This window comes from Sarcophilus harrisii, chromosome 2 (assembly GCF_902635505.1).
Source record: "Sarcophilus harrisii chromosome 2, mSarHar1.11, whole genome shotgun sequence".
Lineage (NCBI taxonomy): Eukaryota > Metazoa > Chordata > Mammalia > Dasyuromorphia > Dasyuridae > Sarcophilus > Sarcophilus harrisii.
The window spans coordinates 243,710,414-243,995,478 of record NC_045427.1 but is presented as its reverse complement, the minus strand read 5'-3'; the positions used below and the strand labels follow the sequence as shown (position 1 = coordinate 243,995,478).

Here is a 285,065-nt window from a genome sequence, read left to right as displayed (position 1 = left end):
ATTCCATACATCCCCAACTTCCAAGGCTTTCTGCTTCAGCCTCCAGCCACAACAAAGGTTGAAAATGGAATGAATCTGTCTCAGACTCTGAGAGCTTCTAGTGTGCTTGCATTCCTGGCCCTGAGAGCTTCTTGCTTATCTGACCCACACTGTCACTAGGAAACCATTATTTGTGGTTGGATTAAATCAATGCTAAACTAGATTTAACCATTGTCTCCTCAATTCCACTTAGTACCTTGTTTCAAGTTCTGGCCCATAACATCTCCTTGTAGAATTAAATCAATCATACTGAACCATGCTAAATTAGATTACTATTGTCTCTATCAATTCCACTGACTTAGCACCTTGTTTCAGGTTCTGGCCCATAACCGTATAGATTAGAAGGGAAACTTAAACAGATAGTAGTATAGTACTACTATAGTAGTATAGTATAGTATAGTATAGTATAGTATAGTATAGTATAGTATAGTATAGTATAGTAGTATAGCTCAGAAGTGAGACTTAAAGCTAGATCTCATTTTAAAGATTAAATTCCTATCAAATACACCATGAAGTATTATTGGTGATATTGAAAAGAAAGGTTACTACAGGTCCTATACTATTGATTAGTTTGTTTGGTTTTTTCTCAATGTAAATTTTTCTTAGAGTGAAAGATATGTTGAAAAGAAGCTTGTCTGACATGAATGTGCCTTTGTGCTTCTTCCTTGCTGCATTAACTCACAGGGAAGCATTGGGGGGAGGGGGAGGAAGAGAAGGAAGAAAGGAGGGGGAAGGAAGGAGAAAAAGAAAAAAAGCAAGGTGGGAAGAGAGACAGAGAGAGAGAGAAAGAGAGAAACAGAGAGAAACAGAGAGAGAGAGAGAGAGAGAGAGAGAGAGAGAGAGAGAGAGAGAGAGAGAGAGAGAGAAGGAGGGAGGAAGGAAGGGAGGAAAGAGAAATTGAAATTGTTTCTTTTTCCTTTCTACAGATGTCTGCTCTCTTATGATTGTCTTCATATGCAAGAACTATGATATAAAAATCTTTCAATGATGGCAGTTTTTGTTATATATTACATATATATATATATATATATTAGACATTAGACATTATATACATTTGGTTACAATTCCATCTAATGTATCCATTAGGTAAGAAATTAGTTTTGAGACTATCTTCACCACTCTGAATGTAGCTTCAAATCCAAATAAAACAACAGAGAAGTAAAAAGCTGGGGTGGGGGGGGAGGAAAAATCATAAAAGATTATACAAAGAAAGTAGAAAGTTCAATAATATTAGTGTGAGCATTTATGCAATCAATCATATTGCCCACTACTACCTACATAAATTAATGCTCATAGAGTAGAATAGGAAGACAGCTGCTATTGCTGAAATTTAACAAATTTAATAAAATTAAATTAATAATTTGATTATCTTGGTTTAAAAAAAAACAAACCCTACCTTCACAAGTACAAGATGAGAGAGGCATGGTTAGATAACACTTTGCCTAAAAAAGATATACAGATTTAGAAGAATGAGGCATCTTTTAGAAGGCTGCAAGCTTAATATGAGTCAATGGTGTGATGTGGCAGCCAAAAAAGTTAACACTATCTTGGGATGAATTATATGAAACACGTCCTTCTATATTCTTCAACTCTTGGTTAGACTCCTCTAGTACTTTATTCAATTCTGGATGTCACAGTTTAGGCAAGACAGAAATAAACTAGAGAGGATCCAAAGGGGTAGGCAACCTGTGAAAGGGCTCAAGTTTATGTTACATGGAGATTGATTGAAGGAAGTGGGAACATTTAACCTGAAGAAATGATCACTTAGTGGGGAAATTACAACTAACAGTATTTGAAAAGCTATCACACCCTTGAGATTGATTACAATTTTTCTGTTAGACCACAAAAGGCAGAAGAAGGAACCATGAGTGGAAGTTACAGAAATAAATTTTGACATGATAAAATGAAATTTTTCTTAACAATCAGAGTTATTCAAACTCTAATGATGGATTAAAAACATTTATTGTGGGGGTTTATTGAGTTATTAAAAAATGGGAATCTAAGGAAGTACCTATGAATTAGAAGACCAGTGAATAAGTTATACTTTATAAATATGATAGAATATAATTTGTTGAACTCATATATAGTTTTATGACAAAATCTGATGACATAATATGCCACATACTTCCTGAAGGAGAAGTATAGAATAAGACAAATTTTTTAAAATGGCCAATGTGGAAAGTTTTGTTTTACTACATTTGTAATAAGGTTAATTTCTAATTGTGATTTCAATTAAGATGTTAAATAAGAGGATAAGAGGTAGATTTTGGCCAGGTGAAACAAATAAAATATAGTTCTTTAAAATAATCAGTTATGGGGAGGAGAATTCTGGGAATGTGGTAGAATAAGTTGGCAAATTTCAAGCTCTCCAGATTTCCACCACAAATATAATAAATTTACACCTCAGGGAGAACATAGACTGGTGAAAAATCAGGGAGACTTAGGGTAGAACAGGGGTTCTCCTGGTGCACCGAAGATCTGGAATAAAATACCAGGCTAGAGATTAATTGTATGAAGTGCAAACACCTCTGGACTAGCAAGTGGGGAGCTCTAGGGCTAGTTGGGTTTGGCTGAAGCCTCAGCAGGAAAAGCAGAGACTTTTACCTGCTGGACCAGTTTGAGGAGTTGAAAGTCTGAGTCCAGGAAGACTGAGTGAAGCTCGACTGATTGGGAACACTGGGCCCAACAGTGCTGCTGAGACCAGGCCCCAGGTTAGAAGGAATCATCATATTTGTGAGTGCAGAAGGAATGGGTCAGGGACACTGCTGGCTGCTCACACTTGTAAGAAGGGGGAGCTCTTGGTTTGGGGTTCCAGGTCAGAAGGGAGAGGTGAAGTGAAGCTAGAGGTACCAAATTCCCATCCCACAATTAGAGGTGCACACATTAATAACTCTTATTTAAAAAAAAAAAAAAAGAACTGTCAAAGAAGAATGAATCCAACCATAGAAATTTACTATGGGAATAGGGAAGACCAGGAACATCTTCAAAGGAGAACACTGAAGTTTAAAAAAAAAAGAAAAGAAAAGCTTCTATCCCAAAGAGTAATGTGAAATGGCTCCTGGCACAGAGAGAATTTATAAAAGAAATCAAAAAGGAATTTAAAAATCAAATGAGAGATACTGAATACAAACTAAATTAATTAATTAATTATAAACCTCCAAGAAAAACAAGATTATGAAAAAAAGTTAACCGACTTATAAAGGAAATATATCAAAGACGAAAATAACTCTTTGACGAACTGGAACTCATAATTGAATACCAGATAGAGAATTTTTATTATATTAAGTTAAATAGTTTTTATACAAACAAAACTAACTCAGACAAGGTCAGAAGGGAAGCAATACATTGGAAAATCATTTTTACATTTAAAGGTTCTGAAAAAGGCCTTATTATATAGAGAATTGATTCAAATTTATAAGAATTCAAGCCATTCTCCAATTGATAAATGGTCAAAGGATATGAACACACAATTTTCAGATGAAGAAACTAAAACCATTTCTAATCATGTGAGAAGGTGCTCTAAACCACTATTGATCAGAGAATTGCAAATTAAGACAACTCTGAGATACCATTACACACCTGTCAGATTGGCTAGAATGACAGGAAAAGATAATGCACAATGTTGGAGGGGATATGGGAAAACTGGGAACCTGATACATTGTTGGTGGAACTGTGAATACATCCAGCCATTCTGGAGAGCAAATTTGGAACTATGTTCAAAAAGTTATCATACTCTGCATACCCTATGATCCAGCAGTGTTTCTTTTGGGTCTATATCCCAAAGAGAACTTAAGGAAGGAAAAAGACCCACATGCACAAAAATGTTTGTGGTGGCCCTTTTTGTAATGGCAAGAAACTGGAAACTGAATGGATGCCCATCAGTTGGAGAATGGCTGACTAAGTTATGGCATATGAATGTTATGGAATATTATTGTTCAATAAGAACCAATCAGCAGGATGATTTTAGAGAGGCCTGGAGAGACTTATGTGAACTGATGCTAAGTGAAATGAGCAGAACCAGGAGATCATTGTGAAGCAGATTGTAGTCCCTTTAAGAAACTACATTTGTGATTCCTTTATGATTCCCAACCCCTCCTGGCTGATGCATTATTAGTTCAGGAGACCAAGGCCTTTAATTCACAAATCCTGGTCAAAAGCATCCCTTTGAATTCCAATAGGAGATCTGGGCTTGTCCCAGGCCCCATCAGATCTGAGTCAACTTGGGCTGTCCCAGCCCCCATTATGATAATCTATTCATGTTTCCCAACCCTCACCAAGACAAGCAATATAATGAGCTTCTATCAACTAAGGTCTTTTCAGATGGACCTCTGTGCCTTACTCAGCTACCAGGACCTTTTGCCCACTGAAAACTGTATTCTCAGTGCAAAACAACATTTTCTATAGATCTGCCCACTGGAATATTCTTTTCCAGTGCCATCCTCTCTTTATCCTCACCTATTTCCCTAACCAGATTTTATGCTTCCAATCCTCTTAATCAACCTCTTTTATCAATCTAGGTTTTCAGGTCTGTAAATTCCTTTATAGAGAACTTCTTGCGCCACCAGAAGGGAGTCCCCAAAACTCCCTCCCCTTGTGGCGAAACCTACCCTGAACCTTCCACTAGATGTCATTTAACTCCATGACCATCAGAAACCCTAATTTTATTTGGGTTCCCCAAATCTAAACCTCATCAATTGTACATGGCAACATCAAAATTATACAATAATCAATTCTGATGAATGTGACTCTTTCCAGCAATGAAATGATTGATGACAGTTCCAATAATCTTGTGAGGAAGAGAGCCATCTACACCCAGAGAGAGGAGAGTGGGAACTGAATGTGCATTACAACATAACATTCTTACTCTTTTTGTTGTTGTTTGCTTGTATTTTGTTTTCTTATTCATTTACTTTCTTTTTCTGATCTGTTTTTCTTGTTCAAGCAAGAGAACTGTATAAATATGTTTATACAAAAAAAGAAAATAACTCTTTGAAAATTAGAATTGGACAAAGGGAAGGCTAGTAAAGCCATGAGAGACCAAGAAATAACAAAACAGATTATAAAGAATGAAAAAATAGAACAGAATGTGAAACATCTTATAAGAAAAATAACAAAACTGGAGAACACTTCAAGAAGAAAAATATGAGAAAAATTGTACTGCCTGAAAGTTATGACCACAAAAAGAACCTTGACACAATAGTGCAAGAAAAAAGAAAATTGTCCTGGAGTGATAGAACATTATAATGGGCTGAAGCTCGAGTTGATGTACTGAGGTCCCAAGCACGTGAGGCTAAATAGCAATTGGATGATACTCTATTAATATATGATTGGAGAAAGAATGGCCCTGCCCACTCTCTGTGCAAGTTTTCATGTGTTGTATAGGAAATGATGTAAAGACAATTTTGGTGGGTGGGGAAAGAAGCAGAGAGACTGCTGGTCAAGTTCTTGTAGCAACTGTTCTCACTTCATATCACCATTCCCCCTTCACCTCCACAAAGAATAAAGATCGAGGATTTTCCCTTAACCTGAATTCCTTACTCCGGCTGATTTTAAAATACGCGGTCATCATAGAACATGAGGGGAAAGTAGAAATAGAAAACAATCTGCCATCATCAACAAGATCCTTTGTGGAAAATATATAGGAATTTTATTACTAGGTATTGAAACCCCCAAATCAAAGAAAAAATTTTGCAAAAAGCAACAACAAAACAATTCAAATACATTGGAGCTATAATTAGAATTGTGCGGTTCTTATCAGCAGCCACAATAAAAGACTGCAGGTGCTGGAATCATATTTACCAAGAATCAAAAGAACTAGGCCTGTGGCCAAAAATATCATATGTAGCAAAATTATCTATAATATTGAATAAGAAAAAATGGACATTCAACAAACTTGCAGATTTTTAAGACTTTCTATTAACCAAACCTAAACTTATAAAAAATTTAACAGATAAGAACCAATATCAGATCAATTTCATGGAACATGGATAAATTGTTTTTGTTGTTTTTTTTTTAACAAGGGAAATACATATTATATGTTTAAGATTGACCATAGGATTATTCCAAAGAAAGATTGGGACAGAGTTAAGGAAAAAAGCAATAATTATGTTATGCAAATGAGGTATGCAAGAAGAATAGATAGAGACAATAGAGGGGGGAAAGGGCTCATAGTTCTGAAAACATACATCTGGCATGGATGAAATAGGCAACACTACATATATATCCTGAAGAGTATAGCACCCTCTAAAATCTATAAAGAAATAAGGAGGGAAGAATGGAGGGAGAAGGAAACACAGTCGGGTGGGAGATTAAATAATAGCAAGGCAAGTTAAGGAGCAGAATTAAAGCAAAGTCAACAGACATAGGAAAGATATGTGTGTGGGGGAGACTGTATATATATATATATATATATATATATATATATATATACATAAACATATTCTTTCTTAACTATCCTTCTATAGCCTACGTGGGGGAGGTAGGAGGAATAAAAGGGGAGAAAATAAAATTTAAAAGCTGCACAACAAAGAACAAAAGAACAATTTACAAGGAAGTAAAGAAAAGATGTACATTCGAGAATATAATTTCTTCTACTAGTATACATACTTTCTTGAACTGGTAATTTGTTGTTATATATTTTGAATCCTCCCTGATGTTCTGCTGGACACATAACAAATGTTCTCTTTTGTTTTGTACTCCTTTTTGTCTTTCTTGTTTCTTATTTTTTTAAATAAAATAAATTTTTTAAAGTTACACAATCAAGTGAAAATAATAATATTTAAAAGCAGAATGAACTGTCTCCAGGAGTGATACGTTCATCCTTACTGAATGAAGGTTTTCAAGCAAAAACTTGGATGTCTATCTTTGTTTGTTTTTATTTTGTATAATTGCACGTAAAACCAATAGTTAACATTTGTTTTTTAAAGTTTTGAGGTCCAAATTCTCTCCTTCCCTCCTCTCCACTTCCTTGAGAAGGTATATACATGTACAGTAATGCAAAACATTCCCATATTAGTTATAGTGTGAAAAAAACACTAAGAAAAATAGTTTTCTAAAAGTCTGCTTCAATCTACATTCCAACTCCATTTCTTTCTCTAGAGGTGAATAGTATTTTTCATCATAAATCCTCCAAAATTGTCTTAGATCACTGTATTGCTGAGCTATGTCATTCACAATTGATCATCACATAATTTTGTTGTTAATGTGTACAATGTCCTGGTTCTGCTCATTTAACTTTGTATCCCTTCATGTTAGTCTTCCCAGGTTTTTCTGAAAGCACCCTCTTGGAAAGACTGCAACTTCCATTGCCTTACTCCCTATCAATCTTCATCTCATCGTGTTCCTATGATACAGTCTTCCCTTCTCTTCCCACCAATCTAGTACCTCAACACTCATTCTAGAACCCTGGACTTATGCCTAATGATCATTTACCCCACATAGCTTGGTCACAGATCCACCATGTGGTTTCATGGCATTCTTAATGTCACACCCTTCCTCTTCCTTCACCTCTTTCCAACTCTAACTCTGAGAATACTCATCAAATTAAAACTATCATTCTTAGAAAGAACATGTTAATCAATTGTCCTCTGACCATAATACTCTTTCCTTGATACTACCCTTCTATGTGTATTGTCTTATTATAATGTAATTGCTTTGAGGTCTGAGATTATCTTGCTTTTTGTATATTTTGTGGCCAACACTTAGCAGAGTGTCTGACAAGTAAGAAGTACTTAATAAATTCTTTTTCATTCATTCAATCACTATCAGTATATATGTTGTAGGAGGGATTTTTTTTCTTCATGTATAGGTCGGACTATATGATTCTTTAAATACCTTCCATTTTTGAGATTTTATGATTCTGTATTCACTTACTCAAAAGAGATGAACAAGAAGAATAAACTATTTTTTTGGCTGGGGTTAAGTGACTTGCCCAGGGTCACATACCTAGGAAGTATTAAGTGTCTAAGGTCAAATTTGAACTCAGGTCCTAGCTGCCCCAAGAAGAACAAAACTGATGGAAAACCTTTGATAATATAATTAGCTATAAAGGATTAAATGTGTGAATTATTATAACAGAATGCTATAATAACATTAAAAGAATTCATGCCAAATCCCAAGGTTGTAAAACAAAAAAAGAGGCAATAGAATTCTTAATAAATTAATAGACTGCAAGACAGGAGAACTCTGAATATTCTCGAAAACAGAATGTCTTCAGCATAAGAAAAAAGGAGTTATTTCAATACTGTCAACTGAGGAACAATGTTTGGTAGAGAGAAGAAGCCAGAGTTGTTTCATTAAGGGTCTAAAAACTGGGGTAATTTAGGAGAATTTTGTACTTTCTCTGGCATGTTTCCTGCATGCATGTATTCAGCCTAATGTAAGCATTCTGGCTACTGTATGTGACAATCAATAAACTACTCATTAGCTTGAGAAAGTTTCTGACTCCTGATTTTTATGACCCACCAAACATAGTGATGAAGAGTAGATTATACTGATAGTTAGCAGATATACTGATAGATGGAGCGGAAGCATTGTGTGGGAAAATGGCAGTTACAAAGCAGGTAAGCGGCCTTGTAATTTCTATTTTAAAAGCCTCCTTACTATTGCTTTTGCTTTGCTAGCTCTGCAAGATAAAGCTAAATGAACCAAAATCTGTGTAAGACATTATGGCTGAATTTTACATGCACTCAAGAGATCTGGATGGTCAAAGATATCTTCTGGGATTCCTCTTAACGAAGTGGCCAATCTGATGTTCTTTAGGAATGTGAGGTATTAAGTATTTTATTTGTGTAATGTTGAGTATTTTGTTTGTTTTCTGGGTAAATCCAAACTGAATTTGTGTATGTGTAGCCTGATCACCCAAAGAAAAAGTGTGTACCTCTAACATTGGCTAAGATGACAGGAAAAGATAATGATGATTGTTGGAGAGGGTGTGGAAAAACTGGGACACTGATACATTGTTGGTGGAACTGTGAATATATCCAGTCATTCTGGAGACAAATTTGGAACTATGCTGAAAGAGTTATCAAACTGTGCATACCCTTTGACCCAGCAGTGTTATTACTGGGCTTATATCCCAAAGAGATTTTAAATGAGGGAAAGGAACCCACATGTGCAAAAATGTTCATGGCCGTCCTTTTTGTAGAGGCAAGAAGCTGGAAGCTGAGTGGATGCCCATCAGTTGGAGAATAGCTGAATAAGTTATGGTGTATGAATGTTATGGAATATTATTGTTCTATAAGAAATGACCAGCAGGATGATTATAGAGAAGCCTGGAGACACTTACAGGAACTGATGCTAAGTGAAATGAGCAGGACCAGGAGATCATTGTACATGGTATCAAGAAGATTATATGATGATCAGTTCTGATGGACATGACTCTTTACGAGATGATTGATAGCAGTTCCAATGATCTTGTGATGAAGAGAGCCATCTATACCCAGAGAGAGGACTATGGTAACTGAATGTGGATCACAACATAATATTCTTACTCTTTTTGTTGTTCACTTGCATTTTGTTTTCTTACTCCTTTTTTTCCTTTTCGATCTGATTTTTCTTGTGTGTGATTCTTTCTTTCTTCTCAATAAGAGAATTGTATAAATATATTTACACATATTGGATTTAACATATATTTTCACATGTATAACATATATTGGATTGCTTGGCATCTAGGGGAGGGGGTGGGAGGAAGAAGGGAAAATCTGAAAGACAAGGCTATGTAAGGGTCAATGTTAAAAAATTATCCATGCATATGTTTTGAAAATAAAATGCTTAAGAAAAAACAAAAGGGAGTCTATAATATGGAAATATTTTTTGCATGGCTGAATACATATAATCTATATCAAATTGCTTGCTTTCTCAAACAGGAGGCCAAAGTGAGAGAAAGGATAGAAAAAAAGGAATTTGGAATTCAAATTTTTTTTAAAAAATGTTTAAATTATTTTTACATATAATTGAAAGAAAAATAATAAATTTTTAAATAATGCCCAAAAAAAGTATGTAGTGAAAAAATTTTCTCCAGAATTTTCAAAACTTCCAAAAAGATAAAGTCTCTCTGTCTCTCTGTCTCTCTGTCTCTCTCTCTCTCTCTCTTTCTCTCTCTCTTTTTCTTCTCTCATTTTCTAACTAGCCAAGTTAGAGAGGCAAACAAAAGACACAGGTAAAAGGAAAGGAAATCTTTTTTTTTCCAGTCTGCAGAAATGTATGGCAGCACAGACTAATTAGGAACTATATTTATGCCTGAAATGTAAATTCTCCATGGTGAATTTCCAAATTGAATGTTTTTCATAAATACTGAATAGCTTAGAGAGTTCTAAGATACTATTCTGCAGAAGTTTTTAAGGGGAAAATAATGATAAAACATTGTGAAAGTTATGTGGAAATAGCATTTAAGTAATTTTGTCACTCTCTGGACAATGACAAATTTATTGTTATAGCACAAGGGAGGAAGGTAATTACCCTGACTTAAAAAAAAAGAAAAGCTGAAGCTAGTTTGAAAGTATTATCTGTTAACTCCAAAAATTTAAGGAAAAAAATAGGTTTGCAATTTGCAATTTATATTTATCTGGTGCTTAAGAACCATCATTATTAACTCTTTTCTTGACCTTATTTAAATCAGAGTCACTTAAAAACAAGTTAAATTTAATTTGGGAGAACATTTTATGTTATCATTGTATTTTCTTTGGTAAATGATATCAAAGAATCTGATTGTTTAGGTAAAGTAGAAGCAAAGGTACCTTAAAAAATTGGAATAGACTATGCATTTGTAAGTTCTTAAAAACCTAAAAAAATTGCTATTGCTTAGTATTATGTAATAAAAGTCTATGCTAAATTTGCAAAAAAGAAATTAAGCATATGGTTGATTTGTTCTATAACTATTTTGGGATATGATTAGGAAATAAAAAATGGAATTAAGAAAATAGAAGAAAGGAAGGATAGTGAAGGATCAGAATATGGAAGCATATTTTTGAAAGGCTTTAATAAAAGTCCATTGGAATCATTATTATTATTATTATTATTTTGCTGAAGCAATTGGGGTTAAGTGACTTTCCCAAGATCACACAAATAGGAAGTACTAAATGTCTGAGGTCAAATTTGAACTCAGGTCCTCCTGACTTCAGGGGTGGTGCTCAATCCATTGCACCACCTAGCTGCCTCTGGAAGTACATTAAAAAAAAAAAAAGAATAGAAGAGAGAAGGTTTAAATATGTAGGGATGAGAAGGGAATGAATGGAAAGATAAAGAAATGTGTAGTTTGTTTCAGCAGACGGTGTGAGTAGAGAAGAAGTTTAAAAATAAAAGGTTTAGAGTTTTGGAAAGAGAAACCTGAAAAAAATTTTTTTAATCTCACTGAGATAAGGATATGAGAAACTTTTTGAAGAAAAACCTGTTAGCAATTTAAATTGATGGTAAAATTAAAGTGATAAATTTGAATATGGAATATTTGAAGACAGCAAAATTCTGTCTTTAAAGTACCAGCAGAAGGCTATATTTTAGTCCTTATGTGAAGAATATAGAGGTTATGTTTACAGTTTCCATGTTTCAAAAAATTCTCATGGGCTCTAAAAGATAGAGAGAACATAAAATTTGACTCTTAAAATCTGAAAGTAGCAGATCCTATAATTTGAAGTGCTAGCAATAAATAACCCTTGAGAAAATTCAGATTACCATTTGTAAATATAGGTCCAAATATTATTGAATTTATTCTAATCTCATTTTAAGTGAGATGTGTTCTCCAATTAGAATAATTGTGATGGTTGACCCTCTGTAAGTAAATCAGGCCTTAATGGAAAATATTTGGCATTGAGGCAATATTCTTGCTTCTTAAAAGAACATATTTATTAAGGTAAATTGCAAAAACATTTATTTACAGTATAATTAAATCCAAATTACTCTATATAAGTCTTGAATATAATTAGTATAGAATGTCAAAATAAATAAGATGAATGAAATCATTTTCAATGCAGGATAATTCAAAAATGAATTCAAATGAATTAATGTCATTTGACTGGCAATAAGTTTTGTTTCATTTTTGTTATTAATATGTGTCTAGATCTTCTTGTAAATTTTGAGAAATCATTGTATTAAAAATACTATTAAGAGAATAATGCAATTATATCATTTAAAAATTAACTTTGTTTCACTTACTGTGAAATTATGTCATTAGAGACTTTTGTTATAATACTAAAAATCAACCAAACATTTAATTGAATACATTGTGCTTTGGAAAGAAGAAGAATAATTTACTGTGTGGGAAAAGCTTAAAAAAAAAACTCATAAATTTTTTTGGTCTCTGAAAGTGCCAGGTTCCCTGGGATCTTCTACTTGTACAAAGTGATAAAATCTTATCTTCCCTGTGACTTGTCTTAAAGACTTATTTTTTTTTTGCCTAAGGGAATTAATATATAATATCTTAAGATATAGATATCCATTCATCTGGAGAATTACATAAGTAACCAATATTCCTCCCTTACTGCAAACCCTGTGTTATTAGTGAACTTTCATATATTCACTCTGTGGAATTAAGAAGGTGATTGTTTTCTCATTTTTTCTTATTTAATACTTTATTTTTCCTCAATTATATGCAAAAACAATTTTTAGCACTTTCTTTTTCAATTTTCAAGTTCCAAATTCTTTTCTTTTCTTTTCCCCCCTCTTTGTTGAAAAAGCAAGCAATTTGATTTAGGCTGTGCATGTATAGTCATGCAAAATACATTTCCACATAAGTCATCCTGTGAAAGAAAACACAGACACAAAAATCCCAAGACAAATAAAGTAAAGAAAAAGTATCTTTGATTTCCATTAAGGTGCTACCAGTTCTTTCTCTGCATATAAATAACACCTTTCATCATAATTATGTCCTGCAGAATTAACTTGGATCATTGTGTTTCTGAGAACAGTTAATATATTCATAATAAATCATTATACAATATTGCTGTTTCTGTGTACAATGCTCTCTTGGTTCTGATCATTTCATTTTGCATCTCTTTGGAAATTTTTCCAAGTTTTTCTGGAAGTATTTTCTTAATTTCTAGTAATTTATTTTTACACCAGGATGAGCTTAAACTAGAAAAAATGAAATTTTTTTTTCCTTTTTGAAAGGCCTTGAAAATGTTTTATTGTAAATTGTTATTGTAACAACATTAGAGAAATAATAATTTTACCTAGTTCTAAGCCATGGTTAGTAAAACTTGCTATTTGAGATAAAATCTCTTGAGACTGTAATTTGATATTGTTTTCAGTTTTGAATTCATGTTGTTATCTGAATTATTTTTGTCAGTACTCTACCACATGAGAAAAATGCCACAAGTTGCTCAAAGGGATTAAGATCCAAGAACTGCTCCTGATTGAAAGAATGACCTTACAACATAATGTCAAGATACTCAATTCATTTTCTCCATTGTGTTATTCCCTTTTTGAATAGGAATGCTTCCCACCTGGTTAATCTTGAGCCTGGCAATGATATCCTGTAAATAATGTGGAACTTTTCTAAATGATTGGTCATTCCAAAAAGTTAATTATGACTTTCTTAGTCAAACAAAATTAAGTATGCCTTACTCTGTAACATCTATATTAAGTGACTCTGTGTTCTTAGGCTTAGATCTAGAAGAATAGGTTTGATGTCACCACCATATTCCTCTTTCTTTTCAGAGAAAACATCTCTAAACATAACAGATAAAAATAAAAATTTTTAAGATGTGATGAATCTTGTTGTTGCAATGTTTCAGTACCTCTGAAATACTATAATGGCATGCAAATATGAGGCATTTTATTGAGTAGACTAATTTGATGTTCTTCCTATCATGCTTATGTTTATAAGATTAGCTCCATAAGGTTTGAATTGTTTTTTACCACATCAACTAATAACTGTTACCAATAGGATTAGGTTTTGTCAGATTTTATCAAATTATACTGTCTTATTATTAGGAGGTCTTAGCAACATTACCTGAAGAATCTCCACAAATGACCTGAAACATGAATATGGATAAAAAGTAAGTTGAAAGACATCTTTATTGGAGTTAGGTTTCTTCCAAGGACAGTCAGGTGGACAATAGCAGAAGAGGATTACAGAGATGCTTGAGCATCTCTGTTATATTATGTTATATGGGTCATACAAACATTCAGGTAATTAGGTAATAATATACTTGTGTCCTTAAATAAATAGATAATTAAATACTTAAGGTAATTGAGCCCTTAAATAATTGGGCAGTAAACTTCTTAAGTCCCTAGGAAATTAAGTAGTGAAATACTTAGGTTCTTAGACAACTTGATAAATTTATTATTTGTTAACTTTAACTAGGATCCATATTTAACCTAGAGACCATCTCTAATGTTGTTTACAATATCAATAAAATTCACTGTCACAATTTTTAAATAAGTCTTTCTGTTATCCAATTTTTATTTATGTAGCTACACAGTGATGATTCTTTGTCTCTTTAATTGTTTCCTATTCCTTCTGAAGTAATCATCATTCATTTAATAAAATATCTATTAAGTATTTACTAGGTAGTCAGCACTATGCTAAACACCAAGCATACAAATACAGACAATTCCTGCTCTCAAGGAGCATATATTCTAATGAGGGGAGACTACATACTAGAAGAGCTAAATGGATACAGCTTGCACCTTGGTTTGAAAATAACGGAGAAATGAAGTGAAGGTTACTCAATTATGGGTAAGATAAGGAGAAAGCTCACCTATTAAATTTCAAATTCCAGAGGTAAAGTCCAAGGTTTGATGTGAAAGGGACTAAAGAGGATAGTAGAAAAGAATGTGGCCTAGTTTTATAGTAGGAGGCTTCTAAGGGTTCCTGGAAGAGAGCGTGTGTGTGTGTATATGAGTGTGAGTGAGAGGGGGTATGTGTGTCAATAGATGGGAAAGGAAGATCATTAGTAAGATAGCCTAAGTATTCAAAATACAAGAGATAGATTCCTCTAAATATAACAAATGTCTTCAAAGACTAGATGGACAAAGCTGATTTTGAGAAGGACCAGAAGAAAAGAAGTATATTTACATATTGAAGTCATACAATTAGCAACAGAGTGTAGGGGAAGAATCATTAATTCAAAGTCAGAGAAGTAAACATCTACCATGCACATATTTTATTTCTTGAATGAGAGACACCTATGTCTGGATGGTGTAGTAGGCATCCTAGCATTGTTATGAGGGTCTCATCTCTCACTTCATACTTATGAGACAAACAAAAATCATAAAAGATATCTACATTCTCTATCTGTTGATCACTGTCATTTCACCATGGGATAGACTAAAGGTGAGATAGCACAAACACACACACAGATGTCTGTTTCTTTATGGTGAGTCTGAAGAAGAGCATAATTATATGCATGCATAGATATTGAACTGGGTGTTCTGGAATATCCTAGGGGTAGTATTTCATTGAAATAAAATATAATATTTGTAAAGTGTTTAGCACAATGTTTGACATATGAGTAGGTGCTTCATAAGTGCTTGTTGTCTTTCTTTCCTTTCTAATTGCTTTTCCCCTTTCCCTCACAGTAAAATCATTATTTGATCATTCAAGTTAAAGGAAGAGTAATTTTACTCCTCCAGAGTATACAAGCATATCTGGTGTCACACAACCCATATAGTTGGTTTCCTTAATGAGTATCCATACCACTACCTCTGAGCCCTGAGCAAATGATGAAGTGAGTAGACTTTGTCTTTCTTCTTTCTTAGTTCTCTAGTCTCTCCACTTATTCTCTACTTTTATTCTCTACATTAGCTGTCAACTAATGGGGAAGGTTGTCTCTTGAGGTAGCATAGTATAGCATAAGAGTCTTTGAGGTTGACATCAGATAATTTATTAATAACTCTACTACTTGTTAGTATTATTACTAGTAAGAGCTGGGATACTTTTCCAAACTTCTTTGGACCTCAGCTTCATCATATGTAAATTGAGATTAGAATTGATAACCTCTAAGATCCCTTCTAATTCTGGATGCATATTCTATAATCCCTCTTATTAGAAATATTTAAGTGGAGTCAATTTTGAGATCATCTATCAAAGATGTTATACACTTGTTCATGGAAGATTGGAATAGATTATATCTAAAGTCCCTTATAATTCTGAGATTCTAAAATGTGTGATTCAAACTCTTTCAAGGTGTCAATGTATCAGATCTTATGTTGTTTTTCCCTCTAATCTGAGGGTATTTGTTTTAATAAAATACTAAGGAAGACAGAAAAATCTAGTTTCTAGATGATAAGGAATGAAATTCAAATGGTAAGATTTCTGGAATTATTAGTAAAGAGATATTTATGAGTAGAAAATGTCATAGTGCCTCACTCATACCACCACATTATACTATTTACATTTAGTTCTAACCAACCACGCCAACCTTCTCCATGTACCATGTAAATCTTAGGGAGAGAAGAAGCTTATTCTGTGGAATTTACCCTGTTAGTACCTTGGACAGTTCTAGGTGAACTAGGTACTAAGAACTGGCAGGTCAAAATCCTGTTGCTTCAGGAGTATTTCAAAGTCTTTTGCTGATCATAGAACTAAAGAGTATATGAATTAGTAGGAACATTAGTGATCTAAATTTAATCTAAATCTCACCCTCTCATGTCCCTGCTCTCTGATCTAGGTAACTAGAGAGCAAAAAAGGTAAAGTATAGAGTCATACAATTATCTAATGGTTAAAGTAAGATTAGGCAAATCGTCTGTCTTCAATTTCACTAGGATAATAAATATGCAAAAAGACCTGAATGGGATCAATACAATAAGGTTAAATTTGGGTAACATTTAGAAATATAATATCCAGAACAAGGGAAAATAGTTCCATTGTATTTTAGCTGGATTACATTGCATTTGTGATTCTTGTTAAGCTTTATGTAATATGCTTTAGAAAAGTCAATGTCAAACTGGAGGATATACATAAGATTGTGACTAGATGGCAAGGCTAGAGACCATGCTATATGAAATTTGGCTAAAGGAACCATTGATATTTAAGATGAAGAAAATGATTTATGAGGGACATGAGAGTGGTGAAGAAATATTGTTATCTGTTACATTTGACCAGAGAACATGGATCCAAGAATAATGAATGGAAGTTGGACACATTCAGATTTGGGGAAAAAAATTCTTAACAATCAATACTATCCCAAAATAGAATGGATTGCTTTACACTTGATATTTTCCTAACCATTAATAGTCTTCAAGAGGAGCTGTATGATCATTTGTGGGAGATGTTATATAGGTAATCCATATTCAAATATGGATTATTTTAGATATGGTCTAAGGTCCCCTCTTAGTCTGAGATAGTATGATTCTTTCTAATATACCACACTTTCCTCCACCTTTCCTGGCATAATGACTGAACTACAAGTTTTCTTCTCACCTAGGCTATTATGATCCATTTCACCTTGGAAAAATAAATGGACCTTTCTGAACCTCATTTTACTTTTCTATAAAATAGAGATAACAACACTTGCCATATTTACCTAACATTATTAGTATCAATTGACAAGCACTTTTAGGCACCTATTATATTCCAAGCACTATATTAGACATGGGGATAAAAGGTTAAAATAGTCCTTGATCTCCAGAAGTTTCTGTTCTGTCAGAAGAATCAGTATTGTCACCCATAAGTATGTGTGTATTGTCACCTATAAGTATCACAAAGAGATAGACACTGAACTGGTGATTTTATTGGCATAGAGAACATCTAGACAAGGAAACTCTCTATCAATATAAATTAATACATTCTCTGCAATCTATAATCTTAGAAAACTCCCTTGGGGTACTGAGAGGTTAAGCATAACTTAACTAGTGTCATACAACAAGTAAATGTCAGATGCAAAATGTTGAACATAGTTCTCCCTAATTCTGAAACTGGTTCTAATAATCAGTGCTACCTCCACTCAAAATATATACAAAATAAATACAAGTTAATTTAGGGGATAGGAGTAAGATTAGCAATGAGGGAAAAATCAGGAAAGGTCTTATGCAAAGTTACACTTGAGCTAAGCTCTGAGTGAAATAATTTATGTAAAACTACTTTAAAGATTTTAAAACATTAACTTACTCTGTGACCAAAGATCATACATTGAGTGATAAAGGAGCCATTATTAGAACTCAGGTCTCTAAGTCTGCAAACTCTCAGTCCAGCTCTTTCCCCACTAAAACAGATTTTCTCCTTCCTTAACCACTTCCACAGTCACTTTCACTTCTCTCTTCTTTTCTTTGTTCCTTTTTTGGTGTTGTTTGTTTTAGCTAAAAGACAAATAAATATGATTTTGTCTCTGTGGATCTGATACTGTTATATTTCCACTTACATCCCAGGCAATCTTGCTTCTTATCACTGTCACCATGAACTCTAGATTTGTAATGGAAGAGTATTACAAAGGGAATGAGAAGGTAAGAGGGAGACAAAGAGGGGTGGGGTGGGAGAGGAGAGAATAAAGAAGGGAAGAAGGGAGAAAATGGAAAGAAGGAGAAATAAAAAGAAAGAGAAGAGAAAAGATTAATTGTATGTCTACTTCTGCTCTGGCTGGGGAATAAATGGAAAACCACAAAGACAGCTGGACTGAGATTAATTTGCTCTGTATGGCAAAGACTGTGAACCTGAGGTGTCATTCAATGCATTTCATCTCACAGTCATTATCCAAGGCATCTGAAGATTTTTTTTGTGCTTGACTGTAAAAATTTAGCCTAGAAGTACCTGACATACAGTAAGTATTTAATAATTAATTGTTGATTCATTGATGAGCTAATGACTAATGTGTGCTGTAAGGGGAGGGTGTCTGGTTTTTATTTTTGATGCTTATTTTAATGACTAAATTGGACAATCTCTCAATAGTAATGTGATAGAGTTGAAAGAAACTAGATTTAGAAGCAGAGGATCTGGATTCACATTCCATTTCTGTTTCCTACTACTTGTATAACCCTGGGCAGCTAATTTCTCCTTTCAAGTCTTCAGTTTTCATATTTTACAAAGAAAGGGTGATTTTCAATTTTTACCAATTCTAAATTCCATGATTTCATTGTTTATCTGTAAATTTGGATTTCCTTAGGAGCTTTTGCTTATTAAAACCCTGGTGTTAAATCAATTCCATTTATTTTTTACTTGATGGTGATGGTCAAAATCAGCAACAATCAATACCTTAAACTTATTTATGTAAGATTATAAAGAACTGAGATCATTTTTTTTCTTATGTTGGAAGCACATGCCTGGAAAGTGAGATATTTTTAGTCCCATATGGTCCCTGCATGCAAGGCTAATGTAAATAAAATAACAATCAAGAATAATATGACCTTGTGCAAATCATTCTTCTCTGGTTCAGCTTTCTTATCTGTATAATCAGCATGTGGGTGAGGGCTGGGCATTAAGATGGGGATTGAACTAAATTACCTCTCAGGTTCTTTCTGAAATTCTGAGTTCAGATACAGAAGAGCATATGAATAAATGCTGAATGTTGTAGCATACATATTAAGTGCCATGGTATATGAGAAATAAGGGGGCTCAATGAGAACTGAAACAAAGAAGGAGGACTTCATAGAATAAGCTGAATCAGTATTTCAATACTGTTAAATACTGTTTAAAATTCAATTTTACTTTTTTAGATCTTAATTTATTGGTTGTCTAAGGCTAGATTTGAGCTCACTTTCTTGACTTTATTCTTTTATCCACTGTACCACCTAGTTGTTTCAGGGCATAATTTATCCCATCAAGTATACAGTAGAAGAGTTGACTTTGGTGAGAAGGGCCAGTCTTTTATCAGAAAGTATGGAAAAGGAAGAGAAATTGTGAGAAAATACTAAGGGACTTTGAGCTAAAGAAGATGAGAGAAGAGGGTGCTCACATTGAATCACCTCGTTTCTTAATAAAACAAGAAACAATCTTCTCAGCTATAACAGAGAAAGAATGAGGTGGGAAAGACTTGAGGAGGGGAAGGGAAGATTTGAAATAATTTCAATGGGGAGCCAGATTTAGAATCAATTAGGGAGAAAGAGAAAGGACTGCCTTGCTGCACTAAGAGCCCAGATGAAGCAGGGTAATATGAAAGTGTAATTCACCAAATCACTATGGTTTTGAGGTCTCTTTTAGCTTTCATGGGTAGGATCTGAGGACAAGGATGGTGGGAGTAATTCAGAGCAAAGTTTTCAGCAAAGGGCAAGTGGTGATAGGACAAAGCACAAGGGATTCAAGAGTAGGCACTAGGGTAAAGCTGAGATTGCCAACCTTTAGGATGAGGAGAGGGAAAAAAGTGAAGTCAAAGAAAAAGTCTGAGAAAATTTTAAGGTTCTCAAAGTTTCAGCGAGGGAAAAAAATATAAAGAAGCTATTTAGAAATGGCAGGTCATAGAGAGAAGTCAACTTAGGGGTGTGCTGGAACTAGCTCAAGAGGGAAATTTTCAGTGTGAGCTTTTACTCCTCAGAAATCAGCAAACCCTACAAAACAGTGCCTGATTTCTTGTTTTGATGATTGTCCATACTTAAGTAACAAGGAACCTGTTACTATGCAGATTAAACTTGCAAGTATGCTATGCCCCATTTTTTTCTTCTGGCAAGGTGGTTGTTAAACATTTATCAACATATCCCTGCTGGGTGATAGCAGGTTATGGTCAAATAGGGAAATCTCAGTGTTCTAATTAAGGAAGTAGAATATTTATAGAAAATCAGAAGATTTAGTATGTGTCCATTCCTTTGTAGAGTTGAGATGCAGTAGAGTAGGTCATGGGATTTTTAAAAACTGATGAACTGGAAAGTTAGAGAATTTAAGAGAACAATTATATCAGAAATTCTTAAACATTCAAGTGAATAAAATAATATATATGGCATTTCCAAAGAAATAAAATATATTCAAACATAGGCATCAAAATATTTTTTACAAGTTCATAGATCAGGGCATCTAGGTGGCACAGTGGATAGAGTACCAGCTGTGGACTCAAAAGGACCTGAGTTCAGATCCAACCTCAAACACTTAATCTTTACTAATTGTGTGTCCCTGAGCAGGTCACTTAACCCCAATTGTTTAGGAAAACCAGCAAACAAACAAAAGTTTGTGAACCTCAGGTTAAGAGCCCCTAACTATGTAGCTACTAAAGATCCTGGAACTAGGGCAGGAGATGGAGGGAAACATGGTTAAGCAGGTACAGAGCTCCTTGATAAAATGGGGCAAATAGCTACGGAATGTATGCCTATAGTTACAATGATTTGGACTTGGATGGATTTGATTGGGTGGATAGCAAAGAAGGAAAAGTTGCTGACTGAAAGATGGAAAAAGAGGTTAAAAATAAGAGTGAGGAAGAAGAAATATTCTGATTACAAAAGGTCAAGAATTTCAAGGGAACTAATGAAAAAAAATCAAATGAAGGTAGCCCAGCTGTACCAGATCTAAAATTATATTATAAAGCAGCAGTCACCAAAACCATTTGGTATTGGCTAAGAAATAGATTAGTTGATCAGTGGAATAGATTAGGTTTGCAGGACAAAATAGTCAATAACTATAGCAATCTAGTGTTTGACAAACTCAAAGACCCTAGCTTTTGGGATAAGAATTCGCTATTTGACAAAAATTGCTGGGAAAACTGGAAATTAGTATGGCAGAAACTAGGCATGGACCCACACTTAACACCATACACCAAGATAAGATCAAAACAAGTTCATGATCTAGGCATTAAAAATGAGATTATAAGTAAATGAGAAGAACATAGGATAGTTTACCTCTCAGACCTGTGGAGGAGGAAGGAATTTGTGACCAAAGAAGAACTAAAGATCATTATTGATCACAAAATAGAAAATTTTGATTATATCAAGTTTAAAAGCTTTTGTACAAATAAAACTAATGCAGACAAGATTAGAAGGGAAGCAATAAATCGGGAAAACATTTTTACAATTAAAGATTCTGATAAAGGCCTCATTTCCAAAATACACAGAGAATTGACTCTAATTTATAAAAAAAAAAAAAATCAAGCCATTCTCCAATTGATAAATAGTCAAAGGATATGAACAATTTTCAGATGAAGAAATTGAAACTATTTCTGGTCATATGAAAAGGTGTTCCAAATCATTACTGATCAGAGAAATGCAAATTAAGACAACTCCGAGATACCACTACACACCTGTCAGATTGTCTAGGATGGCAGGAAAAGATAATGCTGAATGTTGGAGGGAATATGGGAAAACTGGGACACTGATACATTGTTGATGGAATTGTGAATACATCCAGCCATTCTGGAGAGCAATTTGGAACTATACTCAAAAAGTTATCAAACTGTGCATACCCTTTGATCCAACAGTGTTACTACTGGGCTTATATCACAAAGAAATACTAAAGGAGGGAAAGGGACCCACATGTGCAAAAAAGTATTTGTGGCAGCCCTCTTTGTAGTGGCCAGAAACTGGAAAATGAGTGGATGTCCATCACTCGGAGAATGGCTGAGTAAATTGTGGTATATAGATGTTATGAATATTATTGTTCTGTAAGAAATGACCAACAGGATGATTTCAGAAAGGCCTGGAGAGACTTACACGAACTGATGCTGAGTGAAATGAGCAGGACCAGGAGATCATTATATACTTCAACAACAATACTATATGAGGATTAGTTCTAATGGACTTGGCTATCTTTGGCAATAAGAGGATCCAAATCAGTTCCAATTGATCTGTAATGAACAGAACCAGCTACACCCAGAGAATGAACACTGGGAAATGAGTATGGGCCACAACATAACATTTCCACTCTTTCTGTTATTGTTTGGTTGTATTTTAGTTTTTTCTTCTCAGGTTATTTTTACCTTCTTTCTAAATCCGATTTTTCCTGTGCTGCAAGATAACTGTATAAATATGTATACATGTATTTGACATATACGTTAACATATTTAACATGGGGACTACCTGCCATCTAGGGGAGTGAGGGAAGAAGGAGAAAAGTTGGAACAGAAGTTTTTGCAAAGGTCAGTGTTGAAAAATTACCCATGCATATGTTTTGTCAATAAAAAGCTATAATTTAAAAAAATAAAGTCAGAGAAGAGGGGAAAAAAAGAAATATTCTGACTTCCCCTCCAGAATCTCTGTGCTGAGAAGTGCAAGTGAGAGATGTATAACCAGTGTTGGAGATGATACTTAGAAATGCAGGGTTTTCAGAATGGAATCAGGTCTTGGTAAGGGCTCATAAATGAAAAGAGTATGAACCATGACTCAAAAATGAAGGGGACCTTCAAGGCCATTTAATCCATTATTATTCTAGATAAACACAGTTGCAGTATCCTTACAGGGGTCTCTCTAAGAGTAGCAGATGGGAGTGTGACCAGTGATCTAGAACTAGAAGAAACCTTAGATGTCTTAGAATCTTTAATTGTTTTTATTCAGTCATTTTAGTTATGTCTAACTTTTTGTGAAACTGCATTTGGAGTTTTCTTGGTAGAGATACTAGAGTGGCTTGCCATTTCCTTCTTTAGCTCATTTTTACAGATCAGGAAACAGAGGCAAACAGGGTGAAGTGATCTGCCCAGAGTCACTGAGCTAGGGAGGCTGGATGTGAACTCAGAAAAATAAGTCTGTCTTGACTCTAGACCAGATGTTCTATTCATGAGCCACCTTGCCGTCTCTAAGGGCTATCTAGGTCATTATAATTACTATAGCTAATCATAGCTAATGACCAACATTTATCTAGTGTTTTACTATTTACAAAGCATTTTACATAATTTTCTCATTTGATCCTCACAATAACCCTGCGGATATTATTATCCTCATTTGACAAATGAGGAAATTGAGACCCAAAGAGATTATGTGATTTGCTCAGGATCATATAAGAAGCAAAAAAAAAAAAAAAAATGAATGTACATGTACAATCCCCTCAAAATGTTTTTTTAATGAGTAACTGAGGAAAATTTTTTTAATCTTAAAAAGAAGTAGCATAAATAGTATTCTAACACATACCCTGTAATCTCAAACTGTGTTCTTTTAATTATACTACAATGCCTCAGCAATTTTAATAAACTTAAAATTGTTAAAAAAAAATCATCGTTACCCTGTTGCCCTTCTGATAAGGAGCCTTGTTGAATTATTAAAGCTGGCTTTTGAACAATAGGCACAGCCCACTGTATGAGTCCACTCAGAGCCATTCAGCTTGCTGAGATCTGCCAGAGCTCGCATTCTGCTAACATAGTCTTTGAGAACCAAGGGTCACTTCCACACCTGATAAAGCATCAGAGAGGGACTTCAGTGGAGTACATCTGTGTCATTACAAGAAGAGGGCAACCTCTTTTTTTTTTCTCCACAGGCTGCTTCAGTCCCACACTTGTCTATTTACTTAATCTCAATGTTTGATCTAGCCAGCAGGGAAAAGAGCAGATAAAAAGCTCATTGCTGATGACACAATCTCAGTAATAAAGTAGTGACTCAGGCAGAGCATGTAACACAAATGAAAAATATTTTATTACACAATTTAAAATATTTAGATAATTTGATTTCCCCCCCCCTTAGAGTCAGCATTGGGCCATTAGTTTTCAGCTATAATAACACAATCATCATCTTTGTTCTCCCCTTGGGCACTTATTCATCATCAACCCTGGGGGGAGGAACTTGATGTGAGCAAAACAAAAATAGATAGCATTTAGAAAACAGAAGAACATCTAATGGAATCACTAGTTGCAACCGACAATTTGGGTAAATAAGCCAGTCTGATTTTAGGGTCCTTGTAAAGTCACAAAGGAGGACCAGCCATCTATGGGAGCATGACCTAATCAAGTCAAAAGAGCAAGTAGCTGGGAATCAGAAAACCTGTATTCTCATCCCATCTCTGGGACCTAAGAGCTGTGTAACATTGGTCATGTCACTCTTAGTCTCTGGGCCTCAATTTCCCCATGTGTAAAATGAGACCATTGAACTTGCTTCTTGATTGATCAATGATCTCTAAGGGTCCTTCCAGCTCTATTGTGTGAATCTATGGCTTCTGTTTCTTATCAGTTTCAGATTTCCACTCTCCACATTTCTTTTTTTTTTTTTTTAATTTAATAGCCTTTTATTTCCAGGATATATGCATAGGTAACTTTACAGCATTAACAATTGCCAAACCTCTTGTTCCAATTTTTCACCTCTTACCCCCCCACCCCCTCCCCCAGATGGCAGGATGACCAGTAGATGTTAAGTACATTAAAATATAAATTAGATACACAATAAGTATACATGACCAAAACGTTATTTTGCTGTACAAAAAGAATCAGACTCTGAAATATTGTACAATTAGTTTGTGAAGGAAATAAAAAATGCAGGTGGGCATAAATATAGGGATTGGGAATTCAATGTAATGGTTTTTAGTCATCTCCCAGAGTTCTTTCTCTTGGCGTAGCTGGTTCAGTTCATTACTGCTCCATTGGAAATGATTTGGTTGATCTCGTTGCTGAGGATGGCCAGGTCCATCAGAACTGGTCATCATATAGTATTGTTGTTGAAGTATATAATGATCTCCTGGTCCTGCTCATTTCACTCAGCATCAGTTCGTGTAAGTCTCTCCAGGCCTTTCTGAAATCATCCTGTTGGTCATTTCTTACAGAACAGTAATATTCCATAATATTCATATACCACAATTTATTCAGCCATTCTCCAACTGATGGACATCCATTCAGTTTCCAGTTTCTAGCCACTACAAAAAGGGCTGCCACAAACATTCGTGCACATACAGGTCCCTTTCCCTTCTTTATAATCTCTTTGGGATATAATCCCAGTAGTAACACTGCTGGATCAAAGGGTATGCACAGTTTGATAACTTTTTGAGCATAGTTCCAAACTACTCTCCAAAATGGTTGGATTCGTTCACAACTCCACCAACAATGCATCAATGTCCTAGTTTTCCCGCATCCCCTCCAACAATCATCATTATTTTTTCCTGTCATCTTAGCCAATCTGACAGGTGTGTAGTGGTATCTTAGAGTTGTCTTAATTTGCATTTCTCTGATTAATAATGACTTGTAGCATCTTTTCATATGACTAGAAATAGTTTCAATTTCTTCATTTGAGAATCACTCTCCACATTTCTAAAGTCGGTGTTCTAGTTCTGTTTATTTAAATCATTTAGTGATTGCTTTAAAAAAAAAAAAAAAGGGGGGGTGGGGTGGGAGGAGAGTGTGCATAGGAAGCATGCATATTTGTATATAATTTTGTAGAAACATTTGCTTATTCATTTGCCCACAAAATTTAGGTAAAAGCTATCATTCTACAGTCTCTTATCTTTTATCTTAAGTGTCCCTTCCAGACTTGGAAAGGATTTAAGAAATCCTAATTCAATCCATATTGAATTTGAAGATCCCTTCTATAGCTTATGCCCAAGGACCTGTGGTTTCACTGGTATGAGTCCTTCAGCTGTTATCACAGAGTGCAATCACTCTACAATAGAATATGTGGTCTTTGAGAGTTTCTATGAGAAATTAAAAATATATTTAGAAGATGTTCTCCAATACAGTCTTCAGATGACAGACATAAAATTCATCATCAGTCCTATATTCAGAACATTTCCCAGATTATCTGCTAATGTCCCGGTTATCTCCACAGTGTGATGAGGCAATTAGTGGTGTGTAGGATTCTGGATTTGGACATTAACTGACTGTGTAACTCTGGGCAAGTCACTTCTAACAGTTTTAGTTCTCAAATCTATAAATAAAATCTATAGTGTAGGTTTTGTCTTTCTTTTTCTTTCTTCCTTCTTTCCTCCCTTCCTCCCTCTCTTCCTTCCTTTTGTCAGGGATATTGCAGTCTTAACCTAGAGTCCTTATACTGATGCCTCCTCTTCCTCTTCATCATTGTCATTGCTAATTTTAGGAAGCATTTTAAGGTTTGAAGAGAATTTTAAATGCATTATGTCATTTGATTCTCACAACAACCCCATGGGATAGATGCTATTATTATCCCCATAAATCACTCAGTGATTTAAGTAAATAGAACTAGCACATTGACTTTAGAAGTATGGAGAATGGAAATGTGGAGTTGATAAGAAACAGGAAGGAAGGAAGAAAGGAATGAAGGAAGAAGAAAGAAAGAAAGAAAGAAAGAAAGAAAGAAAGAAAGAAAGAAAGAAAGAAAGAAAGAAAGAAAGAAAGAAAGAAAAAGAAAGAAAGAAGGAAGGAAGGAAGGAAGGAAGGAAGGAAGGAAGGAAGGAAGGAAGGAAGGAAGGAAGAAAAAGGAAGAAAGAAAGAAAAAGAAAGACAAGATCTACACTATTCACTAGCATGAACAGTATAATGCTCCAATGCCATGTGCATCTCTCCCCGTTCCCCTGTCCTTTTGCTTTGCCCCAATAGGAGGAAAAATTTTTACTATGGAGAAATAAAAATAGATAATATTCTTAGAATGTTTTTCCTGTGTTCTGGGTGTTGTCATTGCGGAAAGCACACAGCTAACACTTTATAAGTAGGAACAAACGGGAATTGTGGCCGAATTCTTCTCTTGCAACCTGTGCTATGTATATGGCTGTGGTTTTCTAGACTCGTAATTTGGTGGTTTTAATTCCAGCATTAATCTCAGCGTTGCAAAGCATGTGACCCAGTGATTAGTATCTGTGCTGGTTCTGCAGTGAATGTGAGCAGAGCCCGCGCGCCGGATGTCTCTATTTCACTGCTCACAGCCTCAGGGGAGTGTGCTATGCAACATTTTTCATGTCTCACAATGCAGAGCTGTGAAATTAACACTGTTTCTTTCCCTGCTTCATTTGCAAAATGCTTTCCCGGTCTACCGGGGTGTTAGCAGTGGGGCTCTTGAGTGATGCACTGCTTCGGTGTTAATGAAATCGCCAGCCAATTTTGGGGAGTTAACAGAAGACTCTATCCATCTGCAGGAGAATGAGCGGGGCTCCTCCCACCAGAATGGCTTTTGTGACAAATTTAGATGGGATGTTGGTGCCTTCTTCCTCACTACCAGGAACCTTACTCTACTCCCTTCCTGAGACAGGGATGCTCGCAATAGTCTGGGAATCTGGGCAGTGTTTGCATGAGATGCCACTGTGCTGTATTTAAAATGTGAAGTAATCATGCAGAGTGCAATAAGAGAAACACTGAATCATCCATGGGAAAAAAAAATCCTTTCACTTACTAATTCAGTCAACTAGCTATATATTCGACATTCAGCTGAAGATACAAGCCAAAAGTTAAAATGCATCTTCACCCTTGGGTGTTGCACAATAATAAAGCCCCCTTTTGGGGTCTATCGGGTACTCACTTTGGAAAATATTCCCATTTCAGTTTTGAAAAACAAGAAATGAGATAATTCAGTAAAAAGTTTGGTGAATCAAAATTCACTTTGCACTGCTATCCTATTTCTGTCACTTACTCTGTGACCAGAATGTTAAATTGAGGGAAGGGTGAATTTATCACTTAACTTCTCTATCAAACTGTAGTTCCTTTGATGTAAAACAGAACAAAACCTCTTTGCTTACTCTATCTTAGTTTCCTAAATAGAACCAGAAAATAGGACCAGAAATAACTATTCTTTCTTAACTCACAGGAAGTTTGAGAGGAAAAATAAAATGCGGCAATGAATGAAAAATACTAGAGGTTCTATCTATCCTACAAGAATTCATTGAAGAGAATTTGGAGCTCAAAATTTTTTAAATGAATATTAAATTTTTTGCATGTAATTGGGGGGAAACAAAATACTAAATTAAAAAAAATAAAATGACCAAAAAACATTTGTTAAACATCTTCTTTTATCACTAATAGTGGTAAAATTCAAAACAAAATCCAAGAAAGGGTTACTCAGAAGCCAAGCTAGGGCAAGAGCCAGGACCTGGGGTTTTTGTTTATTTTTTCAGGGTGCTAAAATCCAAATAGCTGATCTAAAAGAAATTTCAAATAAAGTATGTAAGGTCTATCATCAAGGTGGGGGGGGCGGGAAATCAAGAAAGAAGGAAGTAAAGTATGTAAGATCTATCAAGGAGATCAAGAGTCATGCTAGCAGAAATTCCAAGGAAGCAACTGTTGATCTTACCCAATCTACCTCCACGAGGCTTTGTTATGATGGCAAATCTACCTTTCTCTGATGTATCCATGTTTTCTCTTCATCATTTATGTTTTGTCCTGATTCAACTACATCAATAAAACCTGTGCTCAGAAATCCTGTGCTAGATGTTGAAAAATCAAAAATTATAGGAAGACCTAGTAGTTATCCCCCTAGTCTCTATCTCTCAGCTAGTCAGTTAGTAGCCTTATCATACAATATTCCCCTCCATTCCCACTTCAATCCTGTCCTATTCGCTTTTCCTCCCAAATGGAGCTCCCTACCTTTCTCTATACCTTTACACAGGTTGTCACCCATACTTGGAATATTCTCCTTCCTTAAATCTCTCTCTCAGAATCTCCTTCAAGACTTAATTTAAGTGTCATCCTTGAAGCCTTTCATGATCTCCCCAGCTATTAGAGCTTTCTTTCTCCCAACTACTCTTTACCTATTTAATATATATGACGTACATAATTATATATGTACATGTTGTCTCCCTCATTAGAATGTGAGTTCCTAAAGAGCAGGAATGTGACTAGCACGGTGCCTAACGTGTCGAAGAGACTGAATTAATGCTTGCTTGATTTTCTCTTGAGCACAATTGTCTTTTCTCCAGGCCTTTTTCTCCTTCTGCCTCTGTTGTTCTAAAGAGCTCATCTGAAGCCCTTTTGACAGATTTCATTATGTCACTTCCTTACTCAGAAACTACTTCCCAATGATTATAGAAAGAAGTCCTGGGAAATCTTTAGACTGGAATTCATGACTGCTACAATTAGTCAACATAGCTCTCCAGTTTTACCTTCCAAGAAATCTATATACGTCCTCTGCTCTACACAGATGGAATGTCCTATCTCTGTACATGTATTGTTCTTCCATATCCTATTTCCTCCCCTTCGTCTGTTAAAGTCTCTCGACATTTCAACTCAGATCTTGCCCCCCTTCTTCCATAAAGACTTTCCTATTTACCACAGCCTGAAAGGATATCTTCCTCTAATTTCCCATCAGTATAATTTTCTTTACAACTAATTTGTTACATAGAATGGACTGCCTTTTATAGTGCAATGGGGGACTGACCAATGAGCTCAGGCCCCAAAAGCAAACATTATTAGCATACTTGACCAAATGGAACAACTTCCAGAAGAATCAAAATGATGTGTGACAAGTGCCTTAGAGACATTTGGAGCATATAGAGACTTTTGTAACTGGTTCTGGTCTGCTTATTTTACAATAAGGGGGTACCTCTTTGATTGGTTGTTGAGCCAGACCTGAAGGAGCCTTCCAAAAGCACCAGATGACCTGCACCTTGGCCTTCTCTTTGTACTACTTTGACTCTGGCAGTGGATAGTCAGAGAAGTGATGCTTCCAGGGGGAAAGGGCTGGGGCTTACCTCATCCAAGGTTAACCTGTGAGCCATGATCCATGCATGGGATGTCAGGTCTTTGCCTCAGTATTTGTTCTTTCATTACAAATGAAGGACATTGGAATTCTGAAAACTTGTAAGTTTCAAAATGTCAAAAGAGAGATTTTTCCAAGGTCTGAGAGTCTCAGAATAGAATTCAGGTAGGGTTTTTCAGCCACTCTAGCACTTGATAAGTAAGGAAAAGCATGAAGCCCGGTGGGAGCTAAGAGAAAGGCTCATCAATCAGCAATGTCCCGTTTAGATATGAACTTGCCTGGACCTCAGCTATGTATAAATTGAATTAAATGTAAGTCCACTTTCCCCAAAAACTGAGGTGACATAAGGAAGGGTATGTTCGGGTAGAAATGTTTATACCTTTGTTCCTAATCTATCTTTAAAATAAATATCCCTTTTAAAAGCTAAACAATGTTAATTGATAAATGCAAGTAAAAGGCTAGTCAGTGGTAATTAATGATAGAGCGATGGAGAAAAAAAACCTGAAATAGGTGTTGAGCCAATGGCCATAAAGAAGAGAAACCTGAGCTTTCAAGAGGTCCCCTAGAACTTTGAAAGACAGACAGACAGAAAGAGAGAGAAAGAGAAGGGAAAGAGAGAGAGACAAAAACAGAGAGAGGGAGAGACAGACAGAGACAGAGGGAGGGAAGGGGAGAGAGACAGAGACAAAAATAGAGGAAGGGAAAGGGAGAGAGACAGAAATAGAGGGAGGGAAGGGGAGAGAGACAGAGACAGAGACAGAAACAGAGAGAGAGAGAAAGAGAGAGAGAGAGAGAGAGAGAGAGAGAGAGAGAGAGAGCATGTGAGAAAGAGCACACGCGCAAGAGAGCCTCACTTTAGAATAGCAACCCAGAGAGTAACATTCACTACATTAGGCACTTTTGAGGTCATATCTTTATCTCCCCAACTAGATTGTAAGCTACAAGAGTTCAGGAGTCTATCTTATTCGTTTGTGCATCTTCCATAGTATGTAGGTCAGAGTCATGCATGTCTGATCTATATTGAGAGACTTATGAAGGGAAAGTAGTGATGGAAATGGGACTACTAATCAAGAGATAACACGATGTTTTTCTAGGATAACATTGGGTACCCCAAATAATCCTAAATCTAGAAGGAAGGTGTCTCTTCCCTTCCTAATGGAATGGACCATTTAGTCTGGACCATTCCTAATTGCACTTAGAACTTAAGAGATTTGGTCCAGGTCTTCAAAATTTCTAGGTCAAGAAAGTTCAGCTCCAACTCATCTGATCATACTAATAAAATCCTAGGTCATTGTCACCACTCAGGTTAGCTCAAAACGTTTCTGATCTTCACTGGATGGAGCCAACAGGTGTGACACTAAAAGTTTTGCCCTGCATTCTCATGAGCTCCAAATCTCCATAAACAGCCTGTTTTAAAAGCCCCAATTCCTTAAAACACCGACAAATTCTTGCTGAAATGAAAACTTGATAGCCTGAATGGGAAAAGCTTGGACTCTCTCAGATGATTCATACCCAGGTAGTAGAAGCCCACAGGCCCATCCAGGTTCACATGATCCTCTGGGTGATATGTTTTTTATGACAAGTGAAACACAATTTTTGAGCTCAAGGCCAGTCCTCATGCCTCTTGGCTTTCTCCAGCTGTGTCCAATCAGACTCTATCCCGCTGTGTTTATTCACCATAACCTGCTGGACCCTGGGAGAAGGTCTGAAATGATTTTGATGTTCTCTGCAGCATAACAAAATGTTGTAAAATGATTCAGTAGCATCCAGAGCATAAGAAGAATAAATTAAGATTAGGAAGCCCGGAAAAGAAGAAAGATAAGAGGATATAAGCATTTGTTGCATTGCTAGTTTGAGTTGTCTGTAAGAAGCAAAATAAAAGATTAAAGGGAATAGGTATGACAGGGAAAATAACAACAGCATGCTTATAGATCACGACATGATAATTCATCTCAATTCAACAAAATTAAACTAAGCACCTACTATGAGCACATGCCAGCTAATAAAGATTCGAAGATAAATGGTGAATAGTCTGAATGGCATATTCATATCATACAAGACACTAAAAAAAGTCCTGCATGGGTTTGAAGATTTATGGGAAAACATGAACAGGAATCTTAGAGAAGAAGGATGAAAGTTTCTCTGCATTGATAGATGGAATACTTTTCACCAACGAAATAATGGTCTTTTAGAGAATCAAAGTACTACTTTGAGAAGTTTTCACATCATTTGATAAATGCAACTGTTCCATGAAACTCTTGGACAATCATTTAGTATGAAAATACCTCGGATCCTGGCAGCTGCATTGAATTACCACTTGGTCACACCATCTAGTGGAATTACAGCTGAAAATGTGTCTGCAGTAATGCCAGCATCTCAGATTACAGGAGCTGACTTGCTTAGATGCTAGTTGGGACATTAAGTCCCCTCCTCCCCTATTTCTACATCCCTTTCCACCCTACTTCCCCTAAGTTTTATTCTTTCTCCAGTGCTTTCTCTCAGTGTCCACTGGAACCCAGGAGGCTGCAAGACCTTCAAGCAACCTTTTGGTTTTGTTTTCTATCAAACTGCTGAAAAACAAAGGACCCCTTTAATGAGAATAATGAGCTTTCCTGAAGTCTTGATTATTATTAGTATTGTTTGTACATTATGTAAAGAACAGTGTCTGTTAGTTCAGGGGCCTTGGGGTATCCTGAAGAAGGACAAGTGTCTTTTGCCTGAAAGCAGAAGAGGTTTGAGGTTTCCTGAAAGCCATTTATGAACTCCAAGAACGTGAAAAGTGGATGATTTGATAACACAATAACTTAGATTTTGACTGTTGATCCATACAAAATTAGTCTACAGAGCAAAAGATAATGATAATTGTTGGAGAGGATGTGGGAAGAGTTGTGAAATGTTTTCGGTAGAGTTGTGAAATGACCCAACCGTTCTGGAGAACAATTAGGAAAATGCTTAAATTGCTATAAAACTGTGCATATCCTTTCATCCATCTGTGTCTCTATTGGATCTGTCTCCCAAAGAGATCATAAAAGAAGGAAAAAAACACACATGTACAAAAATTTTTTGTAGCACCCCTTTTTGTAGTGGCAAGAAACTGGAAACTGAGTGGATGCCCCTCAGTTGGGGAATGGCTGTATAAGTTATGGTATATGAATGTAATGGAATATTATTGTTCTATAAGAAATGATGAGCAGCTTGATGTCGGAAAGGCCTGGAAAGACTTATATAAATTAATACTGAGTGAAGAGAACAGAACCAAGAGAACATTGTGGACAGCAACAACAAGGTTATGTGATGATCAACTGTGATGGACTTTGTTCTTTTCAACAATGTGATATCAAGGCAATTCCAATAAAGTTGGGGTGGAAAGTGCCATGAGCATCCAGAGAATTATGGAGACTGAATGTGAATAAAAACATAATATTTTCACTTTATTGTTGTTGTTTGTTTGCTTGTTTTTTCATAGTCTTTTCCCCTTTTGATCTGATTTTTCTTGTGCAACATAATAAATATGAAAATATGTTTAGAAGAATTGCACATTTAAGTTATGTAGAATTCCTTGCTGTCTTGGGCAGGGAGGAGAGAGGGAGAAAAATTTGGAATACAAGATTTTTCAGAGGTGCAAGGTGAATGTTGAAAACTATCTTTGCATGTATCTGGGGAAAATAAAATACTATTACAATCTAAAAAAATAAAATAAATAAAATAAAACATGAATGCAAATATTAAAAAAAATTAAACAAAATTAATCTACAAGAGCAACCAAATTTGGGAAATATAGTCAATTTTGTTCTTAAAGGTACCTTTTTCATCACTCTCTTTTTCATGTTTATATGGGCTATAGCTTTACCAGCAACAGCATTAACTCACAAACAAACTTCACCAAAAGAAGAGTCAATTTGGTGTTTGGACATGTCATATTATCTGGATTGAATCAACTGTAAAGTTTTTCTGATTATGCAAAGATTATATACATATCAACACACATACACACATTAACCTAAATTGCTTTCAATTAAAAAAATGGTATGAACAAAACTTCATACTAGTACCTTTGTATTCATTTTATTATTTTTTTCCCTGTAAAATCTATCACCTTTCTTTCTTCCTTCCTTTTTCTTTCCTCTTTTTTTCTTTTTTCTTCCCTCCTTCCTTCCCTTTCTTCTTTCCTCTCTCTCTGTCTCTGTCTCTCTCTCCCCCTTCCTTCCTTCCTTTCTTTCTTTCTTTTCTTTTTTCTTTCTTTGTCTTCTATTTCCTTCTTTTCTCTCTCTTTCTTCCCTCTCTTCCTCCTTCCCTTCCTTCCTTCTTTTTCCTTGCCTATGTCACTGGCAAACTTGCACCATTACAAAAAGGATGTCAGCTAAATGTCATCACTAACAACTGCAGCACTTTGAGGATGGAGGGCTGGGGGAGAGAAGCATGGTCCTATTAACTGCCATTAGTCATAGGATTCATCAGTTTAGTTGTGAAGGGGATCCTGGAAGTAATTTAGTTTAACTTCTAATTTTATAAATGAAGACAACAAGGTATAGAGAGATTAAGTGACTTGTTCAAGATTACAAATTAGTATATGGAAGACTGAGATTAGATTCAAATCTACTGACTCCAAATCTAGCAAAATTCAGATTATTTTATTATTTTACCCAAATGGGTTAAATTCAATCAATCACTCTATAAGCATTTATTAAGTACCTACTGCATGCTAGAAATCACTAGGTATTGAAATTATAAAGACAAAAATAAACAGATCTTGACCTCAAGAACCTTACAATCCACCATGGAGAGAGAAAAAAAACTACACATGCATATATATCTAGGAATATGCAAAACAGATACATGATATGAGGGAAGCATAAGTACTTGGGGAGATTAGGAAATACTTAACATAGAAGTTGTCACTTGAGTTGAGCCCTGAAGGAAGCTAGAAATTCTAAGAGGAAGATATAAGAGATGAATGTATTTCAGACACTTGAAATTAGATCTCTGCTATCTCTGTTTGCAGATTTTTTTCTCTTATATTTAATTTTTTCACAAGATTCCTAGATTAGTAAATGAGAAGAATGCCATACATATAGTTTACCTAGATTTTAGCAAAGCATTTTAGCAAAGCTGTTAATGAAGTATCTTGTAACTTATAACTATTCTTATAGTCATAGAAAAGTATTGCATAGATGATAATTGATCTAAAATGACTGAGAACTGATTGAATAGTCAGACTCAAAGAGTAACCATTAATAGTACAATGTGAACACAGCAGAAGGTCTCCACGGGAATGGCTCAGGGATCTTCTCTTGTACCTACAATTTTTAAGATTTTTGTTAATAACTTGGATAAAGGAATTGATGATATGGTTATCAAATTTATAGATAGCACATAGCTAGGAGAGATAGCTAACACACTGGATAACATCAGGATCCAAAATAATTTTGATAGATTTCTCTTGACCTAATTCAATAAAAAGAAATTCAGTAGAGATAAACCTAAAGTTTTATACTAGGCTTAAATAAATCAAATCCACAAGTATAAAATTGGGCAGGAAGTGGGGATATGGTTAATAATTTGTCTAAAAAAGACCTGGGGATTTGAATATGAGATAATAGTGTGATGTGATAGCCAAAAAAGTTCATGTAATCTTGAATTGTATTGAAAGGCATAGCTTCTTGTAATAAGCAGGTGAGAATACCTGATTACTTGTACCAGTAGTCAGTTAACATATGAAACACTGTGTTCAGTTCTGGGTGGGCCACAGTTTTGAAAGGACACTGCTTAGCTGGACAGTTCTCAAGAAGGGTAACTGGAAAAGTTGATTCCATGCCAATTAGTTGAAGGAACAAGGGATGTTTAGTCTAGAGAAAAAACTTGGAGAAGTGATAGCAGTGTCCAAGCATTTGAAAGGCCGTCATTTGGAAGCATTAGACTTGTTCTGTTTGGCTGTAGAGGTCAGAACCAGGAGCAATGGATATAAATTGCAAAGAGGAAAGTTCCTTAACCTCTCTAGATCATTGTTTCCTCTGTAAAATGGAAGGAGGAGTATTTTTAGTGATAGTAATAATAATAATAACAATAATTAGTATTTATATATTGTTTTAAGTTTTGCAAAGTTTTTTTTTTCAAATATTATCTCATGTTATACTCACAACTCCTCTTGGAGGTAGAGGATATTATTATTTTTAATCCTTATTTTACATATGAGGAAACAGAGGATAAGTGATTTGACCAAAGTCACACATCTAATTTTAGATAACATCTAAGATCTCCTTCATGTTAAAAAACATCATGAGAAAAAAAACTCATTTATTTACTTTATTTCATTTTCGAATTACAGAACTGGTAGAAAAGAGAAAACAGCTGTTGCCTTTCCCTTTTAGCCAGACATTTCTGAATCCCTATGACACTGAGTTCAAGGTTTGCTGTCTGAGAGGGTTCCTTTGAGACCTTGATCCCTGGTGGATTCCTACAACACCATGGTGAATTCTCATGATATCCAGTGTCATGCTCACACCAATGCTTTGTCCAGCAGGAAGAAAAGAATAAATTTCAGATTGATCCTGGAAATTTTCAGATTAAGTACAGTCAGAACAATTAATTTTGTTTTAAGATTATTATTTTCTGGTAATTATTTTCAAGGGAAAAAAATGTATAAGTCTCTTATTGAAACACTAATTTCTCTTTATCTCTATCTCCATCTTTGTTTCTCTTAACAGTCTGTCTGACTCTTTTATTAAACTCCTGTTAAAATAACTTTAAAATCTTCACTTTGCTGTGTTTTAGGAGAGAGGAAAGGAGGAAGATTGAGTAGCTTTTTTATACAACCAGCATTCCCTCAAGCCCTTCCTAAATTACCAGAAACATTCTTGAGCAGCCCTATTTTTATGCATACAAAACCACAGTGCTTTTCTTGTTTATCAGGGGCCTTGCAGAAGTTGAGATCCTGGAGTCCTTGGCCAAGGCGGGCACTTGTTGTTTGTCCTTCCTTCTTGAAGAGGACCATGACTGCTGGGAGGAGATGCTGTGATGAGCAGTAACTGGAGTTTCAGTGAGGGAGCGCTGGGCAAGGTCTCCTCCAGAGCTAGCTGGGTCCAGGGGCAAAGATATAGATGAAGAGGATTGGGAATGGCTCTGGATATAGTGGGAAACCTTGGTCTTAGTTTGACTGATTTAGGTAAAAACTGAGGCAGAGAATGGCTTCTTTTACTTAGGGAGGCAGTGGAATCTACTTGGCTGAATGTTTTTAAGAACCCAATAAACTCCTGCCTGACTTTCTTGTCTCATCTGACTGGCAGCAGAGTCACCTTCTGAGTCCCCTGCCTCTGTTATCCAATTTTGCATAGATGAAGAGAACAGCTGTATTTGTTGAATAGCTTCTGTGGGCCCAATCTCGTACTGGGTGCTAGGGGAGACATTAAGGGGAAAAAATCCAAGAGTTGAGGTCCTCATGGATAAGTTGGGGAAATAAAAAAAACAACAGGTATTAAACTATTAGAGGACAATTAGGTGCCAACTGTACTGCATAGATAGAAAGAGTAATTTGGAAAAAAGAAAACTGATTATGGGTTGGAGTGGTGAAAAATGGCACCAGGGAGAAGGAGGTGGGGTTCTGGATAGCCTTGCAGTACTGTTAATATTTGGGGAAATGGAGGTGATTGGGATCTTAATTCAATAAGCACTTATCAGACACCCACAATTTGTCACTATTGGGGTTACAAATACAAACACGCAATAGCTTGAGTAAAGGCAAGAGAAGGGCCAAAAGGAGGAGCATGATTCAGTAGAATTCATTTGGACCTACATTCAAATCCCACCTCTAGGTTCATTTAGACATAAGACAATCTCTTTGGGGTCTAGCTTCCTCATCTGTAAAACGAGAAGGATGGACTAAATGAGCTCTAGGACCCCTTTGACAACAAATATATGTTAAGTGGGATAAGAGAGGGGGCCACTGAGGAAGTGAGTAGGATTAAGAAGCAGAAGGAAGTGGATGAGATATAGGAGGTGGGGCCCAATAGAGAAAGTCTTGAAGTGTCTGGTAGAGTTGTGTGGGTGAGCTGATAACACCCAGGAGAAGCAATGTAGTGTAGTGACAAGAGTGCTCAATGCAGAGTCAGGAGCATGGTCCTGGGCAAGCCATAGCTCTCTGATTGTTTCAGCACCTATAATATAATATCTATTGGGAGGACATTTGCTGCCTGCTTTATACATTGGGTTGCTGTGGTGAAAATATTATAGTCTTAAGGAGACTCGTCAGGCAAAGAGAATGAGAGATGGACTATAAGGGGGAGAAGCTCTAGGGAAGGAGGCAAGCTGGGCACATGAGATGATGAAGAACTGAATTAGAGTTGTAGAAGGAACAAAGGGACAAGCCGGAGTCCAAGAGACATTTTAAAGAAGAGCATAGATTGGACACAGGGAAGAGAAGAGGAGAAATGTCAATGATTCCAAGATTTCTAGACTGGGAAGACTTCCAAAAGAGTGGTAAAAGAAAAGGGGTGTTGAGGAGAGACAGTGATGGAAGAAGAAGTTGAACTGGGTTTGAATGAACTGAGTTTAAGGCAATGGCAGGTCAGGTAGAATTAGGTTTGGGTAGAAGATCACTGCTTCCAGAAGATATAGATTTGGGAAGTTAGTAAAGGTGAGGAGAGATGGTCTGGTTATTTACAGCAGCCTTTAAATGTAATTTGTGAGCACCTGGTAAAGTTTAACTAAAATCAAGGAAAGCTAAAATCAGTTAAGAATTTTCTCTAAAGCTAGGAGGTCGTGTTACTAGAGATAATACTGAAAACAACAGACCTGAGTTCTAGTCCTAGCTCTACCTTAATGTTCTGTGAAGGAACCTCTGTTATCCTTGGTTTCTCGATCTGTCGCTGAACAATAACCTCTCAGGTCCTTTAGCTGTAAAACTCCATGATTCAATGAAAGCTAAATAAATCCTTCATCTGCCATTTATTGCCTCAGTAGCAGATCTTCCTGTAGACTTTGTTTCCTCATCTATCAAATGAGGGGGCTATACGAGACAGCCCCTGAGGTCATACCTAACTCTAAATATGACTTGATAGGAAAACAAAGGCAATTTAAAAACAAACTGGCAGATTTTTTTTCATTGATCAGTGTTTCTTAAGTTAGCAATGTATAATTTTCTACAGGACTCCTGGTCAACTCAAAAGAGACATGGTCAAGGAACAGCTAAAAGGTCAGGACTGAAAGCCTATCTGCCCAATTTTCCAAGAGAGCTGTCAGCGAGGTTTATCCACAGAACCCTTCTTTTGGAGATGGAAAACCTTTCAAAAGTCCTTCCCTCTGGAGGCCTGGCCCACTTTTCCTTTTAAGACAGAAATGGTGATGTCAGTCATCAAACTGCTTCTCTGTGAGGAAGGTTCTCTAGTTTGAGAGAGTTTTTTCTCTGCACCCCCTTTCCCACTATCCCTCATCCCCACCCAGCATTATGATAAACTAGAGGTTCGTCCCTACTTTTTTTCAAAAGAATAACAGAACCAAGGGCACCCGCCTGTTGCTTTGCCTTTTCTCTGGACCAGATGAAAGGGCCCTGGAGCTGTCATCTTTGTGGAGAACTGTGAGTTATCCTTTTTCTCCCCCTGGAATGTTTGTTGACTTTTGGAAAGCACCTCCCAATTTCATGTGAAAATATTTGTGCACACGGCAGTTTCCAAGTGCATGGAGGTTGAAATATTTTTACAGAGGCAAGGCACTTCCAGGCCCAGCTGTGAGCTGACCCTTTGCCAGCAGCCCTCAGCTGATAGCAGCTGATCTAACCTGAAGCCGGCCTCATGGAACTCTTCCTGTTGTTCCTGCATCAGGGAGAGAAGGGTTGAGAAGGGCTGGGGCAGGGAGGAGTGGGGGATGAGCCATCACAGAGTGCTCTGACTTAGGAAAGGGAATACATTCTTGTTTGTTTTTATTCTCCAGACTCGCAATCTTGCTTTCTTTGGGTTTGTTGTAGAAGAAGAAAAAAGAAAAAAGCATTCAGATGTTGGGCCAGAACATAAACAGGCACCCCAAAGCTCCTCCATTCCAGCAGTCCTTTGAGACAAATCCCTTTCTTTGAGGGTTTTTAGGCCTTTTGCTGGAATAATTATGTGTGTCAGCACTAACTGGTATGAGTCAGGACATGCACAGCCCACAGGTCAGATGATCGATATTTTCTTCTTTGGAAATCAATGTGGATTTTCATTCATTTAAGCCGTCCCAGTGCCTGTTGCCAAGGGTCACTTGGACTGGGTTTCTTCTGTGATGCACATGATTCCAATGCTAAGTCTGTAGTCAATATCTGCCATTTCCTGTTACATTACTATGATTTATTGTGGATGGATTAAAAGCACACAGGTGTATACACACAACTCAATATGCAAATATGTCACCGGCCCCTCCCTGACCTGTGTCCCTCACAATGGTAAATCTGTTGGCAGTAGATACTAGATTTTGAGGAGAAAAACAATCAAATCAGTGTAATCGAGTCCAAGAAGCCTTTATTAAGCACACTTTCTGGAAGACACTGAACTAGGTGCCAGGAATTCAAAGGCAAAACCATTATCCCTGACTCCAAGGAACTTATATTTTATTGTGTGGGGGTAGTGTTGCTGGTAGTGTCATGAAAACATGATACATGGCATTCAATCAGTCAATAAGCATTGATGAAGCATTGAAGAACTCTTATCATGCTGGAAATTTAGGGACTATAAAAAGGCGAAAAGGTAAAGATTGGTATTTGTGGAGTAGGGAGGACCCTTTCTAGTAGTGTCACTATGAGCATTAATTAAGCATTTGACTATGATGAGTCAAATACTGTGCTAAGTGATGGGGATACAAAGAAAAGCAAACAGTATCCCCCAAACAAACAGTTCTTGCTCTCAAGAAATCTGTAATTTAATGGTAGAATCAACATGCAAACAACTTTATAGAAACAAGACATATACTGGATAAATTGGGGAAAAACTTGGCAGTAAAGTACTTAGCATTTAGAGGGACTGAGAAAACTTTTTGCAGAAGATGGGATTTTAGCTGAAATTTAAAGAAATCTTGGGAAGCCAGGAGGTAGAACTGAGAAGGGAGAGCATTTCAGACCAATGAAAATGCCCAGCCTCAGAAGAAAGATTGTCTGAAGGATAATAAGATGATAGGGAATCAGGCATAAAAAGACTGAAGAGGTAGGAGGGGTTCAGAATTGGGAGGCTTTAAATGCCAAATAGACCATTTTACATTTAATCATAAGGAATCACTGGAGTTTATTGAATAGTAGGGCAGCATGGTCCATCTGCATTTAGGAAGATTAATGACAGCTGAGCAGAGGATGAACTGGCCTGGGGAGGGACTTGAGGCAGGGAGACATTCAGCACCTAGCCCAGTACCTTATGTACAGTACACTTACTTGATACTTGATGATAGATTCATAATTTGAGAAGGGAGAGAACATTAACAATTACTGCATCCAGGCCAGTCTATTTTTATTCAAATTTTCTATTTTGCTATTGTCTAGTTGTAATCAGGACTATGGACAGTTAGAATAAAACTGAAATTTATACAGAATCCAGGTTGGCAAAGTATTTTAAGTATATTATCCTTGTTTGAGTTTCAAATGATACTGTAGGTCAGGGTACTAGTATTATTATTATTTTCATTTTACAGATAAAGAAATTGAGGCCCAAAGAAGTTATTATTTGCTCATGATCATGACAGTAAGAATTGGATTAGAGCCCACATATTTCTTATTCCCAGGTCTGTACTCTGTTCAATGTTCCAGGTTACCTCTAAAATAGTGAATCAACAAGTATTTATTAAGTTCCTACTATATCAGGAACTCTATTAAGTGCTAGGGATACAAATACAAAGAGTGAAATAATGCCTACTCATAAAATCACTTTCTAGTGGAGGAATGTGTATACATATGTGTACATATCTGAGGCAAGTACATATATTACATATATATAGTTGAGACTCAAAGATAAAATATATTTTTTAAATTTTATTTATTTATTTTATTTTTAATTTGAGGAATAAAACAGTACACTAAAAAAAAAAAAAAAGATTGCACATGAAACTGCAAATCTGTTATGTACAACTTGGTATCCTTTTTAAATATATAAAAAGTTACCATGTGAATTTCTTCTCTTCCCTCTCTATTTCCCTCCTCACCCTAAAGATGACTATCATTAGACAAAAATAGGTGAATATGTGTAGAGTATATATATGTATGTATACATGTAAAGATAGATAGATAGATACATAAAATCATTCTATACATACTTCATCAGTTCTTTCTCTGAATCCATATGTTTTTATAGTTATTTAGGGGTATTTATAGTAGTCAGAATTACTTATTTGCTCAAAGTTGTTCTTAAAACAATATTGTTTTACTGTATTCTACATTCTCTTGCTTCTGCTCATTTCACTCTTCATAATTTCCTGCAAGTTTTTCCATGTTTTTCTAAGATCATCAAACTCATCATTTCTTATATTCCATCATAATCATGTGCCATAACTTGTTCAGGATAAATATAGTTGAAGTATTTTGCCAAATTGATCTCTATATCAATTTCAGTTTTATTATTACTACAGAATCCTGAATTCTAAATAATACTTAATAATTAGTGTATCCTTCTATCTTCAACTGGACAGTAGGAAATTAGGAAACTTGAATAAAAGTAGAAATATAACCAACTGATGTCGTTGTTAATGCTTTCTTCTTTCACAAATGATCACTCCATCATCACATATTTATTTAAGTGCTTACTGTGCATTAAGGTACTGTGCTAGATGCTAAATGTTTCCCTGCCTCAAGTCTCTCCCCAGATCAGTCAATCTTCCACTAAGCTACTCAGCTGTCAAATTAAGCTTCCTAAATGTAGATAAAACAAGCCCATGCTCACTCACACACATACACATCTATCTATCTATTTATCTATACAACATATGCATATACATATATGTATGAATATATACATACATACAGATGTATGTATAATACAGAGAGTAATTAAAGACAAGGCAGTTTGTGAGGGAAATCTAACTGCATTGTAAAGAAAGGGCTACTCCATATAATAATGGCAATCGATGATTAAGAACTCTTGTCACCCCAAATAAAGCACACATCCTTATGTGACTTGTGAAATAGAAAGAAATGTCAATGTCAATTATAGGACTTTATAGTTCTCAGTCACTAGGAGAGATGAAAGGAAAAAGATAACCCCATGAAACAGAGCGAGTGTCCAAGAGTCTATTACTGTCAGTCAGATAGAATGCAAGGCAAAAACAAATCATTTTCGAGAGGAGGATCCCAAATCCTCCAGGGTTACCGGGGAAGACATTTACAGATTTTTGCACACAAACACCTTCATGCCTCTACCTCTAATTGCACACCTTAGTGTAGCTGCTTCCAGACAAGCTAAGTGCCCTTCAGGAGTAAATCTCATGACAAAGTGGCATCTCACTCTACCTAATGGAGCACCTCATTACGGCTCTGCTGTGTTCACAATGGTATATGTGCACTAGCTTCTCATGAAGCATCCCCAGAAGGCCAATAAATTGTTTTGCAAAAAAAGATATAGTCACACTGGTGGCATTCCATCCTTGGGAAATCTTTTGAGGGACGGAGATGCAGAATGACTTGTATGACAGCACCATTAAAAACCAGAATTTTAGAATATGAGTTAGAAGATATCATAGTTACAGAAGGGACCTCAGAGACCATTTAGTTCAATCCTTTCATTTGAAAGATAAGAACTTTGAGTCCCAGAGACTCAATTACCCAAGGTCATACAGGCAATCAGTGTCAAAGTTGAATTGTACAACTTCCATTGATTGGTCATAATTGCCATGTCTTCATACAAATTCTCCATCTATCCAAGTCACAATTATTTGAATTTGGTTTAATCTGGCTTTGGACTATGATTTGACTCTAGAATAAATTCCACAAGTTTGAGGTTGTAATCAGCCTGTTAAATTTTGGTCATGTACAATGGGACTTGGTAACCCTACCTTGGAAGGGTTACAGGCAATTTAATGTTAATTCAACAAGTATTCATTGAGTGCTCAATTTGTGTTTCATGTAGTTGTGTGTGGAAGGTTGTTCTGCCCTTTGACCTTAGAATTGAAGTGCAGATCCTTTGATTCAAAATCTATCATTCTTGCCATTAGACCACATTCCTAAATTCAATTAAATTGAACATCAATCAATCTAGCACTTGTATGCTAGGTATTATCAGCCTACAAAGTAAAAATGAAAGTCTCTGATTTCAAGGAGTTTATATTCTACTCATTCATTCAATAAACATTTACTAAGTACCTACTGTGCACCAGGCACTATGCTGACATTTTCTGTCTTCAAGAACCTTATACTAAAATGAGGGAGACAGCATACAAACAAATATATACAAAGTATATACAATGTTAGGAAATAATTATAATCACTGGAATTAGAGGCCTTAGGGAAGGATTCCGCGGTATTTTGGTTGGGACATAAAGGAAGCTAGAGAGGGCAGTGGTCAGAACAGAGAAGGGAGAGCATTTCAGAGCTCAGTCAGCCAAAGAAGATGCTGGGAGCCAAGAGATGGAGTGTGGCAATTATCCATAGTAGGCCTTTACAAGGTGTTTAGCTATAGTATGATAGTTGGAGGAGGGAGTGGGTAGATGGATCAAGTGAGGATTTTTTTCAGAATGGGGAGACATGGTTATGTCTGTAGATAGTAGAGAAGGAGCCAAGAAGGAAGAAGAAATTAAAAACAAGTGAGAATGGGGATGACAGAAGTTGGAGGAGATGGAATGGAATGGGATTATTTGGATAAGAAAATAGAGTAGCTTAGGGAAGAAGTTAGGCTACTTTATTATGTGAGACAGGGGTGAAGGAGGAAAGAGTAGCAGAAGGTGTTTGAATGATAGGTGATCGGAAGAAAGAATGAGCCCAGGGAGAATGGTTTCAATTTTTTTTCTGTAAAATATGAGACAAGGTTTTTAGCTGAGAAAGTAGGGGGAGGAGAAGCCATGGGAGGGATGAAAAATTTTGGAAGAGCACTGTGAAATGATTAGGGAGGTATCGTAGCATTGCCTAGTGGCAGCAAGCACCTAGTTAAGTCTATGAAATGTAAATTTGTACCAAATATAGTCCGAATGTTGCTCCATTTAGGAGTAGTGTACAGGTATGAAGGTGACAAATGGTGGGTACAGTCTGAGGCTGAGGTATAGCTAAACATATCTAGGGATGGGCTAAAGGGGAGTGGGATTCAAGAGAAGAAGACAATGTAAAGTTGAATAGATTCATCAGGGATTCAAGATAGGGAGGAGGGAATTGTCAGGTCAAAGGGCCAGGGAGTAAACTGAAAAGTAAAAGGATTAGAGGTCATGCTGAGGTTGAAGAATAGGGTTTTATGTAAGGGAGGGCAGAGGGAGATGTGAACAGTCAGTAGAATACAATCAGATAAAGAGATTTCAGAATCCTTGGACATGGAGATAGCATATTTGTGGGTAATGGCAAGATCAGAGGTAAGACCATCTCTGTGTGTAGCTAAGTTGGGATGGAGAAGTAGATAAGGAGAAGAGAGTGGGTGGAGGAACTGAATGGTTAGAGTATTTGAGGCAGAATCAATATGTATGTTGAAGTCCCTAGTATGAAAGCAGGAATTGGGGAAGAGATAAAAATTGTAAAGCAGGTACTGAACTCATTGAAGAACCCATCGTCTGGGGAGCCTGTAGACAACTGATTCCAGAATTTTGATTGGGTGATATCAATAGCATAACCTCGAAGGCGAAGGCAAGAGGTTACTGAGTGAAAGAAAAGGGGAAAACCTAGAAGTGACAATGGGAAACACCCACCCACATACACTTCTATCTCTTTCGTTCTATGTGTGTGTGTGTGTGTGTGTGTGTGTGTGTGTATAAATAATTTTTTTTGCTGAGGCAATTAGACTTAAGTGACTTGCCCAGGGTCACACAGCCAAGAAGTGTGAAGTGTCTGAGACCACATTTGAACTCAGGTCCTCCTGACTCCAAGGCTGGTGCTCTATCCACTGTGCCTCCTAGCTGTCCCTATATATAGTATTTCTCGGATGTACTATACTGAACCACATATAAATATTTATATATGTATACATACACATATACAATATAATCTACAAAAGAAATGTAATTTCAACATCATTTAGGATCAGGGCACACACTAACCTGGGGAAATCAGGAAAGGTTTCCTGTTTGACTAAAGTAGGAAAAAAATCAGAGTCAAAGCCCTGAGATAATGAAATCTCTGGGTTAGGGGGAAGCTAGGTAGTTCAGTGGATAGAGAACTGAACCTGGAGTCAGGAAGACCAGAGTTCAAATTCAGTCTCAACTCCTCATTAGCTGTGTGATCCTGGGCAAGTCATCTTAAACTCTGTTTACCTTAATCCACTGGAGAAGGAGATGGCAAAACACTCCAATATCTTTGTCAAGAAAACCTTATAGATACTCACCAAGAATCCAATATTACTGAACAACAACAATTCTAGGTTAAGGGCCACGGACCTTGTTGTTTATGAGTGGGTACCATAATTTAAATCTGAGACTGTGAGTGCTTGAAACAAAGCTGACCAAGGAACAGGCAAATCCTGGGAATTAAGTAGATCAACTCATCCAGCAAAGACATACCCTGTGAAGACTCTAAAGTCTGTGTAACCTGCCAAGCTCACTCTAGCAGTGGCAGTAGCCTGGGGGTTGCATGACTTGTCTGTCCTGGGGCCAGAAGTAGCAGTGGTCTAGTGGTCTGTCCAGTCGAGTCTCCTATTAGCCATGCTCATCAGCCTCGTGACCCAGTTCAGGAATGGACTGATCTATCTAGATGAAGCCCCCAGAACCTACTTGGAGCCAGCTCAACCTAGCAATGGAGTGACTCACCATTACCAACCCTGAAATCTTGTTCCATAGTGAACTTCATGGAATTCTCTCTGGAGAAAGAAATGTTGAGACCCTGCTGTTAAAGACTTGTGAATTGCCTTTGGCTAGTATGTTCCCCACATATATGCTTTACTATCATTGCATTATAAACTTATAGCAAATCTTTGCTTCCTATAAACTCCGTAAATAGAGAATGTTTCCCATGCATTGTAACTACTATTCTTGCTCTGCTATTTGAATAAAAGTTTCCCAAAAGCTAATCCAGTGTATTGACTGATTGTTAAGGGAAAGTATAGTGTTGGGGTCTCAGGAGCCAAAATTTTATGAATAGTCACACACAAGGTAGCCATTGACCCTTTAGAGACCCAGTTTACTAATGTTGTTAGAATTGAGGATTCATCCTGGAAAATGTACAACATTCAAGAAAAATTAATCCCATAAAAGGGAAATAAATTGTCCTATGTCTCTTAAGTAGTAGGTAGCAGAGCTGGAGTTGGCACAAATCCAGTGTTTTGTTTTGTTTTTTCCTCATTGAAAACTTTTTGAAGGATGAAATTGATCCCCTTGTTTTCCAGTTATATCTCTGGATTGCAAATTTATTTTCATCCTATGGGTTTCCCTACTATTTATTCAGGGTATGCACCACAGTATTTTATTTATTATATAGTATATAGTAGTATAGTGTTGGAGCAAGATTATGATACAACTCACTAAGGGAAGTCGGAATGCTGAGGTGATCTGCGAGGTGGTCTCTAGAGGAGGATGATGGATACTACACTGTCAGAAGTGTATAGGGACCAGAGGAGGGATGGATAGGCATAATAGGATAGGGATAATAATAGGAAAAAAGGTGTAGACTACGGATTAGTACTTGACTGCAAAATAAAAGTTAAAAAAAATTAAAGGAAGAACAGATGAATAAGCTTCTAAAATATTTGCAAGTCAATAATTTTTTTTTTTTTTTTTTTGGAATAACGCTCTAAGACTAAACTCTTGCGCTCCCATAGCCCTTTAGCAGCTCCAAGACATTGCCCCTTTAAGAAGTGGTCCCTTCCCGGGCTTCCATTCCCTCCCTCTCACTCCCCTCCCACCCACCCAGGCTGAGGAGCCCTGTAGCGGGACCGCTCTCCGCCCCCCACGCCCCTCCACCCCCTACCCCAGCAGCGGGAATAGGCGGAGCAGCTGTTATCTGGCTGCTGCCACGGCTGGGGAGGCGGAGAGGGGGCGGGGGCTCTGGGCGCTGCTGTGTCCGGCCAAGCGGCTAGGGAAAGCCGACCAGGAGCCGGAGACAGGGGCATGGTCCGGGCACCGACGCTCTGAGCCGGGGCTGGCGGCCAACAGCAGCGGCAGCAGCGGCAGCAGCAGCACGTTGGAACTTGGGCCGAATCGAGCAGCCCCGCGCGCGCCGGGACCATGGGATGCTGCACTGGCCGCTGCACGCTTATTTTCCTCTGCACTTTACAGCTGGTAAGTAGCCTTGTCCACTCTCCCCAAAGAAGCCTTCGTCAGCCAGAGGAGAGTCGGGGCCCCCTGCCACGGGGTCTTTCTGAGAGGTCTTTCCTGCCCAAACTTTCCCCACCCCTGGGACTCAGCCTGGACAGCCAGGGGGGTGCCGTATCCCAGCTTCCTAAATAGAGGAGGGGGCGAAGGGACAGGTGGCGGCCAGGTTCAAGCGGCGTCAGGGGACCCCTCCTGGCGAACAAAAGCTCCGTCTCTTTGGGCCAAACGGAGAAACGGGGAGCCCCTTTGTTAGCGCGTTGGGGGCACGGGCCCGGCCGGGAAGGAAAATGCTCTCATCCTTCCCCCCTAGAAAACAAGGGCTCCCGTCCGTCCGTCTGACTGTCTGTCCTGAAAGAAGGGGCCCTTCAGCTGCAAGGGAACTGTGCGTTTGGACTGATGTCGTGAGGTTTGGACATCATTGTTCAAGATCCTCCTAACTTTGTACCTTCCGTTTTTATGTTAAGGAAAGTCCGACAGTAAATAGCTCAACAAGTACTGGATTTTCTTAAAGCTTCAGCGTGGTAGGGGGATGTATCCCTATGTATCGCTGCCTGGAGCCATCCCTGTATGGCCAGAGAACCCTAGATACATACGTACGGACGCAAATGCACGAGTCCGGATTCATTGTCGTGAGAGTCACTTTTTTATTAGACCTAACCAGAGTCAGAACTGCGAGTGGACCTTAAGCGAATGTACCCATTCCTGAAAGACAATTACGGCAAACCCATGAGGAGACGAGGGCTAAGAGAGACCCCCGCATTTCTGGCTGTCTCTGTGCGTTTGCGAGTGGGTGAGGGTGCAATGGAGGGCGCGGGAGAAGGAAAAGGACTGGAAAGGCTGGAAACTCTGCTTTGCGTCCCAGGATTTGTGAGTCCCGGTGTGCCGGACGGAGCTACCATCCCAGAAAGAAGTGACTCACCAGTGGTTAACTTAAGGGCTATTTCCCCTGTACCTCATGAAACCTTGTGCACTGTTTAAGAGGCCCCTTTTTGTTCCGTCCTCCAGTAAGTCTTCTGAGAAATCCCCTGGATACAATGCCTTTTTAAAAGAAACGGAGTTTGATAGTTTAACCTCTAGAATGCTGATTTCCAGGGCTGAACTGACTGACTCTTCTAACTGCTGGCCGGTCGTTTCAGGGCCCGGATAAACAAAGGTTTCCCTGTTTTGTGATTCTCTCGTAGGGCTTGGCTTGTATGTGGCGGTTCCCTGGCTTATCAATTGCTAATAGACCGGGGTTTCTCCCATCTTAAAAAGGAAATGTCCTCTCTTTGTTATTACAGTTTTTGCCTGGACGTTTGGTGGCTGCTAGGGCCATTGTTAATTCTTCCAGCTTTAGAAGGGAAAGACTTTATAAAAAAAAAAGGCAGCACATAGTTTTTAGTGGAAATTTTGGCCCATCTCATAGTAATGCAGCTTATGTTTCCTGAAAGTTGTTTTTTGGGAGTGTGGCGGGGTTATGGGTGAGGTTGTATCAAAATATAGTCGAGGAGGATCTCTTCCGCCCCTACCACCTCTAAATGTTATATAAAGAAGGCTGAATCAGTACTTTAAAAAAGTATTCGTTAAACATTAAATGATGAAAACTGATAAAGGACCCACTGTGTGTTAATTCCTTAGAGTATTTAAAGATGTTTTAAGACACAACTCTTGCTCCTGCCTGCACAAAACTTAGTCCAGTTGGGAAGCTAGGACATAAGTGCATTCAAAACTAGGTAGAGTGACTTCAGAATTAAATACAAGGGAGGTCATGACCCAGACAGTGATAAAATGCCAAATAAAGCTTTGACCTCTAAGGCGAGAACTCCCATAAGATCTAACTAGCTTTTCAAATAGATTTAAAAACAATTTTTTTTGGTAAGTCTCAAAACAATTTAAAGCTAATGTCAAAATGTGATTTCATTACCCAGCATTTACTGAGTGCCTACTATGTGCAAAGCAACGTACTGGGGTCTGTATAAAATACAAAAAGGAACAAGACATCATCCCTATTCTCAAAAAGCATATAGCTTGGTAAGGGATCAGGATAAAGAAAAGACCCACTCACTATACACCCCCTCCCCCCAAGCAATACACATCTGCAATATAAAGCAGAATGTGGTACAAATTAAGTACTACTGTAATTCAGGGCAAAGGAAAGATTATTTTTAGCTGGACTGATCTAAGAGGAGGTGGCATTTGGACTGATTCCTGAAAGATGGATAGGATTTCAGTAGGGAAGAGTTCCAGTTGAAGGTAACAGCCTGAGCAAAAGCATGGAGGTGGGGTATGGGGAGTGGGGGAGGATCTTATTTAGGAAGGAATGAATTGTCCAGTTTCTTTTGGACTGTAGGGCAGGTGACTAGAAACAAGTTCCCTCATTTGTAAAATGAGGGGGTTGGACTAACTCTAATTCTAATTCTTCTATTTCTGGATCCTACAATATCTTGGGGAGAGATCTAGTATGGTCTTGAATGCAGAGATAGAGAATTTGGATTTTATTCTGCAGGCAAAATGGAGAATGCTTTAGGAAGGGTGGTCTGGCACCTTTCAGAGTCTGGTGTGAAGGGACAGTAGGAAGGTATTCCAATAGTTTTGACACAATATAATAAAAACCTGACCTAGAGTAGTAGTGGAAAACTTAGTAACGGAATGTTTGTTTATTTGTGGGGAAGAGCGGAGTGAAAAAGAGAAAGGAGTCAGAAGTGTTTCTAGTTTCCAATTATCCCATGGATAATTTTACTATGGACTAGGTGCTAGGAATTCCAGTCTAAATTGTTGCCATTAGCAGTAGGGAAACCTGAAGTTAAACAGTTTGATGTAACGAGTTTAAATATGTTGAATTCGAGACGCCAGGTGGATGTAAATATGGAGATATCCTTGCATGTGGTTGCAAGTGCAGGACTGGAGTAATGTAGTACAAGTGGGGACTAGAGATACTGATTTGGGAGTCATCTATCTCTCAGATCACGAAGTAATTGAGCAAAGGTGGGAATGAAAAAATTTAGCCTCAGGAATTTGACTCACTTAGAGTCTATTTTTAAATTGTCAGTCACTAGCATTAATTTCAGAAAGCTTTAAGCAATGAGTTAAGACATAATTCAAAGTTACTGAAGATGTGACTTGTAATTCACTGAAAGAGTAAGTGATTAGGGATTCTGTTCCTTTCACTACTTCTGTGTTACCTGTCCATATTGGGCTCAGTCCTTGGGAGCCCGGCTGTGGCTGGGTAGTTATTTTCTGGCCAGCAGACAACACACTGAAAATGTACCAGGGTTGCCTTTGAATGGGCTATTGTTCTAATAGATAGTTGCCATCCTGTCGGTTAAATTCGCCAGTTCATCATCCTGCTTTACACCAACCACTGCTCTCGAGTCACTGGCATTTGATGTAGTAGAGGGAGAGGGGTAAAAAGGAGAGTTTGCTTGACAACCGTGGGAGTTTTCTAGTTACCAAGATACAAGACAAAGACCCCCAAGCATTTCTTCTTGGGAGCCTCTTCCCCAAAGAATAGGGTGAACTTTGCCATTCTGAAGCCAGGCTGGATGCGACGGACTTAGAAATTTCCCAGGATTCTTACTTTGTTACAGTGGTGAAGTAAGAAACACAGTCCAGAAGATTTTAAAATTCACCCTTAGGCTGGGCTTTAGGGACTTTGTGTCCTTTGCATAACCTGTTGCCAGCACCTTTTGGGATTACAATGCCTCTTTCTGTTAGAAGTTTCATTTGCTTCAATTCTTGTTATCTGGTCATGATCTGTTGAATGTATTGGCAACAAGAATAAAGACTTCCTCAACTTCTGTCTGAGAACCCTACCAACCCCCAACAGAGGCCCCCCCTTTTTTTTTTAACCCAGTAATATCAGCAGTAAACTTGAAGGATCTCCCTTTCAAATAACCTTGAAGTTCTTTTTAAACTTTTAGGTCTTTTCATTCATTCCTTTATACCAGATTTTTTTTTAAAAGCCCCCCAAAAATGCCAAAATGAAGAATAATCAGGATGTAGACTTGTAAGCATTTTAATAAAACTGTTCATAGAATTCATTGCAGCAGAGAACTCTCAGTGGTCAGTCTTCACTGTTATTTCCAACATGAAATAAGATGCTCTATCATGCTTTGGGGAATAGCAAGGGGATCAGATTCGAGAAGCTCTGCAATGATAGGGGCTGAATTTTTGTGTGGATATACACAAATATCCAAGTCAGAGTTAACAGACCAGAGGCAATAAGCAATACTTAGAGCTGAAGCAAAGTCAAAACCTGGACCACAGCAAAATCTAAGGGGCTACTGAGAAGTTGGGTGAAGGGTTAGGCGGAATTTAGATAACAAAATGTCAGGTTTGATAGTTCCCTAAATTTGCCATATTCATTTATTCCTAATGGGAATGGTTTTATGCCTGGTCTCCCTTAGCTTCCTCTGCATTGTTTTTAGATTTCCCTCATCATCCTCTATAATAACCCTCCAACATGAAAGCACATTAGTTAGGACATTGTATATTCAGATGCTTAATTAGTATATCATTGATTCTTTTCCTATGGTTTCTGTTTGGTTTTGACCTTGGAAGCTTGTATGCCCTCTCTGATTACACCTTTGATTGGGAGGATGCAAAGGGGAAGGAAATCTTAGATAGCACACAGCAGGCTTGGAATTTTGGCTTTGTCTCTTAGCATCCTGGTGACTCCGTTAGATCCTAAACAGTGTCAAACAGGTGGGATGGTAAGGACTGTCCTACAGAGTGCTAGACCTGGGTTCAATGCTGATTATTGATTAGCCATAAAAATGTGGGAATCCCATACCCTTTCAGAGATTTTCTGATATCTGTAAAATAAAAATAATAGTGGATCATTTATCAAATGCCTATTATGTGCCAGGTATCACGCTAAAAACAGTGGATACCAAGGCAAAAACAAAAGTCTCTGGAACTTAATTTTGTTTCTGTGGAACAATACATACATAGATAAGTAAATATACAATATATACAAAGTAATGGGGGGAAGGGCAGCATGTGGAATACCAGTTACTTAGGTTCATATAGAAAGTAGCATTTGAACTGAACCTAGAAATCAGGAATTTTAAGAGGCAAGGGAGGAAGGAAGGAATTCCAGGAATTGAGATGGGAGATAGGGAAGAAGCAAATAGTCTATGTAAAGGCAAAGAGTCATAAAGGATGAGGAGCAGCAGGTAGGTTAGTGGATAGATTACAGAGAGGATGAAAGGCACTAATATGCCATCTACCTGGAATGATAGACCATTCAGATTATAAGGAACACAGTGGAAAGAGTGCGGGGTCTGGAGTCAAAAAGACTCAACTTCGGAGTTCAAGTCTAGCCTCAGATAACTGTGTGATCCTGAGCAAGCCACTTAACCCTGTCTACCTCAGTTTCCTCATTTATAAAATGTAAAATGAAAAGGAAATGGAAAACTACTCCTGTGTCTTTGCCAGGGAAAACCCCAAGTAAAGTCAAACGTAAATGAAATGTCTAAACAACAAAAACCCTTAATATGTGTATATTTAAATAACTGATTTTCTTCAGTTTCACTCCTGCCTGGTTCCTCCAACATGAAAGCACATTAATTATATTATTGTTTTATTTATATGTATATATATTTATATATACACATTTATTTTTATATACATACATACATGTGTATATGTATATACACATATATGTTATACTATATATACATGCATATAGTATAACATATATGTTTTATACACACACACACACACACACACACACATACACACACACCCCATTCAGATACTTAGTGTGCGCTGATTGTGTGCACCATTATTTCTGTTTAGCCCTGCCCTTGGAAGCTTGGATGACCTTTCGGTGCACATCTTGAGTGTGAGGTCAGCTTAGTTCTCAGAGCACACAGCAGGCTTTGAACCTTGCTTCTGGGTAGCTGGATAAGTCCTTCTCTTCTCCACAATTAGGTGCTAAACACACATAACCCTGTGGAGAAGGCAGTGGGACAGGGTACTGGCCTGTGACTCATTGTGGCTGAGCGAGGAGAGAGCTTGGGGCACCCACTGGTCCAGGCAAGCAGCCTTCTTCGGCCCTACATCAGTGCCCTTCTCCATACTCCATGCTGCATTCTCATGGACCCTGGGGCACTTTCCTTGTCTCCTCTCTGTATTTGTGTAGTGGAGAGGATGGTCTGCTCTGGTCTGGTTGTTCTTTGCACAGTCCTCCATCTCCCCTTTGCCTTTGTGCTGACCGGTCCCAGGTCTGCCTCTGAGAATCCCCAGATTCCCTCAGTATTTAGTTCAAGGGTTGACCCCCCTCATCCGCTGATCCCCTGCTCTCCCACAGACCCCTCAATGATCATTTTTATCTATGTGTGTTTATCTCTGTACATGGTGTCTCCCCTAAGAAGGTAAGCTCCTTGAGGAAGGGAACTCTTTCCTCTGTATTCTGCATAATACATAGAAGGCACTTAATAAAGCTTGCTCATTGATTTATTGGACTTTGTCCCCGAATTCCCTTCCACCTCCACTATTTTCAGACTATACAAGTTATGACTCTTCATCTGTTATTACCTTGTACAAAAGCTGCTCACATAACACAAATTATTTGAGCCTCCTTTTAATAATAAGCTCAGGCCCCATGCATGTTTATTATTTATCTAGAATCCATAATGGAAAGCCTTCTTTGTCTAATGAGGTGGCTTCTAAATGTATGATTCCCCAAGGGAGCAGAGAACCCTTAGATGCATGGATCAGTTATTTGGCATTAAGGCTTGTAATAGAAAATAAGCTTTCTTTTTGGGCTGAAATAGCCTTAGAGTGCTACTTAACAATACATATATTCAGCAGGGAGAGCTTCTTAAAAGCAGTCCGTGTGGGGGATGGGGGGGAGTACAGTGATTCCAGCGGATTTCCCACATGAATTCATCTTCTTTCACCATCCCCCTTCCCCTGCCCCCAACTGGGATCTATTTGCCTGCCACGATCTCATTTTGCTATCTTGATTATTATCGTTATTAACAAGAATACTGTTTATGACTGTTGTAACAGAATTTTTCAGCTCCTTACAAGTAATGGATTTGCTAATGGAAGAGAGGGGGGCACTTAGCGAAGGCTTTCAAAGCCCCCTCCTCTACTTAATCAAAGGTAAGATAGTGAGATGTGGTTTGGAGAGAGACCTGAGTGGCTGACCTTGGGCACCAGGGAGATGTAGTGTTGTCCACTAACTGCTGGACTGACACTGCTCTGGTTGCCCTGGTCGAGGGGAGATAGATTTATCTGGGATGCAACTTGGCTTCTGGAAAGCAGTTGGATTAGAATCATGATTGAGGCCTTCAGGAGGTCAGGCATGTCTGTGGTTTAAATAAGATATTTATAAAGAAGGAAAGAAGAAAACAAGCATTTATTAAGCACCTACTGTGTGTCAGGCACTATGCTATGTCATTCACAAATGTTATCTCATTTGCACCTCATGACGACTCTGGGATCTAGGTGCTATTATTAATCTCTCCCATTTTAGGGTTGGGGAAACTGAGGCACATGGAGGTTAAAATTACTTTCCCAGGTAAGTGAGGCTAAATTTGAATTCAGATCTTCTTGATTCCAAGTCCAGTGCTTTATATACTATGTCACCTAACTGCCTTTTAAATGAGCAGAATAATGAGACTCTGCCTAGGTTAGGTTGGACTGGGAGATAGGAAGTTCCTGAGTTCAAATCTTAACTTGGATTTTAGTTACAGGTTCACTTTTCTCAAATTTAGTTTCTTCATCTGTAAACTGGGATAATAATAGCACTTGCCTCCCAGTGTGATAAGGATCAAACGAGATAGCATATGTAAAGCACTTTTTGAACTTTAAAGCCCTTACATGAATACAAACTGTATCTATGATGGCTTATAAGTTTTCTCCATAAACTATGGGGAGCAGGAGAACAGTGAAATTTTAAGACTTTGTGTCATTTTCACTGATATAGGATATGAATTTTCCCCAGAAACTCTTGTTGTGGCTGCATGGATAAAATAAGCATTTATTAAGTTTCTTTCACATGCCAGGCATTGTACTAAGCACTTTATAACTGTCATCCCATTTGCTTCTTTTTATATCCATCTTGTTCCAACAAATTCTGTTTTATAATCTTATTATTACTAAAATAAAATTACTAAGATTATTTTAAGAAAAAAAAAAACCCAAATTCCATTCAAATATATCCTAGAATGCAAACTAACCTTGATGTTCCTGCTAATTGGACATGAGTCCAGCATAGCTGGGCCTTCCTTTAAGAGAACTGAAAAAGTGAAAATCTGCCCTTACTCCACAAATAATTGAAAAGTAAATTATTCTGTCATCAAAAATATTTGATTTAGAAAAGTTTTTCTACAATTAATAAAGTTAACAAGTTTTTGTTGTACTTCCCTCACAACAGTCCCATAGCATAAGTAGAACATTTTGTAGGTGAAGAAACAGAGAACTAAAGACAGAGAATAAACCTCAGAGCCAGGATCCAGATAATGAGGCTGGATTTTGAGTCAGAAAATATGGATTCAAATTCTGGTTCTGTCTTTTTTTTAATCAATGTGACTCAAAAGACACTCTCTCAAAGTTCCAGTTTCCTCACTTTTAAAATGAAGAGACTGACCCTAGATCAAAGCTTCTTAAACTGTGGATTATAACCCCAAGTAATTGAATGTGGGAGTTGTGAAAAATTTGGAATAATAAAAGGTATTACATAATTTTTATGTAAAAATAAATAAGGACATCCATTTTATTAGTAAGCAGATTTACTTTTATTTTTAATAAGTGGTAAAATTATATATATATATATCAAAGAATTATTTTAAAAATAAACTTTTGTGATCTATTATATATATAATTATAATTATTATGATGTTTGATTTGTATACATATTTTATAAACCTGGGATCGCCTAAAATTTTCTGAGTCAAAAAAGGGGTCGCTAGTGGAAAAAGTTTAAGAAGTCCTGGTTTATGTGTCCTTGAGGTCCCCCACTCTCTAGAAATCTGTGCTCCAAGCCCAGCACATTATTACCCCACAAGGTCTCTATGCTCAATAGTAACCTCTCTTGTGCTCTACTTTATAAAATTTAACATACCTTTTCTAAAGTACATACCCATACTAATGAGGTGCACCTTGTGCATCTTTGGTAGTACTGCTGGTGATCCTTGATGCAGTTTGTCTTGTTTATTCTGTTGTGTCGGATAAAAGGGATCAGTAAAAAACACAAAAGGTGAATATTGGACCATTAGGAATGTCCTGTTTTAGGGAATGGAGTCTTCTGCCACCAGCACTGTGGATTAGCTTAGGCAAAAGAAAAAAAAAAAGCCAGTTGTCTCACAAATTTGATTAGGGTATGTGACCTGGATTGCTTTTCTTCCAAATGTGTTTTGTTGGGGTGATTTGCCTTTTTTGTCAGGTAATACCCCAACATCTTGCTTCTTATACCTGCTGACCATCCAGGTGTCCCGCAACTCTAGTAAGGGCAAAATTGTGCCCAAAAGGACCTGTTCTGGTCTTTGAGACTTTCTTGGAGAGTTGCACAAAGGCTCTGGGCCTGAATCACAAGAATGAGTAAGTGCTGCCGGGGGACACAGATTTGCCAAGCTGTTAGTGAATAGACCCAAACCCTAAAATACTTAAATCTAAAACTGAAGAGTTTTTTGGTGTGTTTTGTTTTAAATAATATCGGCAAACACAAAAAAGGAAGCCAGCTAACATGTCCCAGTCAGTACCAGTCACCCAATTACTCAGCCATGGCAAGGCATTATGTATAAGGCCAGGAAAAGTCACCCAGTTCAGAATTAGGTCTGAGCAGGGGTAGTGGTTAAGGGGAATAATCAAGAAAGAAAGAGGTGAAGTACCTGTTCTCCAAATCCTAAGGTAGCTAAGGAGAAATATTCCCAAAGAAGGAAAATAGTATGAACAAAAGAACTAAAATGGCTGTGTGACCCTGGGCAAGTCACTTAACCCCAATTGCCTCGGGGAAAAAAACTAAAATGGGATTGGACACGATAGTGTTGAATACCAGAGAGAAGATCTGTTTTGGCTGAAATGACTATTCATGTTATGCAGAGAGTAACTAGGGTGTTTAAGTTGGGGTTTTGCTGCAGGATAAAAAATTTAGAGGGTGTAAACAGTATTTTTCTAGGGTTACTTCCTTCCCCTACTGTGACCTATCCTCAGCATCTTGGTCTCATTTAGCTTCTTCCTCCAACTGTCTCTTCTGTGCAATAGTGACATATTTTCTCCCCTTAATAGTTATACTTGTATCAGGGTGCCTTCTATCTAATGTTGGCCACATCTCTGTCTCTGCACTGGGTTTGCTTCCTCCAGATTACAAATCAGGTGATCCTCTTCTTATTCCCATCCTCACCCTACTTACTCCCTATCCTGCCACTTGCCCTAGGTGAAATTATTTCAAATTACGGCTCTGATTCTGAGGAGCAGTTGCATATAAAGTAGATTGGAGTCAGATTATAAAGGGCCTTGAATGCCAGGTTAAGGTGTCTGAATTTTTATATGGGAAATTGGGAGCCTTTGGAGGTTTTTGAAGAGAAGTGACATAAGGGAAGTGTGTTTTTAGGAAAACTAATACACTAATTTATGCTGTATGGATTGGGTTGGAGGAAGAAAAGAAAACCAGTCAAATAATGTTATGTCAATATTGGTGCTGAGGCTTTTGCTTTGTTGGATAATATGAAACAAGCCATGTGAGCTACATTTTCTGACAGGGGGCATAGGAACCTTGAGACATGGTTCATCTTTAATTTAAAGAGAAAACAGGTTTAGGGTCGTGTGTGTGTGTGTGTGTGTGTGTGTGTGTGTACACTCACAAGCACATATGGCTTGTTAGGACTACAGCCTTGACAATATAAATCACATTATTCAGTCCATATATAATCAGGCTCTAGATTCTTGAGATGGCAAAAGACTTTTTTTTTTTTTTTGGCAAATGACTGAATTCTGCACAAATCTCAATACCAAACAAGGAATTTTGTTCATTCATTCATTTATTTGTGTCATGCAGCTACTCAGCAACATACAGCCTTGGAGCATTGCCTAGATACACTAAGTAACTTGCTCGGGATTACACAGCCAATTTGGTTCAGAAATGGGACTTGAACTCGGGTCTTCATGATTCTGATAATGGTTCTCTGAACATGCTGCTCATCCACTTTGAAGCTGTAGTAACCCTAAATTATATATGCACATCCATATATAAATGTATACCCATTTGTGCAAAGCACACAGGGGTGGTGATATTTTTGTGATTTTTAGCATTTCTGTAGAGATATCATTTTTAACTTTTATAGGGATCCAAGGTCCAAACAAGGTTCTATCTTTGGTTTTAGAAGAATTTAATCATAGAATCACAGAATCTTAGAGGCTGAAGGGAATTTAGAGATAACCTAATTGGAACCCTTCTTTTTACAAGTAAACAGAGGCCTACAGTTCCACTTGTTCAGTGAGGAAGAGAGCCTAGAGAGAGTATTGTGGGAACCGAATGTGGACCACAACATAGCATTCTCACTTTTTGTTATTTGCTTGCATTTTGTTTTCTTTCTCACTTTTTTCCCTTTTTGATCTGATTTTTCTTGTGCAGCAAAATTATTGTATAAATATATATACTTATGGGATTTAACATATATTTTAACAGATTAAAAAAACCCAGAGGCCTGGAGAAGGGCAGCAGCTTGCTCATGGTTGTTCAGTGACAGAGTTAAACTTAAATTCAGGCTCCATTTTCTTACTTAATCATGTAATCTAAGAGAAGAATTCTCTACCTCAATTTCACTTGGGGTTTGTGCAGTATTTTTTATAAATCTATTTCTTTCCCACTAACCTAGTCTGAAATGACTTTGCCATTTCTACCCAGTTTCTAATTTAATCTGGGCCTTCATTTAGGGATTGTTAGTGCAGTGGTTGAACCTTGTTCAGCTCTTAAAGCAGTGGGTGATAACATTCCAGATGGGTAAAATAAATGACTTTGACCTTCAAGCTTAGTGTAAAGCTTAGACCTTCCTGCCATAGTTTCTTTGGGTCATCGGATTGCTGTCTTGTATTCTACCTGTGAAAGAGACTTCCTCTGCCCTTCTTTTGCCATAAACTTTCTGCTTAACTCCCTCTGTAAGGCTTCTGAGTGTCCCTTTCGGAGAGCTTCAGACAGCCCAGACCCAAGAGGAAGCCCCCTCCCCTTCCCTAAGCTAGGTTTCCCAGGCTTCCAGGCTCCGTGGGAGCACCATGGAGAAGCCATGTTGTTGGGTGACCCTGGGAGAACACGCCCAGCCACAAGTAGAGTGGGGTTTAGCATCTGTGTTTCTATTCAAAACAATGAGTCAGGTTGAGTCCTTTCAAACAGACTAGAACCTGACACTCCCTGCCAACCCTTTGTTCCAGAATGCAAATACCGGGCTTAACAGAGTTATTGTCAGTCAAAGGGCAGAATGAAGGTCATGGTTCTTTTTTTTTCTTCTTAAACTCTTCAATGGATGTTAAATCATCATAAGATTACAGATTTAAGACAAGAATGGACCTTAGGGGCCACTAAGTCAGAACCTCCTTATTTTACAGATGAGGAAATTTTAACCTCTCTGACAAGGTTAAGTGATTTTCCCGACTTCCCACACAAACAGGATTTGAACCCATTTTCCTTTTCACCTTCCCTTCCCAAGACCTAGAAATCTTCATTTAATGAAGTTAGAAGTGTGGTTTGGAGAATACTATTTAAATAGGGATGGTACTTTCTGTTCTAGGATACAGTTCCTCCCGGTACCAGGCTCCTTTATCTCCCAAAGCATCCTTCACCAAGGAAAGTTACAGCTCCATTCCCTTAGTGAGATATGTGGTCTGTCCGAGGGGGATAGCGGAGGGCCCAGATATCCTAGCCACATGCCAGAATTGCTACAGTCCCAGTAAAAATTTGCTTATTCATTCTCCCTTCCAGCCTGTGGGTTTTAATTAGTTGGTTTGTCGTGGGACTAATAACTTGGAAAACTTCTGACAACCAAAGTGCCTTTGTGAGTTAGTCTGTTGGCTAGGCTCGTGCTGGGACAGAGGGGTCATTCCCCCGGTGGTCGCTGCTGGACATCAAGACATCTGCTTCAGGGACAGGGCATCAGATGCAACTGACTATGCTACTGGGCAGACAGACTCAAGGGCCAGCTTTCATTCCAAAATGAGAAGGAGGATTTGATTTGGATGTTACATTTTATGATTCCTATCGACTTCCCCTCCCCCCAAAAAAACTGTCAATCTCTCATCCCTCTTACCTGCTCTCTAAGTGAATTAAAGATTTGTGACTGATGTCTCAGCCTCCCTGTTCTGCTGCCTACTCAAGTGATATGGGAGCTGTGGCCCCAAATGCCATCTGGCACCCCTTAATGAAAATATAATGTGGGAATCAGGGCACCAGCTTGCCTGTCACCTGCTTATAGAAATCACACACGGAGAGCTGTGGGGCCAGACTTTGTTTGTTTGTTTGTTTTAGGGTTTTTTGGCCAGGCTATGCCAGCAGCCAAAAACCTGTCCTTAGCTCCCAGAAAGTTAAGGGTGATCCATTTACTTTGCTTGTCCTCAGAAGGCAGAGCTAGGAACCATGGAATAGAAATTAAAGACAGGCAGACTGGGGCTCCTGTGGAAGTTTAAATCTTCTAATGCTGGTTCTGAAGTCAAAGCTCCTACTTTCAGATTTTGTCTGGTCACCCCCTGGGTGATTGCTAGCAAGGCTCTTAACCTTTCTGTTTGTAAAAAAGAGGAGGTTGGACTAATGTCAGCTGATGTTCCTTTTGGCTTCAGATCAGTAATCCTAATAGAGCTATCTAGAAATGATTTGAAATGTTAAAAATTGCAGTGGGTGAGAGGGAAATCTAAATCTATCGTCTCATAATGATTTCAAATCTGTTGGAGAACTTAAAAACAAACATGATTTTCATTCTATCCTTTGATTCCAATTTAAATAAATAACTCCACTAAAACTTGTTTAAATTAGCAACAAGTCTGGATTACAAACTTTCTTTCTTTAGAAAAGCTTTTTATTTTTCAAAACATATGCGTGGATAATTCTTCTACATCAGCTCTTGCAAAACCTTGTGTTTCAATCCCCTCTCCCCATCCCCCAATGCCCTCTCCTAGATGGCAAGTACATGTTAAACATGGTAAGAATATATTACAAACTATTTTCAAAGAAATTCAGTATTATTTTCAATAAATATGGGTTAATGAAATTGTCTAATTTTAGCTTTTGTTGGATTTTGATGTCCAGATAAGTGGGATTTATTATTAGGGCATTATTTTGTGCAATTAGATACTACTGATATAGTCATTTAAAGAATTTGAAAAAAGTTGTCTTTTCCCCCTAATAATAATAATAGTAATAATAATAATAGCTTATGTTTAAATAGTTTTCAAAAAATGCTAGATAACCACTTGTCAGGAATATTCTAGAAGTTACTCTTGTTCTGGGATGCTTTGGACTGGATGGCCTCAGAGGCCCCTTGTAACTTAGAAATTTTGTTTTTCAGCGATAAGCACTTCCTGCTTCCCTTCCTACCTCATACTGTTCTTGTGATTTCCATTTTCCATCCACTAGTTAGTTGGAAGCCAGTTGCTCTAGCTGGGACGCATCTCTCAAGCTGCTGGAAAAAAACCACCAGACACCACCACACTTTGTTCTGTGGCTTTAGATCCTGCTCTCTGAGCTGGATGGGGAAAGGACCCATCTGCAGCGCCTTCAGGCTTGGCTGAGTTAGCTATTCTTCCTTGCCTCCTGCCTGTCCCAAGCTCTGCCAGCTAATCCGGCTGAGACATCTTCCCATGGCTGAAGCTGAGGCTGGGTGCATCCTACTATTGAGCCGTCTTCCGACAACTAGGGCTAGGAACATGGGAAAGAAGGGTAGCTGGGCATTCTGTTCAGTTCGGCAAATATTTATGGAGCATCCCTGCTGTGTGAAAAGTTCTGTGTTAGGCACTGTGGGAGACAGAGACAAATAAGGGAACTGCCTTCAAGGCGTTAGGGGCCTTATGTGATTTACATGCAAATTTTAGTCCAGCTTGATTCATTCAGACTAATTAGAGTAAGACCTGGCTAAATTAGTGACAGGTCTGAATTGCAAACTATTTCCAAGAAAAGCGGTGTCATTTTCAAGTCGGTTTGGGCTATTAAAGTTGACTAATTGTAGTTTTTGTTGGACTTTGATGCCCAGACAAGGAGGATTTATTATTAGGACATTATTTTATGCAATTGTATAGCATCAATCATTTAAAGGATTTGAAAATAGCTTAGTTTTTTTTCCCCCAGCAATAATAATGATAGTTAACATTTATATAATACAAGCTTTCTTCTTGTGAGGTAGATAATACTAATATTAACATTCTATATTTTAGATGGGGAAACTGAGGTTCAATTATCCTTTTCAATTGACTTTCTTAGAAGATTGAACTCCTTGAGAACAGGGATGATTTTTTTTTCTCTTTCTTTGTAGCCTAAGCATTTAGCACATAGTAGGTGCTTAATAAAAGTTTGTCATTTAGAAAAAATTTGGTAGAAGCAGAACACATTGAAATCAATGATAATGATTTTTGTTTGGAGGGGGAAAGTAGAATTATCTCCTAGAATGTCTATTGTCATTGTAGCATCAATCAACAGGTATTTTTTTAGTGCTTACTTGATGGCAGTGATTGTGGAATACAAGGACCAAGAATGAAACAATTCCTACTTGCAGAGAGTTTACCCTCTCACATTTGTATTAGGTTTTGAAGTATCTTTAAATCAATTTTGTAAGCCGTCATGAACCCCATTTCACAAGTTAAGAAACTAACTCTCAAGATTAACTGTCTTGCCAAAGGTCACAGGACAGTCAGCAGTTGGGTGGCCATTAAAATAATGCTCACTCCATTATACCATATTACCTCTATCATGCACAGGAATGCTAGATGATGACCTGCGCTATCTCCTTTGGACATCATTGTCCCTTTGGGAAAACTTAAGAGAAAATCTCTTCCACTGGGCAGAAAGGAAATAGGGAAATGCATAGAGTAGGTTTATTGAGCCCCAGAGAATTTAAAAAATATTGACCGTAGCCATATGAGGAGAGCTGTCTCTGGTATGTACTTCCTCTGGGGGAGAATAGCCTCTTGGCGATGAGTCGTTTATCACTGCCCATTGGGAGCACAGCCTAGCAATTATCTATTGCACAACTCTAAGATCTGGTCTTATCACCGAAGTGGGGGATCAGACTGGAGCCCAGCAGGCAACAAAATGAATATCTACCTGTCATGCTGGGACGCATTTTCCATAAGATCTTGCTCTTATGTGGTAGGTCAGATTCCGGACATGATGATTAAATGAGCAGGCCTGGGATATTGAGACCTGGAGCCCTGTTCAATAGTGGAGGCCCAAAAGGGCAGTTTCCCAGCATGAAATCATATATTAAGAATATGAGTGATGGAAGAAGCCTTAGAGATAATCTGGTCCAAATCCTTCATTTACAGATGGGTCATTTACAGATGGTCTGTCGGGAGACAGACCCGATTCTGTGTTCCAAGAGCCCTTCTATCTAGAACAGTGTTTCCATTGTTACACAATTACTAAATTACAAAATTTATTTTGTACTAAAGTAGAACCATCTTTCTCAGAGCATTAGTCCCAAGAACATAGCTACAACTATTTCCTACAAAATGCAATGACATCAATAGTAGCTATATCTAGTTCTTTATAAGCTTCAGTCTCATCAATATCAAGAGCACCATGGTCATCAGTGGCAATAATTTGTACATCAGCCATGACAGGCCTTTTATACGCCAGTGTGTGTACCCATCAGCCTCCTGCAGAAAGAACGCTTTTTGGGATGCTGATTGTCTCACCCTTTCCTCCCCTTCTTAGCTCTAGGCTTTTTCACTCACTGGTTGTGCTTCTTGCCTGAAAGGATCTCCCTCCCCATCTTTGCCTCCTGGCTTCCTTCATAACTCAGCACAGATCTTCCCTTCTGCCTGAAGCCTTTCCTGGTTCCAATGGCATATTCCTGTATCACAGTGGGTTACAGTAGAAAAAGAACTGGAAATATCTTTGAAAAGAAATGTTTAAGGAAGGGACAGGATGGCTTCTTCCCTACTTTCCCACTAACCCCAGTAATTAAGAAGGTTAGCCATATTCAATAATTCTTTTATAAAGTGTGAACACCTCTTTGTTGAATCAATTGATGAGTCAAGAAGAGGAAAAGAAGAATGGTTGAATTTTCTCAAACTAGTCAACCAGCAAAGTATTTTATTAATCATTACTAGTGAGAGGCCCAGTGGATAGAGCATCAGGGACTCAGATACTTACTGACTGTGTGACCCTGAGCAAGTCACTTAACCCTATTACCTCAGTTTCCCTATCTGTAAAATGAACTGGAGAAGGAAATGGCAAACTGCTGCAATATCTTTCAAATGTAGTCACAAAGAGATGGACTTGAACAACAACGGATTGAACAACAAAAATGCCAGTACTAAGATCTGGGGATGCAGAGAGAAGCAAAAATAGTCTCTACCTCAAGGAGTTAACATTCTAATGGGGGAAACATGAAAAGAAAAGTGTACACAGAAGATACAAAGTGAAGAAGGGTTTTTCAAGGGATTGGGGAGAAGAGAAGAGGAGATTTCTCTTCCTTCACTAACCATGACATTTAGCAGCAATGAACCCAGAGGGAGACATCCTATTCAACAGTTATAGAGTTCATCCATGGCTTAGCTACTTTTAAACCCCTGCAGATCTGGCTAATTTATTTTCTCAGTCAAGCATTCAACAACCATATGAAAAATGCTCTAATTCATTAATAGGAGAAATGTAAATGAAAACAACTTTTAGGTATCTTCTCACATGCATCAAATAGGCAAAAATAGTAAAAGATGGAACTCGGTAGAGGCCATGACATATGGTGAATGTGTAAATTAGTGTAACAATCTAGCATTAATTTGGAATTATTCCATAGAAATTACCAAATTATCCATTTCTTTTTATCTCTCTCAGAAACAGAAGGATCTATAGATACCAAAATATTCAAAGCAATTCATTTTTTTAGTGGCAAAAAAAAACTGGAAACTTGGGCGGGGGGGGGTGGGGGGGAACTAGGATACCCTGAGTAAGGAATGATTGAACAAGTTGTAGTATTTAAATACTACAAAATATCATTGGACTATGAAAATAAGAAATTTAAAAAGAATACTGAAAGACCTTTATGAATTGATGAGGTGATAAAAACTGAACCAAGAAAACTATTCAATAATTTCAGTAATGGAAATGAATGTAACACATGATAGATTAAACCAACAGAACTCGGATCAAATGCATTTGTAATTGTTGCTTCTATAGTCTTTAAATACAGAAATCGTAGGCAATGGGTGCTGAATGGTCTATATTCTTGTTAGTTGGGTTGCCATATTGAATAATTTTATTTATCTTTTTAAATAAGGGTACACTGTGAATAGGAATGGAGGAATTGTTTGGATTGATTGTGTTGTAAAAAAAAAAAGTAAATATTTCAGTAAAACATTTTTTTAAGGCAGCAGTGGAAGAGTTAGAGGGTCTGGATTATAATCCCACAAATCTCTTATCCTTTAGGAGTTTTAGTTTCTTCATCTACATAGTGAGGAACCCTTCCTTCTATAAATCTCAAATATAGTATATCTTTTTTTTCTTGGTAAACTATTCTTTGCTGCGGTGGAAAAAGAAATGTACTTGGAGTCCTCTGGGTTGCAATACCAGATCCACCAGTTACTTACTTTGTGACTTTGGGCAAGTAAATTACTTTAACACTTGTGGACCTGTTTCCTTGTCTAAAAGTCAGGGATTAGATTAGGCAGTTTCTAATAATCAGGGAATCCACAACATTAGAAACAGAATCAGTGAATTTATTTTTTAAAATATTTGATAGCTGTATATCAATAGAATTAGTTTCTTTGTAATCCTGCATATTTTATGCATTGAAAAACATTATTTTGAGAGGGGATTCATAAACTTCATCAGAACACGTTCACAAAAAGATTAAGAACACCTGAAATACAATATATTTTGAGTGAATTTTTTTCAGTCAATATATATGTATTTTTTCTCCCTCTCCTCCACCCTTGCACTTCATCCTTTATTTTTGAAGAGAACCAATGACATCAGGAGGGTAATGTCTTGACTTGAAAGCTAATAGAGAATAAGTGAGTGCAAAGTCATCAGCCTCCTCTCCTCCCATTATTGGAGTCCAATGGAAAGTCATAGGTCAAGATGACTGGCAATGGCCTGGGAGGCAGGGGGGACCATGGCCTTTTTAAGTTTTCCCAGGCCTCAGTCCCTCCCCCTCAGAAAAGGAGGGGGGAACCCTTTACAATGAATAGGCATCAAGCTACATAAATTCCTAGATTGGCCATGTCCAAATGTCTGTTTCATTCTGCACACTGAGTCATCACCTTTCTGTGTGTATCAATCCTGTGTAGTCTTGGTGGTGGGCAAAGAAGTAGAGATTATTTAGTCACAGATACCTAATATCTAATCTTTCCTTCCTGCTCTCATATTGAAAGATTTGCAAATTCTACTTGGGAGAACAGGATTTATAGAGCCTCTTATGTAGTATTTGCCTCTAGGCACTTAGAATCTCCAGAAATGACTTTGAACACATTTTGAAATGTTGGAATCCAACATTTATTTTACTTCTACTTTTTCTATTTGGAGATTGCTCAAGCTGAGAAGGATAGAACAAAATGGTTAATAAAGCATTGACTTGGAAGGCAAATGAGATGATAAGAATGTATCTTATAGTGACTTCAAGTTACCAGGCCCAGACAAACTGCATACAAAAGCACTAGAAGAATTTGTGGATATAAGTGCAAGACTTAGACATCTCTTTTCCCTTCTCCCCATTCACACAGCTACTACTTGAGCTCAGATCCTCATTACCTTTTATCAGGGTTTTTGCAATAGCCAAATAATTGTTCTTCTTGATTCTATTTCCTCTCCTTTTCCAAACTATCTCCTATATAATATCCTAATTGATATTTTAAAGCACAGGTCTGACTGTGTGAATCTCCTTCTCCTGAAGCATCAGTGACTCCTTTTATTTATCTTTTTTTTTTTGGCATGACAATTGGGGTTAAGTGACTTGCCTAGGGTCACACTGCTAGTAGGTATTAAGTGTCTGAGACCAGATTTGAACTCTAGTCCTCCTGACTTCAGGGCTGGTGCTCTTACCACTGCACCACCTAGCTGTCCTAAGTAAATTTTAAAAAATTATTCTTAGAATAATTTTGTACTGATTAAAAAATAAAAAAAATATTGATAGGGATTTTAATTTAGTTCCAACTCAACAAGTATTTATTAAGCACTTGCTACATGCAAGACACTGTGTTAGCTGCTGAGGAAACAAAGATATAAAAAATAGTCCCTGTCCTATCATTTATTGATGATGTGTTTGTCTGTATAAACATACAATAATATTTATGATAATTTATGTAAGACAGAAAATGGTGACAATGAGAATGGTTAGGAAAGGTTCTTCACAGAAGTAGTACATGGGCCTAAAGAAAACAAAAGTTCCAAGAGGCTGAAATGAAGTGAGAGTGAGTGCATTCCAGACACTGAAGAAAGTAATAGGAAGGTAAAGGAATACAAAATAAAGTTAGGCTGGAATCACTGTGAAGTACTTTAAATGCCAAGGAGGGTTTTGTATCCTTTCTTCAAGGAAAGAGAGAACCCCCAAAGATTTTTGAATAGGGGAGTTAAAATAGTGTGAGGAGACCATTTAGGAGGCTGTTGTTCAGGCAAGAAGTGGTAAGGATCTGAGCTAGGATGGTGGTCATAAAGGTGGAGAGAAGGGGATAGAAGGGAGATACAAAAGTGGAATCAATGAGACTTGGATATTAAGGGGAGGAGATGTAGAAGAGCAAAGGGAGGAGGAGGGGAGAGGGAAAGACAGAGACAGAGACAGACACACACATACACACAGAGGGAGAGACAGAGAGACAGGACAGCAAGAGGAAAATAACTTTCTTGTTCTGTAACCAACACAGCAAGCTGCAGCCAGACTCCTGTTGTGCCATCATCTGCCATCCTGTCCAATTGCATTAAGCTGACATTTTGATAAATAATGCAATTTGCTTAATTGGGCTGACACCCACCTCCCTCCCCCTGCTACCCCTGATCCTGCTCTTCCCCCTTGGTATCCATAGGAGAAGAACAATGACCTGGTCTGAGATTCAGGTTCCTGGCAGCAGGATCTTTCTTTTCACTTGTCCCCAAACACGGACTAGCTGGTGGTCTCTTCCCTCAATAACTTCATACTTAAAGCTCCTCATCTAGAGAATTACATTTTATATTTAAGATGCCGTGTGAGTTAAACCTGCAAGTGACCGATGAGATCATCTAGTTGAATCCACTCATTTTGTAGAGGTGAAACTGGGGAGTCAGTAAAACTATAATTCAGTGATATACTCAAGTCAATCCCATCAGCAGATTATGGTTTTTAAATTCAGTGCCCTTTTGTTTAAGCTACACTATTTTATCCACACTATGCTGCAGCTTTCCAGGAAGGAACAAGACAAGTTCATAGAATTTTAGAGTTTGGTAACTTTTCCCTATTCACTACGTGCGTCTGTATGAGAGTTACCTTGAAATCCTGAAAACCTGGATTCAAATCTAATCTTTGGCACATGCAGGATATGAGACCCTCCTCAAGCGTCTTAATCTCTCAATATTCTAGGCAGCTACCTGATGCTATACAGAGCAGGTCATTTCCTTCCTTGGAAAATCTCTATACTAATGGAACCCCAAGTCCAAACCCTATCCTTTTCTATCAGTTGGATGAGGAAACAACTTCCAAGAAATAAAGTTTCTTGTCCAAGGTTACACATCAGTTTAATGGCAGAGGTGGATCTGAACCTAGATATTCTGACTCCCAGTCCAATATTTAAATGTGTACTTATTCTCCAGTCAGCTCTGGGCTAGGATCAGAGAAGTGGTTTGCTGTAAGGGACAACAAACACTCTGTCCCAGTGTTGGCAAGGCCTGAATTCACATCGAGCTTCTGACCAGCTATGTGACTATAGACAAGTTGCTTTTTAACCTCTCTGAACCTCAATTTTCTCATTTGTAAAACAGGGATGATGATATCTATAGGGTTTACTTCCACAGTTGTTATGAGAGTCAGAAGACATACATAAAACACTTTGACATTTATATAATACCATGATGTTTAAAAAGGTTTGACTAACATAATTGCTGAGTAATTTAATCATTTTATTAATAATGGTAGCATTTTAATAAAAGGGGGATCATCATCTCTCTCTTAGATCAAAGACAATCATGGTGGGTGAGGCTCAGGATTATATAGCCATTAGAAAGAAAGGAGTGTTTGAGGGGTGGCAATCAACTCTGATTGGTTAATAATTAACAAGAAAATAAATATTACAGTGAGGGGATAAACCGATTCAAAATAAATTTTGATTATGTCATTTACTTCTAATGTCAGACTCAATCTTGGGCAATCTGTTCAAAGAATTTACTCTCACCCAAACCTGAGTGGAACACAATGGCTGCCCCTCCTGTGTGGGGTCTGTTATATAGGGGAGAAGGTTAACTCAACCTTCAGAGACTGAAGTCTTGAAATGAAAAGGCAAAAAAATCTGAATATTCCTAAATCATTGGCTGTTAATCATTTTTCTCATTACTTTCAAGTTTTAGCAACTGGTATAAATTTTGAGCTTAGAAGAATTCTAGCATATATCACTACCACCATCCCCTCTCCCTTTTTTTTTTTTTTTGGAGTTTTTACAAATTTTTCTTTTACTCATGCAAAAGAAAAAAATTATACATATTCCTATGTAAGGAAGAAATTAGGGGAAAAATTTAAAAATGTCTGTGATAAAGTGAGAACACATGAAAGCTGAACCAGGTTCAAACACATTTTCAAAAAACCCTGCATTTTGATAGAATCAGAACATCCGCATTATTAACCTATACAAACAATAAAGCAATTAAGATTAAGTTTATGTATATGGAGATAAGGAAATTAAAGCTCAGAAAAACTAAAAAACATGACAGTGTGGGGGATTTGTTAATAAACTATCATTTATTAAACTCTTGTTATGTACCAAACACTGTGCTAAGTGGTAGAAATACAAAGAAAAGTTAAAAAAAAAAAAACAGTCCCAGTTTCCAGAAGCTTATATTCCAATGGGGGAAACAATATGCATATAACTAGACACCTACAATATAGATAGTGTAGATGGAAGGTAATGTCAGAGGAGAAACACCTGGGATGACTGGAAAAGGCTTCCTGTAGGCCATAGGATTTCAGTTTCAACTTGAAGGAGGCCAGGAAAATTTAAAGAGGCAGCAGTGAAGAGGGAGACCATTCTCCAGAGAACAACTGGGAAAAAGTCAGAGATGACCTACGTGGGGGTTCCTTGCATGGGTTGTTGAATACATGGAAGAGATTCAAGTGACAAAAAGACAGATTGGGAAGAATTATAAATGCCTGAGAACTTTGTATTTGATCTGGAAATAATAGTGAGCTATTCGAATCTTTTGGTTGGGGGGATTACATGGGAAATCACTTTTTTAGCTGAATATAAAGTGGATTGAGAGAGACTTGAGGCAAAGAGACCATAGATTAGAGATAAGACTTAAAATTAGGAAAGAGAGGGAGTTTGAGGGAAGGGGAAGGGTTTAGAGAAGAAAAAGAGAGAAAGGGGGAGAAGAGAAAAATAAATGATGGTGAGGGAAATTGACTGGAGAACTCAAATAATCTGTCTTCAAAGTCCAGGATTTTTTATTCATACTATTATCTCCTGGTTTTCTAAGGAATATCAAAAGAGGAGAATACCCAATTCTTGCTTCTAGTGAACCTATGGGTAAGTTGGGGAGGGGATAATAGAAAGAATATACACAATCAAAAAATTTAAAAGATAGGACATAGTAGCTAATGATTCAGGGCCCAATGAGATAAGGGATTGAGTGTTGTAGGGCTAATAGCGAGTGGGTCATAAATAAGCCAAACTTGGCTTATGGTAGAAATGAATGACATATCCCAAGTGAGAGGTGTTATCGGCAGGACCTCTTTGAGTCTGTGGATGCTGATGAAGATCCTTTTTTACACCTGCCCATTGAGATGGGGATTTCTCCAAATATTGGAAACACTCCAGTGTCACTTTAGGTTCTTGGCTGAATGAAAGCTGATTCAGGGATTCTGAGGTAGCAAATTGCTGTTTTCTCCCAAATTCAATATGTGTTTAAGATCCTTCTGTGAGTAAATCATCCTTCATTTTCCTCTTCCTTTTCTTTTTGTCACTGATTTATCTGGGCCAGATGTTCTCATTTGGGCTTTTAAAGATACAGAGGGTCCAGAGCATGACAGGCTGGTATTTACCATGATTTATTCCCACTCATGGGCCTTTTATAGTTTCTGTTCACTATTGTCCAGGGTGTCCCTTCCTGTAGCATTCCCCATCCATCTTCATCTATCAATACCCCTGGTATTGGTAATTCATCCTTCTTTACCTACTTACTCCTTTAGTCAACAAGTGATGGAGTCTTTATCAGCAGTAGTTCCAGGGAGGCATTTGTGTTTATACGTGTTAAAATACATGCTCAACTTCCCCAAACTCCTGTCTAATCAGTATCTGGAAAAGTCACCAGGCAAAAGGCTTAGATTTGAAAAGTTTTCACCCAAATCAACATGAGAGGCTTCTGCTCTCTGGCACAGATGTGAGTCTTGTAAAGACATAGGAAGAAAGAAGCCTTTTGTAGTATTCTCTGTGCACAGATCTTTAAATTTATCTTTTTCTTTCTTTCTCAAAAGTCACTTCCTTTTCTGGTACTTAAGCTGAAGGAAGACTTGAGGAGATATGTAAAACTAAGAGACACTGAAGTGGTTTGCCATTTGCTCCTCCAGTTAATTTTATAATTAAGGAAACTGAGGCAAAAGGTGATTTTTCTCAGTCATAAAGCTAGTAAATATCTGAGGCCAGATTTAAACTCAGGAAGATGAGTCTGCTGCATCACTTTGTTGCCTTTTAAAAACAAGAAAGGAATGAAAGAACTGGGTAAAAAGCAAGGCAATGCAATCCTCATGGAAGGATAATCAGAGAATGAGTTGGTTGGAGCCAGAAACATTCACAGTGAAACACAGAGAAAGGGCTGCCAAGAAGTGGCCAGTAATCAAGATGGGCAATTGGGAAGAACTGTGTTTTGTGGAAAAACGGGGGGGGGGGCAATGTTGGGGAGGGAGAGACTATTTTTCAAATAATAGCTTTTTATTTTTACAAATACATGCAAAGATAGTTTTCAACATTCACCTTTGCAAAACCTTGTGTTCCAAATTTTTTCCCCTCTCTTCCCTTATCCTCTAGACAGTAAGCAATCCAATATAGGTTAAATATGAGCAATTCTTTTAAATAAATTTCCAGATTCATCATAATGTGCAAGAAAAAGCAGATCAAAAGTAAAAATTTGAGAAAGGAAAAAAGCAAGCAAACAATAACAAAAAAAGGTAAAAATACAATGCTTTAATCCACATTCAATTTCCATCGTTCTCTTTCTGTTATGCAAATGGCTCTTTCCATCACAAATCTATTGGAATTGCCTTGAATCACTCATTGTTGAAAAGAGCCAAGTGGAGATAGAGTCTCTTGGACAAATTAATAAGAGCTGACATTTATGTGTCTCTAAATCATGTATGCTCTAAAGTTTGCCAAGTGCCTTACCTATGTTACCTTGTTAGATCCTCACAACAATCCTGTGTGACAACAAATGAATGAATGGATGAAAAAACATTCCTTAAGGACTTGGTATGTATTAGGCACTCTTCTAACTGCTGGTATTACAAATAGAAAAAAAAATGACTCTACTTTCAAGAAGTTCAACCTTTGACTGGAAGATACTCCACTTGCAGGCAGAGGTAAAGTCTTAGAAACTGGAAGAATTCGATCAGGCTGGAAGCCTGGAAGGCAGAGAGGCAGCTCGGATGGTAAGATCTGGAGGATCTTAGGCTATAGGGACAGGACAAATGGTGAGGTCTAGTGGTAGCTGGTGACTCCCAGCTTATCCAAGTGGTATCCATGTTGCTTTCCATGCTTGGCTACTCCATCGGGTCTGGTGTTCGAGGAGAATGGAAGGAGATGGGAGAAATGTATCACTACTGACTACTCTTCCCACCAGAGCATCCGAGAGAAGTATTTATAAATTAGGTTCTTTTTAAAAGTCATTATCCTTTTTTATTGTTTTTTGCTGAGGTGATTGGGGTTAAGTAGCTTATAGTTTAAGTAACTTGCCCAGGGTCACACAGCTAGGAAGTAAGTCATTATCCTTATTGCAAAGATGATGAAACTAAATCTCAGAGTTTAAATGACTTGCTGATGGCTGAACAGAATTGAAATTGGGTTTTGAAGCCAGATCCAACACTATTACCAATATATCCTATACTAGGTTCAGAGTTAGGACATTATATCAGGTTCGTGATAGTAATCCCCAGCATAAAAGTATTTCTGGTTCTGTTATTCTAATCTAGAGCTCTCTAGACTTGCAGCCAAAAGACTGGTGTATGTGTCTTGATTCTGACAAATCACTCAGCTTCTTCGGCAGTTAGTATCTTCATCTGTAAAATGGGATGAATCATCCTTGCACGATCTACTTCACAGGATTTTGGTGGGGAAAGTGCTTTGCAAACCTTAAGGCATCATATGAATATAAATTGTTGTTATCCTTCATTCCACAATTCTCTAAGACTTAGAACTAGCTCCTTCCCCCCAAAGGTCTGGAGCTCTGGAGCTCACTTAGACTCACGACTCACCACACTGCATGATGATGTGAATTATATATCTGAATGAGAAGCAAGACAAGTTCAGGTCTCCTGTAGAGATTTCTCAATGCTTTGCTAAGATTAAATTGGAAACCCAACCATTGGAAATAAAGGCAACAGGAAGAGCTTGCATAATTGGGCATCTAGAAAGATTGTTTTAGGTTCAATCTCCTCATCAGACCATTGTTTGGTTTGCTATTGAGTAAAATTGATCTTTGAAGTGCCACCATTCCCTAACTCTTCTCCAGGTACCAGGGCATCTTTATGAGGCTTTCTTGCTACACGGATGGGAGTTTGAACTCAGAAAGCTTCAAGACTATCAGGCAAGTGAGTGTCTTCACATTCACATGAGGACCTAAACAACTGACTGAATTGGCTCCAATTCTGGATCCTGTTTTTTTAATCTGTAGCACACCCTTCCCTTATCTCCCAGAGCTAGGGAAAACTCAGATTCTCAACCCTTGGCCTGACACATTACACTAATAAGTATCATTTATATATCACCTTGTGATTTGCTAAATACTTTACAAATATCTCATTTTATCCTCATAACAGACCTTAAGGCAGGTGCTATTATTATCCCCGTTTTACAGATGAGGAAGCAGAAACCGAGAGTGGTTGGTCCAATAATTCATCCATGATGCCATCTGTCTGCCTCTGTGCAAAGATATATAACATTTTTGTTGAATTGATTTGAATTCAGTTGGTCATTGAAGCCCAGACTCTTAAGTGATGTCTAAAGGCTTACAGAGTCATCATTTGGAATTCAAGTTCATAGCTTTCCCAAGTCTAGCACTGGCTTTCCAGTTCATATAACATATAATCTGGCTTAGCTCCCCAAATCAATAGCAACCCTAAAAAAAACCTCTCAGCTTTATAATGACTGGCTCATAAAATACAAGTCCCAAGGGAAGAGAGGGAAGTTTAGATTTGTTACCTGTAATTACCAAGGTGATTAATCAATTATTCAACCAGTATTGATTTCTTCTCTTAGAGCAATCAGGAACTGAAAATCAATGTTGATTGATTAAATCTCAGCCTCTGTTTAAGAGGGAAGGTTGTTTTGAGAAGGGAGGGAAGAGAGCCTTGCAGTTTTGGGGGGAAAGTCTTAGAATAATGTCCTTTGTGAGCTATTCTTTTATTTTACACCAGTCCCTACAAAGTGTGCTGTTGGAGTTATTATTTTACCTATCATGAGTGGGTGGGACACATTGGCCTGTATGAGGAATGTACCTAGTTAAGGACATCTTAAGACACCTTCCCCATAAGAATCTGAGTGGATTAGCCCTTCTTTCCTTGTTGATGCCCACTGGCTTGTGAAATAAATGTGGGGCACTCACTAAAGGATGTTTATTGATTTAGAGATGGAATAAACCTTAGAGAGCTCATCTGGTCCAACCCCTAATTTTACATATTGATAAATTGAGGCCTCTCAGAATTAGATGATCTTCCCAAGATCACATGCAGAAAATCCTCCCTCCTTGTCTCTGCTTCAGTGACTCCCTGAATTCATTCAAGGCTTAGCTCAAGGAACACTACTTCCTCAGGTTTGTCTGTTTACCTCCTTATCCCTGCTAAGTGTTTATGCTTTCTCCCATCATTCTCCAAATGGCTTTGAATTTTTATATGTATGTGTGTGTGTATTTATATCCTCCCTCCTTCTCCCCCCTTTTTCTCTCTCTCCCTCTTTCTCTTTCACCCTCCCTCCTTCTCCTCTCTGTCCCTCCGCCCTCCATGTATATTATAATTACCCATGTACATGGTATTTCTCAGTAGAATACAAACTCCTTAAGGATAAAGATATTTTGTTTTTTGTCCTCGAATCTCTAGTATGTAGCCTGATATCTGGCATTAAAATAAGAGGTTAATAAATCTTTGTTGAAATGAACCTGATTAGTAAGTAACAGAATCATAATTGGTCCCAGTTCCTGACACTCTCCCTGAGAATCAATGCTTCAGGGAACCCTGCAGAGTTAGCTTTATAAATTCCATTCCATTCAATAAGTATTTATTAAGCACCTACTATACAGACAAGGGTGTTCAGGGAGGACTAGTTGCTCTGCTGGGAGAGTTTGCTGAGCCCTTTTCAGAGCTGCTCAGGCGTTACCTGGTGTTACCTGTGACAGGTAACTCTCACCTGTGACTCCAAGAAGCTGTAGCATGGGCTGTTGCCCATTCCAGTAAAACTCTCAGCAGTTGCAAACCAGGTCCATAGGTCTCAAGTCCTAAGGTGAATTAGGGAGATGCTGTCAAGATGTCCCCTGGTGTAATGGGGACTGCAGTAGAAGCAGATCTCCAAGATCCTAAGGTCATCCACTGCATCCCTGGTCTTGTGGCCTGCCCGGCTGATGAATTTGTGCAACTGCCTCCCTGGAATTTAAGGAGTTAAGAAACCATTGATCCTCTTCAAAAACGAAGGAACAACAACCACAATTTATGTATTATAATATAATAATAATAATATAAATAATAAAGGTATTATTATAATACCTTTCCCTCAGAGGAATTAGATAACTTGTAAAATAAAATATGATAGAGGTTAAATTTCTATATGAGATCTAAGGAGTTATTATGACCTGGAGGGATAAATGAAAGCACTGGCAGAGTGCCCGGTACTACTACAGATATAGTTAGCATCTATACAGCACTTACTGTGTGCTGGCACCGTGCTAAATGTTTTATAGATATTATCTTATTTAATCCTCACAGCAAACCTGATGTTATTATTATCCTCATTTTATAGTTGAGGAAACTAAGGTAAACAGAAGTTAAAAGGACTTACCCAGGGTCACATGGCTAATAAGTACCAAAGGTGGGATTTGAATTCAGGTCCTCCTAACTCCAGCTCATATACTTGGAAGGCACTTAATAAATCTCTGTGAATTGAATCGATTTTAGGGTGACATTTGATTTAAGTTTTAAAGAATAGAATTTCACAGGTAAAGTCTGGAAGGTGGAGGAGGACATTTGGGAGTATGGGAAAAAGCACAAAAAGAGTTACAGAGATAGGAAAGGGTGGGGTATATATGGAAGATAGCAAGTATGTCATGATTTAGCTAATTTAGACTACATGGAAAGAATAGTATCAAATAAGGCTAGAAATCTAGAAGGGGGCTTGGTTATGGAGAATTTTGAATGCTAGTTAGAGAGTTTGACTGAATTCAAGAATTTGTGCTTACTAGGCAATAGATGAGAACCCTGTACTGAAGAGAGTTCTTGGCTCAATAGCCTAGGCCTGTAATTGATGGAGTTCAAGTTCATTTTGACTGTACAAGGAGACCTGCTTTCATATACATAGTGGAGGAATGGGACCACCTCAGAAAGAATAGCTTTTTAAAATAGCTTTTACTGAAGCATCTTTTGGGCTTTTTGGGGCCAAACTGAGGCAACCCACTCAGGGATGGGTTGGTACCAACTTCCCCAAGAGAAATAGCTGACATTGAAAGAAAGAGGGTCATGCGTTTAGTCTCTAAGAAGCCTATTTAGTTTCACAATTTCAAAGATCCATAACCTTTAGTCCTGACCAGGTCAGTCATCTGACAAATGTTTGTCTTGGATAGAATCAAATAACATTAGAACTGGAAGACATCTTAGAGATTGTTGAGTCATCCCCTTCCTTTTACAGATGAGACTCAGGAAGCATACGGAACTTTTTGAAAGCCATACAACTAGTTTATTGGCAGAAGTGCAACTTAAATACAGAGACTCTAACTCTAAACTCCATGTTCTTGGCACTCAGTTGCCACAAATTGCATTATCTCTAGTGGATAAATAATTTTGAGCTCATATTCCATTGATGCTATCATGCATCATATAAATTGGGCAGCATTTAATTTTAATTTTATATTTATATTTATAAGATAGTACATTGTTTAGAATTCAAAATCTGGAAGGACATCAGAAATCATCTGGTCCAACATTTCCCATTTACAGATGAGAAAAATGAGATCCAGAGAGGTCCAAATTCACACAAGAATTAGATTATCATTTTATGGCCATTTCTCATTTTCAAATTCAGATTCAGAGAATTTTAGAACTAGGAGGACTTAAACTTTCATAGCCTTGGGGTCTGAGGCAGCCAGTCCTTTGTCTCTCTGCAACCAGAGAGATGGCTTGAGAGTTGAACAAGAATCTTAGAACTGCTTGAGAGTATAAGTCTTTGGGGTTGCAGTTACCCATGTGTATGGATCTTTGACCTAAAGAACAAATTGTTAGACAGCTATAAGACTTTAAGTGAGCCATCTTTTGCTGCATTAAGGAAGCATAGTCAAGAATCCTTTGGGAATATATGTGGATGCATAAATTCAACTGATCCTGCAGACATCAATGCCTTTGAGTCTCCAGCTGTTTTTGAGCTGCCAGATGAAACATCCTTAGCATGAAAGAAAAAAAATTAAAGAACAGAGCTATGGGGAAGGGAGAGGTGAAGTATTGCTCTGGGTTCCTCCTAACAGGTATGGTATTGGGGATAAAAAAAGGGCAAACCAATAGTCCCTATTCTTAAGGAGCTCATAGTCTGAGAGGAGACAACACAGGGAATAACTGTGTACAAACAAGATACAGACAGGATCCACTGGAGATTATGAACAAAGGGAAGGCGTTAGTATTAAGAGGGATCAGAAAAGGTTTCTTGTAAAAGGTGGGATTTTAATTGAGACCCGAAGGAAGCCCCAGAAGCCAGAAAATGGAGACAAGGAAAGAGAGTTCCCAGGATAAAGCTCAGCCAATGAAAACATCCATAGTTTGGAGTGTTTGGGTTTACAATCAGCAAGGAGGCCAGTGTGATTGGATTACAGAGTACATGGTGAGGGTGGAGTTTGTAAAAGGTAAGAAAACTAGCAAAAGGGGCAGCTAAGTGGAACAGTGGATAGAGAACGGACCCTGGATTCAAGAGGATCTGAGTTCAAATCCAACCTTAGATACTTACTAGCTATGTGGGCAAATCACTCAACTCAGGTTCCTTTTTTTTTTTTTTTTTTTTGAGGCAACAACAACAATAGCATTTATGTAACATTTTTAACGTTTTACATAATTTCACGTGTACCTTCTCAAGTTTGGGGGAGGAAAAGGGAGAGAATTTAGAACTCAAAGTTTTAAAAACAGATTTTAAAAAATTGTTTTACAAGAAGACTAGAAAGGTAAAGAGAAGATGAGGTTATGAAGGTCTATAAAAGCCAGTGGGTTTTATACATGTTCCTGGAGATAATCAGAAACTACTGGGGTTTATGAAATAAAGAGATATGTTCTAGTCAGACCTGTGCTTTACAAAGATTAATTTGGTGGCTAAGTGGAGGATGAACTGGAGTGGGAGACTAAGGAGCCAGCTTTTGTAGTAGTCTAGATTTTAGGTGATGAAATTCCTATTCCAGAGTGGTGACAGAGGGAAAAGAGAAGGGAGCACATGCAGGGGATGTTGTGAAGGTAGTTGGCAGTTGGCCTTGCAAGACTAGAGTTCAAGAGAGAGGTTAAGGCTAGATAAATTTGTCTGAATAAAGATAATTGAATTTATAGGGGAAGAGAGTGACTGACAATGTCAAAAACTGCAGAAAAGTCAAGAAGGATGAGAACTGAGAATTTTGGCTATTAAGAGAACCTTAGTAACTGGGGATAGAGCTGTTTCAGTTGAATCATCATCTCAGAAACCAGACTTCAGAGAGTTAACAGAGTGAGAGGAAAAGAGGTGGGGGTATCTATTATAGATGACCGTCTTAAAAGGGTTTACCTATGATGGATGGATCAAAAGAGGCTTTTTTTGAAGGTAGGAGAGACCTGGACATGTTTATCGGCATCTGGGAAGTAGGTAATAGATGGCAGGCAGGGAAAAATGAAAGATTAGCCAAAGTAAGAATGATAAAAGGAAATCTGCCAGAGATGATGGGATGGAATGGAATCACTTGTGCATTGTATGGGAGTTTGCCTTGGCGAGAAAGGTGTTCCTATGAAACTGGGTGAAGAAGAAGGTAATGATGGAAGTTATCTGAGTGAGATAAGATAAGGAGGTGGGGAGAGGAAGAGCCACCTTGATCCTGGCAGGTAATTATGGGCAGCAATGAAAATGTGGTCACAGTGACCTGGTGAGAAAGGTGAAGTGTAAAGGTAGGGATAATGATAATCATCAACACCAATAATTATATCTATCTGGCTTTCCAAAAATATATATTTTTGGTATTATAGGTATTATATATATGTATAATAAAACAAATATGTAATATTTATTAAATATTATATATTTTAATATAATTATTAATTATATTATAATTATAATAATTATAATAAATGTAACATATTTTAATATAAATATTTTATATAAATATTTTATTGAATATTAAATATGTAATAAAATAAAATATGTAAAATATATATATATATATGTATACATATATATATGTATAATAGATAAAATAACATTGAAGGGATTGGTTATTTCCTGATGAATAACATTATAGATATTGTGAGATCATTTGAAGAATACTCACTCCTTTGAAGATGAGTTTGTAAGTCACAATAGGATCCCACTGAGTTATGTTTTGTGACGTGGACCTGTAAGTTATTTTGTTTGACCCTTAAAACAACCCTAAGAAGTAGAGATTATTTTCCCTAGTATATTAATTAATGAGAAGAAAAAGATTCAGAGAGGTTTGTTATCAGTATAAAGTACCACATTTCTTGACTCCCACCCAGCCCAGTGCTCTTTGGAGTGCTCCCCATTTTGATGGGAGATTTCGTGTCAATGTATTACATAAGTGATCTTCCAGAAAATATGGTTTCCCTGAATCGATACTAAGCAACTACATACCTTCTTAAAGTGGAACAAATTCAATTCATGAGGCATATATTAAAGATCTCCTGTTTGAATAACACCATAGGACAGGGTTTATCTTTATTTAGTAACATTCTTCTATGAAGAATAGAAAGGAGGAGTAAGAGAGTACAGGGAGAGTTGCTTAGTGACTAGACTTAGAGCCAGGATTGGATTCTATCTCAGGGCCCCAGGGACTCATTTTTAATGTTTTTATGCCTCAGTTTCCTCATTTTTTAAATGAAGGGATTTCTGTGGTATCTCCCAGCTCTAACACTATGAGCCTATGACTTGTTAGGAGGCTGCTACAATAATTCATGCATTTGTTAACAAGAATTTATACTAGCGTAATCCCACAGAGGAGGGGAAGACACAAATGTTGAGAGACAAGAGAGATGTTAGGAAAATAGAATTGGCAAGAGTTGATGCTTGATTTCCTATGAGAAATGAGGAAGAGGGAAGAGTCAAAGATAACACCACCATTTTGAACTTGGAAGATTGGATGAATGACATCAATATAAATAGTGAAGTGAGACAGAATATAGTTAAGCAAAAATGATAAATTGTAAGTCCTTGAAGAACCAGGTAGTTTCTAGAAAGCTGATACATTGGGAGATTGTTTTCCTTTGGTTCTTGCTGGGCCCCTGTTTATTATCAGCTACTACCTGCCCCAAGCTGATTATATGCCTTGTTGGTACTGGTCAGAGAGAACAGGGACCATCCTCTGATCTGTCCACAGGTCTAAACCAATCTTTCTCCATGGCCCTTAAAAGCAATATGACATTTTTAAGAATTACCTTGTCAGGATCTCCATTTTCAATCTAGAAACTGGAAGGGGGACCATAGGCCTTTATTTCTCCACACATACCCAGAATTGTTGTCAAGCTCTATTTGCCCCAGTTTCAATAATGATAATTAAAGTAATAAATAATAGCTAACACATGTAGCACTCAAGGTTTATAGAATGCTTTACAAATATTATTTCTTATTTAATTCTCACAACAACCCTGAGAGGAGGTGCCATGAGCATCTCCATCTTACAGAGGAGGAAACTGGAGCAGGCAGAGTTTAGGTGACTTGGCCAGGGTCACTTTGCTAGTAAGAAGTTCAGGCTATATTTTAACCCTAGTCTTCCTGATTCCAAGGCTATCACTACAGTCAACCTACCTGTTTGTTTATAATTCCCAGGCATGTAATGTACATTTCTCCTTTTTATGTGAAATCTCTAATTTAAAGAACTGGCAGCTTTCATCCCCAGGGAAGCTAAACATTTCCTGATTCTTATTTGACTCTGATTCAGTACCAAGAAACTGGTCCACACAGTGTCTAGACACTGAAGAGGAGAGGACACTAAAAGAAAGTTGAATGTTGGGTAAATAGAACGGTCAGTCTTTGGAGAAGAGATAAACACGAGTATCTCTCTTCTTTGTCTGGAGAGGCAAAGGACATAGGTGTTAACTGTTAAAGGAGCTGTCAGATATGATCAATGTGTCTCTGGGTTTAATGTTATTTTTTTCTTTGTTACACAGCAAGGCACATGACAAGCATGAGAGAGAGAGAGGGAAAGAAAGGGAGAGAGAGAGAGAGACAAAGTGTGTGTGTATTCAGAAATGACTAGAATGTTAAAACAAAAGATACCAATAAACATTTTTTTTAAATAATCACAAGATTCTGAGACCAAGCTATTACATTATCCTAGCATCACTGAATGTGTGCAACCTCAGTCAAACAGAGAAAAAGGTTGAAGATCTTAGCTTAAAAAGGCCATTTCATCCGGGCCATCTGCAGTCCTTCTGATCTATATCCGGCTGTTGGACCCAGGTGGCTCTGGCTGACCATGCTCTCCTCCCTCACTTACATCCAACTCAATTGCATGTCACTGTGGCCCTCCTGACGTCATGCTCTCTTCGAGAAGGAAGGACAAACAACAATCTAGAACTGGAAGGAACTCAGAAGCCATCTGTCATCTAGCCCAGTCCCCTCCTTTTCTAGATGAGGAACTAAGGCCCAGAGAGATTGAACAACTTGCCCTACATATAGTAAGTGGAGGGGCGGGATTCTCTGGTTGTTCTTTGCAGCCCTTAGACCAGATGCTAGAATGGTTTGCCATTCCTTTTTCCAGTGAATTAAGGCAAGCAGAAGTTCAGTGATTCGTCCAGGGCAGCACAGCTAGTGAGTGTGCATTGGAACGCAGGGCCCAGGACTCATCCACTGAGCTACCCGGCTTCCCTGAGGGCAGTAGACCCGTTGGTACCATACCCACCGGCCTTCTGACAGACTCTCTGTTCCCTGCCGGGATGTCTATGGCTTCTTGAGAATCGACACTCTGTTGCCTAGAAATTGGCTTCCCAGCCAAATTTCAGGTCGTAGGACTGCAGAGCTGCTGAAAGAGGGGAGCAATGAACTCAATAAACAACTTTTTAGCATCTTAAAGGAAAAGCCTATTTTTGAGGAAAAAAAAGTGTCCTCTCTCCCTCCCTCTCCCACCAAAAGCCATTTCGGGGACAAATTCTGAAGTTTTACTTTATCCCTTGATTTCAGGTCACACTGTTCTCTTCAAGCGAGCCAGGGGCTCCATTCCTTTCTCAGACTGTCATCTAAGAATCCATTCTTCCCCGAGATTCACACAGCCTGGACACATGCAGATGCTTTTAAGTGGGAGAGATGAGTGGTTGTTCCGCTTGCTGGGCCCTCTGTGCTTGGGATTCCAAGAAATAAATACCACCCATGAGTGGTACTTCAGAAACCAATATGCCGGCAGGGTGAGCCCTGCCAGTTGGCTGCACCATTCCCTCGCTGCCCACCATGGCACTACATGATCCCCCAGGCTGGCACAAGGAGAGGCTGCCTTTGTGCTCCCCCGCCCCTCCTCCATCTTGGCTCCTCGCCCTTCTTCCAGACTGCTTTTTCTCTGCCAGCAAAGGCTTCCCACTTCTGCACCTGGCATCATGTCCTTCCTTCAGTTCTTTTTCTTTTTTTTTTTAAGTTGCTTCTTCCGCTAAATTCTTTCCAAATCATTTCAGCTTGTATAAATGTTTTTCCTTCTGGTAACAATCTGGCCCAAGGCCTCAGTTTATCTTTTTTCTTGGGAAAGGGCGTTCTAAAGCAAGACCATATCAGCTGCTGAGCTGATTCAGGTCGCCTTCTTGCCCAAGCCTGTTGAGTGCCACTGACTAATATTGCCACATTTTCCTTTTTGTCTGGAACTCAGCTCCACGCTCTGACTGTAAATAGCAGTTGTTTTCTAAGCTGGCCATAAACTGAGGATCTTTCCCCTTCCAGATTGATATTTTTTGTGATGATAAACTAGGGCATTTTTAGTTTCAATTTTTACATATTCCTTAGTCATTGTTGCCTCAGACAAATTGAAACCTGGGAAAGACCCAAGTTTTTAAAAATTTTTCAATAATGTTTTATTTTCCAAATACATGTAAAGATAGTTTTAACTATTTATTTTGTGTTCCAGATTTTTCTTCCTCCCTTATTTCCCCTTTCCCCAAGACAGTAAGCAATGTGATATAAGTTAAATATATTGTAATTCTTTTAAACATTTTCATATTTGTCATATTATGCAAGAAAAATCAGACCAAAAAAGAAAAAAAAATGAGATAGGAAAAAAACAAGCAATACAAAGGTGAAAAAACTATGCTTCAATCCACATTCAGTCTTCATAGTTCTCTCTCTAGATGCGGATGGCATTTTCCATCCTGAGTATTGAAATTGCCTTGAATCACCTCATTGTTAAAAAGAACCAAGTGATCATCATATAATATTGTTATTGAAGTATACAATGATCTCCTGGTTCTGCTCATTTCACTCAGCATCAGTTCCTATAAGTCTCTCCAGGCCTCTCTGCAATCATCCTATTGGTCATTTCTTACAGAATAATAGTACTCCATAATATTCATATACCACAATTTATTCAGCCATTTTCCAATTAATGGGCATCCACTCAGTTTCCAGTTTCCAGCCACTACAAAAAGGGCTGCCACAAACATTCTTGCACATGTGGCTCCCTTTCCCTCCTTTAAGATCTCTTTGGGATACAGACCCAGTAGAGACACTTTGGGATCAAAGAGTCTGCAGAAAGACTCCAATTTAGAAAGGCCAAGGTCATCCACTGCATCTGAGACCATTGCCAATAGTCCTGACTTTTGTCTTGTTACTGGACTAAAGTAATTCTGCAGGAGAATATGAGGCAGATGACTTTTCAATTCACAACCAAGTCAAGACAGATATCTCCCTCATGCTATCACTGGTCTTTGAGAACAAAGGGACAACAATAACAATTCAGCTCCAGAGTCTTCCAAAAACTTAGCCTGGGAAGATCTGGTCTCAATCAGTCAGCAAGCATTGAAAAGTAGTTAATATGTGTGCCAGACACATGCTAAACACTGGCAATACAAAGGCAACTCCTCACCCCCTTGTAAATGGGGTGATATGTTCCACTATCCCATTATTATGGGAATTTGTGGATTGGGGAAATAGGGGTGCCTTCATTAAAGCTAACCTGCCTTCTCAATTATGGTAGCATCTTCCTAGAGACACTACAGGAGCCATAATTCAGAGCAAGATGTGACTTGGAACCTTGCATAGAAGGGGAAAAGCTGACTTTATGTGATTAGTGGCTGTTAGAACTTCAGATTTTGATTCAAGATTCAGCAATTTCCTGGCAGTAATTTAGTATGAATCAAGAGTAAATCAGAAGTGTGGGGATAAAGTAAAGAGATATTCAGAGAAGCCAGCTTTTTTTCTTTTACTTTAGGGTACAAGCGCTCATCCCCTTCTTTTTCGAAGACTAAAGAGCCTTTCAGAGTTGTTTTAAAACTCAGAGTTTTTCTTTGTCTCTTAGTCTCCCCTCCCCCCCAAAAATGCCCAGGCTAATCATGGTAGCACCTACCATAGTGGGGAGGGGGCTCAATTGAGTTTGTGCATGTGCATGGGGGCACACCCACAAAAAAACAAAACTGTCGACAGTCCCTGAGGAATTGAGCTTTGCCAGTGAAGGGCATTTGGGGCAGGAGGTAAGAAGTGGTCAGCTGCTTATATTTTTATTTTTTGCTTTGCGGTGGTGAGCTCTCAGGGCTGATTCCACTGATGCGACTCTCCCTCCTCTCTCTTTGCTGTCTCTCCTTCTGTCCCTCAGGTTCTAAAGCAACCAGGGACTGATTTGTCATGTAAATTGGTAGCCCAGCCAGGGCTGATCTCCAGGTTCACCACGGGGCACTAATTATAATTTTCATTAAACTCCTTCTGTTATGAATAACCAGGCAATCTGGGTGTACAGCAGGAGCAGACACAATTATAGCTGAATGCCCACCCCGGGGCAATACTGGGGATAGGAATGCCACTGGGCTGCTTAAAAGAAACTGCAGGAGAACCTTCTGCCCCCTTTCCCTGCCTCCCAAGGATAAATTCATAATCTGGCCAATCTGATTTAAGTCTAGGCTTAGATGGATTTGTTTTGGCTCTTAAATCCTCTGGAAATTACCCAATCTTTTCATTGTGTTGGTTCTGAAACGGGCCTGTTTCCACGGCTTAGGAGGGAGCCACAGGTGAGCTGAACACGAGGCCTGGTTGATACCACAGAGCCAAGAACACTGGCTTTGGGTCCAGGGAACCAAGTGAAGGACAAGGGGCCCACGAGTGCCGTCAGCGCCAATAAGCCTCCCCTTGGGGTAGACAGGATCCAGGGTAGAATCGTTATTGCCAGTTTAGATTGGGGCTGAATGAGAAAGCTCAGTGCTAGTGAATTCCCACTTACCCATCTCAATTCCCAAGAGTTGGGTAGGGGACTCAATAGAAACCTAGACTTGGCTAAGGCAGACCTCCATTTGACCTCTATTTGCTTCCATTACTTCCTCTGTAAAATGGGGATAATAATACCGCCTACTTCCCTTGATTGTTGTGAGGGTCAAATGAAATGATAATTTGTAAAACACTTAGCACAGTGCCTGGCACAGAGGAGGTAGTAGAGAAATGTTTATTCTGTTCCCAAGAAATGCTTATTCTAGATATCCCCATTCTAGTAGTAGATTTGGATATGGAATTGGGGGATCTGTATTCAAATCCTGCCTCAGCCTTATTATCTTAACTATCTATGTGACCCCTAAGTCACTTAATCTCTCTTTGTCTTAATTTTCTCATCTATAAAATAAGAGGTTTGGACTTACTGGCCTTTGAGGTCTCTTACAGCTCTAAAATCTGTTGTCAGTATTACAGGATGGATGGATGGATGATGAATGGGATTGGAAGGAAGTCTAAATCTCTATAAATCAGTCATAGCTGACCACCCCAATTGCTTCCCTTTTTTTTCTTCCACCTAACTCTACCCCAATCAAGATATTTACAGATTATTGCAGCACAGACTGTGCTGAGGGAATAGACTATCCAAAATAAGTATGCTGAAGGAAGAGAAGAAAATGAGCCATTAGTAAACAGCCTACTCCGAGAGAGGCATTTTGCTAAGCGCTTTACAAACCTCTCATTTGATCTTTACAACAATCCTAGGAAGTAGGCACTATTATTGTCCCCATTTTACAGATGGGAAAACCAGATCATACAGAGGTAAAGTGATTTACTCAGGTACTACACAGGTAGTAACTATCTGAGGTCAATTAAATTTAGGTCTTCCTGACTCTGGGCCCAATGCTGTACCACTAAGCCACCAAGCATCCTAATGTAGACATATGTATCCAGTTAGTTGCAAATTAAAACAAAACAAAACTGTTGAATGTGTTGTAAAGCTTAGTCCTGGGTAGCTAAGACTTTTCACGGTAGCTATGGAGTGAAGGAGTGTAACCCATAATGACTAAAAATTGGGCCTGTCCCTCCAAGATGCTTATGAATCCCTCCCTTGGTCTATTTCTAACTGTAATTTACTACCCCCAGAACAGAGAGCCTGGCTAAAGGCTGAGAGGCTGGTTATAATCTATCAGTCCGCCGCAGTTCTTGGACACGATGGGTCCTGGGAACTTCCAGTATAAAACAACAGGATGAATTATTAGAAGACTTCATGAAATGGTATTTCAGGCACCTACCCACTGGGTCCCCACATGCCTGTGCTATTGAGGGTGAAATGAACCTGAGGCATTTAAGCAGCTCCAGGGACCCCAGGGCCTTGGCTTAATTGAGAATGGTGTTTGCTTTATTAAATGGCAGTGCTGACCAAACAGACCTCCCGGGGTACAGAGCTACCCAGCTCAATTAGACCCCAGATCTTTCTTACCCTGAAAAGCATGCTGGGAATGGAATTGCCAGAGCCTTAAGGAGGGTTACCTTGACAACACTTATAATAAATATTTGTGGACTGAATATAGAATGAATTGTGCCTTTGGTTTGGGTAAGACCCTCTACCCTGCCGTGGAGCAGGTTGTGGCAAAACCTTCCCAGACTGGTTTGGATAAGAAAATGAGCTCTCGTGGAGATATTTCAGACCCAGAGTGGCTTTATAGTGGTTGGCTGTTTAGTAGAATTAGATATGCTTGGGCAGCTAGGTGGCTCAATGGATAGAGTGCTGGACCTGGAGCCAGGAAGATCCAAAGTTCAAAGCCAACCCCAGAGATTTTGTAGCTGTGACCCTGAGCAAGTCACTTAACCCACTTTCCCTCAGTTTCCTCATCTACAGAATGAGCTGGAGAAAGAAATGACAAACCATTTTAGTGTCTTTGCCACAAAAACCCCAAATAGGGCACAACTGAACGACAAAAAGATGTGCTTGGAAGTGAGGGAACCTAAAAGGTGTAAGACTTAGTTTAAACTAATTTTACTCAAAGAATCTCCTCAATCCTAAATCAATGCAGTAGATTGGTATTTTCTGCCAAGTGACCTTTATCTTTTTTTTTTTTGAGATGACAACAAGCTTTATTTAAGTACCTGATTTTTTAAAAAAAAATAATTATAACTTTTTATTGACAGAGCCCATGCCTGGATAATTTTTTACAACATTTTCCCTCACACTCACTTCTGTTCCGACTTTTCCCCTCTCTCCCTCCACTCCCTCCCCCAGATGGCAAGCAGTCCTATACATGTTAAATATGTGACCTTTATCTTTACTTGATACTTGGAGGAGAAGGTCCCAGGTGGACAAGAAAATCCAAATACTATAATCTAATTTTTTTTTAAATTTTTTTTATTTAATAGCCTTTTATTTACAGGATATATACATGGGTAACTTTACAGCATTAACAATTGCCAAACCTCTTGTTCCAATTTTTCACCTCTTACCCCCCCACCCCCTCCCCTAGATGGCAGGATGACCAGTAGATGTTAAATATATTAAAATATAACTTAGATACACAATAAGTATACATGACCAAAACGTTATTTTGCTGTACAAAAAGAATCAGACTCTGAATTATTGTACAATTAGCTTGTGAAGGAAATCAAAAATGCATGTGTGCATAGATATAGGGATTGGGAATTTAATGTAATGGTTTTTAGTCATCTCCCAGAGTTCTTTTTCTGGGCATAGCTAGTTCAGTTCATTACTGCTCCATTAGAAATGATTTGGTTGATCTCGTTGCTGAGGATGGCCTGATCCATCAGAACTGGTCATCATCTAGTATTGTTGTTGAAGTATATAATGATCTCCTGGTCCTGCTCATTTCACTCAGCATCAGTTCGTGTAAGTCTCTCCAGGCCTTTCTGAAATCATCCTGTTGGTCATTTCTTACAGAACAGTAATATTCCATAATTTTCATATACCACAATTTATTCAGCCATTCTCCAACTGATGGACATCCATTCAGTTTCCAGTTTCTAGCCACTACAAAAAGGGCTGCCACAAACATTCGTGCACATACAGGTCCCTTTCCCTTCTTTATAATCTCTTTGGGATATAATCCCAGAAAATACTATAATCTAAATCCATGTTCTGGGGCAATGGTGTCAAATCCAGATAGACCTTTGTGGGCCAGCATATTAACTAAAACCCCCACAAATTAACATTATCTATATTCTAGTGTATTTTTATTTATTTTGTTCAAGATTCTGCAATTACATTTTAATTTGGTTCTGACTGTACTCAGATTTGCTGGCCAGGAGATTGACACCTTTGCTCCAGGGTTCTGTTTTAGAATCTATCTCTGCAATTTTTCCAAATGTTCAGAAAGGATGCCAGGAGGCTTTGTGAGAATTCCAAATTCCAATCACTTTCATCAAATGACGTTGAGCTGAGGAGCTATCTACCAGGTCTGATGAATATAGACACCTGTCTGGATTATGAGCACAAGATCGGACTTGACAGACTGGGTCAGCCTGGCTTTCTCCCATCAAGGTATAGCTTTAGAAAAGAGCAGGATATCCTCCATAGCATTTTTGGGACAAGGGTTGCAGTGGCCTGAGGCCCTGGAAACTCTAGATGGCTTCCTGAGGAGGGCTTTTAACCTCATTCTGATTTAGAGCTGAGGTTTTCTTTATAGGCGAAAGAACAGCATAATTAAACTAGGATTGTGATTCCAGGTCCTAAACCGATTGGGAATTTCTGCACCCAGAGTGAGTGGTACAAAAGCTTATTTCAGTTGCGTTGACTGGAGTGGAGACAAAGACCCTAGAATGCTAACAGGATGTTTCTGTGGGAGCTGCTAATGCATTCTGAATACCAGAGGGGCTCACCCCAGCACACTATCCTGTAGCTTTCTATTTTAACTAATTATTCTAGCTAACTTGGTCTAAGTCGTTCTTTCTAACCACTCCTACTTAATAATTACAGATATTAACAGTGCCCCACAAATTTAGCATCCTTGATAAAACTTTTACTCATCTTATCCAACATGACTCTGAACCTAGGATATATACTCAATATCAGAGCTTTTTATTTCTCTCTGGAACTTAGTACCATCCCCATATCCATCCCCAAGACTCAGATATGTCAGAGACCTTTTTTAAAATAAATGATCATGTAGTTTGTTGTACCTTATTACCTCTCTGTTCTGACTTGTCATGGATATTGATATGATATGATATATGATATAATATAATAATATAATACTAGAGCTAAAGGAAGAGGAGATGCTGAATATTGGTGAAACACTAAAAAGGGGCAGGGGAGAAGAACTCAGGGATATGCCTCGGTGCTGTGAATCTGATGAGAAGAGGGAATTATATACAAGGTTTGGAAGCAACACTGATAAATTCTATTCTAAATTTTTCCTTTTTTTATGAAATTTGCTGAGATTGTCCTCCCCTTCCTTAAATTCATTAGTGTCCCGGATGACTAGTTCTAGTTCTGCTTGAGCACTGCTACTTACTACTTTTTCTCTCTTGGTCTTAGTTTCCCTATTTCTTTTTTTTTTTTTGGGGGGGGGTGGTGGTGAAGGAAACTGAGATTAAGTGACTTATCTTGATCACACAACTAGTAAGTGTTTGAGGCTGTATTTGAATTCGGGTACTCCTGATTCCAGGACCAGTACTCTTATCCACCGAGAAACCTAGTTGCTCCTGGTTTCCCTATTTGTAAAATGAAAGGGTTAGTTAGAGTAATCAGTTTCTAAAAGCTTACATACACAGATACTGCTTTTTAAATTTTCCTAAAAAGTAGCCTTCTCAGCAATTTGGGAAAAGTCATATTTTTTACATAATTCAGTGTAATCTAGGGGAGTGACCATAAACTTGCTTGAGAAATTTATCGACTAAATTAATCTGTTTTTCATTTCCTCACTCCCCAGTTCTAAGCCAAGGGAGGATTACAGTTTGGAGCTAATAAGAGGCTTCAAGATATTAACAAGTAGAATTTCAGAAATCTAGTGGCTCCTTCCTAGGGGAAACATAAAAAAGATAGGGGAATGGCATGATTAGTGCATAGAACAGTAGACTTGGAGTCAGGAAGTTGTTAAGTTGTGTCTGACTTTGTGACCCCATCTGGGATTTTCTTGGCAGACTTACTGGAATGATGTGACATTTCCTTTTCCAGCTCATTTTACAATTGAGGAAAATGAGGCAAAAGGGATAGTGTTTGTGACTGATTTTGAACTCAGATCTCCCTGACTCTGGTCCCAGTGCTCTATCCACTGGACCACCTAGCTGCCCTGAATCAGGAACACCTGATATGCAAAATCCTGCCTCAGACCCATTAGTTATATGATAAAAAAAGGTGGGCTATTTTTCTTTTTCAAATCTCTGCCCTCTTTAATTCCTTTTTCTTAATCCATTTTTTCAAATATGCTTTTTAGTTCCTTTGCATTGAAGTATCAAAGCATATGTTGATTTAATTTAGAGGGTCTTAGTGAACGCTTTGAAGAATTTCTCTACTTCATTCTGGTAATAAATCAGTACATAAGCTGTGATTTCTTCCATGGTGGTCTTTTAGTGAGTACTTTGTAAGCACTGCTGTAGAATATGATCAAATGTTCCATTAAATGATATTCCTTATTGCTTTTGGAGACAGTCATCTTTGCCATTTACTTTATTTGCCTCCCCATTTAGCTATGGTTTTCTTCTTTGTTTTGCTTTCATTTATAATGAGAATGCCGAGATTGTTACAATTCAATTCCTTCAGTATTATGTCTACTTATTGGTCTTTGGACAAGGCTCTCACTTTTAGAATACCAATAGCCAAGTTAATGCTTATAGAGGGTCTTAAATCAGAATTAAATGTAATTCTGAATCCACTTTGCCTCATCACTCTGCCTTTGTCCCTGAAGGAATGGAAGCGACTGAACAAGGATGAGGGCCATTTTGCATTTCTCTTTGTTGCTTGGTTTTCCATGAGCAAATAATTCATCATCAAGTAGGCAGCTACTGGTAATGAGTCTCTGTTCTTAGGCTAATCTTCAAAAAATGGATTCAGTCTATTGTCATGACTATAATGGAAGCTTTTCTGGTGGAATAAAACCTGGCAGAGGTGAGCAGACTTCTAGAGCAATGAGACCGGAGAAGAAAAACTTCCTAAATTAGTTTACTTACTAAGGATTATAGCAGTAGTGTGAGTCCCAGAGGACTCAGAATTAAGGAGTGACTTTAGTTGAGTATTTTAATCAGAACCAGATTAAAAAAATACTTTGTACTTCAAGAGAAGGGATTTATATTAGAGTTGGAATAAAAATAACATCCATGAACTTGGGCAGATTTTCAAGTTTTACAAAGATATTTCCTTACCACAATACCGTGTTGTAGAATATAATGATCATAATTCCAATACAACAAATATTAGTATTTTTAACTCTATAAAGACCGCTGTGTTGAGTGTTAGGGATACAAAAAGGGAAAAAAAAGAGGAAATGCCTGCCCTCAAGGGGCTTATATTCTCATAAACTCCACATAGGAAGCAGAGATTCTGAACTTTTCTGGAAGTGATTTTTTGTGATAGTGGTTTTGATTGGATGACCCATCTGATATGTATTTTTACACTGAAGTAAATTTGGTTGGAGGTAAATGGAAAACATCAATACACACTTAAAATTAAGTGAATTAAAATTTTGTTTGTGAGAGGGTCTTTTGGAGAACAAGGAAATTCACATTTGAAAACCAATATTTGTCTTTGGATTTTGAAGCACTCGTGAGCAAGGTGGAGCCACGGGTTCTAGCTAGCAGAGCTAGGGTCAAATCTTACCTCTTATGGTTTTTACCTGTATGGGCAAATTGCTTAACCTCCCTGAACCTTAGCTTCCTACCTACAAAAAAGAAGGGTTTGGACCAGATGAATTCTGAGGTCCCTTCTAGCTTTAAAACTGTAATCTAAAAATTGGAAATTACTATTATAGAAGCTTTGCATCCAAGTCAGAGAATGTCCTACTAATCCTATAGGTTACCTAAGCATCTTTTTATATTCTATCCTTTCTGTCTATTCAAACATAATGGAAAATACTGAGGTGATGTATGGGATGATGACTCTTACACAAATTAAAATCAGAGACTCGAGGTAAAAAAGGCAAAAAGGGATTTATTGTGATCTTGCCAGAAAGGGCAACTCCCAACAGACAAGGTGTTAGCAGAGGAGTTGCAAACTGCTAACATAGGATTATATAGACCCTAAATGCAGACGCCCCCACCCTCTGACCTTTTCTCCCATTGTCTGGGGGAGTTCTGGCTTATATACCTAATGTAATAATAATAACAAACTCTTAACTTGAATTTCCCTAGAGAACTGCTATACAAGTAGATATTCTTGGATGATAGAATTCTGTTACCTGAATTCCTATCACCTTTAAAAGAAGTCCTTAAATGCTAATTAAGAAGTGTGTGGGGGGGAAACTAGAGGGGAAATATTCATCCAAGACAATTGAACACCTGCAGCTTTTTGGCTATAGCTCAACTTTTTCTTGCAGTCTCTAGGTCTTATTCCTATAGAGGTCTTCACTCAGTTTTTCTCTCATTCAGTGTTTAAGGGACATAGTAGTTAGAGTTGGAACACTTACCAGGTGTGTGATCCTGGGCAAGTCACTTAATTTCTGCCTCAGTTTCCTTATATGTAAAGTGGGAATAATAATAGCATCTACCTTTCAAAATTGTTGTGAGAATAAAATGAAATAATATTGTAAAATATTTTATAAATCTTAAAGCACTATATTAAGTAGTAGCTATTATTATCATCGGCATCCATAATTATTAAAAGTCTGTTCCATTCAGAAGAAAATAAATCATTCCAGGGCAGAAGTATGAGGATTTTTTTGTATTTGGGGGCAATATACTCAATGACTTCCCTCAGGCTTGATATGGTTAGTACCCAGAAATCATCATCAAATATTTGGGAGCACAGGAGACTCCCAAATATTTGATGATGATTTCTGGGTACTAACCAGGATTATATTAAATGTACAATAAGCCTTTTTCATAAGGTAGTGAGTATATAATCTTTGTCCTTTTGATCTAAGGATAGAATACTAAGCATGCAAACATATGGAATTGGGAATGTTATGGTGGAGTCACAGGTTGCACAGATTGAGCTAAATAACCCCTATGCTTCCTTCTAACTTTCAGATTCTATGATTAAATATTGACAAAGAATAAATGCATGTGAATAAGCTTTTCATTTGGGAGCACATAAATTTATAAACATGTAAATTTTTAGCTTTATTTATCCAGTAGAAAGTATTTGAGTATGATGGGGTTAAGCCAACAAATAAGAATAATGTCATCCTCTTCTAGAGGTGAATTTTTATCTGTTTGAAATAGGGAATAATTCACTTCTCGATGTTGAGTGACTTTCCCCATTATCATTAGGAAGCTTTATTTTAAACTGTGATTTAAAATGAATGTTAATGACATTTTGTTATTTTCTTCTTCAATAGGGTTTTACTATTTGAAAGCTTTAGAGATCCTTTTTTATGGAGGGCCTTGAATGGTTGTGGGCCATCAACAAAAGAGCCACCTTGATTTCCACTTCATTGGGAAAACAACATGAGAATCAATATTGACTAAGTGGATAAAGGAGGATCCAGGCCAGTGAAAGCTTTTTATCTCTGGGACTTCTAGTTGGGTAACAAATGAGTCTGCAAAGCAGATAGAGAATCATGAAAAGTGACAACTGATTTGGACTTAGGAAGGTCAATGTAATAGAAAAAAAGATAATGGCTTATATTTCTGTAGAAATTTAAAGTTAAGAATCACTTTACAGGAATTAAAATTTGTTTCCATAGAGCCCAGCACAGTGGCTGGCACAGAGGTGGTATCTGATAAGTGCTTGTTGATTGATTGCCAGTAACCAATAAGAATTCAGTAATCAGAAGAATCATTCCTCATTAGAATTAATGTCAGAAGAGGCAAAGAGGCAGTTTTCAAAGGAAGAAATACAAATTTCTAACATGAAAATTCTGACATATGGGAACATAAAATGTGTTGTAATGAAATATATGAAAAATGTCATGTATCACTAATAATTAGAGAAATGAAAATTAAAACAACTTGTGGTTCTAACTCACACCTACTGACTAGAAAAGATGAGAAAACAGGGAAATGACATTTGTTTGTGGAGCGATGAGAAACAGGTACATTAGAGCACTCTTGGAGGAGCTACAAATTATTATAGCCATTCTGGAAAGCAATTTGTCACTAGTCAGAAAGTTACCAAATTATTCACATCCCTTGACCCAGTTTTACCATTTTGAGGTCTATATCTCAAAAGAAATCAAAGAATGAAGAAAAGGATCTGTAGGTACAAGAATATTTATAACAGCTCTTTTCATAATAGCAAAACATTGGAAACTAAAAGGGTATTCTGTAAGCAAATGATTATATGTAAATGTGATGAGATATTTTACCATAAGAAATGATGAAATGAACAATTTCTGAGGACACTGGGAAGAGCTTTATGAACTGATGGAGAGTGAAGTGAGTAGAAGTAAATTTATATAGTGCTAACGTTTTAGAGAAAAACAGTTTTGAAAGAATTTAGAACTCTGATCTAAATAATTAATGATAAACCACAAGCCCAAAAGAACGAAGATACAATATGCTACTTACCTCTTGGCACAGAAGTAATTAATTTAAAATTCAGAAAGTGACATGCATGTTTTAGATATGGCTAATGTGGGAATTTGTTTTGTTAGATTACTTAGATAAGTACTGAGGCATTTTGCTTAGCGGTGGGGGGGGTAATGAGAGGTTAATTTAAAAATATTTCTTACTTGAAAAGTAACTAAAATAAATTCTAAAAATAAAAACACAACGGAATTTAAAACTCAGAATTTGTGTGTGTGTGAGAGAGAGACAGAGAGAAAGGAGAAAGACAGAGAGAGAGGAAAAAAGAGAGAGACACAGAGAGAGATGGAGATAGAAAGAGAGAGAGAGGAGGAGAGAGGAAAAAAGAGAGATAGAGACAGAGAGATGGAGATAGAGAAAGAAAGAGAAAAGAAAGAGATGGAGACAGAAAGAAAGGAGAGGGAGGGAGGGAAGGAGAGAAAGGAAGAAAGAGAGGGACACAGAGAGAAAGGAGAAAGAAGGAGAGAGAGAGAGAGGAGAAAGAAGGGGAGAGAGAGAGGAGAAAGAAGGGGAGAGAGAGAGAGAGGAGGAGGAGGAAGAAGGGAAGAGAGAGAGAGAGGAAAGAGGAGAAAGGAGAGAGAGAGAGGAGAAAGAAGGAGAGAAGAAAGAAAGAAAGGAGAGAGAGAGAGAAGAAAGAGGGAGAGAGAGGCAGAGACAGAGAGAGAGTAGAATGGAGAGAGAAATTCTTCCTATCTGGTCTAAACTGGATGTGTTATGGCCCAGTCACAGCATTGGTCAGCACGGAAGCTTTAACTTGCTCTGTTTTTCTGAGTTGGTCTGCTTTGCCTGATCCTTAGGCATCCTGATGGCCTCTCTATCCTGGAGGCTCATCATGTTGATGCTAGAGTTGATGTGTTACCCAGTTGGATTTATCCAAAACTTTGGAACTCAAGACACCCCCCAGCTCAGCTCTTTAGCATCAGGGACTTACAAGTGTGTCAGCACACCTGGCTAGCCAGGTAAAATTTTACCTCCATCTCCATGACTAGATTGCTGATTGAAGGAGAAAAATCCATGGCAGGTATGAATGTACAGTGCCTGAGCTCAAATGAAATGAAACCTGACATCTAGCAGGGATCCAAATTTAGGATTTGCAAAGGTCACTGTGCATAAATCCCTTAGGTAAAGATTTGAGTGCCGAGCATATCACTGCAGCTGATGAGAGAGACAAAATCTTTCATGCCCATGGGGGATTTAGAATTTGGCTGTGAAATGAATAAATTCTTATTTCAAAGGCCAGCCTTGTTATCAGAGTGGCAATGAATGGGAGGTATTTTATAACATTTTCCAGTTAGTGAAAACAGTTCAAAATATGACAGCATGTGGCACTTGAAGGTTGCTTCAAAGAAGATATTAATTTACTTTGGAAGCACAGCAGGTTCTCCATCAACCTTCCTCTCAACCTTCCTTCCTCCCACTTTCCTTCTCCCCTCCCCCTCTCTTTTTCTCCACCCCTCATTCCCTACATACACAGCTGTCTTCCAAGGACAAACTCTATCCAGCTCGGGAGGCTTTAAATCGCTTTCTTTTAGCGACATGCTGTTTGGTTTCCTTCCTGAAAATTGAAATATCAATTCTTTGGCTGCCTTCTCTGGCTTTGCATGCCAGTGATGTCACTGCCGAATGCCATCTCAAATGCTGATCGTTTGAATTCTGCCTCTAAGTTAGTTATTGTTGCTTCAGCTGTAGACTTTGTATTGACCTTTCCAGCAGTTCTTTCAAGATGCTGATACTCCACGGAGTCATCACAGAAAAGAATGTAGGAATATGAACTTGCAGACGGGGTCACATCAGTGATCTGTAGTGCCTTAGGAAGAGTAAGTGTTCAATAAATGTTTGAGGAATTTTAAAAAAATCAATGGAGTGGTATAGCATTCAATCCCCGATCATGGTACCATGGGGGAAATTTGTAGATTATGATTATACATTCATCTATGATTTAGAATGAGTGTAAGAAAAATGGAAAACATGATCCTAGCCTTCTAGGAAATGATTAAGCTTTTAGTTTTTTCCAATATTCTTCTAGTATTCAATATATTTCTCTATATCCCATCCATTTGGAGCAATTTCTGGCCGTCTACTTCATCATTGAACTTCCTGACCAAACTCCAGAGACTGTCCTGAGAGATTTGATCTATAAAGGTAACCTTTCCACATCTAGGTTTAGGGATGTGATGCAGTGGCACCCTCCACCCCTACAATCTAGAAAATTTATCTAAAAATTTTTGGCCACTCTCCCTTTGTACCAGAGAAGTCCAAATTTTTTTCTTTTTCTTTTACTATATTTTAAATTTTGGGCTAAGAATTTGGTCTAGGCTCTATGCCATTTGCAATTCCTGCAAAACTTCTTCAAAATTCTTATTTAATTTCTTAGGCTCATCTATGATGACACCTCAATGGGAAAAAGTCAGTTATGGAAGAAATAAACTGTACTCTTCTTTGGTGTTCCCAGCCTGGGGGCAAATAATCCTGATTGGTAGGTGAATGGGCTAGTACAAATTCAAGCCCCTTTAGCCAGCTGTGCCAGCCACACTTATACACACACCACCCTCCCCACTTTCTACCACTTTCCCCCTCTTGCTCTGGGGACCATGATCAAATCAGTGTTACTATTGCCCTGGAAATGGGCATGTCAGTTAATTCATCCATGGCTCTATTAGCCATCCCTGTGGCTTCTCACACCCTGGGAATGTACCTTTTGCCACACCTTCATCTTTCCCTATCCACTACTTCTTTGCATTGTCTCCCCCTTGTAAGCTCCTTGAAGTCAAGGATAATCATCCTTTTTTATCTACTACTCAAGTTAAATGCTGAACAGATGCTTTTCATTTTGATCATTTTATTGAATGAACTTTTTTGCTGTTAATTTTGGGGCAGTATCTTCTGGGAGTCATGTGCAATGACTCCAAAAAACTCTCCTGGTCTATAGCTAATTGCTTAATGTCCCTTCTCACAAATATGGTCTGGATTATTTAATTCAGTGTCTGTTAATTACTTGCTATACACATATAGAAAAATGAAAGTCCTTGCCCTTAAAGATCTTGCATTTTATGAAGAACTTGCTTTCTGTGTGTTTTCCCCTAAATGGATCACTGTGTACTACACAAATGTAGTAACTACATTTGTGTTCCTCTGCTGCTTACCTGCCCCCTCACATAGTTTTGTGAGGTCTTCCTGCAGTGTACCTCTGTATCTGGAAATCTTTCTCTATTTTGGAAAAATTGGCATCTATCATAAGCATGTGGAATTCACTGAGTCACCTGAAATGTCATTGATACATAACAAAAAGACTACCACAGTCTGGGGACCTGGTCAGAGCCCTGGCTCTGATATCACTTGGCTACGAAGAATTAGGCAAGTGATGCTATTTATCTAAACTTTGTTTCTTACTTCTCTGACCTTCTCTTTTCTCTTTATCTAATTTCACTTCTTTAGAGTTAAGAAAGCCTCTTTTTGGCTTTTTCATTCTTTTAGACTACTTTCTAATCTCAATCTCTATGTTAGGACTGGATCCTGGGCACTTCTAGAAGGAAAATCTGGGTTGGTCCTGTTGGTATTATTGGCTTGTGTTTGTCTAGTTTCTCAAGGCAGCTGAGACTGGCAACATGCAGGCCTTGAGGGTTTCCAAAGTGGTCAGATCCAGGGCACAGTCTGATTGCTGCCCACCCTGGTTTTACCTCTCCAAGTTTTTCACCTGGGTTTGGGTCTGAACAAGAGTAAAGTGCTGCAGGGCCCAGTCATTATTAACTGTCTGGGAGCTATGCTGATTTAGTGATAGTACTTATTCTTCCCTTTGGTCTATGATTCCTGCTTTGGTCATTCCTCTGTAGCCTTCACACTGAGCTTGAAATTAGAAGTGAGACTTACTTTGCTCCTGGAATACAAGTCACAGATGCTTCCACTTGCTATAAAACTGGCTCTTGTCTTGGTATGCAGCCCAGGGCCTACAACCATTCAGCACCGTGGGCAGATTTTTGGGAAAAGAACTTACTGTACTTCATTCTGTTGTATGTATAGGCAGGTCCTCCCTTGCCTCTCTGACTCAAAAATCACTTGTTCACTTGGCACTTGTTCCACATCCTGAATGAGGTTACTGTGCCCTTCTATGGTTCTTGGGAACTCCTCTTGCCCTGGTGAACATCTTCCTGTGCTGAAGTGCTCCAGCCAATAGTGTTATGGCCAGACCTGATCATCATTATCTGTAGGACTTTCTATCTTCTAAGCCGACCTGAAGTGGAAAAATGATTTACTGGGATTAAAAAAAATTGATTTCCCAAATAGGATTCTGTCCAATGTGTTTTCTAGATCTGCTTGAAGGAGATTTTTGGGAAAAGAGCTTACTGTACTTCATTCTGCTACCCTTCAATCTTGACACTATCCTCCCTTAGATCCCAACTTTTAACAGAACTTAAGGACTCTACAGAGGAGATGGAAAGCTACACAAATCCAGCCACTGTGTAGCACTCAGGGAAGATCAGAGTTCTTATAATCTTAGAGATTTATAATAATAATATAATAGTCTCTTATTCTTGATGATGCCTGGGGACCTTATGACTGTCAATATTTATTCAAAAGTCTCTTTGAGTTAAAACTAAAAAAGCTCCTATGTACCATCCAGTACAGAGCTTCTGAGATAGGTTATGTGACAGTGGGCAGCTTGCCTTGCTAGACAGGTACTACAAAAACATTTTGACTCTGTCCACAGGGAATCCTTGGGGTTGAAGGTCAACAAATGATTTTCATGGACAGGAGCCCCTTAAGCTTCTTTTCTTTCCTTGAAATATTTGGCTCTTTTCAACAATGAGGTGATTCAAGGCAATTCCAATAAATTTGTGATGGAAAGTGCCATCTACATTCAGAGAGAGAACTTTGGAGACTGAATGTGGATCAAAGCATGGTATTTTTAATTTTTTGTTGTTATTGTTATTGTTTGATTACTTGTTTTTTTTCCTTCTCCTGTTTTTTTTTTCCTATTTGGTCTGATTTTTCTTGTGCAGCATGGCGAATATGGAAATATGTTTAAAAGAAATGTACCAGATTGTTTGCTGTCTTGGAGAGGGAAGACAAGGGAAGAGAAAAATTCGGAACACAAGATTTTTCAAAAGAGAATATTGAAAACTATTTTGCATGTATTTGGAAAATACGTTTAATGTATTTAATTTAATACATTTACTTTAATTCAATTTAATACTATTAAAAATAAATAAATAAAATCTAAACATAGCCACTAAAAAAGATAAAATAAAGAAAGTGATCTATGTGCTTAGTCTATCCCTGCTGATTCTAAACTCTGCCTAAAACAGGTGTTTGAAGTTTTTGGCATTGCTGTATTGCTAGATCCTCAGAGATTTAATGCTTTGGAAATTCCCTGTTCTCCACATTCCACTCCTATGGGGTATGGGATGAGGGAGATTTTAGTATGTTAATCAGTGCCTGCTAGAGGGATCCAGGAAGATATTCCAGATGCAGAATAACAAAGCTTGACTTGCATCAAGGAGGAAGGGTCAAACCAGAACATGTTGATATTGGGATGCCTGTGGAATGCTGAGAAAAACTGAAGAACTCAATCTGCAGACTGAGGGATTTTTGCATGAGATTAGTGGGGAAAATTGCAGGAAGGAGAGGGAATTAACAAATTTTATGCCTCAGCAGTATTCCTCAGCTTCATCTCTTCATTGTAGTAGCTTTTGGTCTCTGCTCCAACTTGTTGTGGATATATAGGAATAGTCATGGACACTAGGACCTCAATGAATGTTTGCTGATCATGGTCAAAGCAGGGGTATATACAGTTCTGATCTCTTCTTAGCCCTATGGCTTTGTAGATAAGTGGAGTAGCAAGGAAGATCTAAATGTGGTCCAGTCCAGATGAATGAGAGGATTTGAATAGAATCAAATGAATTATCTTTTGTGTGACTGAAATTGAGAGGCAGCTATGGTGGATGTTGTGGTGCATGGAGAGCCAGCCTTGGAGGCAAGAAGTCTTTGACATTCTGGCTGTGTGACCCTGAGCGCGCTTTATTTAGGCAACACTCTTGAGACTGTAAATTACAGAGAGGATGCAAACCTGTCTTGGTGGAGGGAATTTCTGTTCCTGGAGTTCCTTGTACCAATGAAATCACAGGTCTAACCCCTATTCCTACATATCCTTGGAATTATCCCTTCCTGGAATTTCTGTTATCTTGCTTCTACGTTCCCTCTTTGCATCCTTCAGGCACGGCTCAATTTGCTATTTTTCCTCCTGTGTGTACTCTCTTGGGGAGCATAATATACCTGGACAACTAACCCAGAAATGCTGGATTCTGTTAAGATCAAGTATCCCTGAGCTTTAACATTACATGTGTCATAACAAATCTCCAGCTTCTTCTTCTTTCCTCACCTCTTCTCTCCCTTCTTTTTTTTTCCTCAGCTTGCTGCATTAGAAAGACAAGTATTTGATTTCCTGGGATATCAATGGGCTCCCATCCTGGCCAATTTCCTTCACATCATAATTGTCATCCTGGGCCTCTTTGGAACCATTCAGTATAGGCCTCGATACATTGTGGTGGTAAGTAATATTTGCCTGTTCTACTCTCCCTTTGGCTAGGAGGATCATGGGAGGCCTGAGTAGAATCCAGAAAATAATGCATTGAAAGAGAACAGAATCTGTTTTCTGTAGAGACATAAAATAGTCTAGCATATTTTAAGTCATTCTCTGGATTGTTGTTTTGTGTTAAGATAAAATTGATTTTTCCTCCTGAATCTGCCCTATTCATCTTTGTTTTATTTATAAAAATGGACCTTTTCATAAGTTACTAGAGTTAATAATAAACATAGGATACTAATTTTAAGAAATAAGCAAAAACTCTTTCTCCTGGAACTGGAGGGTGGATGGAGAGAAAGGAATTAGTATATTATTGTTGATGACTGTAAAAGCCATCCCCAAGCCTTTCTACCCTGCTCTGTTCTTTAACTCAGCCTGCAATCGAAACTGACAAGTCTCCTGTCCTTACTTCAGCAGAAAAGGAAAATTGTCAATTTAAATTCCCTGCTGACTCAAAGAATGGTGAAGGGAGAGAAGTAGTGAGAGAAGCATGAGAGTAATCAACCTGCATTCTTCTGTGGGGTTACTAGCAGTGGTCACCTACCATAGAGAGGCTGAGGAAGACTTTACTATTTTATTTGCATAGAATCCTGCAATTGTAGAGTTGGAAGGGATTTGAAAGATTATCGGATTCCATTCCATTACCTCATTTGACAGATGAGGAAATATAGGTCCAGAGAAGGGAAATGACTTGGCCATCCTCATGAGGTGAGGTGATAGGACAAGTACTAGAACTCACATCTCTGAACTGTGCAAGGTCAGGGCATTTTCCATTGGAATTTGTTGAGATCAGCAGTTCTCCTTAAAGACTTAAAGTAAATTAAACTGAACATTTTCATGCAATAGTTGTTATATTCCTATATTCACTCAAATCTCCATTGGAATGAAAAAGATCTTTTATTCACTATAAAACTATAATCCAGGTAATTTTAGCCATTATAATCTGGTCAGCCACTGAATAGAATGAAATCAGCAGAATAGTCCCAGAGAAGCCTAATCATTCAATATGTGCCTTATTCTAATACTGATGCCCCACAAATTCCAAAATCGTCCATCATCTTGATAGAACTTGCAGAAACTTAGACTCGTGTTCTAACTTTTTGCAAACTGATGTAATGAGGAATGAAGGGGATGGGTTATATGGAGAAATCTGTAGTTAGACCAAGATGACTTAAAAAATATTTAGGAAGACTGATAATGACCTCCAAACGTTTTTTCTTTCATTTATTAATTAAAATAATAACCTCTCAGCTCAGTGTCCATACATTAGCCCCAGTCAATTTCAGGTTCATGGCATGTATTCTAGCAAATGTTTTATAGGCCTTATGTTTCTTCCTCCTCCAAATGCTCATATGATCTGATATTCAATGTGTGACTCTTTAATCTGTAGAATCTCTGACTGTGAATATCATTATGGAGTTCATCAATCTTTGCTCCCACATGGCAACCAAGGAAACTACATTTATAGTCTTTCTTTTTAGTGCTAGGTCAACATCAATTGAGGAGGAATCATCATACCATGGCTTAAACTAAGAATTAAAGGGACAGAATCAATCAATCAATAAGAAATAGATAACACCAACTTTGTGCTAGTCAATAGGCTAGGTCCTAGGGATACAAATACAATGAATGAAACAATCTCTGTTTGCAATGAGCTTATGTTCTAATCTGGGATACAACAAAGTACACATATATACATGTAGAATCAATATAAAGAAATGAAATATAAATAAACACAAAGTAGTTAAGCACCAGGTAGTTTGAAAGAAAGGACATTTAGTAAGTTGAGGGTTGAGAGAGTCAGGAAAATATTTATGTAAATGATTGTGATTGAACTGCAGAATCTTGAAGGAAGAAAGGAATTCTATGGGAGAACTAAGGAGAGAGAGAGAGTATTCTAAGTATGAAAGATGGCTAAGGTAAAAGCATGCATATATGTGGGGACTACTGAGAAAAGGAAAGAAAGATACCATTAGGCAGTTGTGAAAAGCTTTAAAATAATCTCATTGGCACGTGCAAATCTTAGTTAACTTAACTTAGGCAGAAAACAGACGTCCAGTTGCTACTGGACCTTATCTCCAAAGTTGAGACACGTTCATGCCATGAAGATTAGAGAATGAGGGATCCTTTGAAAACATTCATGGTCTGGTCACAACACTGTTAAAATGTGTAATGACTTTTATAAAGGACAACTTTTAATCTTCTCCAAGCTAGATATACAAAAGCAGGGAGTAGTCACTTTCCCAGTTTGTTTTGCATTCCTGATTTCTCTTCCATTTTGCTTCCTCCTAGTATGCAGTGTGGACAGCCATCTGGGTCACTTGGAACATCTTCATTATCTGTTTTTACTTGGAGGTGGGAGGACTTTCAAAGGTGAGTCAAGGATAGGGTGCTATTTGAAATACAAGGAAACCAGCTGGCTGTGGAAGAAAAAGAAAGACAACCAGGCTCATGTGTCCCTCATTAAATTTAAGAGGGTAGTGGAAAGAAGGGAGCTAATTCACTCATCTTGATGCATTCGTTGTGTGCCCCTTAATTTCTTGATTCAAAGCAATTAGAAATGTTCAGAAAGTCAAAGCACATTTCTCAGATTCTGGGCAGTAACTGTTGTGGTTAAAATTTTAAACTTATAATTCAAAACAGGACAAAGGAGTCCTGGAAGCAAAAGGGATTGTGTGAAACAGAGGAATTTAATAAAGACTTAGTGACATCCCCCCCTACTCCCCACATATATACATACATTTATTAGAGTAAATGCTTTGAGAGACCCAGCAGCTCCAGCTGAAAGCTCTGATTAGCTGCCTGCAACATGTTAATTGTATTTCATTATCCCCTTATTATAGACCTTTTTTTTTTTTTTTTTTTTTAATGTTGCCATTGTACTTACGAGTGGAGATTGGAGGGCGGGGAAGAAGTGATCCTTGCTTTCCCTCTTTTCATACTCTGCAGCTAGCTCCTTTGGTCTTTTCAGTAGGATATTTAGATGGTACTCAGAACCAAATAAACACCAAAGTTGTCAATCCCAAACACTCTGTAAATTGCTAACTAGGAAGAGCAGAATTCAGAGGGACAAATTGGTCTGGGTTCAGTTCTGGATTTTTTCAGGGGGCCAGAAGGCTTGGGTCAAATGTCAAGTTGCAGATGTTATCGTGATCAGGAATGTGGCTTTGGGGAAGCCCTTTCCAGGTAGGCAAAATAAGATTTCTTGATTCCATAACTAATTGCTCTTTCTGAGGGATTACCGAGTTGCCCCAGGGCATTCCCTTACTCAATGCTCTTCACAAATTCCATTCCTGATGGTAACCAATTAAACTTTAAAACTCTAACCCCTGGCCCACATTTGTCTGTTAGCTCATTGTTGTTGTTGCTGTTCATATCAATGAGGTCAGCATTCATCAAGCATTCACTGAGCATGACAGGCAGAATACAGTAGATGAAAGAAAGTGTTTTTTACAGGGAGGGTGAAGGGAAGTCACGCTCCATTTTTGATGTTTCATTAACTATGCAGTGCCAGACGCTGAGCTCTCTGATAGGATGTTTGATGTACCAGACCTGCAGCTTTCTTGAGTTATCTGGATTTAACTGCTTGAAAGGAGCTTCTTTTGCCCTGCAATTCCTGCCATAACGCCAATGCTTTTATAATCAAAGAGCACAGTTATCTTTGTTGGTTTCATTTAATTCTCTGTCAAAGATGGTGGTTTTGGCTGGAGCTGTATCTTCTGCCATAGCTTATAAATTCATAAACCACCACACTGGGCTGACCCCCCATGGGACTTTTTTTTGTGTGTGTCAGTCTTGCTATTCAATCTCATATATGGCAGCAGTGATGACATTAGACTGGGGAATGTGCCTTTCCTTTGTCTTCTTTTTAATCATTTTTAGAAAAGTCTTTGCAGACAGATATTTTACAAGTTTAGTGAAAGGTTGATGGGTCTTTCAGTTTTGCAGAGCTCCTCATGAAGCATACATGTCAACCAAATTGATTGGAGAGAATGCCAGCTTGTCTGTTTCCTTCCCTAAAACCTTGGTAAAGAGAGCAAGAGCTGGGGTCTTCTAGCTCCCCATGTGATATTAGGACCGGAGGAGAAACAAAGTAACAGAGCTCACAGATTAGATGATAACATCCGGGAGAGATGATTGCATTAGTGATTATACGCTGACCTGCAGTGTCCAGGTTATTTAAGAAAGGGAAGCAGTGCAAACATTGCCAGTAAATATTATAAGCTGGCTGGCATAATTATATGATTATAGGGAGATTATGTGTAAGGAATAAAGAAGAAGAGACAGGAAAGAATCTTTTTTTAAGTCTAGGAGAGCAGAGGGGTTGTTTGTACTGGTCAAATTTTGTGGTAAAGTATTCATCACTTGTGTATTCTGCTGATGGCCATCCTCACCTGAAAACAAAGGATACAGCAGGTAGGATCTGTTTTCCCCAGGCATTTTGTCAATCTGTTCTCCCCTCTCCCCCAACTCCCTCACAGATTAGACACATTATATCTGGGGAGTGGTCTAGGAAGATTTCTGCCTCAGAATCGACAAATAACTGCTGGTTTCATTGTGCAGTTTGGGACCATTTTCCCATCTATAGAAGGCTATCATGGTGGGAGGCTGGCAGTGCCATAAGGAGGGAATGAATTCAGAATGTGATATATAATCTGCTTGCCCTGCCTGGTTTTAAAGCTGCCTGAATACTATGTTCTCACATTGCTCTAGATTTTCAATTGTTTTAATCTACCCTATTCAGGCATAGAAAAATTGAATGCTAATGTGATCATGCTCTCATAATGGTTGGCGATGATAATATTTCAAATTTGCCTTGCATTTTAAAAAAATAATAAGAGATATGAGAGTGCTGCTTTCTAGCAGACGTTTTTCACCCATTTCTGGTGCCTCTGTTACATTGAGACCTGGTGCTAATAGATCATCCTTCGTTGTCTTTTTTTTTTTCCCATTTTTCTCAGGGTACTCTTAAGAGATAGGTAAAATAAGCATTAGTATTCCCATTTTACAAATGAAGAAACTGAGGCATAGAGAAGTTAAGTGACTTCCTCATATTCACCTGCTATGGTCAGGACTTGAATCAAGTTTTCTAGATTCACAGGTCAGCACACTTTTCTGTGAAGACCTCCTTTTCCAGGAGAAATTAAACTGGTGGGTTGCTGTACAGTAGAGATGTGCCTGGAAAAAAGCAAAGAGACAGCAACATTCACTCAACAAGGGAAAGATGAGAGATGGCAATGGTAATAATAGTAATGCCTAACATTTATATAGTGAATAAATGTTTGCAAGTGCTTTACTTACCTTATCTTATAACATTTGACAACAACCCTGAAAGGTGGATGCCATTATCACCTCACCACCCTTTTAGATGAGTAAATCAAGATGAGTGAGGTTGACTTACCCATGGTTACTTAGCTAGTAAGTGCCTGAGGCAAGATTCAAACTTGTCTTTTCCTTTTTATAAATTAATTTTTATTCTGAAACTAACAAATGCCAAAGAGGATGAGTATACCTCAGGAAAAAACAGGCAAAACATTGTACATTAAATGACAGGTCTTTAGGATATGCAGTTTGCTTTTCTTTTTAGGGATTTATTAAGAACCTCATGTAACTTTCAAAGCTGTCCTGTTTAGGGTTTTCTTGCTGGCCTTTCATTTTTTCTCTCCATTTAAAAGAAAAAGAAAAAAAAGTTGCCTCAATGACTTTTTTTAATATATATTTTATTTTTTCCCCCTTATATATTTTGTTTTCAAATGTTTTTGCTTTTATTATATTTTTATTTTATAGTCAACAAACAATAATCGCAATGATATATTCTATTCTTGGCACCTTCTGATCAATTGTGTGATTGCAAAAAAGATAATTCTCCGTAGAATATCATTTACAAAGGCTTGACTGCTCCTTTTCATTTGTTTATCAAAGATGCCTTTAGTATAATCATAGATTATTTTCATAAAACATTTTTTAGAAATCAGAAAGTTGTCATTCTGACTTGAGAGTTACTCATATATCCTCAATCACATTATTTGATCATAAATAATTGTGGATTTTTTTCCTAAGCATTTTGTACCCTCCCTTTTTTTGCTGAATCTTGGGAATCAATCATGTGATGCTGTCTTGAACCTTCTTTGAGAATACCTAATCCAGTGCTGCTGCTTTTCTTAGTCTTTTTTGTGTGTGAATTCATTTCTCCTTTCTCTAGTACATTTGGGCCTATTATGTTAGAGTTCCAAATTGGCTCATTTCGTCTCTCTATCAGTTTTCTTATATTTTAACAGCCCTTTGGTCCTCTTCAAATGCAAGCTTCTTTAAGATTGATGCTTTTCTTTCTATCCCTAGAGATGAGCCTAGAGCTTATGGTTTTCATCCTGAGAAAACGAGAAGGGAGCCTTTGTACCTTAAAACCTAAAGGCCAGGACTCCATTTTGGATGTCCCCATTATATGTTTAAACAATTTTTTTAAGTTTTGAGTCCTGAGTTTTATCTCCTTTTCTACCCAAGGCAGATATAGGTTATATATGTACAATCATGTGCAACATTTCTATATTAGTCATTTTTAATAAGAAGACTTGAATGAATATTAGTCATTTTGTACAAAAAGACTTGAATAAAAGAATGAAAGTGGAAAAATAGTGTATACAACATTTTCCCTGTTCTGTTCACTTTGCATCAGTTCATGTAAGAATGACTTTCTTTTTTAAGATTTTGTTACCCTATTCCTCCTCATCTTTCAACACTTTCCCACTGGAAAAAAAGAAGAAAACTAAAGCCCTTATAACAAATATATATAATCAACTAAAATTAATTTTCAAGTTGGCTTTGTATTTATTCTGCATCTTGATTCCATCACTTAATCCTCTGTCAAGAAGTCAATAACAAACTTTATCATCCTTCCTCCAATTCCATCAATCGGGGAAGTCAAATCTTCCTAATTTCAAGCCCAATACTGTATGCTGGATTACCTAACTGCTATTGGTAATAAGAAGGGAGAGGAAGAGATGAAGAATGAACCTTCCTGTGAACAATCTTGGGCTTCATATTTTGTGGTAACTGCAGAAGGGAAAGATAGGTGACTTTGAGGAGGTAAAAGCCAAAAGTGGGAGAATGTAGGTCTTATACTTGTATTTAAAAGCATCTGCTGCACAAAGCTGGCATGGGGTTAGAGACAATAAATCATTTGGAAAAGAACTAGAGGTTTTAGTGGACTGCAAATTCAATATAAGCCATGTGTAACCTGCTTCAAAACAATCTTAAAAACTGCATTGATGGAGGAAGAGTATCTAGAATCTATACTCTGCCTTGGTCATACTATATGTTGCATTTAGTTTTGCATGCCCCATTTTAGGAACAGGGAAGCCAGATCAGGGATGGGAGCAAAAATCGGAATGCAAGGATTGGGTGGAGGAATTAGGGAGAGAAGTGATTTATGGGGCATAGGATGACCATCTTCAAGGATTTGTAAAACTGTCATGTGGGAAGAAATATTAGACTTTTTCTAATTGGATCAAGAGAGAAGTAGGTGCAAAAAGTGGAAGCTACTAAGAAGCAGATTTGGACTTAATAGGATGAAAACTTTTATTGGCTGCTTTAGAAATTATCGGGGTTTTCCTTCACTGGAGGACTCCAAGCAAAGGCTAGATAAACATTTGTTAGGTACGCTGTAGGGGGATGCTTTCGTCAGGTGTGAGTCAGATTTGATGTCCTCTAAGAGATCCATTTCCACTCAGAAATTCTGAGAGTCAAAGATTCAGAGCGTTAGAGAAAGGCAGAATTAGAAGCTATGGGTGTTAGTTCCAGTCAGATTTTATCTTGATAATAGGGAAAACATTCTAGCAATTATAGCTGTTGAAAAGATGAATTATATTGCTCTGGAGTTAGAAGGTTACACTTCATTTTATGTCTTTCTGTATTACTACTTGAGGCACCCAAGTGGGACAGTGGAAAGAGGCTTGGGCCTAGAGTCAGGAAGAACTGAATTCAAATTTTACCTCAGAATTGGAAATTAAGTGAATGTCCATCAATTGGGGAAGGTCTGTATAAGTTATGGTATACAAATATAGTGGAATATTATTGTTCTATAAGAAATGATGAGCAAGGTGATTTCAGAAAAGCTTGGAAGGACTTCCATGACTTGATGCTGAGTGAAGTGAGCAGAACCAGGAGAACATAATATAGTAACACCAGGATTATGTGATGATCAACTATGACAGACTTAGATCTTCTCAGTAATACATTGAACCAAGACAATTCCAATAGACCTGCAATAGAAACTGTTATCCACATCCAGAGAGAGAGAAAAAACTATGGAGATTAAATGTATGTTATTTTCACCTTTTTTGGTGGTTGTGTGCTTTTTCTTTCTTGTGGTTTTTCTCTTTTGTTCTGATTTTTCTTTCACAACATGATTAATATGGAAACATTTTTAAAATGATTGTATATGTATTCTATATATCGGATTGCTTTCTGTCTTAGGAAGTGGGGTCGGTAAAGAGAGGGAAGTAAAAAAAAATTGGAACTCAAAATCTTACAAAAATGAATGTTGAAAACCATTTTTACATGTAATTGGAAAAATAAACTACTTTTGGAAATTTAAAAAACCAACCAAACAAATTTGACTTTAGATACTTATTTGGCATTTGACCCTGCCATTTTACTTCTCTACTTTAGTTTCTTCAAGTGTAAAATAGGGATAATATTGTCACTTCCTTCTTAGAGTTGTGAGAATCAACTGAGATATTTGTGAAGTTACATAGCACATAATAATTGCTTTGCAAATGCTGGTTTCCTTCTTTCCTATTTGTTAAGGATAATATAATATAATTAATTAATTAATTGAAGTATTTGACCCTCTCCAAACCATTTTCTATAGAGCTACCAAATTCAGTTTCCTCAAGTCTGATTATATAACTCCCCTGCTCAAAAAGCTTCCATGGTTCTCTATAGCCTAAACAAACAAACAAACAAACAAACAAGCAAAAGGATAATGTAGAAGGGTTGCCTCTTCAGGAGAACTGAACCTCTGAGAATTTTTTCTAATCTTAAATTTTATAAGTAAAAATGAGAATGGGACTGTCACCTGTGGAGATCCAGTTGTCCCTATATGTAGTAGGTAACCTAGCCAACTAGTCAATCCTAGAGATTCTGATGTAAATGAGATTGTATAGTACTTCAGAGGTTTTGGAAACTTCAAGAAGTCTAGAGAGAATTCTTTTTTATGTCCAGTTCAAAACACACAGACATACATACGTATACCATCATCATCACCATCTTCATCATCATTAAATCCAGTTTATGTGGTTTATATTTCTGAAGCTAAGAGCATCCTTTAAACCTGTCATTGGGTTGGTAGTAATGGAGAAAAATGCTGATGAGTCTGTCTGATGTGAATAAAGTTCCTGCCTTGCACTACAAGTGAACCCTCATTTGCATATGGACTTCAGAATAGGTTGCTCTTTTCATTGGAAAACCATTCCCTTAATGCATCATTACCATAATGCCACTGGAGGAAATGCTGGAGAAACTGGATTTCATTTAAAAAGTTATTCCTTTCACATGCTGAAGTCTCTTCATATTTTTAAGCCAGAGCTATAGTTTTGTCTGCCAACCCCTGCTTTTTCTGGCTCAATGTCTGGCTATGGGGCAAAAGCCAGAATTTTAGTATAAGGGTGCTGTTACAGAGAAAAGTCTCTGTACCCATCCCATCCCACCCCCACATCCTCCTAAGAAAAACCTTCATTGGAGAGAGACTTCCAGTGTTCAGCAGCTCAAGGGGCTACCTCTGGGATAATTGTGCCCAAAATGGAGGTTTTCCCTTTGCAGCTAAGTCAAAATCACACCAAAAACACTGGTCTGTGGGACAGGTATCTAGGGTACTGTTGCTGCTACTTCCTGAGAAAAGATCCATAGGCAAAATGTACCCCCCAAACCATCCAGGGTCTATAAGCAGAATGCACCTCCAGAATTATCTAGGATCCATAGGCAGAATGCACCCCCAAAACCTTCCATGGTTCATAGGCAGAATGCACCCCCAAAACCTTCCATGGTTCATAGGCAGAATGTGCCCCCAGAACCATCCAGGGTCCATAGGCAGAATGTACCCCCCAAACCATCCATGGTCCATAGGCAGAATATACCCCCCAAAACCATCCATGGTCCATAGGCAGAATGTACATCCAGAACCATCCAGGGTCCATAGGCAGAATACACCCCAAAACCTTCCATGGTTCATAGGCAGAATGTGCCCCTAGAACCATCCAGGGTTCATAGGCAGAATACACCCCTGGAACCATCCAGGGTCCATAGGCAGAATGCACCCCCCAAAACCATCCAGGGTCCATAGGCAGAATGTACCTCCAGAACTATCCAGGGTCCATAGGCAGAATGCATCCCCAGCTCCATCCCTATCCACAAACCATTTCCTCATAAGGGGACATCAGTCTTGAATTAACTGATCCAGAGGTATGAATAGCTACTATGTTTTAAGCAAAAGGAGATATGAATAGTTGATATGAATCAAGTAGAGATTTGGTTAGTGCTGGTTGGGGTTTAATTCTTCCTCTCCCTTCCCATTCCCAAGATCCATGCCTTCCATGAATCTTACAGTTCTACAGCTAAACCTGAGAAATTGGGGCTTATCTAGAGCATCCGCAGCTAGCTGATTGATTAATGATAGGACTCAGGAAGGGCAGTGAGCTAGAAAAAATGGAGTTTGTTAACTCGGCAGCCAGAAGAAGAGGCTCTTATGGGCAATAACTCAAATGGAGTTGAGTGAGTTAGGTAAGCAAGCAAGAGAGCGTTGAGTGTTTCTGCTTTTACAAGTTTAATAAATGTCTGTGGGGACAAGAGTACAAATGTCAAGGAAATTGTTACATGGGTTCATAGACGAAGAGTCATTTCCTTACAGTTCTGAAGGCACTGCAGCTTTTCTGCTCAGGAAATAAAATAAATGAAATTAGAGGAATGAACACTGGTTCATATTCTGTAGTTTTATTTGTTACTCTGCCTCCTTATCCAGTATAAGACCTTTAGAAAAGACAAGGGTACAGTTATATATGAAGTAAGTCTATGTCGTCTGCAAGGTCTGTGTGAACCAAATGTATCATCTGGAAGCCTTCCTTTTTCCCCTCCCTCCCTTTCCTGTACCAAAAAAACAAAAATAAGACCCCCAAACCTTAGCACAATCTTAGATTGTGTTGACAAAAAGATACTGTTCAGAGAAAAGGTGATAGGTTTTGGCCAAGACAATGGGACTATCTGGGACATGCAAACCACACTTTTAGCAAGGACATTGGCAAGATGGGGGACATAGACAGAGTAAGGAGATCCAAATGATGAGCAAATTGTATACTGTATAATAACAAGAACATTTAAAGAAACTGGGGATGTTTAGGCTGAAGAAGAAAAAATTGGAAGGGAAAGGAACAATAATCGCCACCAGATTTTCAAAGGGATGTCATATGTTATAATAGTTGGATGACTACTTGTTGATGTTATTGAATTAACTCCCTTGCAGGTAGTGATTGTGCTAGATCAGGGCTTCTTAAATGTTTTCCACCCATGACCCCTTTTCACCCGAGAAATTTTTATGCAACCCCATGTATACAAATCAAATATTTACTGATAATAAATCATAATTTCATGACCTCCACATTCATTTACAAATATCAAGTTGATATTTGTTATTGCTGTTGTTGTTCAGTAGTCATGTCTGATTCTTCATGACCTCATTTGGTATTTTCTTGACAAATATACTGGAGGGGTTTGCCATTTCTTTTTCCACTTCATTTTACAGAAGAGAAAACTAAGGCAAATAGGGTTAAGTGACATGCCCAGGGTCACACATCCAGTAAGTGCTTGAGGCCAGATTTGAATTCATAAAGATGAGGCTTCCTGATTCCAAAATTTGTACTCTGTGCACTATGACTGTTCCTAGCTGCCCTTAAGTTGATATTTAAGGAATAATAAGAGAGATCAGAGTCCATTAGACTTGGCAGGCATATGACCAGGATTTAAGACTTAACTGCCATTTAGTTATATTATAGGGCGTTTCCTGACCACTCTCGGACTCAGGTTTCTTTTTTTTATAATAATTTTTTTTATTTTCAAGATATATGCAAAGATAGTTTTCAACATTCACCCTTGCAAAACCTGGTGTTTTTCTCCCTCCCTTCGCCCCACCTCCATCCTCTAGAAAGCAGTATATATTAAACATGTGCGATTCTTCTATACTTATCATGCTGCACAAGACAAAGAAAAAAAAAAAGCAAGCAAACAGCAATAAAAAAGGCAAAAATACTATGTTGTTACACATTCAAGCTTCATAGCCCCTTCTCTGGATTTCTCTATATCCCAAGTTTATTGGAATTGGCCTGAATCAGCTGATTGTTGAAAAAAGCCTTGTCTATCACAGATGATCATCACATAGTCTTGTTGTTACTGTGTGCAATGATCTCCTGGTCCTGCTCATTTCACTCAGCATCAGTTCGTGTAAGTCTCTCCAGGCCTCTCTAAAATCAGCCTCTGGTCATTTCTTATAGAACAATAATATTCCGTAACATTCATATACCACAATTTATTCAGCCATTCTCCAACTGATGGGCCTCCACTCAGTTTCCAGTTTCTTGTCACTACAAAAAGCACTGCCACAAACATTTTTGCACATGTGGGTCCCTTTCCCTCCTTTTAAGATCTCTTTGGGATATAAGCCCAGTAGAAATACTGCTGGTTCAAAGGGTATCCACAGTTTGGTAGCCCTTTGAGCATAGTTCCATATTGTTCTCCAGAATTGTTCACAACTCTACCAATAGTGTGTTAGTATCCCAGTTTTCCCACATCCCCTCCAACATTTATCATTATCCTTTTCTGTCATCTTTGCCAGTCTAAAAGGTGTGAGGTGATACCTCAAAGTTTTCTTAATTTACCTAATCAATAGTGATTTAGATCATTTTTCATGTCTAGAAATGGTTTTAATTTCTTTGTTTGAAAATTCAGACTCAGCTCTCTTATCTCTAAGATGTGTGGGCTAATTTCCTTCCTTTTCTAAATGTCCATTTAGTCTAAGAGTCCTCCCAACTCTGACATTCTAGATTCTATGGTTCATTAGTCCTCTCAGGACTGATAGAACATGCTTCCATAATATACAATACTAATCAGAAGCTTATCTTCTTTACATTAAGGTGCCACTTTATTCTTCTTAAAGATTTTTCTCATGTTCCTCTTTTTCTTTCAGGGTCCAATTTGGTACTTTAGAGCATAACTTAGAACTGAAAGGGATCAGAGTCTATATCATTCCATTCTCCTTATCTTTTAAAAGGTTAAGAGATGGAGGGTTGGAGAATTGAAGAAAAGCCCAGTCTGGGCCAAGGTCATTAGGGTCATTTCAAAGATGGGATTTGAAACTAGGTTCTCGGTTCCAGAATCAGTGCTTTTTCCATTAATCATAATGCTTAGTTAAAGGAACTCTTTCTTTCTATCTCTCTTTCTGTGTGTGTCTCTATCTCTATCTCTTTCTCTATCTGTCTTTCTGTCTCTTCTTTCTTTCTCTCTCTGTTCTGTATCTCTCAGTCTATCTCTTTGTGTGTATCTCTGTTTCTCTATCTCTTTCTCTCTATGTTTATGTCTGTATCTCTTTCTCTCTCTTTTCTCTGTATCTCTCTGCTTGTATCTTTCTTTCTCTGTTTCTGTGTGTTTCTTTATGTCTGTCTTTTTCTCTCTGTATGTGTCTCTCTTTCAGGTGTCCTTCCTTCCTGCCTGCCTTTCTTCTCTCCCTCCTCATTGTCTAAATTTTAGTCCTTTATAGTGAATAGAATCCTAAACTTCAGGGGACTTGAAGGTCAGCTAGTCTTTTCTTCTGCTTAAATGCCATGGAACATTTAACCCATCATACAGTGTTTTCCTGGCCTTGATGATCTTATCCAAACAAGTCTCCAGACCCATCCCTGGTAATTTCCCTTAAGGATTATGGAGCTGTAGAACTGAGGGTTTTTTCTTGATATCTAACCTGAGACCTGTTGCTATAATTTTTGGTTCTCTCTCTCATCTGTATAGATTGGGCAAACTAATTTTAACCCCTTTTGCAAAACCCCTTCTCAAATGTCTGTATACTTAGAGACTTACAGTAACATAATACTCCAATTGTACATCAAAGTACTCTATTGATCCATACCCCTCTCCTCTTCTAAACACACTTATTTGCACAAGATTATCTGTGTTCAAAAAGAAATATAGTTTTCTAAGGTTCTAATCCTGAAGTCTTCCAATTCTCATTCAGATCATTAAGTTCAATAAACATTTACTAGAGTGCTAGATTTGGATCCAGAGGTTCTAGTTTTAAATCTTGTTCTGGTATTTAATACCTCTGTGTTCTTGTGTAAATTACTTGATCTTGCCAGGCCTCAGTTTCTCCACTTATAAAATGGGAAAATTGACCTGGGTGATGTTATGCTGAAAGCACAGAGTTGTAGGATCTGAGTTCAAATTCCAACTTTACTAGTTGGCAACACCTGAATGCCTTTGGGCAAGCTACATTACCCCTTTGGGCCATCTTTCCTGATATATAAAATGAGATGACTAGATTAGATAACCCTTTCAACTTCAATGGTACTATATGGAGAACACTATATTTTATATTATATAATCATATAATATGATTATATAATATATAGATTGGTTAAACTAATTTTAATTATTTAAATATTATATTGTGTTATATTATATCATATCATATGCAATGCAGAACACTGCCCTAGTAGCTGGGATTAAGGGCACAGAGAGCCCTATTTCCATGAAGTTCATATTGGGGAAAACAGTGAGCATTTAAGCACCTACTATGCTCCAGGCACTAAGTGCTTTTCCAGTATTATCTGACTTGATGTCTGATAGATCACGGGGAATTATCAGGACCTAAGTTCTGTAATCTCAGTCTTGGATCCATCCCTCAGCTGATAACATGCCTTACACCAACACCACCACAGGATATCTTGCCAAAGAGTCCGACTAGTGCCTGATAAAATCTTTTCTCCGAGACTTGCCTGGAAGCTTTTTGTGAAAAGGGAAGGAGATGCAGCCTCCCCTCCAGCCCCGAGATTCTGGGATTCTGTCTCTCAAGGGCCTTTTTTCCAGCTTGTGGAGGGCCAGCTGTGGGGGAGGAAGCCTGCAGGCTCCTCTGAGCAGCGAGTTTCCCGAGTTTGTTTCTGCTCTGCTTCTTAGTGCCCCCGTAGCATCTCAGCCAGACATGGTTCCTCTAAGCCGCCATCCGGCTGCTTTCTGTCACCATAATTGGTGGGCCTCATGGTGCTTCTGTGGCTGCCAGCTCCCCTGTGAGCTCTCATCAGCCTTCAGAAGGATGCCTTGGGTACAGAATGAAGGGATTCCCAGGTACTGCTGCTGCATAAAGTTATCTGTGAGGAGCTGCAGGTTCATCTCGGACTGCGTTTTCAGAGCAACTGCTGCGTATCTGGAGATGGGCTGTACACCTGTTGCCAGGACTCCGACCATTCACTTCAGAAGACACTTCCCTCTTCTTCCTTTGGGTCCCTTATTTTCTGTGTTATAGAAAAAACGCCCATTTTTCTTGTCTGCCCCATGAGATCTGTGGTTGTCCTGCTGAGTGTATCCTACCTCCTACCACATTGGTCAGTAAAATAAGTAATGGATTTTAGAAATAGGATCTGCATTCAAATCTTCCCTTTAGTAACTTTGTGATCCTTTCTGGGTCTCATTTTCCTCATCTGTAAAATGGATTGAACTGGATAACCTCTAATTTACCTCTAAATCTATGATCCTGTGCTGTGGTCAGAGAGTGCTTAGAGATGGGGCTAGGAAGTATTCATAGATTTTGGTAGCTTTACCGTATATTTTGGAGAGGGAAGGGAATCCATATTGTTGCTGTGTGTATTAAGATTTAATACAAATAAATTCAAGGAGCCGCTGTAAAGAATGCATCAGGCTCCTTTCCATTAACTTATTTGAATGCAGAGCTTGCAGCGGCTACTTTCTCTGTTGTTGAGTGTGATCCAGTTGATTTTGGCTCCTGGTCCTCCAGCCCGATTATTATAATGGTTGAACAAATCATTATGGTCTCCAACTCCCTAAACTAGTTCCTGCTCAACAGAAGCAATTTGGGGAAGCACAGAGGGTGCAGAATTTGTGGTGTTGAACTTTGAATCATGGAAACAGAGGTTAGATCTCATTTCCACTACTTCTTCCCTGTGTGACTTGGACAAATAACCCTCAGTTTCCCCACGTGTAAATTAAGGAGGGTGAATCTGGAGGCGCTCCAAGATTTTTCCAGCTCTGTTTCTATTAAGCCTCTGATCCTAGGAAATCTTGGGTCAGTGCCTGATGAATTCAGTATGCATCAGAGGAAAGAACTGTGCAAAGAATATATATCAGAGACTTTTTGGTGTCATAGTTAGTCAGAGATTAGCTGCCAGAATGGTATCATGTCCCTGTGCCCCTGGTTAAATTCAAATTCTATAATGGCCTGAATTTGAAGCAACAGTTTTTCCTGTAGGGCTGGAATTATTCAGCAAGGACGGGACATTCTTGATCTGTTAAAACAAGTAGAATAGGAAGCCGCCCTCTGCCCTCATTACAAGACCCCTTGACTCAACACTTCCTCCATTGCCTGTTACAGTCCCTGCAGTACCACCATGTAAGGTCTACACTTGCCTCTTAAAGGCTTTCTGTCCCTGAGATTCTCATGCTCCAGAAGAACTAAGTACCTTAAGTAATAAACTAAATATTTAGCATCTAGCTTTCTCTCCCTTTCTCCCAATAAATGTTTGACACATTTAAAAATTTAATCTGCATTCCTAACATTGTCTCCATCACTTTCTTAAGTCAAAAAAGGAGAGGAGATAAAGTTGTCCTAGCAAGGATGTCAAAATGCTTTCAAACTCCATGACAAACAAACTCCTTTTGGCAAACAACTCCTTTTTCCCAAATCCTAACCATTGCACCAGTCCTGTGGAGCTGAACCCATCCCCTTGCAGTCACAAGGGGCTCACCCTGTTATTGTTATTCTCCAGAGATTTGCAAAATTTCTGGGTTAGAATGTAATCAGTAGAGATGAAAAATCACAGCAGTTATTCCTACTTCTGGGGGGGCCTGACTTTTCAAACCCAATGCCTGGTAGGATTTCTAAGGTAGGAATAGCTGGAGTCCATCTTGTGTTCTCCAAACTCTCTGAAGTCCCTGCCACCAGCTCCCTCCCCCGTCCAGCCACAGCCACTCCACCTGCTATGCAATCAGCTGGCACTTGGCAGCTTTGCCCTTTTATATTATTCACTCTCTACTACCCAAATTCTTACTGGTCATTTAATAGAATGAACAGATTTGCCTAGAACAGAGAAAGTTTGATGATGCGGAGAGAAGAGGGGGTTGTTAAAGACAAGCTCTTAGAAATGTTGACTCCTGTAATTAATAATACATGTATGCAGTAGTTAGGGTCTAGGGGGCTTTTCAAAGTTTATAATTAGCCTGAGGTTTCTGGCCTGTGTTCTGAGCTGTAACCAAGGCTAAGATACCAACAAGAAGCCTGGTCCAATAGTTTGGTTCTGTTTGTCTCCCCTCTCAGATCAGGCTAATCCATCTTGCTGTATTAGAGGTATAAGGGTCCTAGAAGATTGCTTTAAAAAAAACAAAGGCGGTGTTTGAATTACTAAGGAAGTTCTGTTCCCCTTATTAATAAGACTTCAACACTGTGGGCTGTTTCTAATTCTCTGAAAGAGATGGAAGGTCACACAGGGACAATAATAATGAAGAGAATGAATGAATAAATGAATAAAAAAGTGTTTTTAAAGCATTTACTATATTCAAAGTACTAGGGATACAAATAGAAAAGTGAAGGCAATCCCTGTTCTTAGGAAATTCCCATTACATCTGGGGAGAGAATGAATGAATGAGTGAATGAAAAAGCATTTTTAAAGCACTTATGTTCAAAGTACTGGAGATACATATAGTAAAAAGACAATCCCTGTTCTCAGGAAATTCCCATTACATTTAGAAGTTATTACATTAGATCTTGGTCCTATCACCCAGCTATAAATCAAATGAAAAGGTTCAGTGGTTCTTAGAGTGGAGGAGCAAATCAGATGGTAATGTATCTTTTCTAATGATATTTCCACTGATATAAGTATTTCTTATGTTGAACCATTTGACAATGTCAAGGACTTTGGTGATGAGAACTCTTCTCCATATCTTGAGAAACTATGGCTGCTGAGGAGACGGGGCAGTTGCCAGGACACTTTTCATCAGCTTTCCGACACTGCCTGGTGGTCCAGGTGGCTGTGCTAGAAGTTCTTGGGCACATTGTCCCAGGCTGTCTCCATCATGTTTTAAGGGGAGCTAGTGGCTGTGGGTGAGCTTGCATGCTGAGTTTTTTCTCCCTCAAGGCACATTCTTGCTTCAGCTAGTATAACCTAGCTTTCCCATGGGTGGCAGTTGGTAGGAGTGAGCTAATGTTCCTCTTTGGTTTTCCAGTTCATGTGTTCAGCAGATCACAGAGCTCATTGCCCTGGGTGTTAGTTTGGCCTTAAACATTAAAAAAAAAATTTGCTGTCCAAAGCTTCCTTAGTCCTTCCTATCCACAGGACAGTGTCCTTCCCATGAGATAGGTGCCTCAGAAGCCTGGAGGCACCTGGGGAAAAGCACAGGAATGAGAATAAACTGAGAAGATTAACAAAGGGACCCAAACTTGAGATCTAAGTTACTGCAGCAGTATTTATTCTCCTGTTACAAAAGACCTATAGATAGATTCTCTTGAAATGATCAGAAGGTCCTTTGCATAAGCCATGCAAGAAAGTCATCTTACTTTATGAGTAGAAGTTTTGACTATCTCCAGCCAGCTGTCCACCTTATTCCCTAAGCTTGTACCAAATCACATTTGGTAATTTTCTAAATTTAGCCAATTCTCAGAGAAAGGCAATTTTTTGATATCCATGCTAAGAGCGTGTCAAAACTGTCAGGTCATCCCACCGCATTCTATTACCAGTTGTCTTGATTTTTGTCTTGCCGCTGGACTTTGATGACTATGGAAGAAAGATTGATCAGTTTGAGAGGCTGACAACTCTGTGGAATTCTGCCTCACTTAAATCCAATACACTTGAGAGTCAAGACATCATCCCAAGATATCCTAAATCTTCTTTGAAAATGAAGAATAGGGAGAAAGAAAGAAGGAAAGAAGAAAGAGAGGAGAGGGGGAGGGGGAGGATTAACAATCTCTCCCATAATACTGCAGGTCAAGCACATACTTTGCCTATGAATTATTCCATTGACATCAAGAAACGGCTTTAATATTGGGTATCTGTTTCAACCACTGAGGAGACATCAGTTCTTGTTTGTAAAACGGCTAGGAGAGACAAAGATGATTAAGTCATTCCAGTTCTTATTCAGCGTTTAAATAAAAGACACTCCAGGTTCCTCTAGGAAGTAGAATTCAGGTTATAGTATTTTCTCAAGTCTTTTTCCTAGTTGTGAATTATTAGTCTATCATCCCTCAACATGCCAGTTGGATTTCAAATTCCATATAATTTGAGCTATAATCTATTGCTATCTCCTGAACACTAGCTCATGCTCACTTTCTTCTCTTGTTTCTTTTGTGTTCCTCTCGCTCTTTTGGGCTTTTTTCTTTTCCTTTCTTGGAACCTAGCTTGTGCATATGTAATTCACTTTTCTGCTTACTGCCTCCTGACAATCTTGTGAGGCAGAGTTACTGAGAGAAGGGTTTTGTCTTTTTCCAACAAGCTTATGAAATCACTAAATAGGAGGAACAATGTAAATATAATTTATGTAAATTTTAGCAAAATATTTATTAAAGCCTCACACTATTTTTGTAAGGGAAAATGAGAAATACTAGATCAGTGGTCTCCAAATTGTTTTATCATATCCCCAGAAAATTTTTTTTTAGTATATCTCTATATGTATAATATATATTAATTTATTTGTAAATTATATATGTTTTTGGTACATCTTCATATGTATAATACATAATTACTTATTTGTAAGTTATATATGTTTGTGTATACATACAATACATATAAATGCACAAATTATAAACACTAGAAAATCTATATGAAAATAAAAAGGTCAAAAGAATGAAATAACTGTATTTTAGAGTCAATAGAGAGCCACTGGAGTTTATTGAGTGGGACTGATGTGGTCAGATCTCTGCTTTAGGAAAATTATTTTGATATTTATGTGGGAGATTGCTTAGAGAGAAGAGAAACTGGAGCAAGAAAACCAAAAAACACGAGATGGCTTTTGCAGTAGTTTAAGTGAGAAAGGATGAAGACATGACCTAGAAGGGTGACTGAGTAGAAGGGACAAAGGATGTGAGAGGTTGTGGAGGTAAAAATGGTGACATTAGGCAATTGATTAGATATGTGTAAGAATGAGAGTGAGGAGTCATGATGACAGATGAGGGAGAGGGGAGAATGTTGTAGGAAAGCTCCCTTACAGTCATAGGGAAGATGAGGTGTAATTCATCTTCCTGTTCTCTTTACTGGTTGGTCTCATCCTTTGGGGTCAGGCCTGGGACTCAGACCTCTTAGTTGGGCCCTACTTTGGAGACCATATGGCTAGATAATTGAAAGTCAGCCTGGAAGAATAATCATTAATGATTTGATAATCAATTTGAAACAAAGTCTCTTATGGAGACTTCCCAGGGTTTGTGTTTGGCTCTGAACTTAAAAACAAACAAAAACATATTTTTATTAATGACTTGGTAAAAGTAAAGTTGCCTTCTTAAAAGCTTTGAAGCTCATTCCAAACTTCCTTAAAGGCTACCTAGTCCTTATTCTGCAGATAAGGAACCTGAAGTACCAAAAGTTTAAATGATTTGACCAAGATCATATGTTAGTAAGTGTGTGTGGGGGGGGAGGTTTAAACTCATGTCAGCTGATTTCAAGTCTTCCGCTGTGCCATAAAATCCTATCTTTCCTTTCTATATAGTACCCCCCATTCTAGGGCAAGGGGCATATAGTAATTAATTAATAATTAATTCAATTTTTCAATTCCCAGCACGGAAGACACAAATTAGGTGCCTTGAATTGCTATCTAGGGAGGATTGACAGGACAAGAACACAAATAAATAGGGTACAAGGAAGAATAGGATTCCCACAAAGGAGATGTCCAGGCAACGTGCTCTGGAAAATTTGATAGATCATTTTGGAGGAAAAGGGACTATCAAAGAAGGCTTCATGGAAGCAAGAAGTAATTACTTTTTCATGGAAAAAAGCAACTGATTTGGGAGGTGAAGTAAGGGAAAGACATCAGTAAATGAGGATGGTTGCAAGAAGGGGGGGAATTTAGCCTGAGCAAAGATAAGGAAATAAGAGAGAGCAAGACAAGAATAGAGAAGAAAAAAAGAAATTTCCATTTCCCAACCTGGAGGATGGGAAGATGAGTAAGATAAGTCTGGGAAGGTAGAAACCTTGCAGAAGATTTTGATTGCCAGGATCAGATGTTTATAGCTTATTTGTGAAGCAATGAGGAGGCATTGAAGGTTTCTGAGGAGCAGTATTATTCATGGGTCAGGAAGATTACTCAGGCAGAAGTGAGGAAAATGGATGTGATGAGTTTAGGTTAATGTCAGGCGTAGAAATAATAAATCTGACTATGCAGAAAAGCTTTAGGAGAGAGAAAAAGATTTTCCAAGCATCAACACCAGAAATAACATAATCAATAAACAGTTTGAAGTCAAGCCTATAGAAAGTCTTGAATGCCAGACTAAAATATTTGAATTTTATTGATAGTTAATAGGAAGCTACTGAAAGTTTTGAGGGGATTTGGGAAGGGAGATGGTCAGAGTTATAGTTTAGAAAGCCTCATCTGTGAGCAATGTGAAGAATTGGAAGGGGAAGACTAGTCTAAGTTATGGTTTGCTTTTTATTGTGATATGTTGGATCACGGGATCCAGCTGGATATGAATATGTTGACTACAAGCTTGTAAACTTTGTTTTTTGATGGCTGTGACCTGTGTCCTAAATATGTGAATAGAATGAGCCAGGTGAACCCCTGAGAATGAAGGTTTAAGCTCATGCATAGGATGGGAAGACAGCCAATTTGTTATTTGGTGGAGTCTTTGATATACTGTCAATGTTTAATACACAAAATCCCCAGGGGACAAGAGTAAGCCAGCTTCTGTTTATCCCACAATTTTTCCTTCATCTTTCTTTTCTCCTCCTCCCCCTGCCTTTTTTTTTTTTTAGGACAGTGAGCTTCTGACCTTTAATATTTCCCAGCACCAATCATGGTGGAGTGAAAATGGACCAGGATGTGTCCGGAAGGAAGCCCCAGTGGCCGGGATCGCAGGCTTGGACAGCCAGTCCTACGTCTCTGTGGTCGGCTGTACTCTGGAGTATCGCTACATTGAAGTCATGCACAGCTCCTTCCAGATCCTGGTGGCGGTAAGTAGAATGAAAGCTTCTGAGTTCAGAACAGGCTTTCTGAAACACCTGTTGCAGAGGGTCACTTTAGGGAATTGTAGAATCTTGCCATTGAAGTTATCCATTGAAGTCACCTTACCTAACCTGTAAGCCTTTTCCAGTCCCCTTAACACTAATGTCTTCCCTTTTTTGATTATCTCCAATTTTTCCTTGTTTATACATAGTTGTTTCTCCCTTAGACTGAGCTCCTTTAAGGCAGGGATTATCTTTTGGTTCTCTTTTTATTCCCTTTCCCTCCTTTAAGATCTCTTTGGGATATAATCCCCCTAGAAACACTGCTGGCTCAAAGGATGTGCACAATTTGATAACTTTTTCAGCATAGTTCCAAATCGTTCTCCAGAATGGTTGGATCCGTTCACAATTCCACCAACAATGCATCAGTGTCCCAGTGTCCCAGTTTTCCCGCATCCCCTATAATAGGAAATAATTCGTCATTATTTTTTCCTGTCATCTTAGCCAATATGACAGGTGAGAAGTGGTACCTCAGTGTTGTCTTAATTTGCATTTCTCTGAACAATAGTGATTTAGAGCATCTTTTCATATTATCATAAATGGTTTTAATTTCTTCACCTGAAAATTGTTCATGTTCATCGACCATTTGGAGAATGGCTTGAACTCTTATAAACTTAAGTCGATTCTCTATATATTTTAGAAACAGGGTCTCATCAGAACTTTTGAATGTAAAAATTTTTTTTCCCAGTTTATTGCTTTTTAGTTACCTCCCTACCATACCTTCTCAGTGATGGATGTGTGGTGCTGGAGAAACTTGAAGCTCTGGCTTGAGAGGAGAGAAATTTTCATGGTTAGACCTCTTGCAGGGGCAGTGGGTAATATGCCTGGTGGTTTTTGTATTAAAAAGCCTTGTTGTGGACTGGTAGACTGATGGGAATATTTGGGTTATAATTCCCGGAACATTTTGCCCCATGGCCAGGCCTGCTCAGGACATTGCTACTGAGTCTGAGGAGATAAGAGTATCTTACCCTGAATTTATTTCAAATTGAATTCTTATATTTTCAGACCAGCAACGTTTTACAAATATAAAGTAAAAGCTTGAACTTCACTTTTCTTTTGAAATTTTAATCCTTTTTCTTCCAAATCCCTCACCACTATGAAAAAGTCTCTTAATATTTAGCACTCTCCAGGTTATTATAAAAAATAGGATGCAAATTCTCTCTTTTCCCTCTAGGAATTTAAAGTCTATGGTACATGTCACAAATACTGTGCTAGGAGGTTTAGATGGCTTATTTTGGTTTATCCTTTATTTTTGCTCTTTTTGTTTAAAGTTAAAAAGAAGGATTTAATAGGCTTGAAGCTAGTGTCTTATGGAAGTTCTCTAATAACTGTATTCTCACCAACCTCTGCCCAACCTGCTAAGGCTCCTGGTGGAAACAGCAGAATTTCTCAGAGGTCAGTGAGTATGAAGAGTGGCCTGGACTGACCCTAAAGTGCCCTCTACTTCTCTGAAGTACAAGGTGTTTAACAAAGCAGTTATCTCATCTCTACCACCGCTTTCTTCTCTTATTTGGACAGGTCATTTTCTTCCTCTTTCACTTTTAAAATAAAATTTTTATTAATATCTCTTATTTTTACATCACCTTAATTTTCCTGTGTATCCATTCCCCTCCCAGAGACTTGTCTCACGAAACCAAGTGTAGTTTTCCAAGAAACCAAGACAGAGACAGAGAGAGTGAGAGAGAGAGAGAGAGAGACAGACAGACAGACAGAGACAGAGAGAGTGAAGAGACAGAGAGAGACAGACAGACAGACAGAGACAGAGGGAGAGAGAGACAGACACAGACAGACAGAGACAGAAGGAGAGAGAGACAGAAAGAGAGAGAGAAAGAGAGACAGACAGAGACAGAGGGAGAGAGACAGAGACAGAAGGAGAGAGAGACAGAGACAGAGGGAGGGAGGGAAAGGAAAGATAATGAGCAAAATCCAAGCCCTTCTGCCCAGCCTTGTAGGGTTCCCTCCTGATTCTTTTTGCTCCTTATAGAATGTATGGCCTTGTTTTCCCCCACATTCCCGTCCATCTCTTCCTGCCACCCCCAGTTTAATACGGCCCTGCAGCCACTCAGGAGCCCCTATGATTGTTGATGCTGGTTCGCCACCAGAGAGACTTCAGAAAATCCAGCTAGAATGAATCCTGGGCCCCAGGCTGGTGGGGAGGAAGGAAGGTTGGGTCAGGCCAGCCCGGCCCAGTTAAGTCCTGGGTGTTATTTCCACCGTGCCTTTGGGCTGGCAGGCAGCCCAGAGTTCCTGGGAGCCGGGAATCTAAATATAACAGTGACCAGCTTTATTTATGGAAAGCAGGTGCAGCATTAATAGCTCCGAGCCCCTCTCTGCAGGGGCACCTGTCTCTGCCTAAGCCTGGCCTCTGTCAGAGGAATCCTAGTTACACTTCCAAGAAAGATGAAATGGCAATGTTGATTGGACCAGTAAGAAATCTCGGTCTCTTTTTCCTCATCTGTAAAATTGAGGGCTTGGGAGGAGGACGTTCTAGCTGTCAAATTTCAACCAATGAATAAGTTGGGAAGGACGGGAATATCAGGATAAAAATATTTTTTAAAAAATAAAGAGACTCTCCAGTGGGCTCTTGCCCAGTTTCTGTTTATACCACAATTTTTTCTGCATCTTTCTTCTCTTCTCCTCCTCCCCCTGCCTTTTTTTTTTTTTTTTAGGACAGTGAACTTCTAAATCAAGAGAATTTGATGTATTTCTAAATGAGTGATAACAAAAGGACAATTGATGTTATTCTATAAGGATCTTAAAGGCCATTTGGATGTCTGGTTTGTCTTGGCAATAGGTCATCAAAGAACGTAGATTTTTAAAAACTGAATGGGGAAATTGAGACTCCAGGTAAAGAAATCCCCTTGATTACACTATAAAATGGTAACTCTAGAAAGAGGTATCTAGCTCCCAGCCCAGAACCCATTGCCTCTCCAGTTTTGGGGGTGGGTGGGAGAGGGAATTCAATTACTTGGAAATCCTTCCTCAGGATGCTGCTTTTGAGGACGAATGGAGGAGAACAGGTTTCCTGATTGTGTGGCTGCAGGTGAAGGCAAGGTAACAGGTATAAGGAAGGGAATGAGAGGGGCACATTTGCAACCACTGTAGGGTCTTTGATGCCTCTTCATGAACTCCCTCCGCTGAGTCTCCTGAGTCTTGCAAGACAAACTGGCAATTTCCATTACTGGTGATGCAAAAGACACTGAAGCTGCAGCCTGCTCATTACATTGATGGGGTTGCCATCTCTGCTATTACTTTCTCATTTCTCTTTTCTTTGTGTTGGGGTCTGGGAGTGATCAGGCCTCCCAAATGTTCCCTGTTAATTAATTCTTTGTCATCTGCATGTAAAATCACCTGCGATAAAAAGCTCCCATTGTCTCTAGCCTGTCCTTCCCCCTCCCTCTTCCCTTGGGGGCAGTCAGGCTCCTTACACCCACTGAGCAATCTCTGCTTTATTTTTCTCTCTTTTCATGGAAGGGGGGGCAGGGCGGGAGGGGAATCTGGCTTCAGCTGTCAGCAAGTCCCGCTATATTCATTCATTATTTCACTCATTCAATACATCTTATTGAGTGTTACTAGGTACCCAGTGCTCAGTGCTGACGCTGACTTTTGTGAATGGGGGGGGGAACTAAATTGCAACACCAGGCAGCAGCAGGCAGAGGAATTTAACCCCCAAAATACTGGGGAGAGATGCCAGGGATTTTCTTATTTAGATGGTTGGAATGCCATGATTAAGATACTAGAATTCAAGCTTCTTGAGGGCAGGGATTGTTTTACTCTTTCCCCACCATGCTGGGCACACAGTAGGCACTTGAACAGATATTTATTAATTGATATTACAACTGAGATTTACCTCCAAAGGGGGTTGTTTCACATTTTAGGGAAACTTGGGCTTGCATTGAGGAAGTGATTTGCACCATGATTTGCACCATGATTGTACCATGAAATCAGTCACAGAATTTGGACTAGAATCCAGATTTCCTGATCCACAGCCCTGGTATACTTTCCACAGCAACATGCAGAGCGTTTGGCTTGAAGTCTGTAAAAATCTGAGTTCTAATTTTGCTGACTTTTCTATCTGTGTGACAATAGGCAAGTTATTTGAGTTTTCTGAGAGATAGTATCTACATTTTTGGGTGGTGGGGTAGCATAGTGGAGACAGTATTGGGTCTGGACTTATTGCAGCCCAGAAGACTCCTCCTCAGACACTTAGTCATCAGGGCAAGTCATTTAATCCTAATTGCCTCATTTCTTCATCTGTAAAATGGGCTAGAGAAGAAAAGGGAAAACTACTCTAGTATTTTTGCCAAGAAAACCCCACAAGAGGTCACAAAGAATTGGACATGACTGAAAAACAAGGGAGCAATCTGCATCTTTAGAATCAGGATCTAGGATTATACATTTAGATATATGAGGTTATTTAATCCAAGCCCCCTTGTTTTATGAATGAGGAAATGAGGCACAGAAAGTTTAAGTGATAAATTCAAAATTAAACATGTAATAAGTAACAGAACTAGGAGTGAATTCAGCCATGATCTGATGTTGCTTTCTGATTCTACACCAGAGCTTCTTTTCCCCTTATGATCCCTTTTCACCTGAGAAATTTGTATGCAATTCTGGATATAAAATATATAACATATAAAATAGGCATGCAAATCAAACATTTACTGAAAATAAATCATAATTTTTGGACCCCACATTGTTATGTGACCCACAGTTTAAAGAAGCTTTGAGAGAATATGTGCTATGATTTTATATGTCAATTGTATACTGTGAGAACAGACTGACTTTTACCTAGGCCTTTTCCATCATTCCAGTATCCTTCCCTATGTCTGCTGTGTCAGACTAGGTTGAACCAGCCTTGATATACTGCCGACAGGGCACCCTACAGTGTGTGTGGCCAACCTTGATCTCATCAGTCTCCTGCCTTGTTCAGTAGTAGTATATATTTTGTCTTCAAATGAGTGTGCAGTTAATATGCCTGATCTTATGTAAATCCTAATTTATTTTAGAATCAACAACCCAAATCATGTTTGGTTGTGTGCCAGCAGAAATATTTCCTAGAGAGGAAAATCTTTAACAACTACAATCTCTGCTCTGGGGTTTCTGGTTCAAGGTGCTAGGGAACAAGTGTCTCAATAAAATTATACACAATCATATGCAGGGCCATTCTTATTGGGTCCATAGTAAACAGCAAAGAAGAGTTAGTATCCCTACCCATGAACCTAGATACCCTATAGGCGTCTCAAACTCATTAAAAATAGAACTCAATTTTCCTGTTGACAATTCTCAGAAGCATCCCTTCTCCTATTTTTCCCTATTTCTTTCTAGGAACCACCATTCTTTCATTTATCCTCAATGGCAACCTAAGAGACATCCTCCATCCTTACTCTTACCTCCTCAAAATTTCCTGTTTATATCTCCTCCCTACTCACACCACAACCACCCTATTTCAGGCCACAATGATCTCTTTCTTGCCTGGATTTTTGCAAGAGTCTCTTAATGGGTCTTCCAGCTCTAAGCTTCTCCCCTTTTTCATCCATCCCCCACAAAGCTGCCAAATTGATGGTCCTACACTATAAGCCTGACTGTGCTTCTGCCCTGCTTACGAAGCTTCAGCTCCAATTGCTTTTAGGATAAAATACAGATTCCTTTGTCTTTTAAAGCCTTTCACAATCTGATTACAACCTATCTTTCCAGGCTGATTACACATGACTGCCCTTCACATTCTCTGTTTTATATTACAGTCAAACTGGCCTACTTCCTTTTCCACGTACGTGACATTCCACTTCCTTGATCCTGTTCTATTTCATAGACGGGCGCGTGCCAAATGCTCATTTTTTTCTCACCTCTTCTTCTTAGAACTCCTGGTTCCTTTCAAGTCTTGGCTCAAGTGCCATTACTACTAAAGGCCTTTCCTGCTTTCCCCTGTGATTAATGCTCCTTCCTCTTCCTTAGTCATTATTTTGTATCTTTGTTTGGACAGGACTTCACCTATATACATGTGAGAGCCCGACTCACATCTCTGTTTTGGCTATAATTTAGTGAGATAACTTCATCATTATGGAGTAGTAGTTCTCAAATATTTGGAAAGATACTTTTCCACCCTTAAAAATTGAGGACCCCAAAGAGCATTTGTTTATGCATTATTTGCCATATTAGAAATTTAAACTGATAAATTTTCTAATTATTAATTCACTTAAAATAGCAATTAACCCATTACATGTTAACACTAACTTTATGTTTTATGAAAAATAACTATTTTCTAAAACAAAAAAATTACTAAGAAGAGTAGTATTATTTTACATATTTTTGCAAATGTCTTAGATGTTTGTTGTTTGTAGAAGATGACTGGATTTTCATATCTGCTTCTGCATTTAATTTGTTACATGTTTTGGTAGATATACATAAGAAAATCTGGCTTCACACAGACATGTAGTTGAAAAACAGGACTATTTGAATAGGCAAATAATATTATTATGAAAATAGTTTTGACCTTTTGGACCCCCTGAAAGGGGCCCTTGGACCACACTTTTGAGAACCATTGGTGAAAGGAGTTACTAGGAAGAGATTTCCTCTATTGAGGCATTTAGATAACCTCTGAAATTGAGTTTTAGGATAAATTATCTGGAATGCTGAGAAGTTACGTGATTTACTAGTGCCTTATAGCCAGTATATGTCAAAGGTGGGACTTGAATTCAGATGTTTGATTCCATGCCGTCTCTCCCACTTTATATTTATATTGTACGTATTTTGCAGAACCTCCTCTATTTATGTGTTATTTCTCCACAGAAGTTCTTTGAGAGGCAGAGAAGTACTTTGAGAGTACTCAGAGGCTAGAGTACTAGAGCCAGGAAGACCCGAATTCAAATCCAGCCTTTATGGGCCTCTGCAAAATGGGGATAATAATAGCAACAACTCTCAGAGTTCTTGTGAGGATAAAATGAGATAATTGGTAAAGTTCTTTACAAAGGTCTTACTTACAGGGCTATATAAATATAGTCTTATTATTATCATTATTGTTGATAAGGTCAGATAATTTTTTTTTTAACTTTTGTAGCTTCAAGCCCCAGCACAATGACTGGCACATAGGTGATTAATATATGCTCACTGAGGTGAATTTCATGGAAATTGACCAAAACATGGGATCGGATAATTGTGGATACAGTTGCAACAGTTATTTTTTAATTTGGTTTGCTGAGGCAATTGGGGTTAAGTAACTTGCCCAGTGTTAAGTGTCTGAGATTGGATTTGAACTCGGGTCCTCCTGACTCCAGGGCTGGTGCGCCTTCTAGCTGCCCCTGGAACGATTAATTTTCTTGCCACGCCTTCGCTTCCTCGGCCGTGTTGTTTACAAAGTATCCTTTTTAAAGACCCATCATGTGTGGGCCACCAACTTTGTGGTCCTAGGCTGGTGTTTCCCATTCCGTTTCCATAGCACCGGAAGCAAAGCTGTTGATTGGTTCCCACTCCCTGAGGAGCCTCCAGGAGGGTGGGGCACGTCAAATTCTCATAGCCTGGCAGGAGAGACCTGAAGCTCCTCAGAAGGAGCTGTCAAGGACTCCTGAGGCAGCCTTGTTACCCAGGCTCAGCCTTTGGTGCATCTTGTGCCTGAGACTTCATTCAGACCCTTGAAGCACATAGTAAGGAACACTCAGCAATAAAGACACGGAGGGAATCGGACTCTTCGGAGCTGGACTTATCTGCCAGGAAGACTTGGGTTTTTCCTTCTGTCAACAGGCCTAAGATAGGGGCAGGTTTCGGAATCCCGGGCCAGAAGCCTGGGCTTTCTGTGAAGTCTATCCTTCCAGTAATCAGGTTCAGAGAAGGAAAGCATTCCGGCCAGGACTTTTGGCAGCAGCCCCCGCCCCAGCTCCTCTTCTTTGTCGTTGGTAACAAAAGACTAAAAGGCACAGGAAAAGCACTCAGGTTTACCCAGTTTAGCCACAGACAGATAAGGAAAACTGATTGTCTTTGTCAAAAGAGAAGCAGCATGAACAAAATGAACTCTCCAGTGTGTTCTCTTAATGAAGTTTTCATAGAGTCCCCATTTACAGGGGGAATTAGGTTATAATCCTTTCCTTATCAGCTTCCCTTCCTGTCCAATAACATAAAGGGAACTCCCCCACAAGCACAGACACCTCCGCTGTCTCTCTGAAATCCTAACTGCCAGACCCAGGGCATGATAGGTGTGACAGGGACCAGCAAACCAGTCTGCATGGAAATTAGGCAGATTGGGAGGGATGCAGAATTCTCGGAAGTTTCTGATCATGGTGTGAGAAGATTTCAGAATACAGTATTCTTCAGGAGAAGTGCTAAGAAGATGACCTGGACAAACATTTTCAAGGAAGCACACCCACCTTAAAGCACTAAAGACACACAAGGCATCCTCAGCATCATCTTAAAGTGGGTCTCAGAGTTCCCAACAGTTGTAGATATTTATCCTTACTTTGCAGGGTTTAGAAGGAGATGTTTTTCAGATAGGGAGAGAGAAGCAGGAGTCACAAAAGTCAGTCTGGTATTTTTCTTGGTTCCACAGCTACAGGACTTCAGCACTATCTTATATTTAGAGGTTCATAATTTTAGAGCTGGAAAGGACCCTAAACATGTGGTTAGTTCAGTGCCCATATTTTATAGTTGAAGAAGGATATTTTCCCTTCTCCATATCATAATTTTGATTCTCCAAGAGATAAAAATTGATATCATCTTGTATTTGGCCAGATCTGCCTTAAATCCTCCCTCCCTTCTCTCTCTCTCTCTCTCTCTCTCTCTCTCTCTCTCTCTCCCCTTCCCTCCCTCCCTCATTCCTTGAAAACATACAGTCATCATTCCTTGATTTCTTGTGGAGAAACACAGACTTTTTTTTCTTTTTTTTTCCCCCAAAAATGCAATGGGGACTAGACTCTCTTCACTGAGGAGAGCTCTGAGTTCTACTGTCAGCTGCCTTCGCTCAGAAAGGTAGCTCAGAAAGTTCCTAATAAGACACATCCATATTTTGGTAGCACCTAGGTGGATCTGTGAGTAGAATGCTGAGCCTAGAGTCAGGAAAATGAGTCTTCCTGAATTCAGAACTGTCCACCAATACTTCCTAGCTGTGGGACTCTGAACAAGTCACTTAATCCTGCTTGCCTCAGTTTCCTCATCTGTAAAATGAGCTGGAGAAGGAAAGTCATTTGGAAACCCCAAATGGTGTCACAAGGAATCAGACATAATAGAAATGACTAAACAACAACAGCAACAAAAGTATGTTGCCTAATAGAAGCAGCATAGAATTATTAAGGCGTACTATCCTTTCCTGGATAGTGAATTCCACTAGCAATGGGATCTCTCTAGATAGCTCAGCTTCCTCCTTGCCTAAACTATTTTTTCCAAGTCAGACCAACGCTTTACACATTCAGGAAAGGTGAGAACACATCTCTGCTCCTGAAGTTGGCCTTGTGCATCAATCATCTTTATTCTTTATTAGGTGTGATTTACACAGTGGAGGACAGTGAGAATTTGCTTGGTTTAGCAGGTTTAAGTTCAAGTAGCAACACAAAGGCAACTTTAAATCACCTTTGGCTTTGTTCTCTTACTTTAATGTCCTGACTCCTTGGCCACCTGTCCAGAGAAACCCACTAGAAGAAAACATAGGGTAGATGTCATATAGAAGAATGACTTTATAAATTCCAGCCTGTCCCTGGGCTCACCTAGTTTATTTGCATTCAGATTTATTTTATGACCATCTGGGTTAGTATTTGACTCGTACTTGCTAAGGAGCTTCTCTGAAAGCCAGGGAAGTGTTGGGATCATTTCTTATTGCCTTTCTGTCCCAATAGCAGTCTGTCACTCAATGATAAAGGGTGGAGCTTTCAACCGCTGCTTCATCTCACTAAGGATTTAGAATTCCCTTGCCCAAGGCAGTAATGGGAAAAAAAATTAGTTCCAGAGGCACATTGGACCTTCTGATTGTTCAGCCACCCAGTCTTGTTAGCTATGTGATTGGTGTTGTGGCCAGTCTGGAGTCTGCCATTTTTGTATAGGATGTCAAACTTGTTCCCTTCAGAGTTGGTTTTGAAGCTGGGCCTTTATGCTTCTTTATGGAATGGCCAGATGACAGAAAGATTTTTTTTTACCACCTCCTTTGCCTTCTCCTCCACTCCCTTAGCCCCAGCTGAGACCATCCAGAAGCAATCCCAACTGCTTTATTATTCACTGGGGAGATGAAAATAACCAACTCTATTCAAATGAGGTGAAAGACCACCAAATCTTATCATTTGTCTCATCAGTGCCTACCAAAGTCCTCAAGCCTTACCATTTCCCCTTATTTTATACCTTCATTTGACCTATTAATACAATTGAAGAACTAGGGCTTAATTAGTTAAGACTTGCAACTACTTTGTAGCTGAATTTCCTTTTATATGGAGTTTCTCAATTCATGAGAGCAGAGAATGCTTCTACCTGTATTCCCAGTACCTAGCCTAATATTTGGCATAAAGTAGGGACTAAATTTTTTTTCATTCATTCTTTCAATAATAATTCATATTTATAGAGCATTATCCTTACAAAATATCTTAAGTTATATGATTACTATTTCCATTTTGCAGATGAGAAAACCAAAGTTCTTAGATGCCAAGAAACACATTCATCATCATGCTGCTGAAAAATGTCATAGACAGAATTTAAATCCAGATTTTCTGACTCAATCTATCACTCCATTTCCTATGCAGTGTGCCAAGTGACAATCTCTCTGTGCCTCGGTTTCTCAACTAAATTATGAAAATAATACATCCCTCACAAAGTTGTGAGGAAAGTCATTGGTAAACATTGAAGCACTATAACAGTATAAACTATTATTACTTCTCTAGTTTACCACAGATGGCATTCTCCTTTAAAGCCCCTTTGTTGCTTCCGGCCCATTGAATTGTTCACTAAATCCATTTGTTTCCTGACATACTTTCTGAAATGCTTAATTGGAGCTTTACCCCATCCCAAGTGAGCCAGGATGGAGCATGTGGATCCAGCTGGGGGAAGATTCTGTGAAGTAAGGAACACGAGAACCATCTTGGCAGAATCCCTGCTTGGAAAGCTCCATGAAGCATGAGAACAGCTTCTTGCATCTTTTCTCTCAAGCAGTGTTGATGTTTTTCCCCCCAGGAGTCTTTAAGGAAAGTAATTTCCTTTTATGCATCAAGAGGTAAAAGTGCTAAACTTGGAGTTGAGACCCAGGCTCAAATCCATGCTCCTGTCAGATATTTTGGTGGCTTTGTGACTCTGGGAGTTTTCCTTAACGTCTCTGATCCTCAGTTTCCTTACCTGTAAAATGGGTATAATATTACCTGCTTTTTGGACTGTTGTGAGAAAAGCACTTTAGTGCTTGGTAGGAACAAGAAAAATGATAACATCATCACTGTTGTGACTTCAGAGCTTGGGCTATGCTGCAAGTCCCTTTGAACTTGCAGGGAAGAAAATTTGGGTGTGCACTAACCTCTTGTCCTTGGTAAACTGGATTGAGCCTAAATGCAGGTTACAAGCAAACTGACTTTAGAATTTGAAAGTGGTTTTCTTTAAGAGTCAAACCATGTTGATTCCAAGCTAATACTAAGATTGTTGGATATGGTCATAACCCAGGAGTAGCAGGACCTTATAGAAAAGCTTTATGGTATCTTTTATTTCTAAAGCTTTACTACTTTAACTAGTAAGGCTATATAGACCCAAGAGAAGGAAAAAAAAATCAAAGTTCTGGTGTCCCTGAACTAAAACTACTAGGTTAGTTGCACATAGTAGGTACTTGAATAAATGCTTGTCAATTAAATAATTGATAGGAAAAAAAGTCTCATTTTTTTGTAAATAAATTTTATTAATATCCTTTGGGTTTGCTGCCTAAATTTCCATCTGTACTTCTCTTTTTCCCCTTCTCTGAGAGCCATCCAGTAATATTGTATTTTCTTTATAACTCCTTCATTACAGTTTGCCTTACACATAGCAGGTGCTTAATAAATGTATGTTGAATTGAATGAATGTTGTACTAGAAAGGGGATAGGTTTCTGACTTTTGGCCATCTGTATCTCCTTTTCCCCCTCTCCGAGAGCCATCCAATAATATTTCTGACTTTTTTGCAGTTACAGTTTCTGACTTTTGTGAAAATGACTCACTCTGATTATCCCCAGCTTTTCAGTTAAGACCCTAGTTTGGTACCCTGGGGATGCTATTAGCCATCCACATTTTGTTAACCTATAAAGTGCTACATAAATTTGAGTTACTTGTATTGTTGTTGTTTATGGGTTACTAACTGGATACCCAGCTCTGCCTGTACCCAGAACTAATGGAGATGAGATCTAATTTATTATAGAAACATATGCACATGAAGGGATTAAGAGTAATCCAAGAGAGAATATAATCCAGGTGTGTGTTATAGACTATGTACATATACTAGGAATTCAAAGACTAATTAGAGTGAGAAGATTAGTGAAAACTATAGCCATTTAGGAAGAAATAGCATTTAATTTAGGGGCACAATGGGACTGAAGTCTAGAAATCTCATGTTCCCTGAGTGCAAATCTGGATCCATACACTTACTAGCTGTGTGATTCTGAGCAAGTCACTTAACTCTGTTTGCCTCAATTTCTTCATCTGTAATATGAGCAAGAGAAGGAAATGGCAAACTATTCTAATGCCTTTGCCAAGAAAATACCAAGTAGAGTCATAAAAGAGTCAGATGTGACAAGAATACAATGACAAAAAGTATTATTATCCATATTTTTTAGATAGTGAAGCTGTTAAGTGACTTGTCCAGAGTCCACAAGTCAAAATCTGACTTCAGACTCACATTTTCTGATTCTAAAACTATTTCTCTTTCCATTAATTCACATTCTTGGCAATGGTGGAACATTGTGGGTTCTTGAGCTGAGAAGCAATACTAACAGCAGAGATTCATAGCTGCTACTGAGTTCTTAGACCCTTTTCTGTGTTTCTGTTCAATCTGTGTTTCTTTGACTTTCTCCCTCATTCATTCTCTGATTTATTGGTGCTGGAGCCATCCCCCTGAGGCCCACAGCCTCATCCGGATTCAGCTGACTGTGCCATCTTTGGAAACACTAAGTGAACATCAGCCCTAAGAGACCCTGAATGCTTCCTCTTTGGAAAGAATGAGCTCTTTAGAAATGAAATTGCTCCATGTATCTGAGAGGGAGAGAAAGAGTAGGGGTCCATGTTTAGCATGAATAATTAATATGCCTAAGCCTGGCTAAGAATATAAGCTAATATGATGCAATTGGAGATCTCCTGCTTATGCCTGAAATAACTATTGTTCTTTTGTATCCTTTTGTATTTCTGCCTTCAGCTGTCACAGGTTTAGGATTGATGTATGTCAGCTTTCAAATATTTCTTAGTCTGGTATCAGAGGAATATTCTGAAAATGTCCTGATAATAATACAGAATGATTCAAAAATTTCCACATTATTTCCCTAAGACTTGTTTTTCAGTTATTCAGTGATATACCATATTAGTGATGAGAGGAATAATAATACTTTGTATTTAAATCATGCTTTTAAAAAAATCTTTCAAGTGTTTTCTATTCTTGATCTCATTAGTGTACTGAGTGACAAATACTTGGATATTATAATTAACCCTATTTTGCAGAAGGGAAAATTGATACCCAGAAAGGTTAACTTGCAACATGGCCTAGTTGCAAGAGTCAGTGTAATGAAGAGACCCAGATCAAAATCTTCCCCTAAATGTTAATAAGCTGTGTGAACCTGGACAACAAATTTTATATAGAAGAGTCTATTTTCCAAATCTGTAAAATAGAGGGGCAATTCTATATCTGACAGGGTCATTATAAGGAATGTGCTTTCTTTATAAATGATTTACCTTTTCAACATAAAGTAGTTGAGATATAGAACCTAGGCTTTTGGCTTCCCAACATAGGACTTTATACTTATTTCTATCTTTCAATATTTTTCACTGAGAGAAATTGACTAAATAAATCACTTTTCAGGGAGAAAAAGGTTTATTTGGGGTTTTTTGTAAGTTAAGAATATAAAGGAATATGTACTCTTTGTATTTTAAGCAGGTCCATTTCCTTTGCTTCTTTTTACCAAAAACCAGCAAAGAAGACATTCTTGTCTGGCTGGTGTGGCTCTGTTTGTATTCCAAGGTAACCAAGACCTAAATGCGTACTTGTTCCAAATTTTGATGTTCTTACCCCCAAACTAGTCTATACTATGAAGTCCCCAGGCCTGAGGACAGAAGGGGAAAGCTCTCCAGAGTTTCTAGAGGTCAGTAAGAGGCTGGATCATTTCATTTCATAAAGCATCCACAAAAGGTCCCTCTAATGAGGCTCTCCTCAGTGCCAAGTTAGGAACACTATTTTGGGGACAGTTAGGTGGTGCAGTGGATAGAGTACCAGTCCTGGAGTCAGGAAAACCCGAGTTAAATCCCACCTCAGAGACTGACTAGCTGTGTGACTCAAGGAAGTCACTTAAACTTGATTGCTTCCTAAAAGAAAAAGTAATGCTCATTTGGAATTCCAATTCTGGACATTTCAATTTCAAACTGCTGAGAACAGGAAAAAAAAAATTCCTAAACCACATAAACCGAAAGGAGAGAGAGGCCTTTTCTTTGCCCTTAAAAACACTAAAATTGTTTTTTAAATTGTTCCCCAGACTCTGCTTTCTCTCATATTTTCCTTTCTCAACACCATGCCTAGAAGCTCCAGTGTCTAGGCCAAAGACGGGAATCAGGGAAGTTTAGGAAGTCCTGACATCCTTAGTGCCTTTCCCAATGGTATTGGATCAGAAATGGCAGCAGCTGCAGAGCTTCATGTTAAAATAAGACAGAAAAAAAAGGGGCAGAGTTTGGGTTGTTCTTTTTCTAGGTGCCTCACCCTTCCTCTGCCTATTGAAACTGCATTCAGCCTCCAAGGTCTGGTTCTGATGCTGTATCTTCCGTGAACTACAACCTTCCTTCTCGCTCTCTTCTCTGCAGTTCTCTCCCTCTGGGAACTCCTATAATATTTTGAGTAATAGTAGTAGAATGTTAGAGCTAGAAAGGAGCTTTCTGAGATCATGGAGTTCAACACTTTGAATTTAAAAAAGACTATGAGACCCAGAGTGGAAAATGGGATATGCCCAGGATTAATTAGCTCATTAATGGAAGATATGAGACTATAACCAAGACATCTTAATTCTGTGATCTTTTCATTAGTATATTGCTACCCAAGCTTCTCTAATAAATATATTTTATTTTATACTGTGGTTATACTATAACTACTTTTCTCCCTCCCTCTCTTCCTTCCTCCTTCCCTCCTTCTCTCCCTTCCTCCTTCTCTCCCTTCCTCCCTCCCTTCTTCCCTTCCCTCCAGCTAGATATCTTTCTTAAGGACTATGCATTAAACCAGGGGTCCTCAAACTTTTTAAATAGGGGGCCAGTTCACTGTCTCTCAGACTGTGGGAGGGCCAGACTAGTAAAAACAAAAACTTTGTTTTGTGGGCCTTTAAATAAAGAAACTTCATAGCCCTGGGTGAGGGGGAAAATCGTCCTCAGCTGCCGCATCTGGCCCATGAGCCGTAGTTTGGGGAACTCTGCAAAACCCAAGTCACTCTAGCTCTCACTGACTGGCCAACAATAAGTCCCAGGTCAAGCCCCAATTGGTCATTGTTTAGGCCCTGATTGACTTAGAATGAATATACATAACAGCTATTGTGACCAGAATATCCTGAGGGATCTTCCCTTCCCAGATGGGATTTGTAATATTCGCTCTAAAATGTAATGTCCTCTTGTTGGGTTTTCTTGGGGTCTCTGGGAGCAGCCTTCCTTTCAGTTCAGTAATCGCCACAAGTGCAGCCACGGCTTAAAGTCCAAATGCTTTATTATCTCCTTCAAAGTCTTGTCTCTTTTCCTGGGGCTTCGGCTAGCTTTCTTGGAGGCCTTCTGTAGTCTTGGTTCTGAGAGCTTGAGCTCCTGCCTCCTTTTCTGGCCTCTGAATCTCTCCGAATTCCAAAGGGTTTGTGTTTCAGCCTGCAGCCACCACAAAGGTGGACGATGGAATGAATCTTATCTCAGCCTCCGAGAGCTTCTAGTGTGCTTGTCTTCTCTGGCCCTAAGAGCTTCTTGCTTATATGCTCCACACTGAGTACACACCAATCATTATATCACTAGGAAACCATTATTTATTGTAGGATTAAGTCAATGCTAAACTAGATTTAACCATTGTCTCCTCAATTTCACTTAGTACCTTGTTTCAAGTTCTGGCCCATAACATCTCCTTGTAGGATTAAATCAATCACACTGAACCATGCTAAATTAGATAACTGTTGTCTCTATCAATTCCACTGACTTAGCACCTTGTAAGAATCCTTTGTTTTAAATTCAGAGTTCTGGCCCATAACAGGGATTTTTTTTTTAAACTAAGTAAAAGAGTCCATTTTTTTTGGCCCCAATTCCTACTTAGCCTTAATCACTGAATGAGCATTACTTCAGTCAAACTGAGACCTATCAAAGACTTTAGCTTAAAAAAGTCAAGATCTCCTACTGCATCCAGGGCCTCTCCAGTCATTCGGATTTATATCTGATCACTGGACCCAGATGGCTCTGGAGGAGAAAATGAGGCAGGAGACCTTGCCCAGCCCTCCTTCCTGAAATCCAATTCCCCTGCATGTCGTGACATTATACCCCTGATGTCATGGTCATCTTGGAGAGCAGAGGACAAACAACAATTACTCCATTAGACCAAAAGCTCCTTGAAGGCAAGGTCCATTGCTCTCTATCTATCTTCCAATGAATAAATCAGTGCCTTCCCTCCTTTAGGCTGCCCTGGGTTTCCGAACAGGGGAAGATAATTTTGGATCTAAGCAATCATTGCATATGGAGCTGAAGGGAACCACAGACATCATCTGTTCCTACCCTTTCATTTTATGGATAAGACACCAAATCCCAAAGTTCAGTCTTCCCAAGATCACACAAAAGCAAGTAGCAGAACCAGAATTCTAACCTGTCTTTTAATTGCAAATCCTGTGTTTTTTTACTTTGTGCCAAGCTGTGAATGCCAAATGGTATGCAAGGGACTCGTTTGTTCTCCACTATATTTCATTCATAATGCAAGATTCAATGTGTGTCCTAGGAGTTCACTTTTTCCCAGAGGTGCTGGCTTTAATTATAGTTGAGCTCTACCTACAGGGAAATGCTGCTTGCATTCTTATGTATTTCCATTGCCTTCCCTTCTTTGTTGATCTGAAAGAAGACTTGGCTGAGCTCACAGGGTAATGTAATCTTTCTTGGAGAAAATGAAAACGTATCACTGAATAGATAGTGATTTACTGTTGATGAAAGGCCTTGTCATGGTTGTGGGATATAAGGTTGGAGGTCAGTACATTTTAAACCCTGGACAGAGAAACATGGAAACATCAGCTAAAAGGCAAGTTGTATGTACATACGAAAAACAAAACTCTGGGATTTAGACCTAACAGGGAGCATAAAGATCATCTAGACCACCCCTTTCATTTTTCAGGTAAGGAAACTGAGACTTAGAAAGGAGAAACGAGTTGCCATACAGGTCACACAGCTAACAAATGGAGCCATGATGAAACTCTAAATCAGTGACTCTTGCCATTATACTGTGAAGCTTTCTAGGAATGAATTGGACAGCAATGAGTCCCTGAAGAAATCTCTGTAAGATACTCTGAATTACTTAATTTGTTCTTAAATCCATTTATTTGTCTAGGAGAGATAACGATGACATAAACCCACAAGTGGTTTAGCAGAAGAGTTCAGGGGGAAGCTGGGGACCCTTGGCTTGGATCAGAAAGCTCAGCCCAACTGTCCCTGATGCTGTATTTCAGCTGGTTCTTGTGACTCAGAGTCCGTTTGAGAGCTTTCCCTTTGCACAGGGCATTCGTGAATAGTGATGTCTCGTGTCATTCTTAACAACATCATCACCATTCTCCCAGCCACCCAGATTTGACCCCCTTTCTGCCTCACACATATATCCAGACAGTTACTAGATAATGTTATGGATGCTTCTGCAACAAATTTCTCATTATCTCCCTCCCCAAATTCTACCTTAGTTCCTGCTCTTATTTCTTCTCACCTTTTAATTGGTTTCCCTGCCTCTGATCTTTCTTGTCTGATCCATTATCTACACTGTTTCCCTCTCCCCCACATTTCCCCAATATACAGCTATGATAATGTTACTCTTTTATTCAAAAACCTTCAATAGTTCCCTTTTTTTCTGCCAAATAATGTCTAAAAATCTTAATCTTTGTATCCAAGGTCTTCCATAGAAAGCTTCAAACCACCTTCCCATTCTGTCTTTCCTATACTCCTTCAAGACAAGCTAGAATCAAGTTGATGAAATAGTGGATAAAGTACTTGACTTAGAATCAGGAAATCTTGACTTCAAATACTGCCTGAGATATTAACTGGCCATTAGTAAATCACTTGAGTTCTGTTTGTCTCAGTTATCTCATCTATAAAATGGGAATAATAGCACCTACCTGACAGGATTGTTGTGATGATCAAATGAGTTAATGTATTTAAATTCACCTTAATCTGTTGAAGACCTGACTAATTTTAAAGACTAATTCAGATGCTACTATTTCCATGAAACTTTTTTTTTTAACCCTTTCCCCACTAGCTGAAAGTGAGTGTTCTTTTCTTTTATTTCTGAAAGCACTTTGTTGGATCTCTCTTTTGCACATATCTTATTCCTTTCTATCACAAATATTCATGTTACTATTCATTCGATAAACAAACTATTATTAAGTACCTTCTGTGTGCTAGGCATTGCTAAGCACAGGGAACATAAAAACAGAAAGTTTCTTCCTTTAGGGAACTTATGTTCTACTAAGGAAATAACATAAATACAGACTAAGAAAAATTGTGAGGAAAATACTTATAACTGGGGGTTAAAAGTGCTCAGTGATAATTACTCACTTTTGAAGGTAACCAGGGATTCTATTTTTTTTTTATTTATTTATTTTTATTTAATAGCCTTTTATTTACAGGATATATACATGGGTAACTTTACAGCATTAACAATTGCCATACCTCTTGTTCCAATTTTTCACCTCTTACCCCCACCCCCACCCCCTCCCCTAGATGGCAGGATGACCAGTAGATGTTAAATATATTAAAATATAAATTAGATACACAATAAGTATACATGACCAAAACGTTATTTTGCTGTACAAAAAGAATCAGACTCTGAAATATTGTACAATTAGCTTGTGAAGGAAATCAAAGATGCAGGTGTGCATAAATATAGGGATTGGGAATTCAATGTAATGGTTTTTAGTCATCACCCAGAGTTCTTTCTCTGGGAGTAGCTAGTTCAGTTCATTACTGCTCCATTAGAAATGATTTGGTTGATCTCGCTGCTGAGGATGGACTGGTCCATCAGAACTGGTCATCATATAGTATTGTTGTTGAAGTATATAATGATCTCCTGAAGGTAACCAGGGATTCTAAAAGGCCAATTCAGACATAAGGACATAACCCAGGATGCAGGAAATGAAGTACAATTGACAAGTAGAGAGTGAATCTTATATTGCAAACCTGGGTAAATTTTCAGAAACATGGTGGTCATCCTGAAAGAAACTTGAAATTTGGGTAGGTTGGTGACACTGGGGAATGGAGAAAGACAAGGAGTTCTGTTTTAGAATTATTGAATTTGAAATAACTTTGAAATATTCAGGTAAAAATGTTCAAAAATTAGCTGGTGATATGGACCCAAAACTCTGGGTAGAGACTGATGTTGGATAAAGATCTGAGAATCATCTGCGTAAGAATGATCATTGAACCAAGAGGATGTGATGAGATCACCAAGAAAGAGAGGGTAGAGAAAGAAGTGGATTCTGAACAGGGGGATACCCAAAAGTAGAGTTGGGACATAGATGAGGTTTCAGCAAACAAAACTGAGGAGTGCCTTGACATATAAAAAAGAACTAAGAGAGTTTCACAAAAACCAGAGAGGAGACAGTATCCAAGAAGAGAGGGAAATCAATTATTTCAAATATTCTAAAAATATTTTTTTTAAAAAGGATAAGGACTGAAGAAAAACTATCAAACTGGTCATTTTACACCATTGATAATTCTGAATATAGTGGTTTCAGTTCTCTTACTGCCCTTCAGTCTGAGAACAGGGCCTTTTTTCATACTTTTTAAAAAATCTTAACTTCCCACCACAGGGCCTGTACTCTTACTTCAGAACATATATTGTGGTATAGTTTTGAAATCCTTTGATGGAGTGAATTTCTTAAACTTCAAGTACTTTCTTTAAAAATAACAAACATTTGAGTGTTATTTCTGAGTTATAAAGCCAAAGGCATTATGTGAACCATTCTGAAAAACTGAAATAACTATTATTTCTCTTTTTTTTTCATTTTCCTGTTTTTTCTGGGTCTCTCTTGCTGTTATCATCAGTAGAACCTTCACAAAATCTCTCTGGTATTCAGGATCTTCTATGCCTTTGGTAGGGGAAAATAAAGACCTTTTGGTATTATTTTCTTTTGAAGTAATTCAAAAAAGAGAAGTAAACTAAAGGAACTCTACCTTAATAGCTCCTCACTTTCACCTCTAGGAATCCCTTGCTTCATTCAAAGGTAGGCTCAAAAACAAAAACTGAAGGCCTTTCCTAATCCCCTTCCCATTGTTAGTATTTCCCTAATCAAGACATTACTTACTTTATATTTATCCTGTCTATATTTTTGTCTATTTCCTACTTAACTATTTCCCAAAAATAGAAGATAGGTTCCTTAAAAGGAAGAATGATTTTCACTTTTGACTTAGTATCCACATTGGCATAAGCAAACATCAAATAAATGCTTGTTAAATTAAATTGAAGAAAAAGAAAAATTGAAAAGAGAAACTAGAACTTGAAATTATCTGGAGAAGAAAGAAAGAAAGAAAGAAAGAAAGAAAGAAAGAAAGAAAGAAAGAAAGAAAGAAAGAAAGAAAGAAAGAAAGAAAGAGAGAGAGAGAGAGAGAGAAAGAAGAAAGAAAGAAAGAAAGAAAGAAAGAAAGAAAGAAAGAAAGAAAGAAAGAAAGAAAGAAAGAAAGACCAAACAAACAGGATGATTTTGAAAGCTACAGGTTGATCTTATTATATTCTTCTTAGTAATTACGATTTTTTCTTTCTTTTCTGTTATGTTTTGAGTTCTGATTTGTTTCCCAAACCCCAAAATAGACAATATATGTAGAATCATACAATACATACTTCTACATATCAGTTCTTTCTCTGGAAATGAATAGCATTTTCCTTCATAAGTCTTTCCTACTTGATTTGAATGATCATATTACTCAGAGTAGCTTAATCATTCAGTTATTCTTTGAACAATACTGCTGTGTGTGCCATTCTCTTCCTTCTATTCATTTCATTCTGCTTTATTTCATGCATGTCTTCCCATGTTTTTGTAAAATCAACCTGCCCATTATTTCTATCAAATAGTATTCTATCAAAATCAAATACTACAACTTAAATCAGTCATTTCCCAATGATGGGCATCCCTTCAAATTTCCAATTCTTTGCCACCACCAAGAGAGTTGCTATAAAAATAATAGAATACATAGGTTCTTTTCCTTTTTCCCTGATCATGTTGGGAAACAGACCTGATAGTGGTATTGTTGGGCCAAAAGGTATATCCAGTTTTACAACTCTTTGGGCATGATTCCAAATTTTTCTTCAAAATGGTTAGACAATTTACAATCCCACCAACAGTATATATTAGTGTTCCACTTTTTCCACATCCCCTCCAGCATTTGTCATTTTCCCCTTTTTTCATTTTAGCCAATGTGATAGGTATGAGATGGTATCTCAGATTGTTTTAATTTGTATTTCTCTAATCAATCTGATTTAATGCATTTTTTCATATGACTATATACAGCTTTGACTTCTTATTCTAAGAGCTATCTGTTCATATCCTTTGACCATATATCAACTGGGGGAATGACTCAGATCCTTATAAATTTGATTCAATTCTCTATATTTATTATATACTTTAAAGGAAAAGAAAGCTATGTGTAGAAACTTACAATTTTATGTACAATCCTCTTTTTCTCTTCTACTAAATATATACAAATGTCCACTTAATTTGTTCATTGTCAAGTTCAGAATAAAAACAAAACAATAAAATAATTTTGAGGAAAAAAATCTTTGAAAATATAGAAAGAATAAATGAAAATATATGTAAGTGAGCTAATTGACTCTGAATATACTGCTTAATTATTTTTCTTGTATATAATCTATCAGCATAGCTTGTTGCTTTATTTTGGTTAAGAAAATTGAGGGCAAATCTTTCAAGCCTTCTAGGTTGTATTTCTGGGTTCACTTACTGTCAGGATAATTGTAGGGATCTCTCCATTGGGGAAGTTGGAGTAGAAAGAATGTAAGGTCCATTTTACCTTGGACATTCTGATTTTGAAAAGCTAATTTTCTTTTTTTTCCTTTTTAAATTTTTTTTTTTTCTGAGGCAAAGGGATTAAGTGACCTGCCCAGGGTCTCACAGCCAGGAAGTTGTAAGTGTCTGAGGCCAGATTTAAACTCTGATTCTCCTAGCTTTAGGGTTGCCCTGAAAAGCTAACTTTCTAACAACATAAAAAATAACAAAGCTATTTGGAAATCTGAATCATCATATTATCAATGAGACTATTAATAGGTTGAAGAATAGTTCCTAGTCTATATTGATAGAAGCTTCTTCACCAGTATTTCACCATGTGAAAGTAATCATGTCTAAACCCAAACATATATATATATATATATATATATATATATATTTGCTACAACACTTTATAGTTCCATAGCATTTTCTCATTTGTTGTCTCTCACTAGAGACAATAAACTTTTTAAGGAAAGCAAGATATATATATATATATATATATATATATATATATATATAAAATGCAATTTTAATGAGGAAACCACTTCAGAGCGGTGAAGAGACTTGCACACAGCCATGTATAAGATTCAAATCCAAGTGTTCTGACTTCAAATTTAGGACTCTTTCTACTGAGAGAATGTGCTGTATTATATGATTAGCTAAGTGCCAGTTGGTAAGCAAAGAAACTATGTGAGCTGACAGTTCAGAGGAGGAGAGAGCACTAAAGGTTAGAATGGTTTGGAAGATTTCCCAGGGAATATGAGCTATGGAGAGTGGTTTTAATTTGTCTCAGCAGAGAGTAGGAGTAATTATGTGAAAGAAGTTGCTACAAAATACAAGTTTTGTGCAGAAGTACAGTGAAAAAAAATTCTGGTGCTTGGAGGGGAGGAAAGGTTGAATTTTTCTCAAAGGTGAGATATTGTTACCAGGAAATTAAATCTTTTTCTGTCTGCTTGTGTAATGATAAAAACTAAATGTATATTATTTTAGTACCATGGCCAGCTCCCAGTCAGTTCTATCCTAGGGTCATCCTTAGGCAAAGTTCTAGTCTTATTAAGAGTTTCCTACTAGCAAAATACGACCACAAGAAATGGAAAACTTATTGGTAAAACTTTTGTAAATTTGTCTTAAATAGTAATGCTTTGGGTCATCCTGCCTTGGCATAATTAAAACACTTAATAGAATTACCAGACAACTATAGCTTTGAGTAGGATTTTACCTTTTGATGCTGCACCTTCCAGAAATGTGATTTGATTATGGCATATCCACATGGACTCCAGCTTTTTGAGGTGAAATTTTAAAAAGAAATCCTTGTGCTAGATTTGCTTAGAGATCAACAGAGAAATATTGGTAACGCTGTCCATTGCCATATTTCATGTTATTCAAGAAGTTCAGAAGAAATACAAGGTTTTAATCCAACTTTTCCCCAAATGCATTTGTGTATGACTGTTCCTCTCTAGGGACAGTTGCCAAATACATGTATGGCTCAGAAGTCCTTCAATAGAAATCTCATTAGCTTGCTTTTGTTGTAGCTATGATGTATTTTTCTGTCATATTATAAATGAATGATCCTGTTTCCTGGACTTTTCCATGTATCATCCTGTCTTCTCTGGAAATGAATCATTGTTGGTTGTATTCTAATTCTTGTTTAAGAGGATTGAGTTTACTGTGGGAAATGAGCAGTCCTGCTTCATGATAACTTTAATTACATTGTTAGTGTTGCCTCACATCAGGGAAAGTGAGCTGCTCCTTATAACATCCACTGAAAAGTAGAAGAAGGACTGAGTCACCTGAATGATGAAAAGGGAAGCCTGGCTTAATGTGATCTGCTTGATGACAAATGTTCTGATTAAAACTTGAGAGCCCCTGGATTCTTTAGAAAGACAAGGTTGTCTTGACTTTGAGTTGCTCAGTTCTGGTTCTGTTAGCATATGTGGCTTCCTTTCAGTCAAGCCTCATTCCCCAGCCCAGAGAGAAATCAGGACTTTTCCTAAAGATAGCTCAGTAATTTTTTTTGGTCAGAACCATTTGCCCAAAGCTTGATCCAGTTATAAAAGTATCTGGTGACTTTAGGCAATATTGGCAGCCAGTCCACATCACTCCAGACATGAATGAGCTGATGAATTTGAATATTCTTGCTGCCTAGGCTGTGTGATTCAATACTTAAAGCCAACATTCCCATCTATTGGTTTGAATTAACCAGTGGGGTCAAACTTGATGCCAGAATTCACTGGAGAACTTCTTAACTCTTTGCTTTGAGTGTGTCTGGCTTGGAGATGCATTAAGCATTCATTCTATCTACACTCTGAAGATGATGACAAGAAATGGAAGATTCTCAGCGTCCAGGGACTTCTCAGAGGTGACATGAGAGATACTGCTTAGAGAAAAAAGAGAGAGAATAACTATTATTAAACCCCTAACTTTTTGTTTCCAACAACCAGGTTATAAATTTTCAGTTTTAATTTATCAGTGCATTTCCTGGTCAACTTTTTTCTGTCAAACTATTTTTCTGGGTTTTGTACCTGTTTTACATTAGCTCTGATCCTTTCACTAAGCTCACTTTGCCACATTTTCCTTTTGGCACAGATCTGATGTATGGTGTTGAACCACTGAAACCTCACCAAGGAATGGTAGAGTTTCACATAATCTATTCATGTGAATTCATATTCTTGAAATAGAACTGAATAGCTTCTCACTTTTCCCTCTCTTTTCTTGTAGTTGGTGGGCTTTGTGTACGCCTGTTATGTGGTCAGTGTCTTCACAGAGGAAGAAGATAGCTGTAAGTATTCATCTAAAGATTCTCCAATAGTGGGTTTTTGATAACAATCCATTTCTGAAGGCATTATATCCCACAGTGCTATCATAGAAAGCTTAAGTAAGAAGGAGAACAAAAGATATAAGAGGAATGAAAAAGAGGGAAAAGAAGAAAAAGAATAGATGAAATTATAAGGAAAAAGTAGAAAAGGAGAGGAATTGTGAAAGGAGAGGAAAAAATAGAATAGGAACAAGAAAAAAGAGAATATAGGAATTGGAGGTAAGAAGAAAGGGGGGGAATATTGAAGAAGAAAGAAGGAAAGGGATTGAGGGGAAAGAAAGGGTAGAAGGTAGGAGAAGAGAAGAAAGGAAAGGGGAAAAGAAAGGAAGAGGAAAGCAAACAAGAGGAGAAAAAGAAGAAGGGAGAGGGACAGATGAGAGAAGGGAAAGAAGGAAAGAAAAGTTGGGGTGGGAAAAAAAGAATGGTCAAGGAAGGAAAGAAAGGAAGGAAAAAAGTATAAAGTGGAGTGAAGAAGAGGAAAAGTGAGAGTAAGAGGGAGGAGATAAGGGGATGGGAAGGAGAATACAGGAGGGGAAAGGAGGAGAAGGATAAGGGGAAGAAAGAGATGGAGGGAAGGAGAGGGAAGAGAAGAGAAAAAGAGAGTATCCTAATTCAGAGGGAAAGGAAAGGGAGGCAAGAATAAAGAGAAAAGGAGGGAGATGGAAAAGGACAGGACAGGAAAGAAAAATAGTATTTTTTATCCTTATTTTGCAGCTGTGGCCAGCACTGACTATTAGCAAAGTCAGGCCTGACAATGAAAGTCTAAGCACTGACAATTCTTTTCCTATCCCCAGAACACTAACTTTTCCTGTTATGCAAAAGCTGATCTTTAGCCACTCTTGCTGGCTAGCAGTATAAAGAGACAAATAACCATTTGAACTGAGAACCCTTGGCCACTTGCATTTAAAATGAGAAAAAAAGCTTCAAAGGTTGTAGATGTTCATCTAGAAGGGAGCAGATGGCATCCAGAGAAATTGTTTTTCCTCCTTACATTCATAGATTTTTCAGACTTTCAATAATAGTGTCCTTCCAGGGCCATAGTGTTAACCAAAAATAAAAGGTAACTAAATGACAGCAAGAATTTAATAAATATATCTTTCTCACATGCTTTAGCATGTATGAGGGCTTCCAATATCTTTGCCAGCTCTCCCCTACCTCAAGCATACATGATTAGAGGTATAGGTGAAAAAAATAAAAGTTGCCTGTTCAGCATATCCTTAGGCATCCAACAAAGTATGAGGGCCAGGGGGTGGCTGATGGGAACTCAGCAGGTGTGAGGGGACAGGAAGGAAACAGCAGATGGATGAATGCTGGGTGGCCATATCAAGCAGTTTTCAAAGACTGATTTCCCTGAGTTTCCAGTGGAAAATGTCGAGAGATTCGGAAAGTTTAGAAGCTGCTCAAATTCCACCACTATTTTCAGTAAGAGCTGAAAATCTGTTCTTTGTAGTTTTTAAAAAGCAGAATTGCTGCACAAAGCAGTCAGTTAACAAGGTCCATGGAGAGAGAAATCACTGGCCTAAGACAGTGGAGATACAGATGCTCATCTTGGACAACTGTTCACCAGATTTTTCCATCTAGACTGATGCTAATTGCAAAATAGAGTAGGATTCAGGGTGGATGCTATGAGCTCCCTAGGTTGGCGTGGGGAGCACTAGCAGCATGGTAGAAGGTTCTTTCCAGAGAGCAAAGTTAAACCAGCACTAGTATTTTCCCTATATTTTCTTGGCACCTTACCAGTAAACTTGATCATGCTTTGGAGGTTGTCTCTGAAAGTTCTCAGTCAGTGCAAACAGTTTTAGACCTAAAGTAAAGAGAAACCTGGATTCAAGTCTTGCCTTTGGTATTTCCTGCAAGTCACTGAACTTCTGAGACCATTTCACCTTGTTTAAAATGATATATAAAGTGATATATAGCATGTCTACCTCACAGGCTTCTTGTGAGGTGCAAAGGAAATCATGTATCAGAGTGTCATGTCCCAGAAAAATACTAACTTAGAAGTTTTATGCAAAGGCTTTTTGCCTCTGTATGAGTAATGTAACTCTTCAGGTTGACTTAGTATGAATGAAGTCCCTGGAAACCCATGCAGATGGCTGGGGAAGATGAGACCGCTGGTACGTTTCAGTCCTGTCCCAGCCTCAGCTGGGGGATGCCGGGTCGAATAATTAACACTGACAAGCCATCAGTATTCTAGACTTGCAGAAGGGGCTAGTCCTTTCAGTGACCTGAAAAATTTGAGCCGCATTTTAATTTTCTCCTCTATTTGACGTTTCTTTTAAATGCTTCTAGTTCCAAGTATTCAGGCACATTCATCAGCAAGTGAGCTGGGATGGGTTTTTCATGAGATAGTGGGTTAAGAGAATCTGTTTGAGCCAGGGAACAGCCATGAGGTTTTCATCAGGGGAGCACCTAACAATGTACCAGTGAAACTGCCCATTAAAAAAAATCCCCCAAGACTTGAATGGAGAACTTCCCATGCATTTACAGCCCCAAATGACTATTGTTGAGAAATGCATGTGCTAGTGGTATGTATCCCTAGAATTGTATAGAATAATAGAATGCACCCCCACCTGCAAATGGACTTTAAGGTCTCGGCTTGGTAGGACTAAGTCATACCAGGATGGAACTACAGATGAAGCTTAATTGAGAGGAAGTCTAAGGTCACTTTAAAGTTTTCCCTAAACCACTCTCTTCTACCCCGAAGTGGAATTCTTTCTGGGCCATTGCTTAAATGATGCCCTCAGTCCTATGAATGGAGATGCAGAATTTCCCAGAGGTCAGAGCAATCTATAAAAGATATTGGAAAGAACATCTCCCTTTTTGTTCCTGACCTTCCATTGCTCCTCATCAAGAGAGAGACCTTGGTCAGGGCGGAGGTCTGGAGAAATTCATTCCAATCCCAATCCTTGGCTTAAACTGTTGCCAACTTCAAGGCATTATTCTGAAGATGCCCTAAAGCTTTAGATTTCCCAGCCATATACTGCAATTGATAGAACAAATATTATTTTTCCCTTTTTGGCTGAGACTCCCTCTGTCTCTAAATCTGTGGTCCTGTGATCTTTCTTTGTTTTGATCTGTTTAAAAACATTCAAGTGGGAAATCACCTGCTAAAACCACTTCCTTTCCAGAGAAAGTAGGCTGGCTGGAGTCCTGGAGTGGGTATGGTATTTTGATTTCCCTGGGGCTACCAGTAGTGGGGAGGAAGGGGGAGGCAGGAGTGTCCATTCCTGTCTATTGCAGAGGAGCTCTCATGTGTCCATCTGTCATCACATGCTGCTGCTTCTGTTGGTTTAGTTTCCTTTTTTTTTTCCTTTTTTTTTTTTTTAACACCATCTGCCATGCTTTGGTTTTGTTTTATTTGGGTCTTAATTTCTTTCAGTTGATTTCATTGGTGGATTTGATCCATTTCCTCTCTACCATGTCAATGAAAAGCCCTCCAACCTATTGTTCAAGCAGACATACCTGTAAGTATAGGCCCCAGAGGGAGAGACCCTTCCTCTGCTTCCTCACAGTAGGGCCTCTCCACTAGGGGCTTGTTTATCTGGGATTTGACAGATGGAGGCCCTGGGACAGAATTGGCATTCTTTTCTGGTAGATGTCTCTATGTGGTGAATTAAAAATTCTAATTTTCATTGTCCTTCATCCATACGATTTCTCCCCAGAATTGAGTCCCTTTTAATAGACAAAGTGTCTATAAAACCCAATTCTCCAGGCAAACATCCATGGCCAGTGTCCTTCTACCATGCTATTGTTTTTTTCAGTCCCCTTATCCAGTCTTGTGTCTCTTCTGGTGAGAGTGTTGGGGGATGATCCTTTGAATTGAGAAGTATGTCCTCATTGACCACAAGAACATAATTTATAAAACTAAGTTTTCTTTTTTCATAAAGTTTTTTTTTTCTCTCTGAAGTCTTCAAGACTCTAAAATATTTTAAGATTTGATTAAGGTACCCAAACAAGTCTTTTATGGATCTTACTCAATTGCTCATTCCCAGACCTTTTAATTAAAATTGAACATTTATCAATTTACTTTTGTAGAATTTCTACAACAAAATTTATATCTAAACTTGGCTTCTTCTATTACTAAAAAAACTTCCCATGCCATCTTTCTGGACCATCATTTAGAACACGTAGTTCAAAAAACTCTAAAACCAGATTTAAGTTATTTTAAAATTGCCTCCTATTTTTATCATGTATTGTTGCCCATTCTTTCATTATCCAGGAACGTTGAAAGACAATGATGTCTGCGAAGGAATGTCTCATCAGATAGCTTGCTCCCAGGATCCCAAGTAATAGAAAGAACATTAATTTTGGAATCAGAGTCCTTGGGTTTTAAACTCAATTTTGCTGTTTACTTCATGTATTGTTTTGGAAATTCACTTAATTTCTCTAGACCTCATTTTCCTTATAGATAAAACAGGTGGGGTTGAATTAAATGATATCCAAGATCTTTTCCTACTCTAAATCCTATGAGTCTATACAATTACACATGGGACAGCTCGGTAGCACAGTGGGAAGAGCACTGGGCTTGGAATCAGGATGTGTCACCTTGATGAGTTCAAGCCAAAGACAGTTACTAACTGTAGGATCTGGACAAGTCACTTAACTCTGTTATAAAATGAGCTGGAGAAGGAAATGCCACTTCAGTATCTTTGCCTAGAAAACCCCAAATGGAGTCACAGAGTCAGACATGACTGAAATAATTGAATAATTGCCTACAGCCCAGTTGAATGAGAGATACCCAAGTTCAAATCCAGTCTTACACACTTGCTAGCTGTGTGACCCTAAGCAAGCCATTTAACTGCACTCAGTCTCAGTTTCCTCATCTGTAAAATTGCGATAACAATATCAACTACTATGAGGATCAAGTGAGATAATTATTGTAAAGGGCTTAGCTCAGTACTTGGAACATAGTGCCAAGTTAGCTATTATTTGGGGGGAAAGACAGAATTGATTTCCTTTTTAGTCAAAGAGTCAGTGGACCTTTTAAATTTTCTCTTTTTTGCCACCATGGAACAATAGATTTCTTAAAATAAAAAACCTTTGAAAACTTGAAGAGGAGAATCTGGGTACCCCTAAATCTTCTTTTACTTGAGTAAAGAACTTTTCTTTGAAAAAAAATTTCCATTTGTGACCTGGACCTCCCTAATCCCAGTTATTCTTACTGTCCCCGCAGGCCTGCGTAAGTGAAGAAGAGGATGCTGTACCAGTACTCAGTAAAGAAGGGTCCCTCCCTATCACATGGAAACCCTGGTCTGAAGAATTCATCCCATCTTACTCCTTAACACAATGAATGTACTACACGTGGCTGGGCCATTTCTGTTCTGACTCTGAGCATCCCAGTGATCTTCATACCCATCCCAAGTGTCCTAGGATCCTGGGCCTTTAACCGGCCTTGTCTCAGGCCTGGAAGGCCTCACCTCCTTCCCCCAACTTCTGCCCATCTGGGGCCTCCTGGCCCACAGAGATAGGCGTGGTCACGACCCAGCTGCAGATGCCTACTCTTTTTGTAATTTTCTTTAAAAAACAAAAAAACAAAAACAAAAATCACACATGTTGTATGTACTCACAGCTGCTCCCACCCCAAGGCTCATGTCACATGGGATGCTTTTTGCGTCAGTGGAGCAAAACTGGTGAACTTTGTATGCTGTAATGATCCCTCCTGCTACTCCCAGCCTAGGTTTGGCTTTGAGGTACAACAGGTACCCTGGCGTCCATAATGAGTTGTTTGTTATTTTTGTTCCATGACCGCAGAGCATTGAGCTCTGAGCTAAAAGTGGAAGAGTTTGTCTATGGGAAATGGTTTAATGAGAGAGATGGCAAGAGACAGGGGAGGAATATGTATGTATATATATATATAATATGTATGTATGTACACATGTTAATGGGACATCCTTCATGAGCCATGGTCATTGAGTGAACAATTAAATTCAATAATCACAGACCATTTTTAAACTCATTGCAATTTTATTCATTTGGAAGCAAGCTGAGCCTCTAGGAACACCTCTTGTTATGGAGCAGCTGCTGCTGGACACAAACATTCTCTGATGGTCCACTGGTCAACTCCATGAACGTATTAATTAGCAAAATCATCTAGCAGTAAAGCTGTGGGCTGGGATTCAAGAGACCTTTCTTCCAGGTTTGACTGTCTCTGCTGTGCAACTTTAGAGCAAGACCTCTCTGGGCTTCATTTTTCCCATCTGCAAAATGGACTAGTTGAACTAGCTGTCCACTTCTAAATCCAAGATTGCATAATTAGATCACTGAGGTCCTTTTCAACTCTAAGATTTGATAGTTCTGAATCTATAAATTGATAATACATTTAGACAAAAGAACCAAGCTGGTGTTTTTAATATATTCTAGATGTATAGGTCACTCTATTAACCATCATAAGCTGGACAAAGATAAATTTGATTTTCATCATTTTATTGGGTCAACTTTGAAAAGGAGCAAACAGCAGGGCCTTCTGACCACCTTTCATTAACATGACTGCTATCAAACCTGAAAGGCTCATGCTCAATATCTGTTTATCTGCCTGGCTCACCCAAAGGCTCCAAAATCATGGAATAATGCTGCCCCCTGCACGTAGAGGAGAGGAGCACAAGTAGCCAGAAGGGCCCCAAGCAAAACAATGAACTGCTTTCTCGGCCATCACTCCCTTCTCCCCCCTTTCTTTAATACCTCTCTTTTCACCCCTCTTTCCTTCCTCCAGTACCATGCATCTCCATGGATTCAGTGCTGGCCTCTAACCTCCTGCTCCCAAGGAAGAATTCTAATCTTGACCATTTATAGCCCTTCTCCCTTGGACCTGTATGTACATAAGTTTCCTCTGACCAAAGAGATTTTAGATAATAGAAAATAGATGTCAGGGATTCAGAAGGTCCTGAAATTGCATTCCAGGACAGCCACTGTAGCCCACGTACTAATCTGAATTGGATTTAGTGGCTAGCAGTCCAAAATATGATCCCTCCCAGAAAACAATGCCTTTGCTTTGAGAAAATTTAACATGTACAAAAAAAAAAAAAAAATCAGATCCTTGAGATGTATATTCATATTTTAAAAAGAACAATTGAAATCAAGATTCTTTAAGAAGGTTCTTGCTTTGCAGATAGCTGTTAGGATTTCTGAGTTTGCGTACAGCATTTGCCATTGACCCTTTGTGAGTTTGGAATGTTACTGCCTCTTCTGTCACTACTACTCCCTAGCAAAATAAGGCAGTTGAACTAAGCTGTGATTTGTAAAATCCTTTCCAAATTTCTACTATACATTGCATAAAGAAGTACCCTGCAAACTACCTCAGAATTCCTAACAGCTGCAGCTATTGATCAGACATCCACCCATCCTCCTGCTTAGAGGCACACTGATTGGCAGTCAAGTTTAAGGGTTTCAAGGCTCTCCCCTGGTAGAATGTCATCCCAATCAATCCTGGTGGAAGATATTGTGCCATTGGCAGGAGATTGGTAGAGAAAGCGATTAAGAGCACTTAGGTGGAAATTCTGGGTTTCAGATGCTCAACAGCTGTGTGACTTGGCTAGTCCTTTAATCTCTGCCTCAGTTTCCTCATCTGTAAAGTAGGGATAATAGCAGCTACCTCCCAGGGATGTTGTAAGGATCAGATGAGGTAATTCTAAATCTCAGCACAGCACTTACAAAGTAAACACTATATAAAGGCTTGCTATTATTAATGAACAAAAGATTAGGCTGTCATGGAATGCCTCCTACCTTCAAGGGTCAACCTCATGGCATTGATTACACTGGAAGAAACTTTATTGGAAAAAATTAAAGAACTTCAAACATAGTCACAGAAAAACCAAAGCAGAAATTCACACTTGTATACCTCAACCCCCAAAAAATGTTGCCTTAGGAGACGCTTAGATATATAGTTTTGGATCTGGGTTATTTCCCCTGCCCTTTGATGTCCCCTAATGGTTTCCCAATTATGCTAACCTTGCTTGAAGTTGCAGCTATGGCTCCCATGATGAGGTCGGACACTCCTTCGGGAGTATCATGAGGAGTCTCTAGGAAGAGTTGATTTTCACGATTACTCAGAGAGTGAATCGGAGGGAGGTACTCGTGGAGAAGGGAATAGTCACAGGTTGGAGATCTCTAGACCAACCTACCTTTCCATTCATCCATCCCTCTTACCAAACTTCACTCAGCTACGAGAGAAGCTAGGGACCCGTGACTCCCCTGATACAGGAAATGCCCAGGTGAGGACACTTGCCAAGGGGAGGTCTGGGTTCCAAGCCTTATGCTCAGCCAGGGATAAATGCCATATGACTTTTTTTCTTTGCAAAGCCCCTTTGCCCTCTCCAGGGACATCTATATTTCTGCCTCACAGCACTGTCTTCTGACTAAGTTCCATTTTGTAAGTAGGGAAGGAAAACGGAAATTTCAAATGTCCATGTGACCCCTGGCCTAACCTGCTCTCTCGGAGGCTGTTTTCCTGCCGCCATGTCTGATCTGCGGCAGGTAACGTGGGAGAGCCCTCTCACTCACCCAGGCGCGGCTAGGACAGGAAAGTCCTGACACTGCCGCGGATGGCGGCTCGACAGATGGGGCACTGCTGCAGGTTTGGGGCGCACTCTGAGCAGACCAAGTGGCCGCAGGGGACAAAGACAATGGATACCACTTGGTACATGCACACTTTGCATGTCCTCTCCTCCTTTAGCTGCTGCAACTGCTGCTCCGTGCTCAGGGGTCCTGTGGGCAAGGAAGGGCAAGGAGAGGAGGTCAGGAAAGGAGAAGAAGGCTGCTCTTCACATGGGAAGGTGAAAAGTCTCAGTGTGAGGGGCCTCAGAGGCCAGCCAGGTTCCAATGAGGATGGAGCCCCGGGGTAGAAACCTGGAGGACTCGCTTCCCAAGTTCAAAGCTGGTCTCAGACACTTTCTAAGGAAGTCACTTAACCCCGTTTGCCTCAGTTTCCTCATCACAAAATGACAAACTATCTTTGTCCCCCCCACACACACCCTGCTAAAAAGCAAAATCCCAAATGGGGGAATGAAGAGTTGGATGTGATTGAAACAACTGAACAGCAGCAGCAGAGGTTTCTGGAACTAACAATATTTGAAAAGGAATTCCCTTTAGAGAGGCCCTATCAAGTAATCATTTCTATATCTTTTAAAAGATTTCCCGTGCTGAGAAACTCGCCGACTCCTCAGGAAATCCATTCCAATTTTAAACATTTTCTTACATCTAATCTGAATCTCTACAACTAACACCCACTAGTCAAAGACCTGAAATGCAAAGGGTCCAATCTCTATTCCAAAAGGTTCAAATGGATCTGTGGGGTCATTGGTTTGATTGGGACTCATTCATGCCTGCCCCACTCTGGGGGGATTTTTGTCCATGTCCTCCCATAAGTCTAATATAAAGGGATTGATCAAGATGAAAGGAGCCTTCCTCTATTTCTCCTGACTTTATAAGAAAACCAATGAAACATTTGGGCTTTCTACTTATCATCCCTCATTCTTTCCATATGACCAATTGATTTTCAGGCCAGCTCTCTGAATGCCTGAGGATTTTTATCCACAGCCCCTTTCTTTCTGCTCATCCCCCAATTTCTCAACAGTCTACTATTCTACAAATAAAACACCTCCAGTTCTTTTCAACTATCCAGTTCTTTTGACCTTCACTTCTCATAAGACATAGTTTTAAGTCATTTCCAACTTGATATGATCTTGTTTATAAATATCCTTTCTAAATATATGGCTCTCTGTACCAAACACAGTATTCTAAAGGGACTTGATCAGGGTAAAGGAGAGCTTTAATCCCTCATTCTGAGCATTTCATTCCTATTAATGCATCTTGAGATTGTAGCTCAAGGACTCTATTGCCTTACTATCAATTAAAAAAATGTTCAGAGTTCTTTTTGTGGCAGTGGGTATGAGGTCTATTGAAACTCTCTTGCCCAGTTCCCCTAATGACTAGAAACCTCAGTCTTTGGAAAGGAAAACGGTTTCTTTGAGAATAACTGTTAAGAATAGAGTACTGTGCTCTAACCTTTAAACTGGTCTGTTCAGGTGTTGTTGCTGTGATTTCAGTTGATACCCAACTCCTTAACCCAATTTGGCATTTTCTTGGCGAAGGTACTGGAGGGGTCTGCATTTCCTTCTCCAGCTCATTTTATAGATGGGGGTTAAGCAACTTGCTCAGGATCACACCTCTAATAAGTGTCTGAGGCCAGATTTGAACTTGGAAAGATGGGTCTTCTGGGCTCCAGGCCTGGTACTCTATTCATTGTGCCCTCTAGTTGTTCAGGTACCAACTCTTAGAACCAAGATGGTGACAGAGAATAAAAATAATATTTAAGGGTGCACATGTACAAATCTTGCCCAGCCCCTCACCTGCCTCTGTGATCTGCTCAAGTTGCTCTTCTCTTCTGGGTGCACTTGACTCAGATGCCATGGGAGCAGGTGCTGTGAAAGACAGACTATAAATTTTGTCATGTTCCCTAGTCAGTGAAAGAAATGTCACAAGATCCCTGGTGATTACCCATAGACAACTGGCATAAAGTTTTTCAGAAGAGACTCCAACTCTATTGGAAAAATTTTTCTCCATAGAAAATACTTATTCATTCAATCCCAAAATAATACAAGGATAGGTTCTGGGGGGTGGGGAGAAGAAAAATTTTCTTCAGTCAATGAAACCAGATGGCATATGTTCCATATACTGACCACTGAGTGTCCCCATATTGTAGTCTACCCAAAAACACAGAACTGAAAGGCAGAAGTGACCCCAAATGACCCAAGGGAGTTAGATGAGTTTTGACATCCATACTGAGCCACTGAGAAGTTCTCCATTTTTAAATCAAAATATACATTATTAAGTCAAGGGCTTCATTAAGCAATTATCTTGACTTTTCCAGTAGACAATGCCAGACTTTGAGGAGTTTATAATATATTTGGGAAGATAAAACACTGAAATAACAGTAGAAAATTATAAAAATAGGAGCTGATAAATGCCTAAGGGAATAACCCAGATACCAGGGATTCAGAGTTCAGAGGAAGGAGAGATGGAAGAGGGCTTCCTAAACAGGAGGTTGGGAGGACTCGGGGAAGGCCTCGGAAGGGAGGGAGGTCTACAGACTGGAACAAACCCTACCCATTTAACACAGGCAACGAAGAAGTGTTTGTACCTCTGGTCTCTCTTGCACTCCTCTCTTCCTCCTGGATTAGATCAGAGACCAGCTGAGATACTGATGTGCTGGCTGGGGTAGCCAGCCTGTATTTATTCAGAACCAACCTCTCCACCATGCTCTGTTCAAACCCCATCTGCAGCACACTTTTTACCACTGTGGATTGCCGCCAGGCTGGCCACGCTAGCCAAGCCTGGCTTCCTGGGCTACCTGCAAAGTGGAATGGAGAGTCACTGAACCCCAAGAGGAGATGGGCTGCTGTCGGTGCTGCCCAAGGGGTCGCAGGGCAGGGTCACTGAGCCGGGGCCGACTAGTCAGTGGCTGCTCAACAGTACTGCTCTTTCCCCAGCTGCATCCTAAACACAACTCCAACTGGCCTGTTTACTTTAAGGTAAGTGTCTCTGTTTAAAGGTATCAAAAAGCCAAGAAAATGAGCAGTCATTTCAGATGGGAAAATTGATTTCAAGTCTATTGTGTGGGGAGGAAAATTAGAGACCCCTTTGACAATGGAGAACCTTATTTTAATACTGTTAGATAAGATCCAGAGTTAGTCCCTATAGGGCTTATATATATAGATTCCAGACTGTCCAAGAACTTGTGGATTTTTTAAAAATTGATAACTATATTTTAAAATAATAAGTTTCTATTGGAATATTATATACTTTATTTTACTTATTGAAAAACATTCCAAAATGGGGCAAATAAATTTCACCAGATTGCCAAAGGAGTCCATCACGCAAAAAAGATTGAGACCCCTTGAATTAAAATCTATGCTAATAGCCATGCAACCTGAAACAGTAATAGCACAAAGCAAAAACCTGAGAGAATATAGTTAGTTTATAGCAGTAGTTCTCCCCATAAACACCACAGAAATAAAATGTCAGAACTGGAAGGGATGCAAGGGGACATGTAGTCCAGCCCCTTCATTTCCTAGAGGAGGAAACGGGTACCCAGAGTCAAAGTGAATAGCATAAGCCCAAGAGTAGGAAAACATGTGATTTTAATATGGGCCTTCTGGTTCTAAGGCCAGTATTCTTTCCCTGAATGCACGGCACTTAAACAGGTGCCATGTACACAGTTCTTATATTAGGTAAGTTAAAGAAGATCTGAACTATAGCATTAGAGGCAAGATGACAGAAAATATAGATGAAAGACACTCTCCCAACAGCTTGTGTGTATCCGGTTCTACTGGACTACAGATACCATAAAAGTGGGGACAGGTTCATATCTATGTTTGCATCTCCCTCAGTGCCCAGCTGAGTATTCTGTTCCCAGCCAGTGTTTAACAAATGTTTGCTGAGTGATCTGTGATATTGGAAGCTCTGGAAGGATTCCAGAACCAAAGTCCCAGTTTTCCTAGAGTTGTTCTTGAGCGTGCAAAGGCAGACTTCCACTACGAGGTTTGATTTCTCAGGATTTAAAGAGAAAAGATTAGGATCCACAGAGCTTGCTTCCATAGCAAGCCACCCAACAAAAGCAGTAAATAGCCTATTGTAGTAAAGGGAATTCCTGGCCAAGGAATGTGGACACCAGAGCTTTAGTTCTATCTCTGCTGCTAGCTCACAGTATAAACTAGAATAAAAAATATAAGTTCTTTGGTCCTCCAATTTCAAATTTGTAAAAGGGGTGAATTCCCCTCCAGAGCTGGTAGGATCCCATGAGAACAGGGATGAGTCAGTAAGAGCACTTCAGACCAAAGCTTTCACTTTCTCCATTGCCCAACAGTAAATAAATGCTTTGATCTAACAAGTCATCTGTTTTGAGTTGGGAGTTGTTTTGAAAGAATAGGGACATTGAAGAGAACCAAATTTACCCCAAGTACATGGGCAGATTTTCTTTGCTTACTCTCCATCTCCTACCTTCAGAATACAATAAAACCTGACAATATCAGAGGCAATTGGAGGCACAGTTCACATACTTCATGTCTGGCAGAAGTCAGGAACATGGAAATTATAACCAAGGCTTGCTTTTGGAGTCTAGGTGACTGAGTACCTACTGGGCTGGGTCACAGCTTAGTCTGAATTTCAAAAATATCACTGGGTATTTACTGAATATCCACTAGGTTCAAAGCACTTTGCTTGTAGTTTCTAGAAAGCAAACTCTAAGATGCGGTAGAGAAGATGAAAGTGAAATGACAAAGCAACCTTTCAATTAGTTTGGAGTTTGTTACTGCTAGTAAAGAACAGAATCCATCAATTCAGTCAAACTGGAACAGTAGGCTAACAGGTTGGCTTGTTTTTGAGTACAGATCATCGAGGTAGGAAATCAAAGGAGTAGTTAACATTTAACTAAATGTTAAATGTTAACATTTAAAAAAATTAATTCCATTTTGCATTCCCATCCTCCATTTATTTGAATAGAATAAGCAGCAAGCAGATGACATTCAGCATACTAGAGGAGAAAAGGTACTAGGTTGGAAATCAGGAGACCTGTTTGAATACTAACTTTGTTGTGCTACTCTGGGCAAATCACTTCAGATCCCCAGACCTTGGTTTCCTCATATGTAAAATGAGGGGGTTAGATTACATTATTACCAAGAACCTTGAAAGTCTATGATAAGAAGAAAAATGTTTCCCAACTAACCTGGGGTAGAAGGAGTGGAATCTACCTCTCCTGGATCTTCTCCATGACCCTAAAAATCACAACATCTTTTTAAAAATAAATAATGTGGCAGGATTTGATTTTTCTTAAGCATTATCCCCCCAAAAATCCTGTAAGGAGAATCATATGAACTTACCCAGGAGTCTAGTAGGCTGGAGGACTCCTGGATGCTACTGACATAGGCCCTGCCTCTGGATTGAAGCAGAAATTCACATCTGAAAAAGGGCAAAAGTAAAGATAAAAGATATAACTGGATATAATGGGAATGAATGAGAAGGAAGAGGGGATAGGAGAGATTTCTAAAGCTAACATAAACTTTTCCAGGGCAGACCTAGATAGCTTTCTCTTGCAGAAGTACAACATCTGGCCTAGGGACATCAAATACCTTCATCAGAAAGCTGGACACATAAAAGTTCCACAGCACCCCAAGTTACCTAGGGAACCACTTGGCGTGCTCCCTCCAAGGGTCATCCCCTCGATCCCAGTTCCTCAGGCCCCCATCACAGTAGTAACACTTCACATGGTCATGCTGGCCTGAAAGACAGCACAGAGAGGTTTCCAGGGGCAGCTGGAACTGTGGCTTTGGAGAAGAAGCAGGGCATCCTGAACCAGGTGCAGCAGATGATTGTCTTAATGAAAACTTGAACCAGAAGCTCAGTATCTCAGCGGTTCATTTAACTTATTCTAAAGCAATATGGAATAGTGGGTAGCAAACCAGCCTTGGAATCAGAAGGAACTGAGTTCAAATTTTGTCTCTGACACATATGTTATCTTACCTTATATATATATATATATATATATATATATATATATATATATATATATATACCTATATACCTATACATATACCTATATATATACCTATATATCTTACCTATACATATATATATATACACACACATTTCATAAATCTTAAAGTGCTATATATAAATGTTAACTGGTTATTACATAGTCTAAAGCTACTTTTCCAGTGGCTCCTCTATTCCCTAGTAAGACTAAATTTTACCCCCAAAAATTTAGCTCTGTTCAAAATTGGACATCCTTACTGGGTGTCCTAAGGAACCTAGAAAAATAAAAATAAAACTGGGCCTTACCCAAGAGTAAACCAAAGTCTCCCAAGCCCCAAGACAATGGGCCCCATGATTAGGGGACAGCCTTCAGGGAAGGTATCCTCCTGACATTGACTCTCAGAGGAGCTAGACACCTTTAGTAAAAAGCCCAGTAATCTTCTGTGGGAGAAATGAATAGATAAATTCCAGGGCTAATTGGGGCATGGTCTGGATAAACCCAAATTATTAAGAAGTTATGGCAGCATAGTTTAGTCCTTTCTGCTAGGAAGTGGCCCTCTGGTCTAAATATCAAACAAAGAAATACAGCTAAAATAATTAAATAAGAAGTGGGAAGTATGAAGAGTTTCATTGATAAATGGCCCACATTGGATGCATTGATCAGTGTTAAACAGACAGGATTCAGAGATGACCCCAACTGAGCTGCAAATTCAAGTTTCAAAGGTTGGTCCTAAAATTGTTCCACAGGAAAACACTCAGGATCTTGAGATTGATGAAAAATAGGGCAAGAAGAGAGGACAGTTAAGGAAGTGTTCTAATTTGGGGGGTAAGGGATTTGGGGTGAAAATGCAGCTGTTTGGCTCCTTCCCATTCCCCTTCCTGGTCTCTCCCACCACCTTTTTCCTAGCCATCCTATTATTACAAGAAGACATTTTTATCCTTTGGGGTTGCTTCTGACCCTAAATTTAGGTTAGGAAGCCTCAGGAAGGACTGAGGTCAGGAGAGTAAACTGAGAAAACTCACAAAAATGTTTTGATCTACTCCCTCTGCCTCTCTAGATGCTTTATTTCTGAATTTATGATTTAAACAATAAAAAAGCATTGTATACTACATGGAATACTGCTCTTAAATTTGTGGAGATCTGAGTTCAATTGTTTAAACTTCCTTTGTTGATTTTATCTTCAGAAAATCTCTAACATAAACCCCCTTCTCTCCTCTGACACTGCTACCTACCTGATACAGTCGCTTATCACCTCAGTCAAGTCTGGATTATGCAACAGCTTGATGAGTGATTTCCCTGCCTCAAGTCCATCCTCCACTCAGCAGTCAAACCAATCTTTCTAAAGCACAGATCCGATTATGTCCCTCCCACCCCCCAATTCAACAAACTCTAGTGGCTCTAGGATTAAAATCCCTTCACAAGCTGACCCTCTCTACCTTTGCAGTCTTCTCACATCTCATGCTTCCTCCCCTTCAAATATGCTCTGATCCGGTAACACTGATCTCCTTACTGTTACTTAAACAAGAAACTCCATCTTCCAACTTAAGTTATTTTCACTGGATCTTCTCCATGCCTGGAGTATTCTTTATTTCATTTCTGCTTCCTGGATTCTCTGCCTTTCTTCAAATCCCAGCTAGATGGTCTTGAAGGTCATAAGAATGTTCCAAGATGGCCTCAATTCTAGCCAGGCTAAATTTGCCACAGTAAAGAATATACTAGACTTTCCATTAATACTCAACTATAAATTACTGCTCTAATCCTAGGTTTTGAAATGAAAATCTCTCAAAATCGATGAAGGATTCCATATATTTAACCTATATCAGATTGCCTTGGGAAAGGGGAAATAAGGGAGGGAGGGAGAAAAATTTGGAACACAAAGCTTTACAAAAATGAATGTTCAAAATCTAAAAAGATATCAGGTGTTTAAAAGGGGTGATGGAGCTAAGGAAAAAGGAAATGTTCACAGAAAAAGAAGCACCCACTTCTCCTTATAGTGCATTTATAGCCACATGGCTTCCTACAGTGTGACAATGGCCAAGCAAAACCAGCCTTCTTTGGCAGAGATCTGTCAGGGATCAGTTTATGTGACATACCCAGTCTGCCTCCTGTGCCACAGACTTGTAGGGAATGATTTAGAACAAATGTAACTCCAGACTCAAGTCCATGAAAAAGAGGTGACCTCAAAGAAAACACAGGCTAACTTCTCTAAACTAATATCTATGCTCAAGGCCCCACAACCAGCGTGTATGAAATAAAGCATCCAGCCTACCTGTGTAGAAAAAGCCTGCTCTGGCCAGTTGCTGAGGGCACACCATTGAAGCAGATGGCCAGTTGTGAAATGAGTCCAGGCGGATTTGTTCTACTCCCATATCTGGGTAGGCAGGTCTCGTAGTCAGGACAGTCTCATTTCCTTCCCCTTCTTCTTCCTCTGATATTCTTTGCAATTGACTCAAAATCTGCCCATCTACGCTGTCAGAAGTGTTCCTGTCAGGGAGACCGCCAGTATGCTTGCTGAGGGCAAACTGACACTTGGGGAAAAGCCTCTGGTGTTCTAGGATGGGGCTGTCTCCAGCGGTCCAGTTGTCCAACATCCCACCACAGCAGAAACACTGAACCCTGTCCTGAGGGCCTATGTAGAAGAAGCCGGCTCTGGCCAGGTCCTGGGGAGAGACAGGGCCCTCAGCTGGCCAGTCTTGGAAGGTTTTTCTTCGGCTGGCCTCACTGCCCATTCTGGGCTCATCCACTTGCACTCTGGTCTCCCTGTTTCCTCCAGAGCTGTGTGACCTCCCTTTCAAAAAATTGGGAAGTGAAAACTGGTATTTCTATTATGCTTGTCTGGATGTCTGCCTTGGGTCAGGATGGGGGAAGGGAAATGGGAGGAAACCCACACTGGACTGCTCCAAATCTGCTGGCTTAGCCTTCTGGAAAGCACTGGGTCAGGGATTCCACCTCACATGCTCTGACAGTGGTCAATCCCAGAGTCATAGGGCTCAGAGCCAGAGCCTTCCCAGGGATGACAGCAGCTCCAAAAGAGGTATATTTTATATATATATACATATACATTCAGTTGTTGGTTGTGGTCAGAGAGAAAGCAGTTTCTGGACAGACACCACAGGTCACTGTCCCAAAAAATTATGAACAAGAGATTGACTACCAAAGTTGGAGAGTCATGTATTCTCTTAATAGAATCTGGTGGCTTGTAAATATAGCAGCACCTAGACAGAAAAGTTGAATCTGGGATCTAGTCTTTGCTTTCATAAGATCTCACGAAAAGTCAGTTACCTTGAGATCCTTTCCCCTCTTCACTGCCCTCCCCTTCTCCCCCACAAAAGTCTAGTCAAGGCTATTCTTCAAGTCTCCATTAGCATATCCCTACCTCATTTACAAGTCAATTCTTCTGACTTCAACTAGACTAAGAATTTAGTCCCACATTCACAGGAGACCTAAAGGGAGAGTTAAGAGCCATGGTAGTAATAGCCAAAGTTTTTTTTTTTTTTTTCAATTGTACATCTTCTATCATAAAAAAAAAATAAAAAATAAAAAAAAACCTCCCTCTTCTTCATAGTGGATAGAGAGCCACTCTCCATCTAGGAAAAGCTTGGCTCAAGTTTTGCCTTTGACCTTGTCTAAATTTTATCTATTTTCTTTCCTCTTACTCTATTTTTAACTCTATGATTTGGTTTCTGATCTCATCATTCAACTCAAATTGCTCTCTCCAAAGTTACCAATGATCTCTTCAGAAACTGCCATCTCTAATTGCCTTTTTTCAGTCCTCATCCTTCTTGACTTGCTTTGTAGTATTTGCTGAGACTCAACTGAAGTTGCTAATCAACCTCTTCTACTTAATACTCTCTTCTCTCTGGGATTCTGATATTATCGCAACCTAGTTCTCTTCCTGACCCCAATCATACCTTCTCAATCTCCTTTACTGAATCTTTGTCCAGGTTATATTAAACAGACATGTCCTTCAGGGATCTGTTCTGAAACATCTTCTCCCTCTATACTCTTTCACTTCATGATCTCAGCAGAGGTTATATTTTCAATAATTCCCTTTATGCTGATGACTTTCAGATCTACTTTTCAGCCCTAATCTCAGACTAGCATCTTCAGCTGCCTATTAGACATCCCTAACTAGAAGTTCCATAGTCATTTTCAATTCATCATACCTAAAACTGAATACATTATCTCTACCATCAAAGTCTCCCCTTCCCAACTTCCCTTTTACTATCAAGGGCCCCACCAACCTACCCAGCCATTGTGACAAGTAATAATTTATTAATTAGGCCAGCCTAGAATCAATAAGTTGATGGCCAGTAGTTTCAGTAATAAAAAATGCCAAGGGAGATGCTGAAATGCTTTAAATCCCTTCCAAAAGGAAATTTTTTGATGAGTGAAACTTAATATTTATTGGTATACATTTAATGAGGAGGAGATTAACAGTCTTTAACTCCTTCTGCTGAGAATAAAGTTTGGTCATGAGCTTCAGTAGTCTCAAGGAATCCAGTAAGGGAAAGCCATTTTCATCTGGACTTCTCTGGCTAATTTTCTCTTTCATGAGTTCAGTTCTATTAAACTCTAAAGGAGGGGATCAAGGATGGGGAGTTCCTCCCCCAGGCAAAGGTTCACCTAGACTGGATTCTGTTTATACTCCAAACAAAAAAATTTCCCACTGGGACATTAATGCACTGTTGGTCAAGTTGTGAACTGGAGAGCAATTTGAAACTAGGACCAAAAGGCTATAAAACTGTACATACCCTTTGATCCAACAGTGTCTCAGCTAGATGTGATTCCCAAAGCAATTATAAAGAGGGGAAAGGACCCCAAAATGGATTTAGCAGCCCTTTTTGTAGTGCCAAAGAATTGGAAATTGAGCTCATCAGTTGGGGAATGATTGCATAAGTTATGGTATATGAATGTGATATCATAGAAGATATATTCTATAAAAAATGATGATCAGGCTGGTTTCAGAAAAGCCTGGAGAGACTTACATGAACTGATGCTAAGTGAAATGAGTAGAACCAAGAGATCATTGTACATAGCAACAAGATTATGTGATGATGGACTGTGGTGAACTTGACTCTTCTCAGAAATATGGTAATTCAAGACAATTCCAATGGACTTAGGGTGGAAAATAGCATCTGCTTCCAGAGAGAGAGAACTATGAAGACTGAATATGGATCAAAGCATAATATTTTTATCTCTGTGTGTTTGTTTGCTTTTTATTTCTCATGTTTTCTTCCCTTTTGGTCTGATTTTTCTTGTACAACATGACAAATATGGAAATGTTTAAAAAGATTGTACATGTCAGATTGCTTGCTGCCTTGGGGAGGTGTAAGGTAAAGGAGGAAGGGAAAAACTTTTGGAATACAAAATTTTGTAAAAATGAATGTTGGTCAAGATGTGAACTGGAGAGCAATTTCAAACTAGGCCCAAAAGGTTATAAAACTGTACATACCCTTTGATCCAACAGTGTCTCAGCTAGATCTCATTCCCAAATGAGATCAGCAGGATGATTTCAGAGGCCTGAAGAGACTTACATGAACTAATGCTAAGTGAAATGAGCAGAATCACTGTACATGGCAACAGCAAGATTATGTGATGATCAATTCTGATGGACATGGTTCTTTCCAACAGTGAGATGATTCAGACCAGTTCCAATGATATTATGATGAAGAGAGCCATCTACACCTAGGGAGAGGACTATGGGGACTGAGTATGGATCACAACATAGTACTTTCACTCTTTTTGCTGTGGTTTGCTTGCATTTTGTTTTCTTTCTCATTTTTTTCCTTTTTGATATGATTTTTCTTGTGTAGCATGATAATTGTGGAAATATCTATAAAAGAATTACACATGTTTAACATATATTGTATTACTTGCTGTCTAGGGGAGGAGGTGGGGGAAGAAAGAGAAAAAATTTGGAACACAAAGTTTTGCACGGGTGAATGTTGAAAATTATCTATGCATATGTTTTGAAAATAAAAAGCTTTAATAAAAAAAGAAAAAATGTTGAAAACTATATGTATATTAGGAAAAATAAAATAGTATTGAGAAAAAAAAAGAAAAGAAAAGAAATTAGGTTTCCCAGTTGGGTAGGATCCCATCCAATCTATTTAACAGCATGTGCCTTGCAACTAGAAGCAATTTTATCACTCAGCCATGCTCTTCAGAGGCTGACTAACCTTTTTCAGTAGTTGGATCTCAACAGAAATAGAAAAAAAGGATAAATCATAAATTAATAATTAGTTATAAATGTAATAGCATTATATTAATTTCTCTCACCATGATCAAAACCTAGTTATTCTTCTCTATTCACTCTAACCCCACCTCCAAACCATATTCAATTTGTGGCCAATTTCTGTTGATTTTTACCGTAATAGCATCTCCTCTATGCAGACAGTTTTTGTTTTATGTAAATGGACTTTTGGAAGAGAGGGAGTCAGGAAAGGGCCCTCATGTTAGTGAAGGGAAGCGACCAACACATGACATTTCTCTGGAGACAGAAAAATAAGAGCAGTAGGAGGAACATGTGGGATGGGGACAGATAGATGATGCCCAAGAGCAGATAGAAAACAGGCACAAGAGGGCCCTACACTAGGGGTGGGTGGGTAGAGTGGTCCAAAGATCTCTTCTCTAGTGCTGGGTCTTGTGTACCAAATTGAAGCTTATGAAGGGCTTTAATTTAGAAAGTCCAAGATCATCCACTGAATTCTGGGCCATTAACAATTGTCTTGATTTTTGTCTTGCTGCTAGATTTTGATGATTCTGGAGTAGAGTGAGATTAATGATTTTGCACAACTTTGGCTCACTTAAATCCAATTTATACAAAAGTCCAGACCTCACTCTGGTGATGTCATTAAGTAATCTGATTTCTAATTGGATGAAAGGTTGTAGGTTTTTCAAGTTGGAAAAGGTAAAAGAAAAGAGGTACAATTCCCTGAAATCAGAAAAAGAGACATCCCCTCCTTAATTGTCTGTATTCAATCAAAGGAACAAGGAAATAGTAACTGATCACAGGGCCATTTTTTCAGACAACTTATATGAGTTTCTTGAGGTGTGTAATTGTGAGAAAACTTCTTGTATCAGTTTTCGGATCTCAATGAGTTTTTTTGGGGGTCTTTAGTTAAAGCTCTGTAAGTAGCAGGTAGAGGTGATCCAGCTTCCCACCCACCCAAGGCTAGGTTCAAACAATGTACTTAAGTTTTCTCATAATTCCCGTAAATTGAATAAAATTTTCTCACAAGGCAGAAATTGGTTTAAGCCCATGAGTGAATAAAAAGAGAACTGAGCCAGATCTAGAATTGAAGTTAGTGTGGTTTACTCAATTCCCATAATGTCCATATAATCCTCATCTTCTACCCAATCAAATTTCCTGATGGTTGTCCGTAGAACTCTAGTACATTCTTTTCCTTTCTCAGTGCTTGGTTTGCAATCTTTCCTCCCCAAATCCTGTCTTCCAAATGGGGTTTATCAAACACCCTAATTTGCCAGTTTCTAAACCTATTTCTTTCCCATGATCTACTCCTCCACCCCAACTCAGCCACACATAAACATGATTACACTCTTGATCTATCACAATGTACCCAAAAATGTACTGCCCCCACATTCAAGAACGTCAAAATTCATTTATCATAACCCAAGCTACTGGCTTGGTACCTTTCCCCATATTCCACTCTTTCAGGCTTTCAGTTTTCTTCCAGGCTATCATATCTGCACTAACTACTCCCTGTTTCCCCTATCTAGACTCTTGGAACCATTTCAACTCTTTCTGGATGTAACTATTCAATTTTTAAAAAATTCCATTGTAAATGTGATGTCATTGTAACATAATGGTAGTTCTTTCTTTGATTACTTCCAATTTATTCTGTATATAACTTATCTGAATATATGTTGTCTATATGTTGTCCAAATATATATTGTTTGTATGTTGTCTCTTCAATCAGACAATGAGCTTTTAGAATGCAAAGACTATTTTTTGTATCCCCAAAACTTAGCACAGTGTCTGACACATGATATTTGCTTAATAAAGGCAGTCTCTCTGTGCTCTAAGCAATGCAAACTATAAGTTGAAGAGAAGATCCTAACCTGAATTGATAGTGTTTCCTCACATTAGAATGTCCTGTACTAATAAAAATCAATTATTATTAACTTTATTGATAATATATTAATTATTGTATACTTACATTACTAGCTATATCATGCTGTTCAAACCAAAACAGTAGCAGGTAATAGTTTACTCACAAGTCATACCTCTGGAATATAGAGTCTATCCTCCAAGCAATACCTACCCCAATCATCTTGGAGACACTGGGTTCAGGGAAGGAATTTTACAAATGGTGCTTGTGCAGCTACTGCTGAATAGGTTATGACTGTCCTGAAGGATCTATGGGAGGGGCAGGATGGGAAAGGTTATAAGCACATGGAGGAGATAAATTAGGGAACTGTTTGGAAAAAATGGGTAAAGGGTAAGTGTGATTGTGTTAGAGGCAGGCCCCCAAACTCTTGATCATGAGGAGGGTAGGATTTGACTCATCTTCCTTTATTCCATTTGGTGAATCATATGCCTCTTGGGGCTATGACATATTCTACTTAGGATGAGACCCCTATCCTTATTTTGATGATTATTACTCTAAAGTTTTTTACTTTAAAAGACTTAGGTTGGCAAGTGCCATCTGTATCCAGAGAAAAAATTATGAAGACTGAATATAGGTCAAAGCATAGTATTTTCACCTTTTTGTTCTTCTTGTTTGGTTTTGTTTCTCATAGGGTTTTTTCCTTTTTGATATGGTACAATATCTTGCACAATATGACAAATAAGGAAATATAGTAGAAAAATTGCACGTGTTTAACCTATATTGGTCTTGGGGTAGGGAAAAGGGGGGAGGAAGAGGGGAAAATTTGGAACATAATATTTTGCAAAAGTGAATGTTGAAAACTATTTTTGCATGTATTTGGAAAAATAAATACTACTAGAAAAAAAGTTTGTTACTTTATAGGACTCAGAATAATGCAGGGTAACAAATTAAGAAAAATGTGCTGAAGTACTTGACCAATAAAGCAACAACTAGATTTTGAGTTAAAGTAAGGAAGACAAAAAGTTCTTCCTGAATAGATAAGTGGTCAAAAATATGAATAAACAGTTCTCAAAAATGCAAACTATTAACAACCTATGAAAGAATGTTCTAAATCATTATTAAGAAAAATGCCCAATGAAAACAACTCCACTCCCAGCATATTTGGAAAAAAAGACAAAACATGAGACAAGTCAGTATCAGAGGGGGAACATAAAAATAATTGCTAATACATTGTTTTTTAAGCTGTGAATTGTTCCAACAATTCTGGAATGTAATTTGGAATCATGTGAGAAGATCAACTAATGGACATCTTTCACTCAGAGATTCCATTTCTAGGCATATATCCTAAGAAGCTAATGACCAAAAAAAGAGACACCATATATGCCAAAATATTTATTACAGTACTTTTTGGGGATTGCAAAAAACTGGAAACAAAGTAGATTCCCATGAATTGCAGAATGACAAAGCAAGTACATGAATGTAATGAAATGCTATTATGTTGTAGGAAACAATGAAATGAAGATTACAGAAAACATGTAAAATGATCTAAAATGAAGTATGCAAAAGCAGGAAAATCATATATTACTACAACAATGTAAATAAAAAGAATAACAACAATAAAACAATTGGGACTAAATGTGGCAAAATTATCATGACCAAGATTGGCCCCCTAAAAGATATATGATAAGACACTTCCTCCTCTCAACCTTGCCAAAGTGAGGGTTACAGATGTGGAACATTACTTATAAAATCAGACTTTTTCAGTATATTGGTTAGTTTTGAAGAACTTTTTGTTCTGCTTTTTAAAATTCTAAACTATAAAGGACAGCTTGACTCAGAGGCTGTGGAGGAGGGATACAGTAGAAAATGTAGGAAATGTAAAAAACTAAAGATATCAGGATAAATGTATTTTATGAAACAGTAAAGAGGACTAGAGATGTGCTTTTAGTTCAATTCAAACAAATGATCTTTTACTAACTATTCTCTGAATTTATTTATAAGACGACAGAATTCTAAAGCAAGCTTTTAATTTTAAATTTTAAAGTTTTAGAATACTTATTGATAGTTTTATTTTTTAGCTTACCTTTATTTCTAATTAGATGTTTCCCTGCTACCCTCTCTAAAGAGCAAATTTTTATAATAAAAATTAAGAAGGGGGCAGCTTGGTGCAGTAGATAGAGCACCAACCCTGAAGTCGGGAGAACTTGAGTTCAAATTTGATCTCAGACACTTAACCCTTCCTAGCTGAGTGACCACTGGGCAAGTCACTTAACCCCAACTGCCTCAGCCAAAAAAAAAAAACAAAAAAGAAAAGGAAAAAAAAGAAGGCATGTTGGAGAAACAAGTAGCTTGTTAACTATCCAACTCACTGTTCAACTAAGCAAATCACACTATCTAGCTCTGGGTCCCACAGACAGCTGTAGAATCCCCTAGGCCTTAGGGTTGCCTATTCTATATAATCCTGTAACTGTTTCAGGTCTTTCTTACTGGCTAGATCTGAACCATGAGACAAGGAGAAGCCTCCCCCTGACATACTCATAATTTCATAATGGTTTTTATTCTTAATTATTTTTTGCTTTATTTTTTATTATGAGCTTAATAATATCAATTAATAATTATCAATAAATATGAATTAAAATTTAAATTATCAATAAATATGTAGAACAAAAAAAAAGATCCCATGTTAAACCATACTTATGTGATTATTTACTCTTTTCAGTCTTCGTGATCTCATTAGGGGTTTTCTTGGCAGAGATACTAAAGTAGTTTTCCATTTCCTTCTCCAACTCATTTTACAGATGAGGAAACTGAGGCAAACAGGTTAAGAATCCCTGCACAGGAGTGATAGAACAAGATATATATTTTCAGATTTGGTCAATGTGTTACCAAGGAAGGCTTCTGTGGGAGTGAATGGGTAGTGATGGAGTTGTAAAGAGAACATCAATAATCCATTTATAGCCAAAAAAATTCAGAAGGGGTCAAAACAGGGCAATTTCATTACTACTTTAAATTTAATATGCACTTCTTAAAAAAGAAACCATTTAAATATGGTTAGGGCAGCTAAATGGCACAGTGGATAAAATGCTGGGCCTGGAGTCAGGAAGATTCCTCTCCTGAGTTCAAATCAGATTTTAGAATCTTACTAGCTGTGTGACCCTGGACAAGTCACTTAACCCTATTTGCCTCAGTTTCCTCATCTGTAAAGTCAGTTGGGAAATAAATGGTAGACCAACCCATTATCTCTGACAAGAAAACCCTAAATGAGATGTTAAGAATCAGACATGATTGAAAAACAACGCTAACCCATCTTGATTCTTATTTCTATTTCATCATTCCCATCATCATCAATGTGACAGGGAAATTAAAAAAAATCTCTATTATCAAACTACCCTGTGGTTCAAAATCTATGGTCCTCTTTGAGGAGAAGATAATGTGTTTATGAAGAGTAATGATAGAATGATAGAATGAATTCAGCTGCTATCTACTTCTGCACACTCAAAACATAAATTCTATTACCTAATTCTCTCCCTGTCCCTTAATCTTTTGACTTTTCTTTCTGTTATTAACAGACCCAGAAAAGGAGAATGGGGCTGATAATGTTCTATCCCCAAATCCTCAGCTGGGATGCTAACACTATTTATAGCAGTCAAAAAATGGCAATAAAATGAGAGTGTTCATTGTCTGGGATATAGCTAAACAAATTGTGGCATATGAATATAATATTATGCTATCGAAGTCTGGGAAACAATGAATATTAGGGATTCAGAAAATATGGGAATGCTTGTATGAATTGATACAGAGAAAGATAATATTCATGACTTCAACTATATAAATAAAAATACTAAATGGTAACTGAATTCAAATTAACTGTATTGAATTACCTTGCTTAATATGTCCAAAACAATTAATTAACTTTCCTCTGAAATTCATATCTCCTTCCTAATTTCCTTACATCTATCAAGTGTCTACCAGTGTCCTAATAAATCAAGTTCATGAAATAGGAGCCCTTGATCTTCATGATCATCCATATCCAATCAATTGCTTAATCAGACTTTGTATTTATTTTACCTCGATGACATCTATTTTATCTATTACCAACTTCTAAGTCAATTCATTTTGTGTACTAGAGATATATTCTCAGTGTTGTTATCTATGCTTTTATAAAAGGAGTAGATTCTTATCAATCTCTACTCCTCCTAAGGAGGAATTGGAAGTAATTGGTAAATATAGTTCCAATTAATTTAAAAATAATTAAAGTGAAAAATTAATTGAAAAATTTTAAAGATCAGATGATGACATGTAATTTGAATGTTTTTTTAAAAGAATTCTGCTTTTTGTGGGATTTAAAAATATTTAGGTTTTGATTTTTTAATTGGACCATAGCTTGCCAGGAGAAAGGAAAAGGGGACAGCAGAAGATGAGAGAGATAATATCATGGAAACAACAAACATGAACTTATAAAGACTTTGAGAGAGAGTGGAGAATAAAAGGGTCTGGCATGCACTGGATCATGAAGAATCAAAAATAACTGAATAACTGCATGACAAAAAAATAGTTATATTCTTCTGGGCTAGAGGGAGAAAGAGGAATTAGATTTCAATAAAGATGGATTGTAAAAATTTTCAAATCTGAATGGAGTAGATTTATTTTTAAAGCTTAACTGAGAATTTAGGAATTTTGCCTTCTATTTTAAAAGATTTAGTTTTTGATTTTTCAATAGCATCAAGGTTTGCTAACACATCACAGATCAGTTATAAGTAGTAAAACTGAAGTTTTTCCTTTTATGTACCCTAAATTATATGTCTACTCTGATAAATATTCATCTTTATCCAGAAAGGTGTATTTTACAATTTAGGTTCTCGTGAATTTCTTTTTAGGATTTTTCCCTTTAGATTGCAGTGTTCCATATAAAATACAAAGTTTAAATAACACCAGGTGAGATGTTAAACCTTACATTCTCTGAAGTTTTGAGTGAATATGGATTCCTAATGTTTGAGCTGATTATTGGAAAACTAAATTCAAGAGGGCATACTAAATTGAATTGAAGTCTATTTTGCAAAAGATTGTAGCAGAAACATCTAAGAATCTCTGCAAGTAAGTTGAATTAGAGAAGCATATCTAAGATAAATCCCTCCTTCAGAGCTTCTTTAGGGACATGGCTATTCTAAGATATGATGTATTTATGAAATGGACATTGGGAATGGGTTACTAGAAAGAAGACAATATTCACCATTCCTTTTCCTTTCTTGCCCATGTGCCACTGTGTCAGGAAAGTCTACTTAATGATAAGAATTGTCCCCAATAGGACAATTGGGGATGCTTTGGCAAATAAGCCAAAGCATCAATTACAAGTGGTCTCAAAGACCAAGGGATGAATAAGATTAAGGCTGATGGTTTTGGGGACCTTCCTCTCAAATTAGTCCTACTAATGTTAGTCCTACTAATATTAGTTAGTCCTACTAATATTAGACATTAGAATAAGCAGAGATGAGTATCAAGAGCCCTATGCCATGTGACTTTGCTAGTCCCAGGCTTCATAATTGCCTTTTGGCTTTGATAGACTGATTCCTAAGAATTTGTAGTGGTTCACAATGATTCAGATGTCTTATTCACAATATGTTTGCTTCTCTAATAATTACTTCCGTTTCATTAAACATTATGGAGAAATATACATGATTTTTTGAATTTGTAACTTTAATCAGACTAAGTGATTCTTGGGTGGTATGGCTCCTGTGAAATTGAAAATTGATTTTAAATTCTATTTTCTTAAGACTTAATCAAGGTAGCTTTAATATTCACCCTCACTATTCCTTATTCTTGCAAGTTTACTCCAGTAACCTCAGATCAACAAGAATTCTATTCTTATGAGTTGTTTTCCTACCCTTGTCTTGCACTCCATACTTACACCCTCATAATTTCAACTTCTCACCCACACTCCAGAAAAAACTTGCTTAGTCTAAAGCTTACACTTATTCAGTGTAAGTTGTGGCAGTTCCCAAATTCCCCAAACTACCTTATTTATGATTTAGAGGATTTTAGAAGGAGTTATCCAAATGTGGTAATAAACTGATATGAGTTTTTACTTTCTAGCCAGTCATAAGAAGATATACCTATGGTGCTCAAAATTTTGCTGTCATCTTATTAACCATTATACAAGACCATGTCAGGTCTTACTTGAGGTCTTTGGTCATTGAAAATCCATTCATTGGTGATTACTAGACTTTCTAATAAATGGATCATGCTCAGAACTTTGTCTTTCAAAATTTCTCTTGAGAAAAGAATAATAAGGAAGTTTGAAAAGGGCTGATATTTAGGTAAAAAGATAATTACTTCAGTTTGGAGTATGTTGAGTTTAAATTGTCTAGGGGATATCCAGTGAGAGATATCTAACAGACAGCTAGTGATGGGAGGTTAGGGAAAAATTAGGGTTGAATAAATAGATTTAAGAATCATTAGTATAGAAGCATAGAAGAAGTGTTTAACACAAAGAAAGGCTTGCAAATGTATAGTAACAAAAGACTTTAAAAAACTATCTTTTAGCTAATGTAACTTTATTATACTATTCCAGAAAGTTAATCCTTAAAACATCAAGATATAATTCGCAGAACTTTTGAATAGGCATTTGATATTTCACCTTGACTCTGTGTTGACTGAACATTCTCCTAGAGCTCTATTTTTCTGCCAAACCAGGCCAGAAGTTAAGCTCTTCTCTCTTTCAGTAATCACATTCCGTGACAGGGAAATACTCCTTGCCACCAATTAGCTTTGAATAGGAAATCTAGGATTTTTACAAATTGCCTGCAAGATTAGGCACTTCAGTTTTAGGATCATTGTTCAATCATCTATAATCAGGCAGAAAAATGCCACACTCAAAGTAAAGTTCTGAGATCCAGTCTCAAACTTACTTAAGAGTGCAAATATTTTAGTTACCATAAATGATTAATGCACCATTTCTTTTGGGAAGGGGGGAAAAGTTGAACTGCTTTTTGTTTCTCAGCTTTCATAGGAAGCCCAGGAGGAGAAAAAAACCTATTTCTACATACTTCAGAGATAAAAAGGAAGAGGAGAAGCTAGAAATTATCTCTACTTTTTAAACTTTTAAGTCTTTCTTGACCACCATCATGGAACCAAGGGACTAAAAGGGGATTGCTTTGTAACAAAGCATCCAAGACCTTAAATACCGAGTCAGATATGGGGAGCTCTGCTCATCCTTCATCAGATGGTCTCTAAAGAAAAATGACCACAAATGTTTCCCAGAGACCATATACAAAGATATAATAAAACACAATGCTTCATCTCCTAGAAATTATAATCTGATAGTAGAGGATAAATTATATACACAAATAATTATGCTACAAAATATAAGGTGAATTTAAAGGGGGATGAAATAAAAAATTGCCAAGATAGGTGCAGATGAATAGATCAATTGTGTTATAGAAGGAGTGTATATCAGGTATGAAGGATAATCTTCATAAATACACAGAGAATGCAAAAAACAAAAAAAACGATAATAAAAAAAACAAACAAAACTAGGGGTGGCTGATAGTGTAGTTTGAATGGAACACAGAATATGTATAAGATGGTAATATGAAAGAGAACTAGAAATATTGCTCAAATATAGAATTTTTATCAGACCAAACACTTTGGGCTTTATTCTGTAGGAAACGGTGAAACTTTGAAAGTTAGGAGGCAGGGAGTATCATAATCATACCTGTCCTCTTGGAAGAGTATTTTAACAATGATGTGTAGAATGGAGAGAGAAGGCTATAGTGGCAAGGACCAGTTAAAATACTATTGCTTGATAAGATAAGAGAGATAAGAAACTGAATTCCTGTCACATTAATCAAAGAGTAGAAAGGAAGGGGTGAATTCACTGATATTATGGAGAGGGAATTGAAAAGATTTAGTAACTCATTAGACTGGAGAAATAAAAGGGAAAGAGTAATTTCAAATCTGGGTGGTTGGGGGTTTGCTAACACCATTAAGTTGGGTTGAGGAGAAGATTTGGGTTTTTTTGAGAAAAAAGTTGTGTTGGACACACTGAACTTGGGTGTCAGTGGGACATCTAGATGGAAATGTCTATGAAGCAGCTGGAAGTATGAATCTGGCTCTCTTAATAATGAGGCTGGTGGTAGATTTGGGAGTTCTTGCACAGAGTGCCATTGAAGCCATAAAAATGAATACCTTGTCAAGGCAAGTTATATACAGAGAAAAGAGAAGAAGAACAAGAACAGAACCTTAGGGATGCTCATACTTAGGGATAGGAAAGAGGTGGAAGAACAGTGACTAGGTAAAAAGAGAACCAGGAGAGAGCAGTATCACAATCAAGGGAAAATATCACACCTAATTGTGCCCCATACATTGTGATTTTCTGGAGATTATCACCTAATTGTGCCCCATGCATTGTGATTGTCTGGAGATTAAAAAAAGATATGTGTGTGTGTGTGTGTGTGTGTGTGTGTGTGTGTGTGTGTTATGTTGTATGTATATGCATGCAACACACATCAGAATTCTTTAAATTCTATGTATTGTCCCAAGTTCATGCTTATAGAGTAATAATTTCCTTGCTTCTCTGCTTTAGACCATGATCCTTTCCTCTGTGGATGCAAAATGATTGTTTTTTCTCTTGAACCATCCCCCAAACTCTGAGTCCCCATAGTGATCAGAGTTACAATGATAGTTATAGAAGGATAGAAAACTGGGACAGAAGGCTTTGTTGGGAAAGAGAGACACATTTGAAGCTAACCTTTCCCTGACTATATTGCTCAAGAGAAAGAGAGAGTGAGCATAAAAGTAATGATGCATAACCCAAATTGGTTAGAAGTTTCCTTTTCATGGACACAGTGGGTTTCTTTTCCATTGCCAAATTCCCAACTTTTAAAGTTCACTGAGATTTAGATCTAGGTTAGGGTAAAAGCTATGAGGCTTGGAGCATAGGAACAGGTAGGATTGATTTAAATGGAGGAAAAGGGAATTTTGAAAATATTAAGTTCTACTATTGTTGAGTCCCAATTTACCAGGTGTTCAATGAAATTTTTGAATCACTATAAAGCATAGTTAACATCTAAGTCTGAAACTCAGTATATAAGTAGGTTGAAACAATCTATTTTGTTCAAATCAAATCAACAAACATTTATTATACATCTGCTATATATAAGGTGTTATGATATGGGCCTTAAGGATATATAGATAGATAGATAGACAGATAGAAATTTACACACATATACATATATGGATATATTATCTCTCCAGGAATGACCTTGCACACAGAAGGTACTTTTGTAAAAAACAAATTTCAATCAGGAAAAAATATCCATCTTCTCTTTCTCCCATTTCCTCACTAAAAATGAAAGAAAAAGAAAACTCACTACAAAGATGCAAAGATGGTGCTTATTATACTGATCAGATTTCCTAAGCTTTTCAAAATTATATGTCTTTATAATATTACCATCATTATATAATTTTCCTCTTGTTTCTGCTCACTTCAGTCTGTACTCATTTATATGTCTTCCCAGGTTTCTTTGAATCCATTTGAATTTTTATACCACAATAATATTCCATCAGATATATACACATAAATTAATCAAAAAGTCCCTAGTTGATGAGTTTTCCTTCAGATCCTATTCTTTGCCAAATCAAAAAGATATAAAACATTTTTGTATATTCTTGGAGTTTATTTTGCTTAGGGATTAATGCTTCTTATTACCCTTACATTCTTCTTCCTTTAGCCTCCTATTTATTTCCCTGACACATTTAGATGAAGATGAGGTTTTCCTTGTGGGTAACTGGGTATAAGATTGTTTTGAGGGACTGACAAGAAATGTTCTGAAACCATTAACCAGAAACATTAAACCTCATATTTCACATCAACAAGTACCAGCTACATGACAGGAACAGCACTTGGCAAAGATAAAACTTCCTGCCTCAAAGAGTTTACGTGCTATTGGTAGACAGTGGAAAGAAAAACATGTTTATGGACAAATGTGCACAAAGTAAACAAAGTAAGAATGAGGAGGGAGGTTGGGATGAGCTTTATGGAGAAGATAGTACTTTAGCTGAGCTTTCCAGGGAGCCGGGGAATCCAAGGGATCCTTGGATTCCTTCCAAGGAGGGAAGAGGAGCATTTCTGACATGTGTCATCTTGTTCAAAGACATGGCAGCAGAGAGTATGAAGTGCATGGGAAACAGCAAGTAGATGAGTGATGACATCATTCTTCCACAGTAAGAGCTGAGCAAGGATAATGTTAATATTAATGTTGTTTATGTTATTTCTGTAAATAAAATTAGTATAGAAAGATAGACTGGACCCAGATTATGAAGGTCTTTAAATAGCAGAGGAGTCTATATTTACCCAGAAGGCAACAGAAACAATTATATTATTATTAATATTATAACATTAATGAAATATTAATATATTATATTATTATATATTATAAGATAATATCCCTCCCAAGCTCCTTAGCCACATCTTAATGAGAAAAAGAGTTTGGAAGAAGGTAAGAGGAAAGTAAATTTGTTACTGGTGGAGCAAGTATCCCAGAGAGCATAATGCAGGCAGTAGTCAGCTTTTGAGAGGGATGTTGGAGGGACTAGATTGACTGGGATGAGAGTAAGTGGGATTATCTAATGCAACCTCATTTCATAGTTGGGAAAAATGTTTTCATTCTTCGTCCTTCATTTTTGGAGAGGACCAATGACACCATGGGGTGATCTCTTGATTTGCAAATGAATCAAAATCCAGCGGCCCGAGCAGTGGATGAAGAGAGGTTAACTGACTTGCTGTTACAAAAGTAGTACGTGGCACAGTTAGATTTGAAACTAAGTCCTCTGACTGCAAATATTGCATGCTTTTGATTGTACTATGTTGTCCCCAAAGTCTTTGGGTAGGGGATGAGATGGGGGATTGGAGGAAGTGGTCTCCTCCCTTAAACTTAAAAAGCAATTCCCTTTGTCCATATTTTGATAAAGAGTTGGCTCATTAAAACCTGGTCCATTATGAAATAGATCTTAAATAGACCTTTCAAATAAATAAATATTTATTCCAAATAAATGATTCAAATAAATAAAATCAATTTCCTGAAACAAATTGTTTTGTACTGAAATCTCTGAGCTAGGACATGAGCACCTAGACTTAAAGATAGAGAAGAAATATGGGATTATCATAGCCCTGTGTAGAGCATTAAAGTGGGTCTTGGCTGTTTGGGTAGCCTTGCTCCTCCAGAGCTCTGTCTCAGCTCTGGGATCAGGTCCCAGTATAGCAACACTGGAGAGGTTCTCAAAGCAGCAACAACCTGATACTTGATCACCAGAAACAATTTGTGAGCTTATACCAGAGTCCAGCACGGATTCCAGCCCCTCCATTCTCAGGACCCAATAGACATCTGACATAATTCTGACATAGACACCTACCTTCCCAATACAGGGACCTAGCCCTTTCTCCAGGCAACGAAGACTTCCAAAGAGCAAGAGAAATAATTTAAGATTCTGAACAGCTCTGGCTGGGAGCCACCTCCCACCCTCACCCCAGGGCTAACATGTTCCACTCTTGTGAAATCCCAGGAATAGGAACATATTCATATTTTACTCTCACTTTTGTTTATTTTTATTTCCAGTGTTTTTATTGAACAAAGTGGATGTACTTATATGGGAAAGACAGCAATAATAGCACAAGGAATAGAGTTAGCATGTCTACACTTCTTGTCGGCACTTCTCCTTTCACTCAATGCTCAGCACTTTGCAATCTAACTGTCAAGATTGTCATCGACAGTTTGTCTTCTGATCTCCAGTCCTGATTCAACAACTACCTATTTGACAATTCAAACTGGATGTATCTCGGGTCTGATGCATTTGCATTAAAAAATAGGTTTGACTTTTGTTCCAGGCTCCTCATCTCCCACCTTGCAAATCCATAATGGGGTTTTACAGTTTAGAAAATATATATGAGATAGGGAACTCCTCAATTGGAAAAACCTGGGTTTTTCCAGCAAAGCAAGAATACTGGGTGGATTTAACAAAAAAACAAAACAAAAAAAACAACTTTTTCTTATTGGGGATGGTGGGAGGGGAAAATGAGAAGATGGGAATGGTTTATGTTTGCATTAAAAAGTTAGAATAATGAAAACAATTTTAATATCATCCTTGTTCAGTTCTTCCTATGGAAGAATGATGTCATCAGCTACTTCCTCTTAGCTGTTTTCTGCAAAAGAGAGATCACTGATAACTATTCTCTTGGCAGATGTCTTTGAAAGAAATCAGGCTCTTGTTAACAATTCACCCAAGGTTCTTAAGGAAATAAAAATTTAATATGAAAAGGAATAAAAGCCACAACATATGTTATTTACTCTTCCTTTTAAGAAAGGCCAGGTGATACTTATTCAGTATCATCTCAGCCTATCAAAGGATCCATCTTAACTGAGTGTTCTTCATGTTCTTTGTATCATGGATAAAATCTTCTAACAGTCTGAGGAAGAAAGCCAATGAATTCCTTTTCAGAATAATGTTTTTAAGTGAATGAAATAAAGTACACAGAATTACAAAGGAAGTCATTTATTCTAAATAGCAATAAGCAAAACATTTTAAAAACAAAGTCATGTACCCCAAGTTAAGAATTTCTAATCTAGACTTAAGATTCCAGAGGAACAAACTACATTTCAGGGGAGCAAGAATTAGAGAGAAAGTCCTAATAGTCCCCGATCTGTACTTATTACTACTAAGCAATAATCATCAAAACTATTTAATATTTGTTAAAAAGTAGAGTATGTCAGTGAAATAAACAAGGTACACAAAATACCAAAGCAAAAAAAAAAAAAAACAAAAAAAAACATAGCACAGTATTTAATTAATACAAAGATCTTAACTAGTTAATCAGTCAATAACTATCAAGCACTTGCTATATCCCAAGCCCTGTGCTAAGTAGGGGGGATACAAAGAAAAGCAAGCCAGTCTCTGCTCTAAAGGAGCTCACAGTCTCATCAAAGAGATGATATGCAAACAGCTATGTACGTATGTATGTATGCAAGATATATACCGGACAAATTGGAGAGTTGCTTGGGAAAGCAATTAGCTGATCAACATTTATGATCCATCTATCATGTGCCAGGCACTGTACTAAGCACTAGGAATACAAAAAGACAAAAGACAGTCCCTATTTTCACTGAGCTTAAAATCTAATATGAAAAACACATGTAGACAAAAATATACAAAGCAAGCTATATACAATTTAGGAAATTGTTAATGGAGGGAAGGCCCTAGAGTTAAGAAGTTGGGAAAGACATCTTGTAGAAGATGGAATTTAAAGGAAACCAGGAAAGTCAGTAGGGAGAATTGAGGAGGGAAAGCATTCCAGGCATGAGGGACAGACAGAAAAAGTTCCAGAGAGATGAAGTATCCTATTTGTGGAACAGCCAGGAACTGTGTAACTAAATTAAAGTCTGTATGGCAGAGAATAAGGTATAAGAAGACTGGAAGGGTAGAAGGGAGTTAAATTATTAAGGGATTTGAATACCAAACAAAGGATTTTATATTTGATTCTGAAGGTGATAGGGAACTCCTGAAGTTTGCTAAGGGGGGAGGGTACATGCGACCTGGGCTTTAGAAAAATCACTTTGGTGGCTGAATGGAGGATGGACTGGAATGGAGGAACTTGAGGAAGGCAGACTGAGGAGCAAATTACTACAACAGTCCAGGTATGAGGTGATGAATGGTAGATGTGTCAGAGGAGAATTTGAGAGATGTTGCAAAGGTGAAGTCTATGGCCTTAGCAACAGTTTAGATATGGGAGATAAGAGATTACAAAGAACCCAGGAAGATTTCTAAGTTTTTACCTGAGGGACTGGGAAGATGGTGTTGCTCTCCAAAGTAACAGGAAGGCCAGAGGGCTTAGGAGGAAAGATAATGTCTGTTTTGGATTCATTGAGTTTAAGACGTCTACTGCACATTCAGTTTGAGATATCCAAAAGGCAGGTGGAAGTAGGAGATTGGAGACCAGTAGAAAGATTGGGGCAGAAAAGGTAGATTTGAGAATCAGCTGCATAGAAATGGTAATTAACTCCACTAGAACTTAAGAAATGACCAAGTAAAATTCAATAGAAAAGAAGAGGGCCCAGGACAGAGTCCTAAGGAACATCTATAGATAAAGGTATGATATGTATGGGAACTGAGAAATGGAGATTGAGGAGTGGTCAGATAGGTAAGAGGTGAGCCAGGAGAAGATGGCAGTTTGGCAGGGAAAGGGCAATAGAGATAGAAATTGAATCTGCATAACAGGAGAAAGAAGCCCTGTTCCCCAACAACTTTCCTCTTCCATTTCCCCTTTCCTCAAAGGATAGGTACAGCAGGAGATGGAAGGCTTAAGGTCAAAGGATAGGTTTTCCACATCCCAGTTAGGAGATTGGGAAAACTATAAGCCAGGTGCCAAACTTCCTGAAAAAGGAAAAATGATCTGAAACTTTCATAGAATCTTAGTTTTGGTTAAGCCTTTAGAGGTCACTTTGTCTAACTTGTATCTAAATTGTCCTTATTTGGGCATCAAGCCCCTCAAAATGCCTGCCCAGGCTCTCCTCAAAAACCTCAACTGATGAAAAGATTCACTAGTTTATAAGGCAGCCCATTTCACTTGTAGAAAGTTTTATCAGTCAGGAAATGTTTGCTTCTATGTGCCTAGAAACTATCTTTGCAATTTCTACCATTATTTCTCTTTCTGTTCTACAAGTCAGGAGGCTAGTCAGCCCTGCTCCTAGCCTAAATTTTCTCTTTCTCAGCTTAAATGCTTTATAATAACTACAAACATTTATTAAGCAGATCACTATGCTAGATGTTGGAATGGGTAATAAAGTTAAACATTCAAATAACACGGTTCCTGCTCTAATGGAGCTTAAAGTTCAATAATAGCTTAGTATAGTATTTTTGTCATTTAATCTTTCTAAGAGGCGTATGGGATAGGTAAGACTTGCAGACAAAGAAATTGAGGCTCAAAGAAATTATTTTTCTAGCGTTATACAGCTGGACAGAAGAATTTAGGTCTTGTGATTCTGAGTTCTGTGCTTTTAAAAAAACATTTCATATGCTGAGGCAGCAGAAAGTTTGCTCCTCTGTTTTCCATGATCCTTAAGAGACTCTATACAGGGTTTAAAATCAAAATATTGCTGTGGAGAGGACAGACTATTTTCTTAAAAAAAAAATGACAGGTAAGGTTTGGTTCAGCTCAAATTCAGAAGCACCTAATCCTATGAGGAAAATTTCAATTCTCCAATTCTTTTTAGTCCCTCAGTTTGGATCAATTTGTACTATAGACTTTTCAGAAGTAAGTTCTGGAAATGGGAAACCACAATTTTACTACAAAGCACAATCAGCAAGCAACCACCAAAGGTTGCCCTTAAGTTGCCCAAAGATACAATGAATGAAGTCTATTTTTAGAATTTTCTCCCTAAACCTTGTAGGGGAGCCAGAACTACTTTAGAGGCCTGAAAGAAACAAAAAAAAAAAAAATCCATCCTTGCCTTGGCAACATTATCACAATGGATAGAATGGAAATTATAGGAGTCATAACCTTTAAAATTAGGCTAATTATAGACATTGTTTAACTTTTATAAAATAGGTGCAGTAATACTTGTACTATCTACCTGAATTGTTCAATTTTTTTTTTTTTTTTTGCATTTCGCAAAACTTAAATCGATAGATCTATAGAAAAACTATAGAAATTATGTGTTTGGCATTCAAAACCCTTCACAACCTAGCTCCCCTCCATACCCTTCCAATCTTCTTACCTTACTCTCCAAACTAATCTTTGATTCAGTGATTCTGGCCTCCTGGCTATTCTATGAACAAGATGCTCCATCTCCTGGCCATCCTCTTAGACTGTTCCCCAGGCCTAGAATGCTCTTTCCACCACTCTAATCACTGAAGTCAGTAATCTTTGAAGTCCAACCCAAAATCCCATCTCCTAAAGGAAACCTTCCACACTTCTTAATTTTAAATGCCTTCTTCCTTCTATTTGCTGTTTATCTTCTCTATAGCTTACTAGGTATGTATTTGTTTGCTCGTTCCCTCGCTCTTGATTGTAGAGTCCTTTGAGGTTAGGGCTTCTTTTGCTTTTCTTTGCATTCCCTCTATGTCAACACAACACCTGGTACACAAGGAATGCTTTCTACCTTTATCACTCAGAAAAGCAGCAGAATGTAGCTGAAAAAGAATTAAGTCGTACGGGCTGTTGCCTCCCAGTATGTAGCACAGCAGAGGTGCTGGTCCTCCCCCACCCCCTGCTGCTCCACGCACATCTGGCGTCCACCCGTGGCACAACTCTAACCGGTGTTCCAGGAGGTTGCACTTCCCTAATACCTGCTAAGCAGAGAGGCTAAACCTTATTGAGGGTAACCAACGGGCCTCAAACCCAGGCAATGAAGACTTCCCCGTCAGAGCTTGGGATGAACACAATTTGTTCCAACTGCCTTCATGAAGGCGGCTAAAGCAGGGGCTATGGAGTGTTACAGCTCGGACAGACATGGGGGAGAGCAGTTATCCGCGCACCTCGGGCCAGTTCTAATCATCTTGGCTTTCATCTCACCACTGGATGTATTTATTTTTTTATTTAATAGCCTTTTATTTACAGGTTATATGTATGGGTAACTTACAGCATTAACAATTGCCAAACCTCTTGTTCCAATTTTTCACCTCTTACCCCGCGCTCCCTCCCCCAGATGGCAGGATGACCAGTAGATGTTAAGTACATTAAAATATAAATTAGATACACAATAAGTATACATGACCAAAACGTTATTTTGCTGTATAAACAGAATCAGACTCTGAAATATTGTACAATTAGCTTGTTTTTTTTTTTTTTATTTAATAGCCTTTTATTTACAGGATATATACATGGGTAACTTACAGCATTGACAATTGCCAAACCTCTTGTTCCAATTTTTCACCTCTTACCCCCCATCCCCTCCCCTAGATGGCAGGATGACCAGTAGATGTTAAATATATTAAAATATAAATTAGATACACAATAAGTATACCTGACCAAAACGTTGTTTTGCTGTAGAAAGAGAATCAGACTCTGAAATATTGTACAATTAGCTTGTGAAGGAAATCAGAAATGCAGGTGGGCATAAATATAGGGACTGGGAATTCAATGCAATGGTTCTTAGTCATCTCCCAGAGTTTTCTCTGGGCCTAGCTGGTCCAGTGCATCGCTGCTCCGTTGGAACAGATTTGGTTGCTCCCGTTGCCAGAATTTCACCACCGGATTTAGGATGACTGGATGAGGGAGTGAGGCTGACAGTTTTGTGCAATTCTGCCTCATCTAATCCAATTCACAACTACCGGGTCTTTAAAAAAAAAAAAAAAAAAAAAAAAAAAAAAACCCAGGGACGTCTGACTAAGTAGCAGCCCGGAAACGGTTAGACCTGCCCCTTCCTCCCAGGGGCACCCTTAACCGGTGTATGAACTGGATCCCAAGTCACCAGAATGAGGGTCTCAGCCTCCCCATCTTGCAACATGAGCGAGCGGGCTTGGGAGAGCTTGCAGGAGCCAACTTCTCAAGGTTCCGTGAGAAGAAAGTCAGAGGGACGGCGGGCACGGAGATGAGGCGCTCCCCCAGCGCGCCGGGGGCCCCCTTCCGGCGCGCGAGCCCAGCGCCCGCGGCTCACCTCACCCAGGTAGCAGCCTCGGTAAGCACAACCCCACGTGACTTCCTCCTCTCCCCCGCTTTGCCTCCTTCCTCCCCAAGCGCCAGAAAAAGCCACCGAGGGGCGAGGAGCAGAGGCGGGCGCGCGCAGGCGCGCGGCACGCAGCGGGCCTCCGCTCGGTTCTCTTCTTTGCGCCTTTCCTTCCCCCCGCCCCCCACCTCCTTCCCGGCCGGGGCCGGATGGTTTCCCGGCCTGCCCCGCGCAGGCGTCGACGTCCGCACAGCTTCGTCCCCGCCGCCGCTGCCGCCATTGGACTCGGCGCTTCCTCAGTCCATCCCCATCTTGAGGCTCCGGTCGCTGCCGCCTCAGCCTTTTCTTCTCCTCTTCCTCGTCCTCCATTGCTGCTTTGCCCCAGCTCTGGGAGCCTGCTGCCGCGAGGAAGAAGCTGCCCGGGCGGAGGGTGGGTGGGACAGGGTGGGGGGTCGGTGGGCAGGCGGGCGGTGAGGAGCGGGAAGTGACAGAGCCCCCCCCACCCCACCGGGCCGGAGCCGGAGTCTCGGCGCCACCCCCGCAGCCCCGTCGGGCGCAGGCCCTCAGCGCCGTCCTCAGCCGCGCAGCGCGGGACCCGGCCCGACTCGACCCCCGGCGCCCCCGCTCCGGGACCCGGGGCGAGTCCTTCCCCTCCCTTCTCCCCTCCCCCTCCCCTCCCCTTCCCACCCCCTGGGCCTGGTTCATGAATTATGTCGGCCACCAGCGTAGACCCTCAGGTGAGTCCGTGGCACTGGGGGGGGGGGGCTGGGTTACCTCCGGGGTCCTCACCTCCGGCCTGCGTATTTGGGGAGGGGGAGGGAGAACAAGTCTGGGTGGTTTCCCTCTCCTTTCCGCTGCTCATTCATCACCCCCTCGCCCCCCCTCGCCGAGTCTGGACTGCTTTTCCGAGATCTTCCTGCCATTCCTCTTCTCCCCGCCTTCGACAATTCCCAGTCTTCTCCAGTCATGGAGCAGCTTTAAGGGGGGTCGGGGGGAGGACGAGAAGAAACTATGTGTGACCTGCAAGTCTAGAGAAATTTCACCCAGGAGGCATGCAAACTAAACCTAGGTTTGGGTTAATAACTGCGACGAACAGCGAATACAGTGCTTTCCATTGTTAAGCAGCACAAAAACATTCTTTTAAACCAGACGCTTAGGACTTTGGTGTTTTTCTTTTAAACTTATCTTACGGGATTTAAATGGATCCCTCCACAAGTAACTTTTTTTTTTCTCCTTTTCTTGGGTTTTTTCTGCTCGGTCCCCTGGGCTATGACATTACAGAGAACAAAAGGACAAGATAATAAAGGTAAGGAAAGTTCTGAGAATTTGCATTTGGTTGTATAATAGTATATTAGGAGCATGTGTGCAATAAAGACCATATGGAAAACACTAGTGACCTACTAAAGAAACCAGTCTTTTTTATTTCCTTTAGATTTTTAAGGATTGCTTTGGGTTGCATGGTGCATGAGATTGTTAACTTGTTGAAGAAGATAGATTTCCAAATGCAAATAATCCCATGAAAGGCATTGTGCTATACAGGAAAAACATGGACCTTAAAGTCAGAAGAGGTGGCTTTTCATAAGAGCTTTTTCACTGTGTGACCTTGGGCAAGTCATTAGGCCTCAGTTACCTCATTTGTAAAGAGAAGAGTTTGAACCAACACCAAGGTTTTTTTTTTTCTGATCCTGTGTTTTTCCCCATCATCATCATCTTCATCTTCCTCTTTTTTTTTTTAAATAAAAGAAGTATTCCAGTTGCTGCCAGACTAAATGGTCCCAGAATAGTTTTAAATAAATATTCCAGGTTTCCACAGTAGAATTGTCATCTGAAAAGTCACTGCACTGATTTAATATGTGCTTTTCTGAAGACATATAGTTTTCTCTGTGGTATTTAAAATCTTTTAAGATTTATATTTATTTAATTTATATTTAAAAATCTTTTAAGAATAGTTGAAATCTGTTTTTTAAAGTTATAAAACCAATAAGACATCATCATATTTTCCCATAAGTCTGTTTTTACTATAGTTTTATTGTACTGATGTCATTAATTGCATTGTATATTCACTTTTCCAGGTCAAAATCCTAAATGGGATTGGAACTCAATTATATGACTTATAGAATTTTTTTGTCATGAAATTGTAGTTGTTTAAGATATGCATTACAAATTTTGGAAGTTTTCCTGAAGTACAATTTTCTTTGGTGTCCATAGTTTGGGATGGAATTTGTCCCATTTACCACAATTGAGCTTAGATCATATTAGGAGGTAGTCTGAGCACATATGAGCATTCATTAATTAAATACTTTGTGGTTTATTGGAGTTGGGAGTAGATTGGGGAAAAGTCTTGTGCAGAAGGTGGTTTTGGGGAGGAAGCTTAAAAAAAGCTAAGGATTCTGAGAAGTGGAGCTGTGGAAGAGCATTCCAGGGATAGGAGACACTAGAAAAGCTCAGACATGGGAAATGGAGCTAAGTGTTAGGAACTGCCAAGGAGACCAGTATAACTGGTCCTTTATCTTTATTTATATATGTTCTGAATATTTTATTTCTAGACTTCTTCCTCAAATTATAAAAATACATTATCTAAGGTAATTGAAAGTTCTTTACTATATCCAATATTAATAGTTATTCCCATTTTTACATATTGGAAGCCACAGAATTACAAATAGAAATTAATGGGAAAAAGAACTTAACCATTTTTAGTTTGTATGTTGTAAAGTGATTATTGATGAACTTTTAAGGTGTAATATTTTGCAACTTCTTATTCTAGTACAAAATGGTTCGTTGCATCAGAAGGATACAGTACATGACAATGACTTTGAACCCTACCTTTCTGGACAGTCAAATCAGGTTAGTATGTTGTTAATGTGGTCTTTAAAAATTTGTTTGTATTGAAAGTTATTTGCTGTCTGTTTGGGGGCTGTTTTTAAAAATTTCCTCAATTGTTTTGAAGTGAAAGAAGCCCTAAAAAAACCTTAAATCAATGGGTTAATTAACTTCTCTATTAAATATGTATCACAAATATAGTGAAGATGAAGGTCTTTATTTCAAGCAATCACATGGTATAGTGGATTAGAGTGCTGGATCTGGAGTCAGAAGACCTTGGTTCAAGTGTGACCACTTACCTGAATGACCTTAGATAAATCACTTAACATTTTTGGGCCCTGGTTTCCTCATCAGTATAGTGGAGGTGGGGAGAAAGGGGGAGTGGGGCTAGTTTGGCTTCTAAGATCCCTTCCCTCTTTAAAGTCCTCTGGTTCTTTTTGATGGAACTGCTTCCTGTGGAAGGATGAGATAGAAGAGTCGGGTCACTGGCTTTGAGAATTGTCATTTAATGTGGGGTCTGGCCACTGGAGCAAGCATAGCCTCAGAACTTTCCAGAGCACTGGGTTTGAGTTAAATGGCCTTGTCAAATCCTACCTCTGCTACTTCATCTTGTATAACCTTGGCCCTTGCTTTCTTCATTTGTAAAATGAAAGATTTAGACCAAATGATCTCTGAGGTCCTTTGCGACCCTAAAAATCTATGGACCTATGACCTATGTTTAAGACTGTAAAAAAGCCCATGTTTTTAAATTTTAAACTTGGGACATAATTACTTGAGAAGAATGCTCCTGTCCCCACCCCACATACTTTGACCTTCCACAGAGCACCCACTTCTGATGGCTTTTTTTCTTGGCTGTCTTGATGCTGGCTCTCTGCCAGATGTTAAGTCAGGGACTAAGCTATTAATAGCCCCAGTAGGCTGAAAAGCCCCATGGAGATGAGCACAGGCCATCCAGAATTCCTCTGCTGCTTCTTGGTTACTCTGATTCCTTCAAAGCTAACCAGACTGGTAGTAATCCAGCCTTCTGCCTCTTAGCAGTGCCATGCCTTCTGCTTGAGAAGCCAGAATGATCGCCTCAAATCAGGATCATTGATTGGGAACAGGAAGAGGAGCCTCAGAAGTAATTTAGTCCAACCCCTTCATTTTATGATAAGGAAACTGAAGCCCTGGGAGTTTTAAGTAATTTTTCCCAAGGTCACATAATGCTAGGTGGTAGAACTGGGTTCTGTCCACTTTGTGTAGATCCAACATTCTTTTCCTCTTCACCATCTTTCCTCAGCTCAGTGATGAAAGATCCAATTTTCTGTAGCTTCAAGTTCATTTCAGACTGCAATGAAACTTTATCCTCATTGACCATCATAATTATATTTTACTTAGTTCTGGATTTCTCTACATAGCATTGTGTTTTTCTCTGTTTTAGGCATTAAAGTTATCCTTTGTTATTTTACATATATCTAATATTTTCAATTATATCATAAATTCATTGAGGGGGAAAATGTTTCAAGTATGATTTCTGAACACAGCACAGTGCTTTGCACATTGTGAGTGCTTCACAAATATTTGAACAGTTGAATTTTTATATGTATGTTGAATTTTAGCAGAAAAAATGTTTTAAAAAACTAACTGAACAGGCTACTTTAAAAGTTGGAATAGCTACCTTGGTCACAATTCTATATTGATTCTGAGGTAATATAAAAAACGTTTGTACCATTGACTATTAACATGACAATTTTGGTTAATTTATTTGAAGTTTTAAAATTCTTAGTGAGATAGAATAAAGTAAATAATGATAATAGAACATTTTCCAAATACCCTACTGATGTAGAAATCATATTTATAAATGTTATTGGCTGCATGGAGGATGCTAGATTCTTGATGCTTGTAGAACTATAGAATGTTACAGTGACAATTCATATTTCTATAGTACTTTCAGGTTTACCAAGCCATCTCCTTACTACAACTCTTTGAGGTAGGCAGCGTTCTTTTTATTGATCTTGATTTTGTAGATGAAGCAACAGGGTCAAAGAGGTGAAGGGACTTGCCCGTGGTTACATAGCTAGTATTATATCTAGGATTCAGATCCAGGGCCCTTTCCACTATAAATAAAATGGTGGAGATAATGCTCATTTGCAATCCATAAACATAAATATAAGTTATTCATATTATTATTATATACCAGTCTAAGAACTGGTTGAAATCTCAGAGATCATCTGGTTTACCCATCTATGACTCCCCCATCCACCAGTTTTTTTAGACAATTAAGGAAGTTGTGGCTGAGAGGTTAATTTCCTTGCCCAAAATTACGGAGTTGGAACCAGAAAGCCTTTTTATTTTATCTTTTTTTTAACAATTGATTTTACCTATAAATCCTTCATGGTTTCAATTCTGTTTAAAATCTTAAATTGTTATAATTGTGAGTTATTTGGATATTACTTTTTGTTTTTGGATTCTAACTTTTCTGGAATAAGTAGTTAATATTTTTATAGTTTTTTTCTTTCAAACAGTTCTAAATTTTCAAATACTAATATGCTAATCCATTTTTCAGTAATGGTTTTGTCTGATCATGACAAATAATAATCTTGGCCAATCTAGATAACTTCAGATGACCTGGATTTTATTCTAGGTATATTGTTGATAATCAGATCAGATGTATTAATATTTACTATAAAACCTGAACAATTTAGGCAAAATAACAAAACATGCCTTTGTAAATTTTATAGAACATCATGTGCTTTAAAACACAAGGTGTTTTGCTTTTTGGCAAATTTCTCATTTTGCTGAAAGTTAAGTTAAGTTGGAATGGAATAAAATAAGGCATTAATCATTTACAAAATGATTTTAATGAACTTAAAATTTTTAGTTTTAAAGATTCTGTTCTCTCTGGTCTCTTACTGTCTTGTTTAATGCAATAAAATATAGTAATAATAGCTTAACTATCCTGAACCTCAGGGAATTATGGATAGCCAATTTTTCAATATGCTAAGGGCTTCCCCCTTTGAGGATCCAGACATTTAAAAAAGTTTTGGAAAGTTTTTCTATTTAATACAGTTTGTTAAATGTCTGCTCTATGTGAGTGATACAAGAGAGACAGTTGGGTTAGAGAACTGGTATTAGAATCAAAGACATGGATTCAAGTCTTGTCTCTAGCTGTGTAATCTTGGGCAAGTCAATTGACCTCTCTTTATGGCAGGAAACTTCAAGACAATAAATTGCAAAACTGGTACCAGTCTGTATTGGTGGAGGAAGTTCTTCACCTGGAGCTTCCTACACCAGTGAAACCATAGATCCAGTTTTTAAAAAAAGTAAATAAGATACTATGCTGGTGTAAATGGTATTACATACTTTTCCTACCTTTTTAGGGTATATCAACACAAATTTTCTTGATCTTGGGATTAAAGTGGAGTATTATTATCATGTTAGTTAACTATACTGTTCCATAATGTCAATCAGTATACCTGTATTGAGTGTCTACTATGTTCCAGGCACTTTACTAATAAGCTTTGTAGATATAACAAAAGGAAAGACCATCTATTGAGGAAACAAAATGCAAACAAATATATATAAGACAAACAGGAAATAATTAACAGGGAAGACACTAGAATTAGGAGGGGCTGGGAAAGGCTTTCTTAGATTCTGGGATTTTAGTTGGGACTTTAAAGGAAGCCACAGAAATCAGGAGCTGAAGGTTAGGGAGATGAGTACTCCAGGTATGGGGGACAGTGAGTGAAAATGCCTAAAATAGAGAGCTGTAGGGTAAATAGCAAAGAGGCTGGTGTCTTTGGATCAGAGTGTTAGTGATCAAGGAATAAGGAAACTGGAAATCAGGGTTAGCTTATAAAGGACTTTGAAGGCCAAACAGCATTCTATGTTTGCTTCTGGAGATAGAAGGAAGCCACTGGAGTTTATTGAATGGTGGGGGAGGCTTGATCAGATTTGCACTTTAGGTGCTGAATGTAGGGATGAATTGGAATAGGAAGAGACTTGAGACAGACTGACCTACCAACAAGCTAGTGCAGTTGTCTGGCCAAGAGGTAATAGGGGCCTGTGCTGGAGTGATAGTAATGTCAGAGCAGGCAAAAGGGCTTTTTTAAGACATGTTGTAAAAGTAAAGTTGATAGACCTTACCAGCAGCTCAGTTATGGGGGTGTGAGATAGCAAGAAATCCAGCATGACTCCTAGTTATAAACCTGAAGGACTAGGAGGAGAATGTAAATAGTATTTCATGCTTTCCCTACCTTCTTAGGGTATATCAACACCCATTTTCTTGATCCTAGAATTGAAGTAAAGTATCATTATCATGTAAATTCACTATATTGTTCCATAATATCAGTTAATCAGTAAACCTTTATTGAGTGTCTACTATGTGCCAGGCACTGTACTAATAAGCTTTGTTAGATACAAGGTATATACCGTAGTAGTGAGGAATTTGGGGGGTAGAATGAAGACTTAGGAGGAAAGATAATGAATTTTGCTTTGAACTTGTGGGGTTTAGGGTATTTTTGACATCCAATTAGAGATGTCTGAAAGATAGTTAGAGATATCATATTGAAGATTTAACAGATGAATTGTGGTAGAGGAATACAGTGACATCTAGAAGTCCTTTTGAATTGAATGGCCCAAGACTCCTGTTTTTTCCTTTTTTCAATTTATGTCTTGCATTTCAGTTTTTCTTGTCCCTTGCTTTGTTATCGGTAATCACTCCTTGCTATGAGTATGCTTCTGTTAGCTCTTAGTGTGTAAATTAGAGGAAATAGATTTTGTGTATAGTGAGGGGTTCTTTTGTATAGAATAAGTTATAGAGCAAGAACTTTAACTTTTTTTTTCCTCATTGGTATTTTATTTTTCTAAATACACATAAAGATAGTTTCTAACATTTGTGTAAGACTTTGTGTTCCAGTTTTTTCTCCCTTCCTCTCTTACCTTCCCTCTCCCCAAGACAGCTAGCAATCTAATATAGGTTAAACAGTAACATTTATTTTAGTTGCACGGAAACTTCTTTTTACTTTTATTTGTTCTTATTTATGTTCTGAAGATAAGAAACTAGGATCATAGAATTCAGAGTTGGAATGCTAGATCACATGGGAGCTCTATGGATCACATAGTACATTCAAATGTATTCCCTGCAGCCCTATTTTACCAGTGATGATGATATTGAGGTCCAGAAAGGGGAATGATTTGTTCAGGGTCATGTAAATAGTAATGAACTGACCTGAAAACTTTTTAAGTATTCTCTACACCTAATGAATATTCTTTTTAGTATACCACACTTTCACTTTTACTTCCTACTCATTAGCTCTATGACTAAGCAAATCACAATCACTTCATTTTCTTATCTCTACAATGAAAATAATAGTTCAGCACCTCCTTTATAGCATTTAGGAGAAAAGATATTTGTAAACCTTATAATGCTATATAAATGTGAGCTTTCTGTGTGCAATTTAGTTTTATTTAAATAAATAACATAAACTTTTAGATTTTGTTCAGTTTCACTCTCTAATATTGAAAATGCTTTAACCTTGCAATAAACAATATAAGTGTTGTGAATTTGGGGATGGCAGAACATGATCATTAATAATAATAAGTGATTAAAACTGAATGTGTTTTGTTATGCTTTAAAATCTAATTTTATCATTCTGCAAGCAGTGTTGAGAGATTAGTTAACTGCAACCTAATCAGAATAGATGTCTGGTAAAATCGTTTGGTTTGGATTACTTTTTGAAATGTACAAGTATATGTACATTGTCAATTTTAAAAACTTACTAAAAGAAAAAAATTTAAATCTTTGACTATCTAATGATTTGGCCTATTCTGAATTTGCATAATTTGACAGATTCCTGGTTCCAAAACTGGATTAAAATCCACTTCCAGTAATTTTTAGAATTCAAATACTCAGAAGAATTGTGATTAGGAAAGAATCTAGACTTGTGTTTTAATCTGTATGATAAACTCCCAGGTGAAGAAATGCTTTTTACCAATGCAGGATGACACCTTCTCTGCATCTTTTAGTCTTGAAGAATTGCCTAGAACATTGAGAAGTATAGTGACTTGCCCAGGGTCACATAGCCAGGATATTTCAGAGGTAGGACTTAGATTTTGCTAACTTTGAGGTTACTTCTCTATTCATGATTATATGTTGCCTTTCATCATATAAGTACAAAAAAGAATAGAACCAAATTTTATTTTCCTTCTAAAAAAAAGTGTGATTACTATTTTTCAGTTATGTCTAATCCTTTGAGATGCAATTTGGGGTTTTCTTGGAAGATACTGGAGTGGTTTGCTATTTCCTTCCCCAGATTATTTTACAGATGAGGTGAATAGGGTTAAGTGACTTGTTCAGGATCATATAACTAGTAAGTGTTTGAGGCCAAAAGTTTTTCTGACTTCAGGCCTGACACTTATCTACTTTACTACTTAGCTGTCTGAATTACTATTTAGTTCGGGATTTTTAGCTAAGTCGTTTTAGAACAGACTCTTTCAAATATTTTATTTCTTAGATGTTCAAATCCATTGAACTTTTGAAGAAAATGACCAGATGATATAACCATACAGGTGACCACTGTGCCTTGTGTTTTTAGGATCAAGCTCTAAAGCTAGAAAGGGCTTCACAGGTTTTATCTATTCTAAACTCTATTCTCCTTTTTCTCTCCCCATTTTACATATAAAAAAACTGGGGCCTAGAGAGATTAAGTGACTTGTCCAGGTCACACAGATGGTAATTAGAATTGGATGAAAAGCTGTCATGTCTAATATTTCAATATAAAGTTAATATTTGTATTAAGTCTTTTATCTTTTTACAAGGTCATTTCTTCATGTCTGGTTTTCAAAGTTAAGTATAAAACAGGCAGTTGGGAAATGAAAGGAATGAGGAGCAAATAAGTAATTTGGTAGAAATTAAGTAATATAGCTGTTTAAAAATTATAGAATTTAGTTGTGAATGGGATATTATTTAATACTAGGCTAGACAACTAATACAACCCCTTCGTTTTAAAAGTGCAGAAGCTGAGACCCCAGGCCCTGACTATAGGCAAGACTCGTTTATACCACATATAACATGTTGATTTGAGCTAGCATTGTCAAATATATATGCAATGAAATTACCTGTGGATTTTTCAGTTAAGATTCTGATATGTAATCAAAATAGATTTGGCTTATTCTAAATTTTTGTTTAGAAAAATTAGATAACTTTTTCAGGTTTCGGAATTGATAGATCTGAGACAATTATATTAAGTAGGTTTTTATCTTTAAAATAGCTAGAAGACTTCATTCAATTTCTAGGCTTAACTATATAATACCTCTCTTAGTGATTGGATAAATTTTTACCCATTTTTAATGCTATTAGAAGGGGTCCTTTATCTTAAGATTGAGAATTTCCCAAAGTGTTTTATACACAGCTGAAAGCAGTTTTTAACAAAACACATTAACTGAAGATTGCTTTAGAGATTTTATTAAACTTATTGGAATAAAGGCAAATAGATGTTTCTTTATTAGAATGAATTTTTAATTTTATTTTCTATATCCCTAGTAGAATATTTTTTAAAATAGGATTACTTATTGGTAAGTCTAGGGAATTCATTTGGAGCACCTATCTGGAAAACTTAAAATATTTCAGAGATTTAAACACCTTAGTCTTGGTCATTTTTTGGTCTAGATTTCTTATAGTAATTTTTCAAAAATCAAAATTATCTTAAAGTATATAATATAGGTGAATATTAATATTGACAACATAATTGCTTAAAACCAAATGTGCAGTAAGTTTTATTATTTTTCTTGATACACACATTTTCAGACAAAAAGGATATTGTGTTATGAAACATAACTGTGATATGATGTGTCAAAAACTGCTGTTACCACATTCTATTATTGACTTTTCTAATTCTGGAGAATAAATAAGAACTCAAAGGAAAAAATACTTATAATTATTAAAAATTACCCATCAAATGAAGAAATTTTAATGATTTTCTTGACATATATGATAACCTATCCATAGGGATTTTTCTAAGCTTTCTGTGAATTTAAGATACTCTCTGACCTTGGAGTCCCTGGCCATGAATTATTTTATAGGGAGCAAAACCTCTTCATTATGTTTGATGATTTTGCTATTTCTTTTAAGGAACTTATGAAAGTAATTAAGTTCATGGTGCTTTCTAGTGTAATTTTAAAAGCTTTCTTCTTAAATGATTTTCTTTCTTTTTCTTGAATCCCTCTTTCATTTCACTGTAATGTCTGAGTCATTTTATTGTTCATGAAACTTAAGTTTTTATATAATTTTGGGTCTTGATTCTCAGAAAAAAGGATATAGAAAATAAAAATTTCAGTTCCATGACTTTTTTATATGATTAAATTGCCAGTGAATGCGGAAACACCCTTTCCTGCTTTTAGTTCTAGAACTAATTTTAACTTTTGAATATCTATTTTTATAAGCCATTCTTTTTAAAATAACAAAAGTAAATTTTGTTTTATTATATTATATAACGTGTGTGTGTGTGTGTGTGTATAAAAACAAAATAATAATTGGTGATTACTTAAATTTCCATTGTCTATTAGGAGTTTATAAACTTCTACAAAGAAACTCCCTATTTTAGTTCTTGATTTACTTGGCTTTGCTGTTGGGAGGAACTTGTTAATATTTTCTATGTTAAAGAGGAAATTACTCTCTTTAGGCAGATTTCTAGGTAATTTTTAAGACATTGATTCAATCCTAGAAACTGGGATTTTAATGTCTTGATAACTAAGGCTATTATTTGTTGGAGGTAATGTTTAAGCCGAAAGAATTTGTAGTTTGGGCTTTAAACTCTTATTACTCTTAATATATGTTCTCCAAGAATTATTTTTCTTAATTGCTATTTACAGTAGAAATACACCTTTTATGAAACATCACAAAAACATAACTATAGAATTTTGATTTTGTTTTTAACAGTTAATACATGTAAATATTTTCCTTACTCTTCAAAAAAATCTAATTTCATTTGTGTGAGTGTTTGTGACGATTGAAGCTCTTGAATAACTGTGGCCAAGCAAATCACACTTCTAATGTCGGTTTCTCTTACTTAGCAAGATTAATCCTTAATGTTAATTTTTCTGCTACTTGCTAAATCTAGCAAGACCTTTGCTACTTGTAAGACCTGGTATGACTTGTGCATCCGTAAATTTGAGAATTCAGAGTTGCCTTCATGTCATAATGAGGCATTCCTAAGGGACTCTTATTATTAAACCTAAAATAAGTTTATAATTAATGTAGAGTTGGAGATTGTGCGTCTGTCCATTTGTCTTGAGGGCGTGGTAAGTGAATGAAGGAAAAGGTCTCCATTTTTTTTTTCATTGTCCTTATTTGTTTTTGAGCTTCTTGCTGAAGACAGAAGTGAGATCGCCTGAACATAAGGACAGAGAAATAGCACTTTTTTTCCAGAGGGGCTGGTTTAAGGACTGATGAGGCAGCCTCTTATGGAAAAGTCTTAGGGTAGCTAGATGGTACAGTGCATAGAGCATAAACCCTGAAGTCAGAAGGACTTGAGTTCACTATGTAGCTTTGTTAACACTGTGTAGCTTTGTGAACCAGGGAAAGTCACTTCACCCCAATTGCCCAGTCAAAAAAAAAAAAAAAAAAAAGGTAATTCGATTTTAAATTAGAGGACCTGGATTTAAATCCTATCACTTTTGCTCAAAAACTTTTTGCTTTCATTAAGTTATTTGACTTCTCTGGACCTCACTTTCCTCATCTGAAAAATGAGTGTGTTGAAATAGATGACCTCTAAAATTCTTTCCATTTTTAGATGTATGATTGTTTTTTGTTTGCAGCACTTTTAAGTAAACTGCATCTCAGCTCTCTTGAATATTGTAAATACATGTACAAAAAGAAGAAAAATATTAAGTAAATGGAATCTAATCTCTTCCTTTCCTCCATCAAGAAGCATTCTGTATATGGGGATTAGAAAGAAGTAGACAGTGCCTGCCCATTAGGAGATTACAGTCTAGTTCAGAAGATAGTATGAGTCATTAAAAGATAACTATTATATAAACTGAATCTTTAGAAGGGAATTTATATGTTAGGGAAATTTAGTACTTAAATTTTCAGAGAAATCTTTGTGGACGAGGACTCATTTTATAATCACCTTCATTTGATTGTGTTTTTGATTTATTCAAAGTGGAAACATACCTATATTGCTTTTAGAGTCGTTGTTGCTATATAGTTATTGCTATAGAGCTTTTTGTATAGGAAAGTTGTATGTATGTATAGGAAAGTTATAAGATAAATGGGAGGGGGTCCGTCACATTAGTAGTTCTGAAAAATCAGGAAAACTTGTGAGCAGAAAGTGTCATCTTGAGTAGTTTTGAAAGAAACAAGGGCTACTAAAGGATGGAAATAAGATGAGAATGTGCATTTCAAGTGTGGCAGACATCCAGTGCAAAGGCAAAGAGACAAGCAATGGAATATGTTGTACAAGGAATAGTAAGAAAGCCAATTTGGCTGACAATAGGAAAACCATGTAATAAAGTTGGTAGGGTAGTTTAGGGTTAGGCTGTGAAGGATTTTAAAATCTAAACAGAGGAAGTTATATTTAATCCTACTGACAATATGGAGGCACTAAAGTTTGCTGGGTTAGAAGAATTATGTGGTAAGGTTTAAGTCTTAGGACATTTACATTAATTGCTAATTGTAGGTGATGGATTTAAGTGGGGGGAAACTTAAGGCAGAGAGACTAATTAATGCCTTTATCCATGCAATGGATGATAAAGATCCATAAGATGATGGATGTGTGAGGAGAGAGAAGGGGGGATAGTTAACATTCTACTTAAGCTTGTTTGCTTGTATATGTATATGTTTCTCTCTCTGTGTGCATGCATGCGCACTTGCATGCATGTGTATCTATACATCTACATTTGGCCTGTCTTTAAGATGTTGATCTGTTGGCTACTAACCTTAACCCTATTTAGGAGTATTCTTGAAATTAAGTAATTCTTGATCTGTGGACTTTGAGCAAATAAAAATCTTTGTTAGGAGTTCAAAACTAACAAAGATGAAGTTTAGTGATGGCTTATAATGTTATAAAGACAATTAAGGAATTTTGTCTGGAAGAAGCCCTTTATTTAATGATAAATGATACCACTCACTTTTCAGGTCCAACCTAACAATGGTTAGTGGAGTTTTTATTTAGATTCTAAAAGATGGCCACATGGACTTAATAAAATGTATATGAGGTAGAGAGATGAAAGGAATAAATAAATACAAACTTCACATACAGAGTTTATATTTAAATTCCTATTATCAGAGATAGAAGGTAGTGATTGAAGGAGTAGAGAGAGTGTGTGTAGAGAAATTTAAACTTTATTAGTGGTTGTGGTAAAAAGTTAATGGTGCATTATAGTTTATATGTGGTGTTTATACATAGAGTTGGATTTGATTTGCAGTTCAGTCAAGATTTAAATACTGTATGTCAGAAGCAGCTATTATTCTGAGATTTTAGTTTTGTTAAATTCAGTTACTACCTTGTCTTTGCTTCTAATCCACTCAACCAATTTGTTAAGACTATTTTGTGTATCAATTAGCCTCAGTCTTTGCCATTGCTACAGAGAAGTCCCTTAACTCTTCCATGCTTGTCACAATTTATTACAGTTAATCAGGTTTTTAAAATGACCCTCCAATTAGGAAAATGGGATTTAAAATTAAAAGAAATGTAAAAGATCATCAATTTCATGTCCTTTTTTATTGACAAGAAAAGAACCTTAAGCATATGTAGCAAAATGATTTGCCATTGGTCAAGTACTAAAGTACAAAGGATTTAAACCCAGATCCTTGACTTTTAAATCCAGTGTTCATTCTACTTTGCCATCCTGTCTTTTTCTACATTTCAAAATTGGGTATGAATATTCATCATTACACAGTTGCATCTGAGAGTGCATTGTATTGATATGTATCTTAATCATGGAGTGAATTTGACATTTGGAAGAGAACTTAATCTTGAAAGAACAGATCACAATAGGAATGGAAAGGGGGTGGTTTTAGTAGAAAGAGAGGAACTTGATTATCTTGGATTGTCTGGAGGGACTGTGGAAGACCTTATAAAGAACAAATGTGTCTACTCTTGGTCTCCTGTTAAGTAAAATCTCAATTTGCTTGTTGGGTAATGTCTAGGAAAAAGAAAATTAATAAGAGTTTATCTTAAAGCAGAATTGTAAAATATTATTGATGCTTCTTTTTATTTTTGCATTGATTTGAATATACTAACCCCTTCTTCCGCTCCCATTCTTCCCCTTACATTATAACAAAGATTGTTTTTAAATTCAGAAAACCCAGTTAACACATTGATTTTAGTCTGATAGCATATGCAGCATTCCATGTCCATAAATCTCCTACCTCTTAAGAAAGAATGGTGCATGTAATCATTTATGACAAATTGAAGAAGAAAAAAAAAAAAGAAATGTATTTTCCATTCATTGTATGATAAGCCAGAATTTCTAAACCTGCATGAGGGCAAATGGAAGGCACTGATGTGATTACTTAGGGTTACCAAATATCAAATACCAAAATGGCATGGTAGACAGCTAGGTGGTGCAATGAAAAGAATGTTGGGTGAGCTGGACCTGGAGTTAGGAAGATTTGAGGTCAAATGTGACCTCAAACACTTACTAGCTGAGTGATTCTGGGCAAGTCACTTTACTTCTGTTTTCCTTAGTTTTCTTCATCTGTAAAATGGGGGTCATAATAGAATCTACCTCCCAGGGTTGTTGTGAACCACAAATGAGATGATATGTAACATTTAGCACAGTACCTGGCACATAGTTAAAATGCTATATTAGCCATTAATAATGGTTGGGATAAGAAGAAATGTGATTATAGCATCAGATTTTATAGTGCCTGAGAAAGACTTGTGTCAAACAGATCCTCAAAATGTGATCAGAGTCAGCAGTTCTGGAAGACTGATCTACTTGGATAGATGAGAGCTAATAAAATGGGTATGATCAATACTATGGGCCTTTGTAGAACAATTGGGTATCTGTTGTCTTCTCTCTTCGTTAGATTTAGAGGGAAAGGGAAAGGTCATAATAGAAAGAGGGATTACAAGAGTCTGCTGACCACAGAAACTTGGCCTAGTGGTCTGGCATAATAGGAATTGACCTGTTTCTTTTATAAAATAATAAAAAATTGCATGTTATAGACCTATATTATGCATAGTTTGCTCAATACTGTGTTCATATGACTACTAAGTTGCAGTACTAGGACTCAAAATAATCTAAGCCCCTTGTTCTTCCCACTCTTTCCACTGTATTTGTTGCCTTCTAGGCCACTATTTATTTCTTTGATACTATTGTCAAGTGATGCAAATCATCTTCCTGGTTGATTTTAGCTTAGAAAGATGCCCTCAAAATAATCTAATTTTTGTTAATAAATTTTAAGGAATCCATCATGGATGAACCTGATTCTTTTTTGGAGCTATTTGCACTCTCTTAAGTGTGTCCTATCTGAAATAATGGATTCTGTAAATTTCAGTGTTAAAGACTACAAAAAGTTAGCTCTGGCTCCATCCTTGAAAGTTAAGGGCAAAAAGGATTTAGTGCAGAGATGAAGAAGTTTGTTTTAAGTCCATTTTCATGTAATCAGTTGAACTAAAGAAAATATTTAATTTTAAAGTAAGGCATAATTTTTTATATAGCTATAACTTTATTTAAAATAAATAATTATAAATGAAATTGCTTTGTACTTGAGATTGATTTGAAATGTTTGAATTCTCAAATTTGCCTTAAAAATCTTGTCATTCTTAAATAAAACTTTAGTTTTTAATATGCCATTGATAGCTATTTTGATAATAAATTAGCAACCTTACCCAATATGAAGCTCTAGTTGATATGTGGTTTAAACGAAGTGTAGCATTCTAAAAAGGAAAATTAATCTCATAATTTTAACAAATTCTTTATATTTTTATAAATACAGACCTAACTCTAAAAATAATTTTGATTTTCTTTAACAGAATAATAGCTATCCCTCAATGACTGATCCCTACCTTTCCAGTTACTATCCACCATCTATTGGATTTCCTTACTCACTCAGTGAAGCACCATGGTCTACTGGTGGTGATCCACCTATTCCATATCTCACCACCTATGGACAGCTTAGTAATGGCGACCATCATTTCATGCATGATGCTGTTTTTGGACAACCTGGGGGTCTGGGAAACAATATCTATCAACACAGGTTTAATTTTTTCCCAGAAAACCCTGCGTTTTCAGCATGGGGAACAAGTGGATCCCAAGGACAACAGACTCAAAGTTCAGCTTATGGAAGCAGTTATAGCTACCCACCCAGTTCTTTGGGTGGTACTATTGTTGATGGACAGACAGGATTTCATAATGACACTTTAAACAAAGCACCTGGAATGAATAGCATTGAGCAGGGAATGGTTGGACTTAAAATTGGTGGAGATGTGACAACATCTGCAGTTAAAACAGTAGGATCTGTTAACAGTGCTGTAATGACTGGTGCTCTTTCTGGTAATGGTGGATCAAGTGTAAACTTACCAGTTTCAAAACCAACATCTTGGGCTGCCATTGCCAGCAAACCTGCAAAACCACAACCTAAAATGAAAGCAAAAAGTGGACCCATAATTGGAGGTGCTTTACCTCCACCACCTATAAAACATAATATGGACATTGGTACTTGGGACAATAAAGGGCCTGTGAGCAAGGCTCCCGCTCCCCAACAGATTCCATCACCTCAGTCTCTCCCACAGCCACAACAGCAGATTGTTCAGCCTATTCCAACTCAGCCTCCTCCTTTGGCCCAGACACAGTATCAGAACCCTCAGCAACCACCCCCAAATCGCTGGGTAGCCCCTCGAAACCGAAATGCAGCTTTTGGACAAAGTGGAGGAACCAGTAGCGATAGCAGCTCTACTGGAAATGCCCAAACTAATTCTGTTCCAAGTGGAGAATCACACCCTGTCCTTGAAAAACTGAAAGCTGCCCATAGTTATAACCCTAAAGAATTTGATTGGAACCTTAAAAATGGACGTGTGTTCATAATAAAGAGCTATTCTGAGGATGATATTCACCGTTCCATTAAATACTCCATTTGGTGTAGCACAGAACATGGAAACAAACGTTTGGACAGTGCTTTTCGCTCTATGAACAGTAAGGGTCCTGTCTATTTGCTCTTCAGTGTCAATGGTAGTGGACATTTTTGTGGAGTAGCAGAGATGAAGTCACCTGTAGACTATGGCACTAGTGCTGGTGTCTGGTCTCAGGACAAATGGAAGGGGAAATTTGATGTCAAGTGGATCTTTGTCAAGGATGTGCCCAACAACCAACTTCGACACATCAGGCTGGAGAATAATGACAACAAACCAGTTACAAACTCCCGTGACACACAGGAGGTACCCTTAGAAAAAGCTAAACAAGTGCTTAAAATTATTTCCACTTACAAGCACACAACCTCCATCTTTGATGATTTTTCTCATTATGAAAAGCGCCAAGAAGAAGAAGAAGTAGTACGCAAGGTAAATTTGTATTTAATTTCTTAGTTTTCAGAAAAGATATAAATATGACGCCTAAAGAGGGGAGAAGGATAGAAATGGAAATTATAATGTAATCGTTGATATGAGTAATTCAGATTTGAGAACTATAAACTTGAAAATTACCAGGTTGGCCACAGGTTGAATTTTTTTTTTTTTTTAACTGCCACAGCAACTCAGACACCATTTAAGTTTTAGAGTGGTTGTGATCTGCATCAGTGGAGGGCATTTCCACACTGATGAAATTACAGATCTTTGAAATACTGAAGTACAAGTCATAAAAATAGAAAAGTCAAGGAAATGTCAGATATTGTAATGGCAAACTTAGACTTGATAGTTCTCTTTGGTTTAATAATCATAGAAATTCAGTAGTTAACCTATTGACTCTTCTAGTACAAAAGTACAAATAGAAAAAAAAAAATCATATGGTAGCTTAAGTTTTATGGAGAACTTCTACCTCCTAGGAATTTGCTAGACATTTTCATAAGACAGTAATTTATAAACTAAGAGTTATTTCAGTTTGGATTTTTAGCCATTTTATTCTGAATGTTGAGAAAAATGATAATGTACTTTGTTTTTTAAGCATTTTGATTATAAATTTTGAGGTTTTCTTGGGCTTGGAAATAAGTATGTGTGGGGGAGATAGTGCTTTTTTTTTTTTTGATCCATGTCAAAACAGATAAAGATTTAAAACAGAATTTGAACTGGACTGTTTACTATCTAATTCCATAAGTAGACTTGCTCATGAGTAACAGATCGCTCTCATTTCTCCATTCCTAGGCTAATCACATTTATTTTAAATATTTCATTTTTTTTCTTGTAAAATTTTGGAATGGAATGTAAATTTGAATGGGAATTTGATTTCCTTGTGTGGCCTTTATTTTTTCTATTGTTCTAATTTGAATAATAGTTAATTTTTTTAAACACTTCTCCATTCATCAATTAAGAGTTCTCATTTGTTCATCTACTTTTTAATCTAATTCATTTCCATTGTTATGAGGGAAACATGGGATTAAATGACTAAAATGATTGTGCTATGCAAAATAGCTTTAATATGTTTGAATAATTTTTAGGATAAGACTGCATGGATGATCAAAGCTGGGGTCCATGAGCAAGCAAAGTGACATGCTGGTGATGTAGTATAGTCATTCATGTGTGATTGTCTCCAATCTTCAGGCTTAATTTTTCAGGTATGGGCAGTCTACTAAGGGAAGTCCTATTAGATCAAGATATTCCTGACATCGAGGATAACACATTCTTAAATTTTTATTTTAAGAAAAAGCATATATACAAGTTAAATAAAATTGATAGTTTTTTTTTTTTTGTTTTTGTTTTTTTTGGTGATATCTGAGTTGTTGAGTATTTGCAAGGTATTTGTGTTTACAGTAAGGAAATGATATGAAAAGGGCAGTTTCAAAAAATAAAATCCATTTAGTAGCTTCCTATCATTATTCCATTTGAAATAAGGTATAGTTTAAAAGGGTTGAACTTAGCCTATATAGTCCCTTTCAACTCTTAATACCTAACAACTATAGCTCTAAAAGATGATTATTATTGGTGCTATATGATACTCAAATCGGGAAACTTTATTATAATTTTTTAATTGAAGGAAAAGAAAATGGTAGCTGGGAGAGACCTTATCTATGTAGACTACAAGTCAAAAATCATGATTTCATCAGTGTGTGACCTTGACCAAGTCATGTAATAGCTACATCTTAGTTTACTTCATTAAGTGGCTCTGCTAATACACTTACCTTTTCTAACCTAGAGATGTGAAATCTGATGAAATTGTGTAATTTTTTTGAACTCTTGTAACTTCAGGTGAAAAGGTATTATACACACGTGTGCACACACAAATACATGTATATGTTACATATGTATACACATATATGTATGTGAGTATACATTTGTAGTATGCTTCTATGAAAATAGTAATCATGCTCTTGTTTATGTAGTCTTTTAATGTTTACAAAGTCTACAGTCTCAGAAAAGTTCAATTACTTCCTCATGACTTACACTTAATAGTGTCAATATATGTAAGTAAGTTTTGTTAAACCTGAAAATTTAGGTCAGCCTTTATTATTTATTTTAATAAACCGTCTCCTTCCTCAGTACAGAAGTTAGCAATACCTTGTTCTTCTAGTTGCTTCAGTGTGTCACAGAATGCAAACTAATTTTGATATCCTAATTAAGCACAATCAGTAAAGTAAATCTAATCATAATCTCCCCCTCAAATGATCTGTTCCACTGCCCTTTTATAACAGATAAATAAGAATTAACTTAATAAGCTCATTTTTCAAAAACTGCTTGTTAATATTCTCAGAAAACTTAAATCAACAGTTTTTCATCTCAGAAACATTCAGCAGTTTTACCACATGATATCTTTTGAATTTCTTAGAATGTATGTTGGAAATTAAGGCACTGTATGTATATTTTAGATAACACAATCAGTTTAAAGATTTCATTTAGAACTGAGTTTGATATTTTTATGTTGAATTTAAATTTGGTTTTCTAAAATTTTATCACTGAATTTCTAGTAAATTTATTCAAATGCATTCTTAAATGTGGAGTAAGAAGAAGTGAAATAATTGAAGCAAGGAAAATTAATTTTCATTGTGTTTTTAAAATTTTGGTAAAATTTTTATTTAGTTTTACTCACTACATTAAATGGTATTTGAAAGTACCCCATGCACTTGAGTTTTGGTTTTACTTTAAAATTTATTTTGTGCCTTCTGGTATTTATTTAAAAGTTTCAAAAATTTCAATTTTAAGTGTTTGAAGGACACAGTTTATAAATTATATAGTGAAAATGAATTCAAGGTTACTCTAAAATTACATGAAGCATTCAGCTCTAATGCTGTAAATTGAAGAAATTCAACTTTGAAATTATGTTTAAATCCTTAATAAAGCCACCAGATTCTAAACTTAACAAACAGTTACTTACCTGATAAAACATTAAATGTCTCTTGGATTATCTTCAATCATATTGTATTTAGATTATTGAAAACTTGAGTGTTCAGCTCAGTATAAAACTGAACTAAAAATTCGTCATTCACATGTTGACATGAACTAATCCAGAGCAGATGGGATCATCTTCATATAAATAAAAAGGCTGCAATTTCAAGATAACAACTTTTTGACTGAAAACTGTATAAAGGCAAGGGCAAGAGAAAGTAAATTAAGAATAAGCAGTTGATGAGTTCATTGTTGAACATTGAACAAAGCAAGGTTGAACAAGCTATCTTCTTTTGTTAACCTCTGTTTATTATATAAAGGAGATGAAACTTAACTGCTTACTGCAATAATGGTTTTGTGATGATTATTTGTGTCAAAGGAATACAAGAGATATTAAAAGTCATAAAATTTGAATGGGGCATTATGTAACAAAAAGGAAAAGCTATACATTATCAAGATGAAAGTTGTTAATAATGGTAGGGAGAAAAGAGGAATTGTTTGCTTTGAAAGGAGCCATTGCTCTTATAACAGGAAATGACTTTATTTCTCAGAGAAATAGTGTGTATGTTGTAGTAGTAAATAAAACATAATTATTTTGCTCCCATTATCTAGACTTGATTAATTTTTTTCATTTTTTTTTAAAGAGGTGAAGTTAGAGGAAATTAAAACCTTCCTACATATATGAGCTACTACTTTATCCTAATATAACGAATTCCAGATAAGGCAGAATAAAGAACATTTTCAGTTAAATGCTATGTGTATGATATATTTTACATGAAAGTAATTGAAATTAACAGAAGACTTCTGTGTTGTTTAAATTAGACTTTAACAAGCTGGGGTTTTTGTATATGTAGATACATAGAAATTAAAATTTAAGGTTTTATTCTGTCAGCAGAGTGCTTTACATATCATGATTAGCAATTTCATTCTTGGAAATGAAGTGTGCAAGAAATATTTTTTCTGAGTATTCATAAATTTATTTTTGGAATTGGATTTTTATTCATTTGCTTAATTCTGTGCAGAACATGCTAAGCAAAAATTAAGATTGTTTCTAGACTATCCCAAAACTTACTGATTATACTTTGATAATAAATTTGTCCCTTTTCAAAGAGAATGTAAATTGGCATTCTCTTTATAATGGAAGTAAACTGAATAAAGTAAGAGTGGATATAATATGTTGAATGGAAACGTCAATTTCTCTGCAGCATTAGCAGCTCTTATGGGTACAAATAATCTTAGTGTTTTTCCCATGCAAAATGCCACTCATTTAATCAGATAATTCAGGTTAAAAGCTTGATTATTTAAGTAAATAACCATTTTAACTGGGAATATTACATATTTCTGCTTATAGAAAGAGCTTTTGATGGGAGCAAACTAAGAGGAAGCATCACTACTTTTAACTTGACTTTAAATGCAATTTATAGCTTGATACATTGAGAATCTGTAATTTTAGGCATGCATTGGGTAAAAACTTCGATAATATGGTAGGTAAATTTTGTCATGCTGGGTAAGCTTTATATTTTACCTTTTAAAAAACCTATGAAATATATGTAAATAATATATAATGTGTTTAACATTCATTTATTTTCTTTTTTATAGGAACGGCAGAATCGAAACAAACAATAAGAATAAAGATAAACTAGAACTGTTGACAAACTCAGCAATGAAAAACAACTAAAAAATGCTGGTGCTGAATCTAGGCATCAGGACTGACTAAAGCTTTCAGCTCCAATGCATCTTCTCATGCAGGGGAAATTAAGTTGTTGCATCTTTAATTACTTTGTAGCTTTTTTTTTTTTTTTTTTCGCCCAGATGAATTTGCATTAATTTGTATTTTTTTCTATGTAAAATGCTCTTAGATCCCATTAATAAAGTTGTATTTTTCTAAGTCAGCCATTAATAATCAGACTGACCTAATGAACTATTAGACCTGCATCCTTTAAAAAAAAAAAAAAAAAAAGATGGGCCTAATGCTTCCCAAAGATTTTTTTTTTTTTTTTTAGTTTTGGCAAAAATTATGTTCTTTTTCTTATATTTACAGTAATTTTATATATCTATAAATATGAGCCTTCGTATACTCTCTCCCCTTTTACAGTTTTATGACAGACAAGAAACCATGCATTGTTTTGTCATGTAAAACATTCTAGTAAAATACTTTTTCTTAAAAATATTGAAATCAAAAGGTAAATCAGATCACTTGTGCAAATGTTATGCCATTTATTTTGTCTGTGATTATACTTCTAAAAAGTCAGGATTGTCAGTTTGATTTTCTACTAAATGGGGGAAAATTAAATTTTAAGTTTTCACATACTATGGAAAATTGTTTAGATTTCTTTAACACAAACAAAAGAATCCCTTTCAGGTTCTGTTAACCAGAGCTTTTTGAGTGCATTTGTTATACCATATCCTGCAGAGAATATTACTTTCTCTCAGTCATAATTGCTTTATTGTTTATATAGCTTAAGATAATGATGTGATGCTATCAACATGCAGGGTTTTTAAAAATGTGTTTTAAACCTGGTCCAGCTTTCAGGTATTCTTAGTTTATTGCAGACATTTAAAATTTTTTTCCCCTTATTCCTTTCTTGAAAATCCTAATGCCATTTTAAGTTTTTATACCAATAATGCTGAGCTTTAATGTAGGAACTAATAGAATGGAAAGTATGATGGATTATGCCTCAAATGTTTAAAATTGACAGTGTATATGTCTAATTTTCTTTCTGTTGGATGAGTAAAAGAAAAACTTTTAAAAACTCAATTTGCTGTCATGTTTTTGTGTAATAAGGGAACCATTGAAGAATTCACCACCAAATGGAATTGGAATTAAGCATGAAAATGGTGCTTATGCCTGTTGCTCTAGCCCACTGCACGTGTTTATTGTAGAGGATCTTTACTACCTTAGAAAGCAAATATCTTCTGAAAATATTTACTCCAGAAGATCCTCTGAGTTAAAGTTTAAACTGTATGATTTAGACTTGTATTTAGATCGTATAACTTTTGTCTCTAAACTATTACTGCCTGTATGGAGTAATGGACATCAGATTAACTTTTTTCCTCTAGGAGAATACAAGCCTTAATAAACAATACCTATTTAGCAAGTTTGATGTCATTTCATTTTTTTCCCCTTTGAATGGGGCAATATTTTACAATTCAAATCCCAGAGCTAATTAGCGGTATCATTATTTCAAGAAATATTCATTTATATTTCAATGATCCTTAATTCTACTTCAATACTTTTTCCTGGGTAATGATCTTAAGAGAATATATTAACTACTTGATAGAGTTATAATGCATGAGTTCTTCGGAGAAATTAATGTGCTTTCTTTTGATTATTCTGTGAATTTAAACTTTTGAAAGAAAGTCCTAATAAAATGCTCCACAGAATTCATAATTTTTACTATGAATTCAAATAGTCAACTTTTACTAAATACTTATTCTTGGAATAGGGGACAAAATTGTTTTTGCCTTTCCATATTTAGCACCTAGTGCCTAGCACATAACAAACCCTTACTCTTAACAAGGAAGACTATTGGAGTTTGAGTAGTGGGTGACAGTCATATTTGCATTTTAGGAATATGACTTTTGTATCTATATAGAGGATGTATTGGTGTGGAACAAGAGTCAGGGAGTTAGCTTTTGGAATTATTCAGGTGAAAGGTGACAGATGAAATAAAACCAGTACGTGTGAACAAAAGAATCTGCCAAATTAGTAATATGCTTTAGTATATTAAATAATTGATATATTCCTTTTTTCCCCTGCAGTATCCTTCAAGTGAATTTTTGCTTACTTCCAGTGATTTTGAATGAAGTATCAAATGCTTTGTTTGTGCAAAGCACTGCTAAACCTTGGAGATCCAATAGAAAAGGAAGTTAGTCTCTCAACTATTCCATATTTCAGTGGGAAAGACCACACATGGAAGATTTCAGCTACAAGTCAGATCAAAAGGCTTCATGTGCAGAAGCAAATCAAGTGGTAGTCCTCTAATATGGCACTTCCACTGATGAATCATATCTGGTTTTGATGTTGAACAATTTCACAATGCCAAGGACTTTGGTTATAAGACCTTTAATTTTCTGGATCTTTGGTAGCTGTAGCTGCCATGCCATGCACAGGGGCTGCTTTGTGGGAAAAGAGCTTGGGGCACCGAACTGAAAGCATTCCTATTCTCAAGGTTCTTGGATTCGAGATCCTGGACTGTCTCTATTTGGGTCTTAGAGGAGGGTGCCCACAGTGGTGATAGTGGTGGTTTTATGACTGGAATTTGCCTTCTGTCTCAAGATGGTTTATCTGTGCTGGCTTTCCTGTTCTGCAGGTGACGGTAAAAGTGACTGGCTTCTTCATAGGAATTGCCTCCTTAACTGATTATTGAAAGCTGGTTTGGAATCAGGACCAGTAGTCTGGGGAGGTATATGATAATACTAATATTACTAGTAAATGTCTTCTACAAACTAGTATATCAATTGAAAATTTTCTCCAAATCTGCCAAAGTTCCAACTGGAAAAGTCTTAAAAACAAACATTTTCCATTTCCTTAAATTGTGACTAATTTTTGTTAAATATTATGTTAAAAGAGCAAGGTTCCATCAAAAAAAAAGTATTCATATTTTTGGCTTTGCCAAATAAAGTTTAGGGAAGATTCTCTATGTGGGTTCTTTATTTTTTCCTATGTGCCACTGGTTTTTGTTTTTTTTTAAATTTTATTTTAATTAAAGCTTTTTATTTTCAAAACATGTACATGGATAATTTTCAACATTCACTCTTAGAAAACCTTGTGCTCTGATTTTTTTTCCATCCCTCCCATTCCCCTTCCCTAAACAGCAAGTGATCCAATATTTGTTAAACGTGCAATTCTATATATATTTCCACAAATATGCTGTTAGAAGAAAAATGAGATCAAAAAGGAAAAATATTGAGAAAGAAAACAAAATGCAAGCAAACAAAAAGATGAAAATTTCATACTGTCCACATTCAGTTCCCAGGATCCTTTCTCTGGGTGTAGATGGCTCTCTTCATCACAAGATCATTGGAACTGGTTTGAATCATCTCATTGTTGAAAAGAGTCCACTGTCTATCAGAATTGATCGTCATATAGTCTTGTTGTTACCGTGTATAATGATCTGGTTCTGCTCATTTCACTTAGTATCAATTCATGTAAGTCTCTCCAGGCTTCTCTGAAATCATCCTGCTGATCACTTATTATAGAACGATAATATTCCATAACATTCATATACCATAACCTATTCAGCCATTCCCTAGCTGATGGGTATCCACTCCAATCTCTTGCCATTATGAAAAGGGCTGCCACAAACACTTGCACATGTGGGTTCCTTTCCCTCCTTTATGATCTCTTTGGGATACAGACCCAGTAGAGACACTGCTGGGTCAAAGGGTAGGCACAGTTTGATAATTTTTTGAGCATAGTTCCAAATTGCTCTCCAGAATGGTTGGATCTGTTCACAATTCCACCAACAATGCATCAGTGTCCCAGTTTTCCCACATCCCCTCCAACATTTGTCTCTGTAGATTCTAATCCAGAATAGCAAAAGCCCTAATCCTGTATAAGCAAAAGTCAAAGGAGGCATGCTGCAAGCATAGTATTGAAACTGTATATGTGTTGGAAGGGGCGATTTATAGAATATATCCATTTAGTACTCTAATCACTGTTCCTGAGATTTCATATATGAATTAATGATTGAAAACGTTCCATTCAAGACTACCACTTAATTATATGAGATCAAGTACTTCCAGTACCTGGCAAAAATAGATGCTTAATAAGTGCTTGTTGATTGATTAATATTTTTGTAGCAGTATATAAGAATAATAACACTTAAGACATCCGTCTATCTCAAATATTTGGTACAGGGATATTAGTATAGAATTAGGAGATTTTCTAAAGAAATGCTATAATTGTTAAAGGGAATTTTGAAAAATCATGTACAGTACATCAAATTTTGATTCTACATTTAGCAAGTTCTCAGTTCATATATTTCTTTGCCCTTTTAAAATTCACTATTGTCATAGATTCAATCTTGCCTTTTTTTTTTTTTTTTTTTTTCCAGGCTAAAGGTTGTCAAGAAATTTTCATGAATGACTTATTCCAAGCTACTTGGGGAAAGATTCATGACTTGCTCTCATGGTCTTAAATAAAATTTTAAAAAGTCCCCAAATAGCATAAGTACAATATTAAAAGTAGTTTCGAAATATTTTAAAGGTTTTTGTTGATTTATTTTGTTTAGTTTTGAAATAACATTTGCCAAGAACATTCCTAATGGCCATTATACAAAACTGATTGTTGTTGTTTGTCCTTCATTCTGGAAGAGAATCATGATATCAAGGAGGAGATAACAAATTGCAAGTGAATTGGATTTAAGAGAGAGAGGGCTATGCAAAGTCACTGATTGTGACTAATTGATAGTGTATGATACCTTCCACATTAGAAGTTTTAACTGGATGGATTTGGATCTGCAAGGGACCTTAGATATCATGTAGTCCATCACCTTCCTTTTAAAAAATGAGGAAACAAGTTTGGAAAGGCCCTTAGGTCACTCAGTAAGTAGGAATCAGAATTTGAAGTCCTGTTTTTGGACTCACTTTCAAATCTGGTCTAGATTCTGCCATTCTGCATCTAAAAGTATGCATATTTTATTTTGCATTTTTCAAGTATTTATGTATTTTTTGATCATCAGCTTAGTAACAACCGCTCTGTTCTTCCCTCCTTCCAACATATAGTGAATAAGCACTTACCTCTTTACAGCTCTCATGATGAAAAAATTACCTAATTCTCTTTGTCCTCGTTGCTAATAAGTATGAGTGAGGTGAAACCCCACAGGAACAAAGAAATTTTTTTCACCCACATAAGTGACTTCTGGTAAAGACTTCTTTAAATTGCTAATTATAGATGCAGTTCCTGTAAAATCAGTGGGAACTAAAAAAAAAGTTACATGGGAAATATCTTCAGGTGAGAAGGTCCCTTATCTCTCTGATGGAACCTTTTTTCTTAAATTAGCCCTTTTGCCCAAAGGAAGGAATATACATCTAAAGATATCTGAAGTGACTGGGAAATATTTATCAGTACAGTCAACTGTAGTACAATAGTTTACTAGCATCTAGTTGATACAGTTTATAGAGTCTTGGGTCTGGTAGTCAGAAACACCTCAATTAAAAATCCAGCCTCAGACATTTCCTGGCTATGTGACCCTGGGAAAATCACTTAACTTTTGCCTGCCTCTGTTTCCTCATCTGTAAAATGGAGATAATTGTAGCACAATTAAAAGACTTTGGAATTTTTGTGAAGATCAAATGAAATGATTTTGTTAAATGTCTAACACAATGCCTGACATAAAATAGGTACTTAACTAAAGGATTTCTTCTTTCCCAATCTTTGCCTCCAAAAGGTAGCATACTAACCCCTATTGTTTAGCTTATTCAGGTAAATTCATCTTAGGAGGAGCAGTGAAAAAACAAGTGCTAGTTCACTGCTAATCAGAGCTATGACCCATTTCAAACATTCTGGAGGCCAATTTGGAATTTAATGCAGAAGGATTTACCAAATTGATTTTTTTTTTACACCCAGAGATTGTATTAATAATATAATCATATACAGAGTATATGATTCCATTGTGTCCAATCACTTCCTACTCCAAGGAAGTTACATGAAGAAAAAAACCAAATATGTATAACTACATACATACCCACATTATTTGTGGTATCAAAAACCTAGAAACAAAATGTTTGCCCAATAATTGAGAAGTTGAGCAACCTGCCATATAATATTATTACATGATAATATAATTGATGATAAGAATGCAGAAAAACATTAAGGCTTGTGTGAACTCAGAGCAAAAAAAGAACTGAACAATATGCAAATAGGTTATGAGAAAAATTAACAAAACCCTAGTTGCTGAGAAAACTCATGATTAGCTTATTTAGAAAGACAGCTGGAGTTTGTGCCACTTGAATTGGGATATCCAAGTCCAGTTGTCCACTCTTACAAAACTTAATAGTTACCTGATAGTTGTTCATAGCCAGAATCAATCAATTGCCTAGAAAACTGGTTCTTTGGAATCAGCCACTTATGCCTGCAAATTCCATTTCCCAAATTTAACTAAAATGGGGATTCAGGAGGGATTTCAGTGAGTTGGAATGTGCAGTAATCTTGGACCAATTTTTTTTCTGTGAATAAGTTTCAAGGAATTTCCAAAATCTGATTAGTGCCAAGTTTCTCTGCAGTTTACCTTTGTATAATAAACCCTAGTCTTTTAATTTTTTTATTTAATAAAGCTTTATTTTTTCTAATTACATGTAAAATTTGTTTTTAACATTCATTTATGTAAGATTTTGAACTATAAATTTTTCTCCCTTCCAATCCCTTCTCCTCTCTAAGACAGCAAGTAATCTGATATAGGTTATACATGTATAATAATATTAAATGTATTTCCACATTAGTCATGTAAAAAAAAAAATCAGACAAAAGGGAAAAAAAACAAAAAAAATTGAAAATAGCATGTTTCTGCGTTCAGACTCCATAATTCTTTTCTCTGAACGTAGTCTTAAAGCTGATTCCAGAGGGAGAAATATGTTTGAACTTGAAGTAACTTAAACAGCTTTTTCCTTTACTAAAAATGCTCACTAGTATAGTAGAATCAGAAAGATTTGGATTCAAATACAGCTTAGGACACTATCTGTGTGCCCAACTACTCTGCTTCAGGTTTCTTATCTGTAAAACAAAGCAGCTGGACTCTCAATGTTTTTTAAAGGTCCCTTCTAGTTCTAAATTTGTGAACTTGTGTCTAGACAATATTTAAAGATTTCCTGCAATATTGGTATGAACTTTGATCAAAATCCTATGTCCGTCATTTACCCCTCCCAGCAGTTATTAGAGGATTTTTGTATCACCTGGGCTTAGGCTTGATTTAATGTAAGTAAATAAGTCTAATTGTCCTCATCTTTGAAGTCAAACTTTATTACTTTCTACTTGCATCACCTCTGGGTAATCACTAGCCTCCATCAGAACTCCATTATGTATTACTACTGACACTAACTTTCCATTGTTACTGTTTTTGCAATGATGAATTATAAATCCAGACTCTTTACTTGGTAGTTTAGACATCATCAAAATATTTTGGGCAACTTAACATACTATTCTAATGCTTTTTAAATAGATTCTTGAAAAAAATTAATGAAAAAACAACTTTTAACGTTTTTAGTTCCATTCATAGGACCCATCCTAGGGGGGGAAAATTACAGAAGACAATCTGTAAACTATAGACTAATGAACTAAAGTTTCTGGCAAAATTCTAGAACACATTATTTAAAAATGATTAATGAACATCCAGAAAAGAAAATAGCTATCACAAAGAGTTGGCAAGTCTAAATGAAGAAAAGATTATGTCAGACTAATCTGCTTTTATTTTTTGATAGGGTTATTAAACTCACTTTACCTAGATTTTAGCAAGAATTTGATAAAGTATCTTATGCTATTCTTTTTTAATAAATGAAGAGATGTAGCCTAAACTATAGTATAATTCAAAACTGGATGAATGGTCAGACTCAGAATAGTCATTAGTGTTATCCTGGCAGAAAGTCTATAATGAGAAGCTCCAGGGATTTGTGTGTGATCTGTGCGCAGGACCAAATAGCATATTTTTGTCAATAATTGGGTGAAAGCATAGATGGAATCTTTATCAATTTTGCGGTTGACCCAAATCTATTCCCTCCTTACCCCTTACCCCTCCCCTAGATGACAAGTAATCCAATATATGTTAAGCATATTAAAAATATATATGTTAAATACCATATATACTTACATATTTATACAATTATCTTGCTGTACAAGAAAAATCAGATCAAAAAGAAAAAAATGAGAAAACAAAATGCAAGCTAAACAACAACAAAGTGAAAATACTATGTTGTGGTTCACACTCAGTTTCCACAGTCCTCTCTCTGAATGCAAATGATTCTTTCCCTCATAAGATCATTGGAACTGTAGGCTTTTCTTTTCAACTCAAAACCCTTTAGCCCAATTCTCTGCTCCATCCTTTCTTTCAGTTTCTGATGAAATAGTCCTTCTTGCCAATGTCAGTTCCTCCACATATACCCTTCATCATATCCCCTAAAATCTCCTCCAGATTGTATACAATCCCCCTCCAGTCTTCAACTCTGCCCACCTAGGTTCCTTCTCTACTATGGCAAATCATACCTAAGTATCCTCACCCCTGATCCCTGACACAAATACACACGCCCTCCCTAACTATCTTGTATTTCACTACTTGGTATTTATTCTCTTGATATTATTTCTGTATATACTCATTTATGTGCTTATTCTCTTCCTTATTTGAATGGGAGGTCTTTAAGAGTAGGAATTATTTAGTTCTTGGTTCTTATTTCATTCTCATTTACCCCAGTACTTAGCACAATACTTGTGCTTAATGAAAACTTGTTGATTGATAGGCAGTGACAAACAGCTGTAGCAACTGAAAACTGAGGAAGCAAGGAGATGTCTTAAAGACCTGTTCCAGAACCAGTTTAAAATAGTACCCCCCTTCCAGTTTCCCCAGTTGTGTTAGAAGGTAAAGAACTTATCCTCTAAAGCAGGGCTTCTTAAACTTTTTCCCACTTGTGATCCCTTTTAGCCTGAAAAATTTTTATGTGATCTTGGGAATATTGATATATAATATAGGTATACAAATCAAACATTTAATGATAATAAATCATAAAGAAATTTATTTTAAAACAATTCTTTGGTGTATATGTATATATAAAATTTTATTATTTATTAAAAATGAAAGAAAATTTGCATACTAATGAGATTAATATACTTATTTATTTTTACATAAGAATTAAATTTTGTCGGAATTATCTGATACCTTTTACTGTTGACAAATTTTTCATGATTCCCACATTATTTTATTGACTTTCTGTGGTGTTGTAACCCACAGTTTAAAAAAACTTTGTTATAGAGAGCTAGTTCCAATGGTTTTAGAGAATGAATTTTTCTCAGGATATTTATTCTTTCTCCTTGGTGGTATGGGAGCACTAAGAGGAATTGTTTCCCACTGATTTATAAAGAGTTAAGCAAGATTTTATGACATTTTCCCCTTGTTGGTTATATATATATATATATATTAGTGTGGCCCATTTCAATTCAATTTGATCCAACAATATATAGATATAGATATAGATATATAGATATATATTGTGTGGCCCATTTCAATTCAATTTGATCCAACAAAATTAGGAACCTACTATGTGTCAGGTACTGTGGTAGTAACTGAGGATATAAAACCAAAATAAAACTATTCCTTCCCCCAAGAAGCTTACATTCTGTTGGGGGAAGAAGAAGAAGGGAACAATAGAATGTAAAGATTATTTCAACAAAATAAATGATTTATTATTTGATTTCTGGTTACTTACCTGCTCTGTGAGTAGAATATGCCCTGAATTGGGGTATATATATATATATATATATATATGACAGTTCCTCCTTTTTTTTTTTGTTAGAGGAATGATTTTTTTTTCTGTCTTCAAATTTCATTCTTGAGAGTTTTCATCTCCCATATTCCTTATGAAATTTTAATCCCATGGGATCCTATATATATGTTTTCTTTGAACTCTTTGAAATATACTATTACCAAATCTAAAATGCATACCAAACTATTCCATCATTTCTCCTTTATCTACTAAGGTGGAACAGGTCCTCCAAAAACCATATCATTCTTACCCCTGCAATAGTTTACTCTTTGTGAATGAAAATTAAAATATAAGTTACTTCATTTTTCATATACTTTTTGAAGAATGAAATCCTTATTAAAGAAAGTTGAAAAATCTTTAGCTACAGAAAGAGGGGAAAGGGATAAAGTCATGAGAGAAGAAGGGGATTGTGGGAGGAAAAAAGGGAATAAGGAAAGGAAAGAGACGAGAGAAAGGGAGGAAGAAAGAGAAAAATGGGGAAGGAAGAAAAAGGAGAAGAGGAAAAGAAAGAAAGAGAAATTCAGGATATAAATAAGTAAAATTCTTTATTATTACTCCAAGGTATATCCATACCAGATTTATCATCTATTTTCTGTACTCTTTAGTTACTTGCTCTTTCTATACTAGTGTTTTATATTATGCTCTGGCTTTTGTTTATGACTCCACTGATCTTTACTCAAATGCTCTTGGCCATGTTTTCTTGCTCTTTTTCCTGAATTTCCTTATATAATCCTATACTTTAAATATGCAGTGCTGTTTCAAATCATGGATCTCATTTCTTAAAGACTCGGTGTCACTTTTGAGGTAAAATTTTTAGAATTTTTAGTTCACTTTGCTTGTTTCTCACAGTAAAACTGGAGAGAAAACAATGAATAAATCACATTTTTAAAAGATCCATAAAAATGCTATTACAAACTCTTTTCACCATCAGAGACAATTGAACCACCGTGTTTTAGATCCTTAACACTCAAATACCTCAAATATTGTCTTATCCTTAACAATGACTTCTCCTCTGTCTACCTCATCTAGTCCAACTGCTTTTCTCCTTCAATGTCAATGCAAGGATGTGCATAGGTGAAATTTAGCTTAAAGCCCTTTGGACTCTGTCATTCCTTACTCTTGAACCACATTTTCCAATATATTTTCCCCTGAAGTAGAGGAAAATACAAGACAGGAAAAAAATCTCAAATCTTATTGTAACTCCAAAAGGCTGATTAAAAGAACATCACCAATGACTTTCCCATAAGACCATAAGAGTATTTTCTATATATACTTTCTTTCTCTCTCTCTCTCTCTCTCTCTCTCTCTCTCTCTCTCTCTCTCTCTCTGTCTCTCTCTCTCTCTACACACACACACACACACACACACACACACACACACACACACACACATATATACACTTTTCCATTTACATGTAAGTTACATTCCCCTTTCATATTTGGACAATTTTATTTGTAGAGAAATAAAAAACATGAACACTTTTGAGAGAACCATTGAGAAAACAGTCCTTCAGAAGACCTGAGAAAGAAAAATAACCTTCAGAGAAAAGTACTTCCAGAAGGCAAAAATGAAAAAAAAAAAAAGTTTTGTTTCTTAATAGCTAATTTGCATGTGACTATTATGAAGACTAAGGTTGATGGCTAGGAAATACTGAAAATTTACTTTTTACTGGCTATGGAATAATCACATATTTCTTATTTTTATAAAATACATGAATTTTGTGTTTTACATTAAAAGAAAGATGAGTCACTTTACATAAGGAGACTCTGCTTTGATGTTCATGAGACCTAGACAAAAGCTGTGGGAGACCAAAGGAGAGTAGAAACAAAATCAGACAAACAGGAAAAAACCTGAACAGAATAAAATGGAAAACAGATTTCTCCCTGTACTTTGAAGAGAGCTACGCTAAGCTAAGTGGAGGGCTCAGAACTGAGGTATAGATAGAAAATTTTAAATAAAATATTAGTAGAGACTACAGCAGCATATCATAAAAATTATACATATGACCAGATTGGATTTATACTTGGAATGCAGGGTTGGCTTAATATTAGGAAAGCTATAAATGTAATTGACCAGATTCATATTGAAAATAATAAAAACCACTTAATTATGTGAATAGATGCTGAAATTTTTTAAAAAGCAAATGTTTTGTTATGGTATATTATTGTTCTATAAGAAATGATCAGCAGGATGATTTCAGAAAGGTCTGAAGAGACTGACATGAACTGATGTTAAATGAAGTGAGTGGAACCAGGAGATCATTGTATATGGCAATAATACATAGAAGATCAGTTCTGATGAACATGGATCTTTTCAACATTGAGATGATTCAGACCAGTTCCAATGATTTTATGATGAAGAGAGCCCTCTACACCCAGAGAGAGGACTGTGGGGACTGAGTGTGGATTGTAATATAGCACTTTCACTATTTTTGTTGTTGTTTGCATTTTATTTTCTTTCTCATTTTTTCCTTTTTTGGTATGATTTTTCTTGTGCAGGAAGATAATTGTATAAATATCAATGCATATATTGGATTTAACATATTTTTTACCATATACTGGATTAGTTGCTATCTAGGGGAGGGAGTCGGGGAAGGGGGGGAAATTGGAACACAAAGTTTTGCAAGTGTTAATATTGAAAAATTATCCATCCATATCTTTTGAGAATTAAAAAACTTTATTAAAAATAAATAAATTTTAAGAAATAAAAGCATGTGATCAGATTTGTAGTTCTTTGGGAAATTATATTATTACAAGTACTCATGAATGCTAGTAATATCTCATCTTTTCAACAACTAAAATCCTGGTCCAGAAATTCAATTCCCCCCCAGAAAAATCTGTTTAAAAATACAATAAAAATATAACAATGAATGAACCTTAACTTACATAGAAAATAGAATAAATCTAAAATCAAAAGTGAATCTTATGTGTAATAAGTCCAATTATTAGAGTCTTTTCCAATAAGATCCATGGTGAAGCAAAGAATGTAATGCTGGAGAAACTGAGCAAGATAGAGATTAGAGTATTTAATAGTTTATTAAATGGAGATCTATAGTGGGACCAAATGGATCGATGGGTTGGTCCCAGAGCTGAATGAGCCTATCATCTCCAAGAATCCAGCAAGCAATCAGAGTTCTTAATGATATATATACGTGTGGCTCAGAGGCAGGGGGTAGACTGAGGCAGGGTTGGAGTCAGGGTGCTGAGAGAGGGAACAGGACTCTGACAGGGTGGGGTGAGCCACCGGAGAGGGGAATGACATAATCAGGGGGAGGCACCCCATGGGGAGAGGCAACTTGATGAGATGGTATCTGACATTCTGATAGCTTGGGATGGGGAGAGGCATTCTGATATTCTAAAACATAAGATCTTTTATCCTTATCAAATATTCTGATAAAGAGGGAAGGGAGGTTTTGCAAGACTGAGAAGCAGGAAAACCGAGGCAGGACTGAGTTAGGATAATTAGGGAAACTGAGTCAGGACAATAAAAGAGAACTGCCATAATATTCCATACTCTCTCTCTTCTCAACATTCAAATCATGAATTACCTTCCTCTAGAAGGTCTTAACACCACAATTTTGACCAACCCTATATAACGCAAATAAACCAAACTAAAACTAGAACAATGCAAGGACTTATGGCAAGCCCAAGTCTCTCCTTGATAACACCAGAGTTATTAGCATCAAGCAGCACTCCTCATTTAGGGAGACACACAGGCCTCTGTTAAGGTCCTCAGCAGTTGGAGCATCCCAGCCAGAGAATCCCGTTTGAGATGGACAGTTCACGATGAGTTAGGTCTGTGGCCATTTGTACATTTAACTCAGCCTCTGTTGAGTAGCAGTGCTCAAGACGGACCTGCTGCCCTAAGAGGGCACCCCCCAAATCTGTCAGGGACTCCAAAGGAGGGAAAAATGGTAACTCCACCTCTTGCGGGTCTATGGAACAGGAGCTGCTATTAGGAGACAGATTTCTGAGCACATTATACAGTTAGACCAAGGCAGGCAACCCCAAACTATTAGAGGCCTAATCCTTTGAGAATGCTGAAATACTAATTAAGGACCTGGGGTAACAGGAGTGGAGAAACAGATCAGAGAGGCTGCCAGTCCCAGGACAGGTGTCTGATTTCTGGTTGTTTCCAAAGAATAATGCCCAAAACTGAGTCTGCCAAGGCAATTCCAGCAGAATAAGGGATTTCAAAGTTAAAACATAACCAGCAAATCATAGTCCAGTAAATTTTAAGCAAGGAGTTAAATAATTTCCAATTCAATCTGAACTAATGAAATAGGGGCAGGGCAGAAGTGCCTAAGAAAAATACATAAATTTTCCAATTTCCTGACCAGCTTCAACACACATCAGTTTCCTTCCTCCCTTTTTTTACACGGAAAAGAAATGATCAAATGACCATTCCACATATAAATCCCAAGAGTGAATCAAAATTCCTATACATAACAGACTAGTAAAGTAAGTTTCCTAAAAATCCCTCAAACAAATATTAACAAATTCCACTTTTTAACGAATCTTAAACACAGTAATATAATTAAAATTTTAACATTAATTCAACCACTTTCCCACTCCCACAATATCAGTCCAAATTACATCAGGAGCAGTGATCTTCTCAAAAACTGCTATCTGCTGAGGAGAGAGGGGGGTATGGCCGTGCTGCCCACTACCAAAGCTTCAGATGGGCTGATCCATGTCTCAGAAGCAAGTCAATACCTATAACTGACCAAAATCTAGAATAAAAATACAAATCTGAAGAATGAAGGTTAGAGCAGATTGATACAAAATGTGAAGAGGTCAGTATGAATTGGCCAGCAGCTTCCCAATAGATAAAATAGCAGTTAGGCTTTTGTCCTTTCATTAGTTAGAAATCTTAAAAAACCTGAATATCCACAGACATAAATATTCAGTAACAGATAGATGACCAGGATAAATATCCATTTGCCAAGTATTTAGAATATAATGATTCCATATAACCATGTATATAACATATAACCAGATTGGAAATAGCAAGGTATGACATATTTGAATTGCATTAACAGTTTATATTGACCATTACTCTGATCATAGAAATTAGTTACAGGAGGAAAAAATGTAGGGTCACAACCATAACATAAACAGTTAAAACTTAACTTTCAGCAAAACAGGATAACATAGTTTTAATTCATTTTTACTCCAGTTAATTATCTCACTAACTGTTAGAGGGTAGAGCTTTTAAAACTCCCAAATAGCATTAACTATAAGCCCAAGGAATTTTACTTCTAATAACAGATTCTGTTAACCAAGTTTCCAACATAGCCTAGACAGATATTTACTATAACCTTATATTTATAACAGTAAGAATTTGTCCCAGTAAGTTCACTTCTTTCATATCTAGGCAGATGTTCTAATAAGTGAGCATTTTACATACAAATCAGTTTGCTTTTAAAAATACCCAACACATAGATAAATATTCCAAATTATATATTGTCCATAACAGAAACATTTTCAAAAGGACAAAAAATATATTATTTTCAGAGGCTCAGGATGACCTAATACAATCAATTAAAACTTAGAATATCCTATATAGAACATCCTAATATCACATAAAAGAATCCAAGAGGTTCTTAAAAATATTAAACTTTTAGAAATACCATAACCTCATATTGATAACAGTAATAAATTGGTTTTATTAAGTTCACAAGTTAGCTTTCATATTTAACAGAAACATTTTAAAACTTAAACAGAATACCCAATTCTACAGAAAAGAATCTGAAAGATTCTTAAAAATATCCCTATTTTTACATTTGAAACATTTTTACATAAGAAACATCCCTACCAAATTATAGATCAATTAACAAAAGCGGGCCTATCTCTTGAAATCTTTTGCCAAAGCCAAGCCTCTGCAGAAAGAGGCTGGAACAACTTAGTGTGATGGGGAATTCCACATGCACCTTTCCCCCCACTCCATCTCCAAAGAGACAGGTTTCCTAAAATTTTTAATCAGATGTTTTTTCCAGCCTGAGTTCAAAGCAATTAGCATAAACTCCTTTTGTTCTCCAGAGGCCTTATCTAAGGTAGCTCCATTCAAGCCACGGCCCAAATTTAAACTACCCAAGTGCCAGTTTTTTAAAGTTTAAAATCACCAGTAAATTTTAACTAATTCCCAAATTTCTTAATTTAGCAGAGCTCTAAATCAACAGGACAAACAGCACATAAAACACAGACATTGACTGAGCAGTTACAACATAAAATAAAACATTTAACACAGACGAGGGGCTATCTAGAAATTTTAGACTAGCCCTGAGGGAAGTTGTCAGCTCCCTCCAGAATCCAAACGGAGATTTTATTTGTTTGTTTTTTGTTTTTTTTTTTTTAGCCAGATGGAGTCTTTAAAAAAAAAAAAAAAGACACCCAGATTTATACTCTGGAATGCCCAGAGTTGGGCCAACTGGTACACAGAACCAGATGTGTCTTAGACACCCAGGTAGGGTCCCCTGTGTCCAGAAGACCCTACTCCCAGAATTTATGCCTGTAAGCATGTCATAATTCTGGGAATCCAGATGCTAGCATACAGATAGAACAGAACAGGTACCCCCAAAGGTACTAACCAGATGGTACCCCAAAAGGTACCCAGACAGACTTACTCTCCTGTGGCCCAAATGGGGGTGTCTACCATTAGGCTGTTGTGGCTGGAAACTGCTCTCTTTCCTGGGGGCTCTGGAAAAAAATCCAGGGGGGCCTGGCCTCTCCAGGCCAAGAATTCAGATCCTGAGGCCCAAGGCAGAGTCCTGAAAGTCTCTTATCTCTAATCCTGCTCATTTTCTAACATCTTGCTGGGGCCTCCAAAATGTGATGCCAAAGAAACTGAGCAAGATAGAGACTAGAGTATTTGATAATTTATTAAATGGAGAGATTCACTGGGATCAAATGGATCCATGGTTTGGTCCCAGGACTGAATGAGACCATCGTCTCCAAGAATCCAGCAAACAATGAGAGTTCTCAATGACATATATACATGTGGCTCAGACTCAGGGGGAAGACTGAGGCAGGGGCAGAGTCAGGGTGCTGAGAGAGGGAATGGGACTCTGACAGGGTGGGTTGAGTCTCTGGAGATGGGATGACATAATGGAGGGAGTCACGTCACCTAAAAAATAAATGAAATAGTAAATTTTAATAAAATTGTAAGATATAAAATATATTTACAGAAATCAGCATTTCTATATGATGCTGATGTAAATCGTCCTGATATTTGGGGAGGGGTGGACCTGGATTAGAAAAAACCTAAAATCTCTACCCCTGCTGGCCTCTGGGAGGGGCCCCTCCCTCCTGTCATAGGGGAAACTCCCAAATGGTGATCTACAGTTACAATTCAATTGGAGATCTTGGCCTGGGAAACAATCACCACCCTTTATTGAATTGAATATTAGTCCCTCGAATTCATCTGGAGATTGCTCCCTAGCCTCAGGCCACAAAAATGCAATATAATAAAAAGTTGAACCTCAAATCTTTGCTAAAAATCCTTTCAGAATTTGGCCCCTTGAAAAGTTCTTTTCCAGTGTAATAAACCCATTTTTTGGCCGCAAACCTTGCCTGCATTTGGGACTTCTAATTCTTTCACAATACCCTGCAATACCACCACTCTCATTTCTCATACCTCAACAGTACTAATATGCCCAGCAAAAAGAGCTATAAAATTTCCAGTTAGAATAATGATAGGATATATTAAATACATGGGCATTTACTAAGCAATACACAAGAATATTGCTTATAGACATGAAGACAAAACTAAAAATTTTAAGAAATATTAGTAACTCATTGGTGGACTGAGTCAATATAATAAAAAATTTCAATATGGGCTAAATCAATTTACTTACTTAGTGTCATTTCTTTACTATAGAGCCTAACTGAGCCCAGTTGAATGGATAGCTCATTCAGAATCAAAACCAAACTAACATAAACAAAAAAATCCTGAGAACTAAGAGAAAAACCTACAGTCTTTTATCCCCCCACCTTTTAAGCCAAATGAAGAAAGATAGACATTGCATTTATTGCTGCTGGGACTTGACTGGAGGGATGACTCTATTTACTGGAATAGATGACTGAAGAAAAACTATCACTGAGAGCTGATTGGATGGGGGAAAGTCATTTGCACCTTAACAGAATTGTTTGGGGAAAAGTGGAGGCTTATGTGTTTAGCCTTTCAATATTGTCTACAAACTTGAGAGAAGGAAAACCCCATCGGCGGCTTTCCCCCTTGTTCTTTGTTGCAACATTAAGCTCAAGAGAGAGAAAAACTCCTCAGAGTCCAGTCAAGAGAGCAAACAGGAATAGCTCTGCAGATTCCAAGCTTTTAGAGATGCTTTTGCTTTTTTTTTTTTAAAAAAAAAGTGAGCATACAATTATTGCCTTAAAACCTAGACAAGGAAACTTTTGAGTAGAGGAGCAATCTTTCCCCTTGGGCAACATTTGGTACAAACTATTCCCCTAAAGAGACTAAGGATGTCAATCAAGAATTATGAATTTTTCCAAGATTATTACTTTCTCCCAGACTCACAGGTTTTCCTATTTATATTATCTGCTGCTAGAGTTCTGTAAGTTTGTATCTGTTTCCCCATAGATGCTATCATTTGAAATTCTGGAAGAGTAACACTGGACTGGCTAATGGTCTATCAGGGGTCCTCAAACCTTTTAAATAGGGGGCCAGTTCACTGTCTCTCAGATTGTTGGAGGGTTGGACTATAGTAAAAACAAAAACTTTGTTTTGTGAGCCTTTAAATAAAGAAACTTCATAGTCCTGGGTGAGGGGGATAATCGTCCTCAGCTGCTGCATCTGGCCCGTGGGCCATAGTTTGAGGACCCCAAATGGAAGCACATGGGTGAGTACACTAGTTGTAAATAATAAGCTTACATATCCTTAATACTAAGGTTGCCTGACTCTGAAAGAAAGTTGTAGAAACATTACTGACTCTTCCTAGAAAACTCTCCTTGACTTTCCAGCGTCTTGCAGGTTCAGCTAGCAAGATAGCCTAGGGAGGGAGGAGAGAGTGTCAGTCATGCTCATGATGTGCACACACATTTTTTTGGTGACATTCCCACAGTCACAATAAGTGCCTGAAGCTAAATGTGAACTCCAATCCTCCTGATTCAAGGGCTGCTGCTCTTTTCACTGCACCACCTACTTGCCTCTGTACATATATTTTTTAATGAAAATAACCTATAGATTTGGAATGAAATATATTTTAATGCTTTGCTAATGAGATCAGTATGATGTAAACTGTGCCCCCTTTAATCTTTGGGGGGAGAAGGGTTGGAAAGGAATCTGTGGGGGAAGGGTGATTTGGGGTCTCAAACTCTCCAGACCTCTGGGAAGCCCACACCCTTCTGTCCATAAAGGCAACACCTAGATAAGTAATCTCATTCAGTTGGAAATCTCGGCCTGAGGAATAGCCAAAGCTCTATTGAGCTGGAGATTAGTCCCTCATTCATCTGGAAATCAGCCCTGGTTTGGAGCCAAAAGCAGCCCCAATATATCTAGTGCTGTATGTCCAGACATCTTTGCAGAAATCCTAACAGAATTTTGCCCACTGGTGAGGATATTTCTTCTCAGTGCAAACCCATCTTTGCAAAACGTTCCTGATAGGATTCTCTGCCCACTAAGAAAGCTGTCTTCTTAGTGCAAATAAATCCCCTTTTGCCACAAACTTTGGGTTTGCGAATTCTTTCGCCAAGAATCCGGAACATACATCAGAGGGGACCTCTTACCCTCAATTCTCTCACCTCATCATGTATGAGAATTTTATAACAAACTGCTTATGAATATTAGTTATTATTATTATTATTATTTTCATAAATCAGAGGGAAGAAGAAATTGAAGTTAGAACAGAGTACTGAAAAAACTGGGCTATATTCTGGGTTGATTCCTAGCTCCTCTGTGACTCTATGCATAACTATCTCAGTTCCTCTGAGCTTCTTCCCCAACTCTTTTAAATCTTTTTTTATTAACTTAAATTTCAAATAAAATGAGCATTTACATATGCATTGTAGAAGAGAAAAGGAGAATTGCATATGAAACTTTTAATCTTTATTATGTAAACTTGCCTTTTCATTTCTGAATATATAATAAATTCATAGTGTAACTGTCCCATTTATCTATGATTTCATCAAGCCTTCTTTCTATTCTCTTTTTAGACTTTCTCTACCTGTTCATTTTCATATTCCTCCCCCTGCTAATTTGGAAAAAAGAGAAATCATGAATGGTTAGTATAATGACCAGATTTGTAAGTCTTTCAAAGTTGCTTTTATTTACATTGTTATTGCCTAATTTATTCTTCTGGTTCTACTTATTTCACTTTGAATTAGTTCATAAATCTTCCCAAGTTTCTTTGATATTGTCCCTTGTGCTATTTCTTGTGACACAATAATATTCTGTGACACAATAAATGTATATGAATATTCATGACTTTTTAGCCATTTTCCAACTGATGGGCACTCCCTTCGTTTCTAGTTCTTTGCCACTGGGGGGGAAAAAACACTACAAATATTTTATACTTATATGTCCTTTCCCTCTTTCCTTGATCTCTTTGGAGATTGGGTCTACTAGTGCAATTCCTAGATGAAGGATTAATAGCTTGACCAATTCATACTGCACTTAGTTTCTTTTTTTGCCACAGTCCTCCCACATTTGTCATTTTCCTCTTTTATCATATTTGCCAATCTGACAAGTATGAAATAAAATGTCAGAGTTTTATTTAATATGAATTTCTCTAAATATTACTGATTTGAAGCATATTTTTCAAATGTCTATGAATAGCTTAGATTTCTTTGAAACTGACTTAACAGCTGGGGAATGATGATATTAGAAGTATACAGAAAGGTTTCCATAAGACATATTACACAATATATCACACAAATGGCTGAAAGATGTAGAAAATATGAAATCCCTTTTTCATATTATTTTTTATTTATTACAAAAACATTTTATACAATAAAGCAAAGTAGTACCATAACAGGTTTTTTTTATATCAAAGTTTCTCCTATGCCTACTTCCAAGAAATATAAGATTTCTTGAAAGAAACAATAGATTGCATGTCTACACATGTATAACCTATATTAAATTGCTTTACCTTCTCAATGAGGCAGTAGGGATTAGGTGAGAGGAAAGGAGAAAATTTGGAACTCAAAAGTTGAAAAATTGTTTTTACATATAACTGGGGAAAATGAAATACTAAATACTTCTTTAAAATTCCAGACCATAAATATAGCAACAGAGAGATTCTTTTTTGTTGACCTTCTTTTAATCATTAATATTGAATAAGGCATAAAGTTGCAAAAATGCTTAAAGGAGTTTGCTATGTTATGAAAGAGGTTTAGAGCAGAGTCAAAGTTGAAAAAGGATTCCAAGATGGGGAAGTACTCCTGATACCCATATTTGTGAATTATTAGGACTTGGTATGAGAACTCTAATAAAAGAACCATAATCACTCAAAAAGCTTTGACCTAAGTTTCTACACAAGTACCCCCATGGATAAGGAATACTATGATATGCACCTGAGTGGACATAGCTCTTCTTTTAGTAAACATTATATATATATAAGTAGATAGATAAAGATATGTATATCTTGGATGCTGTGAATGAACACACAATATTCAAAAGGAGTAGAACAGGCTGTATTGGTTCTAAGAAATAGTCAAATACTTTTAATGACCCCAAGCTTTTTCCTAAAATAAAAAGGCCCATCTTTTTATCAGTATTCTTCACTTATGGTTTTGTCTTTGCAAGTAATTAGGAAATAACAGTATTTGAATAACTGAAGTTAAGGATCTCTAAAAAGGCTGTGCAAAGGAACATAGTGCAAACAATCAGTAACACATTACAAACAAGAAATGATATAAATGATATCATTAAAGAACTTTTGGTTCTAAACAGAAAGCCTGGTCATATCATAAGAAGAGCTAATAAATAGCTCATGTCTTACACTGCTATCCTTGGGATGTCAGAATTCAGGGAAGAACCTCAGAACACTCGGGAGATGACTGACTCATTGGCAGATGAGAGTTTTATGGGATGGGCAAGCATAGATGAGTTACAGTGTGTATCTTTGGAAGGAATCTCCATATAAATAAAAATCTCTGATTTAGTGGAAAATTTAAATAATATTAAGTGAGTGAACAAAGAAGTATGGAAGAGTGAATTATTCAATTTAGCTGCAGTATAAAGTTATGTGAAGGAGCAGAATAATAGACAAAGCTACAAAAATAAGTTGTCCCCAAACCATAGAAATCTTGACTACTAAGATAAATAGTTTAAGTTTAATTTAATAGATAATAAGGAGCCATTGAAAGTTTTCAAGTGAGACAATGACATGATTGATTGTTGTCCTTCGTTCTTGAAAAAGATCATAGTGATATCACTATGTTAGAGCCAAGATACAGTGTCCAACTGTGGCTGATCAGACCAATAGGAACTCTGAATGCTCTGCCACAGGTCGGACACAAATAGTCCCTATGAACATTTTTTTAAAAAATTAAAGCTCTTTATTTTTCAAAACTTATGCACGGACAATTCTTCAACATTAGCCCTTGCAAAACCTTGTGTTCCAATTCCCCACCTCCTTCCTCCATGCCCTCCCTAGATGGCAAGTTCTATGAACATTTGGGATGGATTCTCTAATTTTGTGCACCTTGCATTTCTTCTGAGCTAATTCATTTCTGCTTTGCCCATAGACCACAATACCTTCTCTGGTAAGGACGTGCCATGCTGGGCAAGACTGTGTCAGTCTCTAATGTCATGCAATCAATTCTAAAATTCTTTTCTTTTGCTGAGGCAGTTAGGGTTAAGTGACTTGCCCAGGGTCACACAGTCAGGAAGTGTTAAGTGTCTGAGGCCAGATTTGAACTCGGGTCCTTCTGACTTCAGGGCTGGTACTCTATCCACTGAAATTCTAAGAGAGATCTTGAGAGTGTCCTTGTATCACTTTTACTGACCACCTTGTGATCAGTCACTCACATTCACTGTGGGAATTCTCCATAAAATAATCTTTTTGGTAACCATATATTTGGCATTTCAACACTGTGGCCAGCTCAATGGAGTTGCTTTCAAATGAGACAATGACATGATTAGAACTTTGATTAAAGAATATTTATCTAGAAATAGTAAGTCTGAAAGATTTGAGGAGAGAAAGTCTAGAAGCAGGGAAATCAGTAGTTTGAAGGTTATTAGTCAAAGGAACTTTTGGTGTCCAGACAAGAGAAGAGAAAATCTAAAAGTCAAGCGATTACTTTCCTAATATTTTAAGGACCATCATGTATAAGAGGGGTTAGGTTTGTATTTTTTTGATTTCAAAAAGAACTAGAAGTGATAGGTGGAACTGCATAGAGAGAAACTTAGGCTCCACATCAGGACAAAGTTTCTGGTCATGATAGGTTAATAGGATCTGGATCTAGAAGGGATGTTCTAGATAATCTACTATGACACTCCCTCCCCTATTTTATAGATAAGGAAAATGATGTCTATGAGCGACTTTCCAGAGGTCATTAGTAATAAACAGCACAGCTCTTTATTGTCTGTCCAAAAGTGGAACGGGTCTCTTTGGGAGGTAATAGATTCATTCTTTTTGGAGACTGGAAGTCCACTTGTCAGGGATGTTAAAAAGTGTATTCCTATTTAGAAATATTTTAGATTAGATATCCTTCAAGGTCCTACCAATTAAAAGATAAACCTCTGTTTCTATATCTTGTTCTCAAGATATTTATTATATCAACCCCTTCTGCAATGCTACCTATACAAAACCTTAAAATCCAATAAATAATAAAAAATGAGATGCTTACCATATGAAGACCATAATGAGAAAGACAGACTGTTTACAGAAGACACTTTCTTCTTTTCAGGATCAATAGTAGCCTAAGAGGAAAATAATCCAAAACCAGTGTTACATAATAAATTTGTCAAAGATTACCCCTTCCCTCATCCTATGGTGCATAAGATTTGAAAAGAAAGGTCATAAGCAATTGGGATTAATCCAGGAGAACTTCATGGAGGAAATAGTATATTTAGTATTTATCCCAGACATAAATAATAGCTGCAACAAAAGCACATGTACAGCACATGCTTGAGGGGCAGAATATGGCTAGTTTGTCTGGATTATAGAGTTTGTTGAGGGAAGAAACACGGCAGTTCAGGAAGAGATAGCCCCCAAAAGCCTTAAATTCCAGTCATGAGTTTGAACATTGCTGAAGGTAGGATAAGAGTGATGCAGGAATAAGGAACTATGGACAATTTTTGGATAGAGGAGTGATAAAACCAAATCCTACCCTAAGAAATTTTGTTCCAGCTGGAGTATTAAGAATGGAATGTACTGGAAGAGGAGTAGAGGCGAAGAATTGTTAGAGAGCGAATTCAGTGGACCAGACAATTGGTATGGAGGATTGTTTTATGGTGGTGACAATGATCTGATGATGAAGAGACTCAGTAAGTAGAAGTGGAGTCAGCAGAACCTGGTAACTACCTAGACATGAAAGGTAAGGGTGAGGAGAAAGAAGGGTCCAATATGAGCCTATAGATATTAATTATTATAAGGGGTATCAGGTAAACTGGGTGACACATTTGGACATATTGAGTCAAGAAGGAAGGTCAAATTTAGGGGAAATGATAATGAACTTGATTTTGAGATGAGTTTGAGATGCTGCTGGTGCATCCAATTGGACTTGACCAGAAAGCACGTCAGAACAGAAAACAAAGAGTCCAAGATTCTTTACAGAGAACTGGTACTTGAAGCCATGAGAGTAAACATGATTGCCAAAGGAGAGAATTTAGACAAAAGAGAAAGGGAGAGGGATGGGAAATATTCACACATTAAACAACTAGCAAGAGATCACAATCACTAAAAAGGTGACACAGAAGTAATGAGAACCAATAGAGTGGAAAATTCAGCAAGTTGTAGGAGCTGTTCTCTTTGCTGTGACTGCACTATTGCTGTTTTCACCATTTCTATGATTTTCCAGATCAAAACTTCCTTCTTTGGCCCCCAGGACACTAAGTATGCTGTCTCCTCCTGTTGGGAAGTAAGTTTCTTGAGAAAAATTTTCTTACTTTTGTATTTGTGTTCCCAGGACTCAGTACCGTGGTAAGGCATATAGTAAGCACTTAATAAATACCTTTTTCATTCAATTATTTTTGAGGAGGACCTGGTTACAGCTGCCCTTGAGAAATGAGCCCCATCAAGTCTCCCTAATCTGACTCTGGAGTTTAAGGTTCAGGGATCCCCAAGCTGGGGACATATGTGAGATACCACACCTTTATGGCTCTTAGAATGAAGAAAGAACTTTTTAGAATGTTAGGAATAGAAGTGGCTTCTTTAAGAATCATAAGCACTTCTCTCCTCTCTCTCTAAGGGAATCCAAACTCGGGGGTGTACTATGAGTTATGGGGACTATATAAGTATCTGAAGAAAAAGTGATACTTATCATAGAAGAAAGATTATATATATATATGTATATATAATATAATTGAGCTACTAAAGTCCTTGATTTGTTCTTTGCATTTTTATGAGGATATATAAAAATGTGCTGTATCTAATTTGTACTCTCGTGGAGAACTGAGGACCCTTTTATCCATATCTGTAAAGTTCTGCATATAACTTATCATCAGAAATTTTGCAGAAGAAACTCTGGGTAGAGGGCTACATGAGTCAAAGAAATATGGTTCGAGGGCAGTTAGCTAGCACAATGGATGGATCACTAACCCTGGAGTCAAGAGCACCTGAATTCAAATCTGGTCTCAAACTTAGAAGTTGTGTGATCCTGGGCAACTTATTTATTTTTTATTTATTTTTTTCCCTTGTTAAGATATGTTTCTTTTTTCTTTTTTTTTTCTTTTATTTTATTTAATAGCCTTTTATTTACAGGTTATATGCATGGGTAACTTTACAGCATTAACAACTGCCAAACCTCTTGTTCCAATTTTTCACCTCTTACCCCCCCACCCCCTCCCCCAGATGGCAGGATGACCAGTAGATGTTTAATATATTAAAATATAAATTAGATACACAATAAGTATACATGACCAAACTGTTATTTTGCTGTACAAAAAGAATCAGACTCTGAAATATTGTACAATTAGCTTGTGAAGGAAATCAAAAATGCAGGTGGGCATAAATATAGGGATTGGGAATTCAATGTAATGGTTTTTAGTCATCACCTTTCTCTGGGCGTAGCTGGTTCAATTCATTACTGCTCCATTGGAGATGATTTGGTTGATCTCGTTGCTGAGGATGGCCAGGTCCATCAGAACTGGTCATCATATAGTATTGTTGTTGAAGGATATAATGATCTCCTGGTCCTGCTCATTTCATTCAGCATCAGTTCGTGTAAGTCTCTCCAGGCCTTTCTGAAATCATCCTGTTGGTCATTTCTTACAGAACGATAATATTCCATAATATTCATATACCACAGTTTATTCAGCCATTCTCCAACTGATGGGCATCCATTCAGTTTCCAGTTTCTAGCCACTACAAAGAGGGCTGCTGGGCAACTTATTTAACTCCCAATTGCCTTCCTTCTTCTCCAAAGAAATATGATTTGTAGGGGACAGATGCAAGATAAAACTGAATCTATTTAATAATTACAATAGCTGGCATTTACATAGCACTTTGAAGTTTACTAAACATTGTATATTCACAAGAATACTGAGATAGACATATGATTATTATCCCCATTTTATAGATGAGGAAATTGAGGCAGATATAGGTTAAATAAATGATTTGACCCAGTTAAATGGCATTTAGTAAGCATCTGAGATAGAACCCGAACTCTTCTTCCTGACTGTAGATGCAACACTCTCCACTATATCCCTTAGCTACTTCTTTTAAAGACAGATTTTGAGGGGGCTGGACTCCAGGTTTATTATGTTGAATAATAATAGTCACTTTGGATCTTTAAAAAGCATTTTTCATATCTCATTTGATTCTCATCATCCCCATGTAACGTAGGCAAAACAATAGATTTATCATCATTGAACATAAGAGTATAGGACCATCAAATACTTAAATGATAGGAACATTCTATTATATTCATATATGATAATATGTTCAGCCTCTACTCAGCTGAGGGGTATCCACTTTATTTCTAGTTCTTTGCTGTAAAAAATACTGTTATAAAAATTACATTAAGTTGGCACAGTGGATAAAGTGCTGATGCTAGAATCAGGAGACCTGGAGTTCAAATTTTACTTCCAACATTTACTAACTGACCCTGGGCAAGTTACTTAATACTATTTGCCTCAGTTTCCTCATCTGTAAAAATGAGCTGGAGAAGGAAATGATAAACCACTCCAATATCTTTGTCATGAAAACCCCAAATAGGGTCACAAAGAGACACATTTTATTTTGGAAAACTGGTTTCTATTCATTGAGCTATTATCTAGTGATGAATGATCTCTAGTCTTACATATTTGTGTTAATCCTTTAACTAGATTGGATATAAATGATTATCAGTCATCATTGATGAAAATATTTTCTCTACCTGACAGTTTTTCTTCTAAGCATTATTTCACCTTATGAAGAAAGGAGCATGAATGAAAAAAATAACTAAAAGAAACCAAAATATGAGCAACTGGAAAACCAATCATGTTCCCAGAGAACAGATATTGAGATGTCTTTCTACTGAGAGGTCTAGGACTGTCAGGAGAAAATAATCAACATATTGTTAGACCTTGAAGTGTTAGAAATCTGGAAGAAGGATTCCTTATCTGTCAGTATTCTCCAACACAGAACATCTGGTCTAGTGTCAATGTTCTCACGCTCTCCATGCACAGAAGGCTCAGTCCTACTTGTCTGGAGCTGTTTGCATCATTTCTCAATTCTTTCCTCACTCTTCACAGACTGTCATCCCAGGAAAGAGCTTTTAAATTACCTAGTATAACCTCACTTTAAGTCTAGAGAGGGAATTAATTTATTTCCGGTAACACACCTAATAAGAGGCAGAATCTAAATTCAATTCAGTGCTCTTTTTTCAACGATGCTGTTTCTTTCAATCCTACTCATCATCCTGAAGGACTCTTACCTATTATCACCTCCTCTATAAAAGTGTGTTCTATTGCTTTCAATTCAGAGTTACTTTTCCCTCTCCTCAGTGGTTTCCTAAAGCACTTACTGTCTGGATCATTTATCACTACCACTGTAGCAGGTGGTTTAAACAGGTAGGTGGTTCAGTAGGAAGAGCATCTTGGAGCCAGGAAGTCATAAATTCAAATCTGGTCTCAAACAGTTACTTGCTATATGATCCTAAGCAAATCACTTAGCTACTATATGCCTTAGTTTTCTCATCTGTAATATGGGAATGATGATTGCCCTTACTGCCCAGGGTGTAGTGAGTATCAAATAAGATGATATTTGTAGAACACTTATCATACCTGACACATAATAGACCCTTAGTAAATGCTCATTCCCTCCCCCTTCCCTTTTGTTTAACTCTTTTTCTTTGTTAGAAGGAAGAATTCCATGGTGCAAAGAGGAGAAATTTCCTGAAATTATTAAGAAGTACTAACAAAAGGCCATAGATTTCTGATGGATTTTGAGAATAGAAAAAGATGTGGAATCTCGAATGTATATTTTCCAGGTATATCTTAACTCTGAAATGCTGGAAACAATAATCAAAACTCTGCTGTAATTCCTCTTTTTCTCCAGCTACTTTCAAAATTTATTCTCAATCCCACTCATTATTATTCTTGAATTTTTGAGGTCCTGTTTCTAAATTGATTATGGACTTTGATTCAAGGACCCCTTCCTCTCACTGATGAAGGGGTGCCACCTGGTGGACAAAGAACCAACTACCGTTAGAGCAACTATGACAAGCCAGGTCCAGTGCAAGCCACAGGAGTTACACACTCATAGGATTTTGGAGCTGGAAAAAATTTAACATTGAATATCAGGATTAGTAGGTCCCTTAGAAATAATCCTCATTTTATAGAGAAAAAAATTATACACATTACTGAAAAGTAGAAGAGATGCATTCTAGCTCACAGCCTAAACATGAAAAGTTAAATGATGGTATGAAAGGAAATGGAATAAAAAGAACCTCAGCCTTTATTTGCCTCCTTGGTCTCAGTTACTTAAAATTATATATAAGATTCCTTCTGGCTTTTATATCCTATTTTAGGTATAATATACATTTAAACTGTCAGAGACCTGGAAGAAGAATTCCTTATCTGTCAGTGTTCTCCAACACAAAACATCTGGTCCAGTGTCAATGTTCTCACGCTCTCCATACACACGAGGCTCAGTCCTCCTTGTATGGAGCTGCTCACATTATTTCTCAGTTCTTTCCTCATTTTTCACAGACTGTCATCTTAGGAAAGGGCTTTTAATATCACCTGGTCCAATCTCACTTTGGAGGTAAGGAAATTTAAGTCTAGAGAGGGAATTAACTTGCTTCAGGTAACACGGATAATAAGAGGCAGAGTCTAAATTCAATTCCATGCTCTTTCTTTTAATGATGCTGCTTCTTTCAATCCTACTCATGCTCTTGAAACACTCTTATCCATTATCACCTCCTTTATAAAAGTATTTCCTATTGCTTTCAATCCAGAGATACCTCTCTCTGCTCTTAGTAATCTCTTAAAGCACTTACTATCTGGATCATTTATCTGTCATTGAACATAGATTACCAGAAATTATTTTCTAGTTTTGCTTTTGGCTCAATTGTCTTCTCTGGGGGAACTGAAAAATCCCAGGTGTTTGTTACATAGGCATTTTACACACTAAAGGTGTCTTTACAGCTTGGCTTGAGAGCTGTGGTGAGGAAAGGTCTTTTTAAATTGCCCCTGATGGACCCATAACACAAATAACCCTCACAGTTCCTCTAGGATTTGCATTTCTCTTGATTTAATTTCCCAAAGTCTACTTTCCTTCCATCTTCTCAACCAGTCACTGTCCATAGCTTCCGACAGCATGGTGCCCTCTCGTGGTAGTTCTGGGTTCCTGCGAGAACACCAGCCAACTGTATTTGGCATTTTCAGCTATATATACTTGTGCTTGTATACATATCCCTGTGTGAATCTGTGCTGTGTATCTGTTGAACTTTGAATCATATAGATATTGCATATTCTGTGTATTGTATCAATTTCTGTGTGTGTTCACACAATATTCAATATCTGTCATATCTAGATACAATACCAAGAAAATTAGTCAAGATGAAAAGACATGGAAGGATTGGCATTTGCTTCACACTTACAGTGAGGGAACCATGACTCTTTCCAAGTGAGCACTTTATGGATATCTTTATTTTTTAAATATTTTAAAAGTTTTTTTTTGTGCTCAACTCTATTTTTATTGATTTCTGAAATAGTTTGTATAAAGCTGCATATAGTCGTGATAGTTGGAGATCAAAGTATTTTTTTGAATTTAAGTTTAGTCAAGTACATGTAACCATGTCACAAATGGAATTTTTATTATTAAAATTTTGATTGCCTAAAAAAAATTCGTTGTTGTTGTAGGTATCCATGTACTTTTGATTTGGTTGTTACTATACAGGTATTTTGAATATCTTACCTGAGAACTTTATCTCATATTTCACTGAACATGAAGACTATCCATCACTCAGGCATTTGTTGAGAATTTTCTTTTCTCCTCTCACCCTTATCTCAGATCACTTAGATGCTTTCCCCAACCATCACATCCTTTAACCCTGTCTTACATCAAGAGGTGGCCCTTTTTGCCATTGCACAAATAACCTGTCTTCTCCAACATATTGTTCCCATTATCATTTTTACTCTCTCACTTATCCTCATTCTCTTCCTGTCTGCTGCCTGATTCTCTGCTGCTTGTAAATATATCCACGTATCCCTCATCCTCAAGAAACCCTCACTTGTTCATCCCCAATAACCATCAAGTCTTTCTCCCTGCTACGAAAGTTGTCTTCCTAATGTATAAGTCAGACCATGTCACCTCCCTATCCAGTAAACTCTAGCATATGTGACTAACCACATACTAATCACTTAGACTTTTGTAAAGTGGCAGATCTGTTTTGCCCTGATTATGCCAGTTGTAGGATGGCACACCCTTCCAAGACAATACTGAGGTACTGAAGACAGAAGGGCAGTCCATGGAATTAAATGTTTTACTGGGGAGAGCTTAGTCACGGAGGGGAGCAGGACAATGTTAGATCTCTATACCACCCCCAGGCCAGGTCAGATATTATAGAACTAAGAAGGCATAGTGCCAGGGATAATCTGTGATAACATGCAAGTTTTCTCATGGGATAGTTACAGCTTTTGTTTTTTGCTATTTATATTATAGGCACTTCACATTATCTGTAGCCTCATGGGTCATGTTCTTATATTCTGGCTCCCATAAAACAACTTTCTAAGCCTTAGTTTCTCCATCTGTACAGATGGAGAGTATCTAAAGATATTTATTGACTTTGCTTGTCATAGAATTGTTGTTGTGAGATTTAAGTGAGATAATGTGTGCAAAAATGTTTGTGGCAGGTCTCTTTGTAGTGGCAAGAAGCTGGAAGCTGAACAGGTGCCCATCAGCTGGAGAATGGCTGAATAAATTATGGTATATGAATGACATGGAATATTATTATTCTGTAAGAAATGAATAATGGGATGATTTCAGAAAGGCCTGGAGAGATTTACATGAACTGCTGCTAAGTGAAGTGAGTAGAATCAGAACATTGTACACAGCAATAGCAAGATTATACAATGATCTATTCTGATGGACATGGCTCTTTTCAACAGTGAGGTGATTTACACCAGTTCCAATAGCCTTATGATGGAGAGAGCCATCTGCATCCAGAGAGAGGACTGTGGAAACTAAGTGTAGACCACAACATAGTATTTTTTTGTTGTTTGCTTTTTATTGTTGCTTTTTTGTATTTTGTTTTCTTTCTCATGGTTTCTTTTTTTATCTGACTTTTCTTGTGCAATATAAGAATTGTGGAAATATGTATACAAGAATTGTACTTGTTTAACATATTAGATTATTTCTCATGTAGGGGAGGTAAGGGAGGGAAAGAAAGGAAAAAAATTTGGAACACAAAGTTTTGCAAAGGTGAATGTTGTGAATGTTGAAAATTATATATGCATATGTTTTGAAAATAAACAACTTTAATAAAAATTTTAAAAAGGGTTTTTCATACCTCAAGACTGTATAAATGCTAGTTATTTCAGATACATAGTCCTTCAGACACCATTTGAATAACATATTGATGGTGAACCTATTTTCCCCCAAGGCAACCCATTCTATTTTGGGGGAACTCTTACTTCTGGGAAGTATTTTTTATCTCAAATTTAAATCTGTGATTCTACTTCACCCCATTATATTTAGTTCAGTTCTTTAGTGCCAAGAAGTCTGCCTCCTCTTTCACACAGAAACCCTAAAAATATGTGAAGATAACTCTTATTCTCCTCCCAAGTCTACTCTTCTCCAGAGAAGACCACATTTTCTGGTCCTTTAGCCAATCCTCATTCATGGGAGTTGAGAATGGAGTACATATCATAGAATACTAAGTTGTTTCTCTACCAGTCTATATATCTCTTCTGTTCTCCAGACCTCTCAGTAATGTCTGGTTACTTAACTCCATACTTTTTCTAGTTTGTGTTGTGTTGTGTCTAGTTGTGTTTTCTAGTTTATGTTGTGATTGTAGGACTAGGATTTTCCTTTCAGAAAGTGGAGATGTGTTTTTTATTTTACTTGGATTCCTCAAATTTCATCCTGTCCCTCAGTTTAAACCTCATGTTCTATATCCTCCTTCTTCACCAACACATGGAAACTCACCTTAGATGGTCCAGATGTTTAGAACTTCAGTGACTGGCAAGTATGTTGAATTTAGGGTAAAATCATATTCTGATTTAAAAAATGTCAAGCTCCATTGGGGACATATAGTATAACTTTGAGATTGAGCTCTAATGAACCTAAATGTTTTCTTGTGATTTATTTGACCCTACTAGACGGTAGTATTATTTAACCATCCTAACTTCCCTACTTTCCTTATCAGACTTCCTAAAGTCTCTACTCCAATTAAATAGATATATTTATTATTCCCTGAATTCAGCTTTCCATTTTCTACCTTTGTTCATTTGCTCAGGCTATCCCACATGTTTGGGATGTACCCTCTTCTCACTTCTATCTCTTAAAGTCTTTGGATCCTTCAAAGCTCAGGTCAGGTGCTAATTCTTTGACTATAGGAAGCCATCTTTCTAGATCTTTTGTACTTTTTATTTCTCTGTCTCTCTTCAATTTAGGTTATTTATTTATCTGACTAAATGTTGTAACTATTCAATAGGATATGAACTCTTTGAGAGAATGCACCATTTTCTGTTTTGTCTTTATCCCCACTTCCTAAAACAGTATTTATTACATGCGTGTTGAGTTGGTTAGCTTGGAGAATAAAGTTGACCTTGCATATAAAAGCTGTTTTTGTAATTTGAAGTAAAGAGTATTATAAAGTTTCTCCCATCATTCCTTAGCCCTTCCTCTAGCAACCTGCTGAAATTCCCTACTAAACATTCGTTCCTTTGTGTCAAAGTAGTGGTTTCAAACCTTTTTTGAATAATTTTTTTCAATATTAAATTTTGCAGGATTTCCTTCCTTCCCTCTTTTCTATAGTGGTTATCCTATTAGAATTGGTTGATTTTTTTAATGGATATACAGATCCTCCTTTACAGTAACTCCCTATCTGACAAAAGTATCTATTGACAAGTTCTTGGAAACAAGCAAGGTTAAGTAAGGCATTGCCCTTATTAAAATGTAAATCTTCTTTGGAGTCATATCAGCTATTAAAATAATTCACTTACTTTGTCAGATCCTTTCCAACCTGTCAGCCCAGTAAGAATTTCTCCCTGTAAAATGAATCACAGAACAGGTGAATTTTAATGGAAGGAAGCTAAATTTGAGCAATGCCACAGGAACATGGGTGGGGCTGTAGAGAAAGGGGTGAGTGACCCAGGCAACAATTCATTTTTTCAACAAATTAAGAGCAAAGGAATTCTGGGTTCTTTAGTGTTCTGCCCATCAGACTTGGTTGATGAATTGGTTAGTTTTGCTGAAATGCTTTTAAAATCTGTTACAAGGGGTAGCTCTCCAGGAAAGGAGAGGAAAATGGTACATTTGCAAAAAGAAGTGATGCAAAATCAAAAGTTATCATTTTTTAAAAAGAATAAAATAGAATATCTTCTAATCTCTTGTGTTCTTCCACTTAATATTTATGAATGTAGCCCTCGGTGCTTTCTTGTTCCTCTCTGTGGACTCTGGTATCTTTATCTTCCTTAGTCCTTAGTAGTACACAGGCAAATGTGATAGTCATGGGTTTGGAGTTCTTCTTATAACCTTCATTTTCTCTACCTCTATGCTTTTGGCATATTCTAATTCTAATTTATCCCATTAGTCTTTCTGGGATACCTTTTTGGAGTTAGACTTCTCACGTTACTAAGAAGGAACCTGAGGCTCAGATAGCACCTGTACTGAGCTTTGAAGTGTTAGCAAAAGTAAGTAGGGAGAATTTGAGCTGCCTTCAAATTTCTACTTGATTTGTTTTCAGTGTATAAACTAAAGTGGAATGGCCATGGTCTCCAAAATTTAGATGGCACTGACAAGACTTGAACTCTTAACAGCTAGGGATAACTGAGTTTAGCAGATAGTGAACTAGAGAAATTAAATAAAAATATAAATTTATACTACAAGGAGAACTCTTCTCTCACCTGGTCCAATTCTGTTCCTCCTTATTCCTAGGCATCCCTCCCAGCATTATTCTTGTATCCTATGGTCTCTCCTTATAATTCACAAATTAATTAGTTTATTTTAGGATGTTTTGTGTTTGGGGCACTAATATTTTTAGCTATTGCTATGTTTGTTGTATCTTTCAAATGCCCAATTGAGGGCATGGAAAGGAGAGGGGCAATTCCTAAGGGCTTTTTCTGAAGGCTTCTGTTTACCTACATTTGTCAATCAGTCCATAAACATTTATTTGGCACCTACTATGCACCAAGCATTGTCCTAAGCAAGTCCCAGCTTGGGATGCATTTGAAAGGCAAAAGACAACCCTTGCTTTTGAGGAGCTTATGATCTAATTGAGAAAAATAACACAAAAAGAAGCTGAAAATTGGAAAGAGAAATGGAACGAAGAGGGAAGGTACATTTCATGGGGCTTATTGAAGTACAGGAGAGTGCAGCTAAATGGAAAAATTACAAGATGGCTGCCCTGGGATCCCTCCTTAGATGAGAGATCTGAGAGTTGTTCTTCACTGTTCAACCTCCACTCTAAGGATTCCTTCTAAGTTTTCCTAACTATAATGATACTTATTCCTCTTATCTTGGTTTTCCCAGAATGGAGAGGCAGTAGGAAATTAGAGCTTTATAGAGCTGAGGTAAGGTTTCATTGATTAGTAAGGATAGGAACACACCAAACCATCTCTTATCCCTGGAAGCATTGACAATCACAAATGCATTTCTCCCTATCTTTCTAATAACTAACTTTCAGAATTATATAGATTTTTTTTTGTGTTTTCCCTTTTTTGAATTTTAAGTTCCTTCTCTAGAGGATATGGTTTTTTTAGAGATCATTTATTCCAATCTTCTTCATTTAAATAAAAAAAAATTGGAACCCATGGAGGAAAAGAGGCTTTTTTAAGGTCATATAGCTAGATTGTATTGGATTCAGTGTGGGAACTCTCTTCTTCTAACTTTAAAATTTATGCTCTTCTCATGACACTATTCTGCTGACCATTTCCCCTCATCCCACCATTGTCCAGATGTTCCCTTTCTTATAAAACTAGGCAGGATCAAGGAATTAAAAAATATAATCTGTGCTCCACCCCCAACACATATGGGTCAACAAAGCTTCAGGGCATTAAAATCTTGGGATTTCAGTTCTGAGTTGTAAAAAGTTTCAAGAAGTCCTTGTCCCCACACCAGACTTTTATTGTTGTTATTGCTGTTGAGCTGCTTAATCACAAACCACCCATAGTTCTTGATAGCATGAGGCCATGTACATAATTTGCTCACCTCAAAGCCAGGAAAATCAAGTCCTGTTTATGCTAGTGCCTGTGTGAGCCTGGGCAAGTCATTTAATCTGACATGTATATAGAAGCTTTAATTTGCAAAGTACTTTTCATGGGACCATAGCATTAGAAACTGACAGCTGGAAAGGACAAGAGACAAAGGACAACTCCCTCAATTTACAGATAAAGTAACTGAGACCCATTGAGATTAAGTGAATGTTCTCAGGTTATACAAATAGTAAAAGACAAAGTCATAATTTGAACTTAGGTCTTATGATAACAAATCCAGCACTTTTTTAATAATATTGAACTGTTTTCACATATGCATGTTCTCATTTGACCCTCAACACATGCCTATAAGATAGCTTTTACAGTTATTTTCTTTTTTATGTATAGGAAGAAACAAACTGAGAGATCTTAAGTGAGTTGCCTGTAGGTAGTCATAAATCTACTAAGTGATGGAAACAAGATTCCCAGATCTTTTCTGACTCCACATTTAATGCTCTTTCTTCTACAACATGATGCCTCTTAAAGATTTGTTTAAACTGAGAAGCCTTTGCTTTTATACACTGCCAAGATAAGCCCTGAATGAGGCTGACTTTCTAACTGATTGACTAATTTCCTTCAAAAGAGGAGAAATCATAGCAAAAAAAAAAAAAAAAAAAAAAAACCACTGATCTCCATTTCTGAACTGAGTCATTTGAATGATCTTTAAGACTGCCTATTTCTTGTATTCCTCTTCCTTTCCTCTGTCTCATTCTCATCATACTAGCCTTTCCTTTCTCCCCTTACTTCTCCCCCTTTTCCTACTCTGCTTGTTACATATTTTTATTTAGGTCTCCAGCTAAACTGGTATCCTTATCCCCAGAAGCCAAATTGGTGTCCTTACTGTCCCCTTGACCCTCACCCAAGACAGACATGCCTGTTCATTCTAGCTTCTTTGCTAATGCTGTTCCTACCACCTGGAATACTCTCCCCACCCCCTCCTCCCCATCTGTTCAAATCCTCGATGCAGATTGTGCAGTACAGGAGAGAGCTTGATTTGCAATCAGGCCTCAGATTAAAAGCTGGACTCAACACTCACTAACTATGGATGTGAAAAAATCACAGAATCTCTCAATCTTAATTTCTTCATTTGTAAAAGGACAATACTATTTTGCCTTACCTATTTTCAAGGGTTCATGAGATTTAGATCTGGAAAAAAATTTAGAAATCATCTGGTCCAGATCCCCCATTTTACATTTCAGTCTCTCCCTCAATCCCTGTTTGAATCCTATAGAGACTTAGTGTGGTGTTCTGGAAAGGGTACTGAACTTGACTAAGATCACATAGGTAGTAGCTAGCTGATAGGTCCCAAAGAAGAGATGTGAGAATGTCCCTCCCTTCCTTCTTTTTGGAAGAGAAACACTATATATCATGTCAAATTTGGTTGATATGTTGGTGAACTCTGATGGATTTACATAAAAACAAAAACTACCCATAATTTTTAAATTAGTCATTCTGTGATTCTGTGAAAAGGTCTGGCTTCAAAACCAATGTTCTGCACAAGGTTGCTGTGAGGAAAATACTTTATAAACTTTAAAATATTTCATTAATGTAAATTGGTAAATAAAAAAATTTCATTAATGTAAAAGAAATTAATCTTCTCTAACTCCTCCAACCCATATGGATGGCTTTCTCTGAAATTTTATATCATATTTTTATTATAACTGTCTCTGATTGTTCTCTAATTATTTCATATGCCTCGCCTTTCCAAGTAGGCATTTAGGTCTTAAAAGGCAGGAATCATGACTTCTTTTCTACTCTCCAAAATTAAGTGCAGTGCTTTCCAGAGTGGGGTAGGAGGAGAGTCAGTAAAAAAAATTGTTGACTGAGTGCTTCAAATTCCACCCCCTCTATAAATCTGGAACTTTGAAGCTGTTATACTCAATGGCAGGAAATTTAGTTTAGGTGTGAAGGGAGGAAGATTAGAATTTTAAAGGGATATAAAGGGAGATAGTGCAACTAGGTGGTACAACATAGAGTGTAGGGCCTGGAGTTAGAAAAACCTAAGTTCAGACACTTATTAGCTGTGAGACCCTGGACAAATCACTTAATTCTATTTGCCTCAATTCCTTATCTGTAAAATGACCTGGAGAAGGAAATGGCAAAGCATTCTACTATCTTTGCTAAAACCCCAAATGAGGTCACAGAGAGATGGACATAATTGAGCAATAACAAAGGAAGAGGGATTAAGGTTGAAATGTGAGGGCAAGATTGTTTGGGATTGTTAGGATTTGAATGGTCATATATTTACAATTAGAACACATACATGAAAGGAACATCATTGGGTTTACTGCTAGATCCCTGAGTCCATCTTCTCTCATTTTGTAGTTCAGAAAACTGAGGATAAGAGATTAAGTAATTTGCTTAAGGAACACAAGTATGCCCAAGGTAGTGACAGTTATAATTTGAATCCAGCTTCTTTAATTCCAGATGTAGCTTTCTTGACATGGTAATAGTCTGCTTCCCATAATAATAGCATGAGAGTCTAAAAGGAACTTGGTTGGGGTGATGATGTAAAGACAGAATGGTTAGGATTAAGGTTTGTGGAAGGAAGTTTATAGTGAATATAGGGGAATATGTCTTTCCACAAAGATATGAAAAGAGGAAAGCTAAGGTAGGTTTTTTCTTTAAAAGAGATCTAGTTAGTATAGATATTATTCATTATTGTCTCCTTCTTAGTTACAATTTGAAACATTTCCACAGAATATGTCATTTGGTACAGTATTGAGTTTTTACCAAAGAAAGTTAATCAGAGACAGAGCCTGAGCATCCGTCTTTCTGTGAGACATTTTTTAAATTAAATTTTATTCTTGATAGAAATACACATATACAAATAATTCTTAAACAGATCATGACTAAAGGTTCAACCTTACCCCCCATTCTGTTCTTCTCTTTCCCTGGCACCTTTGTCTTCCTTTCACCAATATACGGGGGCTTCAGTGGTACATGTGGAGGATAATATCAGGTGCTGGAATCATCATGTCCTCTCTGGTAGCAACTTTAGGTAGAGTGTAACCATAAAGTCATGTGAATGGTTTTCATAGTATACATACAAAAAAGATGAATGTGAATGTGTTCCACTTTCTTGGGGAACAGAGTTCAGTGTGACACATTCATCTGATGAATGGCTGTGGTAATTGTTTATCCATTGAAGATAGATTTGATTTTTGGAAATAGTTACTCATCATTCAGAGCCAAATGTATGGGAAAAAGAGGTAGATCATTTTGGATAGTATTGTTTTGGATCCAAAATAGTATAAGGCTGTATAAGTATACAAGTGGCTTTTATCACCCAATTTGCAAATTGGATCTTCATTTTTTTTTTCACTGAGCATTTATGGGATGTTTCCTATGGGTAAACTCCTATGCTGGGCTCTCAAGATTTTTCCCAAGAAGAGTGAAATGATGGCTTAAAGTCGGCAGTCCTAGTGTAATATTTACAATTACTCAAGGAGGTGTATGAAATAATTCTTATTTGGATTATAAGTTGTGATCTGTTAGTTAGATGATGAGATTCATTACTTTCAAAATAATTTTTAGTTGCAATTCATATTGCCTATTATTGTGTTAGCTATAGTGGAATAAATCTTGCTAGAATGTGAAGTAAAGCCCTGAAAAAGGAAAATACAATATAGGGAGAGCAGTATGTGATTATTAGCACTAAAGGAACTTCCTTTCCATAATTGAGCCATCACCATTATCCTCAACTTTACCCATCTTCCTTTTGCCACTATGTAAAGGTCCTCAAGAAGACCATTTTAACCACAAGGTGGTGGAAATGAGCTATTATTAGGAGGACTGACTAGCTACTTGAAGAAGGAGGCAGTCTAGATAGAAGACTAATTCTTTGGTGAAAGCAGGAAAAGAAAATTAGGGATTCATAGAGTTCATAGACCAACAAGGCTCCACCAACTCATATTTTTTAAAGAGGACTTTTTTTCTTTTACTGTACAGGTGTCCCCATGCCCTTTGGACATTCCTTGTAGGGTAAGGGCTCTCACTAGGAATTAGATGGCTTTCCTTTCTACTCCCTCCATCCTGCTTCTCTCATTAATATTCCTCTCTTCTGCTCTGGCTCTTATGGATAACTTTAAAACACTTTTTTTTTCTGAATGAAGAGGACCGATGTCTATGGGAGATCATCTTGTACCTCAAAGTGTCACCAAAAAGGAAAGAATATGAAAAGAGCTGCAGGGACATTGTGAACATTTTGAGAAAGAAACTCTATTTGTATAATATCCAATTTCTTCTCATCATACCATGAGATGCAACATGATGCCACGGAAAGAACAAAGAATTTAGAGTTAGAGGACATGGATTCAAATCCTGTCTTTGATACAAGATCCATGTAATCTTGGACAGTTTATATGCTCATTTGTAAAATAAGCAGTTGCACTAAATGACCTCTAAGTCCTTTCTAGCGCTAATTCTTTTATCCTTCTTATCCTCAGGATTAGTGGGGAAATAGAGAAGCAATTAAAGCTAAAGTCAGAGACCTCAGGGTCTGTATCAACATCATCTGGAAGCTGAATGGGAAGGTGGGCTCAGGCCTGGAGGTCCTTACTTGAATTTTGGGGTGGCCATCTGATAATGATAGACGTATTGAAAGATATGTAGATATATATGTATATATCTGTTTATCCTGCTTCACTACGACTTTTCTGTTCTATCTGAACAGGTCATTATTTTAGAGGGTCAGGGGAAGGATGGGAGGTGGTCTGAATCAGTATTTCACTTCCCAGCAGATTGAACCACCCCCAGACTCATTTACTCTACCCCAACTAGGGGATTTCTGAAGAGTTCGACTAGCTTCTGCACCATGCAGCTTAAGAAGGGCAACTCCTCCCTGTCCGGAAAAGAAAAGATTAGGTTAAAAAGAAGAAAAAAGCAAAGAAAAGAAAAAGAAAAATTCCGCATTCCGAGTCTTTCTCGCTTCTCTCCCTCCTCTCTCCCCCCGCCCTCAATCATCCGCAGTCTGGGCTCAGGTGACGCCTTCTAGCCCGCAGTCATTTCTCCAATTCTGATTCGAGGCCCAGTCTCCAGGGCCTAGCAGTCTGTCAGACAGACGAACTGACAGACAGAGCGCAGTTTCCCCTGCGGGGTGGGTGGAGAAGAATGGGGACCATCCAGGTGGTCGGGAGGGGGGACCCCTACCCCGCCAGCGTTCGGCTCGTTTCTTCAGCCGTCTGTCCTAAGAGCGGTACTAACGCCAAGAGTGTGGAGGGCAGGAGGGGTCCCCGGCCACCGCCTCGCTGCCTAGGATAGTGCTCAGGAACGCTAGGATAGACCCCTCCCACCCCCCAGCCCTTCCTATTATCTGGAGCCATTTCAGGGGAGAAATATCCCAGTATAATTCTGGGCCCGTGCCGAGCTAGATTGGGGGACTGGCCGAGGGAAGCGGTATTAGGCCCGTCAGTGGGTGTCTTCTCCCTCCCCATCTTCTCCGTGTCCGGGTCTCAGTATCCCCGCCGCCAGGTGAGTCACAGAAAGTTTGCCCCTCACGCCAGAGGTCAGGCCAAGGGCACGGAGAGAGCGAGTTGGAGAGGGCCTGGGGAAGGTGAGAGGGAGAAATGGTGCAGAGGATGGGGGTGTCCGGTGGGTCTGCAGGTGGCGCTATCTTTGGGGACTGGTACAAGAGCGGGGGAAAGTCTCTGCAGTAAATGCGGTGTGGGTGTCACTGCGGCTAGAAAAGGAGCGATTTGTCATTTTCTTTAGCCGCCTCTGGTCGCAGTGAACAGACACTCCCCTCCCCCTTCACTTCTCCCTTTCCCCCCAAGAAGAGGCCCGGGGTTCTGGGAGCGGACATGCACCGAGTATGGAGTTGGAGATGGAAACGTTAGTTCGAATCCCACTGGTAGCTGGGTGACCTTGAGGAATTTAATTCCCATCTCTGGACCTCCTCTGTAAAATGTAGGAATTGGTGCCAGCAAGTTCTACATCTTGTGGTCCTATGACTATGCCCGAAGAATGTCCTAATTTTCATAGAAAAGTTGGGGGCGGGGTGGGGTAGGGCGGAACCCATCGCGAGTCTCTTCTCCATTCTCCCATCTGGAGGGTGGATTCTGGGACCTTGAACAGCGCGCAGTTAGCGGAGGTCTCTCGATAATGCGGAAAGTAGACGTAGAAACAGACAAGGGAACGCGGAACCCCAAATCTAGGCACATACGCCTCTCCCATCACCTATTCCGGGTGAACAACAGTACTGAGAAGGGGCAGAAAGAGTAGAGGAGGGGGAGATTATACAATTTAATTCAGCATTTAAGTTCCTGTAACGCGCTAGACTCGGGGGTGAGATTTGAAGGCACCCCAATAAGCTCCCTCGGGGGGTTACTTATATTTCTACGTACACTGTAGAGGAGAAGGGACTGACCGCCCCAGACTAGAGCAAAGATGCTCTGGGCAAGAAAATTTCGAACCTTTTTTTCCCCTTCAACCTTAGATCCAATGTATTCTGTCCTTCTGGTCTGGGACTCTGCTCCCTGAATCAGATCCCTTTCCGCCTGGATGCTTTCTGGGGCCCGGCCTCGGAAGGTTTCGCTTCATTGACAGAACCTACTGCAGAGGGAGGGTGAACATTCCTGAGAGCCAGAGGCTGGTCCAGTCATCTCAGAAAGTCAAATGTGCTTTGTGGTGTGTGTGTGTAAGGGAAGGGACTGAAGCACCGAGGGCGGCGAGTGTCCTCTTTTAAAATCAATTGCTCTACTTTCCAGGACACGTTATTTGTTTCTTACATTTCTCAATCTTTATATTCTCTTTGTCTTCCCTGGCCCGTCGGCTTTCCTCTTTCTGTTTTTCTTGGCTCTTTTTCTCTTTCTTTAACCCCATTCCTGTCTCTGTAACTCAGTCTCCCGGGACCTCTCAATGTCTCTCATCTCTCTGTATCTCCCCATATATTATACATTAACTTGTCTCTCAGACTCTATCTCTGTGTTTCTGTCTCTGTCAATGTCTCTTTCCCTCTCTTCACTATCTTTCACCAAGTCTCTAGGGCACACATGACTTGTCCTTCCCGATTCTGCTCCCGTGCCCAGCTCCACAATTGGTCCCAAGCCCCACGGCTGCCCCAGACCCGCCCCCAGACCCGCCCTCGGCCCACCAGAGCGGAGAAAATAAAGCCCGAGGCATCGTCTTCCCTTTTCCCCTTTTATTTAGGAATCGACAGGCCCCTACTTGCAGATCCTATCGCAGTGGAAATGCAGCCCGCTTTGTTCTCCGTAAGCCCCTTTGTGGAGCTGAGTTGAGGAAGCGGAGCTCAGCTCCCCCTCCCTCATTTCCCTTTCTCTCCCCTCCCCCCTTTCCTTGTTCCCTTCCCTGGGGCTTCTGGGCCCCCCAAACTTGGCCTATTCTACGGCGCCATTCCGACCCCCCACCTCCCAGCCCCAGGCCTGGCCTCCGCCCCCGCCCCCAGGGTGGCCAAAGCCCAGAGACAGCTGGTCCAGGCCTCAGCCCGGGGCTGGCGCATTGTTCGCCTCATTGGTCCGAAGGTCGCGGTCTGACGAGCCAGGCCGGGTAGGGTCTGGCATCTGAGGCCACGATAGTCCTGAGTCTCCAGGGGGAGGGGGGCCAGAGATGAGAGGGAGGGGGCTTGTGAGCGATTTCCATGAGAAAGGAGCGGCGGAGACACCTCTCTTGGCATTCACCGCGTGCCTTAATTGTATAGACATTAAATCAAGGTCCGCTGTGAACACGCAGAGGGGCACTCTGGAGTCTCAGCTGGCCGGGGGAGGGAGGGCCTTAGTTCGTTCAGTGCTCTCAGGGCACCTGGACCCCGTCCCTCCCCTGGCCACGGAAGGGAGATAGGCAGGCTGGATCCTCCGAGCTTCTGTGGGGAAGGATGTGGCAGTAGGGTCTGTAATCAAAGTACAGTTTCCTACGAGATTCCTCGTGAGCCCCCCACCCCCACCCCACCTCTCCCAACCCCTGCCTCCTCCCAATTCTCTGCACACACTTAGAGCCCACTGAACCGTTCCCCGCCTATTTTCTGCATACAGGGCTCAGTCCGATATGACCCTCTGAAGGTACAGAGAAAGGGGGACCCACGATAAACTTCATCCAGAGGTCGTCCTGAGTGCTTCAGACTAAATCTGAGAGTGAGAGTGGGACGAGCAAGGATCCTTGCTCCAGAGAAGTCCAGGATACAAAAGCTTACAGCACAGTAGACGACTCGGTGTGCATGAATGTGTGAGAATGTGTTAGGATGTAGCGTTGAAGTGTTTCGGTTAGTGAGTGCATCATGCTATTTATGGCTATGTGTGAGGATAATTCTGTGATTGTGTATTGTAGTGGGATTGAGAATATGTACCTCCATTTGTAGGCAGAAGGTCAGCATGCGGGACCTAGGAAAAATTCCGTGTGAGTTTGAGCCTGCGGTCCCAAAGACGGGTGAAGCTGGATGGGATGCTTTGGCTCTCAGGGACCAGGGGGCCATTGCTTTGAGCCATTCTTCTCTACCTCCCGATACCTGGATGGCGGGAGAATGTCCCAGGACCCAAAATCCAATTAAATTTTGGATCTTAAGTTAAAGGGGATGGGATGGGGGACGGGATATGTTATATGGAGAGACAGAGACAGAAAAATAGAAAGGCAGAGACAAATATTTTCTGCGTATAAGAAGGAATTGAATGTCCTAACTAGCTTTCTGTAGAACGCCTGCAAACCCTGAGCCAGTTGTTGCGTCCACTCTGTAACGGAGTTTACCCCTAGCCCCCAGCCGCAGCCCCGGGCTCCGAGCCCATCCACACCCGCCAGTACAGTTACCGGGTCCCTGGCAGGAGCGTCCTCCAGGGTCTTTCCTTCCTCCTCTTCCTTCCTTCTTTCTTCCTCCTCCGCTTCCTTTCTTTTCCTTCCTACTCCACCATCTCCTCTTCTGCGCATCCCGAGTGGGCTCCCTGTGGGCCAGTACTGGGCTAAATGGTGCGGTGCTGCGTGGCATTGGGAGGTCTCCTGTCTGGCTTAATAAAGCTGGGCCGAGCAGACCCTCACACCGAAGCTTGTTCTCTCTTTCTTCTCTCCCCAGGAGGGACAAAGCCTCAGACCTCGCCAGAGGAAAAAATGGACAAGAGAAAGGGGTGGGGGTGGGGGCAGAAAAGACGAAGGACATTTAAAAAGAAAACGGAAAAAAGAAAAGAAAAGGAAAAAAAAATATCCTTTCCCCAGCGACGCTGGATAAAAACGGAGCATCTCGGAGACATCTTGCTTGATCTGATCCTTATTCCTGGCCCAAGAAAGACACGGTCTCCCCAAGAATCCCTTCGCCTCTTTCCATCTTCTAGCTACTGTTGCTGCTACTGCGGCAGCGGCACCTGAGCCGCTCTTGATCTGCATCTCTTGGACCAGATAGAAGCGCCCTCTCTCCGTCCAGCCTCCTCCCGGCGTATCCGTAGCTCAGCTCCAGCACAAGACGATTATTACAGAGGCGCTTGGTGACGTCACCCCAGGACACTCCAGTTCTCCTCCATTAACCAAATCCTCCTCCTCGAGGTGTCCTTGAGAACTGCGGGGGTGACACACACACGCACTAACACTGCCCCCCCCCCCCACCACACACACACTCAGAGGCACACACACGCACACGTATACACAAGGGCGCGCGCGCACACACATACACACACACACACACACACACACACACTCTCTCTCTCTCTCTCTCTCTCTCTCTCTCTCTCGCTCGCTCCCTCACTCCGCCCCAACCCCCACTCCTCTCGCTAGAGACTCGGTATATAAGGAGGAAGGGGGCGGGATAGGATGGGGAGGGGGCTTCGGGAAAAGGAGCGCTTCCGAGTCAGGTCCTAGCTCCCCCTCCCCCTCCACTGCTGGTACCAGGCTCAGTCAGTTAAACCAACCTAGTTTCTTTATAAATAGGACTGGATTAGAGCTGTTTTTCAGACGGTGGAGTCCCTGGGGGGTGGGTAGTGGTTCGGAAATAGGAAAAAGAAAATGGTCCCGAACTAGGTTTTAAGGAGAAATGCGGGGTGGAGGTGGGAGAAGCTTTAGGACCTTAAGGCCTTTGCCCTTCTTTTCCTCTACTGCTCATTTCTTTTTTTCCAGGGAGAATATAGGTCGGACCTAGGCTTCAAATGAGTTCACATACAATGCCCCCCCCCCTCCAAAAAAGCCCCAAACAAAACACGCATCTTTGACTTGGACTGAGCTGCTACTGGGGTGGAAGAGTAAGTGGGTGTTCATTATGATGCCCCTGCAAAGCAGCTAAGGGTGACATCAGCTTCTACCTTAGAGATCTGCAAACCCTAGGGGTGAGGAGAGGAGGAGAGACTACTACCGGATGAGGGGGTGAGTGAGCCCCAAAGAGACCAAAGTCAAAACACAACGGAAATTCGAGGCTTTGGAAGGAAAGCAGCAACCACCCTCTCCCCTTCCTAAATGAACGAACACACGCACACACTTCCTCGGGCCCACTCTGGATTCTTTTAGAGAAATACCTGCAGTGCCCAGGTTTTGGCCAGGCCGCACTGCGGGGGTCAGGTGAGCAGTCACCGATCTTGTCCCATTTTGTCCCTTGCCTATCACTCTGGAGCTGCTGAAAGTCCCCAACCCAGCCAGGAAGAATCGACGCAGAACGAAGGCCCGATTTACCGAGCGTTCAAGCAGAGCCCTCAGAGCCAACCTTCTGAAATCTTTTGAATTCCACATTGTAGTCACCCCAAGAAAAACAGAGATGCTAAGACTAATATCTGTAGACCCAATAACAGAGCAACAGTAGCAATAAACAGTAAAGCCTCCCTTTGTAGCTACTGGGCCTATAGAACATCTCTGCACCAAACTCCCCTCTCCCTGTACCCTCCAATTTAAGCAGAAACATTTTGATTTAACTTTTATTATATAAATATATACATATAGTGTAATATATGTGTATATAATAAAAGTACATATTTAAGTATATAGATCTCTATGCCTATCAATATATCATTTCAGTAAATACATATAGTCTTTATCTTTACCCAGAAGAAATTACTATGCAGATCTCCTAGGCCGAGGTGGAATGAGGCAAGATATACAACACTGGCCGCGGACTATACTCCCAGAATCAGAAGGATTCAAAACACACAAGCATTCTTCATAGTATAATAGGGAGGGATGATCCACCGTGCTCCAGAACCTTCCTGGGCCACTTGGGGGTTCCCTTTCCCACACACAGCGTTTAGGTTAGAACTAGTCTAGTTCTGCTCCCGGACCCTGGAGTATCATAACATTCCCTACCTTCCATACAAACACTTTCTTTCCCTCTCTTTTCCTTACATAAAAGGTAGTTAAGATTCACTTTCCCCAAATCAATATATCTCCTTTGCTCTGTTTTGGAAGCTTGTTCAACGACTTCTAGGTCCAAATTGGACTCGCCTACTTTTTAACTGCCTTCTCCAGCTCCCTTTAGGGATGTCAGATTCAGAAGCCGTGTTCGTTTTTGTCCCTGGATGCCTCCCCCTTTTTCCCCGCGAGCACGGAGCTTATATGGTTCATGCCCTGCTTACACAAGTCCATCCGGCAGCTCACGTCGCCGGCGGCACACCTTCTGAGCTGAGACCCGGGAGCTGCGCATCAGACTTTGGAAGGAGAGTCCAGCATTAGTTCGAGGGTGAAACATCCACTTCTGGTCTTTGGGGATTGGAGGAACTGTCCATTTGGGGAAGGAGCCTGAGAAGTTGGGCCTAGCCGAGTATACTAACAAGCTGGTAGGGGCCTAGTTCGCTGTCCATGGTATTGAAACGGAGCTGATTTCGCCTGCCTCCAGCTTCCGCCTCATACGAACTCAGAGCAATTCCTTTCTCTTTCCTCATTCTTCCTGTGGCAGCTTCAAATTCCTCTCTCGTTTACTCCTTCTGTCCCTTCCTCTCCACCTCTTTTTACCTCCCCTCCCCTCTCCTACTGCAAACACCTCGAGGCTGACTTCCTACATTGATTAGCCCCTCCCCACGAGAATTCTCGAAGTCCCCAAGGAGGCAGTGTAACTGGGGTCAGGGGAATAGAGAGAAGACTAGGTTGCAGGGATTTAACCAAGGCCTCCGCTCTCCAGATCAGCGTCCAGACCTGGAACCCGGATCCTGGAAAAGCTATCTCTCCCCTTTCTTCCTAAACAACAGGGGAAGAGGGGAGGAAGAGAATGAGGGGGTAACTCTAAGATCGTTTTTGTGAGAAACTTTCCCTCCCACAATTTTGCAGGCAAGGCGAATAGCTACATCTCACCCCAATTAGCCTTGGTAGGATATATGGAAGATTTCCATCTGAATTGGAACTTCCATCTATATTGGATCCAGGACACCCTGAGGTCTTTTTGTCTGTGTGGAATTTCTTTGACTCCGAGGATACAATGTTTTCATTCTAAATGTCTGATTCCAAAACTCTACCGCTTCGGTTGCTACCTCTGAAGAGGGGCAGACGGGCTCCTTTTATTCCACAAAGGCCTTCTGACCCAAGTCCGGGGTGAGGAAGAGGGAGAGACTATTCCCTATCCATATCCCACTCTTCTCTGTCTCTTCTTCGCAGTCCCCATCTTCTCCCCCTCCCCTCATCTTTTCGTTTTCCCTGACCTTTCCGAAGATTCGGGGATTTAATCTCAAAGACTTCAGCGTCCTGCCTGTCCAGCTCCCAAAAGCTCCTAGGGAGAAGGGACAGGACCTTCTACTCCGAGCTCCAGCTTTGGAAGAAAGGCCAGAGATGAAGACGTGAGGCTGGGGGCGGGGGACTGGCTCCGGCTTGGGGGCGGGGAGGGAGCCCAGGCCTTGAACTGCAAGGCGGGAAAAGGAAATTCTATTTCTCGCCATTATTTCCACTGCCTCATATCGGCCCCACTCCATCCCTATCCCCTATCTCATTGTTTCTAAAGGTTAGATAAAAAGTCAACTTACCACAGGCTGGCCCCTCAGGTCAGAATAGGCTGCGGGAATTGACAGAAAGGGCTGCTTTCCTTCTCCCGCTCTTCTTGCAAGGTTTCTGGCACCTCAGGGCGGCATTGCCGCAGCAGATGAATAATTTTTGTTTGTTTGTTTGTTTGTTTGCAAATCTGAAAAAAAAAGGGGGCCAAGGAACGGAGGTGGGGGAAAGGGGAGGGGGAGGGGGGATTCGCCTCTTGGCTTGCGCTGCGTTGAAGAGAGAAACGAACCCCCAGTGCAAAACCCCGGCCCCAGTGAGGGGGGGAGAAAGAGGAGGGGTAAGGGGGAGGGGACAAGGAGAGGCCTTGTGCATCACAATCGCTTTCAATCTCCTTCATTGGGCCGCAGTTCTAACGGTCTTTGGGCCGCCGCTCGGCCACTGCAGGGGGCCAAGCCACCCCACCCCCTCTTCCTGGCCCCTCCGCCTCCACTGTTCACAAAAGGCGCCCGCGCTATGCGCCGCGGGCCCAGCAACTTTGAAACGAGTCAGGTGGCCTCCGAGAGGGGCAGGGAGGCGGCTGGACCACCACCTCCCCCTATATACACACATACACACACACACCTTTTTCCTACTCTCGACCCTCTCTCCCTTCCTCCCCTTCCCGGTTTTACACCAACACTGCCAACGATATGCAAGTTTTCTGGGAGCTGGGAATTAAAAGCTATAAACGAGACCCGAAAAGGAACGTCTGGCTCCCTCTCCCACTTCTCCCTGCTTTCAGCCTAAGAAAAAGAAAAAAAGAAAGAAATGTTAGTTTTTCCGGACCCTTCGTCTCTCCATTCCTTCAACTCCTATTTCGTGGACAGTAGTACCTCTAGGGAAAGCAGTCCATCTGGGAAGAGAACAGCTGAGAACAGCTAGATTGCTGCATATTGACCCGAAATTCCTTGCTGGATTCCTGCCCTCAATCTGATGGTGGCGGGTGACGGTGGTAGTGGGAAGATGCTGGGGAAGGGGGGGAGGGGAATAGTTTTAGAACAACCAGTGCTTTTCTGACCTTTAGTCCCATGGTTCTCCCTCCGACCCCCACACCGTTGCCTCTTTCAGCCCTTAACTCAGAGACCCCGCCCTTTTCTTCCCAGCCTAGGGGGATTGAGGTCAAATGCCGGGTCCTGCAGCTCAGATGTGGCACTTTTGGATCGGGGAGATAGGAACCGAGACCCAAAAAACTTTCTTTCCCGGATAACTCCCTCTCCCTCTGCAGCAAGGAAGAATAAGGGGCACATTTCCCAAATCCCTGGACTCTGGGCAGAGGCCTCTAGCGTGGACGCGGTTAAGCCTCCCTCTCAAACACACGCATCCACATACATTGACAAACATGCATACAGGCGTAAACTCCCTTTCTTCTCTGTGAAATCCCTGAAGGCAGGAACAGTTTTATTCACCCCAGTCTTCCTCACCGTGTTCGGAGCACAGAGCCCAACCCATACGTAGGCATCGGTAGATATTTGTTCCTTGAATGAATGCAGGCTGGAGCACCATTGGCCCAGGGAACTGGGGCTCTTAATGCCCAGAATGACTCTAGTCCCGAAACAGTGAGTGGGGTAGGCGGAGCACCAGTAAAACACATATAGGCCCGCCCCGGGGCCTCCAGGGAGATGGTGCAGAGGGAACTGAGCGCACAACAAGGCGTGAGTGACAGGCCCTGCAAGGAAGAGATGGCCAAAGACCCCTCTCTTCCATTCCACCTCAGGGCCATCTCCTTTGGTAGGGGGGGAACCCAGGTCCAGAACTTAAAGGACAAATATTATTGAGACCTTTTCCTTCTTCCTCCTTACCCCACGGTTTCTGGTGAATTTAAAGTCTCTCTTCACTCCTGCCTCAGGCCCCACACCTAGCTCCTATGCAGAGAACTGGAGAATCACTCTCAAAATCCATTTCCAAAAAAGTACACTTTCCCCGTTCTCTTCTGCTTGGTTTTGGGTCCTGGAACCTTGGGTCTAGAATCTCCTGGTTTGGCCTTTCCCTAGCCAAATTCCCATTATTTCTGATCTACAATTCGATTTCAATAGCCAGGAGCTTGAGCCAGAGTGCCAAAGGATATGAATAGGAAGGCTAGGTGGTCACAAAGGCAGCCCAGGGTTTGATATTGTGTTGGTAGGATGGATGTTGGGTTGGAGGCTGGTGTATGTGGGGGGCAGGGAATGGTGTTACTGGGCTTGGGGGAGGGCACTGAAGAGGACAGTGTGTGTGGGAAAATAAGTAGGCCAGGGCGGGGACTGGGGGGCCCAGGAGTTGGGAGGGCGGTGCTGGGCCAAGGGTCTGGGGCTGATAGGGGAGGAGGGGGAGGAGGTTTGCTAGGCCTTCACAATGAGCCAGAAGGGGAGAATGGGAATATGCCGGGCCCCATTCCCAAAGCTTGACAAAAACTCTACATGATAATGAGTGGGGCTGCCCTCCCTCCCTACAAAGCCAGGCCTAATCTGAGAAAGTAGGTGAGAGTAATACAGACAGACAAGCAGGCAGGCAGGACAGATGTACAGACAGACAGCTAGGAAGACAGGAACACCAGAAGAAGAACAAGTATAGTAAAACAAGAGAGGGGCAACCACAGAAATAGAGATTAGTGGAGGGAGGCCCCAACTGTGATCGATGGAGGGAGAGCAACTGGTTTCTTTAACTTGCCTCTCTATCCTCCCTCTCTTAGCCCCCCATAAGGCGCCCCTGTAGTTACCGCCTTCTCCTTTTTCTCCCTCCCTCCTCCTCTGATTATCCCTTTACACATTCCTTAGGGCTGGTGCTGCCCCTAGTCCACTGGCCCAGAAGTTTATTTCAGCCTGGAATTTTTTTTTCCACAAATGGATTTTCACTTCTGTTCTGGGTGAATGGGACAAGGGCATAATATGGGGATGCAGACACTTAGTCTTCGGCTTATTCCATCTGGAAGCTTGAGTTCACTCTCCAGACTATATGTAAGTATACACCTTCATTTCTGCATCCTCTCTCTAGGGATGGGATGAATATCAGGGAGGGGGAAGCAGAAGAGGAATGGTGAGCGAGGCCTCAGACCCTCTCAATTTTTATTACTCTGATGTTGTCCAGTAATGACCAGACTTTTTCTAGAGGTCCATTCTACCAGCTATTATCAGGTATTCCCATCACTATTATTCTATCTTCCTGAGCTATTGCTTCTGCTAACTGATTATACTCATCTTCTCCTTGGGAGAGAAAATGGGGGCAACAATGGCCCTTGCTTTGAACTCTTATACCAACTGATTTAGATATATCTCTACTTCCTTACTCCACCTGCTAAGATTCCAGTTTGGGATCCTGAGGTAATTTAGGTTTAGGCATATAAGAAGTTTTAGAAACCATCCAATATAATACCATTTTACAAATGAGAAAGCTGGGAACTAAAGAGATTGTGAATTTCTCAGGGTCATAAGGATGGTAAATAGCAGAGTGAGTTTGAACTCAGGTACTCCCAGTACAAGGCTGGTTTTCTTGTCATTTCAAGGTGCTGCTTCCTATCCTCCTGGTCTTGTGTGAGCTGAGGATGCTGCTGATTGGAGGCAGGAACCTTGCTCTTTGTTTTACTGTAGATTTGTGGATTTGTATCCAGTAAAGAGAAAGACTCTAGCAGATTTATTTTTTCTTCTCTCTCCTTCCCAGTCCACTCGACAATTTTGGAAATCTAGTACCTTTGTCTTTCCCTAAGGGCCAATATTTAGCTTTTGTGTGATTCCTTCTGTGTGACAGGGGAAGTGAATTTAACTCTTCTCTGCTGAGTTCTAGTATTATTCCATACCCCAAATTCTTATACTCACTGACAGATTCTGGAGAAGACTTTGGATATTGAGCTACCTCCTACTGCTGGGAGGGAGAGTCTGTGCAAGGATTACTTTTGCAATGGAAATGATGGAGTGATTGTGAAAATGGGCCCTGGTAATGAATTCCTCTATTTTCAATGTAGATTGGAGGATGGGTTTTAAGAATATATAGGGAAATGGTATTATGAATGTGATTTCAAGTAATGGAGACCTTTATGTGTTTATATTTGTGTGTGAATATATAGGTGTATAAGTATCTGTGTTTGTAGGGGTTTGTATGTGTAAATGTGTGTGTGTATGTGTTTGAATCAATACATTCTTTCCAAACGCCTTGGTTCAGTGAATGACCACTTTCCGACCTAGATTTCCTCAGAAACAATGTCTTTGGCTTATTGTCCCTAATTTGTGTTCTTTCTCTCTCTGTTTGTCTCTGTCTCTGTCTGTCTTTGTGTGTGTATCTCTCTATGTGTCTCTGTCTCTCTTCTCTCTGTCTCTGTCTCTGTCTCTGTCTATCTGTCTATTTGTCTCTCTCTCTTTCTCTCTCTCTCACACACACAGAGGGAGCAGGGAGAGATGGAAAAGGTTCTGAGTCCATTTACTGTGGTCTATAAGTGAGAGGAGTGGAAATACCCAAGAAAAGACTGGTCTATGGTCATCTCCTATAATTCTTCCCTCATTCCAGCATTGTCACTTTATGAATTAGCCTGCTCCAAAGCTTACTTCTTTCCTCCATACTTTACATATAGAAATATGCAAACATAGTTAGAGAGACACATATAGATACAGAGAACTAGTGGGAAAACACAAGAATAGAGAAATAATGTTATATAAATATATTAATATTGTTGTTATCTCTGGCGGTAGCCCAGAGGTATTGGAATGTATGTATGTGTGTGTGTGCTCTTATACTTGTGGATGAATGTGTGCATGCATGTTAGAGTAAGTGCAGCGTGTTGGTGCAGTAAACTAGACAAAGGAACCTATCTTTCTGTACACGTATCCCTCCAAATTTAGTGCACAAATTGTTCCTCAGAGTCCACATTTCTTTTTCCTCTTTCCCTTGCTCCATCCAGGTATATTGAGTTGTTCAATTGCATAACTGAGGGAAAACATAAAAAATCCAAAGGCTTAGCAAATCAATTGGGCTTTCATTTTTCAATTGAAATCTCATTGGTATCTCTTTATTCTTTTTATTTTTCTTGCATAGACATGCACATTATGAAGGCTATCTAGTCCAATCAACTCCCTTAATTTACAAATAAGCAAACTGGGACCCAGGGTAATTAAGTGACTTGCTCAAGTTCATACATGTAATAAACATATGATGTGGTATTTAAATACAGGACTTTTGACTCTCTTGACATTATATTGCAAATCTTAAAATCTCAGCATTGAAAACGATCCAAGAGAGTAACTGTTGTTGATGATTGAGGAGCCCTACTATAGGTCCAAATAATTCAACACTCCATCCAACAAGTCATCTATTATCAACCCTCAATTATCTTGGTCTAGAAGAACAAAGCTAGTGAAGAAGTTTATAGTATCCATTGATGTCATATTAGATCTGCCTACAAAGCATGGGACAGAGAGGAAAAGGGGCTAGTTATTTATACTTACCTTAGTGCTGTTGGATATGATTGCCATTGTAGATAGTAGGACATAATAGGGGAGAGAGTAAGGACCTTTACGTAGATGTAACCTCAAGTTGTAGGAGTGAGAAAAGTAATTGTCTGAGGGACTGCTATAAGGCAGCCAAATTTTCCTCTTTTGGCCAGTGAAAGGAAGAAAAAAATAGCTTCTTCATACTTCAGATAGAAGGGAGAATTTCTGTAGGGTCCGATGAGATAATTAATAGAAGCAGTATGTATATAATTCAAAGGAAACAAGATATTTGAAAATTCCATTATTATTCATTAGTGACTAACTAGTTATCCCTATTTGTTTATACTTTTTGAGGGGGCAGGAAGGGAGAGGATGTCCTTTTTAAAATTAGGAAAGTCTGTTGATGCTATTAGAAAGACTACAATAGAGAGATTGTTGCCAAAGCTCTTTGAAAATGGATTTTACTAGGATCAAGGTTCCTTGACCAGTGCAAAAGTATTTGCCTTATAGGAAATGGCAGGTTTCCTGAAACAGTGGCTATTTGTGCCTCTGCTTCCATGGAGGCCTTTTCCATTTCTGTTCTCTTCCTAGGGCTTCAGGTAGAATTTATATTTTATTTTATTTTTTTAGGAAACAATAATTGTGAAGCTTCTTTTCTCTTCTTTTTCCTTCCTTTCCTTTCTTCCCTCCTCCTTTCTTTGTTTCTTCCTTCCCTCCCTCCTTCTCTTCCTTCCTTCCTTCCTTCCTTCCTTCCTTCCTTCCTTCCTTCCTTCCTTCCTTCCTTCCTTCTTTCCTTCCTTCCTTCTTTCCTTCCCTCTAATGATCAGGATCAAACATTTTGTACAGCATTGTGTTATTAATGTTTTGTTCAATATTGTGAAACACCGAATTTTGTAAAAACTTAAAATAGTTCAGTACACAATATTTCATAAACCTGAAAGGTCAAGATGAATTCCCATGTAGAATTTTAAAAAAGGAACATGAGAAAAAGAAGTTTCTTCCTCCCTTCCTTCTTCCCTCTCTCCCTTCCTTTTTTTTCTTTCTTCCTTCGTTTGTGCATTCCTTCCTTCCTCTCTTCTCTATTTGTTTCCATCTTTGTTTCCTTTCTCCTCCTTCATAGTACAATGGTTAGAGTAATCAGGAAGACTTGAATTCAAATTCATCTTTAGACACTTGTTGTGTGTACCTGGACAAATTGCCCTGTTTCCCCATTTGTAAAATAGCAATAATAATAGCATCTACTTTACAATGTTGTGGTGAGAATTATATGAGATTTTATACACATTAATATCAACCATAAAACAAAATATGTCATCATAATAATTATTTCATTCCTTCTTTCCCTAGAACATGTGATATCCTTCAATTTCTTTATCAAGCGAATGGGTCTGTACTCACAATTAGATCTGTTGATGCTGATGATAAAACCCCTGAAAGATCTCTTAAGAGCTCATATCCTTTTTTGAGGGAGTTGTATGTGGTGGGAGATTGAGAAGTCAGGAAATGGGAAGTAGCTGAATTCATGGTTTGGGGCAGGATAACAGGAGATCTGAGAAGCTTAAAACCCACAGCACCACAAACCATGCCCCAGAGTTACTTGTCAGCTACAACCTTTAGGATGTGGCTAAGCATATCTTTGACGATGAAAGTCCAAGATTTAGACTCATCCCAAACTCTGGCGGGATTGCCGTCTCACTGTTTCCTTTTCCAACCTCCCATCTTCAGTTCAGTGTAAAATAATAAAGACATTGCTCACTAAGGAACTCTTCTTTCTCTCACAGATTTTGATCAGTTTATAGGAAATCCTCCATGTAAAAGTTCATAGCACCATAAAAGAACTCATTACAAAAATTAGCAGCAATCACATGTCCTACTGGGTTTTTGGCCCTGAAGAAATTTTTAACCAGGAGAGCCAATCATCATGATCAGTCAGAAGTCAGAGGATCATGAATGACTCCTTAAAGTTAAGCAGATTCTTAATGGACTATGATTTCTTTTACTAGGGGTGTTTGTGTGTGTGTGTGTGTGTGTGTGTGTGTGTGTGTGTGTGTGAGTGCATTTCTTTGCTTTATACTGGGATCTTAAGAGGTTGGGAAATGAGGCTCACAATAACCTAAAAACTGAAATAAAATTTCAAAATCTGTATTTATTCATTCACTTATTTGTTCATTTGTCCATTCCTTCTTGCTTCTGTCCTTCTTTCTATATTCTTTTGGAATTTCTATTATTCTGGGTGTTTCCAAACATTCCTAGAGTCCTGGGGTTTTCATTTCAGAAGAATTTACTCTTCTTATGCAGGTGGCAAAGTTATTTACTAAAAAATTTGTTAGCCTCCTACTGTGGAGGTGGAGGTTCAAAGCAGATACTCCAAAGCCCTCATACAATCTCTAGACTGGGGCTTCAGGTTTGGTTTACAGTCAAAATTCACTTTTCTTCCTCATATGGAGAGGGAAGTTCAGAGAAGAGATATTTTTGAGACCAAGGAGAAATCACACATTTTTTCTTTCAAAACTTTCCCAGACTAAAGTGAACAGAAGGCACTGCCCTTGGACCCGTTGAGAGAGCTTTTAGGGAAGACAAAATGATATTGTGGAAATCAACCAATCAATTAAGAAATATTTATGAAGTGTCTATTTGCTACCTATTGTGCTAGGCACTTGGACTAGAAATAAAATGAATGAAACAATCCCTCCTCCAAGGGAGCTTTCTTTACAATTAGGAATCAGGCATTTGGCTTTAAATGTCTGTCCTATTACATACTACCTGCTGAATGCAAGACTAAATTGATAAAACTTATGGGTCTTAGTTTTTTCTCTGAAATAGGGGAAGCAATAATATGTGTTTCTTATCTCACGAGATTATGGGAAAGAAAATATGATACAGTGTTATAGAGAAGCAAGTTGCTTCTATCCAGAAGGAACAAAATATCATAATTACAAACTTTCTCAAGAGGATTGGCCAGATGGGGTGACTTCCTCATGTTGCTAGAAGAGCAAATAGTCATGACCCTGCTCCAAGTGTCAGCCAAACACTGAGTGGTAGAAATGAGGGTTATGGAGAAATTATTTCATGTTCTGAGTGGTGATTGAGTTGAAGTTTTACCCATTATCTAAGGAACCTCTCCTTTCCCCCACAAAACTACATTTGGAAATAATAAAGGTTTTCTTCACCTGATATCTAAAGTGGTTGGTGGTACAGATGAAACTTTTTAGATAATTGCTTGAATTTGACTTGGCCCCAAATATTTAGTTGACCTTGAACTTGTGAATTTAAGGAAAGAAAGTTTTTTCCACTTAGATAAAAGATAAGCTTTGATTTGGCTTCTAGAACACTATGGAGATGTTCTTGGTTTGCTTGGTCATGGCTAAACCAATCTATCCCCATCCTTTTGACTCAAGAGATATGAATATAGAGAAAACCAAATTGCCCTCACCTCATTCTATGATTTTGGTTAGGGATGCTGAATATTGGGCAACATTTGTATCCATCCTTTGCAACACAATCTCTTCTACACACAATGCCCATTCAGGTTTTAATAGTAAACTAAACATCTCAGGATGGATTGTAGTGTGCTCTTTTAATTCTTCTTTTTCACTCCACTTCATCCCTACTCCAACCATTACTTCAGTGGAGGCAGAACATATTGAGGTTCAGAGTTTTGGTGTCAGCTTCTTAACATTTTGTTTCATACTCACATTAGGACCTGGAGTTTTGGGGCCCTCCCTTTAGTTCAAAAGAATATTTCAAGGCCACATTATTCAGTTGGGGGATTTTGAATCCATAATGGGCAGATGGAGAAACATACCTTGTTTTCCCTCTTCCTTGAACATTTTCTTCCCCTCCACTTGTGACTACGTGTTTAAATCATCTCTGTCTCTGTCTCTCTCTGTCTCTCTCTTGCTGTCTCTGTCTCTGTCTCTGTCTCTCTCTCTCTTTTTCTGTGTCCCCTTTCTCCTTTCTTCTCCCCTTTCCACTTCCTCTTTCCTCTATACTCTTTGACTCCCCCTTCTCTCTTTTTTCTCAATTATTTCTCTTCTCTTCTTTCTGTCTCTCCTCTCGCTCCCTTCATCCCTTCTTTTCTCTTTCCCTCTCTCTATCATTGCCATTGTGTCTCTGATTCTGCCTTTTCTCACTCTCCATCACTCTTCCCCTCTTCCTCTCATTGAGAAATCTGAGATCTCCCAGAAACCCTGACTTTGCATTGATTTAAGCTTTGTTGTGTCAGTGTGTTTTCTGATTAGTCCTCAATCTCTAGAGACCTTTCTCTGTCCTTTTATAAGGGAAATAGAACAGGACAGTTGAGTCTTCAGTTGCCTTTTTTTCTTATAGCTTCTTTAATGTCCCATGCTTTTCAATAAAAAAAAATGTCACTATAAAGGAGATTAGTCCCTTTTCAGTACTCTTGACATTATCTAAGCAGTTTTTAAAAATGTCTCCAAACCTACATCCCTTATTTCCAGGGAGAAAAGTATCTTCTAGAAGATATCATTGTTCATCCTTTGAGACAAGAACTGGTGGAGATGAAAGATGAAAATACGTATATAATGGAAGGATTTATTTTATGAAGAAGGTGGAAAATACTTGGTTCTTCTTGGTGAGGTAATTAATCAGTGAACTGATTAGTAAATACAAAGATCTACCAATGACTACTATGTATCAAACTCCTAAGCCTATTAGTGTGGGAGATAAAGGAGCATAAGACATAGCCCCCATCTTAAGGCAGTTACTAGTCTAACTGAAGAGACAGGATGCAGAATAAACAACCAAGAAAAAAATACACACAATTTATAATTGTGCATTTTAGATAGTATATGTTATAGAATTTAGAGCACAGGAGATTAATGAAAGTTGGCTTGAACAAGATGTCATGTAGGAGGCAGCATTAGAACTAAGGCTTATTGGGTCAGATGGGTCAGATATGGATAAATGGAAGAAGAGAAGATGGAGGTTATAGTCCAGGCTAAGGGAATAGAATGAGCAAAGGTATGGATGTGGAGATGAGCTTGGTATGTTCAGGGAAAGGAAGAAACAAAGTCTTTAATAAAGGAGTAATTAGGGGATAAGGAAGCTGGAGCTGAACAATGGAGGAACTCAAATACTGGTTTCTATTCTCTCCAAGAGAATAGGTGATGCAGTGGATGAGCTGTGTACCTGAAGTCATGAAGATTTGAGTTTCGATCTGGTACCAGATATTTATTTGTTGTATGATCTTAGCCAAGCCACTTAACTTCTGTTTGTTTCAGTTTCTTTATCTTGAAAATAGTATAATAATAGCACCTACTTTCTGTGTTTGTTGCGAAGAACAAATGAGATAATGTTTATTTGTAAAGCACTTAGCACAGTGCTTGGCACATAGTGGGTGCTAAATAAATGCTTGTTCCCTATTCCTCTTTTAAGCACAAGACACTAAGTTCTCTGGGTTGGGAGAAGCTTCAGGGATGTGGCTCAGAGCTACACCAAGACATTAAGGTTCTTTCTCAAACCAAACTACCAAGCATTCTAATTCTACTGCAGAGAGCACAATTCCATTGGGCTGGCCACATTGTTTGAATGCCAAATATATGCTTGCCAAAAAATTATTTTATGAAGAACTCACATAGGACAAGTGCTCACAAGGTGGTCAGAAAAAGTGATACAAGGACACTCTCAAGGTCTTTCTTAAGAACTTTAGAACTGATTGCACAACATAAAAGACACTGGCATAGGACCATCCAGCATGGCATGCCCTCATCTGAGAAGCTATATGAGCAAAGCAAAATTTAATTAGCCCAAAGGAAATGTGATGTATGCAGAATCGAAGAAGCCACCCCAAATGTTCAAAGGGACTATTTATGTTTGACCTGTGGCAGAGCATTCTGAGCTCATGTTGGTCTGATCAGCCACAGTCAGATACAGTGTAATTTGACTCTAATATAGTGATGTCATTTTGGTCCTCTTCAAGAACAAAGGACAACAACCAATCAAGTGTTATTCAAGCAGGAGGCTACATTTAAGTAATCTAGGTTGTTTTCCTGAGAAATGCCATGTTACTGAAAGTGATTTCTGTGTACTATGCTGAGGAATGACAACTAAAAGCAAACTTGGGAGAAGGAAATGTGGGTCCAGGATAAGAATAGTGTATTGTACCTGCGAACTCAACAACATCTTTAAACTTCATAGGTTTATAGGATTTTGGAATTTGAAGAAATGTCAGAAATTATCAAGTTAAATGCTCCCTCTATACTTTCTCCACATCATAGATAAGAAAACTGAAGTTCAGAGAGATGAAGTAATTTGACCTTGGTCACATAGTCAGCAATTCAATTTAGTTCAATAAACATCTAAATAGTTCCTTTTATGTGCTAGGCTTTTCACTAGATACTGGGTATACAAAGACCAACAATTAAAATAATTCTTACCCCTATGAAGCTTTAATTCAAGGAATTAGAAGGGCCATGAGTTAGATATAGGTTCCCAGATCGAGCAAGATGTCTGTTTGTGAGCATTGGCCACTATGTAAAGACTCCTTTGAGAGGAATGAAAAACACAACTTTGACACTAAAGAGTTTTCCACACATTATAGAAAATAGGACAAATGCTCTGAAAAAGACTCACTCTTGCATCTCAACATACAACTGTTTTCCTTTGTTTTCTCAATGTAGATTTTTAATATCTAAAAGGTATGATAAGCAGCAAACAGCTGCCTGATTCCACAATCATGCCATAATCATTTTTGCAAAATAGAGGCATCATAATATGGTTGAAGAATATAAGACTGACCCCTAAGATCAATGAGTTCTATCATTCTTTTCCAGTTTTGGCTCTAATCAATTTGTTGTTTTCTTCTCCAGAAGATGACTCATGAATTCTTTCTATTTTCATGGTGCCCTCTGAGTGGACATTTTTCTTCTTTGATTTCATTAAATAAGGTATTCAAGTTTTTTGCTTGGTTATATTTGGGGGGGGAGTTTGATGATTTAAAAAATTAAATTAGATTTTTTTCAATTAAGAAATATTTGTTTTTGTTAACACCTTCCCCAATTGAGAAAAAAAAAGAAAACAGAATCCTTATTAGAGTCTGATGGCTCTTAAAATGATTTCTCTATGCCCTGTTTTTCAGTTTGTTATTGTTATTTTATTTAGAATACATACCTCACATAATTTTTCAGTCTTTTAAATTTGTTCTAATATTATTTATTGTTTCTTAGAACCATTGAATTCTGTTTGCTCCATTCTATTTTTCAGGGTATCAATTAATTTTTAGCTTCCTTTTATGTGTTGTCATCCCCTTGAAGGTAGGGATTGTTTTCCTTTTTGCTTGTATTTGTACCACCAGTATTTAGTACAGAACCTAATACATACTAAGGGCTAATAAAGATTTGTTGCTTGTTTTCTTTTCGAGTACTCTAGTTTCATTCTTTATCTCTTATTTCAGTTCTTTAAAAATTTTTCTCTATTTACTCCTGAATCCTTATGATCAATTCATTCTTTTTCTGGGTTTCTTCTTGTCTATATTTATTGCAAAATTACTTCCATCTCTTGGGACTTTGTCTTGGGATTATGTTACATTTCTTCATTTTGTTAGGAGTTTTTATTTGTTTATCTATGTCTCCAATTTTACTTCTGGGTTGGAACTTTGTGCCAGAACCAAGCTATGTCTTTTCTCACATTCTGGGACTACATAATAAGGCCTACGTGTTATCCTTGCTGTATACTGCTGAAATTGTTTTATTAGACCTTATATATCATACCTTGGAGATGGTATTTATCTGCTCTAATACAGTGTTCTCTTCTTTCAAATGAGGTGGTTAGAGTAGATGATCTCAAAGGTCCCTTCTAGCTTTAACATTCAGGATTTAATGATTTTATAGCATTTATAAATAACCATGTAAACATGAATTGGCCATAAGCTTTCTTCAGATGTGTAATGACAAGAGAAAAATTATGCAACTATAATGGAACAGTTATGTGGGCAAGACCCCAACTAATTTTTTCTGTAGTACCTAGTGAACCCCCAAATTAATGTAGGCATATGGAAAACAATCATTTTGCAAGGACCCAGAATCTTATGGTGGGATATTATGAGTTGTACGGGTCAGACAGATGCTATAATTGGCTCTGAACCTCCCTCCCTTCCTCCTGTGATCTGATCATTCCTCCCTGTAGCTGCTGACTCTGCTAAAGGGGAACAATTCTCTTTACCTTTGAAAACATGAAAGGAAATCAAAGACCACTCTTTGGATCTGATCTTGGTCTCTGTCTCTGTCTGCTTAGTGACCAGGGGCTAAGAGGGACCAGAACCTTAAGATCTAGGAAAATTTGTTCCTGGCTTTTGTGAAATTGGATAAGACCCCCTGGAAACAAAGGGACTCACATCCTTATTGGGATCGCTACTGATGATAAACATTTATTGTAACCATCAGTGAGCTCACTATGGTATGAAACATGGAATTCTTTCTTTGTATTTTGTCCAGAGTCCTTATAAGCTCAAGGGAATGGTGAACAAGGCCTGAGTACCACATTTCTGTATTCCTCCCAGTGAAAGGGTGTACTTTCTTTATTTAGGGTAACTCAGAATTATAGTCCTTAAGAAACTGGTATGTGAGTTACCAAGTTATATAATTGTTGATTGAAAAGATCAGGGAATTGAAGTTGAGTTTAAGGTTTCTTAGTTTTTGGACCTGCTTTTTACAAGGTAGACTGTGTAATGCTGAAATATAATATGTATTTTTAGTTAGTATTCCTTATTTTTTAGAGTCCATTTATCTATTTGTAGATAGGATATCTATTTTGGAGTCCTTCCTACTTGGTTCATTGCTCTCTTTAATTTAAGTTGGAAATTATTAAGTGTTTTCATCATTATCATCTACTTCTCCTTTTTTGCTCTCTTCCAAAATATGTTGAAAATAGTTAGTTTTGATTGGGCCTCAATGGTTCTTTAAACCAGAACTTTAATATGATGTTAGTCAATATAATTCACCTCCCTCCCCATAAAGAATTTGGTCCTAAAAGAGTTTCTTATTCCAATAGAAGATTGAGGATGCACACAGCAGAGACATAAGCTGCATGGTATCTGTTAGAGAGGGCTTCATGAAGAATTTTACATTGAGTTTTGAAGATAAGGGGTGAAATACATTAACTTCCCATCACATAGAATTTTACAGTTTACAAAGTATCTTCCTCACAATAATCCAGAGAGATAGGAAAGTTTTGAAGTCATTTATCTCAACTCCAGAGAAGTCTTGAAATCAGATAATCTGGCAGTTATAATTTTCTTTTCGTCACTTGATTTGATCTAGTAGGTCCAAATTCTGCTGCTGCTGACCCATGTAACCCTAGGGAAGTCATTATCCCTTCTTCGATCTGGAGTTCTTCATTTATAGAATTATAAGATTGGGTTAGATGATCTCTGAAGTCCTTTTTGGTTCTGGTATTCTAGGTTTTATGTTCTAAAACAACTTTCAGCTCTGATTTTCTATGTTCTGCACTACTTCATCATCCTAATATTCTATATACCCTAAAGTTTCTTCCAGTTCTGACATTTTGTTCTAAAGTTCTCTCTAGTTCCAAGTCTATGTTCTAAGATTTCTTTCCACTATGATTTTATGTTCTAAAGTTCTTTCTAGCACTGAAATTCTATACCAGCTGACATTTATTGTTCTAGGAGGACTCTTTCCAGTTCTGACAGATGATAATTCTCTTTGCTCATTTTTCTAATATGTTCTGATGTTGTTTTATTTATTTTTTAGTCTTTAGTTACAATAAGGGTCCTGGATCATTATGTATTTTGTCTAGGTGGAAAAATGAAAAGAAAAGGAAACAGAGAAGATTTGGGGGACAATAAAAGTCATTTATATAGCATAAAAATTAGAGATAAATTCTAACTAGATGCTCTGACTTTGGAAATTGATGGGATGTAGTTGAAAATTACTAACTCAAGAGTAAGAAGTCTTGGGTTCAAGAACTACCTCAAACTCTGGTAAACTTAATCTTTTTGAGACTTTTTTTTCTATATGCAAAATAAATGAATATTATTTGTGCTATCTGTCTTGTCAATGTTGTTAGGGAAAAAACAAGTAATTTATTAACCTTGAAGTATTATAAATATGTGAGGTGTTATTTGTCACTATGAGTGATTAATGCATATTATTGACAGAGTGACTATTTAGCAGGAATTCTGGGCTTTAGATTTACTTTGTGCTTCTGAATGATTATCATTAAATCTTTCTGTTTGATATCTGTGGGGAAATTCTATGTCCTTAGAATTTAATTGTATAAAATTCCACTACAAAGAAGAAGCCTATATAACAAAGACATTTCCAGGTCAATGTAGATAGCCGTGTGTGTGTGTGTGTGTGTGTGTGTGTGTGTGTTGATTACAATAGATTTTCTGTAATGAAACATTCTCTCCAACAATTATTCTCTTATCCTAGTTCTTAGCCATGTTTGGGTGATTTGTAGAGGAGATCTCATTTGTAACTTTCCTGGTGTGTGTGTGTGTGTGTGTGTGTGTGTGTGTGTGTGTGCGTGTGGTATGTGTGTATGCATGTGTCTAAAAAGCTTCTTCTCCAAATTGCAACAGGCTGCTCTCTCCTTATCCCCACTTCTGCCTTCTGGGATTCAGATATTCATGGGGGTATGAAGGGCTTTCTAAAGTGTAGTCATAAAGCTATGTGAAATTTCACTCTCATTGGAGAAGGGAACCTTTAATTTTCCCATTTGAGAACTGAAAGGTATAGTAAGAGAAGTTTAGATTTCCAAGGCAACTCATGGGATGGATAACTAGACTACCATTTTATCCCATTGCAAAGGAAAAGGAACAAAACAATTATGCTACATGTAGTTCTCTCTACTTATCCTATATTTCTACATCTATTGATACACATTCTTTCATTTAGACACATAACATGTAGACACAGAAATACACACTATATTGACACTATATGCAGCAAATCCTCACACAGACAACACAACACACGTTTATATACCAGATACACATACAACCCACCCACACAATGTCATGAACAACAAACATGTATGTGTACTAAAATGTCATATAAATATACTCCATCCCTCAAACATACTATCATTCTATCTGTACCCATTTCCTATTTTGTTTTTGTGCAGAAAACATTCTTTTTTCCTTGTCCAGGTGCCTCCCCATTCCCACTCCCCAAACATTGCACCTACTCTCTGCATAGGAAGCAAGCTTCATTTTCTGGCTGTTTAAGTGTCCTGTTTCTGGGATGGAGGAGGAGAAGCTGCTTATTGGAAAGGTTGGGTTTGATGGGTCCCATTTTGAGCTGAAAATAGGTCAATGGTTTGAAGGGTAAAAAGACCCAGCTGTTTGATTTTTTTCCTTTTGTGAGTTATATAATAAGGGGATTCGTGCAAGGCAGTGGGTTTCTGACTACTGTGATGTCATAATAAGGTGACAGGATTTACAGCCAAATTCTGCTATCTCCTTCTCTCTTTCTCTTAAAAAATTAGTTTCTATCACAAGCTCCTCAGTTGCTGCCGCATAATCACTGGCCGCTTTTCTTGTCACCCGTCACACATGGCACATCCCTCCCTAGGGAGCTTTATTCTTCCATTGTCAATTACACGCATCCTGAGTCCTGAGTTCTGCTCAGGCTTTCCTGTAGCTGTATCCAACCCCCTTTGTCCCCCATCCTCTTTCAAGACCTCTATAAAAATAATTTTTAGGTTTTGGGGACTTGAAGTAGAGTTAAGCTTTTCTTCTCTCAAGAAGATTAAAAATATGTGTAGACAATGCTATAGTTTCAAAACACCTTTCACATATTACAGTCTTATGGAAGTAGATTTGTGATGTTTTATGAGAAAAACTATAGTGGAGACAAAACAGAGTACGAGTTCTTGATGAACACCATCCTCACTGTGATTGTAAGAATGTAAAGTCAAAATTCATCCTGTATGCCTTCAGTTTCATGTAATAGGAGAAATGAGACTTGTCTTCAAAGAAATAAGGCTGTGGAGAAGAATTATAATGATTATATAAAGGGAGATTCTATTTCAACAATGATAGTCTAAGATTTCAGCCAACTATTGAGATGTATCTAGGAAGCAGACAATTTGAAGTTGGATAGGAGTGCTTTAGGAATAAAAAATATATTTTATCAATCAGAAAATTTTGGAGTTTTGATTAAGGGTGGGGGAGTATACTAAGAGCCTCATACTGGGGATGCAAGCGTGCTTGATTTAATGTTGGGTCAGAAATCTAGGTTCTAATCTGTCAAAACAGTAGCTTACATTGATGTAGTGATCAGAATATTTTAAAATCACCATTTCCTTACCCAAACCATTCAACTTCCTATCTTTTTGGCTTTTCACAGGTTGTTACCTATGAATATAATGCACTCCCTTTTCACCTCCATCTCTTAGAAACTCTAGCTTTCTTCAAAATTCTATTCAAGCATAATTTAAATGAGTTCTTTATTGATCTCCTTTGCACTAACTAGTGCTTTCCTAGGATTTGTAAATACAAATTCACTGTGTTTATTTTTAATATATGTATTTTTGATGTGAAGTTAAGGATTATTTTATTGTCTTTGCCATTCTTAGCATGAATATAGCTACCTGACATATAATAGACATTTAATAAATGTTTGTTGATTAATTAACTGGTTCAATGTCTTATTAGCCAGAATTTTTTCTGGGGAGCTGAGACCCAATATTCTTTTAGACTAAAATGAGCTGCATACTGATATTTCAGGGCCCAGGGCCCAGATGGCACATCTTTTACATTTTATGCTGATTTTAGAGGTCTATTACAAAATTCTTTTGGTTAATGACCTTATGATGACAGTTTTCTAGAAATGTCAGCATTTGGGTTTTGTCTCTAAACACACACACACACACACACGCAGACATGCACACACACAGTGCAATCCAAAAACTCTGGTTCATAATTCTAGCTACTTTGAGAATATCAGTATCTGTCTTGTTTCGTTCTCTCCCAAAGGACACCAAATACTTTTTACAAGAAAAAATGATGAACTCATACCTAAATCCATAGAGAACCAAGGAAAAACTGGGGCCCATCCTACCACATCTTTTCCACAGTGACCAATACAAATCTTTTGACTTATGCTACTATCTTGTATGACTCTTAGTCTTAGTTCTTAGAGTAACTTTCCCCTAATGTTGGTCCCTACTTTTTCATCGGGGGAAATAACTGTTTTAGGAGCTTTTCCAAAATCTTTCAGGGTCAGCACATAGTCTGCACTGCTTACAATATCAGCCAAGGATAGTTTTAGCTTGCTTCTCTATATCATGGATCAGTGCTTCTTTGCTCTTTGGCATATGTGTTTTCCTGCTTTGAGAGTCTCTTGCCCCATCTCTTTATTAGGATGCTCTTTTTTTGAAGCTCCAATTCCCTAGTGATTTTTTTTTGTCAGTATTCTGTCTTAAGGAAGCCATGTAGATGGGATGACCTTAAATTCTCTATTTCTCTATCTTATGCTTCCTCTGGGTCTGAGAGATATGCATATTCTCTGTCTTTGTCTCTGTCACAATCTTAGTGTCTAATTCTAGCAGCAGCTCATTGATGCAAGTGGATTCCTTTGGGATATACATGCTTCAGTCTCTCCCCAGATCCATGCATAATTCAGTCTTGGTTTTTATCTCCTAATGCATACTTTTTATATTCAGAAACAATCAGGGGAGTGTTCTATGAATGAGGGGGAGGGGCTTACCTGTGTATTCTCTGTCTCTTGGAATTTTATTTCTCAGGTTTTATTTTTGTTTCTAAGGACACCACAAACTCCTTGAGGTCAGGGAAGGGCCATTTCCCTTCCCTATCTTCTCTCTCAGATTTTGGATTAGGTGCCATAGTGATAAGTATAGGTAAAACAGGTAACATTTATATAACTCTTTAAAGTTTAAAAAGTAGTTCAAGTACACTGTTATTATTTTTTTTTTTATTTAAGCTTCACAAGCCCTTGTGATGTAGTCACCTCACTATTTCCATTTTACAGATGAGGAAAATGAATATTCAGAAGCTAAAATAATATATCTCTGCTCATATACTATGTGTTGGAGGCAGGTTTTTCATCCAGGTCACTCGACTCTAAATTCAGCATTTTTTTCAGTATATCATGAAGCCTTCACAATAGACACAGTAGACTCTCAAGAAATATGCTGATTATTGGATAGGTTTATTACAGGTATGTGTATTGGCCACAAGATGAGTATTCTCCTAATTTATTATTATTAGAGGTAGATTTTTAGGCCACTTGCTCTATCCTGATTTAATCCCTTTAATTTTATTTAATTCTCCAGGGAAAGTTCATTTAACTTTCTATAGGAAACTGGAATATATGACCCCCTACTTCAGCAATGTTTCTAAAAAGGAAAATTTAGCACAGAGTTCCATATGGGTTCCCAGCACTTCTTAGGCTGCTTGTTGCTGCTCAGTTTATGTTCACACAGATTCCTTGATCTTGCCCTTGTCTCCTGAAAACACACACACACACACACACACACACACACACACACAAAACCAAGAGAAGGGTTAATGTTAATTAAAACAATTAGCTGAAAAGCACCATCATTGCCTGAAAAAATTAGGACATGCCCTGCTTGTTTTCCTATTGCTGCAAAAAACATTTTTTCTTTTAAGACATTGTCAAAAGTAGGAAAGCCCCCAAGATATAATTAGAGTGTTGACAGCATAGTCAGGTTAGGACTTTTTCTTCACAATTTCAGGAACCAATTGCTAATCACTTTGATTTGTGATAACCTCATGGACAGTTAACTGAAGCTCTGCATCTGTGTAAAATCATACAATCCTCAATTTCTCTCCCTCTCCATCTCTTTCATTCTCTGTCTCTTCTCTTCTCTTCTCTTCTCTTCTCTTCTCTTCTCTTCTCTTCTCTTCTCTTCTCTTCTCTTCTCTTCTCTTCTCTTCTTTTCTCTTCTCTCTCTCTCTCTTTCTCTATCTCTCTTTCTCATGCACATGCATGCTTTCTTCACACACATACATGTTGCATTGTCTTTCCTCAGCCATGGTGTCCTTTTTATTTTTCCTGGTTCCTGGATAGATCACTTGAAAAGCTATCTCTACATGGGGATGGCTTTAAGAAAATCCCTCCTGAAAGGGACCTGTATGTGCATGAATGTTTGTGGCAGGTCTCTTTGTAGTGGCTAGAAACTGGAAACTGAGTGGATGCCCATCAATTGGAGAATGGCTGAATAAATTGTGGTATATGAATATTATGGAATATTATTGTTCGGTAAGAAATGACCTACAGGAGGATTTCAGAAAGGCCTGGAGAGACTTACACAAACTGATGTTGAGTGAAATGAGCAGGGCCAGGAGATCATTATTTACTTCAACAACAATACTATATGATAATCAATTCTGATGGACGTGGCCATCTCCAGCAATGAGATGAACCAAATCAGTTCCAATAGAGCAGTAATGAACTGAACCAGTTACACCCAGTAAAAGAACTCTGGGAGATGACTATGAACCATTACATAGAATTCCCAATCCCTCTATTTTTGTCTGCCTGCATTTTTTATTTCCTTCACAGGCTAATAGTACACTATTTCAAACTCCGATTCTTTTTGTACAGCAAAATAACTGTTAGGACATGTATGCTTTAACATATTTAACATGTTTTGGTCAACCTGCCATCGGGGGGAGGGGAGGGGGGAAGGAGGGGAAAAATTGGAACAAAAGGTTTGGCAATTGTCAATGCTGTAAAATTACCCATGCATATAACTTGTAAATAAAAAGCTATAAAAAAAAAAAAAAAGAAAAGAAAATCCCTCTTTCCTTCCCAGTATTTTCTTAAAGGAAAAGTCTGGATAAACAGGCTTGGAATTTAGA

The 285,065-nt window shown here is 38.0% G+C and overlaps 3 protein-coding genes across 15 annotated transcripts; 2 read left to right on the top strand and 1 right to left on the bottom strand.

The window, feature by feature from the left end:
- The first annotated feature begins 48,376 nt into the window (after positions 1-48,376).
- Positions 48,377-157,895, top strand: NKAIN4 (sodium/potassium transporting ATPase interacting 4). 3 transcript variants are annotated; one of them, XM_012539623.3, is made up of 7 exons: positions 48,382-48,721; positions 104,154-104,291; positions 106,620-106,700; positions 126,539-126,736; positions 151,855-151,915; positions 155,331-155,415; positions 157,125-157,895. In XM_012539623.3, exons 1-7 carry the CDS (start codon positions 48,668-48,670, stop codon positions 157,132-157,134), a joined length of 627 nt encoding a protein of 208 aa, XP_012395077.1. In that variant the 5' UTR covers positions 48,382-48,667; the 3' UTR covers positions 157,135-157,895. The 3 variants fall into 3 exon arrangements, with proteins under 3 accessions (XP_012395078.1, XP_003757656.1, XP_012395077.1); XM_012539624.3 differs by lacking the exon at positions 155,331-155,415 and having other exon boundaries at positions 48,377-48,721; XM_003757608.4 differs by lacking the exon at positions 157,125-157,895 and having other exon boundaries at positions 48,379-48,721; positions 155,331-155,419.
- An 81-nt stretch (positions 157,896-157,976) lies between these two features.
- Positions 157,977-170,731, bottom strand: BIRC7 (baculoviral IAP repeat containing 7). The gene is given in 10 exon segments (XM_012539625.3): positions 157,977-160,651; positions 162,295-162,366; positions 163,086-163,295; positions 165,669-165,717; positions 165,823-165,901; positions 166,121-166,220; positions 168,745-169,229; positions 169,231-169,322; positions 169,906-169,918; positions 170,724-170,731. Coding segments are annotated over 10 exon segments (1,302 nt in total). The 3' UTR covers positions 157,977-160,457.
- A 21,199-nt stretch (positions 170,732-191,930) lies between these two features.
- Positions 191,931-216,580, top strand: YTHDF1 (YTH N6-methyladenosine RNA binding protein 1). Of its 11 annotated transcripts, none has more exons than XR_004231918.1 (8): positions 191,931-192,216; positions 193,486-193,510; positions 194,969-195,048; positions 196,949-196,993; positions 201,005-201,103; positions 208,989-210,512; positions 211,601-211,717; positions 215,082-216,580. XR_004231918.1 is itself a non-coding variant. In XM_031951754.1 (7 exons), exons 1-7 carry the CDS (start codon positions 191,989-191,991, stop codon positions 215,106-215,108), a joined length of 2,028 nt encoding a protein of 675 aa, XP_031807614.1. In that variant the 5' UTR covers positions 191,933-191,988; the 3' UTR covers positions 215,109-216,580. The 11 variants fall into 11 exon arrangements, 4 of the variants coding, with proteins under 4 accessions (XP_031807614.1, XP_012395083.1, XP_031807616.1 ...); XR_004231922.1 differs by lacking the exon at positions 191,931-192,216 and adding an exon at positions 192,526-192,634; XR_004231919.1 differs by lacking the exon at positions 191,931-192,216 and adding an exon at positions 192,641-192,941.
- Positions 216,581-285,065: the final 68,485 nt, after the last annotated feature.

Bases quoted from the DNA above. Each gene is read 5' to 3' on its own strand.
- NKAIN4 (XM_012539623.3), top strand. From the start codon at position 48,668: ATGGGATGCTGCACTGGCCGCTGCACGCTTATTTTCCTCTGCACTTTA. The intron at 48,722-104,153 runs GTAAGTAGCCTT...TTTTTTCCTCAG, and splicing joins TCCTCTGCACTTTACAGCTG to CTTGCTGCATTAGAAAGACA. The intron at 104,292-106,619 runs GTAAGTAATATT...GCTTCCTCCTAG, and splicing joins GGCCTCGATACATTGTGGTG to TATGCAGTGTGGACAGCCAT.
- YTHDF1 (XM_031951754.1), top strand. From the start codon at position 191,989: ATGAACTGGATCCCAAGTCACCAGAATGAGGGTCTCAGCCTCCCCATC. The intron at 192,217-193,485 runs GTAAGCACAACC...ATGACATTACAG, and splicing joins TCACCCAGGTAGCAGCCTCG to AGAACAAAAGGACAAGATAA. The intron at 201,104-208,988 runs GTAGGACTTAGA...TTTCTTTAACAG, and splicing joins ATAGCCAGGATATTTCAGAG to AATAATAGCTATCCCTCAAT.